The sequence below is a fragment of the Lycorma delicatula genome, chromosome 2 (genome assembly GCF_047948215.1).
Source record: "Lycorma delicatula isolate Av1 chromosome 2, ASM4794821v1, whole genome shotgun sequence".
Taxonomy (NCBI): domain Eukaryota; kingdom Metazoa; phylum Arthropoda; class Insecta; order Hemiptera; family Fulgoridae; genus Lycorma; species Lycorma delicatula.
The window spans coordinates 185,437,839-185,726,196 of NC_134456.1; the positions used below are offsets into that span (position 1 = coordinate 185,437,839).

At 30.5% G+C, this 288,358-nt stretch overlaps 2 protein-coding genes across 2 annotated transcripts; both read left to right on the forward strand.

Moving 5' to 3' along the window:
- Positions 1–10,796: 10,796 nt before the first annotated feature.
- Positions 10,797–228,734, forward strand: LOC142320335 (inactive tyrosine-protein kinase 7-like). The gene is made up of 18 exons (XM_075358041.1): positions 10,797–10,934; positions 43,426–43,725; positions 164,926–165,052; positions 179,281–179,447; positions 184,274–184,418; positions 186,534–186,670; positions 192,678–192,974; positions 194,518–194,805; positions 195,491–195,603; positions 197,907–198,063; positions 203,375–203,522; positions 209,546–209,673; positions 210,818–211,039; positions 217,697–217,921; positions 225,138–225,217; positions 226,931–227,083; positions 227,288–227,551; positions 228,289–228,734. Exons 1-18 carry the CDS (start codon positions 10,898–10,900, stop codon positions 228,631–228,633), a joined length of 3,333 nt encoding a protein of 1,110 aa, XP_075214156.1. The 5' UTR covers positions 10,797–10,897; the 3' UTR covers positions 228,634–228,734.
- A 25,231-nt stretch (positions 228,735–253,965) lies between these two features.
- Positions 253,966–279,239, forward strand: LOC142319502 (m7GpppX diphosphatase-like). The gene is made up of 6 exons (XM_075356848.1): positions 253,966–254,459; positions 259,778–259,923; positions 264,802–265,026; positions 270,752–270,869; positions 272,658–272,795; positions 277,799–279,239. The coding sequence occupies exons 1-6, from the start codon at positions 253,997–253,999 to the stop codon at positions 277,831–277,833; spliced, it is 1,125 nt and encodes a 374-aa protein (XP_075212963.1). The 5' UTR covers positions 253,966–253,996; the 3' UTR covers positions 277,834–279,239.
- The last annotated feature ends 9,119 nt before the right edge of the window (positions 279,240–288,358 follow it).

Here is a 288,358-nt window from a genome sequence, read left to right on the forward strand (position 1 = left end):
ATAGAAAAAAGACTGTTAGCATGACCACATTGCTTCATGATTGTTTGGCTTTCTTTTGTTCCAGAGAACTTGGAGTTTTCCAATGGGATAACTGTGCCTTTGTCTCAGGGTCATAACCATAGACCCATGTTTCATCGCTGGTTATTATTTTTTTCATAAAATCAGGATCACTATAATCAGGCACATTCCATCATTTCTTGCTCAACTTGTTGGTTTTCTTTTTGTTCATGAGTGAGAAGTTTTGAGATAAATTTTACTATGCATGGCATCCTGAGATCTGTTAAAATTTATTGTACTGAGCCAAGTGAAATTCTTACTTCATCTTCAAGCTTTCTAATTGTTGTCGAGTAGTGATCAATCATTACCATCATCTGTCAAACACTGTTGATTTTTTCAGGATTTTTTTGTTGAAAAGTCTGCCAGAGAATTCGTCCATCTTGAAATCATAAAAATTAACACTGTTTAATTTGTGTAACACCCGTAGCTTGATTACCAAAAGCTGTTTGAATCTTCCTTATTGTCTCTATTTGCATGTCACTAAGTTTCTAAAAAAATGGTAATGCAGATTTCCTGCTCAACCCGTCCATTCATTTTAAACAGCAACAAAAACATGGCAACCACTAGTCTCCCCCATTTTACTTTCACAGCACCAAAGCAGTGATCGACTGTAATGGCAGCAAAACAGTGAATCGTACACAACCAATACGAATCAAGGACACATTCCACAACAATCCCCCTCCTGCACTACAATTGGTTACCACAATAAAAAATAAGGTTGGATACTTTTGATCACACCTTGTAATTTATCCCTTCTTTCAGCATTATATTTGAGTATACATTGATATGTTAAATCACTTGTAAAATTATCAAATTGTCCAGTGCAAAGGTACTATATCTGTACTAAGGTACTAAGGTCTTACATACATAAAATTTAAAAAAAAAACCTTAATTGATTTTTGGAATATTTGTACAGAAAAATTACCCTTTACCTTTTTATTCAAGAATTTACAGACAGGTCTTTTCACATTGTTAATGTCGCATTTAAAAGAAAAATATAACAAAAACAGTTTCAAACAATTAGGTTGATAAAAAGTTTTAAAAAATTAATAGAACTTGTTTTAGGGATGAGGAGATCTTTAACAATCTTACAGTTTTGAAACTTATCTCAATCTTTTTTCTAGTTTCCTAATGTGCACATTGCAATCTGTCAACTTGTGAACAATTAGCAACCTGCCGACAGCCCAATGAGATGAACATCCTTATGTATGAGATATAGACTTGTACAGATTCAGACCAACCATTTCTTAGATGTGTGGTTAATTAAACTCCAACCACCAAAGTACACTGGTGTCCACTCTCTAGTATTCAAATATGTAAAAGCAACTAGCTTTTACTAGGATTTGGACCCCAAAATCTTTGACTCTAAAAATCAGCTGTTAACTTATTTGCAACGCGTTAACCACTAGACCAGCCCAACAGGCTAAAGAATAGATTAAAACAATTAATTTAAAATATAACAATGTAAAATTATACACAAAATATTATCTCACTTAAAGAAAAATAGTTTTAACTTAATAGCTTGGAACACTAGAAAGGTAGAAAAAATGTCAGAACTCCTGTTTTTAATGCTAGGAGTGTTTTTTACCTTCTAACTCCCTTATTACACAAACTACTATCAAATTTTGATACCAGGTTCTTAAGAATGTGAAGTATAGGCCCAATATCCACCATAATTATATATACTCATAAAAATATACCCTTAAACTTATACACATTTTAACCCGTAGATTTTTATAAACCTAGATTTTAGTACTATTGGATTCAGGAGACCTAAAATAAGTTTAAAAATCTGTGGATCTTATTTTTAACAGATAAACACTTTCTTTTATAATTTGTAACTGCTAGAAAAGTAAACAGAATAAAAATGTTTACGTATGAGGCATGAATATAATTAATTCATCTAGAGAAATTTGTTTTAAAAAGTAAATATTAAAAGATACATTAGCAACAAGTATTAGTATTTTTTTTAAAATAAATAAATAGTGAATGTTTATAATAAAGTACTATATAAAATTGCATATAAACCTATAAATAATTTTTTTTTTAAATTCTTTAATTATAACACTTTTGACAAATTTAACTTAAGGAGCATATATAAATTAAATGCACAGACTGTTATACCACCTGTGTGTATATATATATATATATACACATATATATATATATATATATATATATATATATATATACTGATAGATCATTTAAAATAAGATTCTCAGAACATCTAAGAGTATTTAAAAATAAAAATTTTTAGATTATCCCAGATCACTTGATTTCAAATGAATAAAATTACAGATTTAGTTAGTAAATAATTAACGTTGAAAACAAACTGGAGCATTTGGAGAAGTGTTACATTTATAAATATAAAAATTTCAATTTAATCAACGACCAGGTAAATGTTGTGCAATGATCAAATATGTAACCTGATTTGTTTAATGATGTGTTATCAGTTTAAATTGGTAGGCCTGATGATCTGTCTAAATTGGTTGGCCTGTATAATAAAATTTTAACATCTGACTAATAATTTTAATCAGTCATGACTTGGTTGACGAAATAGGTCAATGCTAATGATAACTAATGTATTTTAATAACTGATTAAGAATCTAAAGGATTTGAAAAGTCCTTATTAGATTGAAGGTAAGATCAGTGTTGTTTTATATGTGTGTATCTTGTGGTTTATAAATACATATTTATAATTCAACACACAGGAAAACATGTTTAAAAAATTAATGTATATGACATAAATATATAGTTTTTTTTTTTTTTTGTTAGGAGGAGAAATCACCTAAATTTGGGTGACAAATCAGCCTGTGCTCAAGGCCTCTTCTGAGCAGTGGGTGTTTTCCAATCTACAAGTTATTGGGAGATTAAATTTGTTACCCCTGATTATCACCAAATTGCCAAACAGTGATCTTTTGCTAACATAACTATGTTTATTTGAAGAAAAAAAATTGCTTTTCTTAGGGACTAATTCCTTCCCAGCATTGTGTGCATGTGAAAGTATCTGGCCGTATATTTTGAAAACGCAAACATTTCCCTAAATTTAGACTGCAGTACATTTCCCTAAATTTACAAAAATTTGGTTCTTGGATTTTCAGAGTAGTTAAAAAAAAGCTTCAGTTTCTCTAATACACACATTCTCTACTTTCTGTCTGCTAAAGGTTTTAAATTCAAGGTTCAAAATTCTTAAATGATAAGATCGTTTCTGTGTATGCCGTAAGTATTATTTTTAATGAACACATCTATTATAAGCAGTATGCTTGTAAATTTTCTTTCTTTTAATTTGAAATAATTTTTTATTATGTTACCACTATACTACGCACACAGCATGTGCACTATTTACAGCATGGCTGTAAAAAATTTAAAAGAAAACTACATAATCATTGATGATATTTGAAATTTTAAAATGAATCCTCTCATTTCACATGACAATACGTTTTTACATGTAGGTGAAAAATTATGAGCTTGTAAAATTATTCTTACTGTGAATTTTTTCACATATTCTGTGGTTACATTAGTACTACTCAGTACTAATGTAACCCACAGTTTTTTTTACTAATGTAAAAAAAAATAGGCCAAAGGCTACATCATATACTCATATGATGTAGCCTTTGGCCTATTTTTTTTTTTAATATTGGTGTCATTTAGCTGAAGCAAATGGATGCAACAGAACACTGATAAACAGAAATTTAAAAACAAAATACTGAATAAGATTAACAAAAACAGTAAATTCATAACACATTAGCAAACAATGAAAAACTTGCTGGTATTCAGGTTTATAAAAACAGGTTACACAGCACTGTTTGCAGAACCACAAATAAAACAAAATGCATAAACAAAAATGACCAACAAATTTGATTTATTTGGGATAAATAGGATGCAGCTTTTCACAAAAACACTTAACTGACTTCATTTTTCCAAATTACTTCATTTAAACAAGCCACACATGCACAAATAACACCGAAATCTTACAATAAAAAAGCAGATTTGACATAATTTAGTAGCTCAAAATACATTCTAATTGAACAAAAGCAATTATACAAAGTGAAGGAAGTAATGTGATTGCAAAAAATTTCAGATTTCAACAGAAATATCTATTTTGACCATCCCTGAACCCATTTTGTCTAGTATTGGCATGATGTATGTATGAGTGTACGTACATATGTATCTCGCATAACTCAAAAACATAGCCTTGCATTTTTTGATTTTTTTTCTTTGCCCAAAAAAAAAACCAGTATGTGTTAGCTGCCACAGACATCATTCTGCTAGATCACAAAGTTGTCTGATCAATAAGAAGGAAATGGCAATACAATAGGTTTAGACCAAAAAAATTTGGGTCCAAATGCTACTTTGAACCCAAAAAAATTGTGCTCTGCATATAAATGAAGCTTACATCCTATTCTCAGTTTGTTGCAGCTCAGTTTGTTTGGATGTAATTTCTGAATTGACACCAGCGTTGGCAAGCATGGTTGACCATATCATCGATCATAAATTGTAGAGGCGACCAATTAGAGAGATTAATCCAAAGCCAATGAACAAAGAAGCAGATGTCTCAACACAAAAGAATTGTTATTACAGAACCGGAAATGAACCTTCAACCAGTCAAAAAGCAAAACCAAAATGAAGAAGAAGCTAAAGTACAGACTGAAAAAATCTCCACTCAGGGACCTGCGAAACTAGAAGTAAAGATTTTGGAAACGGAAGATTTTGAATAACCAACAATGGACCTTCGAAACTTTGAAAGCATAGTGGTGGTCTTAAGGTGAGAGGATAAGCATTTCGGCCACCCCACACATTCTGGCTGTGAGTGTATCGAGTCTCGACTGTGATTTACTTCTAACTACGACATCAGAACCAGTGTCATCTGATGCTGGCAGCAGGAGATCCTACATGATTTACTGCAGAGGATCTGAAGACTCTATCTTCGAGGCATCAAATACCTTAGAATTCAACATCGTGGCCTTTAGAAAGATAAAAAAATGGGAGAAGAAAGCATGGCTTAAGGGAAAACAAAGGCGATAGAAATAATGATTGAGATAGTTTTTTTAAGGAAATTTTGAAGAATCTTAATCAAACGAGAGTTTTAATCTCTTTTTCTGACAATGAATTTAGTTTAATAATATTGACAACATTTCATTAGAAATGGTTTGAGTTGTGTTTTTACTTCCTTGTACGAAGTACAAGGAGGTATTGTAGTCGTGAAAAAATTTCAATTTTCAGATTTCAACGTAAATTTTAACCATCCCTGAATTCATTTTGACAAGTTTCAGCATGGCATCTGTACATACATATATATATGTATGTATCTCACATAACTCAAAAACAACTAGCCGTAAAATGTTGAAATTTTGGATTTAGGACTGTTGTAACATCTACGTTCAGCATTTTAAAAAAATTAGGGTTCAAATACAGAGATAGAAGAACAATTGCTAACATGTACAGGAACCAAACAGCAACAATAACAATTGAAGAACATAAGAAAGAAGCCCTAATAAGAAAGGGAGTCCGACAAGGATGTTCCCTATCGCCGTTACTTTTTAATCTTTACATGGAACTAGCAGTTAATGATGTTAAAGAACAATTTAGATTTGGAGTAACAGTACAAGGTGAAAAGATAAAGATGCTACGATTTGCTGATGATATAGTAATTCTAGCCGAGAGTAAAAAGGATTTAGAAGAAACAATGAACGGTATAGATGAAGTCCTACGCAAAAACTATCGCATGAAAATAAACAAGAACAAAACAAAAGTAATGAAATGTAGTAGAAATAACAAAGATGGACCACTGAATGTGAAAATAGGAGGAGAAAAGATTATGGAGGTAGAAGAATTTTGTTATTTGGGAAGTAAAATTACTAAAGATGGACGAAGCAGGAGCGATATAAAATGCCGAATAGCACAAGCTAAACGAGCCTTCAGTAAGAAATATAATTTGTTTACATCAAAAATGAATTTAAATGTCAGGAAAAGATTTTTGAAAGTGTATGTTTGGAGTGTCGCTTTATATGGAAGTGAAACTTGGACAATCGGAGTATCTGAGAAAAAAAGATTAGAAGCTTTTGAAATGTGGTGCTATAGGAGAATGTTAAAAATCAGATGGGTAGATAAAGTGACAAATGAAGAGGTATTGCGGCAAATAGGTGAAGAAAGTAGCATTTGGAAAAATATAGCTAAAAGAAGAGACAGACTTATAGGCCACATACTAAGGCATCCTGGAATAGTCGCTTTAATATTGGAAGGACAGGTAGAAGGGAAAAATTGTGTAGGCAGGCCACGTTTGGAGTATGTAAAACAAATTGTTGGGGATGTAGGATGTAGAGGGTATACTGAAATGAAACGACTAGCACTAGATAGGGAATCTTGGAGAGCTGCATCAAACCAGTCAAATGACTGAAGACAAAAAAAAAAAAAGTAACATCTACTTGTGCACCTCCCCTTTTGATTGCAATTGACTTGACTAAAAATGTTCAAAATCCAAAAAAATGAATTTTGGACTTTTTCTTAACTGCAGTAATAAGTCCTCATTGAAAGCTTTTCAACAATGTATCGTAAGTGGTACTTATTTTCATTGGTTCCAGTTATAGCCAAATAAAATTTTAATTGATAAATTATTTGGATATTAGGGGAAGGCAAATTGGTAGAATCAGACTTCATTTTTTTTTTAACTTTTTTTAATTCATTTTTTAATTTAAATATATTAATTTATTAACCTCCAATTGTAAAAAAATGTTTATTTGTAATTTTATAGGCATACAAGGAAGTTATGTGGTGTCCACGTCAGATTTTTTTAATATGTTTTTGAAGTGTTATTAAAGTGTCAGTTTTATATGTTTTTTTAAGTGGCAACGGCCATTTACACTTGTCATGTTGTGTTTCTTTTCGTGTTTTTAATATCCCTTGACAAGTCTATTTCCGGATGATCTGTTTTGACAATACTAGTCTACTGACTATGCCACGCTGAAGTAATAGTAATAACATAAAGTATAATTTAATAATAATATAATAGGAGGGATGCTGAAATGAGTGAATGAATTCTACATGGTGTAGGTGCCATGTAAACTTAATAAAAAAGAATATTGTAAACAGCTTCTGAAATGTTATAATGATGATGCTTCCTTTTCGATATTGTGGCAGGAGATGAAAATTGAGTGCATTATTATGACCCAGAAAAAATGGGAGAGTATGGTAAACCAGCATGTGGTTCATCACAATCAAAAAAATTCAAAACATATCTTTCTTAAAAAAAAATTATCTTGACAGTGTTCCGAGTTCCAAACACATACATGACTGACTGACTACCTGGAAGCTGGGGTGATGAAATTCTTTGTAATACACAGAGGAGACAAGTATGTCAACAATCAATGCAGTCAATGATTCTGCAACACAGTATTGCTTGGAAAACCCATATTGTGTGCATCCACTGAAGCTGCTGAAATTTGAACCTACATCACACCCTCCATACTCACCAGATTTGGCACCTTGCGATTTTCATTTCTTTCTGCAACTAAAGAGTGCTATTAAGAGTATTCATTCACGACAGATTATGAATTGAATGAAACAGTGATTCTTGGATCAAGGAAAAACTAGCAGCATTCTTCATTGATGGATCGAGAAAACTAATTCATTGTTGGGGAAAATGTGTATCTTTTATGTGGAAAAATAAATGTAGGTTTTAGTAGCAAATAAAAAATATTTTATTCAGCCTCACCTCATAGTAAAGAATAAAATTGAATATATTATTTAGTTTTATTTAAATGTTATTTGTGAAATTTTTATTCTTTTTTACCAAACAAATTTGTTAATAAACCTGGGTTATACACAAATATAAAGTTATTTGTTAAGGTAGTACGTTTTATTAATTGAAATTTAATAGATCTAGCTGTTGTTAAATCTTTTTAGAAGAATCTGTAAGATCATCTTTTGCATAAGAAAATGTGTTCTTATCACATTATTTCTAAGTTCTCCAAACTCAGAAATCATAAAAGTTTTTAATACATTGCACAGTCCTCATAGAGTTCCATTCTTTTTGCTGTGTAATAAAAAATGAATACTGTTCATATATGAAGTTTGAGGTTGGAATAAAATAATCATAATTTTTTTTTAAACATACTAATCTAATATAAATATACTATATTCAGGTATTCCTGAATACAGAGGATGATATTGAGTGTAAGTGAAGTATAGTCTTGTACAGTCTCAGGTCGACTATTTCTGAGATGTGTGGTTAATTGAAACCCAACCTCCAAAGAACACCAGTATCCAGATCTAGCTTTCAAATCCACATAAAAGTGGATTTGAATGCTAGCTTGAAATTTTTACTGAATGAAGCTTGAAACCTTTACTAGAACTTGAACCTTAGAACTCTCGACTTCGAAATCAGCCGATTTGCGAAGGAGCATTCACCACTAGACCCTTTGGGTGGGTTATTATTAGAGTTTGCCTTCCTTTTTTATTCCCACCTTGATTCTTGGTTATTTTACAGACAATAATTACCTTCTTTTTCTCTATACTTCAAACTAATTCTTTAACACTTTATTCTATTACTCATTATCAAATATGTGAGATTTACAAATGCCACATATGTAGCTTTATTCTTCTTCCGCCTGCTCTTTAAGAGTATTATGCGACTTAAAACTGCCTACTTTGAATCCATATTTTTTTAAAACAAAATGTTGTGATCTAATTCACTTTCAACTTCAAATTCTACATCTAGTAGTGTTGATTAAAGTTGTAATTTTACAGAAACAAGAAGAAGAAAACACCAAGTTTTGTATGCTACTGAACTAAAATTGTGTATAACAATCTTACATTCTGCTACATAGGTTAGAATAATATTCTAGTTCAGAGGTTCCCAAACTTATTTTTCTCATAGACCACTTTCAAAATTTTGCTGGTTCCGGTGGACCCCCTGCAACTACATTTCTACCATATTTCCAGTCTACGGAAAATGTGAAGATTAGATCTAACTATGAAAATTTGCGTTACAGCTGAGTTCCATGAACAACAGCTTCTGAAAAAAGTGAGAATTGATTGGTTAATTTTTGATTGACTGTGCTGTGAGTGGATGTCAAAAAAGTAAAGTTGGCCAATCAAAAAAAATGCTTCCATCCAACTTTACATTTTTAACATTTACTCACAGCACAAGAAAGCAATCAATTCTCACTTATTTTATTTAGAAAACTTCCCATTTAGAGTGGTAAAAAGCAAAAGAAAAATAGTATATTTTTTTGTGTTGCATTTATTCAACTATGTAATCATTACACTATTAATTATTATTGTTATCATATTGCAATGTAATATAATAAAATTGTAATATAATTAAAATTAAACATTAATAACGTAATGTAACTTCTACAATAACAATCGCAAAATAGTTACAATTTTAATGGGAGGGATGTACTTGATGGAGTGACAACAAATTATCAATATTTGGCTTCAGTTTTGTTAGGAATAAGCGCAAATCTCCCCGTTCTGTGATATTGAATCTGCTCCTTTTTTTTTTGATAAAAGGTTTGTAACGACACTAAAACTTTTTTCGACAAGATGTGACGAGGGAAACGCTATCAAACAAGCATTGCGGACGGCAGCGGCGGCGCTTTGCAAGTCTCGACACGTTCGTTGTACTGAATATGGAATATGCAAGTTTTTACAAGTAACAGTCGCTGAGCTTCTCAAAACATTAGCTGCCTAGATTGATACGCAAAGTCAAGCCAACATTTTAGTTCTTCACTATCGAAACCAGATGAATTTTCGTGGACCCCGCTTACGAATTGTGAACCCCCATTTTTTTGTCACGCCAACGTAGACCTTCGTCGAATCTCCTGTGGACCCCTGGGGGTCCACCTGGACCTCTTTGGGAATCAGTGTTCTAGTTTAACAATTAATAAAATCAACCATTCTACTCCATCTAAAGTACAACAGGCATAATATTTTATACTTTAAAAAAGCTCATCTATTTTTATACAGTTGCTCATTTTCTGTCATGTAAACCTTGACTTAAAGGAAAATTATTATTTTATTGTAATTAAAAAAAAAAAAGAAATTTGTTAATTTATCCTTAAACAGAACTCTCCAAGTAGTAATACTGATGTGAAAGAACATTCTGGAACAGAGAAGTAGTGAGGACTAAAATGTATCTTTAAATTTACATTTTATTTATATTAATGAAAAAAAATTGTAAAACTTATTAAATAAATCAGCTTAAAATAGTGAATCTAAGCATAAGTTAAAAAAAATAAAAATATTATAATCATGCACTGAAAAAAAATCAATACAAAGAAATATCAGTATTCAAACAATTGATATTATGTTATTTTTAGTAAATTACCAAAAACTTTCAGTATTATGCCCAAATATTTGGGTTATTAGATTAGTTTATGCCTATTAATAAATGGAAATTATCTTCTAAAAATGGCAGAAATAATTTTTTATGATGGACCATTTTCGGATTTCGCGCCCTCAACATATCGCTTACATTAGATGTTAACAACAAAAGCGACTTTTTTCGTAATCAAATCAGCTCTTGTTTTACAGTTAAATTCCAAATAAAATTAAAACTAAAAACATTTTAAATAAATTTTAATGACAATCAATTTTGATGAAGATTTTATTTTTCTACAATAAGAGAAATTTTTGCAATCAAAGGGAAATTTTATATTTCCAACAAGAGTGGCATTCTGTTGGAACAGCTGAGTTTGGCGTTCAGCATTTCTGTCGTAGGATAAGGCACCGTGTGGTGTTGTTAGTCGGTTGGTGACGAGTGTCGGAGTAGATGGATGAGGCTTGAAATGAATTTATGACTTGAAGTATATTTTATTCATTATTATTTATTGTGAAAATGCTCCTTCAGTGTTCATATGTCATTATATTTTTTGGTAAGTAAACATCAGAGTTGAATATATTTTTTTAACCGGTACTTATCTTGTAAACATAATGTTAATATTGTGATTTGTTGCACGTGTATATGATGCTATTCATCACATTTATTTCGTATTTGTTAGATTTCTTGTTTCAATTATTTTCGTCTTTTTGTATGTTAGTATTCATGATGATTCGTTACCCGTTTTAAATGGCATAACCTAATCATAAAGGTGATTTAAACATTTTTTAACTACTGTTGAGAATTTTACCGTACATAGGTTTATTTTTAATTATCTTTATTTCATTGAATAAAACTTATTTAAACATTTACTGTTTTCACACAAATTTCTCAACTGTGTTATAAACATATATTGCGAAATTCTTAATTAACATTTAAAATAATTGATAATTTGTGCTTAAATTTACATATTCTTAATTTCGTGAGCACAGAAAAATTTAATTCTTAATCATTGTAAAAAAAAAAAAACTAAAACGTAATTTTATTAAGTGGAATGATTTATTTCTTATTAAAATATGTTATTTGATACCTTTTTTTTACTGTACACCGAAATTCATTTATATTAAAAAGCATTACATAAATTTTAATCTAGAAGTTTTATATCTGTTCAAGATTTGCAAAGTTAAAAATACTGTTTAGCGATGTTTTCTTAACTTTTTTTTTTGATTAGAAAAAATGATTGAATTTTATTATTAGTTAACGGAACATAGTGAACAACCATAAGCGTTTTACTACGTACTTTATATCTACTAATATAACTGACATTTAATGTTTTTTTTTTCTTTCAAAATGATTTGGACACTATTCTCAAAATTATGGTAGGGAGTAAACAAAAAAACTTATGTAGATTTACTATACCGTTTTTATAATTAATGCTATTTTCTTAAATATTTATTCTTCATACATTAGTTTATGCTACTAATCGCTAGAGATAAGTAGCAATCACTTAAATGATGTTCATTTAGGGGAAAATCTTCCTTATCTGTAAAGTATAATTTTTAATTAAGCAATATTAAACTAAGTGATTTCTAGCAAAGTATGAATAAATCGTTGATATAAATATTTCAGATATCTGCATATTATTATCGTTTATCGTACACATTTGGTAAATTGAGCGGATAAGTTTTAAACTTGGGCATAATTAGAGTTACTCTTAATTTAATTTTATTTAATTGGAGATAAAAATCTGTTGTATTAAAACTATTTAAAGCTGTGGATTATACTTACTAAATTAAATGTAACTTTTAGTAAGCAAGTAGATTTTAATTAAAGTTGTTTAGTATTTTGAGAGAAAATTAAATTTTAATAAGGGAGTTTAAACAATTTTGTTTTTTTTTTTTAATAAATTACCTCTGTTGTATTCAATTATGAAATTAATGGGTTATGGTTATTGCTTATCGAATTAGTTGATTGGCTTTAAACAATATCTAACATAAAAGTATTGCATGCACGATGCCAGCAGCTAGTACTCTGTTAGGGTGGTCATGGTATTATGCAGGGGAGTCGGAGAGTTGAATGCAATGACGGTGAGGTTAGGGGGTAAACGTACAGCGTATGTATACGTACTGTAAAGAGTGAGAGAGATCGAGTGAATTGAATCAATACTTGAGCAAACAATGGTACTGAGCACTGAACGAAACATGCCTCACTTGTCTGTAGGCAATACTCGTTAACATAGTAGTATGGTGTGCTTGGTTTGGGCAGTCTGTCGTATTCAGTCTGTACGAAAACAAAACAACAAAGTAGTAGACTTACAGACGACATGAATAATCGACCTTACTTCCGTTTTATATTATACGTTTTTACTCCCGCTTCTGTAAATACACGTTTAATTTCTTTTATTATTCTAAATATTTTTTAATATGCTTTATCAGAAAATTGTAATAAGAAACAAAAATAAAATTATACTTAGAAACAAAATAAAAAATTAACGCAATAACTTAACGTATACAAATTCAACCGTTATTAACTTTTTCGAAGTATACGGGGGAAATTTATAAATAATTTCAAAAATTAAGTTGTATTTATTTATCTATTTTATTATTTCTTCATTTATTTGTCTATTTTATTATTTCTTCAAAAACGTCTTAATATGCATTAATTTAATTTTCTTAAATTAACGCCATTAAAAGTTATACTCCCATCATTAAAAACGTATTGCTGAATTTTTGGGAGCTTTTAAATTATGAAACCGAAAAGAAAGAAAATGTAATATGCAAGTAAATATTTTGTTAACTATTTATGGATAATAAGTTACAATTCATCCTCAGTAATACTATTAACCGATTAAGATAAACATTGGTCACTTAACACCGTGTGAGATTTGATCTATTACTAAATTAGTTGTGATAAAAATTTTACTTTGGGGGACAGGATACTAAGGAAGACTTAAATTCGAATTTTACGGGTAAATTGTGAAGAAAAAATATACATACTTAAGTAGTATCATATCTACAGTTTCAGGAATTGTTCGCTTGTTTACTGTGCCTTGTTATTTACTGAAAGAGATTGTTTATTGTGAAAAGACGGAAATTTTATGATAATTTTATCCCTGCTTTGATTTGATATCTTAATGAAAATAAATCTGATATGGGCCCCACATGACTTCTGTTTACGCGTATTAAATTACATACACATATTTTTTTAGAATGAAAAGTACGTCAAATTTTATTTCGTTAATAACTTATAATTTGATATTATTTTTTTTATTGTTATTATTTATTGTAATTTTTTTTACAATCCCAAATTAATAATTACTAATAAATATATTTAAATTTAAAAAAGGAGATGAAGTCGGATTTGAACCATGTGCCTTCCCCGTGTAAGATCCAAATATTTCATTAATTAAAATTTTATTTGACTATAACTCTGGAACCAATGGAAATAAGTACCACTTATGACATATTGTTGAATAGCTCTCAATGAGGGCTTATTACTGCAGCTAAGAAAAAGTCAAAAACCAAATTTTTTGGAATTTCGGTTTTTTTTTGGCATTTTTGTCCAGCCAGTTGCAACCAAAAGGCGAGGTGCACACTAGATGTTACAACAGTCTTAATCCAAAATTTCAACATCCTACGGCTAATCGTTTAGTTATGCAAAATATATACGTACGTACGTACAGGCGTCAAACTGAAACTAGTCAAAATGAATTCAAGGATGGTTAAAATGAATATCTCCGTTGAAATCTGAAAACTGAAATTTTTCGCGATCACAATACTTCCTTTACTTCGTATAAGGAAGTAAAAATTGAAAGTATTACATCATATTGTCGCATCGCAGATCGACAATATGATTTATATCCTTTTACTGTTCGATGTGTATGTTTTATAAAAGAAACTTTTTCGGAATCTGACAGCCACTTTTTTCAATTTTTTTAAAAATACACTTACGTAATTTTCATTTTTTAAGATTTTTGGAAATTTTACCATTTGCATTGAAATGGTAAATATAATCTAACGAAACTTAACCTACGCTCGCGTACCTTCATTCGCTAATATAGGTTAGCGAGCGTAGGTTAAGTTTGAATAGAATATAATTATAAGCGGTACTTATGTATTAGCCCGTGACCAATAAATTGCAAACTTTTGGTTATTATTAATATCACCCGATATAACCATTATATTACCATTTTTATTTATTTATTTTATAAATATAATTTAACCAAACTTAATTTTCGCTCGCTAACCTTCACTAATTAACACTAATGTTTTGAGTATTTAAATAATGAATTCAATAATTATTGCAATTATTTATTATTTAATTAATCAAAACATAACTGTTAATTAGTCGAGGTTCGAGAGCGTAGGTTAAGTTTGGTTAATTTATCTCTATAATTATAAGCAACAATGCTTATATTTTCAATATATAAAATTTGTTAACGATCCCATAACTCTGAAGGATTTTCAAAGTTACGGGATCATTGTGGTTAGGGTCGACGGGCTAATACGAATACCTTGTAAGCAACAATGCTTATATTTTGGACTTCTCTAAGTTAAAAAAAGGTTATTTAAATTGGCTGTTGGATTTCGAAAAATTACCAATCCTTTTTTGAACTCATTATAACATTAATTTTATCGATAGATTTTCAGAGATGCGGATCCCTGTCCTCTTATTGGCCTTTTTTGGGGAAATTGGAAAAAAAACGGTTGTTGATCTGAGCCAATACACTGCTGCATCTTTTTGTTATGAAAATCAATCGAGCAATTTTTAAGGTGCCGTAAACAAATTATAGAAATAGAAAATATTCTGCAGTTTTTTCTTCAAATAAAATCTATTCAGTTTTCGTTCTTCTTTCTGCGGTAAAAATTATGTTTACCAATTTTTTAAAGAATTTACAAATATGAAATACGATAAAGCACAGATTTTATCACCAATTTTTTGGTGATTCGTTAATCATAAATATTTAAATACAGGATTTTAGCTGTAATTTTTTCTTTTTATTTCGGTTTCCTTAAAAATCTGTTAAATAGTTTATGTGATACAGGTATAATCGAACTTAAGAGGATAGATACGGTGGCGTTTGTTTTTATGTTTTCGTAATTGTTTGGATTTACAGACATAAATACATTTGGACCTACAGACTTTTTCGAGAATTCTTTCTAAATTTTATAAAAAACATTTTTTTATCAAAAAAGTTCCGTTATATTTTCTTCTGGTATGTACACCGTCACATGTTAAAAAAAACTCGAACGATAGCTGTTATCTTCACACAAAAAAAAGTTGGTTGATTTTTTGACAACATTCATATATGGTTTCGATCAACTACAACAATATTTTAACCATTTCAGTGAAATAAAGCGCGAGTCGATACAATGGTGCGTATTGTTATATAGTTAACGGTACGTATTGTAAATTTTGTTAAAGTATTATTAATATTATTGGATAAAAATAAAAGAAAATAATCGTTGTACAAAGTTTGGCGATGTTCCGTATCCCATTGGATATGATGGTGGCTTATAGGTTATTTGAATAAAGTATTTTTATATCTAAACGTTTAAATTAGATTATCATCATTTCCTATTTCTTCATGAACGAAGCTTTGAATTAGATAAATAAATTTTTACGGGTGTAGGAATAATTTGAATTATTAAAGACTTCCAAAAAAATCCTTACCTTTATATAAAATATCCTAATATTAAATGGTGAAAAAGGATTATTATAAATGTTCTGTACTTTCCTGCGGAAACTTTATTAATGTATAGTTGTTTGGAAGTATTTCATTTTTTTATAAATTGTTTTATTAAACTAACGAAACAGTTGTATATGACCAATACGTCGAAATAAATTATTTTATTTTATAGTGGTTTAGGACTTCTTGTAGTATGCAAGCATTTTAGATATCTCTGACCCGGTTGATTAACGCCTATTTCTCAGAGCTTTGTAGAAGTTTATTAATTTTACACTATAATGTACGTTTATATCCGGTTAAGAAACTTATCGTTTATGTATACCGTAGCATTTACTGTCTCTACAGTCCATAGATTAGTAAACTGTGCTACCGAGGAGAAAGGAACCGACTTTTCCCGTAACTCATGTTTAGAGTAAAAGGTTTTAATGTTGCCTAGGCTTTGTGTAACAGCTTATGATATCAGGTGTTATAAAGCCGGATTTAGGACTTATCGTCCTTAAGTAATCATGACAATGTAAACGCATGTTCTCTGTCGTGCAACATTTTGATTTTAGCGTTAAATTTAAGCGATGAAAAATTTAAGTAAACCGTAACACTTTTCTATTGATACGGTTGTTCCATCTTTGTAAACATAAACTTTATTTATTATATTTAAAGGAGTCTTAAATTTTTGTTTTTTAATATTTAAAAAGTCGATTTATAATATTTAAATATAATGAGGAAACTCGCTTTTTCAGTGCTGAATCTATTTGCGTCTACTGCTGTAGATTAGCCAAATGGTACTTTCTGGGACGACCAACAACTAGGTGCCTTTCTGGTACGGATAAATATGATTATATAAATACGGATCATGATTATTATTTTTTCGTTATTAATACATATGCCCACATTCTAGAGTCTTAGCTCACGCACGACAGCAGTCTCTTTACGATGTTTCTCTGTATACTTTATTTTTATCAAAACGCAAGTTCTTTTCTTTGTTTTTTTATCTTGTACTGGCAGCAGTGTTTTTAGGCCTAAATTTTTAAAATTAAAATAAACAATATTAAATAAAAAAATTAATTTCTTTTAAATGTAACTTCAAAAAATACAAAAAAAATGTAATTTTATTGTTTTCTCAATTTTTTTTTAATTTCGACTTTTTGAAATCGGCATTAAGTTTATTGACCTTAATTTGAAATTGGCTTTAAAAAAATGTAATTTAAAGAATTGAAAAATATTACTGATTTTTTTACTCTTTAGTGCTTTATTTTTAATGGATTTTTTACAGTTTATTTTATTTTATTGTTTTCTATAAGCACGTTTGTTTTGGATTTGTGTGAATCAACAAAAGAAAGACTCTGTGTTCGATTTTAGGTTGATTCTTATCATCTGCCTATTTCCGGTATAATTTTACAATACAGTATATGTTTGTTGATTTGAGTTAAAATTAAACAAAATCCACTAAATTTAATATTTTTTGTATAATATATAATACGTTTTTTTATCAGGTTTTATTAAATGTATAATTTCACTTAATAATATGGAAATTTATTCAAAGAATGTAAATTAATTATACGTATTTCTTTATGAAATGGAATTCATTGTAATATAAAATTAACATAACCATTTAAAATATACTTCATTTTCTTGCAGTTCAGTTGCGCCGCTCGATTGTGGAATGTTGAATGTAACGGACGGAACTAATGTTAATGAGAATGTATATTGTAAGCACAATCGCATACGTATAATATCGATAGTATCTACTTTAAGAGTTATAATATAAACTTGCTCTTGTTGTTTGTACCGAGATGTATTTGTTGATGATGTTAGAAATACCTATTCTTTACAAGATATAACTCAGGTCATCTGTTCTGATACATTAACTTTGTATTTTATTTTATGCTAAAGAAGCAGATTTAAAGACTAGATTATGCAAATGAACCCAAAGTTCACATTTAAAATTATTATCCATTGAGAAAAAACCCACGGATCATTCGACCACCTTGGGTTGTTATTTATTCACGCGGTGATATACTCACGCGGAGGAATATATATATATATATATATATTCCCCCTCTTTTTTTTTAATAAATTGTAAACTTATTCATAATTATCCAGTTAGAAATAAAATTAAATAAGTTGCAATCTCATTTTTAGCTCGATATATATATGTGATTGAGCTATGAAACGGAGTTCATAGCTCAATCTTTTTTTTACAACTAAAAAAAGTTATAAAATATTCCATATTTACACTGTTTACTACAAAGAAATAGTAAATCTGTTTGAAATAGTAAATCTAGTGCATGCGCTCGCTTGTGGTTCATTTAATAAAACTTTTTTTAATATGGAATTTAAATTTTAATTACCAAAGTCGTTTTGTTTGCCAACTGTCTTCTTTTAGATTTTCCTCATTAAAATTAAAACGATAGTTTTTGTTCATATTCGTTATTTTAAACTACATGTGTTTCTTTTATCCGTTTTAAGTATAGAAAAATTATTTGTTACCGATGTGTTTTCTGTTGTTTTATTTATGGAAATGGTCCCTCTACCTTTGAAGATCTAAATTTGTATAAGTTTTATTGTTAATGTAATAAATTAAATAAAATGAAACCGAATTCAAACTTTCTCTAGTGTATTGGACAAATGCTATAGTTTATCGAAGCAAATACTGTACACCGAAAAGTATCATAAAATAATGTTACCCAGTAATCTGTATAATACAGAGGTTGTTCGTAGGTTTTACTTTTTTATTTTCAATTCTTGCAATTGCTGATGAACGCCTAAAAACACCGTTCTATTTTTAAACAAGATAATTTTTCTTCTTTTCTGTTATTAAAACTTGATATAACAGATAATAACATTTTCTATTCTGTACAAGTAAATACATTTTTTTTAAATGTTTATAAAAAAAATTACTAATTTTGTGCGTATGTTTTTTTTTTATTTTTAACTAATGTTGTTTAGGATAAGAGAACGTTTGTGATTATTGAATTAACCAAGGTTCCTTCACGTAATTGCTATTTGATTATATTTCATTCTGAGATATTTTAATGACCATACAAACAGATTTATAGCATATTTTTTGGGGGTTATGTTCTTATACATTATAAGTATATTGGTTGTGATTGCCTCGTTTGGTGGTTTAAACGGATATATTTTCTCTCTTTAACCAGTAAATAACTTGTTTGTATATAAAATTTCAAGCATTCTAAAGCTTTTAAAAATCAGAAATTAATAACGATTTCTTCCTTATTTATTTATGAAGCAGTAATATTGTAAACAGTTAGGAGGATAAGTTTATTAATTTAAAAAAAAAGTGTAGACTCTTGCAGTTACAACAGAATAAAGGGGGAAAACAGGTTTTAGAAGACTGTAGAATCATATATTTTAATATAAGCCATCTTGTGGAGAGAGCCAAAATTCATCTAGAACTTATGTATAGAAGAAGCGTTGCAAGGATTGAATGAAGAATTAGAAAGAGGAGTAAGTATTCTAAGAGGAAAGGATAAAAATGTAAAAATTTACAGATGACATTCATCAGAAGAAAGTTAGATGAAGTAGTGAAATGTCACAGATTTATTGCGGAAAATAGGTAGTAGAAAAAAGATTATAAAATGCGACAGGAAGGAAGATAATATAAGGAATTAAGTATAAAGATAGGGGAACGCAATAAACCAGAAATAGAAAAGTTTTGTCATTTATGTAGTGTAGCCCACCTACAGTGGTCTAGTGGTTAACTCGTCGCAAATCAGTTGTTTAACAGCTGATTTTTGAAGTCGAAGGTTCTGAGGTTCGAATCCTAGTTAAAGCTAGTTGCTTTTATACGGATTTGAATACTAGACAGTGGATGTCGGTGTACTTCGAAGTTCAATTAACCACACGTCTCAGAAATGTATGCCTGGGTCTGTATAAGATTACACTTTATTGACATGATATACATATCATCCTCATCTCATTGGGACGTGAGAGGTTGCTTATTGTTCACTAGTTGAACAGATTGCAAGGTTCACATTAGGAAAATAAATAAATTTATGAAGTTTAATTCCAAAAAATAGAGGAAGCAAACATTAAAGACAATTTGACTTTGCAAAGAGATTTTTCATGTCGAAAATAGATCTGCTAGTATGGAAGAATAACAGCAGAATAATCTGTTTAAAATCCAAAAAATAGAAAGACTTTTTTTAAAATGTTTGTGTGGAGTTAGCACTTAAGTAAAATATGAACTATGAAGATAATAGAAAGGAAAACAATAGAAACCTTTAAAATGTAATTTTTAAGATGTTCAAATTAAATAGGTTGATAAAATACGAAGTTAGAATGTTTTGGAACAGATGAGAGAGGAAAGAGATTTGTGGCAGAATATTGTATACAGACCAATTAGGCTTTTGGGTCTTATATTAAGACATCAGCTATGGTTAATTTGTTGGTAGAGAAACGAGTAGAAAGGAAAACTATAGAGGAAGGCAAAGATCGGTAATAGAATATATTTATACATATAGAAAATGTGAAAAACTTATAACTGAGGATTTAGTACGTAATGATTATATCAAGGTTATAAGATTAGGACAGCACGAAAAGAACTCTAGAATAGCATCAAACCAGTCAGCTGTCAAGTAAATGTAGAATAGTACTGTAAGTTATGTAAGATTTAGAGTGGTAAGATGTTATCGAAGGGAAAAATGTTAGAGCTGAAATTCATAAAACGCGATTTAAACATTCATTGAAACACTTCAAAATGCAATGAAATCGAATACCGGGTTGACGAAGGAACGCGGTTCCATCCAGTAGCCATAACTTTAAGAAAATTAAAAAAACAATACAGCTGATAGAATTCAATGGATTTTCTCGTGTAGGCTCTAGAAATCAGTCTCGTACTATAGAATTAGCGGCATTTAAATTCGGTAAAACATTATACCAGTACTGAAGTAAAGACTAGATTGGTATTTGTAATAGAATAATTACATCTTTAAGAATTTTTGGATTAATTATTAAAATTAATACGTTTTAGCATGTTTTAGATTCCAGACAGATATTAAAAAAGGTGTGTCTTCAGAGTGTTATAAAAAACAATAAATCTTGTTGTATTTGGATGTGAGTAAAACGATTCATTCTTGTTCAAGATGTATCAAATTTATTACTGAATAACACTAAACGCATTATTAATAATAAAGAAAACTTTTGTTAATTAACTAATCTATAAATAGATCGGGTGAAGTAACGTTTAATTTTAAAAATTATTTTTAATCTAAGCAAAAAAATTAACTAATGGGAATAATGTAATTTACTTTCTTATTTGTTATAGAAATTGAAAAGAGGGCTTGTAGAGTTGCTCGGTTCTTTCTTGTTTCACAGCTGCTGACAAGTTTAGGAAGGCTGGTTGTTACAAGCAGAAGGGAAGTTTTTTTTCAATTAATGGGGCTTCAGAGTGGGGGAATTAAATTTTACTTAATGGCTGTTAAAATAAAGACTTAGAATTTTTGCATCCTACCTATCTTCATTTTCATTCCTTTTCTTTTTTTTCTATTAAGCAAACCAGTGTCTGTGGTATGTTTTTAATCATCATTTTTAGTTTTTACCCCTGATTAAAGTTTCTTTACGATGTTAATGTATTAACTAGATTAAAACCGCTTTTATTTTGTAGTTATATATATGTATGTACTAACTTTATTTTCTCGTACATTTTTCCTACATCAAAATTATTTTTTTTTATAATTTCTTGAATATGGAACAACTTTTTATTATTTATAAAGAATTAGTATTGTTTTATGCGTCTTTGATAGGTTGTAAACATCAATGCTACATTGTCAAGTTTTATCTTTACCGGTGAGTTTGATACTAAATTACTCGAATAACGGAAAAAACCGTGAGTGATATTATTTTGGTTGTAAACTCTTTTCTGTTAACATATATAATTTCATTCATTTCATTAGTGAAATTTTATTTAAAATCCTAGGAAAAACTAAACGAAAATACCCTTTTTATCACTTTCTATTTTGAGTTAACGTCGGTGTAAGATCATTAAAAAAGTTTTTTTTTTAAATATGCCCTATTAACTGACAAATCATTTTCGGCGTTCTTGCCCAATTTATACTTTTTTACACCAAAGGTTTTCCAGTTATCGGCAGTTTTTCAAGTTATAGATATTTCAGGTTGGGGTAGATATGATGCGCTATATCTATAAATAAAAAAAAATACGACTTGATTTGATTAACACAATAAGAAATTGTGTATAGCACTTTAAGTAGTGTTTGACATTAAAAAAATAATATTTTAATAGTTGTTACATTACATTACATTCCTCCTCTATGAATCATGAGACCTTGCCGTTGGTGAGGGGGCTTGAGTGCTCAGGGATACAGAGTAGCTGGACCGAAGGTGCAACCATATCTGAGAGGTATCTGTTGAGAGCCAGACTAAGGAATGATTCCTGAAAGAGGGCAGCAGCTCTTTCAGTAGTTGTTAGGGGTGGGAGTCACAATGACTTAAACGGCCGTATCAACATCACTCAGTCCTCTGAGTACTGTGCAGCTGAAAGCAATGGAAAACTACAGCTGCTTTTTTTTCCAAGAAAATGTGGCTCTCTGCATTTTCACATAGCAATAATGGAGGCGCCTTCCTTGGTAAAATATTCCGGAGGTAAAATAGTCCCCCGTTCGGATCTCCGGGTGGGGACTACTAAGGAAGGGGTCACCAGAAAATTAAAAAATAACATTCTACGAGTCGGAGCGTGGAATGTTAGAAGCTTAAAAAAGGTTGGTAGGCTAGAAAATTTAAAAAGGGAAATGGATAGGGTGAATGTGGATATAGTAGGAATTAGTGAGGTTCGGTGGGAAGAGGAAGGCGACTTTTGGTCAGGTGATTTTAGAGTAATTAACTCAGCGTCAAATAATGGGCAGGCAGGAGTAGGTTTTGTGATGAACAAGAAGATAGGGAGGAGAGTGGAGTATTTCAAAACGCATAGCGATAGAATCATTGTAATAAGGATAAAATCAAAACCTAAACCGACAACGATTGTTAACGTTTATATGCCTACAAGCGCCCATGATGATGATGAGGTAGAGTGTGTATACGAAGAGATTGATGAAGCAATTAAACACGTAAAAGGAGATGAAAATTTAATAATAGTTGGAGATTGGAATGCAAGCATTGGAAAAGGCAAGGAAGGAAATATAGTGGGTGAATACGGGCTGGGCAGAAGGAATGAAAGAGGGGACCGACTTATAGAGTTTTGCACGAAGTATAATTTAGTAATTGCCAACACCCAATTTAAAAATCATAATAGAAGAATATACACTTGGAAAAAGCCAGGCGATACTGCAAGGTATCAGATAGATTATATCATGGTTAAGCAAAGATTTAGAAATCAACTCGTTGACTGCAAAACTTACCCTGGAGCAGACATTGATAGCGACCATAATTTGGTGATAATGAAATGTAGATTGGGGTTTAAAAACCTGAAGAAAAGTTGTCAGATGAATCGGTGGAATTTAGAGAAGCTTGATGAAGAGAAGGTAAAGAAGATTTTCGAGGAGGACATCGCAAGAGGTCTGAGTAAAAAAGATAAGGTAGAAAATGTAGAAGAAGAATGGGAGAATGTTAAAAAGGAAATTCTTAAATCAGCAGAAGCAAACTTAGGCGGAATAAAGAGAACTGGTAGAAAACCTTGGGTTTCAGACGATATATTGCAGCTGATGGATGAACGTAGAAAATATAAGAATGCTAATGATGAAGAAAGTAAAAGGAACTATCGGCAATTAAGAAATGCTATAAATAGGAAGTGCAAACTGGCGAAAGAAGAGTGGATTAAAGAAAAGTGTTCAGAAGTGGAAAGAGAAATGAATATTGGTAAAATAGACAGAGCATACAGGAAAGTTAAGGAAAATTTTGGGGTACATAAATTAAAATCTAATAATGTGTTAAACAAAGATGGTACACCAATATATAATACGAAAGGTAAAGTCGATAGATGGGTGGAATATATTGAAGAGTTATACGGAGGAAATGAATTAGAAAATGGTGTTATAGAGGAAGAAGAGGAAGTTGAGGAGGATGAAATGGGAGAAACAATACTGAGATCTGAATTTAAGAGAGCATTAAAAGATCTAAATGGCAGAAAGGCTCCTGGAATAGACGGAATACCTGTAGAATTACTGCGCAGTGCAGGTGAGGAAGCGATTGATAGATTATACAAACTGGTGTGTAATATTTATGAAAAAGGGGAATTTCCGTCAGACTTCAAAAAAAGTGTTATAGTTATGATACCAAAGAAAGCAGGGGCAGATAAATGTGAAGAATATAGAACAATTAGTTTAACTAGTCATGCATCAAAAATCTTAACTAGAATTTTATACAGAAGAATTGAGAGGAGAGTGGAAGAAGTGTTAGGAGAAGACCAATTTGGTTTCAGGAAAAGTATAGGGACAAGGGAAGCAATTTTAGGCCTCAGATTAATAGTAGAAGGAAGATTAAAGAAAAACAAACCAACATACTTGGCGTTTATAGACCTAGAAAAGGCTTTCGATAACGTAGATTGGAATAAAATGTTCAGCATTTTAAAAAAATTAGGGTTCAAATACAGAGATAGAAGAACAATTGCTAACATGTACAGGAACCAAACAGCAACAATAACAATTGAAGAACATAAGAAAGAAGCCCTAATAAGAAAGGAAGTCCGACAAGGATGTTCCCTATCTCCGTTACTTTTTAATCTTTACATGGAACTAGCAGTTAATGATGTTAAAGAACAATTTAGATTCGGAGTAACAGTACAAGGTGAAAAGATAAAGATGCTACGATTTGCTGATGATATAGTAATTCTAGCCGAGAGTAAAAAGGATTTAGAAGAAACAATGAACGGCATAGATGAAGTCCTACGCAAGAACTATCGCATGAAAATAAATAAGAACAAAACAAAAGTAATGAAATGTAGTAGAAATAACAAAGATGGACCACTGAATGTGAAAATAGGAGGAGAAAAGATTATGGAGGTAGAAGAATTTTGTTATTTGGGAAGTAAAATTACTAAAGATGGACGAAGCAGGAGCGATATAAAATGCCGAATAGCACAAGCTAAACGAGCCTTCAGTAAGAAATATAATTTGTTTACATCAAAAATTAATTTAAATCTCAGGAAAAGATTTTTGAAAGTGTGTGTTTGGAGTGTCGCTTTATATGGAAGTGAAACTTGGACAATCGGAGTATCTGAGAAGAAAAGATTAGAAGCTTTTGAAATGTGGTGCTATAGGAGAATGTTAAAAATCAGATGGGTGGATAAAGTGACAAATGAAGAGGTATTGCGGCAAATAGATGAAGAAAGAAGCATTTGGAAAAATATAGTTAAAAGAAGAGACAGACTTATAGGCCACATACTAAGGCATCCTGGAAGAGTCGCTTTAATATTGGAAGGACAGGTAGCAGGGAAAAATTGTGTAGGCAGGCCACGTTTGGAGTATGTAAAACAAATTGTTGGGGATGTAGGATGTAGAGGGTATACTGAAATGAAACGACTAGCACTAGATAGGGAATCTTGGAGAGCTGCATCAAACCAGTCAAATGACTGAAGACAAAAAAAAATTACATTAGCACAAGCTAAACGAGCCTTCAGTAAGAAATATAATTTGTTTACATCAAAAATTAATTTAAATCTCAGGAAAAGATTTTTGAAAGTGTATGTTTGGAGTGTCGCTTTATATGGAAGTGAAACTTGGACAATCGGAGTATCTGAGAAGAAAAGATTAGAAGCTTTTGAAATGTGGTGCTATAGGAGAATGTTAAAAATCAGATGGGTGGATAAAGTGACAAATGAAGAGGTATTGCGGCAAATAGATGAAGAAAGAAGCATTTGGAAAAATATAGTTAAAAGAAGAGACAGACTTATAGGCCACATACTAAGGCATCCTGGAAGAGTCGCTTTAATATTGGAAGGACAGGTAGCAGGGAAAAATTGTGTAGGCAGGCCACGTTTGGAGTATGTAAAACAAATTGTTGGGGATGTAGGATGTAGAGGGTATACTGAAATGAAACGACTAGCACTAGATAGGGAATCTTGGAGAGCTGCATCAAACCAGTCAAATGACTGAAGACAAAAAAAAATTACATTAGCACAAGCTAAACGAGCCTTCAGTAAGAAATATAATTTGTTTACATCAAAAATTAATTTAAATCTCAGGAAAAGATTTTTGAAAGTGTATGTTTGGAGTGTCGCTTTATATGGAAGTGAAACTTGGACAATCGGAGTATCTGAGAAGAAAAGATTAGAAGCTTTTGAAATGTGGTGCTATAGGAGAATGTTAAAAATCAGATGGGTGGATAAAGTGACAAATGAAGAGGTATTGCGGCAAATAGATGAAGAAAGAAGCATTTGGAAAAATATAGTTAAAAGAAGAGACAGACTTATAGGCCACATACTAAGGCATCCTGGAATAGTCGCTTTAATATTGGAAGGACAGGTAGAAGGGAAAAATTGTGTAGGCAGGCCACGTTTGGAGTATGTAAAACAAATTGTTGGGGATGTAGGATGTAGAGGGTATACTGAAATGAAACGACTAGCACTAGATAGGGAATCTTGGAGAGCTGCATCAAACCAGTCAAATGACTGAAGACAAAAAAAAAAATACATTAGATAGCTGTTATTTAATTGCAGAGTAGTATGTATTCTAACGAACAAGTCATAAGTATACTGCATAACTGCTGTTTTTGACTTCTAGTCAAAAAACAAGGCGACCACTTATCATTTTCTTGCCAAAATTATTGTACATCGACGGAGAGTTTATAATAATAGTTTTTTTATTTACTAATGTCACTTCATCCGAAATATAATAATGTTTATTTTTTAGTATTGTACCAATTTTCTTACTCTACAAGACGAATAATTTTCTTAATTGTCAAATCGAAACCACCTTTGTTTATTTATTTTTTTTAAAAATTCCTGACTAAAATGACTGTTACTTGGACAATGGGTGGAAACTGCAAAACTGTAAATGGAAAAAGTCCAGCGTAGGTGCGAAAGATTAGTTAGTTTTATTTACCAGTTAGTAAGACGTATTTTCATAATTTATTTTTGTGCTTTTCACATGAGCGTAATTTAACATTGTTAAATTAAAAAGTAGTGACGTAATAAATAATATCTATATATATATATATATATATAAAAATGTTAAGTTCGTTTGTGTACGGCTTCAAAAACTCAAAATGTTCTGCACCGATTGAGCTCAAATTTTAGCACGATATATAACCCGCATCAAAGATTGTTTTCATCTATTTTTAATAAATCTATCTATCTATTTTTAATTTGGAAATGTAAACAAAGGAAAACCAATCAGATCAATGCAAGATGGCCGCTGTCAAACACAACGATCAAATTTCTTTGAATTATATTTAACAGCTAAAACATCTGTATTTTATTAAAAAAAAAAACACGATAAAAAAAATTTTAGCACGATATATAACCCGCATCAAAGATTGTTATCATCTATTTTTAATTTGTACAGTTTTTTAATAAATAAGAGGCTAATAAATCAGATGGAAATGTAAACAAAGGAAAACCAATCAGATCAATTCAAGATGGCCGCTGTCAAACACAACGACCAATCACAAAGAGCCCGTATGGCCGTTGCCAATGTAAACAAAATCACAACTGATTAAGTAGCAAATTTCTTTGAATTATATTTAACAGCTAAAACATCTGTATTTTATTAAAAAAACCCCAAAACAAAAAGAAAAGCCACCAAGAAGGACAACCGCAGTTGGTGATGATATGAATGATTTATAGCGTATGAAAATGCCATGCCTGACCGGGATTCCAACTCGGAACCACCGGATTAAAGTCCGAGATGTTACCACTCGCGCCACGGAGGCCGGCAAACATATTCGTTAGGAGCCGAATAAAAACACGACTTACCAATATTGCGTCGTGTGTCAAACCAATTTTATACGGACTATACTTTTAATACGCGAAACCCCTTGCAATGATTGAACATTAACCAAGATCTTTAACATTAACCTCTTCAAAAATTATTCCTTTTGAACTAAGCCACATTTTGATATCATTGTTTTTCTATAACACGGCTGGAATTCTTTTAGTTTAATGATAAGAAACGTTGTCGAAGACAATAACCGAATTCTCTTCCAAAGGACATAATACACCGCTAAACTATTTCTAAATAATTCAAATTCGTGTAATTTTTTTACGAATCGCGTTTTTATCAAAATCTCACCTTTTTCTCAATTCACCTGCGGGGTTTTGTTTTCTTTGGAGACCGTAATTCATTAGTAGATTCATACTCGAAAAACATTTTGGAGACCGTAATTCATTAGTAGATTCATACTCTAGAATCACGTTGTACACTGAAGCAGCACAACTTCTACTTACGTTAGCAGTTTATTAACATCTGAAATCAACGCAGTTTGATTATTCTGTAAATTGTAAGCATTACTCTGCTTTTGTAAGCATTTAAAATGATGTGTTTTTTCGCAGCCCACAAATCTTTATTTATAAAAACGTTAAGTTCGTTTGTGTACGCTTCAAAAACTCAAAATGTTCTACACCGATTGAGCTCAAATTTTAGCACGATATATAACCCGCATCAAAGATTGTTTTTATCTATTTTTTGCATCAGTCACATACCCGCGACCGCGAGAAAACAGTTTTTTAACGGTCAGTTGTGTACCAGTGACCGCGTCATCTGCCGGAAGCGAGGGGAACACCCGCCATACTAGCTAACGACAACCGCAGTCACATGTGAAACAATACCGTTCCCAATTACATTGTTTATTAACAAAAAAAAAAACGTATCCACTTGCATCTGATTCAGATTATTATACAATCTGAATTAAATATTCACTTTAATCGAGGTACTTTTGTGTGATCGTGTCGTGATTGAGCTGCGCCTTTCACCAAGCTCTGAATTTATTAGAAAACGACCAACAGTGTGATATATGTATTAATGACGCGTGCAACACTGCACATCCAAACCAAATTCGCGCATTATTCGCAATTATATTGACCGCTTGCTTCCCTTCATCTCCCACAGAGTTATGGGAAAGATATCGATCGCATATGGCTGAGGATATTTTGCATAGAGTACGCCTAGAATATACCAATATGACCATGGAATTTACAGAAGGCATTTACAACGAAGCATTGATAAATATTGAAGACAAATGCTTAGCTACTGCAAATAAAGTTCTTAGTCAATTGGGAATGCCAGCACCCACCCGAGCTGCGATTGCTTCATTTGATGTGGATTTACGCCGTGAACAGTTACAACATTGGTGATCTTCAGTCATATGTCCAATCAAACATTCCCAAATTAACGCGTGAACAGAAAGGCATTTATGATCGCATAATGCAAATAATAAATGACGGAATTGGGGGACCTTCTTCTTGGATGCGCCAGGAGGAACTGGGAAAACATTCCTCATTAGATTGATTCTAGCAACGGTTCGATAAAAAAATTACAATTATCCTGTTGCGGAATATTAATCAGCCAAAACTCTGCAACGGCACGCGACTTGCAGTTAAGAAATTGATGAATAACGTAGTGGAAGCAACGATTTTAACGGGGCCTTTCAAAGGTTAAGATGTCCTCATTCCTCGAATACCCATAATCCCGACCGATACACCATTTTAATTTAAAAGATTGCAATTGCCAATTCGATTGGCATTTGCAATCACAATCAATAAAGCTAAAATTGTGTAATAAGCTAAATTGTGTGGTTTAGATTTAGATGCGGATTGCTTCTCACATGGGAAACTGTATGTTGCGTGTTCCCGAGTCGGCAAGCCAGATAACCTTTATATCTACGCAGACAGCGGAAAAACAAAAAATATTGTATATCCACAAGTATTGCAAATTAAACTTCTATGAAACGTATGCTTTGTTTTGTTTCTTATTTCTCATCCATGCCACCACAATGTGCCACAGCGAAGCATGGCGGGTAGAGCTAGTTTTTTATACTTTTATAAAAATTTTTTATACTTTTTTATATTTTTGAAAAAACGTTTTTCAGTAATAAAGTGAAATGAAATTACGTAGTTTAACAGAAAAAAAAATGGCAATTAAAACTTTCGATTTCTTTTATCTTTATTATGAAGCGATTCATTGAGCTTACAACTCGGGACTCATTTGTAAAGAAAAAACGTGACTTACATATTTTAGCTTTTCCTGTATATATATATATATATATATATATATATATATATATATATATATATATATATATATATATACACCAGTAACTCATCATTCTGAATGAGCTTTATACCTATAAATAATTGTTGTAATTCGTTTTTTATTTTGTTTTTAGATTAAGCCCTGTTTTGTGCTAAGCTCTTATATACAAATTATGTTCATAATTTCTCTTTTAATTAGCATTATGAAACAAAGATTTCAAATTAATTTATAAAAGTATCTTAAAGATGTTAAAGAATTGTACTACTTTCCCGGCTATATCCTGCTATTGAATTTATAGTTATAACGGGAAAGTATATTATAGATCGGTCAAAAAAGAATTTAAAAAATTGGTCTTTTTTTAAAGTTTGTGCTTTAAGAAAACATTAAAAACATTTTTAACAGAAACAAATAGATTTAAATAAATTGTAATAATCTACGAAAAAAAAGTTTTTATTCCATTGCTTCAAAGTCCAAAAAAATTATTTTTGTCAGGCGGGCGTTTGTGCGTACGTACCTAAGTATGTTGACCTATTTGGTCTTATAACTTCTCCCCCCCCCCCAACCCTGTCGACCGATTTTCTTCAAATTTGGTAGGTATACCTTCGAAAGGAAAGAATGTATTAAATGTTTGAGAAAGTTGGAAAAAGGATTACGGTGTTTTGGCCGAAATAAAATTAAAAATTTTACTGGGTTACTTTAGCAAAATATTTTTCTCACAAAAGTTGAATTTCTTTTTATCAAGATCACAAATTACAAAAAAAAATTATTTAATATTCATTCACTCCCCAAAATATGACATATTTTTCTTTTTTTTTAGCTATATCTTGCTTCAGCAAAGGAACTAATGGGAGTTTTTTGCATCTATATTTTCTACATAAATAGGCTTTCAAACCAGTATAAAAACGTTTCCCTATCCCACTCCAACGATCTGTGATAACAAAAAATATTTTTTTTAATCATAAAAAATTTTTAATTAAAATCCATCTCCAAGTTATTACCCATTGCATTTAACATGCAAACATCTTACTTTTTGATAGCCCTTATTTTTTAGTATTTTTTGAAAAAATAGCCAAAAATGTTCACCACTTCTAGAAAATTCAATCGTAAAATTAGAAATATATAACATTGTGAAAAAGGGATTCGTAAGTTTGGTTATTGTTTTTCAATAAAAAGTGATTATTTTATCAATAAAGATACAATTTAGAGCTTAAAATGATTGATTTTCAAAAATGAATTGTATAACTTAACCGAAGTAGCCGGGAAAGTACTGGAAATTCATTGCCGGCTCTTTTATAAGGTTATAAAATTAACAACAAAATTAAATTTACAGTATTTCAGCGTGTAGTTTTTACTTGTCAACTGGTTTTTATTAAATTCGGATTTAAACTGGAAACACGTACTGAAACCAACAACCTAATTGTTATTTCAGTGTACGAATGTGTTTACTGAAATAAGTTTTTTTATTTACCAGTGACGAAGTAGGCCTATGTCTGTTCATTTGTACGTGCAATTTATTTGTTACTTATAACTGTACCTGTAATAAAATAGAATTTTTCCTTTCAGTAACTGTTATTTATTTAATACTTTTTAACTTATTATTATTATTATTTTGTTACTAATATTTCAGTTGATCGGTTCTTAATAAATGTTTAAGTTATGTTAAATTTGAGTTACTATGTGTTACCGAGTTGTTAATTTTTTGCCGTTATGTTCTACCTTTGTGGGGAAAGAAACGAGTCCTCCGCTATATAACTTGTGGCTTTATTCCTCTCTTTGAAGAGGCATGCCTAAGATTGTGAAATTGAACCGGTAAAAATATTAATTAATTATTGGGAGTATGGATAAATTCAGCTTCTTTAATATTATAACATTTTGATTTACCTTCTCATTTTGAGCGTTCGGTATTTACGTCTAAGTAAATGCCACAGTCAAAAGCTGAAATAAATACTTCAAATGCATTAATGTGAGATGGCATAAAACTACGTTAGTAATGTTTAAGATCAAGGAATATATTAAAAAATATATTATAGTGGTTTATGGTGAGAAATGAAGAATTTAACAAGGTTCTTTTTGTTAAAAGTTCATCAAATCAGTAACATTACTAGGTTAGTGATATTTTATTTTCTTTCCGTTTCTGTGATTGTCTTTTTTTAAATTTTATACTTTCTTCATTCTAAGTTTCTGTTTTATTTCTTTCCATAGAGTTTTTTCTCTTTACATTTCCCTCTATAGTCCGTCGTGATTTTATCATTTTGTACGGATTAATGGTAGACAGTGGTATAAAGTTGAACAAAATGGTTGAATATTAATCGACTTATGCAGCCTCAGGTTTACATTTTTTAAATTAACATTTCTATTTTTTAATTACGTTAAATTCGTTTTAAAATCTACCTACTCTAATCTATCTACTAGTAAATGTTATTAAAAATAATATTTTTCTCAGTCGAATTCTAAATTGGATCTAACCATTAAAAAATTATTTGAAACTGATAAAGAATATCTGATAATTTGTCCTTTTTCTATCAGTACTGCTTTAGGAAAGAAATTAAATTTTTAGTAGCTTTATTCCTACCCCAAGAAGAAGAATAGTCGAGTTAATAAATATCGATTTTTGGTTACGCGTTTGAAATAACAGAGGCGTTTTCTTTCTCAATTTTCAAACTGACATCAAAAAGTGACATTGCAAGAAACTTTTCGGCCGTAAATAATTTCAATACGTCTTATAGATAAAATATGGTTAAAAGATTAAAGTTATTTAATACAAACAGAGGTATTTAATACCTCTGTTTAATACAAAGTATTTATTCTTTGTATTCGTACAATATTCAAGCTAATAACCTCTTTCTCTCCTCCAATTCTCCTTAATATCGTACTCTACTTTTAAATTCTTGATTTTGTTCCTCCTTTTTAATTTTATGGTAAAATAAAACTGAATTCAACTAATAATTGCTCTGCATCCCTAGATAACACCTTACCTTTTATATTCTCAATTATTTTTCAGAATTTCATCTAGCTAGTTTTTAGTTTCTAAATAAGAGAGATATTATGAAATCTAATTTTTTACATCGAATTTTATTCCATTTTCAAACTATTCGTGTAATATCTCTGGCTGATCTGACCGATCTCCATGGCGAAGAGATAGCGTCTCAGCCTTCATCCAAGAGTTCCGGGTGCGAAAACGGATCAGGCTTAGCATTTTTCATACGCTACAAAATTCCATTTCCATATCTCTAGCTACAAAAGATTAAAAATAAAATACTTTTCTGGTAAATTAACTTATCAAGCAAAGAATTCCTTTAGTGATTTTCCTTGATAACAATTGAAAAGTGTCGGGAATAGATTACATATTTATCTTTTTCTCTCCTTTTTAAATTCAAACCTTTTTTTTTCGTCTTCTTTTATTCATTATAGCTAACCGATTTCTGAACATAGTGGTTAAATTAGTCATCGCAAAATCAGCTTATTTTCGAAGTCGAGAGTTCTAGAGTTTGAGTCCTTTTAAAGGTAGTTGCTTTTATATTGATTTGAATACTAGACTGTTGATCTAGTATGTGGTGTTCTTTGATGGTTGGGTTTCAATTAACCACATGTCTCAGGAGTGGTCGATCTTTTCAGGACTACATGTTTACCGGTACGTTTACATTTGCAGCTGTAGGCCTGGCACGTCGATATAAGTAATTTCGTTTGCCTATATACACACCCAGATCTGGCAGCAAGCTGGAAAAACTGGCTGAAATATATATATATATATATTTGGTACTTTTTCGAAATTTCACAGCCAAAAGTTTTTCACGAATTTAACATATTCGGTTGTATATAATTTATATACTCGTATTTAAAGTTAATTAGACAAAGTTAGCGAACGAAGCGAGCATAGGTTATGTTGATACACGTAACCTCGCTAACCTCGTCTGATTAATACTAAATATAATGACTGTAATTATAATTATTTTTTTGGTTGTGAAATTCCGAAAAATTTCCATATTTCTTTTAAACTGATTTGCTGGAGAAGGTTTTTCTTGAATTATTATAAAGGAGGGATCTGCGGTTATAAAAATTGTATGGATCAAATTAATCTATATTCTGGATATTTTAATTAAGTTCTTTTTGTTTTATTTTAATAACATAGAGAGGTGAAACCTTTTGTTTTATGTTTGGCTGAGTCGTCTGTTTACAAATTTAGAAATTGAGAATACTTTTCGGCTTCATAATATAAAATTATTGAATGCTATTCTGCGTCAGTCGAAACAGTATTGAAAGATTTTTAGAAGAATATATATATAATATATATTTATATTTAATATATATATTATTTTATATATATATATATTTAAAAAAATATATATATTTATATAATTTTTTTTTTTTTATTTAACATTTACTGTATGATTTTTTTTAAAGGAAATTTTCTATCTATGTGGGATATTGTTCAGTTTTGAGTTGATAAACGGTACTAATTTTTATGTGGTGGGATGGCTTATTCATTTTATTTATGGCGATTACTACATAATATTGAATGAAATTCAATAAATTCACTGGTGTATTATATTGATTGAATGAAATTATGGTGTAGCATTTTTATTCTATCAATTCCCGGGTGTATAAAGAAAGAGCGCTGGGGTACCCGTTAGCAAAATGTTTGCAGAAGTAAACAAAGGTTTTATCTTCTTTAGAGTGAAATTTTACTTTCATTAGTTTGTTTGACGTTTTTATATTAACAAGTAATTTTATGTTCAGGAAATCGGAATTTTTTATTAATTATTAAATATGTAATTTTGATATTTTAAAAGTTTTACTGAACGAGATGCGGATCCCTGCTTGGTTTCCCTTCCTTTCGTATTAAGAAAGACAAGGGCACTTAGATGTGATGCACTTAGATCTTAGCATTGTAACATTAATGAAAGAAAAATTTTTTGTCAATTTTTTTTAAAGTGACATAATAAATAATTTCTTTTTTTTAATTTCAATGTAATGTAGCTTTTTTAAATTATATGTATGTCTTTCAGCTGCTGTAATTTTTTTTAGAATAAGTTATTACAACTACTCATTAAACGTCTTCAGTCTACTCGTGTTGCCTACAAAAAGTTGTGTAGGCTATTGTAGTGCGCATCCAAATCGGACGTGTTTGAACATGCTCGTATACAGCCTGTTTTATACTGCGTAGTACAATTAAGAATACTCATATTGCATATTTGTAGCTTTTATATTTTTATTGAAATTCTTGCCGCACCTTACTTATTTTTTTCTAAATGTGTATCATGAGAAAATGTTTACAATGACTAGTGGATTATTCACGACATAACTTCGTTGCTACTATTCATTAAAAGAATTTCATAAAATGTAAAAGTAGTATTTGTTTATAAATTTCTAGTATTTGTTAATTTATTTATCAACCGTACTCGTATCTTATTTATAAAAGGTTAAAAATCTTATTAGGTTTTTGAATTGTTGATAAACCATTATTGTTTCATTATTAATTCCTAGTGTCGGGTATTTGTGTTAGATGGAAGTTTTTTAGGCGACTACACCTAGAAATATGTAATATGTTTGGATGGGATTTTTGTACCTGTAACTCCAAAAAGATTGTGTCGATCTTCATAGATAGTTTTCAAACAGATTTTGTCAATTGTAGATGTGTCGAGTTGGATGTCAGACATCCTACAGATGTGAAAAGTAGGATGGTGGATGTCAGACATCATTTTTCTAATCCCTAAAACAAAAATATTTTAAATTTAAGTTAAATGGCAAATAAAAATTTAGCGCATTTAAATAACGTTTTTCAATATTACACAGATTCGTTCATATGATCCTCTTCACTCACTTTCACTCACTTCAATTAATGATAATCTGAAGCTCCACGTGATTAACGTAAAATAGAATACGATCATTTTTGAAGTAATTAATATTTCGGAAAAAAAACAATATACTGTATACAGTAAAAATGTCTGCCTCGACAGTTGTCCTATTTAAAGAGAAACTATTTCTTATGGATAGAATGGTATAAAAAAATATAATCGTAGTTTAAACACGTTGTTAGTGTTATTCATTTATTAGTAAAATAAAAATTATAAAGATTATCCATCGCAAAACAAAACAAAAAAACAGTTACGTCGCTATTGTATATCGTATCCCGTCTTCGAGTAGCGATAAATCTGTTATTCCAATCTACTATTGTGATTGCGTCAACATCACTTCACCACAAGCTTTATTCCGTATATTTTTATATTAAAAGCGTTCAAGTTAGCTATTCCATTATTTAAATTCACTTTATCCCAACATTCGCCTCTAGTTACAGTTGTACTTTAACAGTAGTCTTGAAACAGACAGTTCTTTCGCTCGGGCACTAGCAAAAGGCACGTTCGACTATATCGTTATTGGAAATCACTCGTTTACTTTTCCGCCGTTTTTCTGTTCAACCTCTGACGAATTATTGCATATTTATTTCCTTTTTTACGTTTTACCGTTCTGGTATTTTAAAAATAATTGTTCAACAGGAATTTTCATTTATTACAATTTTTTTATCGTTAGTTTTTCAAATAAAGTTAGCATCCGATTATTTTATCGAAAATTTATGGCAAAAATAATAAAATTAAAGGAGAAATTTAAACGAAAATATTTAAGAAATTTATTTAAACTGTTGTTTTTGGTGAATCGCTAAAGATTGACAAATCAATTTAAACTAATCGCAAGCAATAAAATGTTTAAATAAGAAGTAATTAAATTAAGGGAACCAGTAAATTTATAAGAAAATACTTTCAATATTTATTTTTCAGATTCAATCGGTGGTCGCGACTAAATAAGAATCAAGATTTTGTGAAACATAATAATATTACAAAAAAATATATATACAATTTTCACTTTAATTATCTCAAAGTAGCTCACCTGACCGGTCTAGTTGTTAACTCGTCGCAAATCAGTTTTTTTAACAGCTGATTTTCGAAGTCAAAAATTCTAAGGTTTGAATCCTAGGTTGAATCCTAGCAGTTTAACAGCGTTAACAACTGCTTTCATATGGATTTGAATACTAGACAGTGGACAACGGTGTACTTTGATGGTTGGGGTTCAATTAGGAATCGTCGGCCTAAGTCTGAACAAGACTACACCTCACTACATGTCATACGTATCATCCACATCTCATGTGATTTTTCCACATTAGGGGAAAAAGTATCACAACAGCAGATGCACTTTGTACTCTTTAATAGCATAACATTAGATGAATATTATTTCTCATCTGGAACTACCTACGTGCCTTTTATTTGTTTCCAAAGAATTCCACTACACTATTTTCTTTTAAGGCAATATTTCAGTATCGGATTAAGTCCAAATAATGTTTTTTTTTCTTTTTAAATTTAACCAAGGAATTTTTCAATTGTTCAGTAAATAATATTTTCCTCTTTGTTTAAGATTATTATATATAAATTAACTAATCTAGAATGAATTTAGTCCCAGTAAAAATTGCACAAGTGCTTGGTCCTGTTACAACTTTATCGCCACTCTTAACAAATTAAAGACAATAAAAAAGGATTGCTCCGTACAAAATGAGTATTATTTGTTGTATAACACTCTTTTTAAATTACCATTGTTGCCGTATTATTCTTTGCAAAACTTATTACGAAGAAGGTAACAACAAAAAAGAAAAATGTGCGTAGCTGTTAACAGTAACAGCTGTTACTGACAGTTACAAAATTTCCTTAAATTAATTTTGGTAACTTATGAAGTTAAATAGTTCTTCTTTAAAACTTTACTACGAACATTATCTTAATGAATTATTATTTCAATTTCGTATCTAATTTTTTGATTTATGAAAACCGCATCGAGTTGGCCAGATTTTAATCAGACATGAAAAATATTTTCTTTATATTTAGATAAGGATAGGAACGCATGTATTTTACTGTACATCAGAAGAAAAAATGCTTAGTTCGGTAGATACATATCGTAATAATAAAAAATAAACTAATGGAAATTATGTACGCGCGCGAGAACGAGGGTTAAGATTACAAGTTTTACAATTTTTATTTTGTTAAACATTCTTATTTTAAATTGTATTATACAAAAAAAATGAATAATCGTGAAGTTAATTTTATTATTAACAACAAATTAGACGTAAGAATTTAATGTGATTAGTTGTATAATTCTACAAATTTTCTTATATATAACTGACCGATAAAAATAATTTGGTGTACTTAATAAAAATAAGATTAGCAATTGTCAAGCAGTTTACGTATTTGTTAGGTTTGGATAACATCCAAAATTTCTTACTAAATTTAGTCTTCAATTTATAAATTTATGATCATTTTGGTTTTTTGGCCTATTATATATTTAATGAATATATGAAATCGACAAAGAGTAAATTTAATGATTTATTTAAAATTGTTTTCATTGCATTTTACTGATTAGTTTGTTGTTCATTTGTTATTGCTTTATCGTATTTACGTTAAGCATATTATAATTGTTATTAAAGAATGTTTGTAATCTTTATTGGACAGTAAAATTGAGGTCTGAAATTGTCCGTTACTTTATATAATAAACGTAAATTAGTTTAAAGATGCATCCCTGAAGATTATTTAGGAATAAGTAAGTAAAACTCACCAATATTTTACATAGGGTACAGCAATTAAAGCAACTAATCCGGCTAGTGTAGAAATGGATTCTGTAATCCACCGATGTTGAAGGGAAGTATATTCTGCATTATGATTGGTCGGAGTCGGGTTGGGACTCGGAATCTTTCGATTAGAAATCCAATGGTATTCTCTGTGAATTGTCCTGCTCCCTTTTTTTGTACATTATATATTTAAAAGGCTAGAAGACCGTAGTCGATTTTACGATTCTTACGATGAGGAAACCTTTCATGTTTATACTTGCAGAAACATTTTAAGCTGTTCTTTCGTATACATTCATTTACTTTGTGTTTTTTTATGCTCTCTTTTCATATATTTTGTAAAGTGGTCACAATCATTTCCGACGCAGATGTAATGTTTTGACCGTTCCCTACTGTGGTCGTTCCACTCCTTGTAATATACTGTATTCGTTAATAAAGAAATTATATCTCCTGTTCAAAACAGGTAGGAATTCAGATAATCTTAAAACGTGTAAAACATATACGCGCCTATGTTTTGAAAGTAATACGCCATATTTTGTTTATATTTTTAAATGTGTAATTATTACAAATTTTTATAACTGAGTGGCGTTTTATTTTACAAACGAAGATTCTTTTTGAGAAAATTCATGCGAAATTAAATAATTAAAATAATTTGACATAGTTCCTATATATATATATATATAAATACTGGCACCCTCGTCACGGCTTTGCCCGTTCTCTATGATTACTTGCTTTTCCGTCATGGTGAATTTTTTTTAATTTAAATTTTTTAGTCAAGTAATCGGAAGTAGATGCAGACAGTCGCGTCGCACATACAATAACGTGGCAGTGGCTGTGTTGGTTGAGCCACCGCGCTGTACATCGTCACAACCCTTAAAGAATCGAAATTTAAAAGACCCGAAAGTGGTTTTTAGGTATTTATCTGAAGAGTATTTGCAAGCCCATATCTGCTAAATATTTCATTTAGTATAGTCGGAAATGGGGAAAATTGCCAATCATTGTTAAAAGTTTTTTACCTTTTTTCACTTCTTTCAAGGTCGAATTTAAAAATCTAGAAATTGGTTTTAGATATTCATATGTCGATTTCTCATACCAAAAAACAAGTTGATACCTTCATTAGTTACCGAGAAATTAAAGACTAGTGTTGTTTAAAAAAAAAAATTCAAAAATCAATTTTAACCCTTTAGACTCGGAGTTTCAAAGAAATCTCGAAATTGATTTTTAAATATTCGCACTAAGATTACCGATATACACACGCGCGTGCACGCACAGAAACACACACACCAAAAACAGATTAATGTATTCAGTTGTTACCGAAAAATTCAAAGAATAGAAAAATTTCGATGTTATTCCAATTCAGTGGCGGCTCCTAGCTAAAATTAGTAGGGCTGCTGCTCCGGAAAATTTTTTTCTGAGCCTTTTCAAGGCCATAGTTAAAGTTTTCTGTAATTTAAAAGAACCGGAAAAATGAATCAAATAGAATAGCTGGAAGCAGGATAATAATTTAATTCTACACTTTATCACATTCAAGAATATGGTACATGGTTTTTTAGCACATTGTGCTTAAAACCGTATTCGGTTTAACCAAATAAATAACAAAACGTCAATACAGATAATACTTTTTAGTATTATTAGTTAATAACTTAATAAAATGTCCGCTTATAAACACTATAGTCCAATGTTGCTTAATTTTTATTTCTATGTACACAGAAAGAAATACATAATTAGTTTTTACTAATTACCTTCTCTTTCAACCGTCCCGGCTTGTTTTTAGGCAGATTTGACAATCAAAGAGCCCTTGCTTTCGCCATCTTCTGATCACTACTGAAAAAAATAACTAAACCACTTTCATATTACTTCCACCGACTAAACGAGAAAAGGGAACGAACAAGGAACGTTTTACACACGCGGAGTAAAAACTAACTTCCACCAACACGCCAGGGTCGGCACTGCGGGTGCGACAGTGCTCTCTCATCGCAGAAATAGGACAAATTTGCAATCATTGTACAAATTTGTTCTAGTTATCTTCATCTCTTTCAAGGACGAATTTCGGAAAATCTAGAAATTAGTTTTTAAATATTTACATGAAAATTACATACACCAAAAATCAAGTTCATATCTTCATTTGCTATCGAGAAATAAAAAAAAATAGCCGGGTTTCAAAAAATCGTTTCTAGTGTGCACTTATACCGTAAGAACATATAAAAATTTTTATCAATTTATCTTCAGTAGTTATTGGTGGGCATTGATGAATCAGTCAGCCAGGACAAGTTACTTTTATAGTTGCACACACACACACACACACACATATATATATATTATATAATATCCCAAAATATATATATTGGGTTAGCCGATATCGGATGAATTATTATGAAAAAGCTGTTTTTTTAATCCTGTTTCATTACTTTTTAATAAACATTTTATTTTACTTCGGTGGTGTCTTGTCTCCTCATATACAATAATCCCTGTGTGCTGGTTGAGGTAGATTAGCGCTTGTCTTCTCGTACGGGAGGTTGACAGTTCTAGGCCAGGCTGTAACACTTATGTGTATTTTAAATCTACTACTGGATTCTTGATACCGTCTCCCGTTTACAATTCTGCTGGATTTTAATTAAAACATTGTCTTTGTGACACAAATATTTAACAAGCTTCAAGAGATGCAGATGCCTACAATTCCTGATTCAACAAAACATTACATCCAGGATATAATTAGAATTAATTAATAAACCCTAATTCTTTAGTTGTGTGTATGATAATAATGTTTCTTTCAAAAATTAATAAATAATATTAATGCTTACTTAGGATAATTACTCATTTATTATTCTCCTTGTATTATTTATTTATTCTCAGTTTAAATCGGAACAATCAATAAAATAATTGCTTTTAAAATTAACGAAATTTTGTGATTAAGGTAATTGCAAATACTGCTGATAAACCTTTGTACTATAAAATTGCTGGTTTGATATAAATTCCTCGATTAGTAACGTATTATTGTGAAGTATTTAGTTTATCTTTCTAATTGTTATTTGATTTCTTTTTATCAGCGGCGAGTTTGTTCTGTAAAACAATTATTTAATCGTATAATTATAATCTATAATTTTTACATTCCCTGAAGTAAGTAAATACAATAAAATTTTATTATTAGTTATTAATAGTTTATAGAAAATAGATTACCACTATCTAACCCTGCTTATTTATTATCAATATTCCGATATAATGTTTGTTGATTCGCCAGGTTGTTTTCGGTAAAGAACTCCAGGTATTTTTAAGGAGTAATAATTTTGAAATATATATATATATATATGTCGGAGAATAAAGTACAGTGGAGTATCTTCCGACAAAACGATGAGAATATTCTTTAGAATGTCTGTATTTTTAGTAGTTTTAAGAAATGTATTATTACTAGTAATATTTTGTAAAATAAGGTTTAAATTGTTTTATTGCGGTAGGCTTAGGCCTAGGTAGGCACATGGTTGTCAACGTAGTCGGGATCCCAGGACGATAGGGGTATCATAAAATTAATAAGGAAAAGGAAATATGCAGTAGGTATATTATTTGAGAATATGGAGAAAGGGTAGGCTTGCTTTGGAACCTAGATCGAACGGACGTCCTGGTGGTCGCGAATTCGTTGTTTCCCTGAGCCTCGGTCTATCGCAGGTTGTTTTAGTATTGTTTGAGTTCTAAATTAAATTAATCTTATATTATGATTCGTGTACTGCTGAGTTATTGATGGGTGATAGTTATCATTTGTAATTGTTTCATTGTACGAGTTGTCTACTCATTTTTATTGGTTGAGCTTTATTATAGTCTTATATATTCTCCACTTGTAATAATAAAAGTGAGTGAAACACAAAACGTTGAATCCCTGACAAATCTCCTCGCCTCTCCGACATATATATATATATTAAAAGTCTTGTAGATATGTTCTGTCGTTTACTACAGCTTTGAATTTATTCCTCACACCATATTCGTACTCTGGATGTTGATATTTTACTCCTTTTCCTGTCAGGGTATTACGATTCATTCTTATACATTTTTCCCTTTACTGATTTTATGTTTGTTGTTTACAATAAGTTGACTACAAACGATCTCTTATTCTTTGGCAAACAATCCTGTTACGAATCACGTAATTACGATCCACGTAATTTTTATGATCTCAATTAATTTTATATTCATTCACCAGTCGATCACAAAAGATGTGAAATATTATTGTTATATTTTTAACGTTCTGAATTGAGCAGTCTCCTTGGAGATCCGATTTGGAGACTGCGTTGTCAGCACAGTTTATTCTCAGAGGACTTCCTCATTACTGGTAATTAAAGGGAAAAGAAATAAAAATTTTTTTACTCGGAAATGTTGTTTTGTATAATTTTAATTGCACATTATTCAAAAAAATTCTGATTTCAGTAAAAAATAACGAGACAATAAATTACATCAATCTATCTGATAACCAAATTTAACTTTAAATCTGATCGTGTTTACATGTGTAGAAAAAAATTTTATGAAACCTGTCATCAGCAACATTTCTGTTAAAAATATTCTATAACATGTACATTTCGTGAAAACCTCACTCATATTAATGCTTCCTTTTTTGTTTCAGGCGTTGTATTTTGTCAAGACGACTCTTTTTATTTTACAAAAAATCCTGAAGATATAACAATAATTAATGGTGATCAGGCGATATTAGAATGTGCTGTTAGCGCAGATAAAGGAATAATTTATTACTGGCAACATAAAGGTGTTCCTATCGTTAACACGACACGTCGCCTTCAGGTGGGTTCCAACTTGCTGATACGAAGAGCTGATCGCAAGATTGATCCTGGAGAGTATTCTTGTATCGCAACCAATGTTACTAGCGGTTTCTCGTTGACTAGTAGACTTTCTTCTGTCGCCGTGCAATGTAAGTAGATTTTTTTACAAAGATAGATAAACAGTTTTCTGCAGTATGTATTTTTGTGTGTTCTTGTTAATAGATTTAGAGATTGTTTTTACCTTAAGGTTTTGCAAGTTAAATTAAAAAATATATAATGCTAATATTTAATTCAGCCCGTCTATTTTTAATTAAAATATTTAAGATTACTATCTTGTATTTAATTTGTTATATTGTACGTAGTATTTACTACTTCACTTGTTGGATTTTTTAAAATGATTAAAAATTGTTTTAATTATAATTTTTTTTAAATTATTAATGAAAAGGATTTTGACAAGAAAATTGTAATATTTTGCCAGAATAAATCACTACATATATTTTTTTATTTTGCTTCTTAATTTTTGTTTTTGCCAGTGAAAATAGTCGTTGGAAGGATGGTGCTCTCTGATCGCGTACAAAACTGAAATGATACGCAAAAGAATTGAAATGTGGAAACATGGGAACAAATCATAAAATAATGTTAATTTAAAAATAGTAACTTATATTTGTATCAAAATAGTACTTAAGATCGCGCGATTGATTTAATCAATTACACTAATTTAAGGGTAATAATTTGGGTTTTTTTGTTATTGGATTATCGGTTAGTTTCGGTTATTTTTAGTTATCAATAGATTTCTTGTAGTGTTAGGCTACAAAAGATACATATCAAAATACACCTTTCTATAACAACATGTATTAGAGTTTTATACATTTTGTTACAGCTGAACTTGAATTATAAATTTAACTAAAACAATTCACTCATAGTTTTTTATTATTATTAATTTTTTTTTTTAAGTTTATCATTTAAAATTGTGAAGTATTGTAATTAGTTATATTTCCGATTTTATTTATTCAACAGATTTTAGTAAAACATAATGTCTTTTAACTAGATATGTTTTTACATGAGAAAAGTTTATCAAAGTAAAAAACTAACTCAAAAATCAAATTTCGTCGGTTAGAAAAAATATGTCGACCTTTTTCCTTTTATATAAAAAAATTATACTACTGTAAGAAATCCCTATCTTACTCTTGTTATTCATAGTAAGAAGAAACAAAATAAAGGTCTATCGTATTTTTTTCTTTCAGTCTTGAAATGATAACAAACATGCATTTATAATATATAAAACAAATAGATAAATAATTTATATTTGAAAAAATAATTTTTCGTAGAAATTTTAGAAACTTTCTTAAAATAGATATCTGAAATTTGTAGTTTCTCTACATCAACAATTTGTCGCATATTCTAAAAAAATATTTCAGATTTTTTTTAAAAATAAAATGCTTGGCGTATATCTACTATAATTAAAAAAGAAAAATCTGAGTGGAAATTACATGTGTTCCATGTATGCTTATTAAATTACATATACACATTTTTTTTGCTGCACTTCATTTAAACTTATTTCATTTGAAATCTTCCAATTCTTTAATAAAATGGACAGTAATACAAATACTGAAATATTAGTTTTTATTAGCATCAAATATTTATACAATTATTAATTCAACAATGTTACATGAAATATTAGGATAGAATAAAAGTCCCTTTATTACTCGTATTACTAAATCAGTATTATTCGTATCTTCGTGAGTTGCTGATTAACAAAAGTTTCAGATAGATCACTGGTGTGTCGTATAAATAAAAGTTAATAATAATTCAACTATTCTGTTTAGTGAACTCCTGTATACTGGTTACAAATGTTAATTTCGACCTTACGGTGTAAAATATTCAGTTTTTTTAATTGAATTATCTGGTGAATAATCAAACATTAAACAGAAACAATCATACTGGAAAAAGAAAAATAACATGAAGAAATATATCTAAAAAAAACGACAAGAAGATGAATATGAAGGGGAAGAAAATGGTAAGAACAAGGGAAGAATAAAAAAATTAAGAGAGGATGATGAATGTGAAGAGAGAGAAAATTTGACAACTAGAGAACGTGTACACAAATTAACATCAGAAGAATTATATCAAACGATTAAACGAATGGCAACAAAAAACAAATAAACAAAATGAAAATAAACTCCGACGTAGGGAGAATATTGTCCGACAATATCAGAGGAGTAATGAACTAAAGGATAAGATTTTTTTGCAATTTATTAAAGATTGGGCATGTATGCCTCAGAGTACATGTTCTTGCGAGGGTCTACTTTTCAGTCATTCTGTAGTTAACGTTAATGTTGATAAAATTAAACAGAAATTTCAGAATAATTAAATAAAATGAAACTAGTAAATCCAAAAATAATACGATCCTAAATTATAATTTTTAATTAATATTAAATAATCAGATATTTCACCAAATTGTATCTGGCTATAACTGTGGAACCAATGAGAATAAATACCACTTATGATATATTGTTGAAAAACTCTCAATGAGGGTTTTTTACTGCAGTTAAGAAAAAGTTTAAAATCCAATTTTTTTTGGATTTTGGACTTTTTTGGACACTTTTGGTTCAGTCAATTGCAATCAAAAGGAGAGGTGAACAACTAGATGTTACAGCAGTCCTAAATCCAAAATTTCAACATACTGCGTCTAATCGTTTTTGAGTTATACATAAGTGCGTACAGACGTCACACCGTAACTAGTCAAAATGGATTCAGGGATGGTCAAAGTGGGTATTTCCGTTGAAATCTGAAAACCGAAATTTTTCGCGATCACAATACTTACTTTACTTCGTACAAGTAAACATTGGCTTCTATAATTTCTGATAAAAGCCATTTAATCTGCACGTGCATTACTGGTATAATTTCTAGACTGCCAGAGTTAAAAGTACGTTAATACAGTGTAATCTTTTCTAAATCAACAATCTCAACAATTTTGTTTTATTATGTTTTTATTATTAACAGCAAAATTACAGTAGAATTAGAAAAAAACAAATTGTTAGAAGTTTTTTCTACTCCACAAAGCTGTGAGCAGTAGAGCATATATTATTTTTTCCATTACGAATACTTAAAAAAAAATAGCCATCAGTTATAATGTATTTAATTTCATAAAAAAAAGAATGATATTATTTTAAATAAATTATATTGTATCCCAGGTCAATCCGCCTGTTGCATTCTTCTATCTCACTTTTCTTTTGAAACAGATGAAACAATGCAAAGAGAATTTCGATCTGGTGATCGGTTAGTCCTGTTCCGGGAGATAACTTAAAGAATGCTTACGATGACCACGGTGAGGCGGATCTTTTTGATATATCCTTATCTTTGTTATTCTTCACTCCTTTCTATCTGTGGAATTTCAATTTGAGTTAGACTGCCGGTGCTGCGGGACGGGTCGGGGTCGACCTGTTGCCTGTTAATACTATCTATATCTACCACACCTACCTGAACCCCCCTCCGGTTACCTCACCACCGTATTCCGACTCCCAGGCCACCCTAATTAGGGCGCTTCATCATTGTCTTAACTACGAGTATATCAAGAACCCCTCTCGTCACAGTTTAATTAATACTCCATTAAATTATCTTATATTTTTTTTTTAATATATTTTATTGTTAGGTTCGTTTGAAGAACAGCGGTTTTGAATTCGGTTGTTTTAAAATATGTGGGTTACGTGGAACGTATGTGTTGTGCTCCACCTTTATTTATCTTTTCTAATTATATCTACATATCTCTCAAACGGAAGAAAACAATTTTTTTATTTTTTTATTATAGTATTAATTTATTATTATATGAATTTTTAACTTCTCTATTACCAGATATACAATTCGTGCATCGTTTTAAGAAAAATTGCTTAATAATAGAAATTTAGTTGATTATTTATATGTTCGTTTTTGACAACCGATAAAAAAAATTAAATCAATAAAGATTGCGTTCAACCGGTATTTATAATTCATGATTTCGTCTAGTTTTTATTATACAGAGTGTTCCTACTAAAACTTTACAGGCTAATTTCTCTGATTAAAATTATAAAAAAATCTATATAAAGATATTTTGTATTCGAGTTACGGCTAACAAAAAAACTTTGCCATAATTTCTACTCCAACGTTAAAAAGAGACCTTTTTAAAATTCGTTGAAAATAAATTATCGGTCAAATTGGTTTTTTGAAATGGAAATTTAAATCCAATATTTCCGAGAAAATTGAGGTTAACAAACATATTTTAGGTTTTGGCGTAAAGTGACTTTATTAAATTTTCAATAAACAAATAAAATGATGAGGCAGCCTCCGAGACCACTTTCTATTAATAATAATAATAAGAAGAAAATGCATGTTCTATATAATAAAACGGTTTTTTTAAATCGCGTAATAAAGTGTCTTAAATTCCAAAATAAAATTATATGTAATGTGTGTACATCGTTTTTCTGATAAAAATAATAAATAATATTTAAAAAACAAATAAAATAGAGAAGACTGAATAATAATGAAAGGCATCATGGAAAAAATTAATTTACTGTTTGTCACGAGAAGATATACCAGTGATATCATATTGAAATAAACCGCTTTAATTCTCCAAACTGCCGGGTTTTTTTATTGGCTTTATTGTGCCGTAATCTACGCATCGTTCATAGCTCATGTAATTTCGCTTTAGAATCCTAATAATGATGTCGGTTTTAAAATATGAGAAACGTTACCGTATATGTAACGTAAATAAAATTTTAATTGACGCTTCTTTCGTTAAAAAGTTGTTAAACTTCCTGATAATTGTGAATCATTACTTTTTTATCTTTTTTTTGGAAAAATGTGTGATAACTTTTAAAACATTATAATAATGAATAGGATAAAGCCATACTGTACAATTTCATCTTGTAGTATTTTTGAAATCGATTCGTTACAAAGAAAAAAATTATTAATTCACAATTTAGTATTAAAAAATTTTTGCAGAGTTTTTACAGTTTTGATATTTGCTAACATTGTACATTAATAGGAAAAAGATTACTTCCAGTGAATAGTTTTGGTTTAAATGTTTTTAAAATAATATTATTTTATTTATGAAAAAAAATATTTCAAAACATGCAGACAACCGATACCGTATTGTTTATCGATCATTGTAAATATTATCTTATCTACTATCTTTTGTAACGCAGCTGTAAATCAGTTTGTTAGTAGGGTTAATTTCTATTGTTACATATCGAATAGAGTAAAGCGTACATACTGATCGTTTATAGGAATGCATTATCGTGTCAGACAAGATGGCTGTGATAAGTTGAATAGTTGATTCGCCAACCCCGGGAATTTTCTTAGCTGACTTCGTTGTTCATTGTTCGTTCTTTAAATGATAATCCTAGTCGGCTTGACATGACGTGAGACCGACAACCTTCTTTCTAGTCTAGATATCAACTACTTTGTAAAAAAACCGGTTTACGTGTAAATAAAGGAATTTATATGTATATTACTCCTATAGTGTCATTTACTTTAGTTAATTTTATTACCACAATAAATTTTTATCTTTAACGTGCACTTATTATAAAAAAAAAATAGATAAGTACAAAAAATTCATACATAGATATTTATGAATATACTTAAAGTAGAGAGTCAGTAGAAAGATAAAGCTAATTCATCAGGATAATCTTAACGTTGGATGTCACATTTAATGAGTAATACAAAAGGAAAAATATAATTTACTTCTCTTTTTTTTATTCTAATAGGTTAATAAACAACATAGATAAGAATTTTATTTTATGTGGACTCAACGACATATTACTTGTAATAGTCCACACAAGCCGGAGTACTCTCTGAAACTGGCGCGAAGTAGTGCTGCGTGACATTTCAATAATATTTAACCATATTTATTTTTTATGACAGGAATCACGTCGTAATAAAATGATAAGACATGGCTAGAAAGCGCCTTTTAGAAATGAGGAAACAAGATTAGATTACTGACTTTTTTTTGTGCTTGTCTGCTGATGAAAATGCTTCTTGCTTGTGACTACGTTTGTCTACGAAGACAAATGACAAATAAGTTTATATAAAGTAGTTTATGTACATTTTTTTTAGGTTATTATTTTTACTATTTCTCCATGAGCTCATATAATTTATTAGATGAGTCGCCCCCCCTGCTACGCAGCATAGTCTTTTCTACCTGAACTTGAAAACACTTAATATGAGTATATCATCATTTACAAACGACATTTTTCAAATTGGATAAGTTTATTAACATGTGTGTTTCGATCAGATCTTAAGTATAATATGTATTAAGCTTTCAAGAAGCATTCACAAACTTAGGATAATTATTTCATGGAGTGGCATGAAATGCAAAGAAGAGAGGGGCGCACAAAGTAATCTTTTATATATATATATATATATATATATATATATATAATATACTATACTATCCGGTCAGGGCGAGTGAAGCGAGCCCTTTCCGTCTACCTAAGGTCTTCGCCTCCTGGATCTTAAAAGTCTGTAAAGCTCTCTTTCCTCCAATGTTTTATGATGTAGAAGCTCCTGCTGTAGACGAATTTTTTTTTCTTCCCTTTCCATTACCCTTGAATGTCCTAAAATCCTACATCTAGGGAAGGGTCAAGATAAAGAGCTATAACTCGGATATTTTATAAAACGCATCGTCTATTATATTTACGTCGAAAAAATCTAAAACAATTTTTGATTCGTCGCCCAAAAGGGAAAATTCACAACTTCACCGTCAAGAGCGTTAGGGCCTCGATCTATGGCTTAAAACCTTCCTTGGGGTAACACAAATGTATCCTGAAAGTTTGAAAGAAATCGGTCTTTTGTTCTCGCGTAATGGTGTTGCAAACTGACAGACCGCCATAAACTTTCGCATTTACACACACACACACACACAGAGAGAGAGAGAGAGAGAGAGAGAGAGAGAAAAAGAGGAACCTGAATAGCTACTTTACAATTTATTGCAAAGCATAATAAAAACATACACATCCAAATGATGTATTTCACACCGTACTTCCCCTCGCATGTTCGAGTTGATTGATGGAGCGGACAATTAAGGATGGCGTATGATTTTTTTTGAAACAGCATTTTTGACGGTTGTACAAGTCTTTGGATTAATGATGAATACACACTGTCACGACTTAGGTACGTTCTATCTTACTACGTTGATAATTTGATAATTAAAAAACGCAATTAACTGGAATGCAGCAACAAACAGGCATATTTTTGTAAAATTAATTATTGTTGTTTTTAATACTTTTTTCGGTAAGAGATGCATTTTCACTTCAAAAACGTACCTGACCAATGAGTTTTTTCTCCAAAGAACATGGTGGAGGTAATATAATTCTGAAATACACATTTCTTCAGAATAAATAAATAATTAGAATATGATAGACTACGCTTCTGAAGTAGAAAGGGACGGACGTCACTACCCCTTAATATTAGTATGAGCCCTCTTTAATTTTTCCATTGCTTTGTATAATAACAGCTGTTGTTGGGATTGAAGAGTTTTATGTATATTGGCGTGCAAGAGTTCGTTCTACAGAACGATTACCACCCGTACGTGTATAAAAATACGTATGTCTATCATTCTTTTTATCAGTATTTAGTAAAAATGGCAAAAAAGATTAATTGAAAATAATAATTTTACGTATTTAAAGTGAAAAGAATTCTTTTACTATACTAACGTTATAGCTAAAAAAGTAGACTACTTTAAAAAGCCGCGATGCGTTTGTGATATGAATTTAAAGTCAACTGAATATTTTTAAAATACATTCTGCAGATAAAAAGTAATTCAGACCGGTGCCGGCACGTTAGCAGACTCTTGTCTTTTCTCTTTCTTTCTAACCGAACGTCTTTTTCTCTCTTTGATTTTGTTGTTTTTACCTACTTTAACAGTGGACTTGCGGTAGAAAAAAGACAATGGCTTTTCTTTGATGGACAGACATTCCCAGTCAAAACACGTTTCAACATTATTATCAAGGTCGTGGAATTACGACGACAGTATTCCATCACCTCTTTGTCCGGTCAGTTTTTTATCTGTCACGAATTGCACTAAAATTTTAAAAAATAAATAAATATTTTCGGTTATTAAACGCATTAATTACGTAGAAAGCAATCGTCATTTAACCTGTGAATCGAGTTTAATCATTAGAATAATAAATTAAAAATATATTAAAAATTATGTTCATGTAATTGTTTTACTTTATATTCACTCGGATAACAAACGCTGATTAACTTTACCAAAAGGGCAATTGGATCATTATGGAAGAAAATTTCTTGCTTCCTCCGACAAATAACTTTGGATTGTATTCAATGACTAAAAGATAGTGTCTATTAATTAGATTACAGTCATTATAGAGTAAAGTTAAAATTGTATTTAATATTAATAAAAAAAAATTCTTTCTATAATTTTTAATGTAACTTAACTTAAGACCACCAGTACAGCATATTATGTTAGAAAAATGTAAAATTATGCATAAAAATGCATATTATGTTAACGGCTACTAGCTTTAAAAATTTTACGCAAAATTGAAAACGTTTCGTGATATAGGCCTTTACTTTGGCTCTCTTAATATTAACAATACTCTCATTTTAATGAGATAAAATATAATAATAAACAAAATTTAATTATTAAGTAAAATTGAATTAATTTAGTAAGGTGTATATAATTATTCATTTTTAACCGTTTTTGATCTTAGAAATTTTTAATTTGAGGGTAATACGATATGAATGTAAAAGAACCTACCCCTACCTCCAGACTATACAGTAAATCTGATTCATTGTCTCTAATTGTAGGTACAGAGATATTTATCTCAGATGTTTAATCGAAATATATTTTTTATTTCAATTAATATTAACTAATAAACAAATATTTAGTAAGTAAATTCCCTAGTGTAAATTCTTTAATGACATCATTAAAAGAAAACAATAATTGGCTGGGAATTAGCCTTTTTAAGTGTGATTCATAGGGTTGAAAAATATTTGCTACAAATATAACGCAGTTTTTATTCTAGTTATTTGTATCCTGTTTCATTATGTCTCAGATTTCCATCCGTCTTTGTGGTTGCGTTTAAAAAAAAATGTTATAGATTTCCGCTGGCTCAATCCGCTTCTTCTTTCTCTTCAAAAGAATTCATCTCACTCCCATAAGTCATTAATGGTATAACCTTTGTTTTTTCCGAATGCTTATCGATTCACGGAACCATTTTTAGTTTTTATATTTTATAATCTGCAACATAATCTACATTAAATGACAATTTAAAAACTTAATAATATTCAAGAAAAATATTTTAAGCGAGAGGATTTTTCCTTTGAATTTCTATGATATTAATATATATTGAAGAATTTGCAATCCAAATTTTTTGATAAGGATTTTAAAATTTGAACAGATTTAATTCATCTTTACTGCTTAAATCGTTACTGGTAAAGTGTCGTACAGGGGAATTATATCGACGAAAACATTCACTCCATCATACAAGTATGTAAGATGCATTCTTGAGTTCGCGCACTGCCACCATAAAACCCGAAGCTTTTCAATATAGATAGATAGATGATATTAAGTAATTTTATTGACAAAACATTGATGATCTTCACGCATACTGATTTTCTAAAAATAAGGCATTATTACATTATTGAAAGCCGTTTTCCGAACTATAAACACAGCAGAATTTCCCAGTTAAATTTTTGGTATGTTACTATTACATCTTTCGAAAGTAAATAACACGTCAATATTTGAACGAACACATTAGTCATATAACTGAAACACATCAGCTGTTCAAAAATCATGAATCCGATATTACCGACGTAGATTAGCGAAAACTTTGGTGACAGGTTTTAAAAGATATATGTAGATATATTACTTGGATTCGATCCAGCCTTTTTAGTTCCTTGTACCAAGTAAAGGAAGTATTGTGATCGCGAAAAATTTAAGTTTTCAGATTTCAATGGAAATATCCATTTTGATCATTCCTGAATCCATTTTGACCATTCCTGAATCCATTTTGAGTGGTTTCGGTGTGATGTATCTCGTATAACTCAAAAACGATTAGCCGTAGGTTGTTGACGTTTGGATTAAGGTTCTAACATCTAGTTGTGCACCTCCTCTTTTGATTGCAATCGACTGAACTAATATTGTCCAAAAAAATCCAAATTCCAAAAAAGATTTGGATTTTGGACTTTTTCTTAACTGCAGTAATAAACCCTCATTGAGAGCTTTTCAACCATATATCATAAGTGGTACTTATTTTCATTGGTTCCAGAGTTATAGCCAAATAAAATTTTAATTAATGAAATATTTGAATCTTACAAGGGAAAGGCACATCGGTTCGAATTCGATTTCATCTCTTTTTTTTAACTTTTCTTTAATTTAAATATATTGATTTATTAATAATGATTAACCTCTGATAGTAAAAAGTTTTGCGATAAATAATAATTCCATAACAATAAAAATTAAAATAATATGAAAGAATATCAGAAGTTATTAATGAAATAAAATTTTATGTAATTTTCATTAAAAAAAAAAATGTGTATACGTAATTTAATAGGCGTACAAGGAATTCATGTGGTGTCCACATCAGAATTTTTAAATATAAGATTTGTGTATGCCTGAGAAATTTTTTCTGTTATAGATTTCCCATATATATTCTCCCAAAAAGATATTAATCGATTGATCTGTTTTATCTTCATTGATCCATAATTTACTGTAATCTATCGTATGCCATTACTGAACAAGAATTTAACTTATTTTTTATTTATTAATTTTCTTGCTTGATAAATTCACTATAGATGCTTGTATGTGAGAATGAAAAGTGGAATTTTGTAGCGTGTGAAAAATGCCATGCCTGACCAGGTTTCAAAGCCGAGATCCCTGGATGAAAGGATTCCCCGCCATGGAGATCGGCAATGCAATTTTTTTTTTTTAAAGGAAAACTTTATTAAAAAGAATTTATGGTTAAGTTAAAATGAGAAGAAATGAACTCTGGTACCACAACATTTTTCACATCCAGAAGTAGCCTAAAAAACCGGTTACTACTTTAAAACCCAACACTTTTTGATGTCTGTATAACGAGTTAAATTTTAACATTATTTTTATGTTTTCCAATCTCTTTGCATCTTGATTTTAAAATAACATTGCGTTTATTTAATTTTATATTAATAAATATAAAAGGAAATATTTTTGTGACCTTTTTTTTTATGAAAAAATAAAAAATGTTGTAGACATATGTGGTAGTGTAAACATATTCGTAATTTTTATCTAATTCTGGCGAGGTGTACGTAAACGCCCAGAACTTGTTCGTATAAACACACTTAAGCATAAGTGTATATATATATGCGAGAGAGAGATATGTAGGAAATAAAATGCGATTGCTACAGTCTGTTTCCATTTTTAGAAGCCATTTTATCAAATATTCAGAACTAATTTAGTTAGTTATTATACGCAGGATATACAAAAATAGTAAAACTTATAAGAGGATACCATCTGAATCTTTCATTGCAGTTTAACAGCCTCTACTACCTTTCTCACCTATCGTTTATAAAACATGGACGAAAGTAGTAATATAGAAATTATCAAAAGTTTTTCTGAATTTTGTTCCTTCTGATCCTAATTAAGAGATGCAAGTCGAATTCAGTAGTAATGGTTAATTAACTAACTAACATTGTAATTACACTCAGTACTTTTTTAATATTTTCCCGAAGAATTACAACAAATTTAACAAATTAATTTTTAATTTTGTAGTTCTGTTGCCGGCAGAATTATTTCTGTTCCTTATTACAGTGTGAACTGAATAAATAAACTAATTTGAAATTTTATAAATGAAGTCGACTATCCCGTAATTTAGGACTACGTATTTAAGGTGAAAATTATAACTGGCCAACAAGGAACGAATTCATAGCTTATTATACATTTCTAGAGCTTTGTATAACCGTTTACGATTGTTTGACTTTACGATCGCGTATCAGCAATTAAGCATAACAAACATAATCATACAGATTTTATTTCCTTTACATTATAGAATTGTTTTTAGATTATTATACGTTATATTCTATTTTTAGATATATTTAAAATAGAAAATAAAATATTTATGAACTTAACTAAATTATTTGAATATTATCATGTTCGATTGAAAATGGTGTTTTAATTTAAAATTTAAATAACGTTATGTTACGTTTTAATACGAGAATGTTATTATGAATATATAAACTACAATTGCATCCTTTTTTAATATACAATAGACAAAATATTAACGCAATTCTGTGTATTTGACATAATAAATTATAATATTATTTGGAAAAGAACAGGTATGTAAATAAATAAAGCAGACAATAAAATAATAGTTTGGTGTTTGTTCTGGAGACTGTTCCATGTGAATCGAAGTTTGCCGTTTTGTTACATTCCGTAGCTAATGTCTTTAATGGGATTAATGCTTGTATCGGATCTTTTTAGTTATAAACTGAAATTCTAAACTATCTTTTTTTCTAATGTTTATAAGTTAGATAATTTATTGAATACTGTATCCTTGCCAAGTTTTAATGGAAGTTTATTGTCATACTTTTTTGTGTATAAGTAAAAATGTTATCGATTAAATAATTTACTTTAAAGCATATTTGATGGAAATAAAATAATTAAATTAGGAAAAAGAATGATTTAAATAAAATAGGTATATGTTTACATTTTTCTGAGGAAAAATAAGTTTAGCCATCGAGCGGTACTTAAAATAATGTTATAAAATAATTAATGCATTAAAGGTAGTTTACCGTAAAAATGCGTTACTGTCTCCTCGTGGGTTTGTTAAATTCGTCGGGGTACTGTAAAAAGAAAAGTACAGAACAATATTTTTTAAAAAACCGAACTTAGTGATTTTGTGATGTAGTGCAATATGGGCTAATGCAAAGATAACAGTGTTATTTAATTGGGTTAATACTTATTTTTGTTGTATTTGTTCAGAATTTCACATTTTAAAGTCTGCTGCATTTAAATAAATTCATTCATAACCATAAATAATAGAAAAGATTGTAGTTGCTTCAGCAGCATAGATTATTGTACAGACCTTATACTTTCTTGCTTATCTAATGTTCCCTGAAATGCAACTGCATTGTTTCTTAACAGATAATGAACATTCACACCCGTCTTAATGGGAATTTTATCTTTCTTTTTAGAACTCGTTTAATACCCAGTTATTAATTACTGTTGTAAAACTACTAGATCCTATAATAATAATAATAATAATACGTACATAGTGTGAAACATGTGGTTCAGTGCAAAATAGGATCTTTTATTGAAGTCGAAAAATCATTATTTTTCAAAATGGTCCTATTATTCAAATCAACCGTCCAAATATTGTAAAAATATATGTGAAGATAGATAAAACGTTTTTCTTAAATAATCTAAACACAAAATTTGTATATTATCTCTTAACAAAGTTGTAGAGATTTTGAAATTGAAATTAAAATTGGGTGAACAAAAATATCAAAATTTAATGCTCGTAAAACTATTGTTTTTTTTTTATCAAACTGTTTGTAATACTTCAAGAGAAGGTTTGCTTTCGTGAGAAATATTATAGTTTTTTATACCACAGAATTTATCTATTTGTTATAAAATTTGTATTATTTAGAAATTTATTATTATTTTTTTTTAAATAAAGGAAAGTTTGTTTTATAATTTATTTCTATAAACATTCTTTCCTTAATGTAGACAGACATTTCAATAGAAGACTACTTGCTCACCTGTTAAGCTAAGAAAGAGCTTATCAACCACAAAAATATATAAAATAATTGTTTTAGAAAATATGGAGTAAAACATTTCAACGAAGCAAAACCTTAGTGAATCTAACTAAATTAGAATATAATAAATAAATAACAGAATAAAAGCAAAGATGAAAGGCAAGCGCCGGCCTGATATATGTACGATGTATCTACCGCAGAGGTGTATGTTTATTATAGGTCATAGAACTTAGTGTCCGCCTGATCCACTCTTTAGTCGTTTCACTGTGTTGTTAATATGCATTTCATTAACTCAAGAATTTGATTAGCTTTTCGAATTAGCAATTATACTCTGCTTTGAATAGGTAGATGGTAGGCCGGACGGGAATGGTGGTCGGCATTGCAGTAAAAAGCTGTTAATGGAAATCGGTCACGTCTGTCTTATTGTAATTACTAAGACAAACGGTCGTAAAGTTCTCGTGAGAATGGCGATCGACCGTAAACATCAATTGACACGCCGACATCGACGTCGTCGCTGTTAAAAAGAAAGATATTTCTTATAAAATCTACATGCAATAACTTTTCATTTTTTATTTAACATATTACTTTCTGCTTGTCAGTTCATTATAATAATTTAATTAGAAACACTCCCACTGTCCGGTTATTTGTATTTGTATACTTTTTTCTGAATATTGTTATTTTCGTTACAAGTAGTAAATTCTTGATTTGTTTTGTGTTGTCTACACTAATGTATTTTAGAATTTCATTACAGATTAACGTGTTTTAATAGTTTGTATGTCAGTAATGACTATATTTATTCACACGTGATTCAGTAATAGGTATTTACTTTGAAAATGAAATTGCTTTCATTATTTAAACACCCTATGAAACATAATGAGTAGCAATTTCATTATGAACTTAATTATTATTATGTTTACACAACTTTTAATGATATAGTAATTTGATCGTGAAAAAATGTTGAAAGTGCATTGAAGTTGTTGTGGTTACTTTGATTCTTAATAAACGGAACTATAATTTAGCAGAATGTAAGTTTTTTTCTTTTCATAATACAAGTTTTTATACTACGAGTATGTAAAATAGATCAGTGTAATTTCAACATGACACATATTTATTAATGCAATTAATTATTAGTTTTAAATATAAAGATTAATGTTCCTTTTCTGATATTTTTTTTTTTTTACATATTAATGGTCTAAGAACAGATTTTCTTCAATTCATCATCCGGCTTACTGTTCTGACTAATATTTATTTTTCTTCAGTTTAAAATTTCTCTTCAAATTTTCAAGTAGATCGTAAACATGACCGTATTTTACTGTTCACATAAAATAAGTAAAAGAGGAGTAATCTTTAATATTTGAAGAATTTCATCAGATAATAAATTGCATTATTTGAAACATAACTACGGTATTAGCCAGTATTTAATAGGTTAAATTTCCGTTTTGTACTTCATAATATATAAAAATTTTGCTTATTTTAAAATTCTGCTTAATTCTTTCTATTGAATAACTCTTTACATCTAACTGGAAGGATATTTCGACTGAAATTTTTAAAAGTATATGGAAACGTTTTTTCCCACGAATGACCGCAGTATTTTTTTCATTTTTTGTCGGTAATCGTTAATTGCTATGCAGTCATCCACAAATACTGTATGCTTTTTTCCCTGAAAAAAAATTAGTTCTCACCTAGTACATTTTGTTTTAATGTAATTGGAAATGTAATAATAATTTCTCTGAACATCTTTAAATTAAGTTTAAATATGCTATATTTAAAGAGATTATTTTTAGACTTTAAGACTAAAATTTAAAAAGGATGATCGGTCTTTATTGATGAGGGAAACTTTCAAGTATACGCTAAATTAATAAAAACAACTTCGTAAGTTATTGTCAGACCATTTCTCTCTATGGGATTGATGTTTTTTTTTATAAATTTTCAAGAGAGTATGATCAGTTTCATTGGTATTTTACCTGTTTTAGGGAATAATGTTTCTACTATAATTCTGCAATCATCATAAACGTAATAGTAATTTTACCATAAATTAAGAGAAAGTATAATAACGTATGTTTTGAAATAATAAGTATTTTATTATCGTTTCCTAGTATGAAGACAAAATCTGGCTAATTTTAGTTTCCTGAAAGATTTTCTCTCATTTTATGAAATATTTTTGCTAAATTTCGTTGATTATTTTGCGATTTTAAAGTTATTTTTCAATAGAAACAAATCCACAAACAATATATTAGTGAGATGTAAAAATGCTAAGCCGTCTCACAGTCCTCTTATTAAAGGGAAAATGTTAAAACTAGTAGTGAGCCTTTACATGTATCCGATAAAATGACCTGACTTGTAAATTGTGAACTACATTTGATGATATTCATTAACAAACTTCTATCGAACGAACTGTTGGACAGTATAGAAACTTTGTTGGGGGTTTACATCGTGCCGTAACTCTTCGGTATACCCGTTGCAAGGTAAAACCGACTTGAGACCGTGTGTTCATAAAAACCAATCGCCGAATAAATTATAATACTTATTATTATTATACGAGTGTACCTCCTTCTTATTCTTTTTTATATTTCCTCTATTCTCTTTCTCATGCGCTCACACCCACACATACCTATTGTAGAATAGGTGAATAGATCATTAATCCCTCGCCTCTTCCTCTTTCCACCACCTCTTCTTTTTCTTTTCTCTTACGCTATCTTCTTTATACACCGACTCGCCTTGTTCGCCGCCGCATACCGAGTCTACTATATTCACTCTTAATAACAGAAGAGACGGCAAACTGACCAACCCAGTATTAATACCTTACATTATTTAAAAATCTCATTATTCTTTGCTGCGTATTCACATCATTTATTATGTGCATATTTAAAATGATATACGATGTTTTTAATTCCAAATATGAAAATTTGTGATCGTGAAAATAAAACGTATTATATGTATACAAAATAACGACGTTTAATTTTTGACAAGGAAAATGATTATGCTTTTATATCGTGCTACATTTTTCTACGTCACTGAAGTATTTTCCTTTTATTTCCTTAGCGAGCAATGTCATCTCTCTGAGTTTGAATTTCAAGTTTTTTTTATTATATATTTTTTCTTTTAACGATAAAGCTTTTTTTATTACCAACATATTTCGGTTAAATTATGTAGTAAATAATCACGTAAAGAAATCTCAAAAGACAAATTAAAAAAAAGTTTTATTTAAAAGCAATTGATAATTCTTTGAAAAAGATTAGCTTTTCTTTCCACGTTTTGGAACTATAAGTTTGTATTATTATCGATACGGTATTGTAAAAAAAATTAAAGAAGAAAAATTCGTCTAGTTTCTATGTATTTCCATCGTTTTATTTATTTAAAATTAAATTCCGGGGCATTGACTTCCATTTTTTTAAATACAGTTTTATTTAAACACGTTTTTTTAAATAACGTACTTTATAATAATTTTTTTTTTTTTATTATTATACGCGTAACTCAAGATTTTTTGGAAATGAAAGAATACTCGTTTGTTGATCTCTTTAACATTACTTATTTTGTAAACATATAATATTATTATAATTATTTTTCCCCAAACTTTCTTTAATGACTGTGGTACAATATGTTAATATAATCAAACATTTGTGGATATAAACTAATTAATCTTATAAATTTGTACGGATTACACCATAAAGAATAGTAAATAACAAATAAAAGTGATACTTGACAAAAAGTAAAACATTTCTTAACTAGGAACAACATACACAGCCAATATAGAGTAGGTAAAACTTACAGCATCTCGTACATAATCGGGGGTCAGCAATTTTTAGGCAGGTACAGAAAAAACATACGCAGTATAATACAGGTATAATATTAGGTATAGAATAATATTAGCTATTGTAAGCAGGAATTTATGGTTTTTATTTATACATAACTATTGAAAATTTAATTAAAATGACAATTCTCAGAGTTTCTTTTAAGGGGCTAAATAGAAATATTTTTTCTTCATCATTACTGAAAGTATATTAAATTATTTGTAGCTCCAAAGAAAAAAAATTCTGTGAATGAATCTATACATCACATTATTTATCAGTTTTAAATGCTTCCAAAGCTACCAAACGCCCCTGACTACCTCTTATGAATAAAAAATGTACAAATCCTGGTAATATACGAAAATTTTAACGACATTATTCTCATCGATAAGATAATTAGTTGTTTCAACCCCCACCCAGCACTTTTGAATAGTGAAAATATTTGACTGCTAACTACTGTCGCAAGCTTGTCATATTTGTATAAACGATTTGATGCAAAATAAACTTTCATTAGAAAAGAAAGGGAAATGACTAGACCTGTAATAAAAAAATATATATATTTACACATATTTTTAACATTCGTGCAATCGTGTAATATACTTTTATAATACAGTATTTATTTGCTTTTATCAGCATAAGTTTTCATCAACCACTAGTGAAAGACATTTAACACGGTTTTTCTTCTACACAGCATAAATAATATTCGGATAAAATTGAATCGATAGATTTATAAGAATTGAGCAGGATTATACTTCCGTGAAAAAGATAAAATATAATTTTTATTAACATAGCCTTAATTCATTACAGTGATAAACTTTTGTAAGTCTTTCTCCATCTTTCTTTATATCTCATCCATAACAATGGAAATATTAATGAAGCCATATCATCAGGAAAAATGGTGATGCTACAAAAATTTACTGAAATAAAAATCGTTTATAAAACGCGACTACTGTAAATGAAATCTGATTGTAAATGGATTTGAAGTATTCCGTATTCTGTATTACAGATCTTGATTTAAATATAATAACATATCCTGTAATTTGATTGCGATCTAATATATAAAATTTAAGCTATTTAAAAGGTATTCTCGGATTCTGGCTTTTCAAGTTCGTTTAGCTACAGGTTATATAGAAATTTGTTATAATTTACTGTTATATTATTCTTTTCTTTGTTAGGTTTTATACGTTGATTTACTCCACCTATTTCTTTGACATGACATTTAAATTTTATCATAATATTATTAGTTTTACTGATTATTATTTATTTAATAAAAATTTGACGTAGTAGAATATATTTGTACAATAATAATTATTCAGAAGTTGAATTATTTCCTAGTTATTCTATTTTGAACATTTATAAAAGCTTCCAGTTTTTTTTTTACGACTTTGAAAGAATAATTCGGAAATAGAATTCCTAAACTAAACCAAACCAGTCACCCTCGGTGATAACTTGAGTTTCTGGTGTGGTTTTTCTTATTCACGCCATGTGTATAAAAGATCATAAAATTCTACGTAAACTCTAAAAATTATTAACTGTTTTTTTTTTCTTTGACGCTAAAGCACAGTTACTACAACAGATTAAAATTTACAGTATGATAATTAATGGTTTTTTTTAATATCAAAAGCTTTTTTTTATTTCCTCACGTTCTTTAATGAACAAAGTGTTTTGATTGTTTAAACAAAAAAAAAACATTTAAGAAGTCTATGTATATTTAAAGTTTTTTTTCATAGAATTTTTATTATTTGTATATAATTGCGTATCAAACACTTGATGTAAAATAGATTATTGTTATATATTATGTTCTGTTAAATGTATTCAGTCACCAGATCGTCCGAACTTAAATAATAATAGTTAATGTATGTCTATGAAATATTCCATCACCTTGTGACAGATTGTTTCATTTAAACTTGGATGGTTTACTAATTAAACGATTTCGACTTTTTTTACTCTCACAAAGAGCTTGAATGCTTTTAAATCTTTATCGATTTAAAAGAAGTATTTCAGAAGCATGTTTTTATTTAGGAAAGAAAGCAGTAATTTCTCTTACATTCAGATTCCTGCATTCAGGCTCTTACATTCAGGTTGGAATACCTGAAAATCTTGTGTTTTTTATTACATCTGTTTTAAAACCAGTAGTCTGGTTTGAAAAAGGGCAAAAACTAATTTTAAGAAGTACTTCTTCATGCATTTACAAAAATTTGACTACGAAAGGAATACCACATTATAGTAAATTTTTACGTAATGGGTAAATTGTATTAACTGACGGTAAATAAATTTGTAGAGATCACAGTATCAGCTGATAATTGTTTAGTCATTAATTTGCGCACAACTTTTCGGCTGTTTTAAGTAAATGTCGTACCGTAATTTTTTCTTATTGTTTATAAGGATATCTAGCTGAATTTTTATGCTTTACGGATTGATAAATTATATCGATGAGCATCAAAGCAGTGGTTCAACTCAACGATTTATTTACTTATGTTTATTAAATGACTTTAAAGTTAATGTTACATTTTACATCGATTACTTAAGTAAAAATCTAAAATAATATTACCTAGCCTAGATAACTCTAGATCCTTTACCAAATATTTTCTATGAAAATTAGTTTAGATGTTCAGGGAATTGAGCTGAATATTATAATATAAAGTATTAATTACAACCTTACTTTGTTTGGTGATGCTTGAGCAGACAAATTTCTAAAATAAAAATAAATAATTTTTGATATATTATTATAATCTTAACTAGCCATTCCTTGTTTTGTAAATTACGGTTCATTAAAACAATTTTTTCCCTTTAGTTTTACATCATGATCGTCTATAATTTCTATACAGCCTATAGTTAATGATTTTATTAGGAGAAGGGACACTTCTCTTGCGCTGTCTTCCCGATTCCAGTCCAGAACACCATTATTTTATTGCTAACAGTTTAATTTCAGGATATGAAGATAAGATAGATAAGAACAGAGTACTCTTCAGGCCCCCTTTAGTGAATACGATTATTAAGATTAATAATTAATTATTAAACATTTTAATTATATAAAAAAATAATTATTAGTATCTTATTTTTTCATATTTTTGTATTGTTCTCGGTTTTTGTTCATTGATGAATCAGATTCATCGAATTAGTAATATGATTTGATATTTCTCATCTAATGATTGTAAAAAAAGAAACTTAAGAAAAATGATAACAGCTTTTAAAAGTGCTATGCATTTATTATTAAATAATAAAATACCTCTTATCTTTTATTTTTACATCATGGAAGGAAGATTTTTTTTTACTTTTTTAAAAATATGCAGAACGTTCTTAAATTACAATTAAATGTAATAAACATACATATATCTTGTAACTTGCTTATAAATCGGATATTTTTTAATAATATTTAAATGAGTAAAATTAAAATAACTTCATTAAAATGAATAAAAAATAAAAGCGGAATAAAGAAATAAAGAAAGTTGCTGTGGGACTACAAAGATGCATACTGTAGAAGAGGGGTGTACAATGTAATTTACGATAACTGCGTCTGTAGGCAGATAAATGATCCTATCCGGGTGGCAACACTGAATAATAGATTGGAAGATTTGAGCGAGGACGGGAAGACATGATGGGTAAAAGGAATGGTGAGATTGCCGGGTTCATGATTGAATCGTACACGTTAACCTTTATACAGACAGACTTAATTATTATTTATGTTTTTAAAATGTTTTGAAAGTTGCGCTGTGTGTATATATTATATTAAAAAAAGATGTTTTCTTAATTCTAGACCAGTAAATAGTATTACTGCGGAAAATATGCTCCGTTTATTATTTTTTTTTTTTTTTTTATGTTTTCTCTGGCAAGCTTAATCCGGTGTGACATCTGCAACGATGTTACACATTTTAATAATGCATCCATCAAATTCTATTTCATATTCTCTTATTTTACGTACAATATAATTCTCTCTCTTGGGAGAAAACTTTTTTCGTTATTACTTAGTTGTTTGCCACATCTTAATTTTTTTGAACTTTATATATTTCTTTTAAAAATACAGTAGTATGAAGAAGTGCAGAACCTGAAATATTGTTAGTCTTTTACAAATAGAGATTTGTTATAATTTGTTTAATGAAATTTTTCTTGTCACTTATAACTGTTCAGCGTTAATTATAATTAATAAATTTCAAATTAATGTAACATACGAATTACAAGCTTATTTTATCAATTATTACACAATAAAGCATAAATATAACCAATAAAATAGAAACTGACCGCTACTTACACATGTAACTAAAATATCTCTTAAGTAATATGTAGGCTTTTAAAAGCAGATGAAGTTTATGCTTATCGTTTATTAATAGTTAGTTGATTTTTTTTACGTATAAAAGCGATGAGGTATTGAATTGCTCAACTTAAAAAATTCGAAATTCTAATTAAAATGCGCTCTGAACTTCTGTTGGCTTTATCGATGTACCAATGTAGGGTTTATCATGCTGCAGATATTTTTTATACGAGTTATTATTTAAGAAATGACGAGATACATTTCCTTTGAAATTTACAGAAAAATATTTTTCTTGTGGTTTATTATTAGAAGTAGCCCGATTAATGCTAGGCTGTAGGTTAAAATTACCTGATAACGTTTCGAATGTATGCCAATAACTTTTAAAATTATTAAGTCTGTTTAGTCTAATCTTATTAATTTCAAAGAAACATGCTGCAAAATGATATTAAGGAATTGTTTCCTTTTTATTTTATATATGGAGATATTTTTGTTAGAATAGGTAGTACTCGTATTCTCTATTGATAGGTTAGTTATGATATACTTGTATGTCAGTTTATTAATGTGTTATTTATTTCACTACGGTAACTGCCGATTACGCTCGATTTCACCATCCTACACGTTATGATAAGAAATAAATGTTTTACCGTATGAAAAAAAATCAAATATGACCGGGATTCAAACTTACAACCTTCCCGATGAAAGGCAAGGCGAACTTTGAAAATATTGAAACATAGATGATTTTATTTTTAATTATAAGTTATTCTTGAATGTTATATTTTACGTTATCTTTATTATTATTTTCTCAGATTAATAAAATTAAAAAGATAAATTTGGTTTGATAGGTATAAAAATTAGTTCTCACTGTAGTGATTTGAGAAATTTAATTTTTTTTCTGCGAAATAACTCGTGATGTAGTCTGAAAGTTATTTCTGATGTCAAGAAAATTTAGACGACTTTTTATTACATTTTTCTTTTAATTCGTAACTTATTTATTATGAAATACCTTACATTAATAAATGCATTTTATTTAAAATAGTGATGGATAAGGATACTGTTAATAAATAAAAATAATAGAGGCTATTTTACATTCCTTATTTAATTAAATCAGTAGCTTAGATAGGAGTTTTAATCTTGAGAAGAGACTAATAAGTCATCCTCGGGACTACTATTACCCGTGAGCCTGTCTGGTCTGGTTTTTTACACCTCAGGCCACTAGATACCCTAAAGAAGATTTAAAGAAGGGTGTACGATTAAGTAGTTTGTAGTGATTATCATAGGGTTTATTTTTTATTTAGGTTTCTTTTCAATATTTAATCATAATATGTAAATTTATATATAACAATTATTGTAAATTAACGATGAAAACAAACAGCAGAGGCGATTCTATTTCACATTTCGATTATGGCTATGAGGTTCGGAAATCTATTACTTTGTATAGTCCTAAGAATTTTTGAAATTTTAGAGGAAAAGTTAAATAAAAAGTTTTTAAATTTATAGATTAAATCTTGTTTCTTTTTTATAGTCAAATTTAAGCTAGAAAATGGCAAAAAACAACATTTCCTCACCTAGAGGCACTTCAAGGTTTGTTTTTCATTCGCTACGTAATCTTAAGTTTAAATTTGGGTCAAGGCCAAATCAACTGCGAGGTTTATTAAAATGTATAACCCGTTCAAGAAGAGATGTCTCGAGACACCTTATGTGATGATATAGATAAATATTCAAAAGATATAGAAAAGTATTCAGAAAAATTAACTTAGGGATTCAAATATATATATATATATATATATATATATATATATATATCTCACAACCACCATAAAAGATAATTTATTGTAAAAGTGTTAGTGAATCTCTTATCAAAAAAACAGAATGATAAAATAAAAAAAATATGATGAATAATACAAGCCCCCCGAAAAAACGCTCACAGTGGGAAGTTATCCCTCAAAACAATTGTTTGCTCTGAATCCGAAAAAAATTTATATTCAAAAAACTGAATAATACTATTTGCTTCTCTCAAACTTCACTGGCGAGAGAATTTTTCTATTTTTTTTTCAAGTTTTTCAATTAAAAGATATATATTTATATCATTCTGTTTTTGTGATAAGCAAATTCACTAATACTTTTACGATAAAATTTTATTTTTTTTTTTTTATTTTTTTTTTTTTAGTGTTGTGATATCTTGTGGTTGTTTTTTTATATCTTGTTGAAGTGTTTTTTGATTATAAGGCGTCTCTTGAATTTCTTGGCCGTCTTGCTTTGTGAAAGCTTAAATCATCTGTGGATTTACGATTTCCACATCTTTGACGAGAAACCGATATGGTGCCGTTCATTTTCGGCATGACATATACTATCCAATCCCTGAGAAAATAACTGGCATTCAGTTTGTACCCTAAATGTACGATTCGATAGCTTTAACGGGAAACTGATGTATATGAAGACAAAATAAATAAAAAACAATATTTTTAGATGAGTTTAATAAAAAAATGAATACAATACATAAAGATTTACCTTTAGATTGTAGTTTTCGATTTCCTTACAATCCCATCAGTGGCCGTCGTTTTATATCCACAACAAAGCCGTTGTCTTGAAAGCCAACATTGTTTTCCCGGAAAAGCCACTTATTTCATATACGTATATTATTTATTAATTTTCATTATTTAGTAATAATAAATATCATATGTACATTATTCCTATTTGATTGAAAATTACCTTAACACAGAGCAGCCGATCGTAATTCAATTGTACTGTACTGTGTTTATTCTTCATAATAATAATATAATAATAACGTTTATCTATTATCATTATTATATTATATTTTATTCATATTCTATTATAATTACACGTATAATTTATTAAACAGTTTTTTCATAATAACCTTCTGATACATATCATAGTATTTTCTGAACCCTGATTTGATTTAATTAGTATTGATTGATATTTCGTCAGATGGCTTGAGCCATCTGACGGAAAAATTGCGGTTTTATTTTTCCTGATGAGAAAAGAGAAAATTATGTCATCTTTTTTTGAGAGAAAAGATTGAAATGTACGACAGTCAATTAATACATTTAATAATGAAATATATATATATACTCATATATTTGAATTACAAATATTTAATTTATTTTTCATAATGAAAATAGTTTTTATATAAAGAAAAATGTGTAAGAAAGCGGCATTACCTACCGGTTATCATGTTAGCGTACGTTTTTTTAGTAAACGAAAAGTCGCGACTTTCCATAAGATGTTTAACCATTTCAGTAAAAGACCCCGTTTATCGTTTTCTTGTGTTTGAGTTTTTGACGGAGATTCTCTCAACTTCCCAATTGGGAGTATATCTACCGGGTTATTCAAAAAGAAGGAGCAGATTTTAAATATCTATTTCTAATGAACGGCAATAAACATACACGTAATATACATCATTGAATAGAGGAGGAAAAAGAAAAGTTTTAATTACTAGTTCCACTCAGAGCCTAAGCAGCGCTGTGGTTTATTTACGAGAAAATTGCACGCCACAGGAAATTGGTTTGCTTGACATTTCTCCTACCACCACCCCATTCGATCGCTCTAAAGCATACGACCAAATTGCTGTGCCACAAACGGCTACTGAGCCTCGAAACAGTTTAGCGACCAGTATCTTAAATAGCTCCTAGAGGCTACCTAACAGCGTGAGCGGACTAAGCGCGGTGCCATACACAAGCGGCTTACGTTTCCCAACCGCTTACTTGTCATATATTTGCTAAAATGGGTAGGCGCACCCCGTCAATTACTAAAAATATATATGACATCCATAAATTAAAATTAATTTCATTTAAACAGCAATTCGCTGCCACGCCTTGGTCGTTGAATGCCAGTAAGTACCTGTCCACCATATTAAAGCGCTTGGAGCCTTAATTGGCTGGTGGTCAGCCATATACTCGTATATCTCTAGGTTAGCTTCCCACAGCAATGCAGTAGGAGTCTTTTGTTCAGCAATGCGGTTGAACAAAGCAACCGCATCAGGGAACTCTCATACGGTCAGACAATGCGGCTCTCACCACTCGTGAATAGCCAATTTTCCGCTTGACCTCTAAGTTCTAGGGTGGCCCGGTCTCTGGCCCCCCTCCCAAGAGCTGGGCAGTCAAACATCAGGTGTTCATTTGACTGGACCTCCCCACAGACGTACAGCTCATCAGCTGCCGGGCGAAACCGAAACAGATATTGATTTTAATTAACATGGTTGGTGAGCACCTGGTCACCCGTTCCCCTTAAAAACGAGCTTGAGGCATACCATCCCCACAGATCCTGTATAAATTTATATAAGGATCTTCCCTTAGTCGTGGTGTACCATTCCAGCTGCTGTGCATCCATTGTGAAGCTCTGCAGCTTCTTCCGCAGGCGGGAGATGGACAATTGAACGAAATTTAGATCCGGTGCATTGTGATCGCCGTTCCGCTCCGGTACTGGCCCGGCTCGAAGCCGCATCTCAAATACCTCGGCCTCCAAACCTCTTCGTAATTTCCACATGGCTGCCCGAATTTTCACCACTAAATCGATTGGGAGAGCCTTTCCCAATACGGTGGTAGCCTTGTAGGAGGTTGTTTTAAAAACACCAGTGCATACAATTAAGGCTCTGCGCTGAGCACCCCTTAAATTTTGAAGAATTCATATCCAACCTATGTGCCCAAACGGACGCCGCGTAAGAAGTCATGCTTTCAAAGACACCTCGTCACACCATGTACATTTGACGGCCCGACAACCCATAGACTTTCCGAGCAATCCTCCTAAGTTTGTGTATCACTGAGACGGCGTCCATCGCTACTTCCTTAATGTGGTTGCTAAACAGCAACTTCTCATCAAACAAAACACTTAGGTACTTATGAACTACAAACTCGGCTGATTACACAGCCTTTATACTTAATGCGGAGGTTACGACTGTACGATAATTTGTCTGCGCCCTAGAGAAGCATGTACTTCGTCTTAGGTACAATTGTGTGTCAATCCAAGAAATTCGTCAAAGACCAGGTTCCACAGCAAGAAACCGAGAACGGAACCCTGCAGGCTTCCCCTAGTGATGGATTTTTCCACAACTACAGACAGTCCAACTACTTTTACTTCGCAGCAAGTCGCCCGTCAACAAAGTGATGTCGGTGTAACTTTCTCCCAGTTCGGAAGAGAAATTTGTCGGTTGTTCTGCACCATTAATCAAGTAGAGATTTCTGGTTTCAACGAACTGTTCGAAACCAGCGCTTCTGGGGCAGTGAGTGGTGAACCCCAGGCAGGAGACTTGGCATTAGCTTCCAGAGCAACCAGCACTCTGGTGCTCGGGAGACCGTCCAGAATCCTGCCCAACTTCGCCAGCAAGTCATCGATACTCCATCCAAGCTGCAAGTATCCCGAGCGTACCCCTTATGATTCGCACGATAGTGAATTGCTTATCGGACCAATGTCAATCCAATGGGTGTCATCCAGAAGACACCCAACGAATATGAGCCAACCACAATCGCGGAGAGCGGCCGTCCCCCACGAGATTGAATAACATCCACCCCGCGGAATAGCGACCACCCTATCCGCGACCGCGTACGACTCGTGGACCTCGTGATTGTACGCCTCATGGCTTCACTGAGGAGGTGGCCACCCGGGAATGGTGCAGATTTAACTGCCCCAGGTGCAAGCGTTCAACATGGTGGAGTCCGTCCTCAAAGACTTCCCCCAGTTCAGGCGTCGCCATAAGCTGTAATTTTCACAGCTCTCGCCCGAGCAATACCTTTCGCCCTGCACTGCCTACCCCCCCGACCCGGTGTCCAGCATCTCTGCCTTTCACCAAGGTACAGGTGGCGCACTTGGCAGGGCAATTGGCTGCCCTGTGCCCCGGAAGAGCACAGTGACCACACATCTCCGACTGCGCTCTGCAGCGGAGAGAGGTGTGACCAAAGCCCTGAAACTTAAAGCATCGGGCGATCTTTATATGGTCGACGACCCTACATGAGGTCTACCCGAAAAACAAACGTCCACCGGCCGCCAAGACCTGCCGGATCTTTGACGAGGCTCCAACACCCAGTGACTGTTTGGGGCTTCCTTCCTCCCCATTTGCCGAACCACCTTGGTTTCCCGAAGAAATCTTCGTCGGCCATAACCAATAACGGATTTTGACCGTGTACGGCCTTGAGGATTTCGAGCTCCTCTACCCTTGTCGCCCTTGACATATCATACACCAATATCTGCGGCATCCGCTCGGCCAGCAACTGAGTCTTCAACCCGTTCTTTACCAGAACGTCGGCCTCCAGCAGCTGCTTCACCTGCCGCTTACTTACGACTTCCAAAATGACGCGATGGTCCCTTGTTTTTGTGACCCGGGAGACGTGGATCCTTTCTCTCCTCGGATCCAGAACCTTCTTAAGGGTTAGCTCCTTAACACGACGCCACAGGAAAAGTCGTTTCGTGCGTGCAGTATTCAAAGAATGAATCTATTGTTTCAGTGTAGCGTGCATTTCATTGTAAGTTCAACAAAGAGCCGCCCCGTCATAAACATATTTACAATTGGTACAAGAAATTCGTAGAAGTGGTTGCATGTGCACAGAGAAAAGCCCTGGTTCAACTCGCACATCAGATGAAAATGTTGAGCGTATCCGAACTGCTTTCGAATGTAGCCCTAGGAAATCCTCAAGCAGAGGAAGCAGAGAACTTGGAATTTCGTAACCTACGGTATGGCGTGTGCTTAAAAACGTCTGCATCTGAAACCGTATTATTTGCGCTCCATCTCATTTCCACCACGAGGAAAGGCAGTATCTGAATGACACAATTCCAGAACGATTGAAGAGGTGAGCAACATGATCTTGTTCATCTTAAGTGGCCGCCAAGGTCACCAGATCTTACCCCTTGCGATATTTATGTGTGGGATACATAAAAGACAGCGTGTTTGTACCACATATGCCTGCTACTCTTTAAGAACTGCGAAATCGAATTGTTACAGCAGTGAATTCAATAACCAGGGACCAGTTAATTCGTGCGTGGCAAGAAATGGACTACCGATTCGATGTTTGTCGCATAACAAACAGTGCTCATGTTGAATGCATAAACTAAAACTTTGAACTTTCCTCTATTCAGTGATGTATGATATGTGTTCCTATCTATTGTCGACCATTAGAAATAAATATTTAAAATCTCCTCCTTTTTGAATAACCCTATGTCATATAGTTATCCGTACATATTAAAAACAAACATGAGATATTATGAAATATTATTAAACTAATTATATAAAAAAATAAATAATAAAAAAGTGGGGTTGTTTAAATTATTTTCTATTCCAGCAGCCTTAGTAAAACAAACTTTTTTCTGCAATCAGTTTTTATAGCCGAATTATTATTGTTTCTGTACGTGTTCTCTTTATAATTAATGAATACTCTATAGTAATACATTTTTAATTTATAGAAGAAGGCTACTCCATTAAAACTTTTACATACAATATAAGTAAAATTTATTTCTAAATTGGTAATTTAGAAAGAGATTCAGACGTGTGTTTTGGTGGGCAAATTTCAAGAATTTCATTTAAAGGCAGTTTTCTTATGATTCCGGAGCCTATGTTTTTATCTGTGTGTTTAGGAGACTGTTTTAAACTGGATTTATAGTTTTAGAACTGAGCTGTTTTAAATTTAATTTTTAAATTCTATTAAGCTTATTAGAATATTGATTTCTATTTAAACAATTTCATCAGTTAGTATTACTCAATTGAAATAACTATGTTTACATTCAATTTTAGCATTATACATTTTGAGAAGATTCTTCTCAAACGGTGACTCAGTGATGACTTTTTTGTCTTTTGTTCAGTGAGTAACATAGCTTACTTAAATATTAAATAAATATGTATCAATAATATGAGTTAAAAAAAATTAGTAACATAATAAAATTGGAACAGTGCCGTAATGTTTTTTTTTTTTTTTTAAGATTATGTTTCAACTCTTTAGCCGACGGTTCTAGACCAATAAATAACAATATCTAGACCATAAAAAAATTAATGAAAATCAGTGTTTTGTTTTTACATCACCGTGTGGCTGATTTTATACAACTTAAAAAAAAAATATACTCCCTCTTCCCATAGTCTCTCTAGACTATGACTAGAATTTTTTTCCTTGGGTTTTGCAAAGCTGAGTAGGTCGTAAATTGGATAATAGCAATTGAAGGTTTCTTTCAAATCGATTCAGTTGAGCAAAATCAGCTGTAATAAAAACCAGCAGTTAATCTTATATTAACATATAAAATTAAATGCTGTTATTTTTTACAATTTTGTAAGGCCTTATTTAAATAGAAGGGGGAAACTGTGATTTAATATTTAATTTTTATGAAAAATTCAGAAATTCATGATTTTTAATAATTTGTATTTCTCCTGTACAATAACTTAGATAAAATATAAATTACTTCATATGAATGTAAAATCTGTTGTTTCGTTTTGGCACTTTTAAAGGAATATATATTTCAGGATATAGGTATCGGTAGAGATATTTTTTTAACAGTATACATGATACTCTGAATTTAAATAAATATATTATTTATTTCACTCCGGAAATTACAGGCTTCACCCGATTACAGTTACCTAACTCCTCTTTTTTATTATAAGTGATTAAAATATATATCATATATTAAAATTAGTATCATATTTATGAAGAGAATGAAAAAATGTAAAGTTTTATGACAATAAATTTCAAACTTTGTTCGTGTGCGGATCGTAATCAAGTCCGTTGCGAAAATTATGTGATAATAAAATTCTTTAAAATAGAATAGACCATATTTTTAAATAATTGCTAACATTTTTATCGTTGAGCAGTGCACTCCAGCACTAAGTGTATTGTATTATGCACCAAAAAAAATAACACACAGCACAAGGTACGAGCTGATATTCGATCAACTAGGCAGTCCAAATTTATAAATTTTTAATTTCAATTTATAGATGGGTAATTTAATTACTGTTGTAATTTTAAAAAGTATTTTTTTAAAAGCATACCACCTCCAAAATAAGGGATTAAACGATGTGGTATATGTTACTGGTAAAAATTGAATTTTATATTTGAAAATCTTATATTTGAACTTATTATTTTAAAGAGTAATCATTTGCGTCATAATTACAATGTTTTGTAAATTGCACATACCAAAAATCGATGTAAAATTCTGTTTTCTTTTTTTTGTGTATATAATATAAGATACTTACTTTTTTATTGTTTAAATTAATTTCTTAAGATTAATAATGTTGGAAATAACCGAACTTAGTTTATTCTATAATAATATGAATACAGCTCAAAGTCAGATGTTTTCTTTCATTAATCAAACTATAACTAACTTTAGGTGAATCAACTCTTTACTAAACTTCTGAAATCCTTCATGTAATTTCACGAGATTTTTTTGGTACGCTCTCTAGCCTAAGCGCCAGATAATTGGATTAATAGACGGACCAGCTTTCAAATTTCATAAAAAATAAATCAAGTTGTTTTTAAATGATGTGTGTACAGATGAAAAAACTATTATTTCATTTAGTTTCGGATTTTAGAAAAAACTGAGTCTTCCCTGGACATTTCTCTTTTTTTTAATACAAAAAAGAAAAAAAAATCGAAATTACCCTTTGCAATTCTTTTAGTTGCTTAATAACACTGGTTTTATAGACCAGATGCAGTTTTTATTAATTACACACTTTTTGTTATAATTTAATATTATATTTTCTTGTTTTCTTTGTTTAAATTGTAATGTCGAAGATAATTCTCTGTTGAATTATAAACGATGAGGAGACGACAAGGATGATGTTAATGATTAGTCTGTCGGGTTCTGTACTATTACCTGTGTTTTCGTCCCTTTGCTGGTTGATGGCATTACCAATAAACGGAGTCTGCGGCTGAACACTGTAGGACTGTCTCATTCCATCCCTTTATTTATTATACTATAATGCACTACAACACAGTTGTCTTGTCCCTCTCCTCTTTCTCTTTGCTAGTCTGTAAATTCTCTCTCCCAGTGTAACATCTCTCGACCGGAAAAGGGTCGGTTCCACACCGTCGCACTCATTTCCTGCCCACCTTTGTCGGATTTCTTTCTAAATTACTAGGCTCGATGTATAATGATAACACAAAAAAAATATTAGATACCGGTTTTATTTCCTATTAACTATGCAACTTGAAAAGTGTCATATATTAACTAATCCTAAGGAAATCATTTAAGTCAAAGTATCCTAAAATATTTTTTTCTAATTATTTCATCGGTTTAATTACATTATTATTAAACTACGTTTTATGGTTTTTTAAAATAATAAACTAGCATTATCTTATCCTTCATGTTTGTTTTGCTTTTAATAGAAAGTGACTGTAATACTTTTTAACATTACGTCTATAAAGGAAAGAAATAAAACACCTAATTTTTGTCGATTTTTTTTATACCTGTGTTATGTTTCTGTTATTATTATTATTTTTTAAATTCTTTAAACGTAACTATAAATACAGGGTTTACATATTTTACTTATTACGTTTTACAAGGCTGTATTACTTTTTCTTAATATATCTTTATTTGATAAAGCTCACTTATAACATATTATATGAGAATATTTGTATAATTTGAACTAAACAAATTAAATTAAAAATTTACTGCATATTTTCATTTATTTTGTAGCGAAAAAACAAGACAATTTCTAAAAGTTTATTTTTTCTAAACAAACAATAAAATTCTTAATAAATTAATAAAATGTGGAATAAATTCATTAAAAAAATGTTTGTGTTAAAAACTGTTATGATCACTGGGCAAAACTTTAATTTACTGTCTTCCTGGAAAGTTAAAAAAATTTATGGAAAAAACAAATGGTCTTTAAAAAAAGGAATGGCTACAAAATAAAAATAATAAAATAAGTATATTTTTTAAAAAACTCTCTTATCGAGCACTGTTACTATGTGTAACTTTTGCTTTTTGTGTATAAATACTTTTATGAATACGGGAAAGAATTTTAAAAATTGATTAAATCTGATACTATTGATATTTATGTAATCATGTATTACATTTAAAATTTTCATTTATTACGATTAATGATAAAATATTTATCTAATAATTATGATAGCCCAGTTGTCAAAATTATATTTATTCATTTGTAATTACCCATCTGAATGTTATTTATTTATTTTAACTTCCTTGTACGAAGTAAAGGAAGTATTGTGATCGCGAAAAATTTCGGTTTTCAGATTTCAACGGAAATATCCATTTCCACCGTACCTGAATCCATTTTGACTAGTTTCGGTGTGACGTCTGTACGTACGTACATATGTGCGTATGTATCTCGCATAACTCAAAAACGATTAGCCGTAGGATGTTGAAATTTTGGATTTTGGACTGTTGTAACATCTAGTTGTGCCACCTCCCCTTCTGACTGCAATCGACTGAACCAAAAGTGTCCAAAACAGCCCAAAATCCAAAAGAATTTGGATTTTGGTTATTTTTTTTAACTGCAGTAATAAGCCCTGATTGAGAGCTTTTCAACGATATATCATAAGTGGTACTTATTTTCATTGGTTCCAGAGTTATAGCCAAATAAAATTTTAATTAATGAAATATTTGGATCTTACAAGGGAGGAAGTCGTATCGGTTCGAACCCGAGTTCATCTCTTTTTTTTAATTTAAAATATTGATTTATTAATAATTATTAATCTCCGATTGTAAAAAAAAATTACAATAAATCATAATTTAATAATAACAATATAAAAAAAGAAAAACATCAGACGTTATTAATGAAATAGAATTTTATGTACTTTTAAAAATGTGTATATGTAATTTAATAGGCGTACAAGGAAGTCCATGTGGTGTACACATCAGATTTTTTTTAATAATAATAATTATTTTATTTTATTTTACTTTACTTTAATTAACTTAAAACTTGAATAACGATGGAAATGCTCCGTCACATAAAGACGCATTTATTGGTTCGTCTGTACCGTAATGGATTGATTCCAAGCGTGAAAATTTGAAACGTGCTTTAACTGTGAAGCCAACCGGCCGGTCCGGCTGATCATTCTCAGTCAGTTGTTGCAAGGTGCCGCCGAACGAACGAATGCAGCGCCACCTGCTCTTCGTTTCAAATTACTCCTGCTCAGACGTACAAACACGAACACACACGTTCAAAAACATACAAATACACTTAAGGAACCTAACAAACCCACCTTTTGTCATGCTAACAAAATTAAGCTTAGCCCGTTTCCAATTTCAACTTCTTTTGTTGATTTACCGACTGCCTAAGTAATAATAATAATAGTCCATGTATAGATCCTTATGATGTTGAAATTTTTTTCGACATTAAATACATAAAAATAAATGTAAGGATAGTTATTATTTAATATTTTGATTAAAATTCAACCAAAAAAGGATATATGTAAATTAGTGGTTATTTATTGTAAGGAGAAATTGAAATTACTTTCTTGTCATTCTTCTGCTTGAATGAAAAGTACAAAAAAAGTTGTTTGAGAAGTATTTTTAATCGCTTATAAAACATTATTAACTGGACTGTTCTGGAATTCTAGTTATTGTATTTTTTTTTTACAAATTCGACCTTAATTTTATTTGAGACGTTTAATACCACGAAATACTTACTGTATTTATACTTACTGTACTTACTGTACGAAATGAGTTAACGGTTCGTAAAATCAGTAATTTAATTTCGATAGCAGTAAATCACAGTCCAACCAATATTAAAATTAAATGCAATAAATGAAAGATTAACATTAAAAATGAATTTAGAGTCAGCATAACGTCGGGTAAAACGTAGTATTAGCAGGGAGGTTACTATTGGCTTCAAAAGTTTTTTCAGTTTTATGACTATATTTTTAGCAGCTTACTTGGAGATAATTTAAAAAATAAAACTCAAACTTCTTTAAAAGAGATATCAGCGTAACAATACTTTTCATTATTTTTCTTAACAAAATTGTATTTTTATCTGAATTCATGATACATTCATCGACTAAGATGGCATCGATTTCTGTTGTACATCTAATATTTTGCTTTTTTTACCACTAAACACTAGCGTTCCAAAAATGTCGTATATATTCTCACCGTTTAGTTTAGGTTATTTCTATAAAGTTTGTTATCTTAACGATCTCCACTCATAATGAATCATTAGTTTCAACAATAAACTAATAGTTTTTGAATGTAGTAAAACCACATTTTACCCTGTATTATGCACACGTCGTTATCTGTCTACAGGACAATATCTAAATGCCAATTACACGAGTGTAAAGTAAATTTAAGAGTGCTAAAAAATTATAAAATTGGGAAAGTAGGATCTAAAAATACAGAATTACACAATAGAGAGTATAAATTATTTGTTCTAGCGTTTAAATAATTAGTGAAGGATACGTTTTACCAAGAATCTAATTCGATGTTCTTAATTTACAGAGAACTAATGAAATCACAAAAATGTTCGCTGTAGATTGATCGCGTAAATCGATAATAAAGTTTTTTCTTGCTATTATAGGAGTGCTAAAAGTAGTTTTGAAATTATATTTACTGAAAAACGCGTCAACTAAGAATGTTAGAGTGACAGTGCTAGGAAGGACAGAAAAAGCTCTGTAGTCAATAATTGATATATTTTTTTAATATTTATAAATAATCAATGCAATAGGTTCTAGCCTCAGTTTTCCGTATTATACATTTTTCGACTCGACTAATCGAGATTAGTATTTACTTTGTAATCGCGTTATAAATCTTTATAACGTTAAAATAATTTTGAAAATAAAACTACTTTTCATTTTTAAGTAGATTCTAATTATTTAAAAGATCGCTAAACTTGTATAAGAGAGTTTATTAGAATACCTAACACTATTATTTGCACAGAAGTAACAGGACACTTAAAATTTCTGTAAATATGTATTATAATAATATAATGTATATGTATTATAATGTACTAGCGTTCTCCCGTCGCGGCACGCCCGCGATATCAGGTTAGCTTCACCCCACAATATTTATTTAATAGCAAACTTGTTTACTTGTATATAAGAATTATTTAATCAAGATTATTATTTTTAGATTTTCATTAAATTCTCATCGCGGCATTTAATGAGAATTTTGGCTTTTTTGCGTTGCTAGAATAAGCTGCGCGTGAACTTACTCTAGAGCAAGCCACATAAAATTGTCCGTGAGAGAAACAGTCCTCTCTTAAGTCAATGCCTGCCAACTTCAACTATTGTCTTTGAGACTTATTAATCGTCATTTTCAGCATCCCCGTCGCGGCTTCTCCGCGCTGTACGATTAGTTGCGTTTTCCGTCGCGCCAGGGGAAATTTAGCCGGTCATGGCTCGCTTCGCTCGCCCTTCTCGTTTAGCCAGAACGCTCTGTTCCTTGGACCCCGCTGTGTTCATTAAACGCATGCTTGTGAGAATAATAACGATAAATAAAAATTACAGCTTGTTCGGTTTATAAAAAAAATATCACTGTATGTTATTTCTTCACAGCAAAAGTTTGGTCAGTACTTGACCCGAAACTTTGAGTGATCTAAAAATGTGAGTTTCAAAACAGTCGGCCTCCATCTTAAAATTATTAGTTGTAAATGGTTACCGGTCGAAGTACGAGTAATAATGCATTTTGTCCGGTTCTTAACATTAACCGACGAACACCACCAGTAAGTAGGTGATCGTACTTCGTTTCTCATTTATTTTTTTTTAAAGTTTTTAATTACTTTTTTTTTATGTTATTTAGTCAAATAACCGGAGGCAGGTGCAGCCAATCGCGTTGCACATTCAGTAGCAGTGGCTGCGTTGGTTGAGCCGCTGCGCCGTAAATCGTCGCACCCTTTAAAAATTCGAAATTAATAAAACCCGAAAATGGTTTTTAGATATTTATTTGAAGACTATTTCCAAGATCTGAAGAGTATTTGCAAGCCCCGATCTAGTAAATATCTCGTTTACTATAGTCAGAAATGGGGAACATTTACTATCATTGTGAAATTTGTTTTAACTTTCTTCACCTCTTTCAAGATCGAACTTCAAAAATCTAGAAAGTAGTTTTTAGATATTTACATGAAAATTACGCACATCAGAAATCAAGTTCATGTCTTATCTGTTACAGAGAAATTAAAAACACTATCCGGGTTTAAAAAAAAATTCAAAATCCATTTTAACTCTTTAAACTCGGATTTTCAAAAAATCTAGAAATTTTTTTATAGATATTTATTTGAACATTACGCACACCAAAAATCAAGTTTATATCTTCATTTGTTACCGAGAGATTAGAAGAATAGTAAATTTCATTGTTACTGCATTTTAATCCTTCAAACTCAAAATTTTAAACAATTGTTTCGTAATGTGCGTGCGCATACACCGTAAAAAGAAAATATTTACAAATTTTCATCAATTTATCTTTAGTAGTTTTTGTTCGACGTTGATGAATCAGTCAGCCAGGACAAAGTTGCTTTATAAGTATAGATTATAATGTGTGTGTGCGCGCGCGAGCGCTTGTGTAATGATATATTTATTAGCACATAACATTTTAAAAAAATAAATAAAAGACTAATAAATTAAATTGCGTGATTTCATCCGGTTAATCTGCGTCCATGTAGCGGTTAATGGTTTACCATAATATTTGTGTTGGTTTGCAAAAGATCAAAAAGCAGAATAAATACATCGCTTAATTCCTTATGCGCGTGCTTACGTTTATAAATAATTTTGTTTGATGTAGACTGCTTGTATGTATCTTATACCGTGTTACGTATGTATTATTTAGATCTTTACATGATACAGTAAGCGTACTCGGCTCTGTTTTGCTCTGTTCTTTTTGCTGCTCTTGTTATAAATCGCTTTGTCCCAGCCCTATTGCTTTTCCTGGAACTAATTATATTGTTATAGTAGTTCTATGTTTAGATCAAGTAATTATGTATTATTTCCGAATAAATGAACAAGGCATGATGAAATAACTCAAAACTTTCTTTAGTTCTTTATTTTAAACTACCGAGGAATATCGGTTAATCGGATCCAATTTAACAAGAACGCTTCACCTATTTTTTTAATTTAATCAAGTTTTTATCCGCCGTCAGACATTTTTTTCTGTTATTAATACAAAAAAAGTAGGAAGATATCAATTGAATACTTAAATTATATTGTAAAATACCCGAGACGATGTTACTCAGAGTTTCAATTACGTAGATGTTCTACGAATTAGTAGAGATGTGATTAATAAGAAAAGAAAGGAACTGTTACGATCTGCGCCGTCTCCGAGCTACCCCACAGTAGTATTTTTACGTTGCAAGGCTTCTACCTATTACAAACACTGATGTATTAATTACTCGGCTCAAGTACTTCGTATGTTTATCGGACTATATAGTTACTTTTATTGTAGACATTGTATATGCGCCCTTTACATGAGCTTAACATTAAAAACTTCATGTACTTTACTTTGGCTGTGTAATTTATCTATTTCCTGCAATAAATTATTTCACTTTGTAGTGTTTCTTGTTGAATGAGTTTGATTATCTAGCTTTTTAATGTCGTGATTTTTTTCGTCTTTCAACTTTTCCATACGAGTTGATATAAATGTCATATTACATTAAATAAATATGTTACGCAATATAATATTCACTTTGCATTTAAAATATCATAATATTTTTAAATAAAATTTCTTTTATACGATAGAAAACTTTGTGTTAAATCCTTTGAAAGTTTTTAAATTTATTTGTTACGAGTTTGAATGTACTACACGCGTTTTAAAGAAGAAGATGAGTCGGGTGAAATATAGAAATCCATACTGCAAAACTTTAGCGAGACGTAAGAAAGCGGTGCAGTTAACATTATAGGTCTCAATTACCAAGATTAAAGTGAAACAAAGCTCTTGCCTCTAGTTATATTTTAATAATCCATCGAATATTTCCACGTAATCTGCAAGTTATTCGTCGCAAAAGGCTTTTTTGTTATGTTTTTGATTTCATGACCATAACAACACCTTTTAAATTCGTACCCGAAAAATTTATTTCAAAATTTTCAGCCGGTTATGATCGAATCCCGATAATCATTCGTTCTTTTTAAATTCCAGATAGTAAATTTTCTAAACTTCCAAATCTAATTTTCTTTATTAAGTGAAATGTGTGATCCTGATTGTTTTGCGTTATGTAAGAAAAGGCAAATGAAATTTAAAAGAAATATTTTTTCCATTTATTTGCATCCAAATCGTACGTTAAATTAAATTTATGTTTTGGTTTTCCCTTTATGAATCTGAACTTTCCATCCTTTAATTATCATAAATTCATATTAAAAAAATCTTTATTTTTTTTTTTTAAGTAAGGATATTAAGATATTAGTATCTGAGTTTTGTCATTCGATTCTTTACTGTTTTACTATAAACTAATGCCAAAAAATCATTACGATAAAACATTTTTAAAAAGAATACTGCGGACTAAAGGAAATAGCTTGTTTATATATATATTTTTTTAAGTATCTGTGATGAATTGTTTAGTGAATGAAATATATATATGTATCCTGACGTTCAGAAATTTGGAATTTATTTTTAATATTCCAGAAAAATTGTGTAGCCAATATATAAATACAGATGGAAGACGGACTTAAAAAATGTTGAAACAAAGATTGACATTTGAAAATTAAATTCTGATAAAAATGTAAGGATCAATTTTTGGCAGGTTCAGAGGTATTAGTGAAAACAAAGAAATCAAGGGATTGCATAAGAAATTGTTGATTCAAAAATTTTAGTCAAAAATTCTGCATTGGTTCCTATTCCAACAACGGTTCAGAAATTGAACATTGAAGACTCATTCAGCGTAAAATACAAAGGAATAAGAAGACGACAAGGTTGGTCAAGGAATGATTACATGATTGAGTGAGGGTGATTTTAGATGGATCGATGTGCGCGAGCTAGTCATTGTGGCTGCTAATAAAGAATAGAGTAGGCAATTTATTTAGGAAATCTGTGAAGACTAAGAATAATATTTCTATGATGAAATATAATAAAAACAAATATTGTCGCAAACTTGAAAATATTTAATTAAAAATCAGTCTACATCTTTGTATCTTAGTTTGTTAACAGGCTGTCGCTACGCGATGAGATTGTGGTAATATCTTTTAATAAATCATTATTTATTACTTCCTTCTTTTTGAAAAACTAATGTAGTAGATCAGTTTTGCTAGTATTTGTTTTATTAGCGACCGCTGTCGTCTTGCTTCGACAGATGTTAGCTGTATTATGGTCTCTATTACCTACCGCTACAGCAAGCTACGCTCGATTCGGACCTCCTTTAACAAGAAACAGCTGTGCAGTATGCATTTACTCGGCATTATATAGTCTATTCCGTTGAACGTAACCAGTCCCCCGACTTAAAACCGATCCCCCATTTTCTGTATCATATATCACCCTTTTTGTAACTACCCCTCCTTACTTCGGTGGTATTATACGTAGCGTTTGGCTTATGTCGTTGCCTTTTTAATCCCCCTCATTTATCGCCGTTTCTCGTCCTCTCAGTCATTCTTTCATCGAACTAATTTAATGCAGAACGGCGGTGTTAACAACTCAAATATTCTCTTTGGAGCTTTGTTCGAAATTGTTTCATCATTCAGCTTATTCTTTTTCCTTTAGGTTTGCTGTTTAGATAATCTCTTTAATATAAAATATTAAAAAGGATACGCAAGCCTAATCTGATTGAATATCGTTGATTGATCTATATTTATGAATGTAATCCGTGTTGATTAATGTAATATCCTTTTTTTCTCATTCTCCTGGTTAATTCGATATACTCACGATCGTGAAAATAGATCTTCTGGTTTATAACACTGATCTAGGAGTAGACCTTGGATATGCAATATCCTTAATCTAGATCGAAGCATTGTAAGTTTTTTGATACTTTTTATGAAACATAATCGTTAAAATTGGAAAAAGTATGCGCTCATAGGTGCTCTTCCTACAAAAATAATATGACTGATGAATTTCATACAGCTTTATTTTTCTATCATTAACATCAGAATTTTTCTTTAGTGTGCATGATATATACCAAAATCTGTTTATATTAAAAATCAGCCATTGTACACAATTTTCTCCGAAAAAGATTTTGCTTGTAACAAGACAAAAAACTGAATACACTAATTCACTGCAAACGGCAGATTTCCGTCTTAATGAAATTCTGTAAAGGCGATTTTACTTATTTAAAAAATTAGATTTTTTTTTCAAAAAATAATCTGATTTTCTAGTTAGCTATAAAATCCTTAACATTCAGAGATTCCGTATTCGTACATTTATTTGTACTAAATATATGGAAATTTCTTCAATGTATGTAAATTACTATTAATTTCGTGCGTTTGTTTAAGTTATCGTGGTATAATGATCTAAATAGATTACATTTGATTCTTAAAATTTTTATCAGTAGTCTCTTTACTTATACGGTAACAATGAACTATTTGCATCTATACAGAATATTCAGATTGTAATTTCTTCTCTAATTTCAAGTCTTTTTTAAGTTCTAGTGTTTCTTTTATTAAAGTCTATGAAATAATTTTTATTACTATTTTACGATCGATGCTATGTTAATAAAATGTCAAACCTTGTAGAAATTACAGTAATTAGTGCAATTGCAAAATTAACTTCAGTTTTGAAATACATACGTTATCGATTTAGGTTTGCTCATTTCTGAGTCATAAGCCGTCTTAAATTAACAAAATATTATTGCTGTTGAAAAAAAGGAATAACCAAATGAGTCGATTAAAGTATGAAATTTTATTATTCCTTGAACAACCCTTTGTATAATTCCCCTATGGTTTTTTTAATATCTGTGTAATTTCGTGCACGCAAACATTACGTAAAATTGTGTTTACTGCTTTATTTTCAATTAAATATACGAGTAAAGAATTACTGTATAAGAATAAATTGCAGTTTAGATGTATACGTATTAGAACGATATTAGAAAAGAGTATCGATTTAAAAAAATTTAAATCTGAAATAATTTACTGATGTTCAAATTTTTATTTTAATGCTCCCTAGGTTTGTGATTCACATGCTTTGAATTAAATATTTTGCGTATGAGCTAGTAAATAAATACTGTACTGGAAAATTAATTTTCTTTTTCATTGTACTGATTTTTCCATACTGATCAGGAATGATAGGTACAGTTGAATGATAGGTCAGAATGATATTATACAGTTTTAATTTGTGAAAATATTTTTAATACTTTAAAGTAATTGGTAATTTTTCAACTTAATACATCGTATCGTCCTTGTGTCTAAGTAGTGTTAAATCATTATATTTTTGTATTTTTTTTTTTAATTAAAGCACCTAATATTTTTAAAAGGATTTTTAGACGGTCGGGGATGGGTATTTTGTTTTTTCTCTCGATATAATGCACACTGGAAATAATATTAAAAAAGTAACAATAAAAATAATATTGAAACGATCGAAAAGAGACTAGAGCTATGGATAATAATGGACAGAGATCAATAAGATGATAATATTTGTGAGTAAACGGTCATGATAAAGATGAGAACTGAAACTTTTAGAGAATGTGTAAAAGTGTAAATATCTGGCCTTCATTATAACATTGGATTCCTAGAAAATAAAATAACCTACAAGACAAGAAAAGCCTAAAATACAGCGAGATCGAAAAACTGGAGCAGTCTCAGGCGTATTGTACTGTAGAAAATTAATACAAAAATAAAAGGACAGCGTGGAAAGTAGTAAGACTAGAGATGTTTTAGAGGATAGAAAATGGCCCGTAAACAAAAATTCAGGAAAAATCGAATGAGCTGAATCCTGATTGCTTGAAAGGCAAGATTTCATAGAATTAGGAAGGAGAAGATAAACTATACCATTTACTTTCTAGGTGGATGTTCTAATAAAAAATATTTTAGGAGAGGAATGATTATATAATGAGGTGGATTTAAATTATGTGGTAAAAGAATGAAAAAAAAATAGAGTGAGGAGAGCAGAAGAGAAAGACCATCGAGAAGGATTGAATAGAGAATATACTAAATGAAAGAGGACTAAGTGATGGGTGGTTGTATAAAATTGTTTTTATCTTTTATTTTTTTGTATGGGTTCGTGGTTCTTTTCCTCGTTATTGTTATGATAAGTTAATGGATTTATTTTGAAGGAGCTATTTACCTGTTATTTTAAATTATATTTTGATTTTTTTGTTTTTTAAGGTGTTTATATTTTTAATTATTTTAAGTTTTTTTGTTTTGGCCAGTTAAAAGTTAGTAGTAGATCTTACTTTAGTATAATTTCAGGTTTTATTGCTTAAAAGATACGGTGGGTCACAAAAAATGGAGACGGCTTGTGAAAAGCCGTATGACCTCTTGATCGAGGAAAAAACTTTTCATTGCAAGATTCACAGATACAACAGTAATGAAGTAAATCCGACGATTGTTTGCGCTAAACATTGCAGGAGTTCGGAAACGAAAATTAATCTAATTGTAATATATGCCTTTGGGTTTTTTTATTTTATTATAAAGGTTTCTTTAATAGTTCTGAAACAGGGAATAGGAATATATTTTACGTTGAGGCTAACAGAAAAAGTATGATTAGAATCCATCCAACGCACTAAAATATTCAGCATTTTTAATATAAGTTTCAGGAATTCATTCATAAGTTCAAAATTATAGGAAAGACTGATCCGAATTAATATTCCAAATTCTAGGAGCATATATTAATATTGATTGCTTTCCGAACCAAAACTTTTGTACAGGTTGATTCGTTTCAATTTAATTTTCATGTGACCAAAAGAAAATTAATTTAAAAAGATGTATGTATTAAAAAATATAATAAAACAAATCAGTATCGGAATTTTGATTTAAGTTTTAAAGTACTTTTTTCTAGTATAACAGATATTCATCGATAATTATTTTTCAAGAACAAAATTATATGAGATGATGGAGGATGTTCGTTATTTGTTTATTAATATCTGTTCGTACCGATCGATACGTGTAAATGACGATATCTTCTCATTAGGAAATACAACTGAACTGTAGAGAACGAACGGTTGAATTTTAATTTGGAGCAAGCAATCTATGATGTACAGGTTGAGTTCGCACGCAAGAGCAAGAATTCTGTTTTTGTGTGTGTGAGTGTGTGTGTGTGTGTGTGTTTTGAGTAGTAGTGATTTCTGATTCCGCTCAGGCGGGCCCTGAAGCTGTTCTTTATGTGGACTGTCACCCCATTACAAACTAACAACTCAACCTTTACCTACGTATACTTCCTCTTGTCATTCTACGATCTCATTAATGATGATACTTCTCGATCGTTCTCTTTTCATTCGCTGTTTGTCTCCCTCGATTTCGTCTCTCCGTAACACCCTATTCGTTATTCGGTACTGTCTTTCTCTACCGATCGTATTTGATCCTTAATTCATTAGAATTTAATCCAATACAGACGTTAAGAATTAAATTAATTTCCACCTGATGAACATTAAATTTAACTTTTTGCAAATATTTTGTATGATTTTGTACTTAGACGTAGATAGGTAAATAAAGAAGAAAACACGTGCGCATGTTATATACAACATGTTATGTTATTTAATACATGTTCTTTTACGAGATCGCTGAGAACTTTTGACTTATCTGAACGCTAAATATCTATTTGTAACTTAAATACGAATGTCGGTTTGAACTTCATCTACGTTACCATCAGTTGCTAAGTATGCGTACAAAGCAGTGAGGTTAGAATTATTAGGTTTGGGCTGCTGGAAAAATTCCAGCTTCTCTCCCTTCGAGGAGTTTAATTCTACAAAATGAATAATGCGGTTAGCGGACGTTAAGTATACCTCCACTATAGTTATACAACTGGCATTAATCAGTGAGGGCGTATTGTGATAGGCACTTTATCTATTTTTAAATTGGTTTTATGTTGCGGGTAAGAATAAAATTCACAAATCAAATCTTGATGATAAATTCTTTTTTAATACTTTGTTTAGTAGGACCGAGATCCACTTAAAATGGAATTTATAATCCTATGTCGCTTTATCAGAGCTACAGAAGTAAGCGATATGCTGTTCCAGTTTCATTCTCTGATGCAGGATTGTATTTTTTAAAACATATTATCAAATAGTAATAGAATACTATCAGATTAGTGTACGGGATAAGTGAAATATATTTCATAGGTCCTTATTAAGTAAAGTAAGTATTTTTACAAGCCTACAAGTTCTCTGAATGATCAAAGATCCTAAATATATGTGCACACTTACCTTGTTTCGCGTCTTTTAATTTTTACGCTTTGCATTTTGCTTTTGATGTTTCATGTTTTAAGTTGTTTTCGTAATTTTTTTCCTCCAGCTGTTTTTCTTCTTTTTTTGTCATTAACCTTGTTTTCTTTGTGAACGCTTGTCTAGTGTAATAAACCTGCTCGTTCTACTCCAAACGGTATTAATCCTTTAATGTTAACATACACTTCTTTAGAACTCTTTTCGAGCGCCTAACCTTAGTTTGTTTCATCTTAGTCGCTCTAATAGTACATCAGCTAAGACTATAGCTCCGCAATTATGGAATAGAGATGTATTTTTTAAGCTTTTATTTTGCAATATGTTTAGACTCGTTTTTAACATTCTTCTTTAATATCATAATTGAGACGCAATTTGTTTAATTTTATTTTATTTTGTTTACTTTTCTGTTGCCCATATTTCATTAAAATTAAACGCAATACTTCAAATTATTCAACAATTATGAGACCTCTCATTTTTTTTTTTTTTTTTGTAATGTTTGCATGTGATTCTTAGTCCACATTCATGTTACTCAGAATATCTCATATTTTGGTTCTTGTACTAATCTTTCCTCTTCCTCCATTTATATGCTTTTTTTTAAATGGTATTTGTAGAACCTGTCAGTCTTTAGGATTTTGTATTAAAAATTGCATAGCATTAATTTTTATCATATCGATAGTTTCGCATCTACGTGAATTTATACTCGTTTTTCATTTCGATCGTTTTGTTTTTATATAAATATTTTCATATAATAAATCTACAGTTGATCAAAATTATTCTGAAAATTTTAGGTGTTAATAAAAAATAACAAAACAATGTACTTATACGTATGTTTTATTGTTGAACAGGACATTTTCAAATAGTTTTGTTAACAACACTTATTAACTTCAAGTTCCACATGAACACCTTTTATGGTGCGTAAAATATCTAGACGATATTCAATTTCACGCCACACATTATAAAGAATATCTGGGGTTAATTCTATTAATTTCACCTACGGTTCTTATCTTTAATTAATTGATGTTGACAGCCTTTGCTCTATGTACACTCTGTCTTTGACAAGCCCCCAAAGAACGAAATCGAGTGGCGTAACATCAGGGGATCGAAGTGGTTAGGGAATTTGTCCATCACGGCCAATCCAACGTTGAGGAAATTATTTTTACGAAAAACTCCCATTTGTAAACCCCAGTGTGGTGTTGCGCGATCTTGTTGGAAGTAACCGTTGGGTTGCCGATGTTCAATTTGTTGTAATGCATATTCCTAACATTTCTTGATAACTAGCGCTAGTAAACGCTGGCTTGGCAAAGAATAATGGTCCGATCACTTCATAAGCAGTCAGAACTCACCAAATATTAATTTTCGGGCTATCACGTTGTCTCTTAAATGACATAAGGGTTCTCGCTTCCCCCAGATCCGATAATTTTGACGGTTAGCGTGACCAGAAACTCTGATGATGGTAGCGTCGTCAGAGAAGATTACTTGGTCTAAAAAAAAATTATCTTCGTTCACTTTATCAAGAATATCCACGACAGAATTGTAATGCCGTTATTTATCACCTTTAGTTGCACGCTCCATATGAATTTTGTTTGCATAAAGTTTTAGGCGCTTCTGTAGAACGTTCACAATTTTCGATTGCGGTATTCCAAGTTCTAAACTCGCATGACGAGTCGTTTACCCGGGCTTCTCTAAAAAGTTTCTCTTACTTGATCCACAACTTCTTAGGTAACAGGAGGTCTGCCAGCACCTTTTTTGTGTACAAAACTTCCTATATCCTTAGAACTGTTGATACCAATGTTTAATAGTCTTTATTAGGAGTATGACGCTCGTACTCTAAACGAAAACGTCTACTAACAGCAATAATAAATCCGCTTTCATGAAACCTTAGTAGCGCATTTTTTCCTGCACTTAGTTATAGCTCAGATGACGATGTCCTGTGTCGTTATATCGCGCCGGCATGTTCATTCAAGGTCATCAGTAACTAGTACCTACACTAATGTTTGAAAAAATCACCGTTCGCTACGTTACTTTGTTCATTTTTTAACCCCTAAAATGCGCTAAATAATTTATGTTCACTCTGTATCACGAATTATAACTTCTTATATTATATTATGTCGCATAATATTCGATTAGTAAATAATTTTATTATTGCTTTATCACTGAAATGGATGTTAAACTTTTAAATTCATTTCAATGATTATATTAGAAATAGTAATTATTGCATGATTAAATTATATTTTTATTGATTCTTATTGTATTCCGGAAAGTTCCAGGTAACTAATTCAGCTTTGTTTTATCCGGACCCTCAGGCAGGTGCGTCCGTTGTTCTTGTATATGAGTAGACCTGTACTTTTAGATTATTATATTCCTTGATTGCCAACTAATAACGTCTTCTTAATTACATCCCAACAAAAAATTAAAAATATAACTTGATCGACTAGGTCTCGGCTGTCAACCTCCCTCAGATGAAAGCAGTCTGTAACTCTCTCCGCCAATTCCAACTCATAATACTAATAAATCTATTTGATGCTCCTTTTTTAATAAGTAATTGTTTCACGTTAAAAACATTTCCTATTTAGAACTTTTTTATTTAGTGTTGTCTGTTTTACTGTGTAGATAGATAGCGCAAAGTAAATGTGTATATAACATAATATCTGTATTTAATGTATATTTGAAATAACTGGAAAATTATCTTCCTTCTTTTAGATACAGATTGTATACCATATTTGTGTAGAACAATTAACCCAAATTCCCTTGGTAATCCGGAACTTTTAATGGAATATAGTTATATTCCTTATAATGTTATTTTAAGTGTTATTGTTAAACAAATTTTTATACTGCTGCAATAAGATTGCTTTTAAAATTTGTATCACTTGGTTTCGTTTTTTTAATTATAATTTTATTTATTAAGTTTCATAGTCTATTTAAATTAATTTGATGTTCCTTTATTTTTGCAGTTGGCGAAGTTTATTTTTTATTTTTTTGTATGTCTTTCCTTTTTAAATTAATTTATTTTTAATAAGTATTTCGTGAAAACTTAGTTTACTTTTTTCAGAAGAAAGAAATTTTCTTTTTCTTTAGTAAAGTAGAAAAAGAATATATACATATATTTCATTTTTTAATTGGTATTACGTCTCTAGAAGTAACATTCTTCAAGAAAAGACTTATTTAATGATTACTAAAGATAAAACACTGAGAGTTAGTTATGAATTTGTGTAGATAAAAAAAGAGGCATGGCTTAATAATAGCACCACCTTGTTAAGAGATTGTATTTTTCATGTTTAAAGCCTACTAGAGCACCGAGTGCTACTACAGTTCTATATAGAGTTGCTGCTCGCATCGCGGACACTCAACCATCAAGCCCGTACAGAACGACATACCGTACGCTCTTCACTCTCCAAGTTCCATCTTGAAGTGGGAAACTGGAGCTCAATAAATCCTTTCCGGGGAACGTGATGGGGTTGAAGGCATTTCACGCTTCGTCTAGAGTGAACAAAATTCATTCTTGTTATTTTTTTTTGTGTGTGGCCAAGTCATGTCTAAAGAACATCGAGTAGTCTTTTACTCATGCGCATTGTTTATTCGTTGCTGTGGTTTGTTTGCGAGCGTGCGTGCGTGCCTGTGTGAATGAGTCTACTTTTGCTCTACAACATTCCAAGTCTGTTCATTTCAACCTCTTCAACATGCAATTATTTAATGCATGTTTTTCTGTTAGTTTATAACGCCTGACTGTCTGACTGACTTTGAGCGACTAAAATACTGATTTTTCTCTTGAAATGAATACTTTTTACGCGGCTTAATTTCGTTTCGTTCTTTCCTCGTTTATTATTCTACAACCGGCTAATAAATCCCTACTCGCTAAAGATAATTGTATATTATTGTGCATTTATTAATATGGAGCTCTGTAACAAATATAAACTAAATAAAATTTAGCATTCCTTTCTTTTACATTATTATTATTACCATTTCGTTCTTCATGATTTCAACGTTTTATCTGTTTTTAAAAATTATGTAAATGTTTTATTTAGGCGAAACACCGTCTCGAATTTCAATGAAAAGTAACGTAAGATTAAGTACATCTTATTCTTCCTTGTACAGTATATAAGCATGCTAATTTCCCTCTTTTTCTTTTTTCCGAGCCAGAGAGGACACTGAATATTTCTCGGTGTTGAAAGGTAAAATTTGTGTACATATTATTTACTATAACCATGTTGGTCGTAGGTGATCTCACACGAGACAACAAAAATGGTGTAGCCATTCTAAAGAACGGTAAACATTTCGTGCCAGTTATTTGGAAGAACGAGAATAACATGGTTTCCCGTTGCCTTTTTTACAGAACCGAATGTACTCAAAACATATCGGCATATCTGGCTCACACACATAAATGGTGATGGTTTTCAGCCCTATAACACTTTTAGTCTGTTCATCAAGAGACAGATTGTAAATCAAACTACAATAATTTTAGAGAAAGCAAATGTTATTTGTTTGGACAAACCATTTTTTTATTAGATGAACAACCATCTAATTAGAAAGTATTCGTCAAAAATATTTCTGAAATTCAACTAATTACCACAAATGCTAAGTAGCGTTACGTCAAATCCTCTGATAATCCAGCCGAGGTATTGTGAAGAGGTTGTTCACCATGTAAATTGACATGTCACTTTGGTGGCATGGTCTTCATTGGTTATCACAAACTTTTACACATTGGCCGAAAGATATTGATGTTATTTTTAACTGTAATATAAGTACTGAATGTCTAATAGAAAAACGCAATCATATTATAACGTCATTCGTATCTACTGTTGTTTTCGATTACACAGAACGATTTTCATCACTACATACTTCAATTCGCACAATAAATTTCTGTTTTAGATTTCTTCACAATGTCAGATCAAAGCAGTCTGAACGAATCAGTGTTTCCTAACTACAAAGTAACTAAACCATACTGTTAACTTTTTCATATAACAATCACAGTACAAGTATTTCAGAAATGAAATTAACAATCTTAAAAATAATCAAGTTATTGCTAATGAAAGCAAACATATCACTAGATCCATTTCTGGATAATTCAGGCTTATTACGTGTAGGTAGCAGACTGCAACACTCTCTATTACATTACCAAGTGAAACATCCTATCGTTTTACATCCTAATGCCAATATCACGAAATTAATCATTAATGGTGAACTCGTGAGACTTTTGCATGCTGGTGATCAACTTATCCATCATTCATTATGACAAAAATATTGGATAATAAATAGCAAGAGAATTATTTCCTCTATCATTCAAAAATGTATGATATGTTTTCGATATATTGCAAAACCCCAAGCGCAACAGCTTGGTCAACTACGTTCCTCCAGAGTAATTCCTTCCCGACCATTTTCTATTTGCGCAGTGGACTACGGCAGTCCAATTATGATTTATCATGGCGGCAGAGATCTAATACATTGAGTAAGGCTAACATAGCACTTTTTATGTTTAGCCACTAAGGCTATTCATTTAGAGTTAGTTTCTGATCTCACCTCACAGTCGTTTATAGAAGCACTTAAAAGATTCATTTCACGTAAGGGTATTCCCACTCATTTATTTTCTGACAACGGTTCCAATTTCCGTTTTGCCAAAAATATACTTCATAATTTGTATCAATTCTTAAGTTCAGAAAACATAATTTCAGACATTAAAGCTTTTTCTACAACCCAAGGCTTTACTTGGTCATTCATTATTCAATCTTCAGTCGTCACTCCTGTTCAGTTCCAGTTACAGCCGGTCGCCTACAAATGGCAATCGCATTATTCTTGTACAGTTGCATTCCGTAACAGTTCCAGTTCATAATTCAATTATAATAAACATTTAATAATATATTAATAATTCATTTAACATTTAAAGTATATTAAACATTAAATTTATACATACAAAAGTATATTCAAATATAATAAAAAATGTTAATAGCATCAAATTATGACTTTAATTATTTAAGAATCAGCGCCGAACCTCATCTGTTCGTACATCACATATATATAGTTGCTATTATCAATTCGTTATTATATTTGAATATACGTTTGTGTGTATAAATGAATTATTTATATATTATTAAAAGTTTATTATAATTGAATTATGAACTGGAACTGTTACTGAATGCGATTGCCATTTGTAGGCTATTGGCGGTAACTGGAACCGAACAAGAGTGACGACTGAAGACTGAGTAATGAATGCAAGCTTAAATAATGCTTAATGATGTTGCTTAGCTTAATAATTGCTTGCTTAAATAATGTTGCTGAAGCCGCTGCTTCGTTAGGAGCCGAGTGTATCCGAAAGGAGCCGTGTGAACTGTCAGAAGTCGAGTGCATCCGAAAGGAGCCGAGTGATGTGTAAGGAGCCGCTGAATCGTCAGCAGCCGAATGCATACGAAAGGAGCTGAGTGTACTGTAAATATCCGAATGAATCCGACCGAAGCCGAGAATATTTAAATTTAAAAATCCTATTAAATATATATTAAAGCTCCAACATTTAAATGATAAACAAAATATAAATATGTAAAGAGTATTTAAAATTAAAGAAACCCAAGTCCTAACACCGCTTTCAACTCAGATGAGTTACACGTATCACAGTCATAACTGCGAATGTAACAGATAATGTATAGCTACTAGTTAATGTAATCCTTTTTGTGGGAAACAATACATTATACATACTGTCTCCATTTAATAAGGGAAATTTGTGTATTAAATTAAATTGTAAATGTATCTATTTGCTCCCGTTATTTCTGCTGTTAACATTTTAGTTCAGATTTCAGTCCATACAAGTAATTAATTAAGGGTACATTAACATTTTTAATTATCAAGTCGTTAATCTATTAATTTATTCATTTAACGTAACTACAGGCAATACAGTATGATAATAGATGGATAACAGTATAACAGGATTACAGTATGATAATAGATGAAATTTTGTAATACATGAAAAATGTTAAATATCACCAGAATTTGAAACAGAATCTTCCGAATGAAAGACAGACAACCCCTCCCCTCAAGGAGAAATAACTATCTTCAAGAAATTTTTTTAAATATTTTTCAGTTCAAGAATGAAGATATACTTAATAAAAAATAAATAAATTAAAAAAGGTCTTAATTGAATCCATTATTTACTTATACTTAATGCCATTACTTTCTTTTTAAATTTTATAAAGAAAAACTAATTATGTCTATATTAACTAACATGAACTTCAGAATAGAGAAATATTTTATTGTACATAGGCTCGTTAGTTATACATATATCTTTTTACTTTATAAAGGATCTATTTCTTTAAAGGATGGGTGTTACTGTACTTTTATAAAGAGCAAATGCATTTTGAAAATTTGCGTTGGGTTCTGTTAGTTAAGGGTTTTTCTTTACTTTAACTTTGTAGGAAACTTTAAGTTGAAAGTTGCTTGTAGCCTTTTAAGCTGTAAAAAAGGATAAAGAAGTCCAATATTCGAGGTAATCGAAAAATATGCAAAAACTGACTGGATAAGTACCTTTTATACTGTTGTTGGATGTAGTTGCCTTTATAAAAAGTACAGTTTTTTATATTGATTTATAATTTTACTTATAGGAAGTCTCCATCTAATTTATTTATTTATTTACAAATAAACGATATCTTTTAGTCGACATACTTTCTACGTGCAAATAAATTACGAATAGAGTTTGTTACAAAATATTATTCCTCCGAGCTCGCGTTAGATTGCTGTAATAATTTTTGACCCATTGATAAGTATACATTCTGGAAGTCTCCAGATTTTTAGTACAGCTTTGTTGAGTCGATTCCTGAAAGCAGGTGTGTACATTGTTACTTTTTGTACAGTGGTAGATATGTATCTGTAATTAACTGATATATTAAATTTTACCTTATAAGAGAATGGTATCCCAGTACTACGTTGAAGAACCGATATAGATAAAATATATTAAGTCCTGCCAGCTCGAGGTATCAACAGTTAATGTACCAAAACGTAAGCAGCATTAATCCTCTGCGCCATCCTGACACATTGAATTAATAATATCATACAAAATTTGTATTTTTTAAAAACCGTACTTAGATTGTTTAATAATAGAAAAAAAAATATATATATATATATAAATATATATATAAATCGTTCTGATTTGAAATTTTATCTAGAAAATTAAATGAAATTTTGAGTTTCATTTTTATACTTTGTGTTACAAAACTTAACCGATAGCAAAACTACGAAACTTATCGAAAGCAAAACTCGTTATTACATGTACTATTCTCGTGCTTTATAATATATATGTTTATAATGATCATTTCGACGCCAGTGTAAAACAGCTCGGAGATCTGTAAGAAACGGCAAAAAGCCTTTTAGGTTTTACATTGAAATATTTTTTTTGGAGTTTATTATTTCTTTTCATGCAGACACCTAAATTTATCAGTTTTAATTAAAAGTTATATTTCGATCCATTTTAATAACAGAATCGACTTAGGAAGTGATATTTGTTTGTTTTTTTTATTTAAAAAAGGAGGGTATAACTTGATAATTTATTTTATGAAAGTAAAACAATGGTGGTAGTTCGTTTTAGTATACGTACTCAGCAAGTCAGCTCTTTATGACTTTGCTATAAAGAAGTTTCTTTCCATCCGATAAAAGCCTTTCTTTATCAGGCAACCCGACTGAGTTGACTGTATATGTTGGGTTTAGCTTAAAATTAAACTTCTCCCTGCTAGTAAAAGTGGACATAAAATGCCAAGGGCTGTGTGCCGTACGAGACTAGTAGAGTGGATGGGGGTTCAGTTGTTTCAGCACCATGGCAACCCACAGTCGGGAGCGTCGTAAAATTGTCGTAAAACCGGTAGCCTCTGATAAGCCATCACGGACCGGGACGTGAGGGACGAAGGGCACACGAGCTCGCATGACGCGCCCCCAACGGCCTTCTCTTACCCCCTTTTCACCTCAGAAAATCTATAAAAACTGTATTAATTTTTTTTGCCTTGTCTAAATTAATACCAAATTTCATTTTTTATTATTCCATTATTTTACGTAGAAATTGAGAGATGAACTACAAAAAAAATATTAATCTATCTTATATTTTGATAATATTTCTATTAAATTCTTTACTTTTTCACGGTAACTTGAATAATTAATTAATAATTTTTCAAATATATTTAATTAAAAACAATTTCAACAGATTTGGAATAAAAAAATACCAAATGGTCTACATAAACAACGTATATTTAGGATTTTTAGTTTTTGAGATTAATCGTTAGTTTAAATTGAAGCATAAATTTGGATTAAAATACGCTAGATGTATCAACTTTTAAACCTTATGAAATTGTTGATTTCGTAATTTAAATAATCCGATTTGCAAGATATTTTTAAAGATACGTTAGGTAAATTCAATTGTATTTTTAATTGTGGTTTAAAACTATCAATTGAGTTTCTAAAAATATAGCTGTTTTAGTATGAAGTTATTCTGATTTTAAAAATTAGGATTTAAGTGAGAAATATTTTCCAAAGAGGTTATGTAGAGCATGTAAAGTCATGTAAAACAACGTTTGACAGATTCATATATAAATCTGCTACGTGCAATTTCGCAATATATAAATAAATGCAATATATAAATCTCGCTGTTCGCAAGTAACGCTTAACAGATTTGCTTTTATTGATAATAATGATGTTCCTTATTCTCAGACCCATGTAAACATAGTGAAGGTACCGCTCGTACAGTTAACATCACCTGGTTTCGGTGGGTTTGGTGTAGTGATATGAAATAATGTACTCGGCACAGTGAAGAAGGCAACGTGAAACCACTACACACGCCACTTTCCCTTGTAAAGTTGTCATGTTTTACTTGTTATTTTTGAGAATACTGATTTTTTGGAGTGCGTGGTTTCGTTTTGATGGTGACAACCTAACATAACATACATGCCTACTTTATTGAGTGGAAGGAGTAGAAGTTATTTCCAATATCTATCGTAAACCCAAAATTTATGTCGAAATAAGGTATCTCTTCTTTCTGCCATTTTTCTTTTAATTTGGTTGTTTAATTTCAGGTTTGTGTGCTTGATTAGCTCATCGCTTCTGTTAATTAAGCTTTTTAAAACCGTAATAAATCAATATAAAAATGATTTAATTAGAAATACGATAAAAATTGATTTTTATAAATATCCATTTTTATGTTGTAATCTTTTGTTAAAAGTTCACGGCTTCAGAACTTAACATCAGTTGTCTTAATTTATTTTATGAAGCTTAGCGTGGTTGAATTTTGATTTGTCGGGTATTGCTTTTAAAAAAATTGCTACATATTTTCTTGGTAAGAGCCGTGAGAAAATGAGCTAAGCAAAGTTACAATTTTATCAATAAGAAAAAATATACAAACAAGATTAGAAAACAAATTTTACTAAAAATTAATTCAGGTTTGATGCGTCTACAGTATTAATTTACGTTACCTACACCTATTTTCATCTCGTAGATATTCAGAAATACATTTTTTTTATTCCGAAAATCCCATTTATTAGTGCTATTGTAATTTAAATCTTTCGTTGGCCTTTCTTCAATGAAAAATTATTAAATTCAACATAATTTATTGTATAAATTATAACATTAATTTTATTTGACGTAAAGTTAGCTTAATGTTCATTCGTATTTACTCGATTACAGTTCACTTCTTGACGTTTCGATAACTCAACTATATACCTAGCATTAGGAGCATGTAATAGAGACGTCCCTTAACATACTAGAACTGAAAATATATTTACTTAATATTTAAGTAAACTTATTTCATATTTTAATGAATCAGGAATTTTACTAGCACATGTATAATTTTGAGAGTCGTACTAGTAAATCAAATTATACCTTGAATTTTAAAGAAAAAATATTTAAATGTCCGACATCAGCAACTCTTCTTGAACGCCCTTGCGCAATTGCAATACTGTTTGTGGTCGAGCGGTTAGATGATGAGTCATTAAGCTTCGTGTGACTGCAGGTGAACTATCGTAGAATTATGAGAAAACGATATAGCTGAAGTATCCTTTTTTGTTGTAGCTTTGAAGATTCGTCCATTCGTTGCACTTTTATCTTACTAGAATTTCTTGTTTAATTAATTCATTTTTTTCAGAGTAAATTATAAATTATTTGTATCTAAAATTATTAATACTTTTTTCCAAAATTTGTTGAAGTAATCGATAAATAATTATCTATTCAGTATTGTACTTAAACATATATATATATATATATATATATATATATATATATAGCGCGTGCGCTCACACACATACACACATAAATGAATCGCGTATACGATACCTTTTTCTTAGTAAGTTACAATCACTGTTTGTGCGTTCATCCGATGAAGCTTAGGTCGTAAACTGAACTTTACCAGAAACAGGAGAGCATACGGTACATAATTAGGCCCATGGTAATAATTAACATGAGTTTAACAGACACCCCTGTCTTAACTACAGCCTTATACCCGTACACCTTAGAAGCGCAGGCTGTGACTCACTTTGTTTATTTCACCCAAGGGGGATGTGTATATCCTATGTGGTTCCCTTACTGCTTTACTCCTTCCAACCGAGTGAGAACTCGTAAACTAAACAAAATAAATCGATCTTTATTCATCCGCGACGTATTAATGTAAAATATTGTTTTCTTCTTAATTCTTTTCTTCTTGAAATAACATTCAATAAATATTTTCATCTGGGTGTTGTTTGTTGTTATTAAAGTAATATAACCATAATATTAATCAGTTTTTTATTATGTTTTTTCTATTATTTTTATAGAGGTGGAATTTTTTTTAAAGGGATTTATGTAAATTAATTAGGTGTTTAGGAAGCTATCACAAATAATTTTATTTTTATTATTTTTTAGGAAACTATTTCAATTTTTTTGTCGTCATCCTAGAAATACTGTAAAAAAGAATTCCACGTATTGCTATTATGATTATTAAGTTATGTGTATTCAGATTATTTTGTAAATTTCATCATCGCTTGTCATTGATACTAGTTTGGTATCTGAAATCAGTATTGTTTAAATTTCATTCAGGTGTTATTATATTTAGTCATGTCTCTTAGTATTTATTCCTTTGTTTTATTCCTTCAAACGTATTTTTACTGAATTAATTATTTTTATATTGTTATAAGCAACAGACATTCCAGGAATTGTTAAAATACAATTTACGATACAAATTATAAATTCAGTTGTATTTGTTGACACAATTATAAATAAGATTCCGTAAATGGGATTAAAACATGATTTTAATTTAGCTTAATTGAATGAGATTTGCGTACTACCTTCTTCAAAAATAAATAAATAAAACTTTCTAATTTAACATTTATGATTCGTACTTCGGTAATACTTTATACTTATAAATAATTTAATTCTAAATTCCGGTATTTAAAAAAAACTTCTTATAATATTAAGTAATAAAGTAAAAGGTTATTATGGAAGTTTATCCTCTGGATAATGAACTCTGATCGATCAAATATTAGTGTATTAAAGTATGGTATCGCTAAATTCATTCTAGAACATCATACTCAAAGCCACGAGTATTATCACGGCATGTCTACCGGTTTTTTTTTCAAAGAAATTAGAAATTAATTTTTTTTTTAGTCGGTTCAAATAGTTTCTAAAATTAATTTTGTGATGTTAATCAGTATTATTTGAATTTGATTGATATCAAAATTGAGAGTTAGATTTGAATGAAATTACTTTTTCTATTTGTATGAATCGTTATAAATATTTGCCCTTTCAAATTAGTAGTTTCCAATTTTTCCAGATTCTTTTCTTTCTGGTTAATTCTTATTGTGAATATGACTACAATAATATACGTTCACCGATATTCTTACCTAATCATTCTAATCTGTTTTAAAAATTCTTCCTTTCTTTTTGAGTTTTAAAACCAGTATCCTAAAAATAGAAAAAGAAAAGAAATCCTATACATCCAACAGTCATCAGTCGGAAAAACTTATGCCTACCTGCTATTAGCGACCTAATCAACATTTTCTTAATTGGTTGACTTTTTATTGTAATTATTGTGGCATTGTATTAAATTATGTTTTTTACCCTCACTTTTCTGCTTAATTTTTTCCAGTAGGTTTAATTATTATTATAATTTATAATTATATTTATTATTATAATTTTCCCCTTAAGGGCAGTGTTTGAACTTGAATATTTCATGATTATGCGATCCTAAGTTGTTTTTCCTTCTTTTTATCTTCCCAAAATCTCTACATTCTTTGACTGTATTCCTGTTTCCTTTGTTCTATACACTTTGCTCCTGTTTTGTTCTTTTCTTTCACTTGAAATTTCGTGTTCATAATTTTTCTTCTAACTTTTCTCCTTTCTCCTATCATTTCGCTGTTGATTCCTGCTTGTCTTAGGTCCTCTTCTACTTCGTGATGCCAATTAGTTTTCCTGAATGAGCCGTTCACTTCATCAAAGATCCTCTTCGTGAGTCTGTTGTTGTTGTTGTTGTTCATTCGCTGTATGTGCCCGTAAAATGTAAGTCTGCGTTTTCTGATCATGTCTGTGAGTGTTCCCGTTCGTTCGTATAATTCCCTGGTTGGTCTGTTCATCCATAGACCAACTCTGTGTAGTGCTCCAAACATTTTTGTAATTATTTTCCGTCCTATTTTTTCTGTTTTTGTGATGCCTGATGCTCCAATTGTGGCAGTTTCTGATGCGTGTTATGCCGGTAGCACAACTGTATTGTACTGTCTGAGTTTCGCGTGATTCGATATACCTCGTTTGTTATAGTGCGACCATGTGAGTCTGTATGCTTTCTGAAATTTCTCTGTTCTTTGCACGTTGGATGGCTTGTTTGATCCTCCCATTGTATATATTCCTCTAGATAATTTTTCGACTGTCCTTATGTTTTCCCGTATTTTGTGCGTATGGTTTTTGTGTCCTTAGTTTTCCTTTCCATTTATTGTGTTTTCTCGTTTGTTATTTGCAATCCCGTTACAAAGCGATTTTGTGTAAGAGTTCCACTGCTTTTTGTGCTTCCTGTCTATTGTTACTGAGTATTCTGTAAATGCCAGGCATCTGAGGATGTTTTGGTATCTTTTGCTTTTCCCAGACGTATCCCGCTTCCAAATTTTTCCCACTGTTTAATAATTTTGTCCGAGATCACGTTGAATAACAATGGTGAGAGCACGTCTTCTTGTCTAACTGCTGTTTGTATCTCTCATTATGCTCGTTAACTAAAAACTAATAGTTAAAAAGATAATAATTTTGTAAATTATAACATTAATTTTACTTGACGTAGAGTTAGCGTAATGTTCCTTCGTATTTACTCGATTAGAGTTCACTTCTTGACGTTTTGATAACTCGAACTATATACCTAGCATTAGAAGCATGTAACAGAGCATGTTAAAAAGATAATAGTTACGTTCATTTGTAGCTTAGAACAATAACACAAGCTAAAACACTGAAAATAAACACTAAAACATATATTTTACTAACTAATCAATAAATATACTATTGTTTTTTGTTTTTTTTAGTTACAGTTTTCAGTGACTATTTTTATGTAACAATATTTAACGCAATATATGAAGGACGCACAGTAAGAAAAGTAGTAGTAGCTTCTTTTATTTTTATTTATTTTAAAAATTAATCGCAAGAAACAACAGGTTTGCAAAAAAATAAAAGTAAATGTTGAGAATAATTATTACAAAAACAAAGTTTTTAATATTATATAGAATTTTAATTTTAGCAGTTTTATCAAAATTATAAATAAATATATCATGTTTATATAATCTCTGACTTGTAAAAGTTAAAAGAGTAATGTTTTAATAATTTGTTTTAAAGATTATACTGCTAAGGTGACGGAGATAAGAGTTCCTTATCGAAAAGAAATCTTTCAGAAGAGTAGAAAGGTTCTTCTAAGACCCGGAAAAAATAATTAATTATTAAGTCGGTAAATGAACGTATCAGCGTTCTGAAACAACTTACCGCTTCTTTGTGAAGCTTTGAACTTTTTAATTATTTGAAAACCTGATTTTTATAATTTATGGTAAAGATTGTATCATTATTTTTGTACTTCACTATTAATAATTGTTTTAATAATATATTAATAAGAAATTAATTAAATTATTGATTTTTTATCAAAACAAATTAGGAAACACTTTGAAAAAAGGGTTCTTAAAATGGAGTAGTTAATAGAATAAATACAAATTATTTTGATTTCTAAAACTGAAAATTTTAATGGAGAAATATATTTTTTTAAGTAAATTTCTATTATACGAATAATATTGTAAGTTCGGATAGCGTACGATTATAGAAGTATATAACAAGAATTTTTTCTCCGCTTTGTTTAATTTTTTTAATCTAAAAAAAAATCTAGAACAAATTAATTTCACGGTTCTAAGATGTTATGTAAATGTTTAAACTGTTCTTTATTGTTTCTTTGTATTGATTTACATCTAATGAATATCACATTTTTAAATTTCATCGTTTGTTATTTCATGAGCATGAATCATTTTTTCTTTGTACGACTTTTGTTTGCGAGGATTCAACATAGTTTATGTGATTTAAGCCAAATGCATTATATGAGTATTATTTGATTGTTCAGATGATATAAAATAAAATATGTTATCAAATAAAAAAATGTATTTTTGTTTTAATAATTTATAAATTTGTGTTTTATTTTAATCCGTTATCTTAAAATACTTTACTTGCAGCTTTTTATTGATGAAATAAATTAATTTTAAGTTATTGATTTTTTTCATGTTGTAATAAATTTTATAGTCACCAGGATGTAAAACTGATTGCTCTCCCTTTTTATAAATTTCATGACTGAATAAAAATAAAATTAAAGTTAATACTATGCGGCAAAAGTGAGGAAAATGCATAAATATTGATAGGAATCATAAATAAGGAGTGAAAAAGTGTAGTAAATACTTTATCGCTAGAACAGTCGGAGAAAAAACGACGACAGAAGTAATATACTTTACGAGTTATGTTAAAAAAGAAGAACTGCCTTATTATCAGAAGAATATGGTGTCAATTTTTTATTCATGTAAATTAAACCGTTAGAGAAAAATTACTGCTTTTAAAAATTTTAATTTTAACGTAATATTACAGAAAGATTTGAAAAATGCTTGTTTAAACTTTATATATACGATACAGAAAAACAAATTTAAAATAAAATATTTTTTTATTGAAAAAGGTAATTATTTTAGTATAAATTTTAACCGTCTTGATGTAGTTCATGAAAAGAGCTAAAACTTTGTACGTGTCGTTGATATTTCAGGAAATTGGAATTGTTTCCCTACTAGGGGGTGGTATCTTATCCTGCTCACTTCCTAAGTATTAGTGCATCATAGTAGCCTTAATTAAGTTAAATTTATTTAAAAACTGGTTTATTCTGTTTTTAAAAAAAAGTAAAAGTAATTTAGTTGTATTTAATACTGTACGAGTTTTAAAACACGAATACATTTTTAACATATGATTAAACGTAATTTTCATTTCTTTAAACCTTTGTCGTTTCACAATAATATTTGTTAAAGTTTGATTTTGATAATATTTATATATATTTTTTTTATGATTACTAATAGATTATTTTTCTCCAATTATGTTGGTTTTGAAATTTTGGGTTCGCATTATTTGATTTTTGGTTGCTTAATACTCGTTTACGAATTTATAGTTTTTTAACTTTGTCGATTGAAGTAGGATTTTTTTTATATAGACAGTCTTGATTTAAAAGTTAGAAGCTTATGTTAAGAAACTTTTGTATGTTCTGTGCGTGTTCTGACTTTGTTATGATAAACTGATAAAAGAAGCTGCTAGCTTGTGAAGGTAAGATGGTGATGTGGAGGTCGGGATCGAGTTTGTTAAAGGGAAGGCAGACATTGGTTTAGACTATTTTTCTTTGTTTTGTTGCTCCCTTTTTTCACATCTTTGCTGTTCGGGGCCTCTCAGATGCGAGTAGAATTCCTTTTGTATGATCAAAAGCTTTTGCTTGCTATTAAAAGAAATTTATTTTAGGAGACCTATTCTCGTTTTTTCTTCCTTGTTTTTTTATCTTTTATTGAAATTATTTTCCAGCAGTAGAACAACCTTATTACTTTAGTGCTCTGAAATTTCTCCTGATACCGTTGTGAAAGTGTAACAAAATAAAATGCTTAAACAACAATTAATTTTTTAAGTATTTATTAGATCTTCCCTGATTATTTTAACGTAAAAAATTGGTTTAATTTATGATTAAATTATTTGAAACTTCTCAATTTTATTTTGAATTAAAGGAAAGTTAGTTAATCTAGTTAGCGGGCAAAAATAAAATTATGATATATTAGAACTGCGACGTTGAAAGTAGATAAAAATTAAAATCATAAATATGTTATTTATTAATGTAGTTCGATTTTTGACTGTATGAGCTTTTAATAATATTACCTTATGTGTTTGTGTTCTTAGTAAAAAATTTACAAAAATGAATGTCGGTTGCAATTTAGTCTGCGTATTATTCCTCTTAAGTTCATTCATATTCGAAAAAGTTTCCAAATCTATCTGTATTTGTGTATTAGAAAGGATTAGATATTTTTCCTAGTACATCCGATAGGTGTTTCAGTTCTTAGGATTGAGCAACCATCGAACAGGAAACAAAGAGTCCCCGGATCGGTCTGTAGGTCCCATTTCATTACACCATGATGCCCTGTGTATAAAGGTCCTGGAAAATTTGGAACTAGCGAAGCCAAATACTTACCCGTTGAACCGATTGCAAAGAAGAGGGGATCGAGAATAAGTTAAAGAGAAAGATTGTAAGGATAATCTATTTTCTAAAGAATCAAAATTCAAGACAAATAATTCCAACCTGAGAAAAAGCTCAAGGTCCCTTTCAGATATCGGCCATGCTCTCTCCAACCGTGATCTCTCCGTAGATCAGATAACTTTTTTAAAGAGCATTTTTTATAGATAGAACTGGCATATTTTTGCTTAACCAATTGAACTATATGTTGCTTCAAAAATTGTTGTTTCACCAAAGTTACCACGCTAGTCGATAAAGCGTTGTTCTTGAATAAACATCCTTGCCATTCCCGGAATTCAGCAGCATGTGGAAATATCCAACTGGGCTGTAAGCCTTGACAACCCCAAACGCTCCTAGAGTTTATCCAGATTTATTTAATAGAGATATTTTAACTCATTTGTGATTGAAATTAAATAGAAAATTTATTTGTTAAAATATTATCATAAGCGTGGTTATTACTACTGCATGACACCTAAATAATGTAAAAACAATAATGTTTTATAATCATTAATGAAACGTAATTTTAAATTTCGTGATCAGCGGATCGGATTATCCACATCATTTTCTGCTGCAGGCTATCACTAATTCTATTTGTGTGTGCAGTGAAATATTTTTCGTTTTATCTCTCTTACGTGCGTACGTGTGATCGTGTGTGAGTGAATATAATCCGTTGATCCATCTCTATTGTTAAATTTTATATTTATTATTATAATATATACAAAAATATTTTATTTCCCCCATTCATTTTATTGTTTCGTTTTTATTTTATTTTATTTATATATATAATTTTTGTGTAGAACTCATGAGAAGATTTTATAATTAATTTTATAATTCTATTTGAACATTCATTTACTTTATTTTATTTATTTTATTGCCACTAAGAAAAAAAAGAAAGAAGTATTTCTCCATTATATTATTCAGTCATGAGAACCAGTATTTTACATTTTCTTAATATGCATATTGTTATTAGATAATAGTTATGTTTTAGTTTTCTTCACATGTGAATTTATATTTTTCTATTCGTATTTTTATATTAAGTTATTATGTGGTAGTTAATAATATAATAAAAAAAATAAATGCTTAACTAATTAAATGTACATTAACTTTATTATTTTTATATTAAATTTAATTCTCTTATTATTTTAATTAAGTTCTCTTTATATTATTTGTTGAACTTTAATTTTTGTTTTATTTTACATATATATATATATATATATATATATATATAAATATTTTTTTTTTTGTAGTAAAATATATTTACACTGCATTATTTTATCTTCCACCTCCCAGTCTTAAGACTGGAAAAGGTGTTTTCTTATATATTTTTTCACTCATGTTCAAAACAATGTTTTTGAACAGAGTCATCTGAATATAATTGTTTTCTAATACTGTAACTATGAAACGCCTAAATTGTGTTTATCATGAGCCCCCTTTTGAACATCCCAAAAAACACTTGTTGTTGAAATAAGTAAATAGAAAGCAGTTATGGTAAATAGAAAACAGTTATTATATCTTTACCGATAAGTTTTAACCTTAATAACTTGCTTCACAGTACAGCAAAAAAACCGTAATTGGTCTTATTTTGTTGTTTCCCATTCACTTTTCTGTTAACTTGTATAAATTTATTTCATAACTAACATTTTTCTTCAAAGACGTGAAGAAAATTTAAAAAATGCTCTTTCTGACTACTTTTTAACCTTTACATTCTTGTGAAACGTGCAAAAAGAATTTCAAAATACATACTCTGTAAACCGCCTACTTTTTCCAGCTTTTTTTTAATTTAAAAGATGAACTATTTTTGTTTGAAATAGCTATTAATTTAAAAATTACCCAATACTGGAAAATTGTACATTTCTTAAACGTATTTCTTACCGTCTTAGATGCGAGTTAAGAGCTAGTGATTTTATTAACGTTTCTTTAGATTTAGGTAGTAAAACTTGTATAATGAAGTAAAGTTATGTATCTTAATAGGTAAGCAATTAGAGATTACATTTTGTCTCTACATTTTGTCGTTGTTATCAATCAAATTATTAAATTTCAAACTCATCGGTAAATATATAACGCGGCTGTTATAGTTCGCGAGAGCTGAATAATTCGGCTGTTATAATTCGCTGTTATAATTCTGTTATAACGCGGCTGTTAATTCAACGAATCCTGTCGTCGAACATAATATAATTTCCTTTTTTCTATTTCTTTCATAAAAGTTAACATATTAGTACTCTTTCCAAACAAGTGTTGACGTAATCTATATTAGTGTGATTGATTACAGCACGTAGCTTTTTTGTTTATTTTTAATTGTAAAAATCCGTTCCAATAGCATTGACCTTTTGTCCTGAAAGATTATCGTATAATTTTAACAAAATTTTGTATTGCAATTATTTAATTTATTTCGTATGATAAGTCTGAAACAGAATGTTTGGAAAATGTAATAGCTATAATTTTTAGCCTATAAAGTGTTTATGAGTCATAACATTTTATATTGTACTGAGAAATTTAAAGGGTAATATTCATCATTTCAATTATTTGATGTTACAAAACTCATTCTTGGAGTTAACCTAAAATGAACTATTCAGTAAGTTAAGAAATATGTACAGGAGTGTGTTTGTTTGTGTTATATGAAAGCCAACTTATGGCGCATAGCAGGAAATGAAGAGATTCGTTGGTTAATAATTGTTTTCCATTTTAGGCTAAACGATCGAATCGTAGGATGTTCTGAAAATATCCAGATTTATAGAGTAATTTCTTCATTCATACCTGCAGGCAACTGTGTCTCTTGTTCGTGTAATGTTTTTTATTACTTCTACAACTGAACTACTCACTTTCTGTAAATTTCCAATAACGAAACAGAATATTTCCTTTTTTTTATTTGAGGTTTTATATTTAATTTCTTTCGCGTTTTCTCGTAAACTAAGACATCGGTGAATACGAGTGAATCCGATGATAATCGAGAAGTTACCAGGACCTCTTGTGTAGCGTTTTCGGTACTCATGAATTAACAAGGTCCTTTGTTCGTTAACTAATAGACTTCAAACTTTTTTAAAGATATTGTATTTCTCTGGTAGTGAGAAACGGTACTATTTAGTACGATAATTTATATGCATCATTATTAACTTACAGTTCTGTTGTTGTGTTTCCAGTGAGCTTTGGTATTAAATAAGTAAACCGCAATAATACTGAGGAAGTTTTCGTTACTAATACTGCATTTTTTTTTTTGTCTTCAGTCATTTGACTGGTTTGATGCAGCTCTCCAAGATTCCCTATCTAGTGATAGTCGTTTCATTTCAGTATACCCTCTACATCCTACATCCCTAACAATTTGTTTTACATATTCCAAACGTGGCCTGCCTACACAATTTTTTCCTTCTACCTGTCCTTCCAATATTAAAGCGACTATTCCAGAATGCCTTAGTATGTGGCCTATAAGTCTGTCTCTTCTTTTAACTATATTTTTCCAAATGCTTCTTTCTTCATCTATTTGTCGCAATACCTCTTCATTTGTCACTTTATCCACCCATCTGATTTTTAACATTCTCCTATAGCACCACATTTCAAAAGCTTCTGATCTTTTCTTCATTAGTTTTACTAACGAAGAAACTAATACTGCATTAGTTTTCGTATAAAACGTTATGAGAATTTCGGGATGGATGAAAATATCCATTCTTTTTTCGTTTATGTAAATCGCCTATCCAACCGCTGAATGTAGTCAACTCAGATAGTTAGGTAGTTTCTTTATTACAGTTTATTTTTCTTTATTTATTTATTTTTGTGATTAATATATCTTAGGAAGCCTGAAGATTTATAATAAATGAAACGTAGGAATAAAATAAATGAAATTACTACATTTCTTTATTTATTACTAATGTTAACATCATTGTTTTGTGTTTTATTTATAGTGTGATTTTTCTTGACGCTAAAGTCGGCTTAGTTGATTTGAATAGGGCAAAGACTGTGTTCATTACTTTGTACATGATACACTGTGATCGATACATTGCAGTCGATATCATTATCTATCAAGGTATGAATGTAGACAACCGGTTCGATAAGGGGAGATGGAATATAGGCCTGCCGCGGGAGGGGAAGGGCAAGAGCGACCGGATGTACGCCGAGGGAGTCGGTCTAAGCTATATCGCTGATTAACGCGAGGGGCGAATGGAACGGATCGTATAAAGGGTCTTTCTAAACAAGGTGGTGAATAAGAAGGCCAATACAGTACTTGCTTTACTCATCCACCCGTTTCAACCCCTGTCGTGGACAATAACTACCCCTCATCTTCTCCTAACTATACTGAAAGGGTCGTTTATCAATTGACCAACAAAACTTCGCTTCTTTTTCTTATTTTATCTTAATTCGGACACCCTCTCTTTATTGGTTTAACAACGACAACCTTGTCCAAATTTAACCATTACTACTTTCCCCTTTTTAGAATATTTCATCGTAAGTTGTGTACCTTTTTTCTTTTCCTTACGACTGGCTTTTAACTCCACAGATTAAGCACCGTTTTGAAAAAAGGAACATTTATCTCAAGCGCGTACAGTGCTCATGTATTCTTATTATTATAAACTATACTTTATATCTTCTACGCCAAATTGTTTCCGTACTTTTCTCTTCTCAGGAGGTAAAAATATTTCCGCGTTTTTATGACCGGGTACTCTTTTTAATGCCAACCTGCTAGTGAATGCCCGTAGCACGCGATGTAAATATACAAACGAGCACTCGTCCATTTAATTAATCTTAGTCTGCATTACTTAATTTTGATATTCACATAGCAACCGGTAAATTAAAACCGGTTCGTTTATTATAAAATTAACATATTCATCTGTCCGGTTTGTTTATTTTATTTTAAAATTAGTTCAGTATTCTAAAATCCCCGTATTAGCACTCTTCACGTTCTGTATTGAATAACGATATCATTAGGTTATAACTCGCACTTTTAAAATGATAATGACTATGAAATCAACAGAATATACGATTTTAAAATCTGTTCAATAACCGGTATTATTTACATTTAAAAAGTAATTGATGAAAAAGTTGTTTGATATAAGATAAGAAATTTTAAAAAAATGTTTGCAAATATGATTTTGTAATAGCTCCGAACAGTATAGTTAAATTAATCTTTTTTTTTCTTTTATGCAAGTGTTGTAGTTTTGTGAATCTGATTCTATGAATATTTATTTTAGGATTACCAAAATATTTATTGAGAATGGCTTTAAAATGCAAAAAATTATGCGTTACTTAATTGAGAGAAAACGTTTGTGTTTTCTCTCTCTCTCTCTCTCTTTCGAAGATATGACTTTTTCTGTAATAATTACTGAAATATTTTTGGAGATGTGGTTGGAAGAAACGATTTTCATTTTGAGTATTGATCGTAGGGCGCTAATAATTACGGACATTTATTCGATTTAAAACCCAGTATGTTTGTTTTTGGTCCTTGTAAATCAATTGAATAGTTTTCAAAAAAAGAAATTCAGACGTATTTGCTGATATATGACATCAAATATTGCAGCTAAGGAAACTACATAGTAATAAATCACCAAGGTACAATTTGACCGATCGGACACCACGTAACACATGAAATCAAGTTACAAACATATCAAGAAGAAAATAGTTTGGCCTCGATAATTGAGTCCTAAAAAATGCGTATAATATGTTTTTTTAAATATAAATGAGCTCTTCTTATAAGATTCATCTTTGAAAGAGATCAGTGAAACGTCATGGATAGTTTGGAAGCAATTGGAACCAAGGTAGGCAAGCGCTGGGATACTTTATTTGTACAACCTCAAATAGATGATTTGATTAATCAGAAGAACCTGAAAGATGAACATCAGCTAATTTTGAATTTTGTTTTTTCTTTCATATAAATATTAAATCTGCAGTGAAAAAATTTATCTGCCTATTTAAATTTATTCATCCGTGACTTTTCAAGTCCTCTTGATGATTTTTTGTTTGGACATTAAAAAAATTCAGTGTTAGAAGTGAAAAAAATTAGGTGTTTTCCTCGTTAGCGTTAAACTAGGAATATATTTAACTAGATAATCTTTCGTATTAGCGGAATTCGTATTATTTTCGATTATCATTTGTTTTTTTGAATGGAGCACGAAAAACAGTTTTAAAAGCCTTTCTCATTAATTCTAAGAAAAATTCAGCTGAATATTAGCGAAAGCTTTTAACCCTTCCTAATTAGCGATATTTTTCAAGAGCTATACATTTTACTTTTTTTTTTTTCACCGTGTGACTTCAATTACTGGCTCTGTGAATGGCTTATTCAAACGGTACAGAATAAACCGTTCCACAAATCCTTTCTATTATAATCAAAACTGAAATCAAAAGTGACTTACTTGTCTCATTCCTTTACACAACGCTACACAGTTTAATACAACATCACAGTTCGATAAAACGAGCTTTTTTAAATGGAAGGGATTTTCTAAAGAGCGTTTTTTTTCTTTTCACAAAATCTCTTTACACTAAAATGAGAAGAGCTTGTTATCCATCATCTCTTTTCAGTTAATGAAAAAAAAAAATCAATGGTTTCGTAATGGATTCTCATTAAGCATATTTAACATTCTAATTCCATAAAAATACCTACCTAGTATGCATTTATAGAAATATTTTTCCGTCCTGTAGTAGGAGAAGCCTATCCAATATTTTTTGTCATTCGGTGAATATTATTATGAATGCATTCATTATACGTTCACTACTATCATTCACTAATGAAAAATACGGCTTAATTAAATTTCGGTCAGGACGTTTTCTACTTCATTCCATTGAATACTTATTTTTTAAAGTAACAACTATTTATAAATGGTTTTTTTTTCGAATATGTGTGTGAGCGAACTTTTTGTCTGATATGTGGTGTTTTTATTATTGTGTGGTTTGTTTACTAGTAGAAATATCTAATTGGTCAAATTGTAACCAATTATTTTTCAGCTATTAAAAAGATGGCAGATAAAGTCTTTAACTACCATCTTCCATGTACTGATTTTCGTATTTCAGTCGTTGCAAACAAGTGGAGAAAAAATAATCTCAATGAAATAGATTATATAATTTAGCATTTTCACCAATTTTTAAACTGTTCGTTAGTAAAATTTTCTTAATATTTACATTATAATTTATTATTTATTTCCTTGACGTAAGGAAATATCGTAAAATATAATTTTAGAAATGACTTTTTTAGGAAAGGAGCTTAGTTGCGTGTGTGAACTTTTTATTTTCAGAATATAGCTATTTCTTTGGTGACAGTGTTCGTACATGCGCTTGCTTGTATGAATATTGCTTGTACAGTAATCTCCCTATTAGTCGGTTAAGCCAAAGAATTTTTTTTTATGAATGAGATACTATAGGTGGTATTTTTTGTACAGTATTTACCAGTATTTATACTTTTGTCACAATAGCATGGCATTTTTCATACGCTGCAAAAATTCCATTTCCATATCCCATGGACAAACTTCAAGCTTTTGTGGCGAGATCTTTAAGCAAAAAAAAATAAAAAACTGAAGGCCTTATATCAAATACACTTTTGTATATAATTAACCCTATTAAAAGTAATAGGTAAAGTATGATGGATACTACCCCTTGATCTATGGGTTGGATCAAGGGTGTTACATTAGACGGTAGAAACTGAGACCTAATGTTGTCTTCTGCAAGCCCCTTGAAAAACTGATGATGACACGGAGCACCGTCTAGGAATAGCACAACTTTTTCAGGTAAATTTAATTTTCTTCGTTGTTGTTTTACTTTAGGAACGAATTCGTGATGAAACCGTCCTTTAAATAACGAAGCACTCATCCGTGAATTTTTTGTGTTTTATAATACACCGGTAATATCTTTTTATTAATGTCTTTCAGCGCTCTAGATTTTTAGACTAGAAAAAGTGGACGTTTACGACTCTCAATTGCATTACAGCAGACGGCTGTAATTATCCGGTCTTTTGATTTTTTATAACCTAGAGCAGCGTGTTCATCCCTAGCGGCCGTCGTTTTATTTGGTAGTGATTTAAATAGGAGCCCCGTCTCATCTACATTAAACAGTTGTTCTAAAGTTCAGTTGTTTCTTGATGAATTTTTTTTTATAGAGTTGATAAATTTTTCCGTTGCGGCGTGGTCTGCAGATAATTTTTCGTCAGATATACTTAAGGTGTTGACTCCGTGGCGCTTTTCCTACGATGTAACCATCCTTCACTTGCTGTAAAGGAGTTGCTAATAGAGCTGCCGCCTGAACAGTTTTCTGAAGCGATTTTTTCATTCAGAATAATGGCTTTTTTCTTTTAATAAGAGGCCCGCTGATAGGTATTCCCCGTTCTCTTTCTTGAAGGAACTATATTCACAGCGCCTCGTCTAGTAAATCTAGCACAGGTTTTTTTTAAGGTACCCCTCGACTGAAGAGCCATCTGGCTGCCTTGCTGTGTACAATATGCTTCAATCTGTCAACGGTTTGTTTCCAATCTTTAACCGTTGTTTCACCGATTTCTTAATCTAATACTACGATTTTACCGATTGACCTTTATCTAATTGTTCTAACCCTTTCGGTTTAGTTTCGATCGAAACTACCAAACATTTTCTTTTGGAACTTTACTGTAAGTACAGGTAAAAAATAAACTGTACGGAATTTTAAAGGTTACCTAAAACTAAACAAATTTGCAGCTATCGGTGCGGAAGAAACTCATTACACTGTACTGAATAGACGAAAATGAAAAGGAATCTTAGAAACTGCTGTACTGAATTTAAACTAAAATTTAATGTACGCGAATAAAACACTCTACGCACTGTATGTCCGTTATTTAAAAGGCGGTTATTTCTCACAATACTATTATGTGTACGGATGTACTGTATAAAATAATTTTTCACTCTATAGACACCACTTACGCAACCAGTGTTATGAGTCTTCACTTCGAAATTTATAACGCAGTTATGACATCATCATATTGAAAAATTTTTGCGTTTCTCAAACTTTATTTGCGACCCAATTTTTAATCATAATTTTCATCGTGCCCCCCTCTCATACAATAACAATGTATACAACAGTAATAATGTATTTTGACGCAAAAGTTACACTACGATCTTAATTAAAAACCTTACAAATTACCAAGAATAAGTAAATTTATTGATATTTGGCAACACCAAACCGCTGCATTGACAAAATCAGAATTGATGCCTCTCTATTCTTCTCTCTCATATGTTCACGTTTTCGGACATTCTTGCGGCTTCGCGAGAAGTTCCGATTTGTCTCGAACATTCTAGAACTTCTGCGCAAGTCTGTATAAATGGTGCAACTCGTTCAATTCCAGCCGGTCTCAGTCGAGTCGATATCGAATCTATTGCGAACATGTATGTTGCGTGTTAATTGCAATTCACGGTATTAAATATTCACGGCAGTAGATTTAAATTACAGAATCGTGGATAAATTTTTAAGATATTTGAAAACGCTTAAGAGTGAGTACATTAACAAACCCCGAGAATTCTTCGAATTAAAATTAAAATCATATAAACAGCAAACATTTTTTAAAAACAAAAACTGCCGATGAATGAAAAAGCTTTATTTGCCTCTTAAAAAGTTTCATATAAAATAGATAGATGTAAAAAGCCTCACTCTATTGGTGAAGAGCTTAATATGCCAGTTGCAATTGAGATTGTAGAAACTATGTTTGGAGATAATTTTTTTTTATTATCATCTCCGAGACCTCCGTTAGATATTTTTTCAGAGGATGAGATGAATGGCAAGTAGCGTGTGAAAATGCTATGCCTGACCGGGATTCGAACCCGGGACCTCCGGATGAAAGGCTGAGACACTACCACTCGCGCCACGGAGGCCGGCTGGATAATTTTGCCGAACAATTTCAGTCCTTAACTCTATCAAATGATACTGTTGCCTGTCGAATTAGTGAAATAGGTAAAGATATACAGCATCAGCTTTTTGGGAAATTGTGTAACTAATTCTTTTCAATTCAGCTTGACGAGGCAACAGATAGCAACAAAGATGCTCATTTCATTGCCTATGTTCGATTTTGTGATGGTATGTCAGGAGTAAAAGAACTACTTTCCTGCAAACCAATAGAACTCAAAGCAACAGTTGTCGCATTATTTGCTATCTTAAATGATTTTATAAACGAGATAGGTATAGAGTGGAAGAATTGAGTGGAATATGCACCGATGGTGCTTGTTCAATGTCTGGAAGATTCCAAACCATACAAGCACTTGTAAAACAAAATTCTCTACAGTATGTCTGCATACATTGCCTGATCCACAGAGAAGTTCTGACTTCCAAAGAAATGAGTCATGGTCTGAATATTGTGCTAACGACGGTTGTAACCATAGTAAATTATATGAAAATGAGACCCGTAAAATCAAGAATCTTTTCTGCACTTTGTAAAGACACGGGTGCAGTACATTGAGATTTAATATTTTATTGCGAGGAAATATGGTTATCACATGGGTTTATGGTTGCAACGTGTTTATGAATTAAGAGATGAAATCGTCATTTTTCTAGACGAGGAAAACCGACCGGAAGCGTAGAATTTTCGAGATGGTTTATTTGTGATGGAATTGAGCTACTAAGTCAACATATTCCTGAAATTAAATATCTTGAATCTTCACCTCCAAGGAGGAAATACACATATGTTGGATACAAGTGATAAAGTTAATGCTTTTTGTAGAAAATTAGAATTGTGGAGCAGAAATTTAAAGCAAAAAACTAGAAATGTGTGCAAATGTGAATGAATGTGATAAAACTTACAAGGCTGAAGAACAACATCTTAAAGTTGTTTTCGTAACCATTGAAAATCATTTAGTGCTGACAAAGAATTTTAAAAAGTATTTTCTTGATGACGACAACTTGGTAGCAAGTTACGAGTGGGTTAGAGATCAATTTCAAAATACTCCTGAAGCGCTCTCAACTGCCGAAGAAAAAATCTTCATAGATTTCACGGCAATTGGTGAAATAAAAAGACAATTTAGTAATAAATCTCTCCTTGAATTTGAAGCAGTGAGAAAACTGAGTTTTCTGCACTGAAAACAAGAGCATTTCGTATACTATTACCATTTTCAACAACCTATCCCACCTTTGCGAAACCGGATTTTCTGCAGTAGCTGCTTTGAAGACAAAACAAAGATCTTAGCTAAATGTAGAATAAGAATAAGAGTATCTATTTCTAATATTAAACCTTCCTTCGAAAAACTTTGCTCCGTAAGACAGACCCAAGGGAGTCACTTATAATTATTAAACTTGCTTTTAATTTAGTGTTGATAAGTTAATACACACTGATAAACATAGTTTTTGTTTTCTAACATGCGATACATGATTTTAATCGGTTTTTATGCTGAAAACTAATATGAACTCAGAATCTTTCTATCACCCACCATTTTTTAAAGAGCTTTTAATTTAAATTAAAGGAGTTTTTCATTTTTCAAATTATATTTAGCATTTTAAGCTCCTATATTGTATTTTGTTAGCTCATTTTTTTATTGTTTAACTTTGTTAACATAATTTGTAAGCTATAAATAAATAATGTTAGACAATGAATTAAATCATATCATAATCACATATAATGACATCATATGTAATACTGAAGAGTGAGCTTCATCGACAAGATTAATCATGTCTGTGCAGGTCAAAACACAGCTGTGTTTGTATTAAGCACTGAATTTAGGAATGAATTAATTTTGTTCTGTCTTAACTTTGTTAACAGTGCACTGTCATAATGTCTCGAAATTGTGTAAATGATATGGATGCCTTTTGTTATGTATGTGGTGAGTTTACCGTAAAATCAAATAGAAAAAACATTACACCTAATTAAAAAAGCATATCATTTGTACTTTCAGTGTTAAATTGATGATCAGAATAAGATGTGAGCTCCTCATTTAGTATGCACTAATTGTTCTGTATATTTAAGAGGATGGCTAAAAGGTACACGGAAGGCTTTGCCATTTGTTGTACCTATGGTCTGGCGTGAACCACAGGATCATGTAACCGATTGTTGCTTCTGTTTAACAAGTGTGTCTGGAATTTCTAAAAAATCTAAACATACTGTAAAATATCCTTCATTGCAATCTGTAATCAGGCCTCTTCCTCAGAGTGAAATTATTCCAGTTCCTGAGCCGCCTGTGAATGTCTGTTTCGAAAGCAGCGATGAAGAATCAGGCAGTATTGAAGAAGGCAACAATGATTTTGAATTATCTTCCAATAAGCCACATCTTATATCACAAAATGAATTAAATGACTTGGTTAGGGATTTAAATTTATTAAAAAATCAAGCCGAACCAGACTGCAAAGTTGGAATTTACTTCAACAAATACAAAAATTTTGGGCTTTCGAAGCCAACAAAAAGAACTTTCTCTGTACTTTATTGGTGAAAATAATTTGGTTTATTGCACAAATATTGATGAGCATATGTTGCACTTAGGACAAGTTCATAAACCTGAGGACTGGCGCCTTTTCATAGATTCGTCCAAGTATAATTTGAAAGTGGTTCTACTACACAACGGTAACAAATCCTTCATTATCAATCGCTTATGATATTAATTTGAAAGAGACGTACGATGTGATGAAAGACGTTCTTGAAAAAATAAATTATTAAAGACATAGCTGGAGCATATGTGGTGATTTGAAAGTTACAGCTATTTTGTTAGGCATGCAGTTAGGCTGTAATAAGTACATGTGTTTTCTTTGTGATTGGACAGCCGAGCTAGGGATAAACATTATGTTACCAAACAGTGGAAGAAACGAGACAACTTAACTCCAAATGGGAAAAATATTATTCATGAGCTCTTAGTTGAACCCAAAAAAATATTTTTACCCCCTCTTGATATCAAGCTAGGACTAATGAAAAATTCTGTAAAAGCAATGAAGAAGGATAGTCCTGGATTTTTGTACATCAGGCAGAAATTTCTTAATTTTTTTTGAAGCGTAATTTATTTAAAACGAAGGTGACAGAAAAATTGTATTTACAGATCTGTAATGTACGCAAAAAAGCAATTCAAGAAATGGTATCACACTTAGAGAAACATTAAAAACTTTTTTTTTGTCTATCAGTGTTTATTAAACACATTGTGCAGTACTGATACAATCCTATTTATTAGTGTATTATATCGGTGCAAATGTGTTTTGTTATGTCAGAATGTATTTTGTTTAGCTTTCCTTTCAGTAAATTAATACATTTTTTTAATAATTTTTTTTTTCGATATGCTCGCGCCCCCCATTTAGTGTTATCACGCTCCCGTAGGGGGACGCGCCTCACAGGTTAAAAAACACTGGCTTAATGTATCGATGTTGTGAAATTAACGTGAGATATTACAGCGTAAATTGTTTGTTTATGTTTAGGTTAGCTGAGGAAATGCACGAGTCAGGCATGGTGCCATACAGTAGCGTATAAAGTCTACGTGTGTACCGTATTTTATATTTTATAAACATCTTTCCTTTGCAAGCAGGAATAATTAAATTAAATCATATAAACTAAATTACAAAAAATAAGTTGGAAAATTAATTACTTTATACAAAATTAGAGGTTTGTCGCGAAGAGTCTGTTAAAGGGGAACGGATAACAGGGGGTCTAATGTATTATAATCTTACGTTGCTAGATTAATAGTTTACAAAATATAAAGATTAAAAAGGCATGATGATAACCCGTACCATTATCCAAAAGTAAACTTGGATTTTCTTCTGAAACATATTCTTAAATACAACATTTTAGTTTAAGCATATTTCGTTATTTTCTAATACTTGTGTATTGATCTTTGTATTGTATTCTTATTTTGATTAATCCAAATTGTTTTGGATTTTGGGCTTTTTTGGACACTTTTGGTTCAGTTGATTGCAGTCAAAAGGACAGGTGCACAACTAGATGTTACAACAGTCCTAAATCCGAAGTTTCAACATCCTACGGCTAATCGTTTTTGAGTTATGCGAGATACATATATAGTACAGACATCACGCCAAAACTAGTCAAAATGGATTCAGAGATGGTCAAAATGAATATTTACGTTGAAATCTGAAAACCGAAATTTTTCGCGATCTCAATACTTCCTTTGTTTCGTACAAGGAAGTAAAAATTAACAACTTTGCAATAAATTCCAGAATAGTTGTATTTATTTTGTTAAGAATAATATTTTTATGAGCATTTTGATTAAATGTTTTATTTATTTTTATTAAACTATAATTACACATGAATAATAGGAAAGAGAGTAGTAAAATTCCCGATTATATTTTTCTTCTCAAATTCTATTAAAATATTACTTAAAATTCAAATTATATAAATTATCTGCGTACTAAAAAGTTTTATACCTCAATAAAGAAAGGTATTTTCAATTGAAATATTGTTATTATTAAAAGTTTAACATAAAATTTCATAAAAAATTATATTACTTTATGAACAACCTAACTTTTTATTTATAATAATGTGATTTTACTTTCACGAGTGCAACCTATATTAATGGATGATAAGAACTTTACTTTTATCCGCTAAGCTGTTTTTTTTTTTTAACTTAAACATTCCTTTATCTCTTCTTTTTGTCATTAAAGTACACTTACTTAGTAATGAGTTTTAGCAATGATGAATGTCATTATATTATTAGTAGAATCACAAAGAAAATTCACGGTGTATTAGTAACTACCTCCGTTCCTTACCACCGTTATTGAGCCGAGAAAGCGTCTTGATGGCCTTTCTTTTTTTATTGTTTTTGATGGTACCTCACACATTCTTATTTATATGTTGTACCGTATACACAAATGAACCTAATGAAAATGTATAACTCCGTGAAAGATGTTATTTTATTTTTATGTGTTTTTGTACAGAATTTATTTCATCTTTTAAAACTACAAATTGTTTCTTCCCTGGTGGCTCTTATATTTTTACCTAATTGAATGCGATAAACATTGTCTAGAAGTTAAATTTCTTCCCAGCAAGATATTAAAGTGGCGGATGAAATTAACCATTTCTAATTTTCAAATCGATTTTGTTTTAAAGAATACATTGATTGAGATCTTGGAGGTAAAATCTCTTGACTTTTTAATGATTATTCCCCATTTTGATTAAGGCAGTCGATTTTATTATTTATTAAATTTTAATCTATTTAATTAAACATTTTTAATCCTATTTTATTTTTTTTTAATCATTATCAGCGTTCTCATGAACTAAAGAAAGGAATGCTAAAGAATTCCTTTAAGCTTTGGCCCTTAACTATCATAGATTTTTATTTGGGAAAATAATTTCAGCAACCGAAATTTCTGGCACTGACAGCCTCCCTTCCTGAAACCGTCCTTCTAAATCTTCCACATTTTTTTTTATTTTCAGCTCCATAAAATTTATAAATCTAGTATAAATTTCAAAAGTGTTAAACAGATTTGATTTAACGAATTAAACCTTTTAACACTGATTTGTTATAATGTTTTTTTCCTTCATTGCATTGCTGCGGAAGAAGGGATCTAATTTGAACCCCTTTTGCTTTTACATTTCACTCGGTTGTTTTTCTTTTATTTATTCACAGAATATGTTTATTCACATAAAAAATGTTCGTTAGATTTTTTTTTTAAGAAAATAATTTTTGACTAATTTTTAATGTTTATGTAGTTATTCTGCCAATTTACATTTCCCTTTTGACGAAAGTAAGATTTTTAGAAACAAAGGAAGAGTTATCTTTGCTGCAGAAAGAAGTTCTTCATACGATTTCACTAAAATTAAATAAAAATCTATATAAAACATATTTTATTTTGCGGTAAAGCTATAGGAATGCAAAGGTAAAATTATCCACGAAATTAAAATTGTTATTAATCGATATAACCCAAAAGCAGTCAGATTTTCGTAAACACATAGTTGTCTACACCGCGATAGGGAGTACTGGAAAGATAGGAGCATACATATTACAAGGGGTTTAGAGGGCTCGTTTTACCATCCCGAATTGGGCTATTTGTACAGCTAGCAGACGGAAAACGATTTCTAGTGATTTCTACGGGCCACTCTCTAAACTGTATAGATACCAAAGGTAAAATGATCTAAGTTTCCATATTCATTGTAGGATTTATCGGCCATCCTATTGTCAAAACCTGCAAAACGTTCCGAAAAAATGTAAGAATAATTAAAAGGGATGATTATAGATAAAGAGAACAAATCTTTTCACAAAGGATCGAGAAACGAAATAGATAAATCCCTTTATTTCTTTTTCTGTTTAGCCTCCGGAACCACCATAAGGTTTACTTCAGAGGATGAATGAGCATGATATGTAAGAATGTAAATTTAGTGTAGTATTGCACAGTCTCAGGTTAACCATTCCTGAGAATCCATTCAATACCCATTCAATTAATCTAAATAAACGAAGATATAAATGTCAGTTTAGTAATACGTCACAAACCATTGAAAATTTATCTATTCCGGCTGAATTGCATTCGGTTTATTGTTTCTACAATCACAATCTAAAGCACAATCACAATATAAATTGTGTGGTTTTTCATATGTATGTTGTTTTTTCTGTAAATTGTATGGTTAACTGAAATCCAGTCACCAAAGAACACCGGTATCCACGATCTAGTATTCAAATCTGTATAAAAGTAAATGCCTTTACTACGATTTGAACCTTAGAACTCTCGACTTCGAAATCAGCTGATCTGCGATGGGTTCACCACTTTTATTCCCATCCTACTCACCATTACTTTGGAGATTGAAGTATTTTTACCTTGGATAGAAGCAGTACACTTCCGGTCATTGATTTTTTTTACTGATTACTCAGATATATTTTGCAACTAATTGCTTTTCCTCCGTATACTAAAGGTATATGCTTTTCCTTCTCGTAAATGTATGAGATGGGTATGGATATTTATACTCATCAATCTTGTAGTGCTTGGAAGAGCCACAATTAATTATTGACCATTCATTCGCATAGATGAACGATCAATTTAAGTAGTAGGACTACCTACTAGGTGAAAGACGTAGTAGGACTGGAATTATTCCCTTCTACCCTTAATTCTCAATCGCCTATTAAGACGATTATACATTAAAATTATACATTATTATAATACATTAAAATTCGTGGTCAAATATAGTAATTGTCAAATATGTAGTGTTTTGTAATTATTGTGTTCGTGAATATTATATCTTAATTCTTCATTGTTTTCCCATTTTCTTTATAATATTTGATTTATTTTTTCTTTTCTTTGATTATTTAGTTTATTTTAAAATTTTGGTTTGACTCTTGAATCATTATTTCCTCAAATTTGTCGGAATCTTCTCAGTTTTTATTTTCAACCTTAAAAACGTGATTGTAGAAACAATAAACCGAATTCAGCCGGAATAGATAAATTTTCAATGGTTTGTGACCTATTACTAAACTGACGTTTATATCTTCGTTTATTTAGATTAATTGAATGGATAAATTCTTATAACCGTAATTCATAAATCTAGCTATTATGAAGATCTCTCGATTATGAATAACTCTTTAAGATATCTATTATAAAAATTTCTGAGATCTCTATTATGAATAACTCTTTAAAATCCAAGGAGATAAAGACGTTCAGATCTGTATGATAGAACTGCTGCTGTAACAAAACTTTAAAAAATTTATTCTCGTATTTATTTAAAAAAAGTTTTTTCATATGTTCGTTGTTTTCTCCGTAGCCTTCTGTTCCTAGTGTTAATTAACCTTTTTTTCGATTAGTAGTTACGAATAAGTATTATCGTGTAACAAATTTTATGTTACTAATTACCTATTAAAATAATTGAAAAAAAGTTGACGAGTTTTTTTTAAAAATATTTACAGTATTTTATTTGACTCTATAATTAATTATCGATCGAGATGATTTTCATTGTTTTTTCCGTGGATAAGGCATGCGTACAAACATTTCTTTCACACGTTCTAAGAAATAAGTTCTACGACTGAATGGTTCTTGATTTTTACTCGTTTGTTGCTTATTACATTAATACATTTTATAAAGGAAGCTGTTAAGTCTGCGCCGGAAACGGAAATTGCCGATCGCAAACATTTTATTAGTTCATTTTGTTTTAAGTCGCTGTGGACATTCAACTTAATGAGTACAAGAAAAGTGATCTTCACCTTGACTATGACTGACCGCTTAATGTGTTTATTATAACTGTTCGTTATTTATTTTTATTTCCCTTTATAGAAAGGATATCCTACTTTGTTTACTTTTTATTTTTATTTTAACTTGTGTAAGTTATTAGATGTACTTATTGTAATACAGAGTTATCATAAAAGAATGGTGCGGTTTTGAACATGGTTTAAATTAAAACAGAATTACTTACAGTTTATGTTTTTTTATTTTTCAAATTTGTCGTCTCAAACATTTTTTTACATAATTAATAAATTTCAATATGTGCGCCCTTAGTCGCTCGACAAATGTCCAAACGATACTCAACTTCTCTCCAAACATTAGTTAACATTTCTTCGTTAATGGTTGTCATTGCTTCATTAATCCTGTTTTTTAAGTGGTTAGGTCGCGAATTTTTTGTGTATAAACAACACTTTTGATGTACCCCAACAAGAAAAAATCGCAAGCTGTCAGGTCTGGGACTCCTTGGAGGTCAAAGTATGGGTCCTTGCCGGCCTATCCATCGATCTCCAAATTTTTCGTTCAAAGCATCCGTGACCGATGCATTGAAGTGCGGGGGAGCACCATCTTGTTGGAAATGAAGTCGATGAATGTTTTCGTGTTCATCCAGGTGAGGAACCAAATAATTGGTTAACATCTCAAGATACACAACTCCATTAACTGTTTTTTCAGTAAAGAAAAAAGACCCTATTACACGATTTTTCTTCATACCACACCAAACATTAACTTTAGGCGAATCGCGTTGTTTCTCAATAATTGCGTGTGGGTTTTCAGAGCCCCATATTCGTGAATTGTGCCTGTTAACGCATCCATTCACATGGAATGTAGCTTCGTCTGTTAAATTTGTACCATCTACAAATAATTCGTTTTCACTTATTCTGTCCAACATTTCAACAGCGAAATTGTAACGTTTTACACCATCATCGGGGTTCAATTCCTGCAGCATCTGGATTTTATAAGCGTTTAATTTCAGTTTTTTATGTAAATACTTTGTGAACTGATTTTGGAATACCTAATTCGACGCTTCGACGGGGTATGGACTTCCTAGGACTTCTAATTGCCGATTGTCTAATTAGTTCAACCGTTTCGTCTGGTACACTTGGTCTGCCGGTTGATTTCTGTTTCTTAACCGATCCAGTTTCTTCGAATTGTTTGAACCAACGTGTTATGTTATTTTTGTGTGGTGGTTCTCTTCCGAATTCACGTCGAAACGCACGTTGAACTAAAATTACGGATTTTAATTCAGCCATCAATAAAACACACTTTGCTTTGTCTTTGTCCGAGAACATAGTAACTCACTAAACTCACCGCAACAACAATACAAGAACTGACGTTGTGGTTACAATTGCTGATAAACAAACTTTTGGGTTGGAGGCTTTCAGGGATACCAATATAACATCTAGAATATTCCCTACAATCTTCCTATGAATTACTGAAACCGCACCATTCTTTTATGATAACTCTGTACAGCGTTGAAAAATCAGTACTTCTAATACACAGTAGTAATATTATTTTTATTAATATTATTATAATGTACTGTCTGATTTTAGACTGCTAAAGGATTAAACTAGAAAATTTGAGATGGATGAGTATTGAAGCGAGAAAGTACTTATAGAGAAAAATAATTTCTGTAAAATACAAAGCCATATTATTATTGTTTGATAAATAATAAGCATTTTCCTGGAAATATCGAGGGAGACAGTAATGAAAACAATTTTACAAATTAAATAAAAAATGAAGTGTGATTATAGTTCATATTAAAATAATAGTAATGCCATTAAAATCATTGTTATTTCTAATTATACAACTTTGCGAAGGTAAATAAATAAATGAAATAGGCACAGAAAAAATGACACTTAAATTAAGAACTAATTGAAAATATTTGAATATATCTGTTGCTAGAGATCGATTATATATGTTGATAATTTATTAAAAAAGAAAATGGAAGCATTAGGCCCTTTATTTTATATATTTTATAGAATTTTGCTGTTTTACATGAAGATTTTTTTTGTCTAGCTTGATGCAAGTGATGATCGTTGTATTTTAGAAATAAGAAACATATTTATAGACAGGATTAAAATTCATATAATTTGCAGTATTGGAGTTCTAGGGGGATGTCACTTGGGGTACGTTACCCCAGGTTATTTACGATAACGTAAAGCTGAAAAACATGTAAAAGGCGGTTCTTATCGTTTGAGCGTTTCTTTAGTCCGGATAAAAAAAGATTCTATATTACAAATGTCCGTATGAAATAGTATTCCTTTTATAAGGTATCCGTGAGTCGAATAAAAATTAAATAAAACTCTCCGTTGTTTTAGTCCTTTGTATGTTGAGTAAATAAATTTTATTTTATTAATTTCTTTATTAATATTACAATATATATATATACTCGCATATATTTTAACGAATAATTTCTTATGACGATAAATTATAATCGGAATAAACAGTGTCGCATAAATATTTTTATTTATCTTTGTGATGGTATGTACAATTTCGTTAGAATCAAATTTAAGCGACAAATCAAATTCAAATTCATTATCAAATTTATTTATTTATTATCAATTATCAAATGCAGAATTAAACTATATGCTATCATATTTATGTATATGTTACATTCACATACATATCGTCTTATGTTAAGTCTCATACAATGAATTTATTCGCATACATTATTTTATCATTATTTATACAATGTATGAAATGCGTTACTCGGTAAAGAATACTAATCTGAAAATATTTTTTCTTATATTGCATTTTTCATGTGTCATTCATTATGAACGTGACCCGATACGCACTAAGTCGGTTCTTAAAATAAAATTCCGCATAATCCTATAACGTTGCAGTACGTGTTACATACCATCGCAACGTATCTTTTGTGAGTTTTCTCACTGCATTTTCTGTGTTAGCCTACACCTGTGCTCGTGTGTTTTGTTACCGGCCTTCTAGCCCGCCCGATACGTGCAACATTTGCCAATGCCTCTGTTTCCCCGTACATCATCACCTACCTTTCGTTCTCTCTTTTCTTGTTCTTTCCTGTTTTAAATTCGAGTCGCGTTTTACGAATGAGGCTCGTACCGGCATCGACAGAGACACAATACTGTCATCCTGCAGAGATTTCAGCAGAATTAGAATTATTCAGTTTCCTTGAAAATGTGTTCATTATTTGTTCGATTTTATTTAACATTGCATTGTATCAGCTTTCTGTTCAGATTTAGAATTAACGATTTGTTTGTACCCATAAACATTTAACGAATTATTCAAAAATCAAAAATATAATGTTTACAGATTTATTTTTCGCTTAATTTTTTTGTGTCAATTATGCGCGCCTACATAAAAAAGTACAGAGTGTGTACTTTTGCGCCCCAAATATGATAAATTATGTATTAGTATCCGATCGAATTATAAATTACTATTATTTAACAGCATTTTATATTATTATTCTAAGATAATGAAATACACAAATACATCTTCTGTATATTTAGTTTACAAATAATACATCTTATTTAACTTTTAAAAAAATACTGTACTTTAAAAAATTATTAAATAACATTCATTCTGTTTTTAGTATTTTATTTAAATAACTCTTCAAATACGAATATCTTGGTCTACATATCTTGTTGGCCTCCATTGCGGAGCAGTTGCCTCTTACCATTCATCCGGAATTTTCTGAATTCGAATGCCGGTTAAACTGGTATTTTTCTCATGTTACGGAATTTATTTCAGATGTGTGTGTGTGTGTGTGTATATATATATATATATATATATATATATATATACAAAGTAGCTGCAATTGGATATAGAAAAGTGTTGCATGTGAGAGAGAGAGAGAATACATAAATATAATGAAAAAGATGAAGTAATCTAAATAGTATATAAAATTGAAACCGTAAACTCATGTACATGTACATTAACCAAACTCAACTAAATTAGCAAATGAGGTACGATACACAGTTACTGAGTTCAGTGGGGTATTTTCATATTTCAGTTTTTATAAAAAATATATGTTTTGCTATGAGAAGTCCCTTATTAGAGGTAGTAATATATCCTTGAATATTAAAATACGAGTATAGTTTGCGCATAAGCATTATTGTTGTGAGGTTATATAAAAAGTCTGTTAAATTCTAATGGAGTGATATATTTTATTTTTTGGTTTAGTAGTGAGTTAGCATGTCGTAATTATTAATTAATAATTTCGGTATTGTTTCATACTGAAATAAATTAATAATTATTTCTGTGATACAAAACATTTTGTTTATTAGAATTGTGGAAATCTAATTAAATCACTTCCAGTATTGATCTGTGCAAAACTGATTATGTTTTTTTTTTTTTGCCGTAACAGTAATTGTTTTTACCTCTAGAATTTTAAATTTATTAGTCATATTAAATTAATTTTCCTACAACTTATATAAGTCAGTATAATTTTAATTTTTAATAGATACTTGTACTATGATGAAAGTAGTTAAAGTCCAGGGTTGGAATTAATTAAATTAGATGAAAAAGTATTTGGATATCTTTAAGTCTAAAGTTGATCGCATTCCTGATGACTTCATATAGCAGATAAATTTGATGTTAGGTTTGCGTACTTATCCATTTTGATGATTTGACTGATTAGAACAAAGTAACAATGGTGGAACGCGATATTTTTTTAATATGAAACAGTTCGTTAACATTGGAAATCGGCAATTGATTGCTACAATAAAGTACAGAATATTTTTTCAAAGATTGCCGTTGATTTAAAAAATAAGTTTCATTCTAAAATAAACTAACGTAGTTAATTTTCAAAGATTATTATGTAAAAGAACAATTTTCTGTCTGATCTGTACCTTTAAAACTTATACGCGTATAAGCTAGATTTTTTCTCTAATCAAGAAACTGTAGTCTTTTTTTGCAAAACACTATGGTTTTATTTTTATATTGAATGTAGATATATACTATTCAAATGTTTTCGGTGAATACGAGAAAAACAGTGCAATATAATACTCTGTATAAAACTGTCCAATTTAAAAGTCAGTGTTACCCATTGAATTTTCACTAGAATTTCTTTTTTAACCGAAATGGTGCATTCTTCTTACAGTTAGATAGGTAGAAAAAAGCCCCTATTTACATAGATATTAACATCGTACCGTCGCTCTTTACTTTTACGAACGTTATATCTACTGATACATACACGTCTGCACGCACGCTCACAGATTTTACACTTTACTTGTATAATTTTGTCTTATTTTTCTTACGCGTCAAATAAAAGTCAAAAAAGTTAACTTTGAAAGCATAAAAACTGTCTTAGATTAACGGAAAAATATGTGCGGATTGTATATTTTTACTTACATTGTTACTATTAATATTATTACATAATACATTGTTAAATTCGAAAGTACTGTGCCATTATAAACATAAATGATGTATTAGTGTTTATGCGTTTTACTAGGATTAACTACTAGATTGACAACTTAGCTCTAGATCGAACTTTTGTAAAACCTTTTAATGGGAAATGAATTCCCCGAATAGTCAATTGGAAAAATCTTCCAGTAAACTTTACAAATAAGAAGGACATATTAATTTTAAGAGAATCCTAAAGATTGTAAAAGGATCCAGAGAGCGTTCAGCGAGAACTCACAAACATTCTTGCGGAGGAAGGGTCTAGGATAAGGGGAAAATATAGGCTGTAAGGAAGGGATCCTACCGAAACACTGATTAATGAGCAAACAACCCTATCAGAAGGAACGCTTCAAAACTCCGCTCTCGTGATGAGTCCAACGTCCATCTCGCCCGTTATGCTTCAAAAGATCTGAATAATTTAACTCAAGATAAGAGCAGTACGTTACTGATTAACGATTTTTCGTGTACCACCTCATATAAACTGCGAAAAATTACATTTTCTTTAGACACTAAAGATCCACTTGAGAACAGACTCAGATAGGCCAACAAATTATAAACTGTTTAATTAGAACCCATTCATTAGAGGCTAAAATACAGGGTCCGGCATAAATAACTCCGATTTCCCACTGCTGCTGGTGAAGCGCTAATAGTACAGGAAATGGTCTCGGCTCGCCATTTTGTAGCGGATTTAGTTTCAACAATGGCGTGGAGTGGTGAAAATCCCGCTTTCGTTATTGAAATATATTTTAAAAATGGTGATTCTGTTATCAACAAGCAGTGATTATTTCGTTCCGCGGTACCCGATAAGATGACAATTCAGTTATGGGTGTCAGTTATGGTTAAAACCTAATGAAGTTTCAGTTGTGAATTCAATCAGTTCATTTATAATACGAGTACAAGATCTTAAACACTTTTTGTGAAATAAGAAATCATAAAATTAATGTTTATTTTACCTACATTAAATATAATTGTTTTAACTATCTATTTATTTGGTGTACCGAATTAGATTTGTTTTACTAATTTTCCATTTTCATTCGGCTCATTAAGATTTTCAAATGTCTTTAAGTTAAAAACTCTAAGTCTTGTATCTTTTCATCTAAACTTATCCAACTCTGGTGTTTCGGTTTTTTTTTCGAAAAAAAAATAGTGTTACGTTCTTAGGAACGTAGAAAGCTCTTATCGATAACAGCTATCTTCTGATAGCTGTTATTTAACGATTTTTTCGCTATAAATTCTTGTTTTAATTTTCTAAATAATATTATTCTATTTTTTTTCCAAAAAATGACAAAAATAAGGGCTTGTTAAATAAATATTATATGTAGCTTGTAGCTTTAAAGGAATAGTCTTTCTTTGTCTTATAATTAGGTAAACATTACAGTAAACTTCATTATTCAGTGAGGACCAGTCTGGGTATTAAACTTTCACCGGCATTGTCATTGAGCCCTTTCCAGTATCAACAGAAAACGGAATACGGGAAGAGTACGCTGTAGTTCACCAACTGAGTAATATGTACGTGTACGGAATCCAAAATAATAGGAACCAGGAATATACTGTAGGTACAGTGCATCTCACTCTGGTGTGCGCAGGTTTACAGATGTGTGTGTGTGTTTTATTTGTATATATATATATATATATATATATATATATATATATATATATATATATATATATATATATATATATATATAAAGGTGAACGTAAAGGTGTTATCACCCTTTTAACTTTGCCAACTCCTCTTGCAACATCTCTGTTCTCTGAAATATTCATTTTCTAAATTAGATTCAGTTTCCTTTTGATCTACGTGTCTACATATAGCCGAAAATATAATCCATACTTCGTACCCTTGGTTATGTTCACATTACCAAATATGAAATACCGAAAAAAATTTTTAAAATAATTGTTAAAAAATTTGTTTCAAACATAAAATTTGCTTGGACTCTGTTTCTTGAAATATTTTACTGTAATCTGTTCTGAACAAGCTCTAAATCATAAAAGTAGTTACGTATTTACCAGTTCGTCTAATAAATATTTTAAATTAAAACGGTTCAAAATTTGTAATAACAATTACTATAAACATTCATCATTTAAGCCGCTGTTATAATAAAAAGTCAGCAAATTTTTCTTTACTCGTTTACGTGGCTTCATCCCGAATCCCCAAACAGGAAATGCGTCTTCGTTAAATTTTTAAGGTGAGAAAGATTTTTTTGAAGATATTTTTATCTTCGTGGCTTTGGTCTATGTTTAGACCAAAGCGACAATAATCTAAGAGTGTAAGATTTGTACAAATCATGTACAACATTCAAGCGTAAAATTCGTCCGAGGAGGGTTAGAGAAATAGACTTAGTGACAGATTTTTGGCCAGACAGACAAAAATTCATTCGATCATTTGCTTTTACATTAAGCGCATGTTTATAAATATTCGTTAAGAGCTCGCTAATAGTTTACCAAAGGTGCAACCTGTACGACTAATAAGCATGTATTTCTTATCGACTGCAAAAATAGGGTACTGTGTTGGAATAATTATCCGTTAATATTATACACTTATTATAAATATTCTATCAAAATACATCTTAGCAGCATAATATAATAAGTATTTTAATTATCATATTAAAATCTTTTCGTGTTATAAGGGTTTTCGCACTCACGGAAAAACTTTCAGTTCATTTTCTTCTTTATTTTAAAATTATTAAAATAATAAAAAGAAAGAAACTATACTCCCAGTCATATGTCAATAAAAACTGATTGGTAATCAGATAATTAATTTTCTTGAGTAATCTGTTATTAAATTTATAAATAATTTTATTGTATTTTGTTTTCTATTATTTTTTTTATACATATGTAAATTTTATTTTATAATTTGTATTTTTCATGATTGTATCGATATATTAATTTCTTATTGTTTTTATTTTTTACTTCCTTGCACGAAGTAAAGGAAGTATTGTAATCGCGAAAAATGTCGGTTTTCAGATTTCAACGGAAATATCCATTTTGATCATCCCTGAATCCATTTTGACTAGTTTCGGCGTGACGTTCTGTACGTACATACGTATGTACTCGCATAACTCAAAACCGATTAGCCGTAGAATGTTGAAACTTCGGATTTAGGACTGTTGTAACTTCTAGTTGTGCACCTTCCCTTTTAATTGCAATCAACTTGAGCAAAGATGTCCAAAAAAGTCCAAAATCCAAAAGATTTGGATTTTGGACTTTTTAATAACTGCAGTAATATAAGCCCTCATTGAGAACTTTTCAACGATATATCATATGTGGTACTTATTTTCATTGATTCCAGAGTTATAGTCAAATAAAGTTTTAATTAATGAAATATTTGGATCTTACAAGGAAAAGGCACATCGGTTAGAATCCGACTTCATTTTCGACTTTTTTTTCAAAATTTAAATATTTATTAAGAATTATTAACCTCTGATTGTAGAAAAAGTTTTACAATAAATAATAATTCAAAATAATAGCAATAAAAAAAAAATGAAATAAAATCAGAAGTTATTAGTGAAATAAAATTTTATGTACTTTTAAAAATGTGAATATGCAATTTAATAGGCGTACAAGGAAGTCATGAGGTGTCCACGTCGGATTATTTAATATTAATTGAACATTATAATTTAGAATCGTATTATTTTTATTTATACACTTGTTTCAGCCTACTTGATAATAAATATTGCTCTAAAATTTGGTAACCTTCTCCTATTTCGTTTTTGTTTTCATTTTGTTGATGTTTACGTCATAATAATTTAAAAAACATAGTATTAGATTCAAATAAGACATGCGTTTATTTAAAGAGTAATAAAAGGACTTTTACTCTAACCTTATATTTCAGGTGAATTAATAATTATATAAATATTTGATGTAAAAACAAAACTAATATTTTAGCAATTGGGTAACTGTCCACTTTTATTAAAGAACTGGAGGATCGTATCCCACTTTCAATTTAAATTAAATAAGTTTAAATGAAAAAATGTTATATGTGCAGCGAAAGTGTGTATATGTAATTTAATAGGCCTACAAGGAAGTCATGTAGTGTCCATATCAGAATTATTTTTTGTGAATGATCGTTAAAATGAACGGTTATTTTATTAATGTCCAATAGTCGTCAAAGACTCCAAAAATAAAATAAAACCTACAGGAACAATTTCCCATCATTTTTGACTGCGAAATAGTGAGGGCTTAGAAACGAAAAGCCGGTTTTTTTACTCAGAACTGCGCAAGAGTTTTTAAAACTATTTTTATTTGTGAAGGACGAGCAATTATTTATTTATTTTCTATAAATAAAGAAAATCAAACTTCATTAATAAGAAGATTCTTTAATCTGAAGACTTAATCGAAACGCATTTAAGCTGACTAATTTGTAATTCGCCGGTACTGAAAAGAAATGAGTTAGAGAGAAAACTTGATACGAACAAAAGTAAGAAATTAATAATAAAGCCTTAAGCGAGTTTTTATCTAAGAAAATTGAAAATGTTGTTTTGCGTTTTTTTTACTTGAAGCCACAGATATAAAATATCCTATCCATAAAAATTAATGTGGTGTCTACTTTACTTTGATTCATAATTATTTTCTGTACTCTTTCTTTTAACGTGTTTGGCTGCTATTCCAATGTCTACTTTCTGTTGTAAGCAGAATATCAGTGTAATTGAGAATTGTCAAATGTATTAAACTTTTTTTTTATAATTCTTTTTTTTAATGAAAATTAAATTCTCTTGTGAAAATTGTTTTTTTAAATTAAATTCAGTCATAAAAATGGAAAAGTTATTTTCTGACCAAGTGGTGGTCAACATCCATAAATATATTTTTGAAACTTTACATAACCTAAATATTAATTACTGTCAAAACTTGATCAATTTTCGAGTTTCGTTAAGAACTAATTATCTGTTTTGAGTGTTGCCTGAAGAGACAGGCCTGTGTAAATCTGTATATGCTTGTACATCCATTTTTTGCAATGCAACGATATTTATTTCCTTACAAAGTGTAAAAATAACTTTTGCTATACGCTTATTAATTTTTACGACATTTTTTCTTTCACGAGAAAGTACTCGTTTAAAATATGCGTGGATTACATTTATTTCTGTATGACTTATTTCCGTATCAGCATATGAAGGTGATTTAAATATTTAAATTACAAAAAAAAGCACGACAGAAGTTTTTATTGATCACCATTTGTAAGTTCTACGGAACCATTTATTCAACGCTTTTTATAACGTATATCCTGTAAATTATTAGCATCTACAAACGGCTCATGCCGTTTTAGAAGTTGGCTTATTTTATTAAAATATAAAATTGAGGTTATTTTTATTCTCTTTTGGAAACGAACATTTTTAAAAATTACTGAGTTGAATGGTTCATGTAATATTTATATTTAACTATATAATTAGTTTTGTCATTCGGTGTGAGTATGTTGCAGTATAACACACCATTTGATGGGCGAGGTGGTGTAGTGGTTGCCTTCTAGATGAGTTGGTCTCGGGTACGATTTCCGGCAAGGGTTTGGCATTTTTTCACGTATCATTTATTCGTTATATCATCCTCGTTAAAATATGTGTAAAGCGTGTCTGAAGTCGTAGTAGTATATTTTTAATTTATTTTTACTTTCCCGTTCAGATAGCGCTACAACAGAGCTACAGTCTTAGAAGGGAAAGTATTATAATCGATCCAGTTTTTGTATATGCGGTTTTCATCGGATCTTGACGTTTTGACACCTAAGGAACCCAAAAAACCAAATGGAAATTTTTCGGATGTTCGTATGTACCTGTGTGTATTCGGTGCCGCCCTCTAAATCACCTTATATCTCCAGAACACTGAACCGATTTTGACTAAACTTGGTCAGATTACTTTTATATATTGGGCATTGTTGCCGTTAAATTTTCAACTTAAAAGGTCAAAGGGATGAGGCTGTAGAGCAAGATCAACCCTCAGCATCTCGAGATTTCGTCTAATTAAGGTCACATTTTTCTTAGGCACGTTTGTTAACAATTAAAAGATAGCAGCAATATTTGCAAAAAAGAGTTTGCAAAATCACACCCACCCCCAAAAAATGTTGTTTTAGTTGTCTGTTATGTTGTGACGTTATACGTAAGCGGTAGAATTAAATAAAAAAAATTTTAATCACAATCTTACACTCACTGGCAGTATAGAAACGAAAATTGGTGTGTTTATTTTTATACAGTTTTGATAAAACAGTGCGTCACAATAATTTTGAAACTTATTTAATAATAATATCAGTAAATATAATATAACACAACTTTTTGAACGTTTATAATATTTTGGTCATCAAAAACCTATAATGATCAAAGTAATATGGATTTAAATGAATAATAAATAATAAATGAATAATGTTTTAAAGTGTAATAAAGTAACTCGGTCTGGTTAGGTCTCGAACTCGATCGCCAGATTGACTCGATACCTGAGGCGTTAAGCCTCGCGGCTACACCAGTCTGCCGACCGTATAAGCGAAATTAGTTCTAAATTGTGAAATTACATTATTTTAGTTAGTGCCGGCCGTCACCGTTATTACAGCCACACCCGCATGAATTCAATACAAAAAAATGATATATTTAAATAAAATTATTAATATTTTAAATTAAGTTGTGTGTGTCGGAGGTTTTGTATCATAAACAACCCACAGTTTTCAGCTTTTTTATTTAATAAATGACAGTAGGATTTTTTTGCATTTATTATTTTATTTATTTACATTTATCAGGATATTTTTATTTTCCTAATGTGTATGTTGCAATCTGTTCAACCAGTAACTATAAGCGATGCCCTCCCCGCCTCCATCGCCCAATGATATGAGGATGATATTTATGACATGTAAATGAGATGTAGTTTTATACAGACTCAGCCCGATCGTTCCTAAGACGTGTGGTTAATTGAACCCAAACCACCAAAGTGCCATTGATGATACCGTTGCAGGATTCGTGGCGAGGGTTCTTCAGGAGAAGGCTCGGGAATGAGGAACAGCCCTCTGCAGAGCTTCCGTTAGCACGTGCTTGCACGAGTGGATGGTAGCGATGAGGCACGGGGACTCTCGCAACCCCGAGTCCCGGCTCCCGGAGTGGGAATCCAGGGACAGCATAGCCGGGCCTGGTGGATCCCACTCTGGGGGTTTGAGGCGGGCCAAAACGAGGAGGCCCGTTAGAGTAAAGGACACTCCCCTGGGCTGTGTAACAGTTAACTGCAGGATCCGGCCTGGGAAGAAAAAAAAACACGAAAGTACACCGGTATCTACTGTCTAGTATTCAAATCTGTATAAAACCAAGTAGCTTTTACTAGGATTTGAATCTCAGTACCTTCGACTTCGAAAATCAGTTTTTAAACAAATGATTTGCGATGACGAGAACCACTACACCGCCCGGTTAGCTAATTTATCAGGATGTGTGGAATTTTTTTATGAAATTACTTCATGAGAAGAGAAGGCATAGTGTGTTCGGTTATACGTTTCTTTTTTTTCGTTTCTTTGCTGTTATAATTATAAATTGAGTGGAACAATTTTCGTGTAGTAAATAACAATCACTGGAGTAATAATGGTAATAGTAGTAATAAGACCTCAATAAATCAAATGGGGGACAGTAGGAAGCCATTTATTTGGAAATTCTTAAGTTGGGTATTAAAGAAACTTGACATGAAAGTTAATTTTAAGATATAAGTAAATAGAAAAATTGTCAATTCTGTAAAGAAATAGTTCAGAATTTGTAATGAAAGAGAATTAAATTAAAAAAAAAAAAATATGCTTTGAATTTTGATCTTTAATACAATTTTATAATTTGGAAATATTTATGAATAAAATTTTACCCTTTTTGTCCTTTGGCTGATATTTGTATGTAGCATATTGAAAACAAATACAATTTTAAAACTTTTTTCTATAAATCTTTGTAATGTTCTTATAGTCTTTTTGGGCTAAAACATTTCTTCTTCTAGAAGAAATCTTAATTCTTAAGAAAACTTAATTCTTTTTTTTGTTATAAAAATTATTTATTTATTTACTTATAATTTATTTATTACGATATTTTGTCGTAGTTTAATGTAGATCGGCTCTAATTTGGAATGTCTTTGTAAAGGTGTTCTTTTATTAAATCATAAAAAGCTGAACCTTTTTAACTGATAAGGTTGCAGTGCTTGCGTGTTAAAAAATGTATTTTTTCTTCTTATCCTCTATTTTAATAACAAAAAGTAAAAAGTAAGAAAACAGTATTACTAAGCTAATTTACGAAAATCTGCGATAATTTTTTTTTTAAATAGTTTTCTCTTATATATTAATTATCACCTCCTATAACAAAACCTTGTTTCAAGTTGAACAAAATTACAGTTTTCATTTAAGGAAATTTATTTTATTTTATTAGTTGTTTATTTGAGTTGCATTAAGTTATGAAGCGAGTCAGTTGTATATATATATCTGCGTGACTTTCGTGATGAAGGTTGAAGAAATTATTACTATTTTGGGATTCGTGACGAATAATACTGTATAACAGAGGTTGCAGAAAGGACTAATAGGTGAGAATATCATAAATATGTTCCTGTGAGAACAATTTTACGTGTTAAATGTGCGGTAAAGAGACTAATGAAGTTACTGACGGTGCTAGAAGGGAAACCCTTTTACCTGCAAACAAAATTGGCCTGCTCATCAAAATAGTGTTTACATTTTTCAGTAGGTATTTTTATAGATTTTAAAATCTAAATCCATATTACTTTGATCATTATAGGTTTTTGATGACCAAAATATTATAAACGTTCAAAAAGTTGTGTTATATTATATTTACTGATATTATTATTAAATAAGTTTCAAAATTATTGTGACGCACTGTTTTATCAAAACTGTATAAAAATAAACACACCAATTTTCGTTTCTATACTGCCAGTGAGTGTAAGATTGTGATTAAAATTTATTTTTTTGTATCTTCAGCTACAATCTTTTAGTTTTTTTCGATTTTATTCGTTTTTGTATATGCTTTTCTTTCCTTTTATACAACTGAAGGATGAAGAGTACCTTTAGGAATTGTCACCCCTGTTTTCGTGCGTCCCTGTTTTTCTTTATTCTTATTGTAGAGGGATTATTTTCCCTCCATTTCCTTATCCTCTCACAATCCTAATCCGTTTCACAAGAATAACATTATGTTTTGTATTAGATTATATTACATGGGGTTTTTATTTTATCTCTTTTCTTTAGTTAACTTTAATAGAACTGAAAGTTTATTTAAGTATTAGTTTTTGTATATTATTTGTTCTCTCTTTTTTTTGTTAGGAATTATTTCATATTTTGTTACAGTTTTATTATCAAAATCAAATATTATTCTCTCCAAAATTTTCTTTATATTAAAGGGTTATATAACCCTTGAATATAAACCCAAATATATAAATATTTCTAATATTGTTTATTTATTTTTAGTTATAATTTTAAGGTAGCTAAGTCTTAGATAATTATTTTTTTAAATTATAATTATTTATTTACTATTGATATTTTAACCCAAAAGTATTTTTTTTATAAAACAAATTATTTATTGACATTAACAAAAAAATCCGCCTAAGGAAAAATCAAATTTTATTTTAAAAAAAGGATTAAAATGACTAGATTCGAAAAAAGTAATTAAAGTTTTTATTGTGAAAAAATAAAGGAACACCACTATAAGATTCTGTTTATTCCAAAAGTTTCTAAATCAGAAATAGTAGTAAGGTATTCACAAATATTGAATGTTATGAAGTTTTATATATATATATATATATATATATATATATTTTATGTATAAAGTTAATATATACATATTTATATAGCCTATGACACTTTTTTGTACATGACTGTCCAAAAAGAAATGTAATGTTTTTAGGTGTATGTATGTTTGTTTCACCGTAGCAGCTCAATAGCTGAACTGATTTAGAGGTATGACCCTGTGTTGGAATCCTTACGTTACTGGGAGTTTCATTATGTGTATATAGCCTATGTTTAACATATGTTTGTTTAAATAAATTTAAAAATTCTGATTTGGACACCACATGACTTCCTTGTACGTCTATTAAATTACATTACACATATTTGCTGCATTTCATTTCAACTTATTTCATTTGAAAATGAGATACGATCCTCCAATTCTTTCCACTTTTATTAAACAGGAAAGTTACACAATCGCTAAAATATTAGTTTTTATTAACATCAAATATTATACAATTATTAATTCAATAATCTTACCTGAAATATTAGGTTAAAGTAAAAGTCCCTTAATTACACTTTAAATAAATTGTTTACCAAATAATTCAATAATAAAAACTGATTAAGGTAAAAATTGATATTTGTTACCAGTATATAGAAGTTCAATAAACGGAATAGTTTAATTATTATTTACTTTTATTTATTTGATACAGCAGAAATCTTATCCATATTACGCACAAGTGAAAAAATATTTAAACAATCACTTTAAATTGAATACAATTCAAAATTGTATTTTATTTTTTTGTCAAATAATTAATTAAAATATTTTTTTTTTAAATAATATACAATTTTTATAAGAATTTGCTAGAAAATCCAAAAATAATACGATTCTAAATTATAATTTTCAATTAAGATAATAATAATCAGATGTTTCACCAACAAAATAATCAGATGCTTCACCAAATCTATTACATATACACATATGTAATGCCTATTAAATTACATTTACACATTTTTAATAGTGCATAAAGTTTTATTTCACTAATAATTTTTTTTTTGTTTTTTTATTATCATAGAATTATTATTTATCGTAAAAATTGTTTTACAATCACGGGCTAATAATTATTAAAATCAATATATTTAAATAAAAAAATATAAGTTAAAAAAAATATATTAAAAAAAGTTAATAAAAACAAAAGGAGTGATTGACCGATGTGCCTTCCCTTTAAGATCCGAATATTTCATTAATTAAAATTTTAATTTTTATTTCGATTACAATCAAAAAGGAAGGTGCACAACTAGATATTACAACAGTGCTAAATCCAAAATTTCAACATCCTACGGTTAATCGTTTTTGAGTTATGCAAGATATACGCACATACATATACATACGTACGTACATATGTCACGCCGAAACTAGTCAAAATGGATTCAGGGATGGTATCAAATGGATACTTCCGGTGGAATTTGAAAACCGAAATGTTTCGCGATCACAATACTTCCTTTACTTTGTACAAAGAAGTAAAAAAAAGGAGATGAAATCTGAAGACCGAAATTTTTCGACACCAAAATACTTTATTTCGTACAAGGAAGTAAAAATTTGAAAAAATCTGTTAGATGTATGAGTTGTTTCTGAATAACTCCATCTCAACACTTCATTCTGAACGATTCGGAAATCTCATACCTCATTCGTGTGAAGTTGTTGTCTTACTAGTTTTTTTTAATTTCACGACTGCCCAAAAAGGAGTACAATGTATTTAGGGTGGATGTATGTTTGTTTGTACCACCGTAGCAGCTCAACGGCTGAACCGATTTAGATGTATAACCCCGCGTTGGAATCCTTACGTTACTGAGAGGCTATATACATATTACGTTACATAGGCTATATAAATACACACACACGCACATATATATATATATATATATATATATATATATATGTTAAATAAATTTGAAAAAGATTATAATATTAAAAAGCTGTCACCCACACGCTCTTTAATTATCCTGTATTAGTAATTATTTTATATTAAAGAGCGATGTTTTTTTTTTAGCAGTCGTGTTTTTATCAATCGATTCACGATGGAATGTAGATGGCTCACTTCGTTTTTTCACAAATTTATCCATTTTGTATCCATAAGAATGGAAAAACAATAGTTACACCGTTTGACCCCACACTAAAACTCCGAAACCTCAACTATTATTATTAACTGAAATATATCCTTTGTCATTTGAGTGATAGTGGGTAAACGACGAATAATTTGATATATTATTTAATCTCCTTTTTAAATTTATAAATTTGATAATCTGGATCAAATAGTATTTTTCATTTTAATTACTAATATGTGCTATGTTTATCCTTTTTTTTAATGTAGTTTCAAAATACTTCTCTTAAAAGTGAACAGTAATTCTATTAATTTTATTTTGACCTTTTTGTTCAATCGTAGTATTATGTGGACTTTTTTTATAGCCGCTTGTTATTCTTCTTGAAGCCAGTTATTTAAGAACATATTGTACAATGTTAAAATATTAAACCAGTAAACATTAAACTTATTAACCTAAATTATGTAAACTTAAAATGAAGTTTAATTTATTGTTGCAATTATGTTTTTGATATGTATAAAATAATTGGGATATAACTATTTTTTTCACATAATTTAAATGAAAAACATTTTTAACGACTATTCATGAATCTGTATAACGATTTGAGTAACAGCGGCACGACAAACTTGTAAACAAACCTCCTCTTCCTCCTCCTCCTCCTCCTCGTGTCTTGACATAGTCCATTAAAAAATAATTTTTTTTTACGTTAAATTAAGGTTGCAGGTTACAATTACGTACAACTAGATATACATGTGGGGAAAAAAGATATAATAAGCATCAAAAACACAGAAAATATTGAGTCCACGGTCAGCTCAAATCCGATTAGTTCTTTGTGGATGGGTTTACAAAAAGACTCAGCCGGTTTATTTATTTTATAAATATATAATTTTTTTAAAAGCGTTCTTTTAATAACCATACAAGTAGTACAGAACAATTGAAATAGGATGACTTACCTTATTATCTCTAGTTGGAATTATAATTTTTAATTTAAAAAAAAAGGTTTTACATTTTTGTATGGTTTTAAAGTATGATAATTTAATTTAAAACATTTTTTTTAAATTTAATTAGTTTAAAAATATTTTTAACATAAAATTATAAGTGAATGGACGGTATGTTATCATGGATTGCAAGTTTTTGATGGTTTTGTAGTGTATATATATATATATATATATATATATATAATGTATGAAGTAATGATGCGAATCAAATTCGCGAAAGTGCTTCTGTTATGTAATGAATTAAGGTAAGTCATTCTATTTCAATTGTTCTGTACTTAGGGTTGATGTGTGTATATATATATATATATATAATTGTCCATAGACATAATATTTTTATTAGAATATTGCTAAAAAGAATTATAAAAACATCTAGTAGTTCAAAGCCGTTAATAAATAATTAATTTATTTCTCTCTAAACAGCTTTTTTCATGTTTAAACCATTTTGTTATTTTTGTACGTATATGTAATCTGAATAATGTATTCTTAATTGATTTTTAATTTAAATGATTCGAAACAGAAGCAGTTCTCCATTCCCTTGCACTTTGTGCTATTCATTGAACCTCGAGTCTGTTCATTTTCTAAATCTTCATTTATTTGCTTTATGTATTGTAATCGTTCTCTCTTATTTCGTTTTTATATTCTATATTTTATTTTATTGCTATTTTACTAACACCTAATAGCTTAATAAAAGACCCACCAATTTAATTACAGCATTCCCCAAAATTTGATATTTTCTTCATTCCTTTTTAAAACTATCATTCATAATTATCAAATCACCTAATCTTAAACGTTTTTCTGTAACATCGCATTTTAATGGTAAACTATTCTTTTCTTTTGTATATTTTCTGATTTACGTTTATCATTGCCTCCTCATTTTCCAAAAATTTTTTCCAAAATTTTCCAAAAAATATTTTTCATTTTTATTTATTCCACATAAAATATTTAATCAAATAAATATATATTTTTTATTTTCCAAAAATGTTTCCACAAAAAGTTTTGCGTGTAAAATTATGTTATTTTTATACAGAAAAATTCCAACAAAAAAAAATTCTACATTAAACTTTCTTTTCTTTTCTACAGTTAAAGTTTATTTTCTACGTTAAACTTCTGACCCCACAGGGGAAGATGCCCGCCTTGTGATGATCCCATCACCACTTCACCGTATCCGTTGCTAGCCCTGATGGGCTTTACCGGAGGTTATTTTCCAGACCCTCAAAACCTGATTACATATTCCAGTCATCAGTTCGGCCTCTCAGCATACCACCGATACAAATGCCTCAAGATATATCCATTCAGGTTCCGGCATCTTCAGAAATCTAGCAGATTAAGACTTAAATCTATACCGGAGAAGAAAAAAATAAGGATAAAGAAAGAAATTGGCTGTTGAAAAAAGATGTTTAACCCTTGAAATAATTGCTGTACGAAACAGAAATTTCCACCCGGATGAAACCTGAAACCTCATTCCAGTTAGCAGATGTTTTTGCTGTTCTCTATCACTCGGGAGATTGGTCATTTTATCCGTGTTGGGAGCAGCACTTTACTGATATTGACCCGCTTTATGTCGCAACAAAATTTCCTTTTCCTCCAGAAATAAATAGAAGCCCTTGACAAGTTTCTTAAAGGAGCCTATCCCCAAAGATTATATGTGGGACCATATGGAATCATTCGAGTGAATTATAAACTTCTCAATCATACCGTCAATGGAGGTAAATTCTTCTGATTAATGCCATTACAGTGCCTTCATTTCAATGATTCTTTGATAATTTAACCCCAGCTTCAAATTTCTGCACTTTTGAATTTATTACGCTTTGCTATTATTTAATTTTCCTTTTCGCCATGTGCCTCTATTTTAAATATTATGTGATTATTGAAAATAATATCTAAAATTGTTGTTTTAATTTGATGTTAGACGAGTGTTTTAGTAATTTAGTTAATGAATAATCTAAAAAAAGCAATCTTAGTTATTACTAGGCAAGGCTAAATGAGTGTATGATGCATGAAAGTTTAACTAAACCTGAATTTTTTTTTTGTATAAGATGGTTTGCACATTAAAAATGAATTGTCTTGGGTAATGTGACAGTGGAATGACGGAAGTGTAGCGATAGGATACGCACTCCAGAACCGACTAGCGGCGGGAGGGGAATTCATTGTACATTGTGCTAAGAATTGAAGGACTCTTGTCATTTTGAGACAGTTCAGCATGAGTGTGAGTAGTTCATGTTTTAAAGTGAAGAGAGAAAATTAGAATCGTGCTTACTCGCTGGTGAATGTGTTTGTTTATTTGGGTGTGTGTGTGTGTTTTCTGATTAGACGTGAGACTTTATCAGTTCAAATTCCTCCATCCTCCTGCATTATGATGGTCCTAAGGGAACTCGTAGTCACGTTCCAGATCTGCACAGTTCTTCCCCTAATCTGTTTGTTTCAGTTTTTCTCCTCCAGGATATAAAAGAAGAACTGATTTTCAAACACGTCTGACAGTCTTCGTATATCCAAGATTCATCTTCCTTTTCTTTTAAAAACTTGCTAAAACTGTTTAAGCCTTCTATTTCTAAACGTAGGGGAAAAACGTTAAAGTGTGTGTGTGTGTGTGTGTGTGTGTGTGTACCTGTGGTTTAAAATTTTTTTTTAACATGAAACGAAATTGTTTCATGTAGTTATGTATAAGAATCTAAATAAAAATAATACAATTAAGAAATTAAAATTTAATTTTAAACACGATTTAATTTATTTTATTTTTCATTAAATTTTTTTTTTTTAATTCTAAGTAATAAATCTTGAGAAAAGTTTTACAGGGTTATGCCCTATTGTTTCTAGAACTTAAAAATTTACTGTCAGAGATCTCGAATTAATCTGTTATCAATGTTAACAGATTTCAATGTTCTGAACATTGAAATCATGCTATGTTATTTCAAAAAATTCCTATTTTCAGTAAAAATAATTTTTGAGATAATTCCTAACTAACTTACCTTAACATAAGTATACTTAAGAGAAATTACGTAATTTCTGTTTTGATTATAGAAAAATTATAAATCAGAAAGAAAAAAATAATACTTAAAAATGAGTATGGTCTGTGAACAATTAAAGCTATAGAGTTGTTAACATCTATGAGCAAAGGACTTGCCGAAGCATGAAAATTGAATATATCATATACATTAATTCGTTAGATGTTCAAGAAAATTATTTTTCTTTTAAAAACTAGCAATTTCCTTTGTTTTTCAATTTAGAAATCTAATAATTTTCGAATTTAATATTTGTTTATATTTTTAATTGTTCACTTACCGCGCAATATATCATTAAAATATTGCTTAAATTAGATTTCATAAAGTACGACATGCTACAGACTTATTTTATTTACGAGTAATTTTCTGTAACAGAATATTTAAACCGGTTTGTGTTATAAGTTGTTTTGACTCGCAGATTATATAGTCTAGTTATATCTCTAATGGCTGTTTTATAATTAAAGTGTTAACACTGATGTAACATTAGTTTAAATGTTTATAATTCTTAATGAAGTGTCTAATATTGAAACATCAATGTTCGCATAGAAATTTGAATTATACTTACTGCACAATTCGGTTCAGTGATATGCAGAATAAGCCTAAAGCTTATCGTAACCTTTACCGTAATTTCGCGTTGTTACCGTGTCATTGATATTCGAAAATTATCATCTGAACAATTTAATCTCCGCGGTATTGAATACAATACCACTTTACAATTAATGGCAGGGGAAATAATCTGATTTCTGTTTATTCCCTGTTGATTATTTAATACATCAATAGGTTTAAATTTTGAAGTATATGTTAGGTAATTATAAAGTAATGAAGAATACAAGTAATTATTTATACGATACATATTAAATTCTTATTGAATTAAGCTTTTTACATGGGAAAATATGAGTTACCCTCGCAAAGATTATGTAATGACACCAATATATTATTTACGCTCTGTTCTAGCTATTCATTTGTTACTATAAAAGAACAATGTAGACTAAAAAGTGTCACTAGAAGTGACACTTTACTTCTAGTTTTTTGTTATTAACTAAATGTTATCACAAGATCTACAACTTTGCTCACAAATAACTACCATATCGGTAGTTTATTATACATTAGAATTATTTTTTCAGATCTATTAGCCATATTGAAGATAGTTTAGGCCCTGCAGACGTAAAGAAACTTTTGGGCTTTACATTATAATTTTATAATTATAAAATATTATATTTATAATATAATATATTTTAAATATATAATATAATTAATATTATAATTATAAATTATAATATATTATATTTATATATATTTATTAAATTTTACAATTTTTTAAAAATATTATAATTTTAATTGATTAAGCTATAAAATCAAAGTAAATCATTGCTAAAGTTTTTTTTGCAATGCTTGTAGATTATAAATTTTTTTGGTAAATGGCTCGATACTTTATTTTATCCCGCAATAAGTAACTTCCAAGTTAAACTGTTCTCCATCAGAAACTGAATTATCAGTAGTTTTTTTCTATTGGCTGTCAGTCGTGTTCTCGTAATTCATCACAGTTCATATAGTAATTATTAATATTTGGAATATGTCAAGCAAAATGTGTTGTCCTTGAAGAGCAAAATGTATTGTGTTAAAAGTATTCACTCTAGATTTTTTCTTTTTGTCCACAAAATACTTCTCAATTGTATTTAGAGTGTTTCTGTTTTTAGGGTTTCTTTGAAACCATTAATCAGAAATTACGAGTTTGTATAAGCGAACTGTAATCTAACATTTTTCATACACTTGATTTAATGCAGAGTTTGACCAATATACAATGAGAAATATGATGATTTTATTTTATTTTATTTCAAAAAGTATAAGATATATTGGTACTTAATGTCAAAACAAAAAAAAAAAAAAATTTTGTTTTTTGTATCAAATTAGGTAAAAGACTTTAAATTGAATATTATGAATGTACCACACACATTACACAAGCCTGCAAAATTTGGGTTGCAAAATGTTTTTTTAAATTTTGATAATTGATTCCTATGATTTTTTTAGCGCTGAATCCGAAAATAACTTTCATTTTTTCCATTACATCAGGATATTTCGCAAATCACATATTTCAAAGTTTGTAAAAAGTTGACAAATTGCGAAAATGTGATACTATAAAATAGACATAATACTTTTTTTTTTCTAATAATATATTAATATCATCTATTCGCTTTTTTTTGACTTGTATTATGCATTCTTATAGCTGAACAGTTGAGTGGTCTGAAGAGGAGTGGAGGCTGATTTGGGTTGAAAATGACGAGTCGGGAGTCGGTGGGAGAGCTTGGCCGACAGGTTGACACAACCTCTGTCAACAGGTTGTGACAAAATTAACAAGATGTAACATGTTTATTGGCAGCTGTTCGCGCCAATCATGCATCGTGTAACTACTGCCAGCGCTGTTTCAACCATCAGCGTGCGTAAATCGAGTTTTTCCGTCCTTCGTGATCAAACACGTTATTGTCCGTAGAAAATTTATTTTCAAGTCATAAAGCAAACTTTCATTTTTCAAATTGGCTTCAAGAGGCTACAAAAATTCTGCAGATACTTTTTGTTACATTTGTGGTGAGTTAGTGGTGGAAAGACAAAAAAGAAATTCATTCGACAAGTGTACCTCACGTATTTCGGAATGAAAATAAGAGATCAAGACAAACTTGGACACCCCACTGTTTGCTACACTTGTGTTGAAGGACTTAGACCGTGGTCAAAGGATGAACTAGAACCGTTCAGATTTGGAGTTCCAGTGGTGTGGTTAGAGCCACGAAGTCACACCAATGATTGTTACTTTTGTTCGTTTCCTTGTTTTTTGTGTGAATGGGATACCAGAGACAGAGAAAATCACTGGGTAAGGAAAGATTGGCCAAAAAGAGTTTCATTAGAACCTGGAACCAAAAATGAGCTCCGAAAAGCTCTAATAGATCCGAATAAAGTTCTCCTTCTACCTCTGCATATCAAGTTAAACTTGATGAAGCAATTTATCAAAGCCTTACCAAAAGAAGGTAAATGTTTTATATACATCTGTGACAAATGTCCAGTCTTATCAACCGCCAAACTAAAATAGAGTGTCTTTACTGGTCCTGACATTAGAAAACTGCTAAAAGATGGTAATTTTGAGAAACAAATGGAATTTGCAAAAAAAGAAGCTTTGAGAGCCTTTAAAGACATAGTAACCAAGTTTTTGAGCAACAACAAGAATTCGAACTTCAAATCAATCGTTGAGAACATGCTGCAGAAGTACAAAAATTTAGGCTGTTCATGAGCTTGAAGCTTCACTTCCGAAATTCACATGTGGAATATTTTCCTGAAAATCTGGGTACCGTTAGCAAAGAGATAGGTAAGAGATTTCATCAGACATCAAAGAAATGTAAAGGAAGTATCAAGGAAAATTGGACTACTACGATGATGGCAGACTATTGGTGGATGTTACACTAAGATGAACCCTGTATAGAACATAAAAGGAAAAGCGCGAAGCAGAGTATAAGCCGTCCAAAGAAACTTCGACACATGAAATAAAATTGTTAAGTATTTTACATATTTCGTCAATAAGGGTGGGTGAAGAGAGGGAGTAGTTTCCAAAGGCATGACGTACCTCATAAAAGTTAATGAAATAAATAAAAATAAATTAATTTAAAATGCACTATAATAGAAATTAGGCTTATTTTGTGGCAATTTTCATTAGAAATTAAGGGGTCTATGACTCCCCCCAGCCCTTCTCGTCAAACCACTTAACTGTTTAGCTATAAGAATGCATAGTATAAGCCAAAAAATGAATATATTATATTAATTTATTATAAAAAAAAAACTTTTATATCTATTTTATTGTATCATATATTCGCAATTTTTCAACTTTTTACAAATTTTGAAATTTGCGATTTACGAAAAGTTCTGACGTGATGGAAAAAAGTGAAGGTTATTTTCGGATTCAGCGCTAAAAAAAATACATAATCAATTATCAGAAACTAAAAAACACAATCATCGTAGGCTTGTGTTAACGATTTCTTTGCAGTTTAAAGGTTGGCATGTCCAAAAATAGGCTAAAAACATAAGCGTCCTTCTATTTTTTATATCATCATTCATAAAAATGTTTCTTAATACCTATTATTTTTCCTCCTTTTTGCCAACAGAATCGTTAATTAGAAATTGTAAATGGTATAATTTTCTTCATTTTGTGATCGTTTAATTATTTACTTACCTTTAAATTTTTGTGATATTTCACATTTATAAACCTTTTATGTATTTTGGCAGATAAAAAAGTAAGAATTACATTTTTTATGAAACCCATGTACAAAGGGAAAACAATATTAGTGAATTTGAATCTCTGGAACACTATTTCAGTGAACAATTAAAAAATTATTTTTAAACTATTTTATAAATTTAGCGTATTATAATTTACTATCGAAGTTAATTTAGATTTATACAGAAATTTTTTAATATTCCAATTACGTATAAAAATACGTAAATACGTATAAAAATTAAATGAAAATTGTAAAAATAATTGACCTTTTAAAGCAAGTTCTCAGTTGTCTTGACTTTTCGGTTTTATTTTATATTATTTTAACTTTAAGTACTGAATGACTGGACACAACACATCCAAAATTATTTCATTGTTCCTTGACTCTTTAAAAGAAAGATTACCACTATTTTTAGGGAAAAAGGTTTTTTTAAGAGCTGTAAGTCATTTCAGCGGAAAAATTATTTTCCTTTACCCTGTACATCATTTTTTAATTTAATGTTTATTTTATTATAAAAATATTTCAAACAAACATGAATTGATGCATATAACGAAATTATTCCCAAGATATGTTGTAAAAATTTTCCTTCCGTTGTGGCATTAAATTATTCCGATTTATACAAATGTTGATGGTTTATTTTGATGCAGTCAATTTTACTGTACAATCTTTATTCATTCTTCGTGTTCAAAGCTTTGTTTTCGAGTAGAAAAGAAAATATGAATGACACTGAGTGCTTTCATTATGTAAATAAAATACTGAATTGTCGAGTAGGACTCGTGTAATATAAAAAAGAAAGAATTAGGAATTTAGTGTTGTTTTTTGTTTAATAACATTTAGTCTACTAGAATAATCTCCTTTATATTCGTTAAACCCTTTTTGTTACTTCATAAACATATTACGAAGGTACTGAACTGATTATTACAGTTACGCTGTTAATGGATTCTGCGGTGAATTTTTAAACAAGAACAAATTATTATTTCAAACTCGACTGTGCAATTAATTTAGATAGAGTTAAAAGATGAAAGTGTAGAGTTTGTTAGTCAATGAAGTTTTTAAATAATCTTTACATTAAATATAATTTTTTTTATTCGGGGAAAAAAGAATCAAAGGATTGAACGCATGTTAAAACGGAAATCAAGGAGTCGATACTGTATAGTTACTCGAGGTCTTCGCCTCTGAAACATAATTTGCGAAGTTTTTCACCCCGCTTATTTTCTCTTTCGATGTGTCTTTGTGTGTGTGCGGTGCCTTTGATTTATCGTAATGAGTCATTGGGGGTAGCGACGGTAGTTTTTGAAGGGGGGACGCAGACAGGCTTGGTCGTAGACGAGGCGGAGGTTTGCGTTATGTGAGTCAGTTCTAGTCCCCTCTGCTATAAAACTTTATGACTTGTTTCCATAGCAACTCCGGGCGTACCAAATCTCACATAGTGTCTTCTGGGTAATTGCCTTCCACAGAAAGTTCTTTCTCTTCTGTATATCTCAATCTCTTTGCCTATGTAAAATAAAAGTACTTAGGATATTCATTTCTAGAAGAAAGTGATTTGAAAAATGTTATGGAAAAATGTTATGTTCATCTAACGCGTATATTTTTATTTCACTGGGAATCGATTGGGTTCCGCTGGTAATATGATGAACGTACTAGTCTGTGGAGTATTTTATTTATAGTTCCTTCTTATCGATTGATTCCTGAAAACAACACGGATTACGAAAAGCAAAAAATAAATTCTTGGAAATGTAAAAATAGTCACGGGATAAAATACCAAAATTCTTGTTTCTAACAATGCGACTTTAATAAAATTAGTAATTCGATACAGAAACTACTACTTAGCAAAACTTAAATTAGTAGCAGCCTATGATGTAAGTGATGTGGTGACAAACTAAACTGCTTATATCGGTATTATGATTATAATTTTATGATTTCTACTGTTTTCAATCGCTGAAAAGTATGCTTTAATTATTATACCACCACTCTAAATATAAATACTTCTGATATATCTCACAAATAAATTAACAATTACTTGATAATTTATTTACTTATATTAATATCATCCTCCTTACCGGCACGTTGATACGATCTCTAGATCTTTCGGCTTACTTGGAAGCCTTCATCAGGAGTTAAAATTAATGCATTAAGGTCAAAGTTTAAAAATCATAGTTAAAATTTAAAAACTTTAAACCTTAAAAATCTACTAATCAACATGCTAGTAAGGTGGATTATATATTAAATGTTAATTTATTTATTTAACTTAAAATCAACATGCTGGTAAGGTGGATTATATATTAAATGTTAATTTATTTATTTAACTTATCAGCGGTACCATGTTTGAGAAATTAATATCTCACAAAGTTGAAATTTAGTAGACTTAAATATAGATAGCATTAACAAATCCATGACTAATTAGGACTAGCAATGAGAAAATTGATATTTTTTCATAGAACATCAAAAAATGGAGATCAAATGTAAAATTATTTAAAATTAAATTTATTTGTATTTAAAATTATTCATATATTTAAATATACATTTTTTCTTTTATCAATTGAAAATCATCATCCGAAAGAATTATTTGAAATTAAAAAAAAGAGAGCTTTAAAAAAGATTTGTGTTTTTTAATTTAAATTTCGATCTTTTGAAGTAGGTCCACGTTAAAATAAAACAACCACTTGCAACGTGGTTTGACCTCTTGCATCAAAAATTCGAAAAATAAAAACTCAAAACAATTTATTACTTCTACTTTTTAGTGTTTTTTTAAGTCTGTTTTATTTATTGAAAAATCTATTTTATTTTTGGGTTTTTACTACATTTTTATTTAAAATTTAGGAGTGGGTCTAAAAAAACACAAGAAATGGTAAAGACAAGAAACCTGCGTCATCTTGATTAATATGAAAAAAGGGATTTAGAGAAATGAATCTGACTTCTACTGAGTGTAAGCTCAGGAATCCTTTCTGGAATGCAGGACTATGCGAGTGTTATTTATTTTTTATCATAAGTTTTCCAACCAAATTTCTTGAAGTTTTCTATGAAAATATTTTTAATATCAGAATGAGTTTGGGCATCGCTCTACTACTGAACGATGATGATTATTGCTAAAATAATAATGTTGAGCAACGATGATGATAAAATAAAAAATATCTTAAAACGTTCATGTAAACCATGTCTTTTGTCGTTTAAAAATTTTCATTCACGTTATTAATTTTTTACCCGCTGAATTGGTCTGAATTGGTCCGAGAATGAGGATAATATGTATGAATGTAAATGAAGTGGAATCTTGTACAGTCTCAAGTCGACCATTCCTGGGATGTCTGGTTGATTGAAACCTAACCACCAAAGAACACCGGTATCCACGATTTAGTGTTCAAATCCGTATAAAAGTTAAAAGGCTTATAAGGTTAAAAGGATTTTAACCATAGTTTTCTCAACTTCAAAATCAGCTGATTTGCGATGACGAGTTAACCACTAGACTAGCCCGGTGGGCTAGGAACTTCTGAAAAATTAAAAAATAACCATGGAAATCAATATCTTCGGTAAAATGAAAAACTTGAATGTACATTAAAAAATATGTATATATATTTTCAGTTGAACTGAAAATCTCTAAGTTTAATTGTTTAAATATGTTCTGTTAAATAAAGAAATCATTTTATTTAATCTCAACTATTTTACTTTTAAGGTAATTAATTTTAATTTTTAATGATAGCAAGGTCAATTTCATCTAGCTGTCGTATGTCCCACATCCCCCTCCAAAAATGAGATTCACCTGTTGTTACGAGTACATGAAACGGAAATTTGATAAATATTTGGCCCTTAGAATCATCCAGTATGAGAAATCCTGAGATTTTCTGATATCCCGAAAATAAGATTCTATAAAAATCCATAATTTTAGAAGTAGCAGATTTCATGTTTAATGACTAAAAATAAAATTATTTATAAATCCGTTATAAATTTTTAAATCCTCAAAATACAAACAAGAAAAAAATGTTTAATTCTTTCATCAGAACTTGGAAAATGGCGGCCAAAGAAATGAAAGTGTATGACATTTATTGTTCAACTCCTAGAAAGTTAATAGGTATATATGTACTAGGTGTATATGTTTAATTGTTAATTTCAAAAAAATTTTACAAGGTTCGTTACGCGTTTAAGAACACGTAAAATTTCCGTGAAGTAACCTTTATTCGAGCATTGCATTGTATTACGTTTATTATTAACGTTGCTTCCTTCACGCTCGAATAAGTAAGTTTTTTTATGTTTTGTAAAATTTCTTTCTTAATTATTCTTTATCCTTTTATAATAGATGTAACTTTCTGCTGCATTAGCGGATATTAATATGCTGTTTGCCTGCTAATTAAAAGGCTCGCTCGAACGTAACGCACGCATATCATCATCATAGACATCCTTATAATCGTGTATTTTATTTAATAAAAGAAAGCCATAGACTCACACGCTGCACGCACATTCCATTTAAATAATTAAGTTTTTTTTTTTTTGCTAAAATTATGTGCATTTAATTTAATGAATATTTCCTGATGTTAAAAATGAAATATTTTACAATAGTTTTTTTCTTTTTTGTATAATTAACGCAGCTGCTAAATTAAAACGAAGCAATTGCTTTAATGACTATAATTCATAACATATTTTTTTTAACAAATGATATATATATATTATTGTGTAAAGGATATGAGTCTTAGATTTATTGAAGTAAGTTATTATAAATTTTCAGGTTGATATATTTAAAGCGTCTTAATCATGCTTCTTTATCTTTCTTTATTGTATAATACATTTTGTTGTCAAAATTTATTCGAATTATGTGTTACTTCTGAAAAATATTTTCACATATTCACTTATACAGGCATACCCACTTCGTACAATACAAAACCATATTTTTTGTTAGATTAGCAATGAAATCTTTGATAAAAATCAGGATAATTTAATTAAAACTAAGTTTTGTATTTTTAGTTGTTAGTTGTTATTTTAAATTCCCAAAAAGAATACTTTTTACTTCCTTCTTTGAAGTAAAGGAAGTATTGCAACACGAAAAAATTTCGGTTTTCAAGTTTCAACGGAAATATCCATTTTCATCATCCATTAATCCATTTTGACTAGTTTCGGCGTGACGTCTGTACGTATGTATCTCGCATAACTCAAAATCGATTAGCCGTAGAATGTTGAATTTTGCATTTAGGACTGTTGTAACATCTAGTTTTGCATTCCCTTTTGATTGCAATCGAATTGACTAAAAATATCCAAAAAAGCCCAAAATCCAAAAAATCTGGATTTTGGCTTTTTCTTAACTGCAGTAATAAGTCCTCATTGAGAGCTTTTCAACGATATATCATAAGTGGTACTTATTTTAATTTGTTTCAGAGTTATAGTCAAATAACATTTTAATTAATGAAATATTTGAATCTTACAAGGGAAAGGCGCATCGGTTCGAATCCGACTTGATTTCCTTTTTTTTAATTTTTTTTTTAATTTAAATATATTGATTTACTAATAAATATTAACCTTTGATTGTAAAAAGTTTTTTACAATAAATAATAATTCAATAATAACAGTAAAAAAAATCCCTTCCGGCACGCCGGATGGCGGAGGTAGATTTTTATTGTTATTGAATTATTATTTATCGTAAAAGTTTTTTTACTACCTGAGGTTAGTAATTATTAATAAATCAATATATTTAAATTAAAAAAAAAGTTAAAAAAAGGAGATGAAGTCTGATTCGAATCGATGGGCCTTTTCCTAAGATCCAAATATTTCATTAATTAAAATTTTATTTGGCTATAACTCTGGAACCAATGAAAATAAGTACCACTTATATATCGTTGAAAAACTCCCAAAGAGGGTTTATTAGTGCATTTAAGAAAAAATCCAAAATCCAAATGTATTTGAATATTGGGATTTTTTTAAACACTTTTGGTTCAGTCGTTTGCAATCAAAAGAGGAGGCGCACAACTAGATGTTAAAACAGTCCTAAATTCAAAATTTCAACAACCTGCGGCTGATCGTTTTTGAGTTATGCGAGACACGTACAGGTATCACGCCGAAACTAGTCAAAATGGATTTAAGGATGTTGAAAATAGATATTTCCGTTAAAATTTTAAAATCGAAATTTTTTGTGATCGGGGAAGGAGTACTTCCTTTACTTATTACAAGAAAGTAAAAACGTAAAATAAAACAAATATTAGAATACTCGCACTAAAAATTGAAAAATAATACTTTTCCAATAATTCTTAAAATTTCAACTTTTATAAATTAACATCAATTAAAAATCTAATACAAACTACTTATTATCCTTAATTTATTTTTAATTTAAAGAATAATTTTAACTTATTAATATTATTTAGTCGGTTTAAAAAAAATAATAAAAAACGTACTCCTTTGAAGCTTGATGATTATTTAATTTCGCTTCCGTCACATCAAAAGTATGTTTATATTTCTCGAAATATATTCATTGGAAAATTCGTAAAAAGAAAATTATATTCATAATCTTTCACTGCAGTGTCTACCTTAGTTAATTATTTTTATCTATTATTATATTTTTATTATTATTAATCGTTTTTTTGAGTAATGATGTGGGATGATATACATGTCTATAAAGAACCTGAATGAGATAAATTTGTGTCGATTCCTTCCGGTTGTCATACCTGAACAAGAATTATTAATTAAATCTTAAGAACCGTAATGATTCGATAATATCCGTATTCATATCCAATTAAAATTAATTATATTGCTTAGAAAATACGAAGTAACCTCTTGTAGAAGGATCCTTGTAGTAGGATACGGGTGTATACATATATATATGTATATATATGATTGTATCATATAGTAGTTACTGAGTGATAAATAAAAGAACATCATGTATTCATAATATACTTGAAGAAATAAGTTGTTAAAAACGACCAGTCTAAACATAACCAGCGCTTTTAATCGTTCTGAAGTTATATTCACTACTTCAGTGACACATCTGCCGTATTTTCACAACTGTAAGCAAGCTCATAACTCATAGCTAGACGTTGTATATACTTTACTATTATCTGTTTACATACAGGTCCTACGGCATATTTATGTTAATGTAAATAAATATTGTATCGACGTGCATTTCCGATGAAAATTATAATACAGCTTTTAGTAAATAATCCTAAAATAGGAGGTTATATGTTGGCAAATTTAAAAGTATATATTGTTTGCTTCGTGTAAATATTACTCAACACTCTTTGGTGTGCTCAAAAATTCATATCTGTTTACCGGATTCATAAATACATTTTTCCGATTGTCGATGATGTTTATCGCGTGAGAAAATAGACTAGCACGGAAGTTTTGTTTTTGTAGGTGCGCAGTACCGTGTGGTTAATTAGATACACCGACTTATTACTACAGTTTCGTTCATCACCCGATCAGGAAATAGACATATTTACACAGTGACAATTTTTTTTTTTTAATTTTAAACTTCTTAAAATTTTAACGTTAAATCAAATAGCTTTTGAAGCACTCATTTACTTTATGAGGTTGATAAGTGTGGTTGGTAAGCAGGAGAAGTTTATAATACATTTTTTCGTCAAATGACTGGATTTGTTAATCTAATATTTAGTTGTTTTTTGTTTTTTTTTTATTATTATTGTAAACAATTTATTACCTTCCCCATCGGTGCATGTATGTATGTTATTGTCTGTGTTTGTTTAGATTTTACATATTTCTTCAGTAATATTTTACATTATTTCAAACTGAAACTCCTCTATTAATTTCGTCATTAAAAAAAAAAAAAAAAAAAAAAATACAACAGTTGCTTTAAATATACTGGTATAACGCAACCCTTATTTCTCATTTCGTTGTATTATTCCCTCTCTGGGTGGGTGGGGAACACTGGTTACCATTACAAATAAACCTCTACCCTTATACTGCAATGTAATGCAGTCATTTATAAATTGGAGAGTCGTACACTGTTACTCTGTTTTTAGAGTATAAAAATGTTCAAGTGTAGGTACAACGTTTTCAAGTGTTGTTATATAGTAAAACACTCACTCGTTTTAGTTTTGCAACTTAAGTATAGCGCGTATCGCGTGTATAAATACAAATTGCTGCTACACTGTGGTGAAATATGTGACAAGTAGATGAATTAAGACTGGAGGAAAGGGTGGAAACACTAATCAGTCTCGGTTAAAATGGTCAATAAGTATCACTTACCTTATTCCTCTTTCTCTTTTAAATTTCTCTCACACATTCTTTATTTCTTTTTCTCTCTATAATATTCTGTTATTATTGTATGATAATATTTTATCGAGAAAATTGTTTTTTTTAAAGATTTAAAATTTTATTTTACATTAAAGGGATTCAAAAGTATAAATAGGGTGGAACAATTTTAACTCTAGATGAAACAAAATACTTTTGAAAATATCGGTAGAGTAAGATCAGTCTCCAAACTGTTATATCCTGAATTGTGAAGTTATCGGAAATGAGATAAAGAGAATCCTCAGTACCTTATCGAAAGCTCTTATCTTTACATGTATCGATTCTTTTGACAAAACTTGAATGATCGATATAGAAGTAAGTTTATTAGAATAGAAGCTATCGGTTAACCGTCAAAGTCCAGTTAAAAAAGATGATATCTTGAGGAAAATAGAAGACAGGATTTTTTATCGACAGGTAAAATCGAAGAACGATAACTTATCTATGACGGTCATCTACGACAAATGATTGAGAATAGATCACTAATCAAAAAAGGATTAGATTGTAAATTAATATTGTCACTTACTTGAATCAGAGGATATTGCCATAAATGAAATATCTATTCTCAAGAATAATAAGCATCCGATGTCATGCTAATACAGGAAAGTGAAAGTGGAATGGTTTCATTTTGTATTCTTTACTGAACCGAATATACTGGTTCACATCAGCTTTAAAGGCCACTTAAATGCGGGTGCTATTCAGTTCTGCAAATGACGTTTCGATACATCCTTGGATATATAATGGACGTCTTTACTTTCAGAAAAAGTAACTCCTTCTAGTATTTTTTTTAACTGTGTCCCTTACATGTGTCACAGCCATAAAAATAAGCTGAAAGAAGTGATATAAAACGTCACATTTATGTATTTGTTTCTCTTGAGAAATGTTATACAAGCTACTACATTATTCTAACTCTAGGATTTTAGAAAGAACTTAAATTTTAATCGTCGTTTGGTTCTTAAGTTAAAATTACTTTTACTCTTATGCTCTTTTTTTCTTAATAACAATATTTAAAATATTTTAATCTTAATTTCTTAAACCGGTAAACCGGTTCGATAATTTCAATCCCATGAGTCCAAAAAAATTTTAAGTTTAATTATTGCACTTTAAATAAAAATGTTGAAGTTTTAAAAAAAATGCAAACTACCTCCTATTAATTTATTAAAGCGTAAAACTATTTCCATTCTGATACCTTTCATTTAGAAAAAAATAAAAAATTTTGAAGTCAACAAAACAGAAGATAACTTTTATAACATTTACGTTTAAGACTGGGTTATATTATACTTAATCTTTTGATTAGGCAGGGTGGAAAGTTGTTCCCACCTTAAGGTTTCATTTAGAGAAAAATATTAAAGAAATTTCAAACCGATGTAATTTTAAATTTGTAAAAGTTATAATAGAATTTTATAATGTGTTAATTTCTGTGATTTGGGAATCTATGTAATATCTTATTAATTGTTATTAACTTAATCGGGTATTTAGACGATATTATTGTTTGATTAACCAAAGAACACTCAATATTATAATTTCATAAAATCCAACTCCATTAAAATATTATACACTAATTACTAATAGTCTTAAAATATTATTAAATTTAATAGTATCAAGACTTCTATACATCTATTTTCACCATAATCTTTTTATTATTGGTTAATTCCGTTCCTTGGAAAAAGAGATATACTCTAACATGGATACATACATACATACATACATACAAAAACTTCATACTTACGTAATTCTACAGCTAAGATTTGGATTTGGAAGCACAGCTTCGAAAAAGCTTGAATCTAGTGGGGATACTTTTTCATTTATAGCAATAATCTCTTTCTGTTATATACAGTACTTTATAACAGCCGGAAAAATATAAATAATAGAGAATGAAAAAGACATGTGGGAATAACATGAGGGATGAACAGAAATGATATTATTACACCGTAAAAAGTACGGTAATTATAATTTTCTTTGAACAAATAAATTTTTTATATAAATTATTATTGTATGCAAGAGTAAAAAAAACAAAAAAAAATTACAATTTAAAGCAGTTATATTAATTTATTGTTAATATTAGTGCAAAGAAATAAATAAGTCGTATTTGTAGTAGTTTCTAAAAATAAATTTAAAACTCAAAATAAAACAGGATATAACAGAAAAGAAAAAAAGAAAGATTGTAAAATAGAAAGATAAGACAAAGAAAAAATAACTGAGCCATCTGAAAAAAAAGAATATATATGGTGGCGTCTTGAATTAATTAAGCGAAAGAGAAGAGAATGAGTATGTGTACACAGACGTGTATGAAACATACACACACACACACACACACAATTACAAAACATATTAAGATGCCAGTTCATCAGGATTGGGGACAACCATCTCAGGTAGAAAGAGATAGGGTGAAAAAATGAACTATGTTGATAGAGCGAGAGGGTGTTAAACAAAAGAAGGAAAAACAAAGGAGAACAGAAGTAAGTGAGGAGGAGTCGCTTGCAGTAATAATCATAGGCAAGCGCGCGCGTGCGTATGTATGCGCTTACGTATATGAAGTGAGAAAAAGAAAGAGAATAAGTTAGGGAGATTGAAAGAGGGCTGTAAGAAGGAGAATACGCCCCTTCGTACAGATGCTTGCTAGACTACATTCCATTTTAATAGAATGCAAATTAGTTTATATGAATAATATTATTTCATATATTCATTTAGAAAATAAACTAAATATAAAAAACCATCGCGTCGGATAGATCTGATGAAATTTCACGTTATTTTTTATTAATACAAGCTATTATTTTGTAATTAGTGTTATAATCGTATAACGAACATAATTTTTTCTGACAGATTAACCTTTTTTCTTTGTTCTTAATATCTCAATTATTAAATAGTATTTTCTCTTCATTTTTTGTTGAATTTTTTCCGATTCTTTATGTTTTATTAATTAAATCATTTCTGTACGAATTATTTTTCACTTTTGTGGATAAATTCCTATTATTACGATTTATAAACTGATTCCACACTTTAGTTTTAATTTTATTATTTCTTTGTCATTTAATGGAAAGTGAAATTTTTTTTCTATCTAATTATCTGTAATAATAAAATTCGTTCAGTGCAATTTTTGTTGTATGTTTCCTTTTAAAATTGATTAATTTTGCTATTATTTGCTTTTAAATTTATTTTCATAAAGACTTTTAGATTACTTTTTACTGCATTTACAAAAATAAATTGTGTAAAACATATTAGAGAGTAATTGTCTCTTTAATGTATGAATCATATGTGGGTATTAATTTATAGTCCAACAGTCTTCCCTTCTTTTTATAAAATTGTGCACAAACTTGTCTCTTTTTAAAACCATTTATTTGTATTTACTTTAAAAATCTCTTCGTTTTGTCTACCCACCTCATTTTTACCATCCCTCTGTCACACCTGAGAGACGATGTTGCATCGTTAATGTTCAAAGCTTACTATGTATCAAATGGACCGATTTGGTAATTTTTTTAATATTTTGCAATAAACCATTTCCCAATAATTGCGGACAATTTCTTAAAATTTGGGAAAAATTACTTAAAATAAAATTAAAAGAAAACTTAAATTGTCTTTATAAACGACTTTAAGATAGTTTTATTTTTTTGTTGGCATCAAACTTGTTATTGCATAGTAGTAGAGTAACGATATACAAATTAATAGTAGTTTCATATTAAAAGTATTTTCATTCGAAAATTTAAAAACTTACTGGGAAAACTTAATTATTTAGTAAAAATTTAAAAAAAAATTGTGGACATTCCCGAATTTCAAAGAATTTTAGCTCACACTCAATAACTAGTAATCTATATGTCGTTTCTCTGCTTTCTTTGTTTTCATTAAGATGCAGAATTGTCATTACGTTTCTTCAGAACGAGTTTTATTCATCTAGATAGCAATTTTGTAGGTCTACAGACATTTTAAATAAAAGTAAAGCTAAAAAGAGGTAAAATAAATTAAAAAGATAATAAAATCAACTTACAAAATAACTATTATTTTAAAAGTAAGTTAATACGTTAGAGTAAATTGTTAATAATAATTTTGGCACTGACTTGAAAAAGTATAAGTATATAAAGAAAAATGTAATAACTATTACTTTTTTATTGAAAAACTCTTAATATGAATAATACATTAAAAAATTATTTGAATAATTTCAATTTATTTTGCGTTATTTTCACTATTGATGATAAGTGTGTGTATATATTGTAATCTATAATGAATATATTTATAAAAATTGTATAGTTCTGTATTTCAGATATAATCTATTTACTAATCTACAACTAGTAAAAGGGCGAATAATGGTCTTTTAGTTAATTAGGAATATGGATCTTAGTAAATGACTTGTTTCCCCATTAGAGGGAAGTCCAATAAATTTCAGTACTTTTTAATCTAATTATAATGGGTTCAACTGTTAACGCTAACAATAATGTTTTATGAATAAAGCCTGCATTAAGTCAAGAAGGAAAATATTAAATTTCTGAATTTCTTTTAATTGAGTAAGTTAAATAACACTGTAGGTCATTACACAAAAATAATCATCTATACTTTTACGTTAATGTTTTGTAGTTAATGATTGCCCAAAGTTTTACGGATCGATGAGGGATTTTAATGAACACTTTTTTTTATTAAACCCATTCAGTTTTAATAGGGAATCAATATAAAAGAATTAATTGATCTCTCTCACGCTCTCTCTCTCTCTCGCTCTCTCTCTCTCTCTCTCTCTTTCTCATTCTCATTGTCTCTATCTCTCTCTCACTCTCTCACTCACTCACTGTTTTAGTCTTGAAATCGTATGACTTGTTTATGACCATGATCATTAGGCTTAAAAAATTTGTTGACTTAGAAATGTTTTCTGATTTGTTGAACTCTTATTAAAAATTAACCTTGTTATTCTAATTTTTCATCCCTTCAAAACGGAAATACTGAATCGTAATAATGAATGGTTTTCCTCAAAAAAGGGTACGTTAATTTGTTATACACTATTTGTCTCAGTCTTTCTTATGGTTTTAACGCATATAACGAATCTGGATACAAGTGGCATTAATCAGAGTTTCTTTTTCTGAGTATAATGATGTTCATTGTACATCCAATCTCTGTGGTAATCGAAATGAAGATGTGACTTTAGGCTAAGTATTTTCTGAATTTTTGATAGTTTGGCATGTTGATGTGCTTCAGTATATTTGATCCGTATTCACGGATTTGAATACTAGATCGTGGATACCGGTGTTCTTTGGTATGAAGAATTATCTAAACGGTAGTTACCGGAGGCTAAATGGGAAAAAGAAAGAAAGAAGTATATTTGATCCGCGAAGAAATAAACAACGAGAAATGATTTCATTTTTCACTTAGCTTAGATAAGCCTGGCGTGATTATTCTTGGGAATGGGTGCGGGTTTATCTTGCGTAATATCATCTATAAGCATTACGATTATGGTACTTAATCATTTACTCTTAATATTTGACATTTTCTGTACGTTTAATATTCGTAATTATTTAATGTCCATTCAGATTTCATGGCTTTAATCTAATTTTTTGTATGAGTTAAATGTAATTTATGTAACTGTTGATAAGTAATGTTGTTATTCATTGTGTGTTATTCCTGATGATTATCCGTAAAATCAAAAGGAAAATGTTTAAATTATAAGTTACCCTACTTAAAATCTGACTCATAAAAGGGAACAAAATTGGGAATCGGATGTAAAATACTCGAATTCGGCTCGCGTAGAAAAACTTTGGAATTTAATGAACGGGTTTCTTTAATAATGAAGGTACACGAATTAATGGTTGTCATCTGTTGATATTTCATTTCTTTTGCGTGATGTTGACAATTGTATAAGATATTTTTAGCATCTTTATAACGCTGTCGTAGTCAAAACCCACTAACGTATTTTCGTGCGTTAAGCGGATATAGTAAATGTATTGTTTGAATGAAAATTATTAGTTTAATTTTGTTACAATTTTTGTTGAAGCGTAGAAACGCATTCTATTTTATTTATTTATGTTGCTTTTCGCCATCACAAAAAGCAACAATGTTGGCTTGAGAAAAACGTGCGTTTAAATTAGGCAGTGTTAAAGATAGCCGCGCAGTGGACGACAGTTAACGCGGTTAAAAACATCTGCTGTTGTTGCAGTTTCCATTGAACAATCCCCAATGAAATCAACTCGTAAACGGTCAGCTGAACTTCGTATACCGCGGACAACAATGCAAGACGAATGAAAAAGAAAGTTAGGCCAATTCGTCCGATGTTCATCAATTAACTGTCAGATGCAGACGAGGAACGTCGCGCTGATTCCTACCGGACTTTATTAGAAAAATTCCCCGCTGCAGTACACCGTGGAAAGATGCTTTTTACTGACGAATGTGCAATCGATCGCAGTTCGCGTGCCAGAAATGTGTTATTTTGGGCGAAAGAAAATCCTTATTACGCGACGGAATTGGAAAGAAACTCACCGCAGATCATGATCTGGATTGGAATGACAGCTCGTCATCTGTTTTGTCCTGGTTTTTTTGACGGGACAGTGAATGCACAAACTTATTTGGAGATGCTTGAGGCAAGGGTACTACCACGGTTGTAAGAAAGGATCTCGTGGAACGAGCATGGTTGCAGCAGGATGGAGCACCTGCACATTTTGCTCTATCAGTCCGCGCGTTTCTGAATGAAAAATTTCCAGGACGTTGGGTTGGCCGCGTTACTCCAGCGTCACCAGCTCCGTTATCATGATCACCACGAAGTCCTGATCTCATCACACGAGACAATTCATTATGGGGAATTATCAAGGCACACGTATATTTTTTTCTCTAGCCGTTTTAAGTTTAGAGAGAACGATTTGTCGATTATTCCCCGAACTTACTTTTAATTAATAATGGTGATTACAATAACAATGATAATGTTAATTAATAAATACGTATTCTGAAATCAATATTTTCTATAAAAAATAGAACGTGAATCATTATTCTTGGAAATTTACAATACTTTCCGAAAGAACCTTTTGTTCAAAACTTTTCATTATTGAAGTTAACTAATATTTGTATTGTCATAATTACATTATTAATTTTATTCGTTTTTTATGTTTCAGGGCTTAGTGATAGAGTTCAGGTCATTCTACAGACTCCTACCAAGAGTGAAATGATTGAAGACGGTACCGATATCGTATTAAAATGTCAAGTGGAAGGGACAGATGAAATCGATATCGAATGGTTCAGGTAACTAATAATAACTATAAAAACCTATAATCATTCATAAAAAAACATCTATTTCGTTGCCGGTAGTGTTTTGATTATTTGATTGTCGTCGATATATATTTTACGTCAAAAAATGTTTAAGTGGCTTGTATTTCTTTTTTTATGGGAATTTTTGAACATATGGTTGCCGCATTTAAGTAGGCTAAGTGTTGTCGCCCTATATTCATTAAGGTTTACTTGTAATATGATCTCATAGTTAAAATACTATTCTGTCCCTCCCTTGTAGAGAACGGTTTTAGTTTCAGCTTATAAGAAGGTGATTCATAGATGAGTGGTGTAAATCCGGCTTGTCCAATCACTGACGTAGGTAAACGAAGGGTGGTCTAGCTAGCAAGTTTTATGGTATGGCTTCTACCGTAAGTTCTCCCTTTACTCACGTCCGCTTCTTCGTTTATCTATAAGCGTGTTTGTGTGTGTGCGCGCGCGCATGTGTACCTGCGTCTGTAGTAAATAAACGGTATATCGCAATCAAAATCTAATAATTACTTGTACATTAAACCCGTTTACAAAAGAAAATGATTGCAGCCGTTAATAAGCACTGTGTAATAATTAGTACATTTTAATAAATCCCTGCAGTAAAAAATCGATTAGCTTATGACATCTATTTAAAACGATCAGTATTTAATATAAAAAAACCTAATTCAAAATTATAAGAAAATATATTTTTTAACAAAACACTGTTTATATATATATATATATATTTTTTTTTTATAAAATTGTTACTTTGTTACTTTTATAAGACTTCTACGAGCTTACATCTAACCACTAAATGTAAACAATGTTTTTGTTATATTATACCGTATTCACATGAGATAAAGTGGTTGCTGTAATAATTTCCCGTGAAAAGAATACTCTGTCAAACATGGCCAACATACGGCCCGCGGGCCGGGTCCGGCCCGCGTAATGAATTTATGCGGCTCGCGAAAAATTGTTCAATTTTAGCTTTTTATAAGCAATCGAATAATGGAAAATACGGAAATTTAAAAAAACTTGCCGAGAAATATTTAGTAATCTTCAGCTCAACTTATATCTGTGAAAAACTTTTTCTTTAATGAATCCAAATAAAAGTACAACAAATTCCATAATAAAATTTTGTTTACTTAAATGAATCGTTTTTGTATTTAACATTTTTTAATTTTAATATTTCGTTCGGCCTGTGAAAAATGTTTTCTTTCCAATTCGGCCCGGAGGCAAAAACTGTTGGCCACGCCTGCTCTGTGTAATCAAGTTCAACATAATACTTTAAAATAGTTCTGTTACTTTATTGCGGTATGATATAGGTTTGAATTGACTTTTGCTTGATAACTGTCATTTTTATTATGCTACTATAAATTGAATCTGTCTATAAAAGATTAATTTCCAAAATTTAAATCAAATATTTTCTGTATTAGAAATGTAGCTTCCATTCTTACTGAAATGATTATTATTATATCTTTGAAATTGTTTTAATTTATTTATAATGTCATTGACTCCGGCTAAATTTCTTTGTAATTATTTATTGTGTTGAAATTTGAATAATATGCGTATTCATCATTTAAAATTAGGTTCAAAAATTCTTACAGATTCATTGAACTCTTACTAACGTTCCCTGATGATGCCGTATAACTAAAAAAACAATAAGATCTGTTTAAAAAGTTTAATTATATAGTAGATATGAAAAAATATATAATAAACGATTATGTAATTTTTTAAGCAGTAAAATAAAAATTTAAATATTTCGACGACATAAGTTCTTTTTTATGGTAATTATTTTATTTTTAATGCGTGCTTCTAACTTGGGAAATGTTCTAATAATTAATTTAAACGTCCTTTGGTTTTGTTTCTATTGTGAACATTTTGAATGAATTAAATAAAATAATCGCGAAAATATTTTTACAGTATCTCATTGTATTATAAAATATAATTAAACTAGCATCTCCGTCATGACATCGTACGTTTACGGTTACTTGCGTTTCCCGTCGCGGTCAGGAGATATTTAGCCGATCATGGCTCGCTTCGCTCGCCCTTCCCGTCTAGCCAGAGGGCTCTGCTCCTTTAACTCTGCTGTGTTCATTAAACTCACGCTTGTAGACTAATAATGATAAATAGAAATCAATCTTCTTCAATTTATAAAAAAAATGTCAGTGTATTATAATTTCTTCAGAGCAACAGTTTGGTCAGAACTTGACTCGAAACTTTAAGTGATCTAAGAATGTGTATTTCAAACAGTTGGCGTCCATCTTAAAAATATTAATTATAACTCGAGTTGCCCATACGAAGTACAGAGAAAGTTGTATTTTGCCCGGTTCTTAGTATTACCCGACAAACACCATTAGGAAGTGACCGTACTTCCGTTTTTAATTATTTTTTTTAAATTACTTTTATTGTTTGCTTTTTAGCCAAGTAACCGACATGTGCAGATGGAGGCAGATGCAGCCAGTCTCATAATAAAAACAGTAACAGTGGCTGTGTTGCTTGAGCCGCCGTGCCGTACATCGCCACACCCTTTAAAAATCGAAATTCATAAAAAAACCGAAAATGGTTTTTAAATATTTACCTGAAGAGTATTTGTCATCCACAATCTAATGAATATCTCGTTTAATACAGTCGTAAATGGGGAAAATCTGCAAGCATTGTTCAATTTTTTTACATTTATTCATCCCTTTAAAAGTTGAATTTCGAAAAATCTAGTTATTGCCTTTTAGAAATTTACATGAAAATTGCACACACCGAAAGTCAAGTTGATATCCTCATTTGTTACAGAGAAATTTAAAAAAAATAAAAAATAAATAGCCGGGTTTCGAAAAAAAATCAAAATCAATTTTAACCCTTTAAACTTGGACTTTCAAAAAATCTAGAAATTATTATTTAGATATTCACATGAATATTACACAAACCAAAAATCAAGCTGATATCTTCATTTGTTACCAAGAAATTAAAAAATAGTAAATTTTATTGTTAGTTCATTTTAATCCTTTAAACTCGGAATTTCAAAAAAATCTTTCTTAGTGTGCAGTTACGCCGTAAGAACATGTATGGAAATTTTCATCAATTTATTTTTAGTAGTTTTTCTGGGCGTTGATGAATCAGTCAGTCAATCAGGACATGTTCTTTTACATATATATGCAAAAAATATGTATATAGATATGTAATATATGTATTGTTCTCATAAACGTAAAAAGAGTTTTGATGGAAGTCTTATGTCTTTCTTTTGCCACTTTATTCTCCTCGGTATCAATTGCTTACTCGTGCCACTACATAATAACTACCATCGGCGAACTGCCTCCGATTTTTTTTTAACTTCATTAATCTACTGAAACCTGTTTATCAAATTTTATTTTAGTCATTTAAAAATAAAAGCCACTATCGCTTTTATTTTTAAGACAACAGAACGTTCCCGACGTTATGGATTCAGCAGGCAGATTGATGTGTCTTCTTCAGGATCTTACTTTGTAAACGATGATCTTCACTAACTATTAAATCTAAACAATCAAACGAACAAAAGCGTTTTCATTTAGGTCGATAATTGTTCTCTTTGATTTAGAAGATTTAAGATTGATCAGAAAATTTAACTCTATTTTAGAAGATTTAGAAATTTTTTTATCTATGACCTAATAAAAAAGATATTAATTTCGTTTTCGATCCGTGAATTAAATATCAATCTCATAAAAAATGTTACTAAATAAAATAAATAAATTTCATTCAATTTTAATTACTTTGCGCTAAACTATAGCTTCAAAATAAACGTACATTCATATTTGTAATTAGAAAATTATTGCATTTTTTGTTTTGAATAATTCTAAATAATGCATGCTCTTTTTTTACTTCAAGCACGGGTATTTTTCTGCGATCCACGATTTTTTTGTGTTTCGTGTTTTATAAGTCGTATAAACTGATTCATAAAGTATTGTTAATTATTTTAACCGTAGCAATTTTAGCTGACCTGATACGAGTTCGTGCATCATTCTCATAAAGATCATAGTTTTCCTTAGTAAAATAAGAATTCCATTTCAGTCTTGCTAGAGAAAAATAAAAATTTTGCAGTTTTCCATCGTCTCCTTTATTCAACCGAATATACAGTTGCGTTTTAGCAAGCCGAGTGCGCCGAAATACATCTCGATCCCCCCCCCCCCCCCCTAGGGGAGAAGATCCCACCTCGTAGCGTGTCCGGTCGCTACACCACCCCCTCCGTTCATAGCCAGTAGTGGCTTTAACGGTGGGAGGGCGCCGAAATACAGCTGATATTCATCAAATAAATACATCTTATTCTGTTTTGAAACGCTTTTTATTTCCTTATTTGACCATCCCTGAATCTATTTTAACTAGTTTCGGCGTGACGCCTGTTCGTACATACGTATCTCTCGTAACTAAAAACGATTAGCCGTAGGATATTAAGATGTTGGATTTGGACTGTTGTAACATCTAATTGTGCACCCTCCCTTTTGATTGCAATCAACTGGAACAAAAGTGTCAAAAAACCCCAAAATCCAGAATAATTGGATTTTGGACTTTTTTTGAACTGCAGTATTAAGCCCTTATTGAGAGCTTTTCAACGGTATATCATAAGTGGTACTTATTTTCATCGGTTCTAGAGTTATAGCCAAATAAAATTTTAATTAATGAAATATTTGGATCTTACAAGGATCACATCGGTTCAAAACCGACGTCATCTATTTTTTCTAACTTTTTTTTAAATTTAAATATTTTGATTTATCAATAACTTTTAGCCTCTGTAAAAAAACTTTTTAAAATAAATAATAATCCAATAATAACAAGAAAAAATAAGAGAAGTTATTAATGAGATAAAATTTTATGTACCCTTTCATTTTAAAAAAAATGTGTATATGTAATTTAATATGCTTACAAGGAAGACATATGGTATCCACATCAGATTTTTTATGTGTACTGTCTCCGCAATAGAAAAATCTCTAACAAAATTTAAAAAAAACCCGTGTATTTTGAAAGAGTACTGTGTATAGGTCTTTGTAATACACCCATATTTCTAGTTCTAATTTTTTTTCTAATTGAAATTCCAGAAAATTAATAATATATTTTATTTAATACACGTTAACTACATTTTTTAAATCTTTTCATCGAATTTATTATGCTTGGAAATCGCATATACAAAAAAAAGAGCGTAAATTCATGTGGGACATATAAAAACATGTTTCTTGTGTAAATAAGTTCTTATTGAATAACGTGGAATCATATGTTTTATGCAGAAATGAAAAATAGAATTTTCCAAACAGTTGTTTATATATAATCAGAATTAATTAAAATAATATAACAGAAAATTTAAGTTTAAAATTAAACATTAATTTAAGTCGTTATCAATCTACATTTTTAAATCAACTGATTACGAGTACCTGCTACATTATTTTCTTATTTGATTTCAAAAGGAATAAATGTAAAGTAGGTAATTAGGTAGTAGGTAAAGTAGGTAAAGTAGGTAACTCGTATGTTATTTTACAAGTTTTTTTATATTTTACGTTGCTTTGTAGATTCTGGGATAGTAAACGACTGTGTACATTCTTTGTTCGTGTAGCGTGTTTTAATTTCTTTGTTACTCGTTGCATTTCTGGATCGCCGCTGGGTGACAGTATATAATTAATATTTTTATTTTTCTCTGAAACTAATATTATTTACTAAAACTGTTTAAATGTTATTTATAGTAGGTACTGAAGGGTTTTATTTATAAAATAAATTTTGAAATGAAGTATCTAATTTTGTAATTAATTAAGCGATCTACTTCTGAATATTTTCCATTTTTGTACATCTTCGATATAATTTAAATTTAATTATGATTTTTTATATGTTGAAAAACATACTGAATATTTTAGGAAAAATTTATATTATTTCAAATAACATAATCGCTTTTTAAACTAATTTTACATTATCGATGCCTATCTTTACTTTATTATCTGTATGTGGTACACGCGCACGTAACCATGTCTGCTTAACGTCTAGTCACATTGTAATTTCATAGTGATTTTCCCGATAACATTCGCCTGCATATCACCGCAAACCGTCTCGGCTAATTGCTTCTCTACCATTCGTGTCAGTAACAAAACTTCCCTTCTACAGGAACCCCCCCTCACCATTAACAGTAACGGATATGACCGCGCCTCTGTAATTAATTTTTAGCGATGGAAGAATCACCTCTGGGTTATGAATCTGAAATTATTATCGCATCGTAATATGCATTGCAATTTGCTACGAATTTAAATATAGAATTCTAGATATCTGTATCGCAGATTTAAATATAGAGTTCTATATCGCATACATGAAGAAACTCTACAGAACTAGTTAATTATAATAAAAATATAACACAATTAATTAACTAACTGCCCACAGAACAAAATAAAATTTGATCTTTAAGATCACAAGATACCATTAAAATTTGTTCTGATAAATATTTTTGCCGAATTAAATGTCGTATGAATGAAATATAGAATCCTTAGAAACTAAAGAAGGACCTATAGAGATATTTCAATTATTTATTTCCAAAGCACAAGTTATATATATATATATATATATTTTGCATTGGATATAAATGATAATGTATTTTTTCAAGCATAAGCACACTGTTACGTTTAATACGCGATATAAATAAAATACAATTATTAACTATCTCAAACACTAAGAGCGAAGATTAAGATTTGTAATTTCTTTTGTAGTGAAAAGTAGGATTCCCTCGAAAAAAACTTTTTTTCGGAGGGCGGGATCCCTCACAATTTTATAAATATATATATACGCGCGCGCGCGCACACACACACACACCACACACGTAATTTTAGAACTTATTTTATAAATTAGTGTAAAATAACATTGCTGAGTTACAACTAAATTTAGTTTATTTTGTTATCAATTACAGTTTTGATTGTTTTTTAACGTTAACAACTTTTCATACTTAATTATTGCTTAAGTAAAGTAGTCGGTGCTGTTGTACGACTTACCTCTCCGATAAGCTTGAAACGTAGATAGTTCCGTACATAATATGATAAAAAAATCGCAGGCGTCTTATTTTATTTCCGCCTATCAATTAACTTTAACCTGTACAATTTCATTTCATCACTCTTATTTATCTTCAAAAAATTAAAGAAAAATATTCATTTTTATCTTAACATAAATCTACGCCCGTTTAAAAAATGTGTAAGATTGCAAAGTATGTCCTTTTAATTAATAAATAATGATTACTGATTAATCATGCCTAATTTGGATGATTTTAGTTGATTTTCCGGATTATTACTGTGTAAGTCATGAATGATTATTTAAATTTTTTTTTAATTGGTCTGCTCATTTTGATAAATCAGAATGTTAAAAAAAATTGTTACTGATCATTAATGTGCTACCAGCTCATTACTGATCAGCCTACTGCTGATTCGCGTTAAAAAGTTTAATATGCAGAAGAAGAAGCACAGAATGTAGAAATCTATTTTCTAGAAGTTCAGCTTCGAGCGAGAAGTTTATCTACTATACATACATTATGCATAATTATAGTAATTAATACAATAAAAACTATACTTACTTATTTATTAAGCACTTAAACTACTTTATTTAAGTACTGCTATTTATGTAATTTATTAATTATTCTTTACTTATTATTACTTGGACATTAATTCTTGGATCAATAACTGTGTAAAAAAATTACAGTAACTTTTAATGTATGCTAATACTTTTACCCTTATACCAATAATCCAAAATAAAAACTAAGCCACACTTAATTTCAAATTTTAATTTTTGATAATCATTAATTACTAGAATATTTTCCACTGCGTAATATTGGAGCGTGTTGTCACACCTGACATGGTTAAATAAGAATTGCTGTTTGTATACTCTAAAAACATTCAAAAAAAGGTTGAAGCAATTTATCTTTTTTGTGACCATCACATTACTTACGTTCATCACTTTTTGGATAGAATTCATATTTATCAAGATTATAAACAAGTTTAAGTCTTATTTTTTTCTTTTTTTTTGTTCACCTTCATTTACCGCGCCCCCCAGAGCCAGTTACGCATCTAAGCATAATTCAGCTCCGGGGGGGGTGCCTTCGCCTCAAACTACCTTGGCAAAGTCCAAGGTCCCGCCCAGGTAGTCGAGAACCAACTCCCCCGTGATTTTCCAAAACTCTTAATGAGCTCATCCTGTATGGTGAGTACATCCACATGTTTAATAAAGATGTGGACCCTTCTTCCACCCTTCCCTGTCAAGAGCCATAGTGGTGCCCTCTACTTTTGCAGAAATATCCTTGCTTATCCGTTCAGCAGCACCACTATCGGCCCGCACCCGGATGTGGGGGCCCTCACCCTGTCCCTTACGCGTGGAGAGGACCCCGACTTCACCTGGCGATACAGCTCCTTTCACTGAGCGGAGAAGATAAGCGTAAGTTTTCCCCTCCGTCGTTGGCAGGCCTACCGGCCGTTTTCTGCCGACATCCTTCTGCATCGACTAACAGATGCACAAGGTATCTCTTCCCGATCCATCGAGTGAAATATTCAACAGTGTGGCCCAAAAGTTGGCTAATTCGCTTCGATGGTCCTGAGAAACACACTGCCCGACTGTACTCATCCTTCATCACCTGAGAAACCGACCGGCAGATAATGAAGGCCACCTCACGGTCCCCAGCTGCCGAGTTAATTATTAGGGCATAATCAGTACGATCAAGGTAAATTTTGGAACCACCGCCGTCCCCGAGCAGGTAACTGTACAACAAGGACTTTGCCCGCCATCATTTTACCCGAACGAGCCAGGTCCGCAATCCATGATGCTTTACGGAGTGTGATTTGGGTGGTCGACCCCATCTGCCAGATCAGTTATCATGCAAATCCAGTACCCTCTTCTACGCGAGCGGTGTCCTCCACCAGGACTGAAGATTGGAAAATCCTCAGACCAGCTCCAAAAGACCAGTCTCTGTCAGAAATACCATCATCAATCATTCGACGGAGCTCCACACCTGATCAGGATGCAGTCCGGTCAACAAGACCCACGGCTGCAGTCTGCGAAGTCATGTCCGTGACAGTGAATTATATCTGGATGGCTTCTTCCACCGTACCCGGCCGAGTTGATTGTCCCTCCTGAGGCTCTACGATTATTTCATCAAGAACATCTTGAAACATCTTCATCATACGAACAGACGAATCCATACGTTCGGGTCACTCCTTGATTTCTACTTTTGTGTTCGTATGCTGCCGCACAAACGAGCCAACTCCCTAACGTGGTTAAACAAAAACGTCATGTTATTAAGTATGTTCCGGAGTTTAAGGCTCTTTGCACCACCTGCATTTCTCTTCCCCTCCGTCACACCCGTCCTCCATGCGGAAGACGTCCTGGAATGTCCTACATTTCTCCAATTCAAAGGCCTCTTGTGAGGAATACAAGGAACCCCTACCACCAGCCTTGGATTTCTTTCTATCCTGAGCAACTTGTGGAGAAAGGCGCAATCTCAGTTTCCCAGATGTCTTCGGAATTCCCTGCTCCATCGTCGTTAGACCTTACTGGAAGAGGCGGCAAGTCAAAAACGGAAAAAAAAATTAAATTATAACACAAAACCGTAAGGAAAACTGCAGAAATATGGAGCGGAAAAAACATGTTCGAACCCATCGAGAGCTTATATAACCGAGCTTAAAGTCTTTATTACACAAAAAAGACACGTTTGTGCTAAAAATCAGTTCTTTTAATTATGGAAGTTATAATGCAAATATAATTGTTCAACATCATTACGATTTTGAAATAAAAGAAAGTTAAAAATAAAAAATCTTACTTCCTTGATAAATAAGCGATTTTATATGTTGGCATCAAAATTTTTTCTGACTTTTGAAGTAAAGAAGATAATTGAGGTCCAGTTATATTTAAACTTAATTTTAAGCACGAATACCAGTTAAATACTAGTTAAGTACAAGTTAAAGAGTAATTTAAATTCACTCATCAGTTTAAGGAAAAAAATTATGGGAAGCCTGTCCTCAACCATTAATAACAAACTAATCCTTTTATCCGGAGGTCCCGGGTTTGAATCCCGGTCAGGCATGCATTTTTTATACGCCAAGCTTCAAGTTTATGCGGCGATATCATCAAACAACAAAAAAAAAATACCGATTAATCTTTTTATCTCAGTATGTATTATTTAATCCTAGACGCTATAGGTCGATGTGACCCCTGGCCACCGTACATAGCCCCGCCGTCTATCTCGACCTCTGCCTGTCTTCTCCAATTGAAAACGACAAGCGTCCTCAAGTGGCGCTCCACATCACCCATCCATCTATTTCACTGCAGTTAATATTAAACTGAGAAAAAATGTCTTTTCTTCTAGGAATTAATAATCTTCTAAAAACAGGTTCATTCCTCAAGAAAAAATTTAACTAACACCGGTATTGTGTGTCTTAAACCAAATTGTTAATCGTATTTCCCACTGAAGGTTATTTTACGAGTATATTTAACTTCTTTTATATCGTTTTATTCATTTTCACAGGTTTCCACCTAAGTGGTTCTATAGATTCTCCTAGAAAAAAAATTAAAATTAGCCCCAAATTCCAACTTTTAACTTGATTACCTTTAAAAAAAAAGGACCAAAGCGAATAATATACAATTAAATATAACTTAAATTACAGGAAGCATAAAACAATAGAACTTATTCTGTTTTATAAGACACATAATTCAATTTGATGAATAAAATATAATTTTTCGTTAGATTAAGAAAGAGGGCGTCGATACAGCGTTCTGTATAGAGTTAAATTGAACTATGTTAAGTAAATAAATTTTCTTACTTACCGGATCAGACTATCATCTTTTTAAATTACTTTTTCTCATATTTATTTTTCTTTTTTTTATTTATTGATACTAGTTTCACGTTTAACCCGTTTTTGAAAATACACATCGTTGTTTAATATCTTTCTTCGATTGACATAATTTATTTTATTTATAGTTTATTGATAAACACGCGTTAATAAAATAGTGCACGTCTTCTTTCCTCTTTTTTTTTGGTAATGCATTTTGAAGAATTTTTCGCGAATTTGAAAACTTGATAGATTCATTAAAATATTTGATGTTGTAATGATTAAAAATGAATAACAGATGTTTTAAACAGAGACTTGTTACAGATTTTCATTCAAATAACTTATCTATTTTGTAATAAGCAGTGGTTATCGAATAATGGGTTTCGTTTTGATTTACGTACAAACAGCTATATTTTACGTATTGAAAGTTATCGAATTAAATACGATTTATACTATAAATTTTGTATTAATCTACACGTTCCGGTTATAACGGCAACGGAACAAATGAAATTAAAATCGCACAAAAAGGTCTAGCCCAGAATTTACCACCTTAAATTTTTTTTTTCTTCCTATAGCTCACAGATCTGTATATTTATTAGTTAATTCCTTAATTGATCTGCTATTACTAGAATTATTACTACAAAATTTGTTCGATCGTTTTATTTTTTATTATTATTTAGCTTATACTTTTGTTATATATTTATCTTGTTACCAGTTTACAGTAGTAAATTTCAACTGACATTTAAATTTAAATGTTTGTTAATGTGTATTTAATGCTGGTTGGCGGCAGACGGTAAGAAAGCGGTTAGGATACTATAAAATAAAAACAAAATACGGCTTTGCCCACGTATAACGTGGAGGTGTAGAAAAAGTGACTGAAAAAAAGATATGTTCAGTTATGATATAAATAAGGCAATACCTTGTGCGTTAATACATACATAGATATCTTTAAAAATTATTCAAATTTTCTCGTTTTAAAAATTATACACAACGAAAAAATATATTAATTTCTAATTGTACGTATAAAAATGTAAACTCTTTTAATTTCACGTGAACTGTGATTCAAATAATCACCGATCTGAAAGAGCCCTTTTTAAGGGCTAAAGTAAACTGATATGATTCCGAGTATGTTTTACTTATTTATTTATTAAAAAGTTAGTATAATTTTAGCTTTTACCACGAAACTGTGTAAAATTAAACAAAACTAGATATTTTGCATTAATTTTAGAGTCCTTTAAATATAACCTTTTAATATTTAGACGTGCAACATATGTGTCTTTTTTTCTATCATGTATATGCTAATTTAGGAATAAAAATTATTTTACGAGCTTAGCTCATGCAGCGATAAGGTAGGCTCGGTTGTATAACCTTAAAGCAGACTTATTAAACTAGCTATAACAGGAATTATGTCTTTTGCATTTGTATTCACTTTTTATTATTGTGAATTCATTGATCAACCAAAAACTGATACAGCGAAAATTTTATCCTCAAACTTTATGCTAAGCCATAAACTTGAAAATTTTATACTGATTAGAGGTGGGTTCAGTTCGTATCGAATCGGGTATTTTTTGCTTCCTACGCATGAAAAGATTAGGCCATCTTGAGAAACGATTGAGGGGTTATTATTTGACCTCTTTTATGAGACCTGAAAAAAAATTATCAAACAAATCAATAAAAAATATCGTTGTCCTGTAATTCAGAGAAATAAAAAGTTTTTTCGGACAAATAATTAATTTGAAGAGTTCTTTTTTCTTACACTATACAATTTTTTTTTTTGCTTTAAACTATCTTTTTTTCTTACGCTATACTACATTTAAATACTATAGTATTTTCTAATGCTATACTATTTGTTGAAAGTGTTAGACCGAACGATGAGCTGGTCTTGTAAATACAGTCTCTTAACTATTTCGCTTTTTTTTAGTTAGTTAAGTAAAAGAAAAAAATGTTGATTTTATTTGATTTTTATAATTTGTGAATACATGATAACTTGCTATAATTTTTCATTGGTGATATTTTCAGAATTGTTATTAGTTGACGTTTTAGTGAAAGGATTTCAATTTTACCTCGATATTTTCATGTATTCAAAATAAATATTTATATTATTTCTATTATTTTTTGAAATTTTTAATAATTTAAACGCTTGTTTCTATTACTTGGCGTTTTTTATCGAGGCGCTTACGGAGATTTTTGTTACGTTAGAAAGCATTGCAATTTGAGGAATTTTTATTAGTCATGAGCCGTACTGTATACTCGTATGATTTCCATACCGTCCGTTTTGTTTGTAAAATATATTGATTGTAAATTAATAGAATAATTTTTATAATTATTTATTATAATTTTATCTTTTATGACTCAGCTTTAATATGAATATTGTAACAAAAATTGTTTTAATTTTAACGTTGTCAGTTATTAGAATAATTTTAAAAAAGTTTGTAATTTTTAATTAACTTCCTTGATTCCCTTTGAATGAACAATCTCAAGGATTTCTGTGAAGTGGCAAAAAACAAAAAAAATTACCGTAAGAGGAAACATTTATTGCTCTAGATCATCATTTTTCAAACTATATATCATAAATAAAAACCAAACTACCGGTAACAAACAACATTCTGAGAGTAGTTTGAAATCATGCAGTATATTTGTGATTGTTAATATATTGTGAAGTTTATGTCAAAATAAATTAAAAAAATAGACGACTATTAGCATCCTATAGTAAAACGTTTTGTAATTGATTCACTTCTAAAACTGTCAGTAAAAAAAAAATCGTTTGTTTTTATTATTCATTTAATAATGCTTAAATATTGTTAATACTGTTAATGTATTTAATAGTTAAAAATGTTAATTTCTTGCTGTAAACTATTTTTATAAAAATATAGATGATTGCTGAATGCCTCTATAATTTATTTATTAAAAAAAAAAATTGTTTAATATGTTAACATTGATAGAAAATGTCTTTTTATTTTAAAATAATAGTTATAGTTTACAATTTAAATATTAACAGTACATTTAAAATTATACTGAGAAAAAGAGTATATTTCATTCAATGAGTAAAAGAGATTTAAATGAACATGTCATGTAATATGTAGTATTTAGTTGCTAGCATTTGCATTGTGGTGGAAAATCATACATTACTTTCAACAATAAAATAAACTTTTTTTTTACTTGCTCCCTAGTATGTCGTCTTAATTTTATTATTAAAATAATTTAGATTTTTCATATTAAAATAAATAGTTATTTATTCCTTCATAAAGAGTTTCTTCCTCTTCAAAATAAGGATCTACTACAGTCATACTGTAATAAACATCATAAATATGATAGGTGCAACATGAGACAGATTCAAATTCCAGGTTGACTTCAATTTTCTTTCTTTTGTTTTATAATTGCATAATTATTGTTATTATCATTTAGAAAGAGATTAACTAAAAATTTTTCAATTGTTTACAGAAATGCAGAAAGAGTAAGTAAGTCTGATCGAATTCAACTGAAAGGAAAAAGATTGCATTTAAAATCAGTTACACCTCGTGATAATGGTGTTTACCGTTGTTCAGCATCCAATGAAGCTGGACATTATAGTAGTATGAATACTGATAACTTCATATTAGCTATACCAGGTTAGTTCATTTAAAATTTTAACCAAATTACAACTTCTCTTTTCCTGAGTAGGTTACATCTCATAAAAATTAATTACATGCATTTCATTAAATTAATTACATGAGTGATAAGTTTAATTTACTCAATTAAGTTTTCAGAACCATTTTTTTTTTAAACTTTATTTAAGTACTGTGTGTAATTATTTATCTATTTAAAAAAAAAGGTACACAATTTGACAAAAGGATAAGGAATGTACACAAATTTTGCTTTTTGTATATTTAACCCTAGTACAAGTGGGTTAACCCTATACTAGACCAGGTGGGTCTAGTAGTAAAATCATCATCACAAATCAATGTGTTGATGAGGCACAAGTACTGTGCCTAGTTAAAAAATATTCATTCACTAAACTTGTTTTATTTTTAATCGTACAAACCATATAATAGACACAAATTACACACACAAACTAAAATAAAAATAAATCAATCTAATGAGAAAAAAGAAACAGAAATCAGTATTACTTTGTTGACTAGGTATAAAATTAATATAAATTCAATCCCATTGTAAAGTTCTCTGTCCTAAGGTACTTATAAAACAGGAGTAAAATCTCAAGTGACAGTATTTTCTGTTATTCAAACAAAAAATTAATTTTTAAAAATGTTTTTAATTTTACTCTTTATCTCTATAATAAAATTTGAAAAATATCTCCACCCTAAAACTTCGTTTAGAAAAATATAATTAAAAAGTTTTAAGTTCATAGATTAAAACAGTAGAAAGTTAGAATAACTTCTTTTAGGGTAGGAGTTTATTACTCTAACCCTCTAATATAGTTTGAAAACTTTTCTACCCTAATAATGGCTCATTTAGAGAAAAATAATTTTAAACATTCAACTAAGTAAAGTAGAACGATTGAAAGTTAGAAAAATTTATAAAGATAACATTTTTGATGGTAATTTTATAAAAAAAATCTTAAAAGTTTTAAATACAGTTTCTAATATCATTTGTAATCGTATTATCTTTTGATAAACTAAAAAACATACTTTAGTAAAATTTTGAAAATATCTAGCCCTTTTGAAATAATAGCATCCTTTCATTTTATCCCTGTCTCATCTGATTTTTATCCACTTTAATTCCTCTGATATTCCAAATATAACCACACCAAATTTCTTAAGTTGGTTAAATTATTCCTGAGATAAAAATCACTCTTTCATACTGAAGGTCCCAGGTTCCAGTCCGACAGGCTTGACATTTAACATTTTATTAAAAATATTCTATATTAGCATGCACAAGCTTTAAGCTTCTGAGCCAACATTTATGTATATATATATATTTTTTTTTTTTTTATCGTGTTCTGAAGGTTTTAAATTATTTAAACATTTTTTAGCAGGAAAAAATTATCTATTCTCTTCATCAGAATTATTTTACTAACTATTAGTAATTTTTATCATCAGCTGATGCTAAAAAAATTTTATCAATGAAAAATTGCTGAATTTCATTGAATTTGTTTAAGCAATATTTTTATCTGTAATGAAAATTTTGAGCTATATTTTTAAAATTTAATTTTGTGTAAACATTAAAAATAAATTATTTGACAGTTCTGTGTTAAATAAATAACATTTCATTTATTTTCTTAATAATTTAAATCCAGTTTTTTCAGATTATATAAATATTATTATTCAAACTAGATCGGAATGTAGATGGATAGACAGGCCTTCTGTTTGTTTAATGAATAGTACTTACTACTGATCTGGTGTAAATCATTCGTTACTCGAATTGTTGTTGTTAGCTTTTAATCATTTGATTTACATCCTTTATGCTAGGAATGAGTAAATGTAAACTATTCCCTTCATCCAGGTGATTATCGAGCAGTTAGTTCATTTATATTGTTAACACTTATTTATAGTTCATTTTACCAATTATTTATTTTATTTTCATTTAGAGTAAAAGTAATTTTACTATGCATAAGTGGATACATTTTTTACAATTAACTGAAACACTGAATTGGAGTATAGACATTATAATAGGAAAAAATAAAATAAAAATATATTTAATTAAAAAACATCTTAACAGAAGAAATTAATGAAATTACTTTTTTGATTAAAATCAGTTAAAAAGTCAACAAGGTGTATTAAAATCATGTATTATTTTGAATCATACTCATATCATTCATAATGTGAATGTAGTTTTTTAATAAGAGCAGTATAATGGACTTGAGTGATGGAGTCCTGCAAATTAAGAAGGAAGTAGAAAATATAATAATGGGGAAATCCAGAAAGGGGCTAAAAGAAACTCTTTTAGTAAAGGTAATAGGTCCATTTAACAATCGTCCTTTGTAGTACTGCCCACTGACACACCTAAATAGATGTTGTTCCGTGAGAAGAGTTACCGGACTAGGGTAGGAGTTTCATGGGAATATATGAGGGCAGACAATCATTCTCACGCTTTGAATTGAGTCTGATCCAGCATATAAAGAGGATAGGAGTATAAATACTCCAGGAAAGATCAGTTGAAATCAGTCTAAGCAAGACGTTATGATGTGAGTCTGCGAGGAGAGTCTGCCAGAGAGTGCTCTAAGAGAGGGTTCTAAGCTAGGAGTTATTATACAAGTTTGAAGCAAGAATATTCTGCATGGATGTCAGTAAGGAGCGAATTTCTAGTGAATTTGTTCAATGCGATTAAGGTGACATCATAAGTAATTCCAATATATGAAAACAAGAAGTGGTTTGGTGAGTTACTGTTAGATTGTAAGTGAAAGAGATAATGTACTATATATTTCATTCATAAACTGTCAGGGTATTTTTATTTGTGAATAGTAAAGGTATTTGCCGTGTAAGAACTTTATACTATCTTTTGTACCATTGTTGTTAATTCAAGAATAGTGGTTAAAAGTGTTAAGACTAGCGGTCATGTCAGTGTGACTGAATTACATTTAACTACCTGTAAATAAATCCTAACAATTGTTTTAAATTCTGTTTTGTACGTAATCACTGTTTCTTCTTATTATTATTATTGGCATTTATTATTATTATTTTGGTTGTGATTACTGTGATTATTATTTGTTTATTACAGTCATTTATTATTCTTATTGTCATTGTTATTATTGATTTTTCCTTTTTTATTTATATTCATAAAGTAATAAATTGTAATTATATAAACATTTTCAATCGTCAATCTCTCAGTATCCTGATCAAGCTGCCAACACGTGACAATAGTTTAGAATTGTTTCAACAACCAGCAACTTTGTGATTAATTTGTTTATTTTTGTGGTTGGCACTGAATTCCTATATGTGCACTTCTGCATACTTTACACAGAATTGCTGATAGAGTTAACAAATGTAATGCAAATATTTTGTGAATCATTAATCTAAAACAAAATTAAATAAAAATTATAGTATAGTTTTTATAATTTGTTTTTACAAATTTAAAAAATTTAATTTGAAATCACTGAATTTTAGATTTTTTGGAATTGCTTTCATTGTTGGTAATGGTTATACTGGATTAATATTTTCAACTCGTCCTAAATAGGTTTTAGTGATTTTTTTTTTCATGCATTTCTCTATAATTTTTAGCATTGTTTTTTGACAATGCATGTTAATTCTTTTTTTTATCATTAAATACATTCAGATAAGATTATTTTCTTTATGGTAAAATAATCTAATCTTTAGAATTTTCTTCTACAGTATTTTAATTTTTTGCATTTACTTTCCCAAAATAGTATGTTATATTAATCTGTTTGCATTTTCGTGGCAGTTCTTTATAGATGTCCTAATATGGAGGTACACTTTTTTCTCTTTTGAATTTTTTGGTTCTTTCAATGAAAGGATCTATATTCAAAAAATAGAATTTCAATTGTTTGGTTTTGTTAATATTTCAGTTTTTGTGAGTTTCTTTGGTCATGAACAGTACTTTTCCACTGGAACAAAAATAATGAAAAAATATGAGCTACTTTACCTAGTTGATTCAGAGTATGCATAAATGTAATGTCATTCCACCAAGTGGTACTTATGCATATGTTTCCAAGAAATAAGCATCAATCTGTTTCATTGATTTATTTTGAGATCATAACTTAAATTTACAAATTTCCATTATGTGCATTGTTTTTTGTGGATTTCTGCAGTTTTCTGACCATGTCAACAAAAAATCATTTTGTAATCTTGCTATATTACAGAAGAAAATTTGTTAAATTCTCAAATTATTTTAAACAGTTAACACTTTATGTTATTTGAATGTTATCTCAGTACACCTACCAATATGAACTGTAAAGCTAATTTTCATTCATCTCACAAAGATAGAAGAGGAGTGCTGAAGATAAGACTTGTATTATTAGATTAGATCCCCTAAATTAGACTGCTGAAGAAAAAGCCTCAACTTTATCTTACTGATAACTCAGCAACAAGTTACACCATTTGTGTAACCCCCAAAATTAAGTCCTTAAGTAAAGCCACTATAAATTCTGAATTTCACTGAAATCCTCCATGGAAGCAGTAGGCTACTATCTCCCATTCTTGCTATTGTTGTATTTAATCCATACTCTATTATGTTTATCTGAGGAAAAAGAGGTAAAAAAGATAGGAGGATATGGGAGCTATAAGTTCCTATAGGTTCATTGTTCATTCCTTTAACTTCCCTCTGGAGAGTGTTTACTCCTAGACCAAACGTTATTAGTTACTTTTAGCTTTGTAGCATAATTTGTTATGAGATGTTCATAAATGTTTTAGTTGGATTAAAAATCTTTACTGCATTATATACACACATAATGCTTCTTTTTTGTAATGTTTGCCTATTATGTAATGAGTTATTTTAATTAATTAAAAAGCAGAAAATATTTTTTATATTATAATGATTACAGGAGACCGATGGGCTCATATTAAAGTAGCACCACAGGATGTACTTGTAAAGCTTGGTTCTAGTGCTATATTTAATTGTGTTTATGAGAATGCTGATGTTATGGAATGGTATTTCAGAGAGCGTGGACCCCTTGAAAATAATACTGCGTAAGTATCAGTTATTTTTAATTGAATAAAAAATGTACTAACTTCATATTACTTTTATAATTTTATTGCATTAATCATAATTAAAATTAATTTATACAGTAGTTAGTTGTTAATATTATTGTCATCTTTTAAATGGATAATTGTCTGTTCAATCTCTGTTTTGTTGATCATTTCATTACTACATCCATTTTATATAATATAATACTGTTGTATCTTCTTTAAAATCTTGAAAAATCCATTTATAACTTGGAGATTACTTCTTTCAAAAACAACAAAAAAGATTAAAGAAGTTATAAAATAATGAATAGCTTCAGAACTGAATTTCATAGAAACAACTACATTCAATTTCTAAAAATTTTATAAAAATGCCATCTTTTTCACTAAACTTACCTGTAGCTTGTATTTCATTGGTTCTTAATAGTGGTTGCTTTTACTACTTACAAGATCACCGGTTAAGCTCTCATAACCCTTTAGAGATGTCAATTGGTTTAACTGTGCTCCTACTCTCATACAAATCTAAGATGGATTTTTTTTAATAATCAATATGGTCGATCATAATTCCATTTTCTTAGACTGCAGTTAATTCTAATTATCAGTTTTACATTATTCTTTCAGTTGTCAATCTATAATAATATATAGATTATTATATTATATCTTTATTGGGTAAATTATAAAAATAAAGATATTTTTATAATTGTTTCATTTCTTGAATCAGGTTTTCAGCCTAGTAATTCAAATCAGTAGCTGTCACTATTATTAATGTTATCATTTTTACATAAAAATTGGTTGAAAACTTCATGTTATTATTTTGTATTATACTATTTTAGAATTATATTTTACAAACATGAATGTAAATAGCATAGTATTTTTTTATAGCATTGTATAATTTTACCAGTTTTATAAAAAAATAATATAAACTAGATGAAGATAAGCTTTATAATTTAATTGTCATTTATTTTAAGTGCAGTAATTTTCCCAAAGACAGGAAAAATACTGTCCAAGATTATTTATAAATAAGAAAACAATTGAGAGACAGATTGAAGATTGACAAAAAATTTGTGAATAAAAAAAATTAATTAACTATCTGTTTAAAAGCTGAATAATCTAATTTTCAAAGCAAATTATAATAATATTAATAAATATATGAATTTGCAATTAATAAATATATAAATTTCAAGTAATGTAACAAATAACAACAATAAGGTGATCATTTGGTTGATATTACAAAAATATTATTAATTACAAGTAGTAATTTAGATCATTCATTATGTTATCTTTACATATTTATAAGTTTTTCTGTGTTCAAAAGTAGGGTGACATAATGATGTAGTTGATTTTATTATGAGTGATTTTTCCAAGCTTTTTCAATTAAATCAGTTACCATTCAGATACTTTCTGTGTACAGTTATGTTAAATGTACTATATTCATACTATATTTTTGTCTGTAACAGCAAAATGTGTCAAACTATACTACTACTCTACATAAAGTTTAATGATCCAAACTAAAATAATACGTGTAAACATTATTTAGTTAATGGAAATTGAGATGATATTGAAATTTGTGAAAGTCACATATCAGTATTAACTAATTTTCATATGAACAGGAATGTTACAAAATTTGAATGTTATTGAAATATACTGTTTAGTACAAGTTTTATTGTTGGCTGGTAATTCTAAAGGGATTCATGAGGTTATATTAAAACAAATATTCTTGGATCATGGTTTTTGAAAAGTTGTTTAAAAAAGGTACAGAGAATAGATGTTTGCCAAGGAATTGTTAGTTGGCTATGTATTTTAATTACATAATTTTTAATTATGAAATATTTTTACGATACTCCACTATTATTTATTATTAATTAAATTTGAACTCATTATTTTACTATATGTATTATTATTTACATTTTTCTTTATTACATCATAATTTTCTTGTGGTATATAGTAAATACTTCCTCTAATCCACCTGCTTGAAGTTATTATTTATTTAAATTGTATGAAAGGAACATGCATATTCACAGACAACCAATGAAAATGTTTATTTAAATAAATTTATAGTATTTGTTCTTTAAAAATTTTTTAAATTGTGATTAATTAATGAATTTATTTATTTATTTTAAGAATAAGTTTTCTTGGAAATGGCTCGTTGTTACTGCATAAAGTGCATTTATCAGATGAAGGCTTATATGGTTGTGTTGGGATCCGTGGTGAATCAACTGAAATACCAGTTAAGTACACTGCTGAACTTCAGATTGCTTGTAAGTACTATTTTTTTTGCATTTATTTGAACTATTATTTCGCTTTTAAAAATTTTGCAATTTAATTGTTGCAATACGATCAATAATAATCATGTCATGACATAATTATTATAGTGTTCTTTTGATTGTGTGTAACATTGATTTCAGTAGTTAGAATTAAAAAAAGTTACAGACCAGTTAAAAAAAAATTATTGAAGATTATGAAAAGATAATTCAATAATTATGTATAGAAGATTACTAATAACAGAATCATTAGTCGAATATTTAACAAAATCTTGACTGAACAATCTGTGAATAAAAGTTACAGTTAAACTTGTTTACCAAGAAGTTACTGTAACAGTATTCTGTTTAACTAAAATTGTGTATCACCGATAAAATAATTTTAGAAACATAATTTTCTACACTCTGGGTTAAGTGTTTTAAAATATTAATTTTTGCTACGTATTGTCCATGATGCCAATAACATCATGGATAGTGATAGTGATAGTGATGTCATGAATGTGGTAGAGATATCTTCATTACTAAAATAATTGATGATTTAAAGTAAAAATAATTTAAATCTAGGTCTTCATATATCCCATTCATCTATTTTAGAGTTCATAATTAATAGTTAAATATTTAAAACCCTTTTTAGATGTTTATAAGTTTATACATTATGTTTATAGTGCAGCTATATCACAATTGATTTGAAAAATATTTGCTGGTTTTTTCATTAGAATATTATTAACTTTGTTAAATGCTGTAAATTGTAGAGGAAAACCATGATAATGGTATATACAGTAGTATAGTAATGAGAAGGTTGTGTTAAATATGTGAAGAGGTTGTAATATGGGGCATACAGACTGACAGATAAGAATCTTTTGTTTTTTGTAATTGTAGTACAAAAACATTTTAATGAAATAGCTTTTTTAGGTTAGTTTCTTACTGATTGGAGAATTAGTTTACTCTAATCACAAATTTTATTGGAATTTAGTAGTCACTGTCATGTATGCCATGGTCTGAAGAAACTCTCCTTAATATTCCAGTCTTCTTAATTCTTCTTTTTCTTCTTATTATTATTATGAAATTATTAGGTTTATTATGGAATTATCAGTAAAAGTAATTTTGTTTGAAATAATCCATTCGCTTACATTTACATATGTTTTGTATTTGTTTAAAAAAAAATTAATTTATTTATTACTAACTTCTACAAAACCAATTGCTCATTATTCTTTTACCCAATTCTTAAAATAATACAAATTAAATAAAGCTAAATTTTTGAGCATCCTCATTAAATATATTCGTAGATATGCAGGTATCTTGTGATTTTTTTTAATACCTTAAATATATCTTATATTTTCTTATGATATTTATTTTTATGGTATTATTTTATTATAATTATTAATTTTATACAACAATATTTGTGGTTCATCGAAGTTTCTGTATTTTGTTTGTTGATATATTTTATTTTACTCCCTTTTACTTCCTTGCACAAAGTAAAGGAAGTATTGTAATCGCAAAAAATTTTGGTTTTCAGATTTCAATGGATATATACATTTTGACCATCCCTGAATCCATTTTGACTAGTTTCAGCGTAATGTCTGTACATATGTACATTTGTATGTACGTATATCTTGCATAACTCAAAAACGATTAGCCGTAGAATGTTGAAATTTTAGATTTATTACTGTTGCACCATAGTTGTGCACCACCCCTTTTCATTGCAATCGACTGAACCAAAAGTGTCCAAAAAAGCACAAAAATCAAAAAATTTGAATTTTGAACTTTTTCTTATCTGCAATAATAAGCCCTCATTGAGTGCTTTTCAACGATATATCATAAGTGGTACTTATTTTCATGGTTTAGGGTTATAGCCAAATAAAATGTTAATGAAGTATTTGGACCTTACAAGGGGAAGGCACATCAGTTTGAACCTGCTTCATATAATTTTTTTTTTTTTTTAATTGAAATATATTGATTTATTAATAATTATTAACCTCTGATTGTAAAAAAAATTTACAATAAATAATAATTCAGTAACAAAAATACAGGTGATTCAAAGAAACGGGAAATTAAAAAAATTAAATAACGTTAATGAAAAATTTTTTTAGAAAATGAATTTTATTTCATGTAATTGTACAAATGTTGACATTTTAGGATACATACATTTTAGTTTATTTTTTAAAGATGACATCTTCCAAGTGACCTCCTCTTCTACGTAAACACTCACGAAGTCTCTTCGTTAAATTGTTCATGGTTTGACGTTACATCTCAACTGGAATTTCCGCAATTGCTTCTCGGATCTTTGCCTTCAGTTATTCCGTTGTAGCAGGTCTACTGTGGAACACTATGCTTTAAAGGTGACCCCACAAAAAGTAATCGCAAGCTGAGAGATCAGGCGATCTGGGAGGCCATCTAATGTCACCATTTCGTGAAATAATACGTTGTCCAAACAATCGGCGTACAGCTGCCATCGATATTCGTGCAGTATGTGACGTTGCTCCGTCTTGTTGAAACCAGGCTGTGTTAAGAATCGGTGGAAATCTCTTTTGTTGTTCCACAACAAAGGTTTCAAGCATGTCTACGTAACGAGCCGACGTCACTGTAATCGCAAGACGGTTGTCATCCTCAAAAAAATTAGGGCCTATAACACCGTAAGATGACATAGCACACCACACGATCACTTTCTGGCTGTGCAACGGATGCTGGTGTAGCTGCGTAGGATTTTCTTGTGTCCAGTATCTGAAATTTTACTTGTTAACAAATCCACAGAGGTGGAAATGCGCTTCGTCTGACATCCACAGTTCGTGAACAAACTCTTCGTTATCGTTTATCTTCTGAAGCATTACATTACATGATTGTGCTCGCACAACTGCATCGTTCGGTTTCAGTTCGTGGACGATCTGCAACTTGTATGGATGGTATTGCAAGTCCTTCACTAACATTCTTCGAACGCTTGAACTATGCAATTGTAAAGATGCTGAGAGACGACGGATTGACCAATGTGGACTTCGTGCGACAGCATCTTGTAAAGCTTGAACATTCTGTGGTGTACGGACGGTTCGCTCACGGCCTGGAGGTTTTTTTTTCATTGCCGAACCAGTTTCCTCAAAATTAGATATCCATGTTTTAATTGCATGTGCTGATGGAACACGGTCGTGCCGTCCCAGATTAAAATGATGGCGAAATTCTCTACACGCTCCCTTCACACTGTCATTGTTTTTGTAAAACACTTTGATAGCAAATGCACGCTGCGCACCACTCCAAGGATCCATGACAACTAAATGGCAGGTTAGGTTAGAGAGGCTGGCGCCACTTATCAAGTGGTACCAATCGCCCACGGCTACCAACACAACTTTAAAAATTTCCCGTTTCTTTGAATCACTCTGTATATATGTATATTAAAATAATCAGAAGTTATTAGTGAAATAAAATTTTATGTGCTTTTCATTTTAAATCAGAAGTATTTACAGAGGTTAACAATCATTAAATTAAAAAAAAAGTTAAAAAAAAATATGTATATGAAGTCACATTCGAATCAATGTGTACATGGTTACAGATCCGACACGTTCTTACTTTCAGCAGATAACTACTTGACCGATGTGAAACAAAATTATTATATAAACTAATATAAAATTATGTGATGCTATTTGGTGCCCATGACAATGCAAATGTGTAACTTTCCACTTTATTAAAGAATTGGAGAATCCTATCTCATTTTGAGATAATGAAATATGTTTAATGAAAATAAGTTTAAATGGAGTGCAGCAAAAAATGTGTATATGTAATTTAATAGGTATATAAGGAAGTCATGTGGTGTCCACATAAGATTTTTTTCTTTCATTATTTATATTTAATTAATACATTTATGCATTTACATCTACTGATAATAATTACTCAAAATATATCTCTTACAATATTTTCATCTTTATATATATATGATTTAATAGAATTTATATATATATATAGTATAGAATAATGAAATAAGACACATATCTTATTAGATTACGCAATAACAAAATTATTTCAATCATGACAGGATGCAGAATCCCACAAAAATATTATCCTGAAAAATTAAGGAAAGATCTCATTATTCTGTACTAGGTTATTTAATAGAATTTAAATATAGAATATATAATATTTATATATATATATATATATATATATATATATATATATATATATAAATATTAAATTCATATTATTATATGAAATATAAACCATCAAAACACAGTAATTTGATAAATTAAACTTGTATTAATTTCCATGAATTGATTTTCTCAGATCCTGCTTCTTCAGTTGGTAATAAATTCTATAATTAGTTTATACATAATTCTTTTAAAAATTGTTGTTTTATTTTAGATTATTCTCTGTTTTAAAAATTTGTTATTTTATTATCAATGCATATGCAAATTTTGCTGTCCAGTAATGGAATTACGTAATATTTAAAATGTTGTATTTTCCTTTGTTCTATTATCATTATTTTCAACTAATGATAATAGAAGAAAGAAAAATACTACATTTTAAAGATTACATCATTCCATTACTAGACAGCAAAATTTGCATATGTGTTGATAATACAATTTGACATTTTTAAAACGGACAATTTAAATCTTTAATTAAAATTTTTAAAACAAACAATCTAAAATAAAATAACAATTTGTAAAAGCATTATATATAAAGAATTCATTGACAACTGAAGATGCAGGATGCCGAGAAAATTGATTCTTGGAAATTAATAGGGTAAGTTTAGCTTATCTAATATTATGTTTTGAGGTTTACATTTTATATAATATTAAATTTTATTAACAAAGTGGTCAATATGTAAATGAATTGTTTGAATTATCAAAAAAAATATGTGTGTGCGTGGACCTTTCTTTATTATTTTGATTTTATAAAATTTAAATTGCTTCTCTTTTTTTATTTATTAACTTTTTATTGATGTTCCTTTGATTAATGTTTTCTCTTGGTTTTCCTTTATCTCTCTAAGTAGAAAGGAGGAGATTTTGGAGCAGTTCCTTTTGTTGTCCAAAGAATACTAAACTACTCACTCCTGAAGTAATAGATGTTACGTAATATTATTTTACACTGACCATTTCAGGGAGTCTTTCCTCTCCATTGAATGCATAACAAACCATGCCTACTAATTCTTCAGAAATAAAACTTTTGTCCTCTAATAAGTGTTTCTGATAACTAAATAAAATTATGATAGATTTTATCACACAAAAATTGATTGTCATATTTATACATTTTACAATTATTAATTTATATTACATTATTTATAATCTAATTGTATTTTTAGGAATGTTCTTACATATCTGTGTTCTTCAAAATAAAACAGTTTTTCCATGTAATAACCTAATTTTACTTGTAAATTATAATTTAACAAATGAGTATATCAGTAAAACATTGTTTACTAATCATTTTACTCAGTTCACAGTAACAATCTTCTGAAAACCTTTTCAATACACTGTATAACATTATAGAGATGTAAAAGGTTTCCTTGTTTTGATTTGTTATGCAAACAGATCAAAAACTGAACTGACCTGTCTGTTCAGACTTATATAAAGAGCTGTATGGATGGATGCATTATTCTAGATTGAAAACTTCAAATTGGATGAATATACTAGGTAACAATAGTGATTCCTCTTTTGCTTTCTAACTTGGATGGATGTATTATTCTAGATTGAAAACTTCAAATTGGATGAATGTACTAGGTAACAATAGTGATTCCTCTTTTGCTTTCTAACTTATTCATTCATTCTTTTTAGTCTAATCTAACTGCCCTAAACCTAATCTCCAAACCTGTCTGGTCCACTTCCCCTTTATTTCAAGAGTAAAGAGAGGGAAGGTTTCCCTCGCTTGTTACTTGACCATACACAAGACAGTTTTCTATTGTTATGTTTTCATAGCCTTTTTTTATTCCTTCCTGTTACATTATATTTGTGTATATATTTATGTGAGATTGTTAAATACATGTGTTTTCAATAAACTTTTTTTGAATTAAATTAAGCACTTATGTTTTCAGATTTGAAAGAAATGACGTCAAAAAATTTAGAACCAAAAATGGACGATGGATATGGTGCAGTAGGTTTAGGTGGTGAACTGAAAGTGACATGTACACCACCAGCAGGTCTGCCTCATCCTATTGTTTACTGGAGGGGGCCTCTATCTTCTGTTCCATTGCCTTCTTCTGGTCCTATTAAAGATCAAGAAGGAACACTTGTGATAGAATCTGCTAAACCTCAAGATGTTGGAAATTATACATGTATTGCTCAAAATGTAGCAGATACTAAACAAATATCATTTGAATTTATTGTTACTAGTGAGTATTTCATTTTATTGAAATAAATATGATTAATGTAATGTAGTGTGAAAAGTGAGAATGATATTATAAAGCATTAATATAAGTTTTGTGCTTTGCCTTGTATTAGCCTACATTATTAGCAAAATTTTTTTTTGTTGTAATAATACTTCTCTTTAAGTTTTCATCATTGTGCCAGCCATTTGTAATGTTTACTTGGAGTTGAATACATTTTTTACTGAAAATATTTTATTTTAAATGCACAGTATTAATAACTTATAGTTATTTTAGTGGCAGTCTAAAATAACTAGGTTATTGATGATCAATTTAATTAGTGAAATATAATTAAAGGTTTAATTTGTATTATTAAGGACAGAGGAGCAATGGAGCAATATATTCATTATTTGTACGTTTTGTAATATACTTCTTGTAATATTCTTTTTGTAATATTTTTATTTATAAAAAACTATAAATAAAGGAAAAGGAAAAAACAAATCAAACATCCAACTGAAAATAAAAAAAAAATAGATTAAATTAAAAGACTCACAATGTAATACTAATCCGAGACGTTACTAGAAAATCTAAATGAAATTAAATAAATAAGCTTTTAAGGATAAAGTTGATTAAAAACCATAATAAAAATCACAAAAGTATCAGTACAGAAAACAATGAAAGAAAACTTTTTGAAATAAGCTTATTAGCAACTTACTAACCTGTACTTAGGCAAAACTTCAGAAAGTTTAAATTTAAAGAACAGTAAAAGAATTGTTTCTTATTTAGTTTCCATGTGTTTTTTTTTTGTTTTTTTTAATTCAGTTTTATTTTTAAATTTACATGTTTCATGTTTTGTAGTTTTATTTTTATTTAAAGTCTAAATAGGCCTACAATAAAACAGCACTCATATTTACTGAGCTTGAACTAAGGGTCTCTGGAATGTAACAGTATTGGGTACTACTTTTTACTCTATGGATTCTCACTAATTTCTTTTAGAATTTTCAGATAAAAATACTGTGAACATGAGAATGTCATCAGGTTATCATTACATAATAACAATGTAGTATTAAGCAATTGCTAATAAAAACAAATATTTTAATATCCTCTGATCACTAATATAAACAACGAAGATTTTTGTAAAAAAAATTTTCCATTTAATGTTATTGATAATTTATGAAAAACCTCTCTAGGGATCTTTAGAGAATCATCCTCTGTGAAAATAGAACTATCAAATTGATCTGTTTGTTGAAGATAAGTTTTTGAACATGCATATAAATTATATATTTTTGCGCGCGCGCGTGTGTGTGCCAATTTGAGAATTTTCTCTGTTTCATGAAATCAGTTACACATTAATGTTTTATTGCCATTTTAAATGGCAATTAACCAGATATAAACTATATCTGTTGACAATTTATTTTTCCTCAGTGTAGTCAATTGTATATTATTTTTCATATAGTTTTCTTAATTTATCAATAAAGACAAATAGATTATAATGTTTTCCTTATTTTAATTAAATTTATGTCTATACAAACATTTCTTATTAGCAATCTATATTTTTTTTTTTTTGCAGCCTCTCCTTTATTAACAAAGGACCCAGAATCTTTAATAGTTGATGAAGGAGAAACAGCAACATTCACTTGTCAGTTCACTGGTGGTATGAAATTTCCCATCACAACTGTGCACTGGTTAAAAGATAATGCTAGTTACAGACAGGATAGTCGTCTTAGTGTAGATCAAAATACTGGAACACTTACTATTAGCAATACACAAGTATCTGACAAAGGTGATTATTCGTGCCTTATTAATACTACTGGTTATAACCCAGTAGTATCCAAACCAGCTACACTTTTCATTAAAGGTAATGATAATTTTTTTAAATTCTATTTTACTTTTGTACATTTTTAACTCATAATAGTTTAAGTTTCAATTCGCACAGTGTACTACTGTGATATTAAATCACAGTAAACAGATATTAAAGTTTACTGTTTTAGTTAAACAATTGGATTAAAAATTTCCTCTTAGTTTTCAAGTAATCATTAGTTAAAGATAGCCTTGTTATTTGACACGAAGAAAGTCTGTTATGTAATTGCTTCACAACAAGAATTTTAAACTTACTTCTACTCTCCAGTGAGAGTCTGGTCATTTTCCATATCCCTGATCTCTTCATTCCCATTTTGGGTTCTGTGGTATAGATCAGTCCTTGCTAGATCCTTGCTGAGAGCATAGAAACCTCCAGACTCTTTTATGATGGAAAAATAAGTTCTGTTTTCTCTGCCAAGATGAAATTGTAAGTAGATGCATATTGGACTTGGTTTTTAAAAAATAAAATAACTAGAAAAAAAAATTGTTTTCTATTTAACTTTAATACTAAAATAATATTTTTGTTAAATAAATAAAAACTTCTATATAGGTAAACACTAACTTGAACATCATTAATTATTACTTTGCTAGAAATTAGTAGAAGAAAATCATAAATGTTTGTGGTCATTAAATTTTAATTTAACAAAGCTGCTTTCATTGATTTGTTTGTTTTATTCCTACAGAGAAACTAAAATTTTCTCCAAGACCTGTTGACAAGAAATTAGAACTTGGTTCTGTAAAGAAAGTTTATTGTAAAGCTCAAGGATCAACACCACCTGTAATCAAATGGATTAAGGTTAGTGGATAATTTGTGATTGTTTCTAAATCTGCTATTAATAAAACTTGTTAAACAGGAAATTTTGTCTTGTCTGTAATTTCTACAATTATTTTGAAATAAAATATCACTACAAAATTGTGTTTATGCTTCAAACTGTTAAAATTTAGCAATTTAAATTCTTATTAAGTTTCATGAATTAAATTTCTATATTTTTAACTCATCACTTCAATGAAATACAATTTTTTTTTAGTAAAAAAAATCATAGTTTTATGGGTTTTTGGTGATTTTTATCTTTTGATTTTTTACTTCCTTGTATGAAGTAAAGGAAGTATTGTAATCATGAAAAATTTCAGTTTTTTCAGATTTCAACAGAAATATTCGTTTTGACCATCCCTGAATCCATTTTAACTAGTTTCTGCATGACACCTGTACGTATGTATTGTACATACAAATGTATCTTGCATAATTCAAAAATGATTAGCCGTAGATCGTTGAAATGTAGGATGTAGAACTGTTGTGAAATCTAGTTGTGCACCTCCCCTTTTGATTGCAATCGACTTGACCAATGATGTCAAAAAAAGCCCAAAATCCAAAACATTTGGATTGGAGTTTTTCTTAACTGCAGTAATAAGCCCTCATTGATAGCTTTCGATATATCATATATCATAAGCGGTACTTATTTTCATTAGTTCCAGAATTATAGCCAAATAAAATTTTAATTAATAAAAACATTTGGATCTTACAAGGGGAAAGGACATCGGTTCAAATCCAACTTAATTTTTTTTCTTTTTTAACTTTTTTTTAAAATTTAAATATATTGATTTATTAATAATAATTATTAACTTCCAATTGTAAAAGAATCTTTACAATAAACATTATAATTCAATAATAACAATAAAAAAATTTTTTAAATGTGACAAAAATCAGAAATTATTAGTGAAATAAACATTTTATGTACTTTTCATGTAAAAAAAAATGTGTATATGTAATTTAATAGGTGTACAAGGAAGTCATGTAGTGTCCACATCAGATTTTTTTTATTAATAAATCAGCATAACAAAATGTGATAACATTTTTAAGCTTTACTTTTCAACATTAGCTTATAATTTGTTAATTATAATCTATAATGTATAATTTTTTTATTATAATATATGTGAAATATATGACATTGTCTTATGTGGCCTCTGAAAGAAATATGATGTGATATTGTTGCCAAAATTTTCAAAATTCTAAAAAGCATTTCTGCCAGGAAGTTTATGAAAATGTGTGAACCAATTTATTTTTGTATGTATAACAGTTTTTTTCTTTTATATCTTTTTTTAAGTCTGATATTGGTATGTGTTCGGGTTGTGTCTTGTAATTTGTTGTTACATTATTGAATAGTTTTGTTATAAATTAATAAACTTTAATATATAAATTACAGTTTAGTATATAAATTAATCATATTGATTCAAATTCTTTTTTTTCCTTATTTATGAGTTGTTTTCAAGTATTATGACAATGGTTCTTTCCTTGTACCTAGTTGGTTTGTAATTACATCATATCCCTGTAAATGTACAGGGATATGTCTAATGAGACATTCATATATTCTTCACACTCATCAACAAATCACAATCCAACTTGTTTATTTTTATGTTCATTGCAGAAGATGAACACAGCTTATTCGACCTCATTATATAAAATCCAACATGTATATCAGTGATAAAAAATTCCACAACTGACATGTTTTCAATAACTGATCCAATTAACCCACTCAGCATGAACATGTAGCTTTTTACACATGCTACATCACCTAATGCACACCCCTTGTCAGTATTCATCTACACTGAAGAAAAAATAAGTACAACAAAATATCTAGCAACCATCAATAATAATAATATTAATGGATTCTCACTCATACTTATGCTCATGTTACATAAAACTTTGAACAAAACCAACACACCTACCAACAGAACATTCAATAGGATAAAGAATACTAACATGCATCAACCATAATCATACAAGATTGCAGATATTTTCAAGTAAGGTTACTCTGCCACTTTCTCCCTACCACAAAAAATCTTAATAGTAAAAGAGTCAAGACAGATTGAAAACTACCCAGATAATTGTAACATTGCTACCCAGAATATAGAAATTTAATCAGAAGTGATGTAGACAATGTAAAAATCTTCTGATAGAACAATTCCACTAATTTTGAAATTGAATAATGTGAAAAGATTTTTTAATATTTAAAACATATATTAAAAATTTGTTTTGGAATATGATTTAATTTTGTATGTAATTACTAAAGTAAATTGTTTTTGTTTTTTTTTTATTAATAGGAAGGTGAAAAACTGTATGAATTTCCTGAACATATTCAGGATATAAATGGAACATTACTTTTTAATGGTGTTAAATCAGAAGATAGTGGACTTTACATGTGCATTGCTACCAATTCACAAGGTGTTATAAATACAACAATTGATATTGATGTTGTTGGTAAGTCCTAAATAGACAAATTGGGTATAAATTAATGAGTCTTTGTGGAGACATATATATTATTTTACTAAAATTAATCTTTTTACGATTCATATTATTCCTCTGTATTGTTAAATTATATTTAAATTCTATTAAATAAATCACTAGTTCAGATATTGAGATAAGACATATTTTACCTTACTTTCTTTTATGAAAGTACTTTCGCAGGATCCCGCATCTTAAAGTAATTCTGTTATTGCATAATAAAAGTTTAAAAATAAAAGTACTAAATTAATGATAATTGTGTATTAATTAATTAACATGAGTGCTGCTATCTGTTGCAGTCTTTATAAGACTGTCTCCTTCAAACTGTCTGATGGTTTACCAAATTGAAATTTTGTTTGTATTGATATATGTAATATTTTTCTAATATGAGAGTAAGTCAATTATTATCCGCAATGTAGTTATAAATTTTATTGCAATACAAATAGGAAACTTACATGTACATCATTTTTCAACATAGTCCCCTTGTATTTCAACCCACTTGGTCCATCGTTGCACAAGCTTCCTGATGCCCTCATAAAAGAAGGTTTTCGGTTGAGCTGCGAGCCAGGAATGCACCGCTTCTTTCACTGTTTCGTTCGAGGTAAATCGACGGCTCCTTGATGCCTCTTTGAGTGGACCAAACAAGTGGCAGTCAGAAGCGGCAAGATCAGGACTATCCGGAGGATGAGCCGGTACTTCAAAGTTGAGTTTCTGGTGCATTTCAGCAGTGTGGGCAGCAGTATGTGGACAGGCATTGTCGTGCAACAGCACAACACCTTTCGACAGCAGTCCTCAGCATTTGCTTCAAATTGCAGGCTTCAGCTTGGCAGTAAGCATCTCACTGTAACGTCCACTGTTTATTGTCGTGCCCCTTTCCTCTTAATGTTCCAGTACTGGGCCTGGATGTTTCCATTCTATACTCTGCTGTTTACTCTCCAGCTCATAATAATGGATCCATGTTTCGTCACCAGTGATGATTCTGTCTAAAATGTCCCGTTCGTTACCATAGCGATCCAAATGTTTTTGGCAGATGTCCAAGTGTGTTTGTTTATGCAACTGTGTGAGTTTTTTTGGGACCCATCTTGCATAGACTTTATGAAACCCAAGTCTGTTGTGGATGATTTTGTAGGCAGAACCGTGACTAATTTGCAGATGATATGCCACTTCATCGATAGTTACTCGTCTGTCTAAGAAAACCATGTCACATGCACGCTCAATGTTTTCCTCATTTGTGGCAGTAAATGGCTCCTTCGTCGTGTGTAACACTTGTGCGACCATTTTTTACTTTTTCAATCCATTCGTAGACACTACGTTGCGGCAACGCAGTTCCCGTATTGTACTGAAAGTCTTCGATGAATTTCGGTCCCTGATACATCTTCTGACCAAAAAAAACAGATCACTGAACGTTGCTCTTCTTTGGTGCAAACAGAAAGCGGAGCAGCCATGGTTAACAACAGGGCAGTGATATTGGAACTAACCTAGCAGCATCAAACCTGCATAGACATAACAACAATTAAACCATGAATGCTTCATCTATGCAATACGACAGTACTACCAACAAAAACAAAAATATAACTAAATTGCAGAAATAATTGACTGACCCTCGTATATTTCATTTCATGTCATCTTTATTAATATTTAATGTTTCTAAATTTTATTTAACATTAGAATTAGAATGTTTATTAGATGGTCTAACATGTTAGATAAACTTAATTTATTACTTTTTTGTAATTTCTGTAATGTTCAAGAAATTTATTGAGTTTTAAAGGATCTATTTGTTTTTCCTATATAAATACCATCATAATCATTGCATTTAATTTTATAAATTCCACACAGATTGTTTATTTCATTAGTATTGTTATTATTATTAATATAACTACCTTGCAACCAATACATAATAAGACACAAAAGAGTGAAAAAATATACTTGTACATAAAGTATTTATACAGTAATACCATTGAAAACATTACTAAAACTTAAAAATACAGAAATTTTGAAACCAGCATAGAAATCTAATAACCACACAATAAAATATTTTTAAAAAAAATTAATAATAGATGAACCCAATTGAAAATCTTTGGGAAGTAGTCAAAAAACAACTTTCAGAAATGAATTGCACAACAAAAATTGACCCCATAAAGCAATAATATTGGTATGGTTTCATGATGAAGAAATAAAAAAAAAAATGTGTTACGTGGGCCGGATGTGACCCACGAAAAATTTTTCAATATTTGCTTTTTTTATAAGCAATTGAATAATGGAAAATACAGAAATTTAAAAACGTACCAAGAAATATTTAGTAATCTTCAGCTCAACTTATATTTGTATGAACAAACGTTTTCTCTAATGAATCTAATTAAAAGTACAACAAATTCCATAATAAAATTTTGTTTACTTAAATGAATTGTTTTTGTATTTAACATTTTTTAATTTTAATGTTTTGTTCGGCCCATGAAAAAAGCTTTCTTTCCAATTCGGCTCGGAAGCAAAAACTGCTGGCCATGCCTGATCTACACTATTAGAAATACAACATTTCTTGTAGCTCTTCAAACAAAATCATTTGAAGTAAAATCCCATGCAGCCAAGATCCTCTCGCATATTAATGTCAAGCTCAGTTTTCACAGTCTTTTTGTAGGAGTCATTTCACAGATTGTAGTTGCCATTGACTGAATTAAATTGTTTCAAATGACCTTTGAAAGGCCAGTTAATACAAACATCAAATGGCTGGAGTAATGATGTCATTCTAGTAGGAATATAAAGTTGTATTGTTTTACTTTCTTAAAATTTTTTCACATTGTCTGTTACATGTCCACAGAAACTGTCCATCATTAGCTTACTCTTCAATATTAAAACAGCATCAGATTGCCACTCCCACGCACATTTCACCCACTTTAAAAGTAGTGTATCATCCATGCATCGTTTTACTTGGCACTTAACAATGACACCAACAGGTAATTTTTCACCCTTTCAAAGGGTTTTTCTTTTAAATATGATAAATGTGGAAGTTTTTGTTGATACCTGCAAGTACTGCTACACTGCCACCACTGTTTTTCATAACCACAAGTATGCACATGAACAATTTTATCACAGACAGCAATAATTGTTGATTCTGCTGGCATGTCAAAGTAAACTCGTGTTTGATCAGCATTTCCTATCAACCACATTAAAAAGTTATTTTCTTGTCATAAATGAATTACATGCCTCTGGAAGGCCAATAATTTTTCCTCAAAGGCATCCAGCAAATGTTTACAAGTAGATGTACATTTTCTTATTGATAGTTCATACCTATTCATAAAATTATTTAACCATCCTTTACTTCCTTTAAAATTCAGTATTTGAAGTTCCCTCATGATTTGTGTGGCTTTTAATCATGCCATCTCTTTTGAAATAGCAAATTCTTGCTCACATATGTTTTGAATATAAGAAAAAACTGCTGCTCTTCTATTTGAGGAAACTTCCTAATTCCACCACGAAATGATCTATTTTCACGATTATCCATAAGCTTCTCTTTTTCTTTCTTCATTCTCTTATACACAATATTGGATCGTATTTACAGCATGCTACACGATTACCAATTTCTGCAGCTAAGAGAATACCTTTTAATTTTTCACTAACCATAAATGAACATGAACATTTTACAGAACTCATTTTTATTAGCCCACTTAAAGTACAAACTGGAGAAACTTAGCATAAGTTACCTTTACGCAATCTACCTTCACTCGACTAAAACAAAATGAATACTGTGTTATGTTTAGCTTAGACGTGTCTTATTCAAAAATACAGGATGATCAATCATAATAAATGTTATAAAGACCGGAAATGTGGAGATAAGCTTTTTTTTTGGAGATTTTTTTTTTTACAATAAGGAGATTACATTATTACATTATTGGAAATACTACATTAAGATACTGATATGAAATCAAAAATAATAAGAATACACTCCATGATTTGTTTACATTACTACTGTATAATAGTATATTATACCACAATGTGTAGTGCAATAATAAATACAGATATTGGATCCTCATTTGGAAATCCCTGCACATCATGTGCACCCATAAATTTCATGTTGCTTTTTAAGAGACAAGGTGTACCTCATAAGTGAATAAATACAGTATACAACAAAATAATGTTATTTGTTTTAAAACTTTCATCTTCTAAAATAATATTTGGACCATAATTTATGGTCATAGTAAAACATAAACAAAAAGTAATTTGATTCTGAGAAAATTGTTCATCATACATCTGCCAGCATAGATTCTAATTCTTTTGGTTTAGAAACACACCACCGTCGAGGTTGAAAAGATTTTGAACAGCCATCTGACTCCATCTGTGATTTACATTGGGTAGTAATACAATATTTAAACTTCTTTTTCAAAACGTAATCTAGCAAAGAAAAAAACAAGTTCTATCCTCCAAGTGTATTGGCACTATACTGCTAACCCCTTAATTAACAAAAAATACAGTATTGTGACTAGTATTTCAACCATTGTTTTTCAAAGTTAGTTTTACCTTACTAAAAATAAAAATTCATAATGTAGTCCAAGTGTTTAAGGCCTTGATGCCCCCAATTATACCTTGTCTCTTATTCTCTTAAATTTTCAAAAACTGCATTTAAATTACTCTGAAATTTACAAAGTTTAAAATAATAAAAAAATTTTAAAAGCATGTTTTATAAGATCCTCAGGACACATTGCCTTTGAAGGACCTCTAGCCTCCTTTGATTAAGAATAGAAATGTTTTGTTATTTAGTCCATTCTTTTAAAAAGTAGAACTCTTCTTGAATTTAGTAAAAACTTTATTGTTTGAAATTTTGAACCTTATTGTCCATCCAAGATTTTAATTGTGTTAGATCCCTTCATTAAGAAAAATAGAAATTTTATTAAAAATTTACTTTCATACTTCATATTTTTTTTAAGGATACTCTTAAAAAACCATAATGATGTCAAAAGTATCAGATACCTCGTTTAGACTAGTCTTCAGTTAGTTAAAATTTTAATTATTTCCTGCCTTTAATTATTGAAATTGAAATATTTCAATTTCTTATCATCAACAATATTTGATGAATATATATGAATTTCATCTTAATTTTATATTGTCATCAATTTAAAATATTTCTGTCATCAGTGTCCGTACTTATTAGTGTAAAATTATTTGTGCTTATCTTTATAATGTGTTGTTATAAACATCACTTGTTTGTTAGAAGGCATTATTAATTGTTTCGAAAATGATTTTGTAAAAAAAATAAATATGTTGGTTTTTATGTAATAAAATATAATTATTTCAGTAACACCAAAGTTTGATGTATTACCTCAAAATCCTACGGAAGCATTTGAAGGATATCCAATAATGTTAGATTGTACTGCAGAAGGTGATCCTAAACCAACAATACAGTGGGACAAAAATTCACAGATGAATGATTTTGATTCCAAAAGGTATGTAAAAGGTTTTGTTTCGCATATTTCATCATTCATTTATAGTTTTTAATACACTGTCCCAATAATCACTATCGGTGATAATGATGTTCTATACTGTGGTGGATCATTCACTGCATGGGTTTCAGTTCTGTTCATTTATAATTTGGTTGAAGGAGTGTATATCTATTGTAAGGAACTAGTGGTTTGTTCTACACTAAAATATTGAATATATTATCTTTTGTTTAAATTTTCCTTGTGTCAACAAACTTCCTTAACATGGTTTGTAAATAGTTTTTGAGATAAAATTTTTGCCTTGTAACAGATAAAAATATTTGTATATAATTTTTCAAACTGCAACTAAAGCATACTATCTTTTTATTTGGTGGAGAACAACAATAATTCAAAGTATTATTTATAATATATAGTATAATATATTATATTAAATATATATATAATATATTTATAATATTATTTACAGTTGGCAGTGAAAATTATACAGAAATATTAACTTTTAATGATAAACCAAACAAAATGAATTTGAAAAGAACTTTTAAAAAATTACATATACATTCTCAGTTGGTCTGTGAGAATGGTTATTGAAGGTGGCAAAGTGACTGAAATTGTTATAACATAAATTTTAAAAAATATATATTAAAATGAATATTTTATTTCTCATTAAAAATAAATAGTTTTGTATAAACTGTTGTAACCTCATGTGTAATGTTCCATATATATTTTTTATGTAATATTAAATAGCTGTTTTATCCATCATTCTCTACTATTTAGGAAACTGTGTAGTACTAAGAAGGTAGTCTTGAAAATTATATATCTGACCTTAGTAACAATATGGCCTATACTTTGAGTATGTAAGAAATGATATATATTCTCTTAACCACATTCTCAATGTTTATTTCACATTTCACTCATAAAATAAGCCTATATATTAAAATAAAATCACATTCTCAATGTTTATTTCACATTTCACTCATAAAATAAGCCTATATATTAAAATAGCTTTATGTATTCAAATTTCACTTATTTATTAATTTTTTTCCAAATAATGATAAAAAAAGAATCAACCACTTATTTTGGACTGCTTTTAAATGTTATTTCATGTGAGGCATATTCATAAAGTAAGGGCAGTTTGGTCATTAAAAAAATTAACTTATGAGAAAAGGATTTTACTTACAGTTTTAGTTTACTATGTATGTACTTCACTTTTCCACATAATCGCTATTCAGTTCTAAGCACTTTTTGTAACGCTGCACCAGTTTCTTGAACCCTTCTGCATAGAAGTTTGTTGCCTGGTAACTTAACCAGTTGACAACGGCAGTCTTGAGTTCATTGTCGTTTTCAAACTGTTGTTCACCAAGCCACTTTCAACTGTAAGAAGAGGAAGTAGTTGCTAGGTGCAAGGTTGGAACTATATGGAGAGTGGTCAAAGATTTCTCAACGAAAATCTTGAATCTTTTTCTTGGTTAAGGCAACGGTGTGAGGACGTGCATTGTTGTGAAGGAGGATTATGCCGGACTACAGTTTCCCACGTCGTTGATTTTGGATCGCACCTCTCAGTTTGGTGAGCGTTGCGCATTACACATTAGCTGTAATTGTTGATCTATATTCCATAAAATCAACCAAAATGACGACCTTTTCGTCCCAAAAAATGGTAGCCAACATTTTTTAACTCGAGTACGGAAACTGCTTTAACTTTTTTGATTTTGGGGAACTTGAATGATACTACTGCATTGACTGTTGTTTCAATTCTGCATTGGTGTAGGATATCGACATCTCGTCACCTGTAACAATGTGGGAAAATAAATCTCCATCTTGTCGATAGCGGTCCTAAAATGCTCATCCACTGCACATTCTTTGCTCTTTGTGTTGGTCGGTGAGCATTTTCAGTACCCGCCTTGCACACAATTTGTAATATTTGAACTTTTTTGTGACAATGGTGTAGGTAGAGGTGCAACCAACATGCATTTGGTTCACTTGTTCAATGATTTCATCGGTCTGAATACTGGGCCTGCCACTCTGCTCATTGTCATGTACATTTGTGCAGCCATTTTTAAATTCTCAACACCATTGTCTAACCTTTCCTTCACTCATTATTATAGATCCATACACTAGTCCCAACTCCCAATGAATTTCAGCAGCTGAAGATCCTTTTGCTTACAAAACTAAAATCACAGTGCGCACTTCACAACTGGCAGGAGAAACGATTGTCATGGACATTGCAATCTGCATTTACTGGCACGAAAACGATTACTGAATTGAAACAACTGCAGTGGCTTTGTAAATAGCTGTTAGATGGCCCTGCATGCGTGAAACTGTGTTCAAACCTGCTAATATTTAAATATAAGGGTCGTCGGCTTATATTTAATTAATTATGAATAATGCCTCGTATATCATTAAACCTAATTACTCTTTATCATATATTACAAGCAGGCACAAAAAGAGAGTTTGTTAAATGAATGAAAATTATTTTTTATGAGTTTTATTTTTAATTATTTATTTTTATTTTTGTATCTTATAAAAACCTGTTGTTATATTTTATTTACTTACTCAAAATTAAATGACTTATATTTAAAATGTTATTGTTGAATAGCCTGCTTAAAAATACACTGTAAGCTGAATTCTGCTTAAAATATATTAGTTGTTTTCTGCAACAGTTTTCCAGCCACTGCCAGGTCTGGATGTGTGTGTATAGGCAAATGCAGTTACTGTTACTGGGTTGCTAGACCTGATGTAATGCAATGTAAATGTACTGGTAAATGCAGTTTGGAACAGACTCAGGTCAACCACTTCTGAGATTTGTAGTTAATTGAAACCAATCCACCAAAGAACACCAGTGTCCATAGTCTGGCATTCAAATCCATATAAAAACAACTGCTCTACAAGGACTCAAACCTTAAAACTGTTCTTCTCTTTGAAAATCAGCTGATTTTGCAATGAAAAAGTTTAAGCACTAGACTAACCAGCAGGTTTTATATATATATAAAAATTCAAATAATTCATCAACATACTGACCAGTGTGCCAATTACTCACAAAACAATTTAATCATCAAACACAGTAAGAGAAAAACCTAAAAAAAACTAATATCAATATGAAATAATACATCTAATGAATGAATTTAAGTCATTTATTTATTTTTTAATATAAACATAACACACTTTTACAAAAACATAAATCCATTTTGTGGTTGTTAGGGTTTATGTATTCTAATTTTTTTAATTTTTATTTCTTTTTGTTCTTGTTATTTGTTAATATAATTGTGGAATTATGTACTTACTGATGATGCGGGATCTTACGAAAGTCAACTATTGATATACATATGTATATTATATATATACTGATGTCTGTATGTTCAGAATACTACATTGGTTTAAGGTAACAGAAGTATAATAATCTCAACAAAAGCAGCTATATGGAATAACATAAAAAGCCAGTCTTTAAGATTTGTTGCAGCCACTATAATACTATAATGTTCACTGTTTAAGGACATTTTTACTTCAGAATTTAGCTTACAGTAAAGGAGCTTTAGAGTAATCTATTTTTCACATTTTACAATATATCAGATCTTGTAAAAAAAACGAAAGGGACAGACAGATTTAGTTAATTTGTTAATGGGGAGGGTAAATTTGTCGAGGAAGAAAAAATTTAATTATTCAAAACTAATAATTGATGATGTTTTATAAATTAAATGTGTGGAGATTATCAGATTAACCTGGAACAGAAAGGAATGGAGAGTACAGTCAAATCAGTTAAATGTCTAATAACCCATGTACATCATAAAAATGCTTAAAACATATCCGTTCTTAGCCATTTTGGGTGTTTGTTTTCTTAAGTGCATTGTTATTTTTTTGTTTTGTTTTGTGTATTATTTTTTTATGCTGTGCTATAAATAAATATGTACATAATATACATTTTTTTGATAGGGAAAGAAAATTATAAATAAGCCTAAATTTGTGTAGGTAATTAAGGTGATAAAATATGTATCTTTCTGGTAATAGAACCCTAAATACTTGATTTAGAAGTTAACATACACTCAAAAAAGAAACATTAACTGAAGGATCACTTGCTTATTCATCCCAGAAACCTCAGTTTGAGACAGATCAACAGCTTTCATCCTTAACATTTTTTGAAAATCTCTAGCTGGGGCTTCATCATTCTCTAGTGAAAAATGATTATCTGCTGTTTTCTCATTCACTTTGCATTTAGAAGGAACTTTACTGGAAATGAGATTAAAGCCCATAAAATTCTAGTAGTTTTTGTCTGTACATGTTTTAATGTTTTGAATTGTTTTCTAGCCCTTTCATGAAATAAAACAGTATTTTCACATTTAATTGCTAATTTTGCACCCTCTTGAAATGTTGTTAGACTAAAAATTAAATTTATGTATTCTCAACAGTGTAAAGGTCTCAAACAAAAGTTTTGCATTTTTTGTACGAGGCTCGACTGATAAATTTTGCATACTAGTGTGCTACACAGAGACAAAAGGGACTATCGAGTTAAGCGTGGCAGCATATGATAGCTAAAATCCTCCTTTACAAACTTGCATTAATGTGTTGAAATCCGTTTACCGGTTTGTTTTCCAGTAGCAGTTAATTGGAGTCGAGTATGGTCAATATGTCAACATGATTAAAACAGTGTGCAGTGATTGAATTTTTAATAGCAGAAAATGTGAATCCTATGAATATTTTTTATTGTTTAAAAGCAGTTTACGGTAGTGAAAATGTTAACAGGAGTACTGTGAATAGGTGGGCATTGAAATTTTGCGAGTGTGAAGCTGTTAAAGTGACAATCGAGGATGTATGTCACAGTGGTCAACTAGTTTCTGTGACTGACGAGAAACATTGAAAGGAGGTGGATGATTTGCTTCAAAGAGACTGGCGAATCACCCAGCAATTCATCATTATTCAGTTAGGCATATCTAAAGAATGAGTAGGCCTTATTATCAAGAAATTGGGTTACCATAAAATCTGTGCACCATGGGTACCGCACAAACTTACAGACAAACACAAGCACCATTGTGTCGAATGTTGCAAAGAACTTTTATAGCGCTATCATGCCAAAGGAAACGACTTCCTTTTAAATATTGTAACCGGGGATGAGAATTGGGTACATCATTACAACCCGGAAGAGAAAAGGCAAAGCATGGAATTCAGACATTATGAATCGCCAAAACCCAAAAAATTCAAAAGCTTCGGTGAAGAAACTCCTTTTGATAATGTTTTGGGACGCCAGACACATTTATGTGACTAAGTATCTGGAACATGGGACAACTGTGAACTTCGAACGGTACATTGAGATGTTAAAGACACCTCAGACAATGAGTATGTCATGTTTGAAAGACCATCATGCCTATAATCTTGCAATATGCATGGCCTCACATATCGCACACTGCTACAGAGAGGCTCTCCGCAAGCTGAAGTTTGAACCTATTCTGCATCCACTATACTAGCCAGATTTGGCCCCATACAACTTCCATCAAGAGGGATCTCAAAGGTAATCATTACACCACTGACCATGAGGTGAAGGAAACTGTGGCCACTTGGATCTGAGAAAGACCACTAGAATTTTTCAGTGATGGAATGCAAAAACTTGTCACACATTAGGAAAAGTGTATCAGTGTAAACAGTGATATATAATTGAAAAATAAATACTGCATTTTGTAGCTAAGGTATTATAATACTCTTATTCATTTTTTATTTCATTCCAATATCTCTTTACACTGCCATGCTACGCATATATGTGCAAAATTTATCAGCCAAGCCTTGTAGCTTAAATGTAAACTCCAGAAAGGTAAGTCTTTAAATTTTTATGTAAACCATCCAGAATTATTTAATGAATTGGTTTCTTTAGAAAACCAAAAAAAAGAAGTAGTTTCATTAATTTTCTTATTATAAAAGTTTTCCACCAGGATTACATAGATTTACATTGATGAACTGATGTATATTATTATAAAATTACTGTTTTGCATTTTGTGGTTTAATTTTTTTTTAAATTTAGAATTAATATATATTTTATTTTGTCTTTATAGGTTTCATGTCTTAGATAATGGTTCATTAGTAATTGATGAGGTACATCTTACTGATGAAGGAAAATATGGTTGCACTGCAGGTAACAGTGGTGGACTCAAAAGATATGAAATATCTTTATTAGTCAGAAGTAGGTATTATTATTGTACTACTTATTCACTTTTATTATTTACTGTTATCTGAATAAAACTGATACATTTATTAGTTTCTGATAAACATTAGTATTATTTTATATAGATGATTTACATTTTAATGTAATGTACATTGCTAGGAAGAAATAATTTGTTATTATTATCAGAAAAAAAACATTTATGATTATTATTAATCCTGTTTAGTGATCTTAATTTAGGATATTTTAATTATTGTTGTACAAATATTTAGAAAAAATTAAGTAAGACTAATGTCTGTAGGCTAAATCCATTTTTAAAACTATTACATTTTAATTATATGAGACATATGCATGACTCTTGATCACTTAATACCTTTTCATTAATCCTGTTTTGAACTTGATATAGGGTTATAAGCTTTCATTAAAAACAAGTTACATTTGTTTTAATATTTTTTTCAGCAGTGTAATATGATTACAAAAAAATTTACGTATTCTCTGTGCAGTACAACGTAAGAAACTGTTACTTGAATAATATGTTTATCATATAACAGAATGTATGTGCAATCACATGTTAAAACTGCGCAACTGTTTTATATACTTCCCTTACTGAATGAAGGCAGTGTATGTAACTAATTGTTTCCCACAGAAAGGAGTTTATTAATTTGTTCTTTTACACTGACCACCCAAGTCATTTATATAATTAAACATATGTAAGCCATATGAGATAAAAATGGTACTACTCAGATCTCTTCTTTTATTTCTCTAGAGTAATTCAGTAGACAGGTATTCATTAAACATATATAATGCTTATTAGTGAACAAAGTGATGATAAATTCTGAAATGAAATCCAGATGCTCCTTTTTTAACCTCCGGGACCACCATTAGGTATTGTTTCAGAGGACGAGATGAATAACTTGTAGCGTGTGTGAAAATGTTAAAATTACATCTCTTTGTTGTTGAAATAAACATTCTTATTAAAAAAAAAAACTAAGCTTTTCTAACCATTTCATTATATAATTTCTGCTTTCATAAAAATGATGTCATGTAACCAACTAACAATGAAATTTACTTGATACTTAACTCTTAATTAAAGTCTGTTACTCTTTGGTGTTTTAATATATCTTTATTAGATATAGCAGACTTATGCTTTATTTCATGTTATTAGGTTCAGAAGGTTACAGACCAGATGGATCAATAGAAGGTTTAGAAGGTGAAGATTCAATGATGACTAAAACAATTACAATAACATTAAGCGCAGCTGCAGCATATATGACACTAGTAATTGGATTAATGGCATGGTGTAGATATCGTAGACACAGAAGGAAGCAAGCATATCTTGAAGCAAACCCAACTTCTCCTCTTGGTGAGGCTACTGGATTATCTTTGCGTAAGTTAATTGTATTTTATTGCAATGCCATTTCAATTTTTCTATCTGATAACTTACTAATATTTACTTGTTCCATTAAAATTTATGGCTATGAAATTTTCATAGAAATAGAGATATTATGAAAAAGTATTCTTATCAATTTGTTTTTATTGGTCTGTTACTTTTCCTTGGAGCAAATCGTGGTTTGATTACAAACACAGCCATTAAGTACAGGAAAAATTAACCTTCAAAATTAACATGGCCTTGTATTTTTTCTTTGATTACTTTTTCATTATTGCATATTTTTGTATTTTCTTTCCTTTTTAAGTAAACATACTTTACTATGGTACAAGTGGCATTGTTATAAACAAATACAATTTCTGCATCCATTTTAGCATTTATTGAATACAGATTAGAACGCACCATTGAAGCCTTTGTGATAAAAAATTAAGAAAGAATTTTGATAATTGTATCAGATGGAATAAAACTTTTTAGAGTTAACCTGTTAATCAATGGTTTACAATAATTATATTTGCTGACAATGCTTTCATTTTTAATATACTATAAATTTATAGTGATAATAGATATCCCTTTTTTTTACATTAAGGGCACTTTAATTTTTAACAACTTAATTTTTTTTTTTTTTTTAATTTAGATTTTAAAGTATTTCTTTGTATTTCTGAGCTTAATGTAGTTACTTTTAACAGAAACTGATGCTCATGTTACCAATACATTTGGGTGGTCCTTATTCTTTGGGGGTGGAAATTTTTCCTTAATTTTTGTTGGTTGCATCCCTGTAAATTATTTCATTGGATGAGAAAATAACCTGTGCAAAACTTCAGAATAATTGGAAGAAAAAACCCATGCTACATTTGAGTTGAAATTTAGAAATTTTAAGGATTTCATGATATCTTCTCATTTTATATATATATATATATATATATATATATATAAGCCTCCTGCAATAGTATTAGGGAATTATTTTACGATGAAATTATAACTTCTCTCATTAATGATGATTACATTTGTGTGAGGATTTCAATATTATATTCCGTATGTAGAAAATCATTTATTTATTAAGAAATTAAAATACTATACATATGCATGCATACTACAAAATTACAATGAATACATCAAATTAACAGTTTTAGTTTCTATCAAATCAGCTTTAGTTGCAATAGGCTAACGTTTCTGATACTCCTGCAGTACTTGAAGGATGAACTGGTCACTATTTTCGTCTTCGGTGTGTAAATTATTGTATAACTTTGACACCTCACTCTGCAACATCATTTACAATTTTAAAGCTTTTACCATCTTCAATCCTGTTATGTACAGTGATTCATTCTCCCAGGTTGATGAATATTTTTTTTAGGAAAACAATTGGGATTTCAAATCTGTCATAAAAATTCTTATTTTGTTTTTAGAATAAAAGTTTCTATCCCCAATTCAAAATAATTTTCAATGTTTTGTGATGGAATCATACATTTTTTTCCCCATACTTTCTAGTGTGCATTCTCTAAACTTTCTACCATACTTCTTTTTGTTTTTAAACATATCACTTGATCAAAAAAGACAAGGCTTCACATTCTGCTATAAGATACCAAAATTCCTGCTAAAGTTTCATAATCCAACACTACTTATACTCTTATTGATATTCTTATATTCATACAATTTTTCAAAGATTCAAAATCTTGTCCTGTTGTTATTTCAGGAATTGGTCCATTGCACCATGGTTGAATACATACACTAGCAATGAATGTACATAAATCTGATACCTAGCATCTGGTACTACCTAACATATGTTGTTCACAAAAAATATAATTTTTAATACATAAATGGTTTTAGCCATCCTCCTAGCCTGGAGTAATACTCCAGGCATATGGAATGAATTCCCTCCAGGCCGAATTCTTCCTAGAAAGATGATCATAAATTCTAAACAATTCTTTGAAATTATCTCTTAGGTGTTTTTCTTCTAGTCTTTTCAGGCAGAAGTTTATGCAAAACCCTGCAGTTTTTCGTTCATGTAATAGTTGTTAATATATGATTGAAAATTTGTTTGATCTGTTTTAGGCCAAGCATTTGAAAACCTTTGAAACTGATCATTTCTGGACTCAGAGATTTTTCTACTTTCTCTTCAAAACAGATTTCAAAACCATCTTACATATATGATGATGGCAAGGAAAGTACAGTAGATCCTGTTCAATCATCTGTTCCATTGAGATACAAGCTCCCTGGAATTGTCCCATGTTACTTGCTGTTTTATCACAGCAAGTATATTTTATTATGATATAATATACTTAATTAATTATATAATATAATTCAAGTATATTATTTGATGATATTTTAGGAACTCCTAAAAATTGTTCACTTTGGTCATGTGCATTTGTAACAGATAGCCTTTCTAATGAGTCCTTTCCCATTAAGGTTGGCAACATTTTTCCATCCCAATGAACCTGTTATAAACTTCAATAGATTCTGTTGGAAACCTTCTTATAATTCATAGCTCTTTCAGCTGACAAACTAAAACAACTACACCTAATTGGAGAACGATTAATCATTAAATCACAAATATCATGTCCTAATGTGTGTTTCAACAACACCAATAATAATACGTACTGCATCATGATCAGTAACTATACATGTCCAAAGTTGCCATGAGTTTCATTTCAATAATCTGTTTTGTTCCCTTCATATTCTTTGGTTTACTTGGACCTGGATTTTCATTATGGGCCTCAAAATCACCCATCATAGAACCTTCAAATGCGATTAAATTTCCTGCATCACTCTCTTTCATCTTTTGATGATGTTAATGGAAGTTGCATTTTACCTACAATATTTCACCTGGGTTTCAGAAGGAGTACATCCCCGGATGGTCTAAAGAATGCGAAGAGTTATTTGCTGAGTATCAGGAATCTCACAATGACACAACAGATGATGACCTCTTGAGAACCCTCAATAAGAACAGGAGAGAAAGATGGTACAAAACAATGGCAGGACTCAACTTTACGCATTCTAGTCAGAAGGCCTGGAACCTTATAAGGAGGCTTGATGCAGACACAAGGTTATCAAGTACAGTCACATATGTGAATGCCAATGATGTTGCATCCAAACTAATGAAGATTTTGAAAACTAAAATAGACAAGGTGCACACACGAACCATGAAAAATGATTTGTACATAAAGAGGTTCCATCTGAAATCGCATCCAGACTACTCACATGGCTTCTGCATTAAGGAGCTTGATATAGCCTTGAATATGCTTAAGGTAAATAAAGCTGTTGGCTTTGATGGCGTATATCCAGAATTTCTTAAAGCCATTGTACCTAAAACTAGATGGTGGGTCTCCAATCAGCTGCAGCTTTTGTAGATCTTATTGCAGCTTATGACACTATTTGGAGGGGAGGATTGATGTCAAAGTTTATTGAGGTCATCCCATGTCAAAGGCTGACATTTCTAGTGAGCAACAAGCTCTCTGACAGACGCTTTAAGGTGTCCCTAAATGGGCAGGCTAGTCTAGTAGATGGAGGTCTCTGAATAATGGCGTACCTCAGGAATCAATTCTGACCCCCATTCTGTTTAACCTGTATATCCATGACATGCCATACACGGACTCCATGAAAGTCGTATGCGGACGATCTAGCACTGGTCTTCCAGAGTAAGGTTCTTATGCACTGTGAGAGTGTGCTGACAGATTATCTGATGAAATTGAGTGATTACTTCCATAAATGGAGACTTCAGCCTAACCAAATAAGACTGAGGTTACTGCATTCCATCTAAATAGTAAAGAAGCCCTAAGGAAGCTGTATGTGACTTTCAGTGAAATTAAATTACAGTGAAGCTGTATGTGACTTTCCCACAATTACAATCCAATATATCTGGGAATCATTCTGGATCGGTCCTTGACATTCAAACAACAGTGCATCAGGTTATCTAACAAACGTGCATCAAGAGTGAATCTATTTCTCAAGATTGCCAGAAGCAGTTGGAGTGCGGACGCCAATACTCTTCACTCTGCTGCACTCGCTCTTGTGTATTCGGCTGGTGAATATTGCGCCCCTGTGTGGGAAAACAGCATCCATACAACAAAGATTGATGTGCAGCTCAATGAAACCATGAGGATTACCACTGGTACTGTTAGATCACTGGTACTCCCATTCAGTGGTTGCCTGTCCTGGCTAATATTGCTTCGTAAGATCTAACAAGGAAAGCAACTAAGATAGACTTGCTCAAGAGGATCACTTCTCATAAAAACTCTCCCTTGTACAATGCCCTACAAGATCTACCAACAACTCAGCTGAGGTCATGCAAACTGCTCTGGGCTGATTTAGAAAGTATTAATTCTGTTGATGTGGCCTCCAAGTGGTGACAACACTGGAATGAATGAACATCCACCCAACAATGCTCACCTGGTTCAAGATCCATCAAAGAAGGTTGTGGGATTCCAGCTATCACGCCAAACCTGGTCGAGGCTGAACCGCATTAGGACGGGTCAAGGGAGGTGTGATTACACCTTGAAGAAGTGGGATTTCCACCCATCTGCTGACTGCGACTGCAGAGTGGAGGAGCAGACAATAGAACATTTTGTTACAGAGTGCCCACTTCGAGTGTTTGACGGTGATCTGGGGACTCTACAAAAAGTGACTTCGAATGCTCTGGACTGGTTGTCAAATTTAGACATTTCCATCTGATTGTGGATACTTTCTGTAACTGTAAGACCATATGATATATCTAATTTTCATATACCTACAATATGAAAGAAAAGCTATATCATTTCTACAAAATTGAAAGAAATTAATGGGAAATGGGATTAATAAAAAATATATTTATACTATACTGTACCTTCTGTTTTATTTGTTGCTTGAGATCATTGCATACAAAGTTCTTCTTTTGTTGTTGATTGATTTACCATCTTTCTTTCTTTGTTAAACTATTGTTCACACTGATCATCATTCTTGGTCTTCCTTTTTTCTTTTGATTTGGTAGAAAAACTTTATCTTCTTCAATTTTCATAAGCTCTAATGCATCCTTGTGAATGATATTGTAAAGATCATTTAACGATTCCACAAAATCTTTTTCTCCCTGCCTCTGCAGTTCACTTATGCGTTATCAAAATTTTTGCAACATTCACCAGTGTTGATAAAATGGCATTTATTTTTAAATACTGTGATGTGTATCTTTTTTCAGAATGATGTCAATAATGACATCATCATTATCGTCAGAAGTTAAGAAATTATAATTTCATCATAAAATATTTGCTAATATTTTTTTAGGAAGTGTATGTGTTTATAATGAGGAGATAACATGATATCATTGAAATTTCTAAATTTCAACCCAAATCTGACATGGGTGCCCTTTGTCTAACCATCCTGAAGTTTTGCATAAATTATTTATTCAGACAATGTTATAATGCACGTGGGTGCAACCAACAAAAATCGTAAGTCAAAAAATAAGGACCACCCTACAGTACGTTGTTATTGTTTGGGGTTCAGTGAAGGGGATTGTCTCAGAAGTGATCTGCTTGAGGCTGGCCAAGACTAACTGCCAAACTGTAACAGGCCTTATAGCCTGTTATGAGGCATTATCACAAAATTAAAAGAAGTGTTATTGGTAATGTACTATGTATGAAAAATGTTTTTGCTGTGCATTGATTTAGTGAGAAGATCTTATTCTGAAGAGTACTCACTAGTTTTCATGTATACATATGTCTTAATCATCATTCTTAACTCAAGTGGGAAGGTAAATGCTTTTGACTTTATACTCAACTTCCTGAATGATGCAAATTTTTTGTTGTGGTTGCGCCATACAGAATCCTTATTTGAATCATTGTGCTATATTATGTAATGTGTTCATTATGAAATTCTGGCATTTTCATTGATATTTGGTTTTCTAATGGCAAATCTCTGGTTTATTATATTAGCCTTTTGGCATCCCAATAGAGTTTTTTTTTTCAAATTATAAATACTTTAAAAGATTTTGGCATTATTATTTATAACTGCAGAAACACAATAAAAGGATCTTTGTCCATTATAGTACTCTGCTACTTACAATAATTCAGTGGTTAGATTTATAGGTTTGGATCCAGGAGAGGTATGTAGCACTTAACTGCATGGTCAAGTTCTGTGTTAAACTGAATATTTGCCACCACCTGTTTTCTAGATGTATTTTTGTTTTACCAACTGTTTTTTATGTCCTTCAATTGTTTGTTCCAAGATGAGACACCCATCTTTTGAGAATGTTTCCTGTATTTTGTTCTTTATGAATGTTTTTATGAATTTTTTTCTTTATGAAGATGGCTATTGATTCTCATTTATTTTTGTGTATGGCAGGACCCAATAAAACATCATAGAAATGCATACAACATGTACTACTGATAAGTCTTACCATTACCCCTACCTCTCAATGCTGGCATTTTTTGCTATGATAGTATATGACAGGTCTGGGAATTTTTGTTATGCAAATGAATTCTAATATATATTTATGAGAATGGGCCAATCCTGCAATTTATAATTTGAAAGTTGTTATGTGATATGAAATTTTAATTCAAAATCCAATTTATCAATGAGAATGTTATATATTAGAACAAAGGTATGTAGGAACTGTATGTCCAAGTCTAGTCGTTTCTTTATTAGTAATATATTAATTATAGAAACTGATTAACTTGATATTGATTAACTGCTTAGTTGGAGCTAAGGGTGATGCTGCAACAGTTGGCAATTGTGGTAATGGAGGCGGAGGTCCAGGAACTGGTGGTAATTCAGAACAGAAACAAAAAAATGGTGATGCAGTAAGAAGTGATGGTGAAAACACAGCTCACTCACAAGGTTCAAATCAGTCCAAACGCTCAAAAGGCAGTTATGATAAGCTGACATTCCCACGCCAGGATCTTCAAAACCTTATGTTACTTGGTAATTAATTCAAATATTGAGATATTTTGTTTTAGAAAATTATGTGAACATTATTTAAGTAAATATGAGTTTAGAGGTCTTATTTAACAATATGTGTGTAGAGTTTATCTGCTAATGACTCGCTGATGCATCATATAGAACTCTGCCAAGGACCTAATAAACATTGACATGTCAAATGTTTATAATGTTTTATATACTGTTATTTGAACTCAGGCAGCTGATTTAGGTTAGTTTATATTGTGCTGTCAGTCAGAAAGGTTTTTATCAATGCTGTTGCTAAAGTAATCCATGGTTATCTCACCCTGGCAATTTTTAACTTTATTTTTCAAAGGTCTCATTTTGTCCTCACAGTTTCCATATTTCTTGTGATTATTTAAACAAATATATTCTTGTGTTTCTTTTACATAAAGAAATATTAAAATAATATAATATAAAATATTATTTTGATCATGTTGACAAGATGATGGCTTACTATCCGATAAAAATAAAAACCTTTAAATAATAAAAGAAGCTGGCTATCCACATGTTTCACTTAAATACTTATCAGCAGCTTCTTCCTATGCAAAAAAACTTCCCACCTTCAATACGTCTTTATGTGAACCTGTAATAATATCCCCTCCTTCTTCCATCTTACCAACCTTTTACTAGACGTCCCTTTTCCTCTACTTGACAACCTACCTGACAACAGACTACGACTCAGTAACAGACTCCACATCATACACCTTGTTACATCCATTACATGACACAGAAAACATCGTTACATTACATAACATTATTTCAGAAAACAAATTGGAATTAGAAAATATTGCTGAGTGTGTTATGACAATAAAATAAGAAAAGACCTAATTATTATTGTGAAGTGTGTCCAGATAAATCGCCGCTTAGTGTTGTCATGAGCTTTGCTCTGAATACCACAGTAAACTCCATACTCAAAATTAGAATTATGAATTCATAAGCATTAGTTTTTTGCCTTTTTTTATAGATTACAAATTTTTAATGTTATTGCAGCTGTTATTTTTATTTTATTTTTTTTATTAAGCTTGGACATCTTATCTTCTCTTAATGCTATGAGATAAGATACTTCAAGTGTACTTTTATCAGTATAGCTTGATTATAAATATTGATTATAAATAGAAGCTTGATAATTTCTCAGAGTTTGTGATTTGCTTTCAAAAAATTCAAAGGGTTTGCTTTTATGATCCAAATGTTTAGTTTCCAAATGTCGAATTAATTTTGATGGCTTCGTGCTTTCATCAGAGAGGACTTGAAAGCAAACCGTGCACTGTGGCTTACCATCCAATGAGGTAAAACCATAATTTAAATAACTTTCATTGTACAATTTTGTCTTTTTTACTAATTTGATTCACTGGATGCAGATGGCTAACTTTGTTTTTTCACAAATTTATCCATTTTGCATAATAATGTAATTGAAAAAAACCACTTATACTGTTTGACTGCACACTAAAAAACCGAAACCTCAATTATTATTTTCAATAAAACTATGCTTTTAAACAACTTAAGTAAAAAGGTTGCAAAAGCACTGATGACGAACCACACTCCAGATGCCCCATTGAGGAGGTCACACCTCCTGAAATGATAGAGAAAATCTATATAATCGTGCTGAGGGATCACAGATTAAATAAGTGAGATAACTAAAACTGGTAAAATGTCAAATGTGTAGGTAATATTTTTCATAATTATTTGAGCATGAAGAAACTCTACGCAAGGTGGGTGCTGTATTTGCTAACACTCAAACAAAAGTTGAAATGGAAAACTGTTTCAACTGAGAATTTGGCACTGTACAAGTAGAATCCCAGTGAATTTTTTCATTGATTTGTAACTGCACTATTACACTCCTGAAAGTAAACAACAGTCAGTATAATGGATAGGACCAGGTGAACCAACCCCAAAGAAGGCAAAAAACTTTGTCAGCCAATAAGGTTTTGGTGACTGTTTTCTGAGATGCAAAAGGAATTCTCTTTATTGATTACCTTAAAAGGGATAAAATGTAACCTTGAAAACGACCACATCTAGCAAAAGAAAGTCTTATTTCACCCTGACAATGCACCAGCATATTCATCAATCATTGCAATGGTTAAAATCAATGAACTGGGTTTCCAATTGCTCTCCCAATCGCCTTGTTCACCAGATTTAGAGCTCAGTCATTACCACCTACTTCCTAAACTCAAAAAATGGACAACAATTTAGAGCAACGAGGAAGTAATTGATGCTGTAAATGGGTATTTTGAGGAGCTCAACGAATCGCATTAAAAAGTTGGTATAACTGTATTAAAGCACCATTATGAAAAGTTTATTAGTCTTTGTGAAGATTATGTTAAAAATTAAAGCAAAAAAACTGTTGTTTTCTTTGTCAGGCCAGAAACTTTTCAGCTCACCCTCATACTAATATTAAATATATATATATATATATATATATATATACTATTTTATATGCCTAAAAAATAATTATTTAATGAAATGTGTTCACACAGTATAAAGTATTTGTATTGGGTGTGCATGTACATATATATACATAATATGTAGAGTAATACAGTATAGATTTAAAAAATTATATTTGACAATCAAATATACATTCAAATTTTATTTCCTTTCTTAATTTTTTTTAGTTTATAACTTTGTAATATTTATAATCAGTGTTTATTTAGCACATTAATTATTAGAAATTGTGTCATATTAATTATACACCAATTATATTTCACATCATGATAAATTATTAATTATACATTTTTTGCAATTTATTATTTAGAGTTTGGTTTCTTAAGAAATTTATTTTTATAGACTTAAGTTATTTTATTTTTATTCTTAGTTTTTTTACCTATTTCATTTTTTAGACTTATTTTTTAGACTTAATCAACGAAAACAAGCCTAGTATTAATAATTAATTTTTTTAATTTTGGTTAATTTATTATTCTCTTAATAAAAATTTTATTTTAAACAAAAATAATACATTAATTACGATGCAATATGGAGCTATACTGTGAAAAATGTAGTTCTCTATGATAGGGAATGTCTTAATGAGTCATGTATCTTTATAAGGATAGGGTGACACGTGACACAAGTCATACAGAACATCCAGCTAACAAACTGTATGCCCATAGTTCACGTGGGCATATGGCCCAGATTTAGCAAATACACATGTTTTCCTGTATATAGTTGAACATGTTAAACAGATTATAAAATTCCAGACAGATTAGTGAGTGTTTTACCTATTTATTAACATTTATTTTTTTCTTTTAATTTGCCTAATATAGAAATCAGACATAATAATACTTAAAATTAATTTACCAACTTTATAGAAAGTGGTAATTTTCATACTTTGAGAGGATTATCCAAAAAGTTATTTTTCCTTTATTTATAAAATGAGTATAGAAATTATTTTTTACTTTTAAAAAAATAATACAAAGTATGAGAAAAGTCTGTGAGTTGTTTATTATTTTAGTTGAAATAATGATAGATCTGGACAAAATTGTTTTTAATGCTTTCTTTGTAACATATTAAAATTTTCATTATATTAAAAGTTGCAAAATGATTTTTATTTTTAATTCTAAAGTTATAGTAAACAAGAAATATGTTGGTTAATAATTTGATTAGTTTTTATCTTTGTAGTCAGACTATCAGCCCTGATGACTGCTAGAGTTGTCAACACATTAACACATGAACACTTTGTTGATAAGCATGATAAATGTAATTAAAGTTTTTTATCACTAAATTAAAAATTCCTTACTTTCTTACTGTACAGAATTGCCTTCCAGAATATCTTTTCAAAGTTGTGATTTGGCTCCTCCTTTCATTGTTCCATGTTACTAACCCACCTTTAATTGATAAAAAATCCCCTTTAGTTAGTGGTCAAATCCTACATCTGATCTGTGTTGTGTTTGTTTACTGATCTTGTGAATCACAAAGCAAAAAGATTGTTATTGAATAATTATATTTCATAAATCAGATAATGAAAAAATTAATTTTTTTACTGAATTAAATGTTGTTCTCTTTAGTAGTATTCTTGCAAGTTTTGAAGGTAGGAATTATAAAAATTACAATGTATGTTATTTAAGTAAACATACTCTAATTAAAACATATCTAATGTAAACATACTGTGAAGTATTCAAATTAAACTGCAATGACTACATTAAATTCTTCATTGGGAAAACCAGAAGATCATTCACCCACAAATATGTTGTATGTGAAGCACATTCACGCACAACAGAAGCATATTTGCAAACCCCTTTGTAGATCACATATACAAAGACCACTGTGTGCAAATTTAATATGTCCACAAAAGCCATGTTCTTAACGTACAGAAACATTATGAAATGTACAAATATCTTAAATAGGGAGAAAAATCATACTAAATGAATAAATGTTATACAAATCAAATGTAGTGCTCAACCATATTCTTAAAGAGTTTCCTAACCATTCCAAGAAGGCAAAGTAAAGAGTTGTACCATCCTGAAAACCAGTGAAGAAGAACCTGACAACTTCAAAAATATCTCATCTAAAAGCACATGTACACTTGGTTAGAAGATGAGTTATTTTTAATTTAGGGGTACTTAACCTGTAATGAAATGTAAACCAGCAGATCTTGTGTGGAAAGACCAAAAAGCAATATATGAGGGCTATCCAGAAAGTAACTTACGTTTGAAATAAAAAACCAACCAAATAAAAAAAAAATTTATTATATACATATCAAAGGGACAATCTTAAAATATTTTTCTACATAGTTGCCATTTAAACTGAGGCATTTATCATAACAATACACAATCTTTTCAATTCCTTCTCTGTAGAACTCTGTCGCTTTAGATTTAAACCACTAGTTTACATCAGCATGAAGTTCTGCATCACTGTCAAAGCGCTGTGTTGCAAGCCAGGTCTTCGTCACTGGAAAGAGGTGTTAATTGCTCAGCGCCAGATCCAGACTGTATGGTGGGTGATCAGACATTTCCCATCCAAGATCTCTCGGGTACAATTAGCCATGTGTGGACGTGCATTGTTGTGAAGAAACAACACTTTTGAGCTCAGTTTTTCCGACGCTTGTTTCGTATCGACGCCTTAGTTTTGTCAACGTTTCACAATACCTTTCTGAGTTATTGTTTTGCCACATTCAAGAAAGTCAACCAGAAGCACTTCCTCAGCATCCCAAAACACAGTTGCCATAATCTTTTTGGCTGACAATGTTTGTAAACATTTTATTGGTTTTCTGGGAGAACTCATGTTCCCCATTTTCCGCGGACTGTCATTTTGTCTCACAATTGACATGCTTTACCCATGACTCATCTCCCGTTATGGCACGATCAAGTAGTGCGTTACCATCCTTGTCGCAGGCTTCGAGGAAATTCAGTGATGTGGCAAGACGCTGTTTTTTATGGTCTGTCAAAATTTTTGGCACCCATCTTGCACAAAACTTGGGATAACCAAGCTTCCCTGATACAATTTCATGCAGTAAACTTTGTGAAATTTGGGAGAAATGAAGCGAGAGTTCCATGATTGTAAAGCAGTGATTTTTCACAAATTTTATCGTTGACTTTCATCGTCAGTTCATCAGTCACAAGGCTAGGCCAACCACTGTGGTCCTCATCATGTGCGGCCATTTTTAAACTGAATGCACTACTGCCTCAGTGTGGTGCATTAAGTTTAAAGTGATGCATCCAAAGTTGCCAATGAATTTCAATTGGTTTGAGGTTTTTTGACAGTAAAAACCTAATCACTGAACGCACCTCAAAACTCGCAGGATTTTCTATTGAAGCACATATTTCAATAATTCACAACAAACAAAGTAGAAAAATCATAATCCACACACTATGACAGCTTGATGCGTACTGAGTGTAGAAACGTTTTGATGCCAAGATGGTGGCTCTATCCCCCCATCATCAGACTAGGCACAAATGTAAGTTACTTTCTGGACCGCCCTCGTATATAAATTTTATTATTAATTCGTTATTTATATGTGTAAATACATAAATTTTACTATTAAAAGAATGCAGGAGAGTGCACATTTGCAGATTCTCCTGGCTTACAAGTGATCCCCAGTTAGCCCTGATGACCTTTGTATGTCATGTGTTGCTCACTAACCCCTGATTCCAAAGTTGCATGCTGTTATGTGCAAAAAATCTTCATATATACAATATCAGGTGGTAACCTGGTAGATGACAGGCTATCCTTCTGCTGTCCAAAACAACATTCTGGAGAAGCCTTATGTGAAGCAAAACAACATTGTGTTGATCACATCTTAGCATTTCAGCTGCAACTTAGATTCCAGCACATATGCTGCATACTAGTCCAGGGAACACACATGATTCAATCTTCTTGGCATTTATTAGTACAATATGTGAGGGTTTAGATAATTAAAAAAGCCCCTTTGTGAGTAATGGGAATGGTCAATCCTAACAGGTTCAAGACACCTAGCTCTATTTGACTTATTGAATATCTAGTAGTTTCTCCAAGAATAGTCAACAATTGGGTTGTTGCCAGCCCTGGGATCATGGCTAATCTGCAGAAATCCAGGTCTTGGCAGTTATGCCATATGGTAGAAATGTCAGTCTAAATATGAAACTGCCATCAGTATAAGCACGTCTCAGATTTAAAGTTACAGCTTTGTTATCTGCCTTGAATAACGGGCTACCAATACCCTCACAAGTTCGAACCTTAATTGGCCAACTCAATAGACACTTATAGTGGTCATCATCTCCACATCCCTGGATGTTAACAGCCATCTACATTACCAAATGTTATGGTCAGATTTTACATGTCGCATCTATAGTTTGTTGTGAAGGTGACGATATCTACCTTGAATTTAAACTCTTCAGTGTATTAACATAATATTAAAAGTATAAAGAAATGCATAAAAGGTAATTAACTGCTGATAAAAATTAAATTATAAATTGGTTACAGATGGCTTAGCTCAGTAAACATAGCAGCTATCAGGAAAAATATATAGACTTCATAGATTAAATTTATAAAATAAAAGATTAATATTTATAAAATATCATAGACTTATTTATAAAATAAAATTGATAGAATATATATGGTTTTAATATAAATTAAATTAGTAATTAATCCTATGATTGTTAATTTACAGACATGATAATAAGTCCTTCCAGAGCAGTGTTGCTCTATTTTAATATGTTAGGTTATGATTAAATTTATTTTTGTTTTTAAACAAGCTCATTTTATGATTCCTAGTTTTTTTTTCAATTTTAAGGGAATGGTGATTTTGGAGAAGTGTATTTAGCTCAAGCTAAAGGCATCAGAGAAGGTGTTGACACTGTTGTAATGGTGAAGGTATGTTTTTATTTTATAGTTTTTAAAAGGGTTTTTCAATAAATATATATGTGAAATATAAGAAGCATCATTATCTTACCTTTGAAAAAGATAGAGACTTTTCCCTCTGTTAACTTTCTTTTTAAGTCTTGAATTATGTTCTATACATAATCAGTTACTTTTAATTTTCTTCTTAACTTTCAGAACATCCTTCAAAAATCTGTTCTTGAGCATCACTCCTCTTGTTGCCTGAACTACTCTGATGATTTCTAAACTCATCAGTCTTCTTAGCTACTATAACTTCTAATCTTGTCTTGAGATATCTTGAATCTTGTCTTGTTGTTTTCTACAATCATATTTCAAAGGCATCATCTTTCATTATGTGTCTTTTGCATTGTGGGTTCCTGATTTGTCAAGCAGGACAATACAAGTTGACAAACCAAGAATATCACATTACAATGATTGTATTTTCTTTCATGCTAAATACACTTGTTTTGCAGTTCTTATTCCACCAGTTCTCATAACTTAAGTTTTATTTTTGTTTATCTTTGGAATGTCTTATTTCCATTTCTTTTTCAGTTATCTGGCACTTTCTTCAACCCTTTTGTATTGCATCATCTGAATCATATCATCGGCAAAATCTTATGCTTGTTGCTTTCCCTTCATTTTCCTCATAATGATGTTTTTATTGTTTCCATTTTTCACTCTACACTAAGAGGACTATTTATTGAACTGAAAGCCAGGCTATAGGAAAAATCACACATTGCAGCTGATGTGTACCAAATTAAGTTGGAATTTAAAAAAATAAATGAGGTATCAGAAAGTAAATTATAAATTGATAGAGGGTTGCTGTACCTCAGTATGGTAACCTATTTACTTTTATTTCTTTTATATATACAGTACCGTAACACCAAATGTATGGCAACTTGTTTAGCCATTTAGGATTAGAGGTATGAAATAACTAAAAAAGTATTAAATCTATAATATAATGTATCATAATGAGATATGTGTTTTATGTAGTATAATATGATGAAGTGTTAAAATGATTTACAAAGTTGTTCTGAAGACTGCTGGACGTGGGCTGCTGAACATCGCTGCTGTGAGTTAGTGACTGAGTCCCTGTACAGTTTACACAATCATAGACTGTATGTTATCAGGGGCAGAGGGGTTTCATGCGGTAACTGACTTTGTGACATGGATATACTCCAGCACAAAGCCAGGAAGGATGGGGTGGTGAGGGGTTGAGGGAGCTGCCATTTGTCTGTGCTTGCACGGATGGGCGGCAGTGATGAGGCACTGGGACTCCCTCATCCCTTCATGAAAAAAACTGAGACCCGGTGTGAGTGTCCTACACAGAGTGCTCTCACTAGAGGCATTGGCGTTAAGACTGAATCCCGGCTTCTGGGATGGGGTCCAGGAACGATATAGTCGGGCTTGGATACCCCGCCCTAGGGGTTAGATGCAGGTAATGAAAAGATCTAACCAGCGGGCTGACCTGTTGGACTAGACTTATGGTCGGCAGATGGGGAGGCCTGTTTGAGTTGACAGTCCCCTGGGCTGTGCTTTGCTTTGTTGTGGATCCGGCTTGGGGTAAGGTGAAAAAAAAAAATTCTGAAGAATAAATGCTTTGGGTCCCCCGTAAGAAGCTGTTTACTGGTGGGCACACTTAAATTTTAATCTTAATGATAGTTACCAGTAAATATAATGAATAAAACTTTTTTTTTTTTTGTTTAGGCGCTACAACAAACTAGAGATGAAGCTGCATTACAGGAATTTAAACGTCAGCTGGATATGTTTGGTCGTCTAGATCATGCCCACATCAGCAAATTATATGGCATTTGCCGAGATGCAGAGCCTCACTACATGATACTACAGTACACTGATTGGGTAAAAAATCCTTCAAGTAATCATAGTTAAATTTAATACAGAATATTATTTTTACTGATAAAGTAAGTTTTATCGGTAATTTAAATAGGGTTTTGTATGAAAAGAGCCTCTTTCATGACTACTAAAAATAGGAATACATATATTTATAAAGTTATAATAACAGTTATTTAAATAATTAATTAAGTATTTCTGTTTTACAACTAGGGAGATTTGAAGCAATTTCTTCTGGCAACCAGAAAAGAAAGTAAAAACAATAAACCTCGCCCAGCACCTTTGACACCAAAACAAAGTTTGGCTTTAGTGCATCAGTTATCCTTGGCAATGGAGCATCTTTCAAATCATAGATTAGTTCACAGAGATCTTGGTGCTAGAAATTGCCTTATTTCATCAGATCTTACGATTAAAGTATCATTCTCAGCATTGTCTAAAGACACCTATGCTAAGGAATATTTTAACCACAGAAACCAGGTAATTTTTTTGTTTCATTTGGTCCTTATAATTCATTAACCATTAATTATATGCATTTAATGGCTTCATAAATTGATAATTAAATAAAATTTTTAATAATTAATAATGGACTTATTTATCCAATTAATATTTATAAAAATAGTTTTTAAAGGAAATATAACCTTATTTTACACAAAAACAGCATGCATCATCTTACTGAAATACGTATATCTGTAAAGGAACTATCTTCTGTACTTATCTCATGTTCTTGTTATTGTACTTCAGTTATATATGGCCAGTATTGTAAACACAGTTTGTTACACCTTTGGCCACTTTGCGATATTATGATTTTGGGAGTTACTAGAATACATTTATCGCATTTAAATTGGCAGAACAGCTGCCAATCATAGAAAGACTAATCCTTACTTTTTCAAAGAATTATTCTTGATGAACTGTAGTTTTGCCTTGAAAATACTCATAACAAATACTAAAATATTTAATTAATATAGCATTTGTTTTTTTCACTTAGTGTTATTTTTTTAATTTTTATTTTACATTTTAATATTTAAGAAAGATTGTGCAAACTGTATAAACAATAAAATGTAACTAAAGAATGGTTATAAACATATTACTATAAATTTTTTAACTATGCTATTTTATTTATAAAGTTACAATTATTAAAGTGATCATTTGCTTCATTCTGAAATAAATTTTTATTTCTTTTAAATTAATATTTTTTTTGTTTTTCTTTTTGTTAGTTTATTCCATTACGATGGCTTCCTTTAGAAGCAGTGGCAGAGGATGATTACTCTTGTAAGTCTGATGTGTATTCATTTGCTGCAACTGTGTGGGAAATATACACCAGAGGTGAATTGCCATTTGCTAAGTTCTCTGATAGTGAGGTACTTGAATTTTTAGAACAAGGAGAACTGCGTTGGAAACATCATAAAAATATGTCTGATCGATTGAGAATGTTATTGAATCGTTGCTGGGATGCCAATCCTAGAGAAAGACCTACATTCTCACAAGTAGCTGTTGAAATAGGTGATATTGGCATGTGTTTAAATAATTCTGCAGCTGCTGTTAATGCTGATCAGCATTAATACTTATTTTATTTACTTTTCTGGTATTAAAAAACAACATTGTTGATATTTATGGTTCTTGAGTAATTTGTATATCTGTATTATTAATTGTAAATATTTTTGTAAACTGGGAAGTTCTTAGAACTAATTTAAATGAATAATTTTATTTTTTGTACCAAAGTAAGGTGCATAATATATATTTATTGTAAATAAATAATCTTTTTATACTGAAAGTAATAAATTTTTAGCAGATAATATAAACATTGGAAGCAGCAGCTGTTTTTAGGTGTATAGCTACCTTATTTTTTGAATTCAAGCATTTTAAATAAGTTTTTATTATTTTACATTTATTACAAACCAATTCATTGGAAATTTATTTGCTTATGGTAACCTCACTTAAAAAGTTATTAGGTCTTCATTGGTAACATTTTAACACACTGATTATAACACTGGGCAGATGGAAGGGCTAAAGCTGGAGCTGAAGTTCAGGGCTCAGGTTTATGTAAATGCTCAGACTATGGCTACAGTTTTTCTGTGTAACATTAAATTAAATATTGCATTTTCATGAGCACCATCTGACATAATATAGAGATAATTCATCAACTATTTATTTTTTATTTATTGAAGCAGCAGTGGATGTAACAGAAAGTACTACTTATCAGTTCAATTTATCATTCAAGTTCCCATTAACTACTCTACTTACCACACTTGCTCAATTACTTTTTAATCATATATAAGTTGAAGCATTCCAACTTCAAAAAGGTGAAGAATAAAATAAATAACCCAAGTTAAGTCATAAGTCATATATTTTTGACAAAAATGTAAAACTAATAAAAATATTTATTGATAATTTAGCTTTTAATTACTTATAATTGTAATGATTTTTAATCTATAAAAGTGTGTTTGTTTTTTTTTTTACAATAAAGGGCAGAATCTGTCCTACAATTAAAATAAGCATACTGTTTTATATTTCTCAACATTAGCCTGCTGAGAAACAAGCTACATTGAATTCATAATGTCTAGACTACAAACAAAAATAAAAATTATCACTCATAAGGACTAGTTATTGTTCTAGTTAATAATAATAGTTTTTATCAGAAGAATTTTTTCTGCTTTACATGCCAGCTTGGAGTTCACTATCTTGGTGAAGAATAGGCGTGGTAAAATTAGGGTTGTCTGAAGAGATGTGAAGGGAAGTGGAGTGGTTGTGACCTTGGTTGGATTATTCATAGAGAGATAAGTCGGTAGAATTCTAGATAAATGAATATGATTTTAAACACAAATATTTTCCTTGTACGTAATAATGCTGTATGAGATATGTAAATTTAATGGTTATAATTTAAGTTCATTCAGTTAATGTGCTCAAATGAAGTGATACAATTTTTCTCATTTAAACATCTTTTTATTCATTAGCATTCTTAGAAAAATATGGTTTTCATATGAAAATAATTAGCAGATTACAGTTATTCAAAATAAAAATTATTTTGATTTTAAATGCTTAAGTCTGTGTTGATGAAAGATTTAGTCAACTGGTGAATCATTCTTATACTAGTAATTTTTCTTTACATTTTAAAAGAAACGAAAATGAAGCTGGAGCATAAGATAAGATCAAAGGATATTTTTTGAGCACAAGGGAATGTCTGATTTTTTATAGATTGTGCTGCCCCTCTTTTCATGCTTGTATAATTTGGATACTGATTGGCAATTTAAAAATAACAAATGTTACTTATTAACTAAATAGGAGTTAAATAATAATGCTTTTGAATATCAGAACTAAGTACTTCACAATAAACCAATATTACAGTGCTGTACATACAGCACAGAAGCTACATAGGTTGTACCACATAAATCAGTTCAGACAAATCATCAACACTAAAATCATTTAAAAACTTAAAAGTGTCAACAACTTAAAACAGATAGGTCAATCAACAAAATAACATATAATTACTAAGTTATTTATATAAAATATACTGAACAGAAAATGAGATAAAATTAATTGATTAATCAATTACTATTTATAAAATATATTACCCATTTCATGTAATTCTAAATGATCATGGTTTTATTTGTAATTTTTTTAAGATATTCTCCAAGAATCATAATAATAGTGCATCTGCTCTAATCCCTTTTACATGGTTTTATAAGCTTCCTCTCTCACCCCACCATCACCCCTGTTCCCTCATCACTGTTTCTGTGTTGAACAACTAATGCTAATTCAGTACAGAATGTAATTTATCTGGCATTTTCTTATAAATACATTAGATTAAGATATTGAATTTTGTTTGTTCTTTGTTGTTATGTGAGTAATTTAAATATAATAAACATATTTTTAAATATGGTGTCAAATCATTATTTAAATATAAGCTAAAATATTAAGCTTGTAATATAAATTTTACTTTCAGAATTAATTCATTTTAAATTAATTTTATTGTTGATATCTACTTTTTCCAGAGTTTAAAATTTTACATAATTAAATAGTTATAAGATCACAAATTAACAAATAATTGTTATTAGAATTCAACACATTGCTTATGTCTTATTGAGTTTTCCTTAAATAACAGCTTCAGTATCGATATCATAATTGTGTTCTTATCAAGACAATCTATCATTAGTTATAATGTATGTTTCAGTCGGTCACTTGTGTTGTCTTTTCATCATAACTGCTTGAATGAACTATTTTTTTTTGTTGTTATTATTCAAAGTACACTCCATTCACTTAAATGATATACCCATCAAATAATTTCTACAATCTGACCTTTTTTAATTAAAGTTAAAAAATAATTAATTGATAAATTATTTTGTTAATATTCTATGATTGAAGTAATAATATGTTTGTTTTTAGAACTACCTAATATCACATCTTTATTTACAGTTAAATTAATATATTAACTTCAGTAATAGCTGCAGGATGTATTACTTTAGTGTAGGGATTTAGTTAATACCAATTTCTAAAAAAAATAATGGTCTAATAGACTGTATTACTGTGATTTAGTATTCAGTCTATTATATGTCAATCGTCATTATCATTATTAATAATTGATTAGGCCCAAGACCTGTTAAAGGAAAATTGTATACTATAACTGCAAATTCTAGTATTAAATATGGAAATAAATCAGTACAATAAAGCTTCATGAAACATTTATTGTACACAAAAAAGGTATTTCAGAACTGCTACAAACTAGACCGCTGCCATCTTTCTATAAACTGGTCCTTTATCTTTTCCTGTGTCTTCCCAGATTTTACCTATATTAGGATAATAATGGTAAATTTTCTTTGATATTCTGCCCAGATTCATTTACAGTAGAAAATTTTCCCTTTCCAATCTGTATCTATACTCTAATTCTAATTCATTTCTTTTAAACTCGCTTCTTGTATGATCAGGCAAAATCCAGCACTTAAAGGTAACTACACAATTCACCCAATAGCTTCCTCTTAGCTGCGTATATTCATTTATTCTGAGATTCTCTTGATATCCACATTTCTGAACTGCAGAGTACAACTGGAACTACCGTTCAGTTTTTTAAACTTGAGTACAGATTTTTTCTTTAATTTCTTAACATAGATCTTTTGATAGTTACAATATGTTGCTGAAATTTGACCAGTTTTTACTATACATCATTGGCATAAAGGAGTGACAGCATTCAACCCAAGTAACTGAATTAATTCCCTTGTTCAGTTAATTTACCTTTGCTCTTAACAATAACATCTAGAAAAAATGCTTGTATTTTACTTTTTGCATCTAAAAGAACTAAATTAAATTTACTTCCCTTAAAGCATAACGAGTGAATATCCAAAAGTAAACCAAGTTGTAACTCAATCTCAAACTAAGTAAAATATTATTAGAATTTTTGACATGGACTTTTTCGTTTGGAAGAAAAGCCAAAAGTTGAATCTAATTAAGTGCAATTGCTTCTCGTGCAACTGCCTGAGAAGTTGGCATTGTTTTATTTATTTTACAAGTATACAATAGAATGAAAAATTATAGCAGTTTGTAAGAAAGTAAATTACCTTTCTGATTTGACTTAGCTTTATATATAATTTAGTATCCTATTCCTGATGATGGAAAATGAACACTGCCATTATGTGTAGATCCTGATTTCTTATTTTTGTAAAATTACCCAGATTAGTAGGTTAAAGAAATTGCAGTTTTCAAGATTCAGTTTTTGCAATTTTTAATTCTTTTATACAAAAAGATCTGTATTATAATAGTCATTTTCTTTAGAGCAGAAATGACTTAAGATTATCATCTTAAAAAGTTAAAAGTTTTCTGCAGGATGTTATGCTAGTGTGATGCTATGCATTTTTGTTGTCTTGGTTTAAATTTTAAAATAATTTTATAATTGTGAAATTTAAACTTGTGTATCCTTTTTTTTATTTAGTGTTTTTTACACTTAGTTACTTACTGCAATGGCTATTATAAGAATCTGTATACATTATATAACCCTTTTTTTTGTTTTTAATTTTAATTTTAATTTATTTTTTAATTTTTGCTATCTATTTTGGAAAAATGCACAAAGGCAACTTTATGCAGCTTACAGTACCAAGTAAAACTTTATACATTTTACAGCATACCACTTCATAAAAAAAAAGTTCTGTTGGCATTAAAAAATATTTTTATATGTACTCATTATTTATTTCTTGTAATTGCCGGTAAGTAAAATAAGAAAATGTAATAAAAATAGTTTTTAGTAACAGCTAAGTTCTGAATAATAAAATTGTTTAATAATAAAATATACTGCGTGATAAAATGAATCCAAGTTAAATAAATAAATTACAATATGAACAACTGAAACTGTAACAATGAATAAACCTATTAAAATATGTAAAACAAACCATTAACTCTAGAAACGGTATACTACTTGCCTAAATTTATAACAAATATTGATAGATGACAATTTATTTTGTTTTAAAAAATCTGTTATTTTTTTCTCAGTACCTGTATTTTATTGGTTCGTACAAAAAATTAAACAGAATAGTTTTCCTACTTTATGTATAATTTATTTTGTATTTGGCTTGAACATCTATTAATTTAAACATGTTAAAAAAAAAAGTCTTTCAGTACATATGTCTTACCAGTATTTATTTTATCAAAACAAAATGTATAATTTAAAAGTAATTAAATATAAAATAACATAATTTTTTAAAATAATAATGTGTGATTAATTTTCTATGTAGAATAATTTTTGAGATATATCAAAATATCCTGTGCGTAGAATTTTATCAATGCATATCGTAATATGCGATATAGTTTTCAATATGTTGCCTTCTTAAATTTACTATTTTAACTTTGTTATTTAGAGTGCAAATAAACAGGAAAAAGTAGAAAATACAGAAAAATTATTCAAAACACATTTACCCAAAGTAGCTTAGATCATACAACAGTTATGTTTATAAAAAAAATATGAACACTTAAATCATGAATTATTTTTTATAAAACAATATTTCTTATATTTATTTCTAAATCATTGTAGATTGAAACAGTAGTAGATCACTTTGTATAAAATGTACTACTTGATAAAATTAATTCAAGTTAAATAATAACTGTAGTCAGTAAAGTAGTGTGATACTAATAGAAATTGTTTGATTTCCCCTTTAAATAATTTATAATGATGTTATTGGTTACCCTGCAGATTGTAAATTAACCTTCACAATAATTAGTTGATAACCAATTTTGCAACTGCCTTAGTATAGATGAGATCAACACATAATGTTTTTAGGCTTAAAGTTTCAGTTAACATTTTTTAAAGATGAATTAAATTTAGCCACCTTAGTAATCCGTTGAAAGAGTTACTGGATGATTTATTATGGGTTTTGGATTCTATTCTTAGTGGATTACATTAATACAAGCATGACATTCTTTATATTATCTTACTGCTTTCATATTAGTTTGTTAAAATCGTCACTTACATTTTTCATACTTTTGAGGATTAGCTTCCTTCTTAAACAAATAAGGAGTTAGTGGTTTAAGTAACCCAAAATGAAAAAATAGTATAAAAATACAGAAAATATTATGAAACTTCCTTACTTTAGCAATTCATTCTATTCAATTATGATGAAAAAAGTGACACAAGTATTTGTCACAGAATTAAGTTGCTGGTTTTGCAATACTTTAATCCTCCTCCTCCTCCTCACTTAAATTTTGTTGATGTAAAAATTAAGCAGTAGATATATAATCTTTATATAATTTTAATGTTTATCTATCTGATTGTTTTGTAGTATCTCAAATTATATTAATCTATGCATTAAAACAAGACATTGCTATAAATTATCCATCTCTGATTTCAATACTACATTCAGCATTAAAACAACATAATAACCTAGCTTTGTAAAACATTTAATAAGCATGTTCATTTATGAACATATTTATAATTACTTATGTTTTTAAATGTAAAATACATCGAAAAAGTTTAATCATAGTTTTAAAAATAGTAATACATACATTGTATATATTGTAATTATTTGATTTAAATTAGTCTGTACATATACAATAATGTGTTATTCTTATTATTTTAAAAATGTTTTTGAAGGTACCAGTTGCATTTATTATGTTGAATAGTAATGTTTTAAAAATTCAATTTAATAACTTAATAAATGTATAGTTAATTAGTTAATGTTATATAAATTACTAATAAGCTATAATGTATAGTCTGCATATTATATGATAATAATACATAATAATGCATTTCAGTGCAAATGCATTTTATTATTACTCATTTTTGATAAAGAATACTGGAGAAATCTCACTGTACCACCTGTTAAGTAATTAACTTTTCATATAAAGTTAATTATATTACACTCAAGAGCAGTAACAATAATTCAGGCATGAATAATTATTAACTTGCAGGTCTTATACATCTTTAATAACTATGTAATCATAAATACAATTTGCTCCCAAGTGGTCTTTCTTTCTTTTTCCTGTTTAGCTTCCAGTAACTACCATTTAGATAATACTTCAGAGGATGAATGAGGATGATATGTATGAGTGTAAATGAAGTGTAGTCCTTGTACATTCTCAGTTTGACCAATCCTGAGATGTGTGGTTAATTGAAATCCAACCACCAAAGAACACCGGTATCCACAATCTAGCATTCAAATCCATGTAAAAATAACTGGCTTTACTAGGACTTGAACACTGGAACTCTCGGCTTCCAAATCAGCTGATTTGGGAAGACGCGTTCACCACTAGACCAACCCGGTGGGTTAACTCCCAAGTGGTCTGGCACAATTTTACTTTAATGAGAAAAATATGGATTAGGAATAAGACAAAAATATAATTTACAAAAAACTATTCCTTGACAAAATTTTAATTATTAATACAAGCAAATCAATTACCACAAGCAGATAGATAATATTAATATAAATATATTTATTTGCAAAATATTTACTCAACAGTATGATCCATATTCTTTTTGAGCTCTGTGTAAGAATAGATCAAGCTATTCTGAAAGTGCAGTTTATGCCCAGTTACACACAGCACCTTATTGAGATTACTATGTAATATAATTAAATAAAAAATGGAGTATGTAAATGGATCTTGTATGTAAATGTATTGGACCCAAACCACCAGCGATTGATATCTGTAGGACAAGAATAATTGGCAACACTGCTATCCTATGTTTGAGCTCCACATGTTTTGGAAAAAAAAAATAGTAAAACTTTACTTTTACATTATTCCATGTATTTGTACTTAAAATACTTAATATATACTTTAAATAGATTTATTTTTTTTATCTTATAATATATTTTTGTATTTATAATTTATTTTATACTGATGTGACCTATATTTTATTTTTATGCACCGGTCAGAATCAAGATTTATTTCACAATATCACAGATAAAGTTTTATAAATAGGCATTATATTCAATATCTTCAATTTCAATGATTTTAAGAACTCGCATACCGGAAAAAATGTATGTATAATGAAAAGAGATCATGCACAGTATTCACCCATTACTAATAAAAATTTAATTAATTTTAAGTGTTAAATATGTCTTTTTAATAAGCATTTACCAAAACATGTTAGCAATAATAAATGGATATCTTGATAATCTGTCTAATAAGTAACATCATGTTAGACAGACAGACAGTAAAACCATTGCAGTCCTTCAAACTTAACCCCCTATTTATATACATAATTTTGTCATTTCCTTCCAAATTCAAAAAATTATTACTGCTAACAATATGTATCCTATTTACTTATATTAAAAATTGATAATTTTTTAAACAGTTTCTGATCTTTGTTTTTAAAACTATTTTTTCCCATTATAGGAATATTTATAACACAATCATAAAATTTCTTCATTTCTGGAATATGATGTGATTGAAGGTTGTGTTGATTTTATTAATGAAAAAAAAGGAAAAAAAGAAGAATTTTATAAAATAAGGCGCTGGTTCTTATCATGTACACAAAATCTATGTGTCTGCCAGTGTATATATTCATCATCTCCATACAAGTATAGCTTGCTTTCTAGTTGTATTATAGAACAAATTAAGGATCTAATCTTAAAGTTTTATTCAGTTTCCATCAGAAGGAAATTGAATAAAGTTTGTGTGGGTATACTTCTATTATAGTTGTATTATGTCTGCCTTTCATCCAGATGATTTCAAGTTCAAAACAGTCAGTCAGTCAGTCATGAGATTTTTTCACACATTACAAAATGTTCAAATATGCAGTCACTAACTTCAAGTGTACATGATAAACGAGTCATAAAAAAAATAATTTTATGAAATGAATATAATGAAAGGTCTATGTTGTAAAGTATAGATGCTATACAAATTTTCAGATATGCTCTTAGTGTATGTTAAATTTATTAAAATTAATTAAAAACCTATTTATAATAAGCTATTTTTGTTAATAATAAAATATTAATTTAAAATATTTATGCAATAATTACAGGCCACTTTTTCATGCCAACATAAAAAAATTTGCCAGATATATCATGATCTAACTTTCTAAGTAACACTATTTTCAGCATAGCATATTGTTATCTTAGCTGTTGTTTGTAGTTGTGAGATTTAACTGCAGCATGTGCGATTATGTTAGTGAAAGTGCAGTAACATACTGGACAACTCGATTTGATATAGTCTTCACCAGGATTTAAAAATCCTTTATTGTCTATCATGTTTTTGCCAACAGTGATGTAACTTTAAATTAGCTGCCAAGTAATGAATTCATAAATAATTCAATTCAGTCAGCATCAAATGAAAACATAAATAATAAATGCATCATTCTTATATTTTTTATGGTTATATAAGGAGAGAATTTTATGATTTGTATGGGTAACTTTCGAGACAGTCTGTTACAATGTCACATGGTTTGTTTATAATAGGATATCTCTTAAAATGAATTAAGTATACAAGAGCCCAGCCCTAAAGCATTTAAGAAAATAGTTAGTTACTTTCTCTCCATTTGTTATGATTATCCATGCCTGGTTTAAATTTACTTCTAAACAGCAGCTTGCAGTCATTTTATAATTTTATGTGTTATTCTTTGTTATAATATACATTTATTGAAATACTGTGTGATGATTGATAATGCCTTTTTATTACTTATGAAATAATTATCAAATTGTAAATTTAAAAAAGATTTGTTGATGTAAGAAACATTTTTTATTATGTTTATTTTGTTGTATAATATAATCATGTTATCAAAATGTTATTTTATAAGATTAAAGAAAAAACTAACATAGTATTTATAAATATATTACTTGCAATGAAATGTATTTTATTGTTATTTATCATGCCATCCATTGTGGTAATTACAAACTGCCAGATTTTTTTTATGATGTTATTAAAATTTTATATAAAAATTTTTGAAATTTTTATCTATTAATTAATAAATGTACAAATAGAAATCTTTTTATTAAAGTTTTTTATATTCATTATTTCAGTGTATGGGATCAACAGTACATTAAAATAATATAGATCTAACAATGTCTAAAGATGCACATTTTAAAATTATCAATTTTTCTGAGCATGTTTTCGGTATCTTTTGTATGTGTTTCTGGTAGTAAAAAAAAAATAAGATCTTAGATTGTCGGAGAATTATTTTTTAATTTAAAAATGAATATAACTAAACTTAAATCCAATCTAAATATTATTTTTTTAATTTTGTAGAATAAAGACTTTTACATATTCTTGTTCATAACAATCAACAGTGAAAATTACATACATTTTTTTAAAAAATGAAATGTGAAATGCTTGCACTGTATTTGCAGAACTTTTATTTTGGCTGTCCATAGCTTTCATCAGCAAACAAATAAAAATAATGTAACTATAAAAATAATTAATCATACCCTTATTTTATTGCCTTTACAGTGTATTTGAATTGAATATATCGCTGGCTGTTTTTGAAAGTGTATATTTTCATATAATATATCTGATGTTTGAATCTATTTGATAGAAATACACATCAGTGAGTCTGCAGAGTGTGATGTAATTCAAGTACAATGCCAATAACTGGTCAACATGATCCTCCTAGTTAGGAAGCAAAAAGCTAATTTTTCAAATAACTACACACATTTCAACATTACGAGCTTTCATATTTCAAACTCTTCCAAAAGTACATAGATCCAACGTTTCTATATTCCATTAGTACTCGATAAAATAATCTTTTATTGACATAGTCATAAAAAAGTGAAAGTTACAATGCATGCATAAAAACAAAACAGTTTTCATAAATCAAACAAAAAATCAACTCTTAACAACTACAACTCAATACTTTGATTCAAAAAATTTTAATAACATGCACTCACTGTTCTTAAAGATAAACTTGTATATAAAAAAGTCCATTGTATGATCAAAAAATGCACCTCTTACAATCTTATGGTTCCACAACCACATGATATAATTTAGGAAGTATCATCCTGAAACTAAAATGGTGAAGTTAATGATAAAATTATTGTGACCAAAGCCAGCACAATTAGATCACCAAAGTTGAATAACTAGGTGAATTTACCTGCTTGATATTGGCTTTTATTAGTAGCTAATAACCATAAGTCTTCTAACTTAAAATACATAGAAAGTAAAAAATAGATAAAACAGATTTATGAATGTATCTTAACTGCCTCAACCATAAAGGTTATTGATGACATAAAGCATTAGTCACACTTGAAGATAGCATTGCCATTATTAACGTCAAACATACTGTGCCAGGATGCATAAAATATTTCATATAACAAAATTACATTATAGTAGTAAAAAATTAATCAAATAGTTCACACCTACTGCCTTGCTTTGGGCTTTCCTGTCTCCAGAAAACTAATAGAAAACAAATATTCGTCACACCATCTATCATAACAAATCAAACTAGAACGGTGAACTAAGAAAAAAAATCTTTATTCTTTTAAGTTGTATTATTTTTTAGGATTAATTTTTTTTAAACTCTCATTTGTTTCCATACATTAAAAACAGCCAGCATTCACTTCAACTGTTATTACATGCAACAGCAACAAAAGCATCAACAACACTAGTTACCAAATACTTCAGTTGTGTAGCTGAAATGTTTTGATATAAGTAATCAAATTAGAAATAAAAATTTATATTTTTTAAATTTTGTTTTGTTTAACTTAAAAGTAATAATAGTATGTTAATATTTATTATGACTGTAATATTTCTAATTACTAGTGTTATTAAATAAAAATCTAGTTAAATTGTTTTGCTGATTTTTTTGCCCAGAAATTTTTATATATTTTTATGAAATTATAAGCTAGTTTGTAATGTTAAGAACAGCATTGTGAATTAACTATATATTTTATAAAAAAAAAAGGTTTTTCATAACTAATTAAAATGATTATTAGTAGAAGATATTTGCCTTTTCCTTAATGTATTTGAATGGAATATTTTTGGTCATTAAGAAAACTAAATTAGCCTCAGATTGTTTGAACAGACCTGCTCATTAAAAAATAAAGGGTAATTTAAAGTTAATAACAGTAATTTATTTACACTCATAAATTAGTTTTGTTCTTTTCTGTGAAGTAAAACAGTTTGGTTTACTGATTCTTTTTAGAGTGTGAACTCAAAATCATAGCTAATACAACCTTTCTGTGAATCATGTTAGATAGCTGGTTGTGAAATAAAAAATTGCAGTTTCTTGTGGTTAAGTTGTAAATACTGTCAGGCGGTAATAATCACCTCCTGATAGTATTCCTGATGTCATTTACATCATTCCTGAACAAATACAAAGTTCTCAAGTAATGTAAATGTAATTGTGTTACTAGGAACTAAAAGAAACCTCTTTTGGAACACCTCAAATTAAAAAATAATTGTCTTTTTGTCACTGCATTTCATATACTTTTTTGTTTCCATCATTGTTATTTATTTTTAATCATTTTAAATTTTAACATTCAGATCTTATTACAAATTAAAAGTCCAGAAGCAATTATATTATTTAATCCAGTCTTATTATCTTCTTCCTGGTGTAAGCTTTTCTGGAAAGAATCTAATTTTTTCAGATTACTATCTTTCATAACCTTTTTTTTTTCTTTTCCCTCTTTAGCCTCCGGTAACTACCATTTAGATAATTCTTCAGAGGATGAATGAGGATGATATGTATGAGTGTAAATGAAGTGTAGTCTTGTACATTCTCAGTTCAACCATTCCTGAGATGTGTGGTTAATTGAAACCAAACCACCAAAGAACACCCGGTATCCACATTCTAGTATTCAAATCCATGTAAAAATAACTGGCTTTACTAGGACTCAAACTCTAGAACTCTCGAGCTGTAACTCTCGACTTCCAAATCAGCTGATTTGGGAAGACGCATTAACCACTAGACCAACCCGGTGGATCTTTCATAACCCTGAATTAGCTCTACTGCAAGTAAAGAAAAATGATGCAGTTACATCTCAAATTATACTAATGCAACTGCATAATTTGAGTACACTACTATAATTAGTGTAGTCTTAATTATTAGTACACTAACAGTATACCGCTATGGTTTTTTAAAACAAGGTCTTTTACAAATCTTTAAAACAATGCAATTTAATGAATTGTGAATTTGAAATTGTAAAGTTGAACCTGGGAAAGATATACTTTTGTACTTTTTAAAAATTTATCACTTGTCACAATTATAATTTTTATATTTAAACAGATTACTTATCCTATCCAAAGCCAGAAAATAAAAAATAGATTATGCAGTGATATGTGTACTGTCCTTTGTTACTGATCAGCAGGAATAAACATAAGATTAACTTCTTAAACTTCCACTTTATCGAAAATAAGAGGTTTCGATATTTTGTTAGAGAACTGCATTTAAGACAAAAGCAATTAAAGTAATAATGTTAGAGATATTACTTCTATAAATTTTGTTGTAAATTTTCAACAGCTTTAATGAATATTTTAAAATCACATTCCATTTTTTATGACCTAATTAAATTAGTAACTTATTTCATTATTAATTTTATTTAGTTTTGAGTGTCAGTATTGTGTAATAAAAGATTGATAAGACTGTTTATTCTATGTGTATATATATATATTTTTACTTTTCAATTAATTTTTTTTTAATTAGTGAGCTAATATCTAGTCAGACATGATTTTTAGTGTTTTTATGATATATTTGTTTGTAATTAATATGTATTATTTGCAAAGCAACTGAGCAATGCATTTGTGGGTGTTAAGATTTTTTAAATCTATTTTATATTAAGCTGAAATAAGATAATGATGTATTGTTTTGTAACTATAAATTTCTACTTACTTATTGTAGTATTTGTTTTAAATAATTAGTTAAGTATCATTTTTTTATAATCAATAAATAATTATCATTGTGCACATAAATATATCATTCAGATCTTGTACATCTTTTGTATTAATTTATTCCTTATAATCTATACCTGCTTTGTTCATAGTGTGATTCATCAAGATGGAAAAAATTTCATTGAAGTAAAAAGTTTTATTCTATAAGGGAAAATGCAATCTTCAGCATAACTGACATTTTTATGTTTGTTACTAAACTATTATTGTATGTCACAGTGATAAAAAAACCTCAATTAAATGTAAAGTGATAGCGAATCTAGATTTGCCTTAAAACATACACAGTTTATTATTACTTCTGAGAAACAAAGCTTAAGATAGTGAGCTGGTTAACTGCAATGTGTATATAAGGTGCCACTCCTGTTCAGATACAGACAAATCTACCTCAGAAACAGTAAAATTATTTATGTTCTTTTTCTATTAGTAATTTAACATGAATGTACATAATTACAGAATAACTATTATAATTACAATTACTCTTATTATTAATTGAAATAATAATGACCAATATTTCAAGTATATTAACACTGAACCTTTTGGCATGCAAACAAGTTTGATAAAAAATACCCTTATTACTAAACAAAATGAAGGTTGCAAAGAGAAATTAAACTGAAAAAGTTGTGTGATTTTTTCATGACAAAATAGATATTTCCTATGTACAGTTTCTAGAAATAACATAACATGAACTTAACAAAAAACAAGACGTTACTTGTAATAAATTTGTTCAGCTTAAAATAGTCTATTATGCAACAAGCCTGTAATGATAGCCATTAATGCACAAGTGCGAAGTAAGTACACTTCATAAGAGTGCATTTACAGGCCATTATAGAGAGTTGCATACCATATTTTTTCTATGACTGAGAAAATATTTGGATTAATCATAGAATACATTATTTACAGAGTATTTTTTTAAACTTTTCAAAAAATATATTAAATAATACATTTCTCTGGCGATAGGTAATTAATCATAAATTCTGCCTCTTCTTAATATTGATTGATGTTAAAAACATTTTTTCATCAGAATCTGACATAATTAATAAAAGGATATACAGTGTAATGTAGAAACTTAATTACCTATTGGTATATTTTCAAATTAACCTCTGCTTGCTTGAGTTGAAAAGCATTTTGCCACTTAGAAGAAGAACATGTTAAGTTACTACCATGTAGTAAAACTATATGGTCTATCTATCGTGTGAAGAGAGTATTTACTTCTGGGTCAAGGCAGATGAAGTCATCTCTCTTCACAGCCTTCTGGATTGAGGCAAATAGTCACTCTATACCAGAGATGATGAGAATAGCTTCATTTGAATTACTTTTACTTACCATCATCGAAAAGAAGAAGAGGTGTCAATCACAGAGGGGTTGGGATATATTAAGTACATTGTATATTTAAACTGGTCAGGGCAATTTTATTTAGCAATCCTGGATCAGGAAGCTAAATTGAAGCTACCATTGAAACTATAAAGATAACATATTTGCACTAATCAAAATGACATATTCCTAATTCTGAATGAATTGGAATTTTCTATTGATTTATTTTAACACAGATACTGAATCAAAGTGGATATGTGTATAATTATCTCACCTACAGACATATTGTAAAAATACAGTTCTTGTCATTTTGTTTAGTACTAGCTGACCCGGCAATGCTTCACCATTGCTAGCTTTGAGTATATACTCGTATATAGATTAAATGAACACAAATGAAAGTTTGATAAAACATTAAAACCTGAACATTATGAAACTTCAAAAAATGAACCTTTCCCTTTTTTCCTTTATCCCTTCTTCCCTTTCTCCCTATTATCCTTTTTCCATTTTTCATTGAATATTTCTTTTCATGTAACTAATATGTATTCTGAATATGAGCCAAATTAGACCATAAGTACAATTTTTCTAAATATCTCAACCCCAGCCCCACCTAGTGGGTCAATATTTTTGCAAAAATATTTCTTTTCGCATATAAATTAATACTAATATATATATATATATATATATATATATATATATATATAAGCAAACATCTCAAAATAAATTTCCTACGGTTAAGGTTGGATAAACCGTCACTATTCCTATCCCAAGTGTCGACAGGGGTAAAGGAGATGCTCGAAACATACTCGGTGTAGTTTTTGAGAAAACAGAAGAAGGTTTTTATAAGCTAGGTACCAAATGAGGAACTATCAACACACTTTTTGCAAGGAACCAATTCCAGGAATGCAAAGAGACCATCATTAATATTAGTGATGTGCCTGATATTGAATTATCATTAAGGGAAACAAGTACCAAGGATTCAATGTTCGGAGGTCAGGGATTCATAAAATTTAATTGCAATAAAAGATGCAATTCTAAAATGTGGAAATGCAAAAAATTAAACGTTTTGTGCAACTCAAAATGTCATAAAGCGACTACTTGTAACAATAAATAGAGTTCAGCATCCTAACTATTAACAGTTTGTCTTTCAGTTGATATCCAAAATTAGTTTGTTATTATTTAGAAATGTAAGTTGATTGTACTAACACAGAGACAAAATTTTTGTCGAATAAATGAGATACTAACAATCTTTTACATTTATTCTTTTCATTTTATACCAGGAGATCTATGAAATAAAAAACATTATTGATTCAACAACAAAACATGTGAAATTAAGACAAAACAACACATTGTCAGTTAAGTATTTAATGACAAAGCTGATTGTCTGATGAGTTTTCAACTTTGACTGTTTGATTTGGTCACTCCTAGGATTGCCTAAAAGCATTTTAGTCAAAGGCCGAAAGAGAAAGTCTGTTTTCAGCTTTGACTACGAAGCTTAGTCAATCTGCAGGTTTGACTAGTCAAATCTAGTAAATCGGCCTTTGACTGTAATATATATATATAATACCCATAATATTAAGTAGTAATCCCCATATTTAGATAATATTTCAGGTTAACTGAGAATTTGCTTTATCATTGTTTTATCTGGAACATTACCCAATTAATCAAAGATGAAATATACTTTTCTGTATTGAATTAATACTTTTTATTGTTTAGGGTTATAAAACTGATTAGATAAAAAAAATAAATACCATTTCATAACAAAAATATGAAGAATAGTAACAAAAATGAATGTATAATTTTAAAAATTTCTCAATGTAAAATAAAAAATACATTTCTTGATAACTTTATAATGCTATTTTTGTCAATGATTCAGATACTGAAACTTCAATTCTATGATTTGATGAAAACTTTTATCCACTGGTAAGTAAATTCATTCATTTATTAATATTATTGGGTCAATTTAATAAGTAGATAGTTGGTAAATAGTTTTAAATCCATTATTTATGGTCTTTGAGTATGTTAAGTCAATCCATTCTTATCAAAAAGTTCAATAACTTTGCTGGACATTTGTAAATCAATTGTCCTTTTACAATCATATACATGAATCAGTTGTGACATTCAGTGCACTACCAAACAATCATGCTTTATGTACATTACAATACATGCATTAATTATGTACTCACAATTCACTATTTCTGTGGTCTTACATTCTCCTAAGTGAAAATTGGGTGCCGGATTCCTTGGTGCAAGTGGTAGTATCTCAACCTTTCATCCGGAGGTCCCAGATTCCAATCCTAGTCAGGCATGGCATTTTCACATGCTACAAAAATTTTCATTCATCTCATCCTCTAAAGCAATACCTAACAATGGTTCCGGAGGTTAAAAAAAAAGTGAAAATTGAGTAGTGGAGAACAAAGATGGTGATAACTTTAATAGCAATTAATTTATGGTGGTCAAAAGAGTTAAATTTCATGCCCAACGTATAGAATTAAAAACTTGATTCATTGCAAAATTTATTGGAAACTGTAAAACTTAGAGTTTTTGAAGAAATAACTTTCAAACTATTCTTTTTGTGCCACATTCTAATAACTATTTTTAGTGGGCATCCTGGTAACTACATTCTGGTAACAACCAGGGCATCAGTTTTTGGTAACAACCACTAACTACTACATTCAATTACAGTGAAAACATCTTCTTTAAGGCCTGAGCTACAACATTCTTCTTCTCAGTACAATTCTTTTGCCATCTAGCTTTACCTTAACTGTTACCTGTAAATATTACATTTCTCTTCATTCATGAAGTTAAGACATAAATATTTTGAATATAAATCTGAAATAATTTTCTTCTACTCAGTGTCCTTAACTTCAAATCATTTGAATCAAATTGTTGATATTACTCATTCTATCTGTCCAAGGTACTTTAAGCATTCTTTGGTATTCCAAATTTCACAAGCTTCTAAAAATCTGTTCTCATATTTTTTAATGTTCGAACTACATTACCATGTTGGTTTGTTTGGAATTTCTCCCGCCACCACCACATTTGGTCACCCTAAAGCATAAGACCGAATGTCTGTGCCGCATATGGCAACTGAGCCTCAAAACAGTTTAGCAACTAGTATCCTAACAGCTCCTTGAACTTACCTAACAGCATGAGTGGACTAAGCATGGTGCCATACATCATCAGCTTACATGTCCCAACCACCCACTGGTCATATATTTGTTAAAATGGGTAGGCACACCCCATCAACTACTAAAAATATATGTGAGATCCATGATAAAATTTATTTCATCTAGGCAGCAATTCACTGCCACACCTAGGTTGCTGAATGCCAGCAAGTACCTGTCCACAATTTTATAGTGCTTGGAGCCATAATAATTGGCTGGTGGTCAGCCATATCAGGGTTAGCTTTCCATGGCAATGCGGTAAGAGTCTTCCCTTAAGCAAACTACGGATGCTGGTTGAACAAAGCAACCACATAAAGGAACTCCCACATGGTCCGACAATGCGGCTCTTGCCACATTGACTCACTGCTTGTGAGTGGCCAATTTTCCCCTTGACCTCTAAGTTCCAGGTGGCCCAGTCTCTGGCCCCTCCAAGAGCAGGTCAGTCAAACATCAGGTGTTCATTTGACTGGACCTCCCAGCAGATGCACAGCTCATCAGCTGCCAGGTGGAACCGAAACAGATATCGGTTCAAATTAGCATGGTTGGTGAGGACACGTTGCCTTTAAAAATGAAGGAGAGGCATACCAATCCTCCAAATCCTGTATAAACTTATACAAGGATCCTCACATAGTCATGGTGTTCCATTTCAGCTGCCATCACGAGGCTCTGCAGTCTCTTCCGCAGGTGAGAGATGGGAAACTGAACAAAATTAAGTTCCAGTGCATTTTGATCACTGTTCCGCTCCAGTACTGGCCTGGCTCGAAACTGCATCCCAAATACTTCGGCCTCCTGGCCTCTTTGCAATCTTCACATGGCTGCTCGAAATTTCACCACTAAATCGATTGGGAGAGCCTTTCCCAACATGGTGGTAGCCTCGTAGGAGGTTGTTTTAAAAACACCAGTGCATACAATTAAGGCTCTGTGCTGGGCATTTCTTAAAATTTGAACAAGTGCTCTCTCTATTCATATCCATTCTGTGCGCCCAAACGAACACTGTGTAAGAGGTTATGCTTTCGAAGACACCTCAGTACACCATGTATACTTGATGGCCAGACAACCCATAGTCCTTCCGAGCAATCCTCCTAAGTTTGTGCATCACTGAAATGGCGTTTGCTGCTTCTTGTCTAATGTGGTTGCTAAACAACAACTTTTCATCAAACAAACCTAGGTACTTATGAACTCTTACTCAGCTGATTACACAGCCTTTATACTTAATGTGGGGGTTTCGACTGTACGATAATTTGTCTACAGTCTTGAGAAGCATAAACTTCATCTTGGGCACAGAAATCTTTAAATTTTGAATTTCCATTCTGCCCGGTTGACAAGGCCGCTTGCACTCTATCTTTCAGCTGCGGTCGTGAATTACAACGAACTAGAAGGAGACAGTCATCGGTGAAAGCCTGGGCCGTGACCCCTTCTGGGAATATCTGGGTCAATCCCAGAAACCGTCAAATACCATGTTCCACAGCAGGGGACTGAGAACAAAACCCTAGGGGCTTCCCCTGGTGACAGATTTTTCCACAGCTAGGTGCGCATCTTTAAACAGAGCCAGCCATACGATAAGACAAATACTCACGTTCTACGGCCTTCACGGCTACGGGAACATTCCGGCGTTCCAACACATAGAGAACAGAACACCAACACAAGGAAGGAAATGCTGCCCCTATGTCTATAAAAATTGCCAGAACATATTGTGGCGCTTTCCACTTCGGCAAGAGCATTTAAGACGCAATCCTCGGTGCCAACCCCTTTCGTGACGCCTTTCAAGCAACTTGCCAATTACCGGCAAAAGGCTGATGAGTCGATAACTGCCGATCTCACTAGGATCCTTTCCTGGTTTTAAGGGCACCCTCACCAAAGCCACTTTCCAACAAGTCGGGAAGCAGCTCCAGCTAATGCACCCCATGAACTACCAGCCAAGCGACTTTCTTATGACAGACAGCAGATGGTAGAATATATCTGAGTCAAGTTGGTCAATCCCCGGTGTCTTTTTCAGTGCCATTCGAGAAACCACGTGGTCTATATCAACGCGATCCACAGCCCGTACGCCAGGGAGGTGGATCCATATACCCCGCCCTAACTCCAACCTCTGCTTCACCTTCCGGAGCATCTGGAAGAGTATCCAGGAACGCCTGGTAAGTCGCCACAGATGTTAAAGTATGGTCACGATCACCAAACCCGTATCGAACACTGGACAGCACGTGCAATTGCTTTGGCCGGTAACATGATTTTACCAGCTGCCAGGGGTTGCGCTGCAACTCGCGCATGGAGTCTTACCATAACTTGAGTCTGGCTTCCTTAATGGCATGAACATACTCATTACGGGCTTGCCGGTAGATCCGCAAACCCTCAGCGCGCACGTCATCAACGATAAACCCCGTTAGGGGGCGACGCTTGTATCTTCTTCTAGCGGACCTAACTCTTGCGCGCGGCACGCTAAGGTCAAAACTCCCTGGCTCCATGTTCCCTGGAAGCAGCGGTCATGACGGCTCCAGGCACTCTCTGATCAGCGGACTGGCCACTACTTAAGGGTCCATCCACTGGCCGAAGCCGCTGTATGACCCTATCGCAGCCACTCTGGATGGCCCGGCCGAATTGTTCAACTATCAGTTCCACCTCCTAACTGTGCTCCATGCGCCATTCCAACTCCTGCAAGGCAGCTGCTCACTCGGGCCGCAACCTGTCATGATCCAGTCTCCTTAGGTTATAGCAACCTTAATCTGGAGATCTTAGACCACCTCCGAAAACGCTCTCATAAGTTATAAGCCTATGATCACTGGCCTCGGGCCAGACAGTTAAACTATTTGTACTTCGTAGAAAGTCCCCCGTCACCAAAGTGATGTCGATGTAACTTTCCCCCAGTTCGGAAGAGAAATTTGGCGGTTGTTCTGCATCATTAATCAAGTAGAGGTTCATGGCTTCAACAAACTGTTCGAGACCAACGCCTCTGGGGTCAGTGAGTGGTGAACCCCTGGCGGGAGACTTGGCGTTAGCGTCCAAAGCAACCAACACTCTTTTGCCCGGGAGAACGTCCAGAATTCTGCCCAACTTCGCCAGCAGGTGATCGATACTCCATCCAAGCTGGAAGTATTCCGACACCAGTACGACATCCATGCGTACCCCTTGTGATCGCACAACGGTGAATTGCTCATCATACCAATGGGGTATTCAGAAGACACCCAACGAATCTGAGCCAACCACGATCGCGGAGAGCGGCCGTCCCCAACGAGAATAAATAACATCCACCCCTTGGAAGCCGACCACCCTATCCCCGGCCGCGTACGGCTCCTGGACCAAGAGGACCTCGAGGTTTTACTCCTCAAAGAGCCTCATGGCTTCACTGGTGGCCGCCCGGGAATGATGTAGGTTTAACTGCCCCAGGTGCAAGCGTTCGTCATGGAGTTCGTCCTCAAAGACTTCCCCCAATTCAAGCGTCGCCATCAGCTGTATTCTTTACAGTTCTCGCCCGATCAATCTCATACGTTCTACACTGCCTACCCCCGAACCGGAGTCCAGCATCTCTGCCTTTCACAAAGGTACAGGGGGCGTGATTGGCAGGGCAATTTGCTGCCCTGTACCCCGGAAGAGCACAGTGACCATACATCTCTGACTGTGCTCTGCAACGGAGAGAGGTGTGATCAAAGACCTGGCACTTGAAGCATCGGGCGACTTCTATATGGTCGACAATCATACATGAGGTCCACCCGAAAAACAGACGTCCACCGGCCACCAAGACCTGCTGGATCTTAGGCGAGGTCTCTAAAACCCAGTGACTATTAGGGCTTCCTTCTTCCCCAGCTGCCAGACCACCTTGGTTTCCCTAAGGAAGTCCTCGTTGTCTAATTCCAAGATAGGATTTTGACCGTGCATGGCCCTGAGGATTTTGGGCTCCTATACCATTATCGCCCTTGTCATATCATATACCAATCAATATCTGCGGTCTCCGCTCCGCCAGCAACTGAGCCTTTAGCCCGTTCTTTACCAGAACGTCGGCTTCCAGCAATTGCTTCGCCTGCCGCTCACTAACAACTTACAAGATCACGCCATGGTCTCTTGTTTTCGTGACCCGGGAGACTTGAATCCTTTCTCTCCGCGGTCCAGAACCTTTTTAATGGTTAACTCCGTCTCTACCGACGAAGCCTCCGGACCAGGTTTAAGCGGGACTACCTTAACCTTCTCTGACTATCACGAAACGACTGATTCCAGGGCAAGGTTGGCGCCTTGGAGTCCCTCGAATTTTAATGTCAGACCCGCAACCATCAAACTACACTCGCTTAAAAAGGAGTTGACCACTTGCCGAAAGTCCAGTGCCACACGCGACTCTTTCTTAGAGGAAACTTTGGACCAACTCTTCGATCCGCCCGATACAGTTGGATCCGGAGGTTACTTGCCTTACAGCAGGCTTCACTCCGGGGACCTCTCGCACCGAGCCGATCTCCACATCACTGGATTCCGCTTTCCCCGACTTTGTGGAAAGCCGCCCTTTGGCCTTGGCTCTCCCTCCACAACAGCGCACTCCCTACACGGTTCCAGCCGCAGCCTTCCTCGCACAGCTCGTAGCGGAGGTTTCGTCAGAATTTTTATTGCAATCCGCCGGTGCACTTGGGCACAGTAATACCTTCGTGGAGACCTCCGACCTCCTTATCGGAGGGCCGTATTTCAACCAGGTCCTTCCTTGGCTATGCCAACAAGGTCCTCTAAGCAATCTCCTCCGGATTGCTCCATAGCGTCTGAAGAACAAAAACACCCACTCTCCTGCCAGTCATTACAGTAATAATCTGAACGTACCTATCATCTAACAAAAGGCAACGTGAGTTCCAGTAGTAAACTCCCGAGCCCTATTTCCGAACTATTTCTGTTTTCATGTAGCCCCGCTCGAAACGTCAAAAGCTAAAAGATCCTAGACCAGACCAACGGCGAGGTCGGAGCGAAAATCGCTTCCCGAATCTGCCAGAGGAACGAAAATATTATTGGCCTCACGAACTTAAGAACGGGGACACGATGCAACACAAAGGAAACGTCCTTACTTAGCCGACAGTGGCACTCCCGCACCACACTACGCAGCTGTGTAGCCTATAAACTCCACAGCATCGCAGGTTGACTTACAGCCACTGATCGTTGTCAGCCCCAACGACGTGAAAGTTGGAACCCTGCACTTCTAGAAGCAAATCGCTACCTGTAGCAGCAAACACAAGTTGCACAGCACGGGGCCAGAGGCCGAGAAGCGATCGACCTTTACCTTACCAAATAAAAAATATAATTCTTTCTAGTTCTTAGTAAGGAAGTAAGATTTAATTAGAAACCAGCTTTCTTAATTTAAGAAAAAAATTTGTAGCAAATTCTAAACTAGTTTATACTTCAAAGAAAACCCACTTATCAGTTTAACTTAGTACCAATTTATTTAAAGCTTCCTTCTGTATGTTTTTCTACAGAATGATTTTTTAGTCCTGTTACCCAATTGTTAATGTCTGGTAATTTTTTTCTAAGAGAGGGAAATTTTGTTTTGTGACACGAAGTTGGTAGCGCTTCTCAATCGGTGTAGATACGACAGTGTGAGTTGATTCTCCTTGAGCTTTGTAAACGTTTGTGCCGTTTCCGGTCGTGTCACGAACAGAATGTCTTTTACCTTAGAACAACGAGTTTTCATTCTTGAACAATATTTTGCTACAAAATTGTACGCGAGTGTAAAAGAATCATTTCAAATTAAATTTGTTGGTGTTTCTCCGCCAGAAAAAATGTCAGTTTCTAGGCTCTCAAACCGATTTCGAGAGACAGGTAGTGTTTGCGACAGAAAACGAAGTGGTCGACCAACTCGCTTGACAGATGACATTTTAGAGAATGTGAAAACAAGATTGCTCAATTCTCCAAGGAAAATTTTACGAAAACTTTCCACGCAAGTTGGTTTGTCATATTCGAGTGTTCAGAAAGCTGCTAAAACATTGAAATTGTATCCATATCGCGTATGATTAATCCAATAGCTTCAGCCTTCAGATTTAAACAAGCGATTGCAATATTGCTGTTCGTTTAGGTCTCTCGTAAATGATAACGGAATCGAATTTTTAAACACAGTGTTCTTTAATGATGTAGCTTGGATCCATCTCGACGGTTATGTGAACAGTTAAAACTGTCGAATTTGGGCGGTTGAAAATCCTAACGCTTTACAAGACAAATCTTTGCATCCTGAAAAAATTAGTTTGTGGTGTGCGATATCTCGTCATCGTATAGTCGGACCCATATTCTTCGAACAGACAGTAAATGGTAAAGTATACAGGAATATTGTGCGCCAATTTGTGTCCCTCCTGGAAGCTCAAGAACGGTATTGCTGGTTTCAGCAAGACGGCGCTACATGCCACATATCTCGAGAAACCATGGATTTTCTGCAAAAGTTCTTTGATGATCGAATAATAAGCCAGGGCTTATGGCCTCCAAGGTCCCCAGACCTCACATCTCCTGACTATTTTTTGTGCGGCTATATTAAGTCAGAAGCCTTCAAAAACAATCCTCACACTATTGATGAACTTAAAGTTAATATTACAGACTTAATCACGAATATTTCCAATGCAACTCTTAAAAAGGTTTCTGCTAATATGCTGAAAACAGTCCGTGCATGTATAACCACAAGGGGTGGGCATTTTGAGCATATTCTTTAACAATTATGTAAGTAATAGCTTTCTATTAAATCTCTTTTGTAAGTAAAAAATACATTTTTTTATTGCACCTAAAATCCCTTTCTTAAATTACATTTAAAATTGGGTAACAGGACTAAAAAATCACTCTGTACCTCTATATAAGATTGTTGTTAAATTTAAAGTTGTATGAAACTCACAACATTGTCTAAAAACCGTTCATTTTGTTTCTTTCCAAAAACAAATTTTATTGAACTTGTTTTAGATTCTCGAGTTTCTCAGTTAACCTGAAACAAACAAAAAAAACCGAAAAAATACAAAATGTTTTCCTTCTGCAAAAATATAAAAAGAAGCAATTAAAATAAAAAAGGCATTTCAAAATTATAAATATTTAAGCTTTTAAAAATGTTTAACGAGGTAAGCCCTGTAATAAATGCTTACACTTAGCGCAATCAGGCCGACGACTTTCTTGCCATGTAAAGTAACCTCTTTGTGTTGTTGAGAATTGTGAGGTTGCCGATTAGGATGCCAAAATGAGTATAAACGCTAGTATGATTGATGTTGAGGAAGTAGGACAGTGCGAAAATCGTGAAGGTTTGCGTGTTAGTAGTTGCAGTGTTGATGTACCCAGCTGCAGTAAAACTTCTTTAAAGAACCAGATTGTTGATTGTGACGTTGAAATTAGTTCTACAAAAGATAATTTGAATGTTAGCTCTGATGTAACTAGTATTACTGTGGTTAGTGATGATAGTGATTTGAGGTGTTTGTCAACATTTACAGTGAATCGTTTATTATTTGAGGACACAGCCAGTAAAAAACTTTGCATTGAAGGAAAATTCACTGATAAAGACGGTGTTGCAGTTGTTATTTTTGAACAAAAACCGGTTAGTGAGGAGTACGTTAAAGAACTCTTTATTACTAAACCTCTAATTGAAGAACTCTCAAAAAATGATATTTATCGATCGTACGAGTGTTTTCCACATCAGAGATTAAATGGTAAAAAAAAATTTTTTTCATGTGGTTATACTTGCCCCTTCATTTTATTTAACAATGCTACTGATAATACCGTATATAAAATTGTACTTTATATAAATTTTATTATTAAGCTCTGTCTTAGCGGTTGAATTGATAGAATGAAAGATGTAATTGTTACTTGATGTGTGTTAGATAATTATCACCTTACAAACTTTCAAAGTTTGCCGTTAGTTGAGAATTTTTTCACTTTTTTGCATTAGGAAGTTTGTAAATAGTCATGATGACTATTAAAAAATACTTATTGAGATACTTTAAAACAGTTTTTTATTTTTCAACCTTAACGTCATTAATGTTGGTACTCTTACTTCGCCCCTAATCCAATCTCTTGCCCCAAACTTTTACATAAAAGTATAGGCTGTACACTTCACAATCAGCATCGTCATTAATTATCACCTGCAAACATTTGCTGCCCAGGTGAGGTGTTGAGAACAAAACGGGTGAAAGTCACTTGCAGCTAAGTTTAAGTAGATGTTTAACAAGTAACCTGTATAATTTAATCAACAATCTCTTGGTCATTTGAATCATATGGGGTACAGCGGTGTCATCAAGCAGTTCTCTACCCCTAGTTGTTTTCTTTGAATTGCAGCCTAAAATAACAGATATTGCATTATACATTTACGGTGTTATGATGCTGCATTCACATAATCACCTCACCTCTATCTGCACTAAGATTAATGAAGGTGTTTAATTAATGTTAAACATTTAGTTGCCTGGGGATCCGCATTAAGCAAATGATTTTAGTGCTAGGTAAACATATTGTTGAAGTCACTATTCTAGCCATTATTCAGCTGTAAGCTAAATATTTTTAATATTTCATTATTCAGCTATAACCTGAATATTTTTATTATTAAGCTGTAAACTGAATAATGATCTCCTAGTCATCTTCTCCATTCATGGATAATCATCATCACAGAGGATATGTCATTTCCTCCATTTTCCAACTGTTGTTATATTTGTTCTGTCACATTCTGAAAAAGAATATCAACTTTGTTTTCATCAACTTTTGAGTGTGCTTGAGAATTTAACAACCCAGTTTTATACTGTTTTATAGAATAAATACTTCTCACAGCATAGACATATAAAGACACAGCATGTGTCTTTATGAAAGTGAGGTTATGCGGATGGGCATGTATCATATATCAGTTAATTGTTACAAAATCAATATTTACAAGAAAATTAATGTATTATTTATATCACACCCATGACGCTTGTATGTTATCATTGCATAAAAATCACCCCAATTAAAATAAAATAATTAATATCAGCAATTGTATAAATTTACAGAATATTTTTACACTAGCCTTAAGCGTGATTTTGTTAAAATTTTTATGTATTTAATGAGGATTTTTAATAGAAAAATAAATCTGAATCCAGGGACATAATAGTTTTCAGTCGCACAGTATACCTTACCATATAAGAATTTTATCATAAAGTAAATCATTTCAGCCTCCTCTGAAATGTTATAAACTTTTTAGGCAAAATGAATCTTACAGTCCAGATGAGGAAGTTAAGGCAAAAGCTTAGGAAGATGAAGAAAGAAGAAAAATGCATCCAGAAAAGGAACAAGAAAAGAAGAGAAGATAAAGGAAATTAATTCTAGTAGTACCAGGAAGTTAAAACTAAAGTGTTTAAAGGATGTAGAAAGACAAAGAAGATGTAGGCAAAGAAAAGGCTAGAGAAATGAAGCACCAAAACTAGTTTAATATCGATGCCCACAGTCACTAGACAAGGCTGTAAAAAATGAGATACGATCATTACCACAGTCCTGGGGAACAGGTAGCAGTAATAAGAAAGCTGGTATGTGATATACCTGGATTCAAAAAAGATCTTTTTTAGGAGAAAAGTGCTCATTGAAGACGGACTAATCTGAATGAAACCACTCCACAAACAGTAATACAGTTTTATTATCGTGATGATTTGAGCTGTCAGGCTCCTGGCATCAAAGATATCATATCAATAAAGGATTGTAACACAGGTGAGTGTTCTCTTCCTTCCAGAAGAGATATATGATGATGACAGTCAAAGAAGCATTCAGCTTGTTTCAAATGGAGTTTCCAGAAATCAATATAAAATTATCAAAGTTGAACTTTGTCCATGGAACTTCATCCAAAATATGTTCTTTTGTGTTCATAGATGCCTCACAATGTATTTATTTGTAAGCATCATTTCAGTTTCATTATTTAAGCCCTAAACAAAGTGGTTGCAACCTTTCCTCCAAGCAATGGAGAATTACTAAGAGCTATGTGTTGTGACATTTTGTATGAAAGATGCATGACTGTTATGTGTGATTCTTGTATCTGAGATATTAATATCTTGCTTCCCTCTAAATGTGTTCTGTATTTAACCATTAGTTGGAAACAGTGGGGTGAAACTGACAATTGTCCAAAAGTCTTGTAATTTGAAGGTTCACTAGAGGATGCCACTCATGAGTTGAATGTCCAATTGTCGAAATTCAAAGTTCATTCATATGTGAGAAAGATGCAAGCTAAATCATTTGACGAGTGTAAAACAAATACTGATGAGGACCATGTAACTATGCAAATCGACTTTGCTGAAAATTATGTTGTGACCTATCAGGATGAGATACAGTGCCCATTGGTCTCGTGCACAAGTAACATTATTATTTACATGCTGTGCCTGGATTAAAAATGAGACCCCCCTCTTTTGTAATTGTCAGTGACGACATGACAAATGTTCTTTCTTGGTGTACCTGAGGAAAATTATTACTCTGCTTAAGAAGGAGTTCCTGCACTTCAGAAAATTAACTGTGTTTTCGGATGGCGGCGCAGCTCAATTTAAAAATAAATTCATACACTAATCTGTGCCTAATGCACAGATTTAATGCTTAAATGCTTCCGATTTTGATGTGGAAGGACAGTGGATACTCTGCCACATCAACATGGAAAGGAGGACGAAGATGAAATTGGTGGGTGCATAAAGAAATGGTGTGGAATGGAGTAAGGACAAGGAAATTTATTGTGAACTCTGCTGAAGATTTCTTTGATTGTGCTAAATCTGTTGAAAGAGTTAAGTTGTTTTTGTATTATCAGAGAAAGTAACCAACAGTAGGGAAGTGCTGGAAAAGAAGAGGGAAAATGTAAGGCCAATCCTAACTTTGCAATCAAAGTATATGTTTAAAGTGAACGACTCTGACAGTATACGTGCTGTGTGAACTAGTTCAAAACTTGAGAGATGCCAGGTTTTCAAAAGCAAGATAGACATTTTCACAGATTTGGATACTGAATCTGGAACAGAACTAAATTCTGATGAAAACTCAGATCATAGAGAGCCTAATGCATTTAACACATGCAAATTAGAACTTAATGACTTCATTCTGGTTGAATTTGCAGGTAAGAGGTCAAAGAAATACTTTGTTGGCCAAATTAAAGGAAAAGATACTGACGATTGTCAAATAAATTTCTTATGAAAGAAAAGAAAATCTTGGATTTTCTTTCCACAACAGTAGGACATTAGCAGGTGGCAGGATAATGTAGATTGATGTTTCTGTAGTTTTTATGCTAGATCTATGTTATACTTCACAAAAATAAGTAATTACACCTAATTAATGGTTTTCGTTCATTTAATGAAACATATTAATAAATAACTCAGCAACTGCTGAAAATAACAAACAATGGAATCTTATGATATGGTAAATGTATTTCATATTCTACTACAGCAGCTCTAGCATTACCATCACAAACACCCAAAATAAATACCATATCACTGTATTCCTCTGTTGTAAATAAGTATGGCATTACTTCTTTGGCAAACTCACCACGTTCAAAATACAGAGAAAACCTCTGTATTTGATGATATTTCCATTTCCTAGGCTGCTGTTTTTTAGTTGCAGTTCATAGTTTAGTGCACTGTAACAAGGAAGAATGCAGTAACCAGGATTGCTACAATTGTACTTTATTTCCGTTTATAGTTAATAAAATCAATGCTGTTCTTTTTTATTCAGCAATTTTTGCATATACCATCTGTTTTAATTAAACTAAAATATAGAATGGTTTAAATAGAATTTTTCATTGTTACAGTGTACTAAATTATGAACTACAATTAATAGATGCCAGTAAATTTTAAAATGAGTCAGCTTAAATAATTGAATAACGAAAGTGATTTTTAATACTGATCAAAGTTTGCATCTTCTGAAAACAAATGTTAAAAAGGCCTTTTATTTTAAGAAAGACACTTTTATTTTGTTAGAAAGGTCTTTAATTCCACGCTTAATTTCAAAATATGATATCATCATTTAAAATAACAGTTCAGTGGCAATGAATGGATAGTAACAATAACATAATAAGATATAATAATCATATTTAAAATACACTTAAAAATTTATCTCATTTTTGACATATATTATAAAACATATATTTGCCATTACATATAACTTTTCTAGTATATATGTAAACACACTTAGTTACTGTAACAACTAATCAAATTTGTTATATTACTTTTAAAAAACTTATTAAGGAAAGCAACGAAATTAAATGATTTTTTTTTTTTTTATCTATCACTCTACTACCAAACTTTTGGCATACACACATACGCACACACTAATACAGTATCTAATACTTGTGAAGATTTAGAAAGCTCAGTTGATAGACCGAGTGGAAATGAATTTCTAAAGGAGCAATTTGCTTTTGGCTGTTTTAAGATATTCTTTTGCACTAAACTAACCCATCTACTGTACTATTAATTTAGTACTAAAATAGTGCCAGCACTACTTTATGCATCCCTAGATGGAATTATTGTGCATCTGCAAGTATATGTTTACAGTTCCTAAACTTTGAAGAGCAAGACAGTATTACAATAAGACCTTTTACACTAAAAGTAATTATTTACTAAATAAACCTTTAAGACTTGAAAAATTTCAAAGATTTATCTTTGAGCAGTACATTACATATACTGCTTATAAAAGGTATGAGTAATCTTTGTTTCCTTTTCTAAATATATACAAGATTTTGAGTGTCATGACAAACAGTTTAAAAAAATATATATTGTGAAGCATTGTGCTCATTAGAGATTACGCATAGTGAAAATAAAATACAGTTCACTTTAAATACAATATAGAACAACAATAATTTCTGAAGAAAATTACTGTGAATTGGCATTTCAAATATAAGTGAACTTCTGTAATGCAATAAAAAAGATCCAGTTCTTATATACTAACAGCATTAACATCTCTTTAAGCAAATTTAACTGAATAGCTCTAAGCATATCTATAATTAAACTTTTTTGTCGTAGAATTAAATTGTTTTTGTTTTTTTTTTTTCAAGGCTTAAATGCTACAGTAATATACCCTGCTTCAGAAGAAGATATTAAGAAGAATGAATCACATCTTATCTATATAATTGATGAAACACCAAAATTGTATAATGATGTAACATTGCCCCACATTACCCAGGAACAACTGAACTTGAAGGTATCTTATATACATTCATGTGCTTTATTATTCTTGATATAAAGGATTTAAAAGAGGTCATCCTTATTCCTGAAATTAGTTACTTTATTAACTATTTTATGTATACAATTCATAAAATTAGCTACAATAAATAATATGATATTCATTTTACAATAAAATCCAAAATTTAAAAAACAACAAAAAATATAAAAGAAAGATAAGAATCAAAATAGTAAAATCTAAAAAGAGGAAGTAAGACCATAGTAATTAATTTTATTTTTAAAAAAAGGTTTCATAACTACTGTTATTATAACGTTGATAAATGTTATTCATAAGAACGCTCTTTTTATTTTTTAATGTTATTTATGATTGCTGATAGGTTTTCATGTAATGTTATTTCTTTCTACATTATGTACAAGATGTCCCCATACCCTAAGCAAATATATATTATGGGTTTAGTAAATATTTTAAACATTTGTACTTAATATGTATACTTTAATCATATTAATAATTAAAATTTTATTTAAAAAACTTGTCACATTCTTTGAAATATTTTTTCAGTCTTTTTTGTTATGCACCTTTTTTTATTTCTTGTGGATTTATGTAAAATGATGATATAATATCACTTAAATCATTTTATTAACCCATTGAAATGTTGTAAATAAATAATTTTGTAAAACTGTTACCTATTTTGGTCTGTTAAGCTTACAGATAAGATAGTGATCAGGTATTAAATATTTGTATATAATGTAAATCTGTGCACAAAAATTAATCTGCCTATGTAATAATGTTCTGTTATTTGAAGTATTGTTTATGGTAGTTTATTAATTAAGTGTATAAAATATGTTAAATGTGTGAATTTAGTATGTAGCATAGTTTTAAAAAGTACTTTATAGGTTACTTTTCTCCATATGGTAAGTCTGATTTTGGATAACCTAATTACAAAATGGTAAATGAAAGTTTGCATTTTGTTAATATTTCAACTATTGTATGTTACTTTGTGAAGTTAAGATGATGGTTTGTTAGTTGCTGTGTCTACAGTGCACTGTAAAACTTTGAAAAGCATTATTATGGGTGACATGACTATATGAGCTAAACGTTGTCCTGCTTTACTGTAATCTCACAGTGTCTGGAAAAGTATTTTTGGGTGGTCATAGATTCCAAATCAGCAAATACATAGAAAAAAAATAACAATTCTTAAATAATGTATAAAAAAGAGTGTGGGGCATGTAACAGAAAATACCCTTTTTTTTATAAAATAATGAATGTTAAGAAAAGTTAGTAGTACAGATAGTGACATACAATGAATTAAACAAACATTTGTAACAATAAGTTTGCATGTCAGTACAAAGTTGCCCAATGCAGGTTGGCTAAGTGTGATTGTGTATTTTGTCATATAAATGTGGATAATATGATTTTTAAGATATTTTAACCTGTAAGGTGACAAATTATTTTACTAGAACCAATAGGTATATTATTAAAATGATGTGCTGGCCCACATGGGCTGTGGGCTATGACCAAAAGCATCTGCTTAAATTTTTAACTAATTCTGTTTACTCAGCAACATTGTATGGTCAAAATTAGTAATACCAGTCAAATATTTGTTATATAGTTTTACTGTTCATAGTTAACTGTATGATTCATACTTTTTTCTACTTACTGATTATAACCAGCTAATTTATTTTGAAATTTATCTTAATTTTTTCTCACATTTAAAAATCATTTTTAAGTATTTTTATTTAAATACCATTTTGCCACTCTTATACTGATTTTTATGAAATCTGGTACACTTATTACTGCAAAGTTAAGGAATAAGGATGGAAGTTAAGAAAACGTTTCATCCTTAGGACATGTTTTGATACAAGGGTTATTTTATTACTGCAAAGTTAAGGAATAAGGATGGAAGTTAAGAAAACTTTTCACCCTTAGGACATGTTTTGATACAAGGGTTATTTTTTTTCAAGGTCCGATCCGATCGGTCGCGAAATAAAAACCCGTGCAAAAATCGGATGAACCTTTGCGCATATGTGTTGCGCAGCGTCTCTAGTATGGCCTTCAATCACGCCACATCACTTTGTTTAGTTCTGAACGTGCAGCTAGCACTTAAACATGTCTACAACAGTAGCATCTTCCGCCAAGTGTGAAGTGCGTGCGGTAATTCGATTTCTTCAGGCTGAGAGGTGTAATGCAGCTGAAATTCATCTATGAATAATGTGTATGGTGAAACTTCAATGAGTGACAGCAAAGTGCAACAATGGTGCAAGAACTTTAAAGCAGAACGTACATATGTTCATGATCCAGGCGGTCAGGGAAGGAAGCGAGGGAAGCAGCTGTAACAAAGAAGCTCCTGCAGCGTTTTCATTGGGAAGTGTTTGATCACCCACCATACAGCCTGGCTTGGCTCCATCCAATTTTCACCTCTTTGCTCACATGAAACGCTGGCTAGGAGGACAACATTTTGGCACAGACATCAAGCTGCAGACCAACGTAGAAACATGGCTGGAAACACAGGCGGCTCTGTTCTATGATGAGGTATTGGAAAGTTGGTACCACACTACGACAAATTTCTAAATCGGAATGGCGACTATGTAGAGAAACAGCATAACTATGTAAGTACTTGTTACAAATAAAAAAATTTTTATTTTCACTCTGATTTAATTTTGTGACCGATCGGACCTTGAAAAAGATAACCCTCGTATTAGGTGGTGAAATTTTAAAAATTATACTTGAAATTAATTTGTGAATATCAGCAAAAGTAGGTTTTTCATCTGGAGAGCTGTGATATAATGTGTGTTTGTTACTATAAATATATACCAGAACAATAATAGCTAATTCTATACATGTATACTCTGACATCAGAGTTTATCCTTTTGACATTTAATATACAGATTGCTTTTTAAATATACAGATTGCTTTTTAAATATACAGGTTACCTTTTAAATATACAGGTTGTATCATGAAGTTCACCTAGGACTTTCATGAACTATTCTACTTCGGAAAATAATGGAAGAGGTTCATATAAATATATGTCCCAAAATTCTTCATTTGTGAATTACAGCTAGTGAAATGTTTCTCTCATATTTCAGCTACCCTCGTGAAATGAGGTCGTACTGAAATTTGTTGGACTTAATTAAGGGGTAGATTTAGTTATTTTTTATGGTTTTTGACCTAAAAAATCAAATAAAATAGGTTCCAGACCTCGTATCTGCAGTAGTTTTTGAGAAATCTGGGGTGAAAACCAATAAATTAGGTTAAAAAACCCTGTTTTTTTATGTTTGACGTATAATAACTTTGTTAAATGGCTGTTAAACACATAAAACTTTTAAACAAAACTTTAGAGAATTTAATTCTGAACAAAACATAGTAAAATAAATTAAATGAACCAAAGCAAAGTTAGAAAAATTTTAATTTTATTTAGAAACAATACACTATACCAAAGTTCATTTATACATACATACCAGTTTATAATAAATGTTAAAAAATGAGCCCACCATTAACACATTTCTTGTTACGCTTCTGTCTTGCTTTTGTTGCTGTTTCTTGTTCTTCAGGGCTGCCCTTAAGTTGCTCAGCCACATCCATAATGCAGACAATTTGTGTTGTATACAATATTTTTCATCCATTCCCATACAAAAAAATCTAAAGGTGTTAGTTAGATCAGGCGATCTTGGTGGCCAGGAATGTGATCTTCATGACTGATCCATTTTCAGGGAAATGATGATTTAAGTAAGTTGAAATGGCACAAGAGAAGTGGGAAGGTACGCCATCATGCTGAAAGTATACTTTGCATGTTAGCGACCGCATAATATGAATGGTTCAGATAGCTGATTGTTAAGAGGCCACACAATACATTAATACTAGATCAGTGTTGAAAATTACTTTCCATTGTTTTATGATGATTTTCTTCTCCCATGTGTGCTTATTGCATAAGTTCTTGATGCCATCTGCAGTGAAATTTGCCTTGTCCATTAACAAGATGTACTACACCACTTGCAGAACTTCAAGCGAAACAGACTGTCTCCTGGGTGTAGATTTTGAACTGGCTGTTTATGATAAGGATAATACTTGTTTTTTTTAAGTGTCCCACAAACCGTAAAATGTGAAACTCCGATCTGCTTAGAAAGACATCATGTATTCACATCTGGACTCCATTGAATTGCAACGGTAATAATTTCATCAATAACAGCATCGTGTTGGACAGATCGTTAATAGTTGGTGTAAATTAGTATTTACACCAACCTGTAGTGAACCTATAGTTTACACCAACCTGTAGTGAACCTGTTTCCTGAAGATTGTGAAAAATCACACTAATTGTTTTGGGATCTGAACTCCTGTGATTTGGAAAATATAATATTTCATATTCTATTGCATCAACTGCACTAGTAAGTAACGCTATTACTTTCAATACTGTTACTGAAGAAAACTATTCTCAGCAAATAGATCTTGTCTTAAATATTACATACATTATGAGCTGCAACCACATTTTTTTTTATATTTGGTCATATTAATAATTTTATGGGGTTTGTCGAGATGGTAGAGGAATGGTAGATGGAAGATATAAAACTCTGTTTCTAACTTCATGCAATGTTACATCTACCATATGTTCATACTTGTAGGAGTTCCACATATCACAGTTGGTGGAAGTAATATTGACAGATCCCATGTTTCATTGACTGCTGCTTTACCAACACTTAACAGAAAGGGCTGCAGATGGATACGTGATGAAATTATAGATTGTGGTTAATGAATGTGCATTTTATTGATATAGTGATTTCATTATTTTCAGCAGCCAGTTTTAGAATAGTAATAATATTTTTAGTTAAATTTGGTAACCCTTTGTAATTTATATGTGAGAAAGCTATGTTAATTTTGTACAAGTATTTTTTTATTTATTTTCAGTGGATTTATGACATTCTTGATCATAAGATTGGACAAGAAAAAATTATTTTAGAAGATCTGGATTCTGTTCTAGGATTTGTTCTTTTGCCTCACTTGCAGTGGGATCAAAAAGACGTAGAGGAGTTACATCTAGTTGCTGTTGTCCGGCCTCGTGGTATTAAATCTCTTCGTGATCTTACAGCCAACCATATTCCATTATTAAAAAATATTGATTCTAAAGTATCAGTAAGTTATAGTTTACTTTATGTGCTTAAACCTTTTTTTTACTTGCCACAGAATGTAGAGTGCACATTGTTATAAATCATATACAGTTATGACTGATGAATTAAATAATATTGAAACTGCTTTTTTTCAGTAATACTTATAGGTAAAGTGCCTAATAAATAAAAATATTATGTTAATGCAAATTTATGTAGCATATAAATATTAAACATTTGGTGCAGGCAAATGCATGTATACATATAAGTTATGTTTAATACACTTATAGAATGAAAATAACTATTCTTTTGGACTTTCAAGAACAATCCAGTGTTTGGAAAAATTTCTTCGCAGTAGAACCTAATGAGCATTCTTTGTTCTCAAGTGCATATAAAATAAGAATAAAAGTTTTAGTTTAATGAAAGCAAATCCTTCTACAGAGCAGGATTGTCAAATACATTATTTTTTTCACAAAGAAAAGTATTACAGGAAGTTTAAAGATATAAAATTTGTTATTCTTTATACAATTAAAAAACATAATAATCAGAACACAGTATTTAAAATACAATTAAATTTTTAAATTTCATTAATTGTTTGCATTGTTAGAAATTAATTTCAGTATAAAATATTTATCCACGTTTATATTAATGATTTTATCATGCCTTAATTTTTTAAAACAGTTACATGGATTTATTGATTATGATCTTTATCAAACTTTAGATGATAATAATACAGTACCAACACTTGAATTTTGAATTGCAGCAATCTTATTTTCATAATTTATAATTACTTCTACACCATAGTAAATTTTCTTTTCATTTGTTTAAAAACTCTTAAAGCTAATGAAGGATTAAGTTTTGAATGATCCACCTATAGAGTAAAAATTTGGAATCCTTTTTAACACTGTTTGTCCCCTGATTGTAATTCTACCTTTAAAACTACAATCTAATCTTTAACTACTTCTTTTTAAATGATTGTATATATTATTTACTATAATAAAGGATTGTTAACGGACACTATTTCGTCTGTATACATGAGGTCTGTAATTTTCTGTTACTAATCTAGATCTGAATGCTCTCTCTTGATGCCTTGAAATAAAAGCTGTTACATTTAGGTTCAGGGAAGCAATGTTGGCCATATGGCATTTACTGCAGAACTAAGGTTTTAGTTAATTGTTATATACAAAAAATCCAATCAAAATATTGGTTAATGTTAATATACAAGAAGTTCATTTCATTCTGAATTGGATCAGTATGAAGATTGGATGATAATAGCAGATTATTATTAACAGATTTATTTTACTTGCCTTAATTAAACAAAAGGAGATTTAGTTAAATATAAAGAGGGTTTATTTGAATTGTACCAACTACTTAGTGTTATTCTATTTTTTTGTTAAAGTTTTTATTAATAATTGAAAATCACCGCCTCTTTCAAAAAAGGTAAATTTATTATCACCATAAATAATTTTAAGTTTAGTAGAATGATTTTTTGAAAGATCTTTAATTAAAAAGAGAAAAAGATAGAGGCATAATAAAATAGACTGAAAATACAATTTAAATTTAAAGGTTCAGATGTGTAAGAATTCGAAACATTGTCATCCTTATAAGTATGAAAGCACTTAAGACATCTGTTTGTAAAAATTAATTTATGCATTAGCTAAATTAAAGGTAAGGTATGTATAGTTTCTATAATTTTTATTTAGTAAAATTTGTTTACAAATATTTGTATTTTTAGTAAAACTTTTTTTTTCCTAGCATTCTAGCATTAATTTAGCAATAATTTTGTAAAACCTACAAAGAATAAATATAATTATTGTAGTTATAAAATTTCTTAACAATTTTGATAAATATCATAATGAAGCTGCAGTAAGTGGCTATTTTACATTCTTTACGTTCATCTAAATGAACTTTTCTTTATGTAAAAAACTTTTTGTCATCAAAACAGAATTTTATATTCATAACTTTTGTACCATTCTACAGTAGCGTAAAAATTAATCTGAACACATGGAATCTTTTCTTTTATTTCTATGTTGTGGCTATATTGCTTGACCACTACCATTCTTTAAGATATTTGTGTAATATGAGGTTATTGTACTTTGGTTATTTGGCAATTTCCCTGTTATAAATAAAGTTTTGTGAAAGTATTTCACTTTATATTACTAACTAAATCGTATTTTCGTATATTTTATTCTGTGTGTCTTGAATATATAATAATGTACATAATTCCAAGAAAGCGTTCAAAAATTTTTCTCTCTCTGATCACATCAGTACGACACAACAACAAATAGTTTCTGAGTGTGGTGCTGGACTACGGACAGTGAATGCTATTTTAAACAATTTTATATTATTACAATATAATATAAAATATATATTATTACATATATATTATTACAATATATTTATACAATTTTATATTATCGAGCCAAATTGTGTATGTGAAGTGATTGAGAATAAAGTACGACATATTAATTACTAGATATTCACAAATTGTACTGGTATTTTTTTTCTAAATAAGGTTACGTTTTAATTAAATAACATGTATGTTCAGATTAATTTGCATGCTACTGTAATGTAAGCAGAATATTTTTAATAAAATTGTGTGGCTAATATACTGGATGATTCCAAATTGCATGGCAATCTTGCAGGAGATGATTCTGTAGCTAAAAATAAGAAAAAAAGTTTATATAAACATAGGTTAGAAAAGAGTTAGTTTCACCTCATGAAACAGTTATATATCCCTGCTTTCTGCTCTCTCTGTGAAATTAAACCATACTAAAATTCTTGGGGTACAAATCGAGGGGTAAATTTGGTGATTCCTTTTGGTTTTTTATGTAAGAAATAGAATAAAATTGCTCACAGGCATCTATCTCGCACAGGTTTTAAGAAAAACGGGGTAAAACATGAAGAGGTTTTGTTGGAAAATACACTTTTTTAGGCTTAGAATAAAATAACTGTTATTTTACCAATAAAAATCTATTTAACGTTGTAGTGAATTCTGAGAAAATTGATGTAAATAATGTCTATTAAAATAAAACACAAATTAGATCGGTAAAGTGATACGATTTAAAAAAAAAACAATTGACATACAAATACTAAAAATAGATTTGAAAGACATTTTTAAAACAAATTAAATTTTTTTATTTATTTTTTGATAGTTGGCAATGACAGCTGATCAGCAATTAAGTTTAGTGTCTAGTATTTGAATATTCATTTGAGCGGTGTTTGTGTTATTGCTTGCTTGTGTTATTGTTCAATCAAACATTCACAATGGGTAATACCACAAATTTGTTTAATAAAAATGGATTGGCTGCTGTGGTGAATACTGGGAAAATTATCCAGTTCGAAAAGTACCTCCAGATTGTTAAACAAATTGAGGCTTACAGTACTTTGAGAGCACCACCTGAGACAAGATGTTCGATGTACAAGGATCCCGATGTTGGCCATTATCCAGCCAATGACGGCAGCCATTTTTTTGGCTTTGACTGACCTTCTACATACTTTTGGAACGTGGCATTTTTGTCTATCCACACTACCATGGTATACTGACCATTAATGAAAACGGGGTCAGCTTACGGCTACTTGGCAAAAGCTAAAGCCTGATCCCCTACAGGTGTCAAACAGTATTGTTTATTACCTCGTTTCCAGTGTCCATCATCACCTGTTCAAACTTCACCGTCATCACAAGTGCAAAGTCATTGGCAAGCCAGGTAAGGGCTGTCTCAACAGGAAGTGCGACAGACAGGACTTAGTAATACGCGATATTGCACAGTGTTGGCCTCAACATGTACTGTGTGGAACATTGCAGCTCATCCTGATCTGTACCTCTCCCTTGGCAGAAATACTTGTCAATCTTTTGGAGAGATAACAGTGGATTATCCTCCTTAGTTATGGAGTGACACCATGACTTTTCTGAAGAAATGTTTGCAGCTTTATCAAGTAACCATTTTGATATTTAATTTTTAGAAAATGTTTTAAAATATTTTTTTTAATTTATTTTTTATTCAGTTTTTTGTTATTGATAAGTTTTTTATTTGTTTTCATTTACAATATGTTGTTCAAACATATATGAAAATTATTCTGTTTCAAATCGTATCAGTTATCTGACCCAGTTTTTGTGTTTTGTCTTTTATAAAGTTGGACTTCTCAAATTTGTGTTTTATTTTAATAGGCATTGTTTATATCAATTTTCTCTGAATTAGATTCTCTACAAAGTTAACTAGAAATGTTTATTTGTTTATTGGTAAATTAACAACTTATTTTACTCTGCCAAACACGGTCCAAAGCCGGGCTTCAAAAGGAGGAGAGTGGTTATCTTGCTGAGGTAACCAGAACCCAGGAACCTGGGGGAAAACCAGGCAAGAAACTGTATGGAAATTGAATCAGACTCAACAGCTCATGCTCTACTGCCTACGGGACAGCCGATGTGCCAACACTGGGAACCCAGGGTACTGGTGAGAAGTAGACTATTGGCCAGAGAAAGAAAGAAATTAGTCTGAAGCAAGAAATTTCACTAGCCACATGTAATGCTTGAACTGGTCATCATGTTGGCCAAAATGAGATGATAGCACAGGAACTATCCAAATGTAATGTATCAATTGCACCTCTGTCTGAACTATGGCTCACTGGATCTGGTTTGATGACAGTACAACCTCCAGTTGCAAATGAGACAATGATGTTATTCTACTCTGGTGGTGATAAACAGGAAGCAGGTGTTGGGTTCATGGTGGCTGTACGGCTGCTGTACAGTTCAGTTAAAATTAACTGAACTGCATAGAAACTTAAATTAGTTCATCAGCCATCTGTCTAATTGTAAGCCTATGGTCAGATCACACTAAATCACTTACTTTCATAATGATTTCATTGTTTTTTGAATTGGAAGGCTGGTCATACCGGGGATCATTTTTTACCGATTCACGGACCTTCTTTGAATCTATTGAACCAGATAAAAACATTTGACTGGCTTAGACATTTATTCCCAAAAGCTGTTGATATAGGAGTTCATAAGTCTCCATAGCTGATTTCCTGTTTTTCAAACAAGATTTGACAAGTTCTGTTTTTTTCATTTATTTTGTGAAAATAATAATCTGCCGAGAACCGAAAACATGTCTTCACTCACCACTCTCTACTAAACAAAGATGTCATGGTGATCTTTTCAGGACATTTCAAGGGCACAACAAGCTTTCTCATCTACACCCTTGAGCACTCCCTTCTATTAATCAGTAGGTGCACCTGTCTTAAAGCGTTACAGTCACACCTCATATCTAATGCCGATCTAATATCAAATTATATAATTTTTGATATAACATTGTAGTCATATGTTTAATTCATAACAATTACAAAATAATTCAGAAGTACTGGAGAGTATTTAATAAAAATAATTATAGATTTTAACTCTAATAAAAATAATATACTCTTTATAAATTTCATTGCAAGTATAACATAATGAACCATCAAATAATTCATGATCAGAAGAAATGATTAAGTTTGTTCAACACTAAGAGAAAATTCTAACATATATTACATGTACTGATTCACATTTTTATTCCTTCACCAGACAAAGAAATGGTCAGACACAAAATGGTTTCTTAACAAGAACACTGTTACTGTTATTACTTTACAGTACTGTTACTTTACAATAATTATGTAAATTTAAATAATAAAATTGATTATAAATTACAGACCATTTGATCTATAAATTACAGAAGTTTTTGTTCAGTTACTTTATTTATAATTATGTTTTATTTTTGTTTCAGAAATTTATTGAAGAAAAATATAGTATATATAAATCACGATTATTAACATTTCTTCATTATCAGCCTTCATACTTCCACCTTCATATTCATTTTGCTTGTATAAGTTGTGAAGATTCAGGTAAGTTTCAGATTTAGAAGATTCCTTTTTCTTATTGATTTCTAATACTTTTTTAGTATTAATAGTTGCATTTCTTGTTGACCATACCTGATAAAAATTTTTTTAACTTTTTTATTTTGTATTCCGTGCTTCTTTTGAAGTAAGTGTTTCTTTTAATCAGTTTATTTCATAAATATTTATGATATTTAAACTTTTAAGTTAATGTAAATACTTAAAATACATTTTAATAAATACTTTAATAAAGTTATATATGATGTAAATTTAGATTAATTCTTTAAGAGTAATAATTTAGCAATTATATGTAAGAAAATTTATCAGAACAAATTTAACTTAAAATTTGTTTGGGTTACAGAGAATTTTAAGGAAAATAAAAATACTTAATTTTATTTTCTGCTTAGACCTTGGGCTTTTCATTTTTTATATATTACAAAAGTCCATTTTATACTACAATGCATAAATTCAAAATTATGTATATAAAGGGAAGAGTCCCAATAAACTATAAGTAATGGTTTATATGTTTTCTCACAACATTTGTTCCCAAACCTTTTTACATTGGGGACGAAAAAAATGGTAAATTCATCCTATGGAGAAACCAATTTTAAATTACTAATCCTTGTCTTAGGGCCTTATAGAAGAAAAGATGTCTTAGGTGGGTTGTAAAAAGTTTTTGAAAAACCTTTTGAGATCTTTTTAAAAATTGTTGACATTGTTAATGAAATTTGATAAATAAATAAAGGAGGTACAAGTAGATGATTTTTTTGGAGAGTTCTTGGTTCAAATCTTTTCTCTCACAGATTACAGGAAGCTAATCATAATTGGTTGATTGGTTTTTCTAGCAGGCTTTAGAGGAATTTTGTCAATTTATTTTCAGCCAGTTTTTCAAGTTTTCTAATTTATTTGATAATATTGTAAATACATAAGTAAAATGATAATGTTTGCTTGTGATTTGTTAGCTGTTATACATGGTCCTGAATTCAGTATTGTAAATAATAAAATTGTTGACACTATAAACAACATACAACTTAGTTAAAATATTTTGGCCTAATGTTGAACATCAACTGACTAGAAAATTTGCTTCATTTACATTTAATTAATTGCCCAGAGTCTTTATGTTGTCTTTAATGAATGGATTAATGGTTTCATTATGTAGAGAATATGAATCTGGAGGAGCTTCAGGCTAATTTGAAGTAAATATTAGGTATTAATGAAGTCAGTAAGAAGCTTATTAGAGTTTACACAAAAGATGGTAGACACTGTGCTAATTATTTATCACAACTACTTGTAAAATGCAAAAAAAATCTTTAACAAAACCTTTAGAAAATTTGTTTAATCACTAAAGTTTGAGGGATGACTGAAATGTAATGAGAGTAGCTCAGAACTCGCAAATGAAAAGAGCCAAATGAAGCAAATATGACTTAAAGTACATTTTATTTGCTAAAAAAAAAACTTAAAAATCTATTTTTCCACACAGTCACCATTTACAGCTACATATTTATCCTGTCGGTGAACCAGTTTTCGTATTCCTTAAATCAAGAATGCTGGTGGTCTTTCCTTGAAACATTGTCATAGATGTTGGTAATTTAGAAAACATTAAATCCTTACATTGCATTGCTGCCATGTAACAGTCATTAAAAATAAAAAATCAGTCATTAAAAATTTCACTATCAGAACTTTAGATATGGCTTATGGTGTAGCAATATAATTATTTTTAAATTAAAATATTTTTAATTACACTTTAAATATATGTTATTTGATTACTACCATCAATTTTTTAATTGCTCTTTATAGGTACATGTATTGAAGAAGCTCACTCACTTACAGATGTTACAACAAATATTGAATTAATGCCAGACTATTATCAAAAAGCAAATCTTTCATTTGTTGTCAATGAAACACAGAGTTTGTTTTTGCATTATAAGGATAAAGGTCAGTAAAATTGTTATTAGTATTGTATATTTATTTACTTATTTTATTTATCAGTAACTATGAGGGTTATTTTTTTTTCAAGGTTCGATCGGTCACGAAATTAAAACTACAGTGAAAATAAAAAATTTTTAATTGTAACAAGTACTTACATAATTACGCTATTTCTCTACATAGTTGCCACTCCGATTTAGACATTTGTCGTAGCGTGGTACCAACTTTCCAATACCCTCATCACAGAACGGAGCCACCTGTGTTTTCAGCCATGTTTTCTACGCTGGTCTGCAGCTCGATGTCTGTGCCAAAATGTTGTCCTACAACATGTTGTCCCTCCTACTAGCCAGCGTTTCATGTGAGCAAAGAGGTGAAAATCAGATGGAGCCAAGTCCAGGCTGTATGGTGGGTGATCAAACACTTTCCAACGAAAATGCTGCAGGAGCTTCTTTGTTACAGCTGCAGTGTGCGGCCGAGCATTGTCATGGAGAAAGACAATGCCTGATAACAACATTCCTCTCCGCTTATTCTGAATTGCCCTTTGTAGATGTTGAAGAGTCATGTAGTATGAGCCTGCAGTGATGGTCGTGCTACGTTCTATGAATTCCACCAAGAGAACTCCATTCCGGTCCCAGAACACAGTAGCCATACACTTTCGGTTGGAGAAGGTTCACTTGAACTTCTTTGGTTTACTGGGAGAATGAGAATGCATCCACTGTTTGGATTGTTCGTTTGTTTCTTCAGTTTCGAAATGGACCCATGTCTCATCCCCTGAAACAATTTTGTTCAAAAAATCTTCTCCTTCATTATGGTAGCACTGAAGAAACGTTAGGGAGGTGTCCATTCTCATTGTTTTGTGATGGTCGGACAGCATCTTGGGAACCCATCTCACACACAGTTTGTAGTATTGAAGTCTCTTGCTCACAATGGTTTAGAGAGCTAACCTTGAAATTTCAGGAAATGAATCACTCAATACAAAAATTGTGAACCGACGAATTGCCTCATCCACTCGCTCAACGAGATCATCGGTTGACACTCGCTTCCTTCCCTGACCGCCTGCATCTTGAACATCTGCACGTCCTGCTTTAAAGTTCCTGCACCATTGTCGCACTTTGCTTTCACTCATTGAAGTATCACCATACACATTACTTATTCGTCAATGAATTTCAGCTGCATTACACCCCTCAGCCTGAAGAAATCAAATTACCGTGTGCACTTCACACTTGGCAAGAGATGCTATTGTTGTAGACATGTTTACGTGCTAGTTGCGTGTTCAGAACTAAATGAAGTGATGCGGCGTGATTGAAGGCCATACTAGAGACGTTGCACAACACATATGTGCAAAGGTTCATCCGATTTTTGCGCGGGTTTTTATTTCGCAACCGATCAGGCCTTGAAAAAAATAACCCTCATATATGCTGATATCCAAATTTTATTATACCTTAAAAAAAATATGGCAAACCTGACTGGGATTTGAATCCAGAATATTTTGATTGAAGAGAGCTAACACTTTGTTATGAAGATCAACATAACTGAAAAACATTTTTAGGATCTATGTTTCTGAAAATTGTTTTATATATGTATTTTGTAATTAATATTTAAATGTTCTGGGGCAAGTTTTTTAACCTCTTAGAGACAAGCACGGTAACTTCCTTTGTAGGTTTGCTTAGCAGAACTAGTAGGTTGTCTATTGTCATAAATGGTTTTCTTGATTTAAAAGTGGTTTTCAGTCAAATGAAGATGACCCTCAACCAGGAAGGCCTTCGACTTATATTGATCACAAAAAATCAATGATCTGGTGCATGCAAATCACCAATTGACTGTTAGAGAACTTGCAGAAGAGGTTAACATCTCAATTGTATCTTGGCATGACATTTTGACTGAAAAACTGAACATGCATTAAGTTGCAGTAAAATTTGTTCCTTTTGTTTGATGATGAAATAGCAGAAAAAACATTGAGTGGACATTTGTCAGCAACTTCTTGAATAAGCTGATGATGATTAAACACTCATATAAAGGATCATAACAGGAGACGAAATCTGGGTTTATGGCTATGATATTAGATCGTGTTTGACAACAGCATGTCAAACACGATCTAATGCACGATTGATTTGTCAGCACATCAGGTCTTGATCCAAAGTCAAAGTGATGATTTCTGTTTTTTCAATTTTAATGGAATTGTGCATTTTGAATACTTGCCTCAAGGTGAAACAATGAACCATGCGTACTATCAAGGTGTTTTACATTAGTTACATAAAATCCACAAAATTAGACCAAAGTTGTGGTGAGACAACTCATGGTTCCTTCACCATGACAGTGCGCCTGCACACTCAGTTTTGTCAATTTGTCACTTTTATTCCAAAAAAATAGATGACTGCCCTACCTTAACCTTCCTACTCGCAAGACCTTGCTCCTTGTGGAATTTTCTTATTTCCCAAATTAAAATCAGTGATAAAAGGATGCTATTTTGAAACTATTGATAACATTAAAGCAACTTCGTCACAGACCTTAAAGGCCATTTCAAATGAAGCTATCCACACTCAGTTTTGTCAATTTGTCACTTTTATTCCAAAAAAATAGATGACTGCCCTACCTTAACCTTCCTACTCGCAAGACCTTGCTCCTTGTGGAATTTTCTTATTTCCCAAATTAAAATCAGTGATAAAAGGATGCTATTTTGAAACTATTGATAACATTAAAGCAACTTCGTCACAGACCTTAAAGGCCATTTCAAATGAAGCTATCCAGGACTGCTTCACAAAGTGGAAACACCGCTGGGAAAAGTGTGTGAATAGGGAAGAAGAGTACTATAATCTATAAAATTAATAATCTAAATTTATTTTATAATCTATAAAATTAATAATAAAGATTAAAAAAATTAGGTTTTGGTTATTTTCTGAACAGAACTTTTATAATAAATATTTTGATAAGTTTACATAGTTTTTATCCTTATAGTTTTCAACTAACGCAGTTCATTTTATTTTTAACCTAGTAAATTAAATTAATGATAAAGCTAAATGGCCCTTCTTAAGAAATCATCTGTGCAATTTTGTAGAATATTTGTAACCTTTTTTTTGGGTTTATCAATAAAATAGAAGACATCATATAAATATAGCTATTATATTGAACCATAATTATTCTTATACAAATATTTATACTAGTGAGATTGAACAGTATGTGTTCTTTAGGATAGGGATATTGTAAATATTCATATCACGGCATGAAAAAAATGGTATATATAAGATATTCTGTTGGGTGTCTGAAGAAAACAAATCACCACGTTCTAAAAATCATCTGTGATTCAATAACATTCTCAAAAAAAACAGCCCTAGACTGCTCAGCTACATTAAGATCAAAGAGAAACCTACCTGGTTACTCAGAATTTCTGTAGAAGCCAATACAACTGTTTATAATAGTTTCTGTATTGCAAATGTCTTGAAATATGGCGCTGTAAGTTAAAAAAGCTCTATTTTTAAATTGAGATGATTTTATTGATGTTTAAAAAATGTCATTCTCATTAATAATTCATATCATTCTTTTCACATAAAGCAAATTATTACTATATGATCTGGCTTCTTTGTATTGATCATTGTCTAAAATGTTCAAAGATGGGGTGCAGATAATTTAATTTTGATGGTAAGATGCATAAAATTTTCTTCTTGGTTTTGAAGTAATTGCAAAATCATATCTGATCCTTGATCAGGTATGATTTATAATACAATATATGTATTATATTGATTTTAGGAGTCTCATTATTATATAATTTACTACGGTTATAATTGTCATTAGCAAAATAATTAGACCAGGACACATCTCTTTGGAAGCCAGAGCTTCTCTGTAGATCATGCATTGTGTCCAGACACACTGTGGAGATTTATGTTTCAAAAGTTCTTGTATACTTTGGAATCTTCCAGACATTGAACGAGCACCATCGGTGCATATTCTGATGCAATTTTTCCACTCTATGTTTGCCTTGATTATAAAATCATTTAAGATAGCAATTAATGCGATTGCTGAAACTTTGTAAGACAAGTAAAGCCTTTTCATTCACAGACATTTTTTTTTTAAATGCTGTTTGTTTTCATATGATTTTAATTTTAATTCAAAGCATTCTACGGGTTTGTTAACATACTCACTATGAAGCATTTCCAATATCATTTAAGTTTATTAGGTTTCATGCTATCTGCAGGCGAAATATTTGAGTAAATGACACACAGAGCCCTTTACTTTTCATTTAATTCAGCACTGGTAAACCCAAAATTTAAATATTCTGGAGGATATTTTCTTGATTTTATTTTCAGAACCATGCTCATCTATGCACTTGTTGATACTTCACTATCGTCTAATGCTCGCTTACACCCAGTTAAAAATTTATCCACGATTCTGTATAAATCTACTGCCATTAAATATTTAATACAAATTAATTGCAATTAACACGCAGATTGCAACATACACATACACAATAGATTCAGTAGCAATTGAACGATCAACTCAACTGAGACTGGCTGGAATTGCAGCATTTATACACGTTTGTGCAGACATTCCAGAATGTTCGAGACAAATCAGAACTTCTCACGAAGCCACGAGAATATCCGATGTGGTGGACGTAAGACAGAGAGCAATAGAGAGGCATCGATTCTGGTTTTGTCTATGCAGTGAATGCATTGTTATTGTATGAGAGGAGGCACGATGAAAATTGGGTCACAAATACTGAAAGGTTGAGAAACGCTGCATTAACAAACAATTTAGTTTCATTTATAAATAGGTACATGCCTGGATTAGGGACTAGTGTTTATTTTTTTATATATATAAAAATCTTATAAAACAACTAATATGTTGTTTTTTCTCCTACAAGCCTGAAATACATTCATCTTAAAACTTCTGGAATGAAAGCAAGTAATTTTATTTATTCAAAAAATTATATTTGAAAAATTGTGTTTGATTTTGAACTTAAAAATATTTTATTAGTAATTATATTTGTTGTAATAGTTTGTTTTTTTTATCAATTATAGGTATTCTAAAAGTATTTGAGAAGAAAGATATTTGAAAAGTAATAATAGTAAGAAACACAGAAAAATTGCAAGCAGTGTAAAACTTATTAAAGAATGGTTCATTGATTCAGAACAGACATATTAGAAATAATCATGAAAATGTATACAAAAATTTATTATTGAAAAAATTAGCATTAAAAGAAGAAACGTTAAAAAAAAATTAGAATGATCTTGAAAGCAGTGATTGAAGTTCATCAGTTACTTGAAGCCTGTCAAGTCCTTTTGATATCTGATGAAGATTTATCTCAAAATAAATTCCAGTTGTCTATTACATACACTTCTGTTAGTTTAATAAGCGATGGTAATGTGTCATCACTTATTACATTTAACGAAATAAAAGTTAAACCCCAAACTATGAGTGGCTTAACAATTATTGAAAAAAGTTTATTTTTTCGAATTCAGATTGAATCAGAAAATAGTTTACAATTAAAATGTAATCACGGTATTAAATATGTACCACCTTTTGAAAAGAATAAAAACTTTAATCTATTCTGTATGTGTTGTAATAATATTATATGTGAAAATGTTAATTTTAAAAGAGTTTTACCACTTCCTTCTGTCGATGACTGGAATTATGATGATTGGTTTTGCCATAAACATGGTAATGAGGATAATACAAAAAATGATAAGAACAAATTGAAAATTGTTTCTAAGAATGATTGTCTTTATGATCATTATTATTTTAAGATAAATACAGATTATGTCATCACTAAACAACTTGGTGTTATTCATTGTGATAAATGTTTATCATGGATTGGCTTAAACTCTCAAAATTATGTAAAGTTATGGAATAATACTGTAAAATTAAATTATTGTATTGATGATAATATAATTTCACCCTTAAATGATTTTAACAATGTTATTTTGAATAAAATAAATAATTCTATTAGTCCTGTTTTTAGATTAATTATTACATGTTCAGTTATAGATAATTCACTGCATTATCTTCTATTAAGAATAATGGATAAAAATTTAACAGTTTTAACAAATTGTAACAGTAGTAACGATGTAATTACAAAATTGTTTGAAAAAAAAGTTGTTAAAGTTTCATATTGTTATTACAATAATAAAAATGAAATTGTTCAAGATTGGTTTGATGATCCTCTAACAGACATTGTTGATGTTTCAAAGCAGATGTTGTTTGCTGGATTTGAATCTTTGATTAACTCTACTAAAATGATAGCAAAACCATATCGAATTATCAATAGGATGCATTTTGGTTATTTACTATTACTTTAATTTGAAATGTTTTTATTTAATTGTTTGCAATTAAATAAGGGAAATTGATGTGTATTTTTCTTTTACAGATGACTTAATCTTTAATATTTCTACTTTTATAATAATTTAAATATTGCTTAATTTATTTTCTCTAAGACTCAATAAATTAGTTATTTTTCATGAATTTGTATATTATTTAAGCAGAGGCACATTTAACGGATGTATAAAAGCCATATCTTAACAAAAGATTTCCTACAGTAAAACCTGACTTAACAGAACCTGATTTAATAGAATCCTGTCTACAACAGAAAATTTCCGTGGTCCCGTGAATTTTACCAAAGATATGATGAGTTTTCCCTGAAATAATAAAAACCAGACAAAAATTTTTTGAGAATCATGTAGAGTACTGTAATTTATACACAAAAATACATATACCCATTTAATGCTACACATGAAGTACAGTGCTAAATTTTCCCACGATATAAAATAGAATATGTATACTATACAGTACTATACATACTGTATACAGTTTGTTGTACTATGCTATGTTATAAATTACCCTGCATAAACAAATATAAAAATTAGTCATGTCAGAGTTGTAACTGACAAATTTGTATTTAACACTGTATAAATGTAGTAACTCATCGATAATCATAATAAGCGATGACAGAGAGTGTTAAAACTTTGTACAGGCAGCGGCACACAGTCATCATTGTTTTGGCTACTTACTGTAAACTAGCCTTTATGCCTACTGCCCAGTAAATCATAACTTAACACACTCTCATCATTCCATATCTCGAGTCAAAATTTTTATTTAAATTAATTTTTGTAACGCCACTATACATAACTTATTTGTGTGTCATTTTTGTTCATTACTACAAAGTCCTCTTTACTGTGCATGTGTGTCTATGCATTTTTGTTTTCTATTCAATTGCTGAATTTGTCATTTTAATTTTTTATTTTTATGGATCCATATTACAGTTCAGTACTAAAGTAAAGAACTGTATAGTGCGATTGTTAGTTTAGTGTTCTTCGGGATACTATGTATCAGTGTAACAAGTATGGCATTGAAAAAAAGAGTTGTGTTGGACTTAAATACAAAAATCAAAGTAATTGAAGCCAGTGAAAAAGACAAACTGTTCGTTAAAAACTTAGTCGAAAAATTTGGCATAGGTAAGACTAAAAAAAATAAAAACAAGTTAAAAACTGAATGGTTAAAAGAGAGTGGTTCAAATAAAAGGCTTATGCAAAAAACTGGCAAAGAAGAAATTGACAAAATTGTTTGGGAGTGGTTTGTGGTGTGAGGGGAGAAAAGTTACCAATTTCAGGAGTAATTGTACAGCACAATCAAAGGAAATTGCAGAGAAATTAGGTAGCACCAATTTCAGCACTTCAAATGGTTGGCTGCAAAATTTTAAAAAGTAGCATCAAATTGTGTTTACGAAGTATGTGGTGAAGCTGGAGATGTGTGTGATTAAACTGTAACTGACTGGAAAACAAAACTTGCTACTTTGACTGAAAATTACAAACCTAGAACTATTGCAAAGGAGGACAAAACCAGACTTTTTTATCATGCACTACTGAGTAAGACTCTTTGCTTGAAAGGAGAATGTTGTACAGGAGAGAAGCATTCCAAGGAAAGGTTGACACTTTTTTTTGGAGTTTTATGACAGGAGAATTGGAAAAACCGCTCATTATTGGAAAGGCTGATAAACCAAAGTGTTTTAAAAACATTAATACAGGCAATCTTCCTGTATTATGGAGATCCAACAAAAAAAATCATGGATGACGTCTCGTATTATGGAAGAGTGCTAACAAGGATTTAACACACGAATGAAGCAGCAAAATAGACAAGTTCTTCTCTTTTTAGGTAATGCCACATTTTATCCAGATATTCCATTAAGCCATGTTAAATTAGCTTGGTTCTCGCCAAATACGACAAGCGTTACCCAGCCTATGGATCAGGATGTAATTAAATATCTCAAATTACGCTACTATAGATTTTTAATGAAATTTCCGTTAGCAGCTACTGAAACAGTACGGTCAACTACTCAACTGACTAAATCTATATCAGTGCTCGACACTATAATTTGGCTATAGGAAGCATTTAAAAGCATATCAGCAGAGAGTTCAATACTGCTTCCAGAAAGCAAACTTTCAATTGCACACATCTACAAAAATGGAACTAATGATGAGATTTGATGACTTGCAGGAAGAACTGAACAGGGGCGTCTTATGAAAATATAATTGCTGAAGATTTTGTTAACATGGACAACTTATTAGAGACCGAGGCTAACATAGAGAATATATATGAATTTATTGACCACCATCAAAAGAAAACTGAGAAGACAAAAGCAATTCCAGTGACAAGGACCGTAACAGTAATGAATGATACAAAAACTAGATCATACAGTGCAGCATTATTCAACCTATTAGATCTTTATGAATTTTCACTTACAGCAAATGATTCAGTTGTTTAACATAATTTGTAAAGCAGAATGTTGACAGAAAACAGAGTAGCTGAGAGTAAAAGTTCAGTACAAAAAAAAAAATTTTTTATAATAAAGACATAATTAACAGTAAGTAAATAAAGTACATTTAAGTTAATTTAAATTATGTTTACTTAGTGTATTAGTTTAAGGTACTGAAATTCATTATTCTTCAAAATTATCAGATCCTAAATTTAAGATTTTTTAAATTAAAATACAAAAATTGTTCTGCAATCCAGTATACTGTTCTGTATGTGTTAACATAAGATAGAAATTTTGTGTTTATGAATTCGTTAACAAACAACTGTACAATCCTCTACTGAAAATGAAATGGGGTTCTGGTAAGTATACTACCATATTTTTCTTTTTAATTATATAGTCCGCTAGTTCATCCCAGTATCCACCGGAATCCTGTTCACAACCAACAGAAAATATTTTTGGTCCTGCAAAATTCCATTAACACAGGTTTAACTGTATATGGAGAAAATTAGTGGTTTGGGGATAGTAGGAAAGTCTAAGGAAGATTAAGCATATTTTTTTTCTAAGTTAATTAACTTTTTAGTGAACATTAAATATTAATAATAATAATAATGGTGAAAATAAGTATTTTTGATTAATCATAAATTTTAGCATTTTTAATTTCAGAACTACTATTCCATATATCCCCTGTACAAGCTTCAACATTTAAATAAAAATCATTATTCTGAATGTTTCATAAAAATGTGTCAATATAAGATAAAAAAAAAAAATGTGTTTAAAGTCCTTATTTAGCATATTTGTTTGATTATAGGTCAACCCTCCCATTCTTAAATCTAATTTTCAGGAAAAAAGTTTGTAGAAATTTTTTTCCACGAAATAAAATTTTACCATTAATTTTGACATTTTTATACTTCACTACAAAATACTATTCATACTTTTTACTTTACTATTATATTAGTATTAGTCTGAGGAAAATTGAGAATGATGTTGTATTAAACTTCTGGATTTTCATTTGGACCCCCACTCTTACTCGGAAATCAATGTTTCATTTGTATGTAGTAAGCTCTCCATAAGTTTGTTTGTCCTAAGGAAGTTGGTTTTGTATTTCAAGAGACTTTGCATGTGGTATATTTTAGCCTTTTTCAGATCCACTTTATATATGATTTTCCTGTCTGAGGTCAGTCAAGTCATGTTTCTGATTTCTTAATACATCAGAAGAAAGCATTGAGAATTATCACGAATGAACTACCTAATGGACACTGTAAGCCATTGTTTTTAGAACTAAAAATTTTAACAGTTTAGAATTTTTATTATAGTTTGTTGTAGATTAAATGTAATTTGAGAAATTTTGATCAGAGATTAAATGTGTGTAGGTGTAACATGAGAAATAAAGATGATGTCAGTGTTTGTTATAGCTGTACTAATTTAAAGAACAGCTGGTGTGTAAGGGGTATTAGATATTTTAATATGCATCCTAAGCATGCAAAGGAAACGCCTTTGAAAAAATTTAAATTAAAGTTATTTGACTGGCTTGTTATAAACCCTTTCTTTATATTCTTTAAATAAGTACCTTGAGCATGAATTTGACATTGACTTAAAGTTGATGTGATTTTGTGGCTTATTATTGTCTCTTTTTTTATGATGTTTTCTATTCTAACTGAATGGTTGGTCAGTAAATAAATTATTATTACATACTACATTATTTTACAATATACATCATACGTGTTTAATGTTTTAACTAATTATTATTTGAAGAAAAAATTAAGATAATGAAATAAGAAAATATGGTTTCACAGAAATGGGAAAATTAAAAATGTGCACTGGTTATGTAGACTTATTTAAATATCCCCTTTCTTTAAAAGTTTAAAAATGTAATTTGTGTTTTAAATTTATCTGTGTTCTAATTTAAAAGGTCAATATCTTTATGAAAATACGAAATTCTTAATTAGGTACTTTTGTTAATAACAACTAAAGGTAGTTATTATTATAAACATAAACTGTAATAAGTCCCTCATCACGAATATATTAATGGAAAATAAACTGCAAAACAACTTAAAACCCGGACGAAGCCAAATGTAAGTTGGCCTTGCATGTAGGTCCACCCCTCATTTTATGGGAGAAAATGTAGGAAAAAACCTTAACCTACATTCAGTAAGATATGGTATTTAAATACTAATACATTAAATATAAAAAATTACCACAATATACAGGATCTGTCCGGAAAGTAATGTCACAAAGTATACAACTTAGAAAAAAAAAAAATTTATTTACATAATAATGAAAATAACAATACTGTACATTAATACCTGTACCTTAAATACCTGTACATTAAAATTCTTCAAAATATTGTACCACTGATGTCAGAAAACACAATGAGCATTGTCTTGATCTTTGATTTGCTCATTCAAGCCTTAGGGCGAGGGGACACCAAGTGTGCCACTTGGCACTTTGCCTCTTCATTTTGTACTGGAGTATCCACAGTGCATCATCCGTGATAACAATGTCAAAAAAGTGAGGATCATTTTCACACATTTCCAAAACTTCTTGACCACCCAATGAGATTTTTAGTTGTCAGTCAAAATTCTTGGGACACGCTTTGTGCACATTTTTCTCATGTGCAATTCCTCGATCACAATCTCATGGATAGTAGTTTTTGGAATATTTAACATGTTGGTCATTAATTAAACACTCATTTGTCAGTCTGTTTACAAAAGTTCTTTCACATGTGTTAAATTTGAGGAGGTTGATGGGCGTCCAGCGCGGGCTTCATCATCAGCCTCTTCACGGCCTTTCAAAAACGCCTTGTGCCATCTATAGACTTGCATTTGTGATAAACACTCATCCCTGAAGCCCCGTTGAACCATTGGAAATGTTTTGCTGCAGAATTGCCACACTTCACACAAAACTTGATTGCGTATCTTTGTTACAGTGAGCACTGCATCACAATTTGTACAAGAGACGAAACAGAGGTTTATGAAATTGCCCACCTTCACCTCCGAGAGCTTGAAGGTAACTGAGCAAGCACTGATTTGGTGGTTGACACCACCATCAATCCTGGTGGACGACAGAGTGCTGCAAGGTACAGTTGCTTCACAACAAAATGTAAGACATTATTTTCCAGACAGACCTTGTAGTTCACAATTAAGAACCACTATTTAAAATTATTTTGAGCATATTAATTAATTTACATGTTGAATAGAATCCAGATAAAGTCGGGTTTTGTTTTTAATTACTATTATTTAAAAATTCAACTGAATGATACTATTTCTGTAAAAAAAATCTTTTAATTGTATTTTAAATAAATTGGTGGGAAAAGTTTTCAAACTTATTGGCAATTTATTAAAAACTGCAGTGATAACATAACATGGCCTTTCCTCTTAAGTCATTCTCTTAACAGTTCTGTTGTTTAGTTTGTTAAAGGTGGTTATTGTTTTTTAAGGATAAGTTAACTTATTTAATTTTCTTAATGTAGGTTTACATAATTCAAACTAATGATATGACAGACCATATTTATATCTTCAACACTTGTTCTGAGTTTTTGAGGGAGCCCAAAGAGTCAGTTGTACTTCATATGAGAATATATGTTAGCGTAAAATTTTTAATAATGATAACTAGTGTAACGCTTCATTAAAGTACTTGAAAGCAAAACAGTATGTTTGATTTTGTTACAAATGAAATCAGTTTGATCTTCCCATGAGAACTAGTCATCTAACAAAACACGTCTTGCTTTGTGGATTGTAGAAATATTGCATTATCATTAATGGGAATTCTTTTCAAACTATCAGTTCACAAAAATTTCATACACACTTTATAGTCCAATTCAGTTATCTTTATTGTTATAAACTCTAATGTTGGATCATCATCATTGGATTATTATTATTTATAAGATTTTGTTATAAACATATTATAATTAATACTCATGAGTAGATACACTGGTATTCTATAAAAATACAAAAATAAATCTTTTTAATCATCTCCCTCATTATATTAAAATTATAAAATACAGCATAACAACAAAAAAAGAGTACAAGTGCTTTAGAGAAATTTTCGGTCACTAATTCCTTTTATCTAACTTGAACAATTTCAGTATTAAAAGAAAAAAGCATTGTGCACAGAATTATTTTATAAATTTACATTCAACTATTTATTTAGCAGCTGCTGGATAAAAGGAATTAGTGACTGAAAATTTCTCTTAAGCACTTGTACTCTTTTTTTGTTATGCTGTATTTTATAATTTTAATATAATGAGGGAAATGATTAAAAAGATTTTTTTACATTAATAAATGTCTGTAATTAAGACTCAGATAATAATAAATATAAATTAAGTACAATATATATATATATATATATAACTCATGTAACTCATTGTAACAAATAACTATAATTGTAACTATATGTAACTCATTGTTACAAATCAGTTGTTAACAGTGAATTTTTGAAGTTGAAGGTTCTGAGGTTCAAATCCTAGTAAAGGTTTGTTGACTTTATATGGATTTGAATACTATACAATGGATAGCAGTGTACTTCGATGGTTGGGTTCAATTAACCACACATCTCAGGAATGGTTGGCCTGAGTCTGTACAATACTACACCTCATGTCATTGGGCCGTGGGGGTTGCTTATTGTTCACTAATTGGACAGATTGCAACGTACACATAAGGAAATAATATATTTATATTATATCCTTCAATAAACCACTCTTTCTAAATAATTCCCTAAAAAATTCTAAGCTTTTAACCCAAACATTATCCTTACTGGTCTTTTTACCATTAAATTACCATTATGTGTGTATTTTTCTGCTGCTTATTTGTAACAGTGATTGCATATCATTAAAATAAAAGTCAATAAAAATAAAAGGGCTGTGATAACTGATAACAGAGCTATGAACAACTGATAACAGGCCTAGCCTCTGCAGCTTTTCTTCCCACTACACACTTAGCTGCAGAATACTTTTCACTATACACGTATACTAGACTAGGTACACTACATGAATTACAACATATGCATTTACTCGACTACACAACATCCAACACAGTTTTCTCTTTCACTTACACTTGGTGTTGCGACATCGTATGAAATGCAACCGTAACCCAAGGTGGGAACTATCGTGCCGATGGGTGAATGGCTCTACGTAGTGAGTCTCAAACGATGTCCTCTGGGCACCAGAGCAAACCCAGTTGTATTTAGCTCTAGCTCCAGTACGCGTGTGCTCTGCTGGAGTGGTCTATTGTATCGCCGGTTCTCGTGGGACCAAAATTTCATTTCCTACACCCAATTCTATGATGGTTGGTGGTCCATCTGAAAAAACCACCACTTTAAGTTTGGTGAAAAGGCCTCGGTCAGCTTCGTCTGACGAGGATAATTTTGCTACAGCCAATGAAGATAGTGTTCAGTGCAAGAATGTCCACTTTGTTGTTGTTAAGAATAATCAGGAGGGTGGCTCCCTTCAAAAGGTCTCACCTTTCTTGATTAGTTAATGCATCACAGGATGCATTCTCTGAAGAACATTAAAAAATTACGTGATGGGACAATTCTGGTGGAGACATATAACGATGAGCAGAGTCGGTATTTGTTGCGTCTGACCAATATGGGTGGCATAATCGTAAGTACGGCATGCCACAGAACCCTAAATACCAGCCGAGGAGTGATTTTTTGTCATGACCTTCTAGAAATGAATTTGAGGGAAATTGCTGATGAACTTAGTACTCAGGGTGTTGTAGAGGTGAAACGTATAATGAGACGGCAGAACGGAACAGAAGAACCGACGCCGTACCTTATACTGACGTTCGGTCTTCCTGTTCCTCCAGAAAGGATTAGAGTGGGTTACCTCTCCGTTCGGGTACACCAGTTCATTCCCAACCCACGGTGGTGTTTCAGGTGCCAAAGGTACGGTCACACTACAACATCTTGCTCGAGGTCGGAGATCTGTGCTACCGAAGGCCACAGTGACGCTAACTGCGAGGAAAGAGAAAGATATGCGAACTGCAATGGTTCGCATACGGCTCGCTCCCGGGATTGTCCAACCTTTAAGGAAGAGAAGGTGATTCTCAAGATCTGTACTGAGCAGAAACTATCTTTCCCGGCTGCACGCAGGGAGTATAGGAAGATAGTTAAATCTCGTTCAACCTGATGTGTCCTTCGCCACTGTTGCGTCAAAACAGACTGCTACACCTGTTCATGCTCCACAGTGCGGATCCTGCACGGAACTTAAGAAGCTCGTTCAGATGCTTTCCGATCAGGTTACTTCGCTTACAGCCACTATTTCCGGGCTGACGGGGATGAGTGAAAAGTCTTGTGTTGCAGTAACTGAATCCAACAGTGGTTCATATAAAAGTTCCTGCATCTAACGTGCTGCCGGTCGGCTACCACAGACGGCGGTAAGCCGACTAACTAGGTCCCCACGAAAGTGACCCGCATGGCCACCTCCTCTGGGATGTCAGTAGCTACATCCCGTTCTCATAAATCTCCTCCGCCGTCACCCCATATACTGGAGGATATGGTTGAGGAACCTCCCGACCCAAAGGCGTCGGAGTTATCTAAGGTGAAGAACACAAAAAAGAAAAATAGAATCACTTACAACTGAATTCTATATGGTTTCCTGAATATATTTATTATTATTATATTTATATTTTTTACTTTATTTTAATTTTATGAACATTATTCAGTGGAATGTTCGGGGTGTACGGTCCCGCAGCGCAGATATTGGAGCACTGGCGCAGCTGCATGATCCGATTGTCATGTGTTTCCAGGAGACTCATCTTCTGCAACATGACCCAATTGCACTCGGGGGATACGTTTGTGAGAGATTCGACTGTGTAGTGGACGGTAGGGAGAG

What these genes read in the sequence shown, in the direction of transcription:
- LOC142320335 (XM_075358041.1), top strand. Translation starts at nt 10,898, where the DNA reads ATGCTCCTTCAGTGTTCATATGTCATTATATTTTTTG. An exon ending in ATTTGAATTTATTGTTACTA is followed by an intron (nt 192,975 to 194,517) that starts GTGAGTATTTCA and finishes TTTTTTTTGCAG; the next exon opens with CCTCTCCTTTATTAACAAAG. An exon ending in AATGATTTTGATTCCAAAAG is followed by an intron (nt 203,523 to 209,545) that starts GTATGTAAAAGG and finishes TTGTCTTTATAG; the next exon opens with GTTTCATGTCTTAGATAATG.
- LOC142319502 (XM_075356848.1), top strand. Translation starts at nt 253,997, where the DNA reads ATGAGTATAAACGCTAGTATGATTGATGTTGAGGAAGTAGGACAGTGC. An exon ending in ATATTGATTCTAAAGTATCA is followed by an intron (nt 265,027 to 270,751) that starts GTAAGTTATAGT and finishes TTTTTGTTTCAG; the next exon opens with AAATTTATTGAAGAAAAATA. An exon ending in TATAAGTTGTGAAGATTCAG is followed by an intron (nt 270,870 to 272,657) that starts GTAAGTTTCAGA and finishes TGCTCTTTATAG; the next exon opens with GTACATGTATTGAAGAAGCT.